General features: G+C 55.9%; 4 protein-coding genes across 11 annotated transcripts; all 4 read right to left on the reverse strand.

The window, feature by feature from the left end:
- Positions 1-1,753: 1,753 nt before the first annotated feature.
- CAMK2B (calcium/calmodulin dependent protein kinase II beta) lies at positions 1,754-143,920 on the reverse strand. 8 transcript variants are annotated; one of them, XM_073325409.2, is made up of 24 exons: positions 143,802-143,920; positions 127,973-128,067; positions 89,949-90,008; positions 86,066-86,120; positions 80,311-80,376; positions 60,939-61,011; positions 56,602-56,704; positions 56,427-56,510; positions 54,980-55,074; positions 52,616-52,738; positions 50,315-50,398; positions 48,761-48,803; positions 46,121-46,195; positions 33,601-33,638; positions 33,112-33,183; positions 22,840-22,884; positions 13,808-13,856; positions 10,686-10,814; positions 9,355-9,483; positions 7,791-7,904; positions 3,957-4,032; positions 3,618-3,712; positions 2,793-3,027; positions 1,754-2,367 (listed from the first exon to the last, which is right to left on the reverse strand). In XM_073325409.2, the coding sequence occupies exons 1-23, from the start codon at positions 143,864-143,866 to the stop codon at positions 2,795-2,797; spliced, it is 2,001 nt and encodes a 666-aa protein (XP_073181510.1). In that variant the 5' UTR covers positions 143,867-143,920; the 3' UTR covers positions 1,754-2,367; positions 2,793-2,794. The 8 variants fall into 8 exon arrangements, with proteins under 8 accessions (XP_073181510.1, XP_073181504.1, XP_073181503.1 ...); XM_073325403.2 differs by lacking the exons at positions 7,791-7,904; positions 9,355-9,483; positions 10,686-10,814 and having other exon boundaries at positions 143,802-143,917; XM_073325402.2 differs by lacking the exons at positions 7,791-7,904; positions 9,355-9,483; positions 10,686-10,814 and having other exon boundaries at positions 1,754-2,021; positions 33,601-33,641; positions 143,802-143,917.
- Positions 143,921-157,478: 13,558 nt separating this feature from the next.
- NUDCD3 (NudC domain containing 3) lies at positions 157,479-219,439 on the reverse strand. Its single transcript, XM_073324770.2, has 6 exons — positions 219,052-219,439; positions 213,515-213,819; positions 183,663-183,795; positions 175,588-175,731; positions 163,005-163,193; positions 157,479-161,513 (listed from the first exon to the last, which is right to left on the reverse strand). The coding sequence occupies exons 1-6, from the start codon at positions 219,247-219,249 to the stop codon at positions 161,403-161,405; spliced, it is 1,080 nt and encodes a 359-aa protein (XP_073180871.1). The 5' UTR covers positions 219,250-219,439; the 3' UTR covers positions 157,479-161,402.
- Positions 219,440-225,720: 6,281 nt separating this feature from the next.
- ASTL (astacin like metalloendopeptidase) lies at positions 225,721-240,665 on the reverse strand. Its single transcript, XM_073324756.2, has 8 exons — positions 240,582-240,665; positions 236,989-237,079; positions 236,301-236,418; positions 235,054-235,235; positions 234,307-234,388; positions 233,621-233,766; positions 226,123-226,389; positions 225,721-225,815 (listed from the first exon to the last, which is right to left on the reverse strand). The coding sequence occupies exons 1-8, from the start codon at positions 240,663-240,665 to the stop codon at positions 225,721-225,723; spliced, it is 1,065 nt and encodes a 354-aa protein (XP_073180857.2).
- A 9,949-nt stretch (positions 240,666-250,614) lies between these two features.
- On the reverse strand, positions 250,615-255,605 carry DUSP2 (dual specificity phosphatase 2). The gene is made up of 4 exons (XM_073324944.2): positions 255,218-255,605; positions 254,020-254,153; positions 253,103-253,322; positions 250,615-252,287 (listed from the first exon to the last, which is right to left on the reverse strand). The coding sequence occupies exons 1-4, from the start codon at positions 255,603-255,605 to the stop codon at positions 252,073-252,075; spliced, it is 957 nt and encodes a 318-aa protein (XP_073181045.1). The 3' UTR covers positions 250,615-252,072.
- Positions 255,606-282,616: the final 27,011 nt, after the last annotated feature.

Here is a 282,616-nt window from a genome sequence, read left to right on the forward strand (position 1 = left end):
CGGTGCCCCTCACTTCCACCGGGCAGTGCTGGCCCCACGGGGCTGGAGCGACGTGTCCCCCGTTTGCTCCTCTAGGACTTCCTGCTGCCCTGTGAGCAAACTATCCAATTCCCCTGGTCCTGACTGCCCATCACATCCCCCACCTGCCCCGTGCCCCCCACTGCCCCCGTCCCCACCCCAACTGCCCCCGTCCTTCCCCTACTGCTCTGCCCACCACTGCCCCTCCACCAGTCGCACCCCTACTGCCCCGGCCCCTGCCTCACCCTGACCTACACCTGCCCACCGCATTGGACCACCCCTTTCCTCCTGCCCCACCCTTACTGCCCCCACCTACCCCCAGCGCCACCCCCAAAACCCCGCCACCTCCAGAAGCCCCGCCCACCTGCCTGTGACCCGTCTCTGTGCCCAAACACTCTGCCCCCTGCTCATGCCATGGGAGACGGGGATCCCTGAGCCATCGCATGTGCGCCAAGCTGCCCAGGGAGTCAGGAGCCACAGGCTCCGTCCCTGCCTCCCACACCAAACCTGGGCTTGCCTCGCGGGCGCCACGCGGCTCCAAGGACCCCACTGAGCGAGCCCTGCCAGGGCACACGGCCAGCCCCATCCCACAGAGCCAGCGGCCCAGCTGGGAGCAAGGCTGCAGGGCTCCAGGAACGAGCCCCCTGCCCAAGACCTCGGTGGTGCCAGGGTCTTTCCCAACCCATTCCCCAAAGGCCACTTCAACTGGGACCTCTGGAGCGCGCCCCACGCGGGTACGTCGCCTGGCACTCACACGGCCCACGGGCACAGCCGGCCATGGCAGCAAACGGGACAAGGCCGGGCTCACCAACACGCTGAGGGGCTGTAAGCCCAGCTGGCTCCACAGAGCAGAGGTCGGGCGCTGACGAGGGGGGGAGCCCACTGTTGGCCCCTTGTGCCTGTTCAACACCCCAGCCCCAGCCTGTCCCCTTTGCCCCTACCTGTGACTCAGCCCGGACTGTCCAGCCAACCCCTCTCTGGGAGAGGGGCCAATCGAACATCCCGGGGGTAGCAGTGGCAAGGGGCTGAGCTGGGATGGGGGGCACCGGCTCATTGAACATGGACAAGGCAAGGAGGAGGAGGGGACCCAGATGCAGCAGACACGTGGAAGGGCAGCTCAGCCCCTCGCTTTTGAGGGAGTCCAGCCCCAGAGCCCAGGCCTTCGAGCTGGAGACAGGACCAGAGAAACCCCCGTTTGGTTTCCTCTCCCCTGCGGGGAATCTGACGGAGCGCTGGCCAGAGGTGGGCTTAGCTGGAGACCACGGCTCCCCTGGGACTGGGTTGCTGGGACGCTGGAGATCCCCTGCGGCCGCTGGGGGAGCAGGATTGGCCCTGCTGCACTCTGCGCTCCACCTAGGGCCTCCCCGCCCTGCCCGTCCCTCTGGAAATTCAGCGTCCAGCAATAGCCGAGAGAGAGGCCTTGGCGTGTCACCCCTGTGCCAGGCCTCCAAGCTCTGCCACTCCCCACCACCTCGGGACCGTCCCTGAGCAAATCCCGGCACAGCCATGCCACCAGCAGGCGAGGGGGTCGGGGGAGTGGGTTCATCTCACAAGATCTGGGCCTTGGCAAGAATTTGGCATATCTCCACTTCGCGACACCCCCTTCTCCACCCCCTGGTCGGCGGTGTATAGGGAAAGCCAGCCGTCGGCTAGCGGGGGGCCGGGGTGGGCATCCAGGCCCAGCAAAGCCACGGCTCCAGCGACCAAACCCACCAAAGAAGAAACGAACGAGGCGTCCGAAGAATAGTAATATCATCGTCATCGTCATCAGAACAATCCACAAGCACAGCTAGAAGGGGAAGATCCGGGGATGCCCGAGCGCTCGGGAGCAGAGTCCGCTGTCGAGGAACGGTTCGAAAAACAGGTCACAGATGTCCAAGCGCAAACACGACCACGGGACACGACCACGGGGAAGGTCCATGCTTCGACAGAGAATGCAAGTCGTCTCGGCGGAGCGCCGCTCAGTGCGGGGGCGGGCAGCGCGGGGGGCGGGCGGCGCGGGGCTTTGGAAGGAAGGTTTGTATCAGAGTTTTGGAACATTTTCATCGCAACACCCGTTCACCTGGCTGGACAGACACGGGGGGGGCTGGGGAGAGGGGGCGGCTGGGTCTGGAGAGGTCACGGCCGGGCTTGGGCGCGGGGCGGGGTTGATTGGTTGGTTTTTTTTTTTTTGTTGCTGTTGATTTTTTTGTTGGTTTTGTTGGGGTTTTTTCTGCAAACACAGGCACTGGAAGGGGGCAGGGGGGACACGTGCATGCGGGCGCGTGCTCGGCACCGCTGCTCCCGGCTAGCGGCTCAGCTCAAATCACCGTCTCCTTCGGGACGAAACCAAAACAGCCAGCGGTAGCTCTGCAAGACACAAACACACACATGCCGTGGGCCGTGCCAGCCCCGCAGAGCCCGTGCCGGGACGGCCCCCGGGGCAGACGCAGCGGGAGGCCCCAGGGGCTCTGCCCCGGCCGCAGAGCTGCGTCTACACCAGGGTTTGGCTGCCGTAGCGGGAGGGGAGTCTTGTCACTCTCCAAGCCAGCAGAGCTTCCTAGTGTAGACCGGGCCTAGCTGCTCCTGCTGCGGGCTTCCACCAGAACCAGACCTGCTGACCCACCCCGTCGAGGGTCCCTCCTCGTGGGCACAGCCCCCTCTGCCAGCCCAAAGCAGGGTTGGGTCAGCAGGGGCTGGTTCTGGTCGCACCATCCCTGGAGCAGCACCGGTGGGGGTGAGGGTGGTCCGCCCGGCGGGGGGGGGGGGGGGTGTCGCTCGGGCCTTGGCCTCACCTTCACTGCAACGGTGCCACGGGTGCCCCCGAGCAGTGGAAGTGGACGTTCTGCCACTTGCCGTCACGGCGGTGCCAGACGCGGGTCTCCTCGGACTGGCTGGTGCGGGGGCGGCCCTGCCCGTCGATGTACTGCGTCAGGCGGATGTAGGCGATGCAGGCGGCGTCCTCCCCGATCACGTGCACGTGGGGGTTCAGGATGGTCGTGTGGATGGGCTTGTTGTTTTTGGATAACACTGGGGAGGCAGAGAGGCTCTGTGAGCCGGGGGGCGGCCTGCACCCCCGGGCCAGGGGGACGGGCCCACGGGACCAGCGGTGAGCCCGGGGAACGCAATTACAGCCTGGGCGGGTCGTGGGGGGTCCTGGGGTGGGGGCAGCTCTTGGAGGATCATGGGGAGGGGGCAGGTCTTGGGGGCAGGGCTGTGGTGAGGCCCACTGAGTCAGAGTCAGGAGGCGTCTTGCTCTGAGCATCAAATCAAGGGCCAGGGCCCAGCCAGAAGGATCCTGGGTGCTGAGCTGGGTTGGGCTGACAGGACCCCTGGGCGCCAAGCCAGGCCAGCCAGCAGGACCTCTGAGCGCCAAGCGGGGCCAGGGGGCAGGTCCCCCCAAGTCCTGTGCTGTGCTGGCCGATACGACCACTGGGCACCGTGCTGGGCCGGCTGCCAGCAACCCCGGGCACTGAGCCAAGCCCAGCCAGCAGGCCCCCGAACCCTGCGCTGGGCTGGCCAAGGTGAGCCTGGAGGCCGAGCTGGGCTGGCCGTCAGCACCCCTGGGTGCAGGCTCCGGGGGGCCCAGCCCGGCCCTGGCAGTGGGCACGCTCACTCACAGTTTTCGAAGTAGAATCGGTGGAAGTCCATCCCCTCGACCAGGTTGCCCAGGGCTTCGGGTTCGAATGACGTCAGGCCTGGGTCGCAGATCTTCCTAGAAGGGAAGAGCTGGGCGGTGAGCCACCGGGCAGGGCGCCTGGCCGCGCCCCAGCCCCACCCAGAGAGAACCCGCTGCCCCTCCGCCGGGACCCCCCATCTCCCCACCTGGCGGGCAGGGCCCCTGCCTCCTCCCCCGCCTGGGCTTGGCTCTCAGCATGGCCCGGGGGGTGGGGTGGGGCCCTTGCCCTGGCTGCCCGCAGAGCCCCCCACCCAGCCCCGCTCGGCCCCCGGGGACTCACGCGTAGGCCTCGAAGTCCCCGTTGTTCACGGCCTCGATCAGCTGCTCGGTGATCTTGATGATTTCCTGCTTGCGGGCTGCAGGGCGGAGAACGGGGGGTGTCAGCAGGGGGCGGGCACCGGGGGGAGCCCGTGGCCCCCTGGGCCAGACCTGGCCGTTACCCACGGGTGGGCTGGCTCATCGCGACCCACCGTCTGCTGGTCCGGGGCAGAGCCCGGCACACGGGCCTGCCCCCTTCCGCCCTGGCCGAGGCGCTGTGTGTGTGGGTGTGTGTCTGGGGGGTGCATACGGGGGACGCCCGCTCTGGCCCTGCCTGGTGGGCGCCCCCAGGGCTTCTGCCTCCAGGGCCCACAACCGGGCACCGCCCACCAGAGCAGCATGCCCTGAAAAACCAGTCAGCTCGAGTCCCTTCCTCACACCCTCCCGGCCCAGCCCCATAACCCTCCCACGCCCCATACCCACCATCTCCCCTGTGCCCCATATCCAGCCCGGGTCCAGAAACCTCCCACGCCCCATTCCCAGCCCAAGGCCACAAGCCTGCTGCACCCTATGCCCACCACAGCCCTCCCATGCCCCATGCCCACCCCTCTGGTGCCCCTTGCCCAGCCAAGCCCTATAGCCCTCCTGCAGCCCATGCCACAAACCGCCCCCACCCCCCGTGCTCCATGCCTGACCCCCATCGCTGTGAAGCAGGCCTGGGGGGAGGAAGGGGGCCTGGGAGAAGCCCAGGCGACCCATTTAGCTCAGCGCCCATGCATTATGCAGCAGAGCCGCGGCTCAGCTCCCCGCCAAGGCTGGCTCCTCGGAGCGGCGCTCGGAAACTTCTGGCCTGCCCTGCGGCATCCATTTCCTGCCCCCGGGCCCCGCTGGGATCCCCCCTCCTTCCCCACGGGCCTGGCAGCCAGCCAGCCCTGCCCCTTGTGCCCTCCTGGGCTGGGGCAGAGCGGAGCTGAGCCTCTCCAGGGGGCAGGGGTTGGGGTCAGGGCATCCCGCCCCGCTCCCAGTCACAGCGGGGCGAGGGAGGGGAGATGCAGGCCCTGAGATACTTCAATCCAGTGCAGTGGGGGGTTCTAGTCTAACCCCTCTCTAGCCGGCACCCCCGGCCTCAAAGCTCCTAGGGGCCTGGAGCCTGCCCCAGAGGGGCTCTTCTTGCCAGGCACCCCGGTTCCCCTTTCTCTCGCTGTCTGGCCATGGTCCCTGCTCGCCCACAGAACAGCCCCTGCAAGGAGTGATGCGTGGGGACACCCCCTCCCTGCCCAGCATAGCTGGGGGAATACACGGGAGGCACACCAGGCATCAATACCACCAGCCGTGGGCAAGGGCGAGGGGCCAGCTGGCCCGCACGGAGGAGTTGCACAGTCATGGCCCGTCTCGTCCGGGCTCCTGGCTGCATCAGTGGCCAGCCCCAGGTGGTTCAGCAGAAGCCAACAGTGGCAGATGGGGGCTAATCCGTCTCCCTCCATCCCTGCCTGAGGCTGGTTTTAGCCCTGAAGCACGAGCTTTGCTATCCCTTCTCAAATTCGCTGCCATTAACTGTGCTGACTCTGGAGGTTCTTGTTAGCCACACAACCGTCTCATCCTTTTTGACTCTTGTTCTTGGCCTCAACTGCTTCCAGTGACAGGGAGTTCCACCGGCTAACGGTGTGACAAAACAGCTCCCTTTATCGGTTTTGAATTTCAGTGTCCCTGAATGTTGCCTTGTTCTTATGTTTGGAGATGGGAGAACAGACGCTTCCCCTGCTTTTAGCTTATGCTTTTAGCCGGTCCCCTCTTATTTGTCGCCTCACGAAGGGAAATGAGCCCAGTCCTTTAAATCGCTCGTCACAGGAGTGTTATTCCAGGCCCTTGTTCGTTCCCATGGTGCACTGAGCTGGGGGGCCTGGTCCTGCCCACCAGAGCCAGATGGGGCTCCCCCACTGATTTCTAGAATGGCTTGATAGTATTTTTCGGAAGTGTCTAAGAAAGCCCCTCTAAGCCACACGGCCCGGTGGAGCCAGGTGCGTGTGAATAGCATTTTGGGGCTGCAGGTCTCTGGGTGGGTCTGCGTGGGGAACTGACGGCTCGGTTATTAGTTACAAGTCATGTTATTGTAGCCACGGTCCAGGTACCCAGCTCAGGCTGACAATACTGCTGTGGTTAGACCAGGACAGCTCCCCGCACAGACACACTGACCCCAGGGCTGGACAGCTGCAACTAGAGCCAAACCCTCAGGCCAGCCGATCTCTGTGGACAGGCAGGCCCAGGGGGCGTGGGACGCTGCGGCCCCTCTGGGCGCCGTGTGCCAGGCTTCTCCTGGCTCCCTTGACCATTGGAGAGGGATAGGGTGAGCGAGGCCTGGCCCAGACCCACAGGAACATCCAGCAGGGACTTCCCAGGGGCAAGCCCATCCCCACTCCTCTGCCCAACACACTCCCCCCCCCCCCCCGAGAGCCTGCACCCATCCTTCTTGCCTGGGGCCCTCCATGCAACTGCCCCACTGCTGAAATCCCCAGGCCCTCCTCACTCCCTGCCTATGGGGCTTCCCCCACAGGCCCCCTGCCCTCCGCTGCTCACTTCCTCACCCGGACCCAGGTGCTACCCTACGTGCTCTCCAGGCTGGTCCCCAGACCCGCTGGCTCGCCATCCCTGCCCCTGCTCAAGCTCCAGCCCCCCGGTCCCCTCCACAGCGTGGGTGCAAGAGCCTTCTCCCCTGCAGCCTCCCGGCCTCGCTGCCCTCATTTCCAATGGCACTGGTAACCTTTGCTCCTCCCGCACCCAGCCCACGCACTACAGCCCCCTCCCGCTCAGCACCACGCGGCGCATGCCGTGTCCGGGCCCAGCTGGATGCCAGGGTCCCAGCCCAGGGCCTTGACACTTTCGAGGAAGAGGAGATGCGAGGGGCCCTTGGGGTTGAGCCCTTGTGCTGTAACCCCGGCTCCTCTCTCAGATTCACACCACGCAGACGGGAGCAGAACTAGGCCCCCTGAACGGCGCCAGGCTGTGGCCGTATCAGGACATCAGCCCTGGCCTGCGGGAGGGACCTCGCGCCCTGGGCCCCGGGTTGAACAGCCCATACCCTCTTGGGATCAGCCAGCCAGCACCAGTCCTCGCTGCCCAGAAACCACCCAGCATGCCCTCCTGGGGCAAGTGCCACAACCCCTACTGAGCCTTGCTCCCCTGCCCCGGGTCTGCCCCCCACCCCTGAGTTAATTCAAATCCCTGCCCCTCCACATCAGCTCCGGCTAATCGTCCTTAGCACCCAGCAGAGCCTTCAGGGGAAGGGAACGCTCTGTCCCCACCCCAGCCCGCTCCAGAGACTCCCCAAATCCTTCCCTGGCCCCAGCCAAACCAGCCCTTACCTGGGAGCCTGCCGGCCATGCCTGCTCCTCTCTGCTCAGCTCCCCACCCCTGGCTCAGTGCTAGCTGCCGGGCACGGCAGCTCCCATTCCCTGTGTCTGCCCCTGTCATCCAGCCCTGTAAACGATCCACGCCGGGACTCCCGGTGCCCAGGACACCCGCCTCTCCGCTCCAGGGAAACAAGTGTGAACCTGAACTGAGCAAAACTCTCCTCCCGCCAGCATGTCCCAACACAGCTCTGCCGACGCCCCTCAGTCCTGACCCAGCAGCCCTCTCTGATACCCCCACTCCGCCCCCCGACTCTGCCAGTGGCCCTCCATGCTGCCGTGCCAGCCCACTGGTTCCAACCTGGGCATTGCGGACGGGTTTGGGCTCCGTGCCAGGAGAGGACACACTGAGACCCAGCCCCGGGGCAGCTGCCAGGGCAGATTTCAGGGCGGATCCAAGCTGGGTGACTGAGGTCGAGCCGCAGCCCCCCTCCCCAAGCCCCACTACTTACGCTGGGGAGGCAGAGGGTTCGTGACAGCTGGAGATGGGCAGGGCTGGCTGGCGGCAGTGTCCGGGGGCCCGGAGCCCCTCCTCACCGTGTTCAAAAGGTCAGAGAACCTGGCGGCTGGGCCGGGAAGGCCGAGAGATGGGTGAGAAGATGCATGGAATGGAAAGGTGACACGGGGAGGAGCCCAGGGAAAGACGGGATTCACCTGGCCTGGGACGCATGCCCTCCCCGCCAGACCCAGTCACGGCAGCACCGAGGCCGGGCGGAGCCCCTCGGGCACGGGTCTCTCCCCAGCACCTTCCGGCTGAGCAGAGGAGCCGAAAAGGGGAGAGCGCTGGTTGTTTTTACATTCAAAAATCCAGCTCTCCGGAGCGCAGACCACGCAGGGCTGTGATCGAGGTGCCAGGGAGGGGTTCGGGAAGGGGAGGGCTGGTGAAAGCCCCCCGCTTTTGTTTATGGCCCTAGTAATCCACTGGGGGCTGCATGTTCCTGGCTCCCCTCGGTGCCCGACCTGCAGGGATGAGTTTGTTCCAGCCCCAGCTGGAGAGTTTTAGCTCAAGCTCGTGTTTTAGCTGGACACAAATGGCCCCTCTTTGGTGGGAGATGTGGCCCCGAGACGCCCCCCCCCTCCCGCCCCAAAGACAGCACCACCGAGTCAGGGACGAGCCTGCTTCTAAAGGCAAAAACCAGCAGGAGAAGCCTTGATACCTGCCCTGCCGGCCCTTGGCACCATGCTGGAAAGGAGCGAGGGGCCCCAGCCCTGACTCCCCCATCCCCGTGGTGGGGTGGCTTATGGGGAGCGGAGCGGCCCGCACCGGCTTTGCTCCAACTGTGTGCAGGGCTCATGGCGCAGCATTGCCAGGCGGGCACTGTGGTCGCTGCGGCACTCAGCTCTGCAGCGGGCGTGGGGTGGGCACACCCTGTTGCTGTTTAGCCCAGCGAAGAGAGGCCAGCTCCTGGCCCGGGCACCATTCGGCAGCGGTGAAATGGGGGTGGCGGATGCCCACGTTGGGACCTAGCCGGCCCCGCCTTGGTGAGGGGCTGCGGTGGGCAGAACCGCACCAGAAGGGGCCCGGTTCCTTTCAAGCCAAAGGAGACAGAGCATGTCTAGAGGCCTTTGCTTTGGCCCGGAAGAGGGACAGTGATTGGGTCCCGCTGGAAAACCCTGGGGCCCGTTGCTTGCCCAATCCCAGCAGGCACGCCCGACTAGAACCGGGGCTGTCAGCTGCCACTCGGACCAGGGGGAATTGCCCAGGCTCAGAGCGGTGGCAATGCTCGGGGCAACGTCCCCGGTTGGCTGCCCTGGGATGGCAGGCTCAAGGCTAAGGACAGGGGAGTCCCCACAAGTCGTGTCCAGCTCGGCCTCCACACACAGAGCACAGAGCAAACGCCCGGCGCTCAGACCAGGAGCCCCGAAAGAAGCTAGCGAAGGGGCAGATGAGCCGTAGTCCCCACCGCATGCCGCTGGGAGGCACCCGACGGGCGACTTCACCCGGTCATGGCGACCACAGAAACAAGCACAGCGCTTCCAGTGCCGAGCCGCAGGCCCCCCAGCCCTGCTACTTACGCTGGGGAACAAGCGGGTTCGCCACGGCTGGAGACGGGCAGGGCTGGCTTACGGTAGGCTGCGGCCCCTCAGTGTCCGGGGGCCCAGAGCCCTTCCTCACCGTGCTTAAAATATCAGAGAACTTGGTGGCTGGGATGGGACAGACGAGAGAAGGATGAGGAGACAGGTGGAATGGAAGCGTGACGGAGAGGAGGAGTGCGGGGAAGAGCCCGGAGCTGCGGGGAGGCCAGGGGGCTTTTTGAGTTGGCTGGCCCAGCCGCACTGGTTCCGATAGCCAGCGTGCCCTGCGCTCTGCCTATGACCCTGGGGAATGGGACTGGTCTGTGGTTTAGTGTCAGGGCTCCCTAGGGGGCTGAGAGCCAAGAACGCCTGGCTTCGAACCCCAGCCCTGCAATGGACTCGCTGCGTGACTTGGGCCGGGCGCACAGTGGTACCTTGCCATTCTGGGGATGGTAATGATTAACCCCCTCTTTAGCTCTGTGTCTGTACAGCGCCTGGCGCAGTGGGGTCCTGGGGCACGTGGACGTGCCAGTAATACAGTGACCTCTCGTGCACGAGTCTGGAGGCCGGTACTGGGACGATCAGTAGAAGGGAGCGATGCTGGCAAATCCAGCTTATAACGCTGCTGTTTGGAGGGGCGCAAGGCAGCAGGAGGCTAAGCCAGCAAACAAGTTCCTGATGAAGTGGGGAGAGAAATGCTCAGCTCTGCTCCCCTGGGGTTTAGGGAAGAGTTCAGGCAGCATCCCAGGGGAAATGCCGGCTGACTTCAGACAAGTACTGCAGGAACGGGTGGAGGGCAGAGATGAAAGGGAAGAGGTCGTGCTGGGGAGGGGGGCAGCATGGCAGGGGCTTTAGAGCGAGTCTCGCGATGTTTGCTCTCTCTTGAAGCCCCAGCTCCTGGAGGCAGGTGATTACCAATAAAGGCTCAGCTTTCCCGCCACTGGCATCACCTGCCTCGCGGAGAAAAGCTTGGCAAGTAACCTAAAGGCGCAGAAACCGGGCGGCAACGAAATGGAACCCAACCTTCATTGGGTCTTTTTTTTTGAAATCTCAGTCAGGTCTGACGAGGCCACGTTCCGGATTCTGAGGGCCTGGCTCGTCCTGTTTGATTGTCTTACGCCGGCAGCCCTGAACGTGAGCGTCTCCGGGAGCCGGGCCTTCCAGGAAAACTGCACCCATTGCAAGACTCACTCTCAAAGCACGAGAGGCGGCAGATCCGTCTCTCTAGCTTGGCTCCTGGACACCGGGACCTCCTGCCCAAGCCCCAGGGGACAGTCACCTGCAGGGCTGATTGTTCTGCCACAGAGGCCCCAGTCACACCCGCTACTTACGCTGGGGAGGCGGAGGGTTTGTGACAGCTGGAGATGGGCAGGGCTGGCTGGTGGTAGGTTGCAGCCCTTCAGCATCCGGGGGCCCGGAGCCCCTCCTCACCGTGAATAAAATGTCAGAGAACCTGGCAGCTGGGACAGGACAGACAAAAGAATGGAGAGAAGGATGAGAAAACAAATGGAATGGAAAAGCGGCAGACAGGAGGAAAGCAGGGGAGGAGCAGGTGTGGGAGGAGCAGGTGTGGGAGTAGCTGGTGTGGGAGGAGGGTCTGTATTGATTTCCAAGAGCAGGGCTTCTCCGGTGCTGTCAGGGACAGGGAGCAAGGCTATGGACTCCGTGGCGCTAATTTCCCTCTAAGGACCCCTTGGTATTAATACCAAAACCAACCTGCCGTGGCAAAGCCCCTCGGTGCCACAAGGGGCTAGCCCAGGTCGTCGCCTTGCGGCAGGAGAAGGCTGCATTCGTCCTCCAGAACCCACCCCTGCATCCCAGTCTGGGCAAGGGGTGGGGGGGCAGGTGACGGGCGGAAAGGAAAGGCTCCCGGGGCACTTCACTGCGTCGAGATGAACGCCTAACACGCTAAACGCAGACCACGCCTCCGTGCTGCCCAGCTGAGTGGGCACAAAGGGGCCACAGGCAGGCATCCCCTGGTGCAGGCAGCCCCTCTGCCCAGACACAGGGCTCTGTGCCAGCTCCCGGCAGAGTGGAGACCAGAAGGGACGTGGCAGGAGCAGAGAGCAGTGCAACAATTTTGCACCCTTTGCAAAGGCCCAGAGGCTGGGGTGCGATTTAGGGCAGCCCTCGCGTGCTCCGGGGTGGGGTGGAGGGGATGTATCTGCCCCCGCAGCCGCTGAACAGGGCAGAGTGGCTGGGGTTACTCCCTGCCCTCTAGGTGCCCTGTCCTCAGCATGGCTAGCCATTATAATCCCCTCCCTAACCTGGATCCCAGGCGAGTCCTGCCCTGCGTCCACCCGCACGACAGCCAGCCCCAGCACGGCTCTCCTGCCGGAGCCGATATCCCACTTCCCGGCTGCGTCCCCGTCGGACACTGACTGTGGGCCCCTGGGCCTGCCTGATGCCCCACACGAGATGGCAAAGCCCCACGAGTTCCCCCCGGGGCCCAGGCAGGGTTGTTCCCCCAGGACGTTTTCTAGCGCTCCGGCCACGGGGCCACTTGGGATGGGAGAGTGGCTGGACGGCCTGTGTGGGAGCAGGCCCTGCACCCCCAGGACGAGCAGTCCAGGTGACTTACACAGGGCAAGAGGAGATGGGCTGTACCAGGGCTCTTGGCTGGGGAAGTGGGGGAGAGCGAGCGGATACAGCAGGAGAGGGAGAGATCCCAGGGAAAGGAGGAACGCTGGGTTTCACACTGCGGGCTGCGGAGAGATGACCGTGGAGCCCTGAGGGGGCATGAATACAGAGAGAGAGACTGAGGCCCCAGGCTGGGAGCCAGGACTCCTGGGTTCTACGCCCGGCTCTGCCCCTGACTCCCAGGTGCTCCATGGCATCGCCCACTCTCTGACATGGGGCTGGTGACCCAGAGCCCCGCCAGAGGCTACGGGGAATGCTGGCCGGGATCCCGCAGCCCAGGTACCTAGGGCGCAGGAGCTGTGGAACGGCAGAGAAAATCGGTTTGAAAACCAAGCCCCAAAGCCTGCAGGAAAAGGGGATTTCGACCTGGATCCCTGGGGGAGTCCCAGCTCGGGCCAGCCCAGCACCGGCAGGAAACAGGAGAGGAGCCCAACGGCAGCCACATCGGCATGCAGCAAGCTCCAGCCCAAGGCATGCAGAGAGACTCCGGCCCAGCCAGGGCACACAAACAGCGCACCCTGTCCCAGACCCCCCGGCACACGCAGAGCGATCCCCCTCCCAGAACCCCCCACCCCCGGCACACGCAGAGCGAGCCCTGTCCCAGAACCCCTCACCCCCGGCACACGCAGACCGAACCCCGTCCCAGAACCCCCACCACTGGCACACACAGAGTGAGCCCCGTCCCAGACTCACCCCCCCACCCCGGCACATGCAGAGGGAGCCCCATCCCAGAATCCCCACAGGCTCCACATTCCCAGCTTCTGGCAAACAGAGGCTAGGGACACCATCCCTGCCCATCCTGGCTAATAGCATTGATGGACCTATCCTCCATGAACTTATCTATTTCTTTTTTGAACCCTGTTGTAGTCTTGGCCTTCATAATATCCTTTGGCAAGGAGTTCCACAGGTTGACTGTGCATCGTGTGAAGAAATACTTCCTTTTGTGTGTTTTAAACCTGCTGCCTATTAATTTCCTTTGGTGACCCTAGTTCTTGTGTTATGAGAAGGAGTAAATAACACTTCCCTATCTACTTTCTCCACACCAGGCATGATTTTATAGACCTCAAGCATATCCCCCCTTAGTCATCTCTTTTCCAATCTGACAGGTCCCAGTCTTATTAATCACTCTTCATACGGAAGCTGTTCCATCCCCCTCATCATTTGTGTTTTCCTTTTCTGAACCTTTTCCAATTCCAATATATCTTTTTTGAGATGGGGCGACCACATCTGCAGGCAGTATTCCAGATGTGGGCGTACCATGGATTTATATAGAGGCAATATGATATTTTCTGTCTGATTTTCTATCCCTTTCTTAATGATTCTCAGCATTCTGTTCGTTATTTTGACGGCCGCTGCACATTGAGTGGATGTTATCAGAGAACTCTCCGCAAGGACTCCAAGATCTCTTTCTTGAGCGGTAACCGCTAATTTAGACCCCGTCGTTTGATAGGTATTGTTGGGACTCACCCATGGAATTCAGCTCCGGGTCCTCTCCACTGACTCCTGCCAGTTCTGAGCCACGGCAGTGCCCCAAGCTGGGTGAACCCCCCCAAACTGCCCCTAGATCCCACAGGATTGAAGTGTCTCTGGTTCAGTGTCCCCTCTCCTGTCTCTGCCCCCTCGTCTTCCCCAGGCCCCCCGCTTGGCCCCCATTCTGCCCCCTTGCTCCCAGCCGACCCCACAACTGCCCTTCTCCTGGCTGATCACTCAAGGCTGCTAACACAGAGACGCCAGCTGGCGGGCACGGCCTGCCACACCTTGCTGCCCGGCCAGCCCTGGGGGGCACCTGGCTGGCTGCTGGCGGGGCTGTTACCTTTCGTGTCCTCGTCCTCTATGGTGGTGTTGGTGCTGTCGGACGATTCCTGCGAAGACAGGCGGGAGAGGGAGAGAGACCAGAGAGAGCGTTAGGCAGGGCTGGGCCAGGGTCCCCCGGTGTCCGGGCCAGAGCCACGGCCCCAGCTCAACCCACGAGCCTTGTCCTGCGTCTGCCCCACATGTGGCCCCTCTGGGAGTGGTCTATTAGGGCCCCGCTCCTGCCCACTCTTGAGCCGGGAGTGATGCTCAGCAGAACTGTGATGTGGCAACCCCCTTCAGTACCCCCCTGTCACGGAGTCCCCGGGCGAGGCTCTGGAACTGCTCCCCAGGAAGCCAGGCAGGACTCTGGGGAAGTCTCCTCTCGGGGAGCAGCCTGTCTGCAGGACACACAGCTCCCCCGGCTCCACCTTCCTGGGTCTGACCCCGGAGCATTCAGCAGCCTCTGCCCCTCCGTGTGCTTCCCACAGCCAGTCCGCCCATACTGAGTCCTGGGGAAGCCAGAGGGTCCTGCCCCCCAACTCTGTAGTCAGACGGGACTCTCAGCCAGCCAGGAGAACAGAAGGTTTATTAGACAACAGGAACATGGTCTAAAACAGAGCTTGTAGGTGCAGAGAACAGGACCCCTCAGCCGGGTCCATTTTTGGGGGGGAGGGGGGGTGAGCCAGACAACCATGTCTGCACTTCACTCCATGTCCCGGCCAGCCCCAAACTGAAACTCCCTCCAGCCCCCCCTCCTCTGGGCTTTGTCCCTGTCCCAGGCCAGGAGGTCACCTGATTCTTTTGTTCTCCAACCCTTCAGCTCTCACCTTGCAGGGAGGAAGGGCCCAGGCCATCAGTTGCCAGGAAACAGGGTGTCGGCCATTCTCTGTGTCTAGACTCCTGCACACACCTGCCCTCTAGGGCTCTGCAAGGATCATACACCCTTATCCCACCACCTAGATACTTAAGAACTGCATAGGGGAAACTGAGGCACCCCCACAATATTCAGAGGAAACATTAAGAACAGTCCCGCTTTGTCACATCTCTCCCCCATTCGAGACCGAACTGAGCGGGGTCACTTTAGCCGGTGACCTGGGGAAGTTCAAAGCCACCAACGTTCCCATGGATGTCCCAACATCTCTCCTGTTCCTTGGTGGGAGTTACACCAGGCCCTTCCAGTTTCACGCCCTCCCTTAGGTCGGGGGTGGTCGATAGCACTCGCATGCCACATGTGGGAAGGTTTATGCAGCCCATGCCGTTTTGCCACCCCAAAACACCCGGGGGTCAAACTGGGATCGGGTCTTCTCCCAGCACTCTAGTCTGGAAGGCTGCAATTCGGGCTCTCTTGGTTAAGAGCCCCCATCTTGACCTGGGCCACATACTGTTCACTTACAGAACTAGCATGGAGACATTCCTCTCTCAACAACCTTGTCTCCCCAACAAGCTGGCCCAACACAGCCACTGGGTTATAGGTTATAATGTTCAACTTTCTTAACAGCTTTCACTCCATCTGAGACCTTCTCAGAGCTATCCGCACTGGATCCTTCAACAGGAAAGTCAGTGGATCCATTCACAACTGAAAATTTCTGGCTGTTAGGAACTGAAACTTTCTTGATTAAATCACTTTCACACCCTTCAGTTGCAGAAAACTGCTTGCAAAGACTCCATGAGGATTCCTTTCCCTAGGGCTTTTCTATGCAACAATTCACCCCTCACAGAAATTCTGCTCTTACCCTCTTCACCGAGGGCTTGCTCTCTAGAGGAACACTTTCCTGAGCAACAACAGACTCTTTTTGGGTCTCCCTTACATTCAGAATTATCTCTGGCCCATCCGGCGGATTCCTACACAATCCCCGTTCAGGCAAACTGACAGACTTCCTAGATCCGAAGAAGTGAGCTGTAGCTCACGAAAGCTTATGCTCAAATAAATTGGTTAGTCTCTAAGGTGCCTCAAGTTCTCCTTTTCTTTTTGCGAATACAGACTAACATGGCTGTTACTCTGAAACTTCCTAGATAAAAGGTTAGAAGCATTCTCCTTCCCTTTGCCACACACAAGTTCAGGAATCTTTTCCTTCTTGCTACAGGTTTCCACACCCTCAGTAGGTAACACAATCACATCACCTTCACACAGGGCCATTCTCCCGAGCAGACACAAACTTAGGACCATTCCCTTCCTGGGCTTTAGCTGAATCCAGAACCAGCTCTGAGACAACTGCACGACCCTCAACCATCACAGGCTGAAAGGCCCCTTCTGTCTGCTCCACAGACAAAGAAGAGCCGGACACACTTTCTCCTTTCCCAGCTTGGGATCTCATTCCCCTGGTCCCAGCACACAGGGCTGGTCACAGACAACTGCTTGGAGATCAGGGTAGCTCCCTCCATAGGCAAGTCAATACCCCTGACAGACACAGGCACGTTTCCTTCACTGTCACACTTCTCCACCCAGCTAACAGGTAAGATCCAGGGACACTCATCTTCCACTCTCCTCGCCTTCCCACCCTGCTGACTAGACACACCCATCAGCTCACAAGGCTGCCTAGGCTCATCCAGACTTTCCTTACCAAGCACCTTGCCACTCCCCACAGATCCCCTGCCCTGCCTGTGTCTCCCCCCACTCAGCTGGGGTCTCAGCTCCCCCCTTGCTCAGCGCTGCCCTTGCTGTCCCAGTGGGGTAGGCAGCGAGCTCCCTGCTTTCCTCACTACACCAGAGCCAGCCTGAGCCCCTGAGCCCCCCTCTCCGGTGTGCAGGGGGGCAGGGAGCATCTCTCTCTCCCACCCAGCCCCAGGGGGCTGGTTACAGGCAGGCAGGTACCCTGAGCCTAGCGGCTCCTCCCCCCTGCCAGCCAGGTCATCTGCATTTTCACTGACCATTTCCCTCTCCGCCGATTGGTTCCCTGGATTCAAATTCAAACCCTCGGCCGTTACAGGAGCAGGGCCTGGATCCTGTCCCAAAGAGACACAGTCACCCCACAACAGGGTCTCGCAGCTGGTGTCCTGGAGCACCCCAACGGCCGGCCAGCCCCACCCCTCCTGGGTCTGCACAGGGATCTGGGCCATAGGCAGGGCGAGGGGCTTCGTCCCTGGGACCCTCACCCAGCTCACACAGCCCCCCAGCGTCTGAGGCTGCACCACCCAGGGCCTGACAACAGTTCTCTCTGTCACAGGATCTCGCCACCCCAGGAATGTCTCCCCATTGACCATCCCCTTCCGCTCCCACTGGGGGTCTGAGGGGCCTGGCCCAAGGAAACTCCACACAGACATATAGGTTGGGGTCAGGAGTGGGATCCTGTCCACCTCCCCACCCATCTGGCTGACGGAGTCTGTGGCCTTGGGACCCAGCAAGGGAGCTAGACACCGGGGCTTTTCCACAGGGTCCCCCTGGTTCAAATCTCCAGCCTGCTCAAAGGCAGTGAGGTGGCATCCACATCCCCCCCTCCTCAACCAGGGGCAGCAATTTAGTCTCGAGGTTCCCTGCGGAACTGGCCCCCCGGGGTCTATCCCCACTCACCCCTGGGAGGTCCCCTAGGCCTCTCCGCTCCCCACCGCCAGTTCATGCTGCTGCTGCTTCTGCAGCTCTTTCTCGGGCTCTCGCTGTCTCCCACAGTCCTCTTGCTCTCTTGGACTCAGCTCCAATCGCGTCTGTCTCTGATCCCCCGATGGGGAACCCGGTCGTGAAGACCCTCGTCTGGTCGGGGACAGGAGTCTTGGGGATGCCTGGCTCCCACTCCAGCTGCTCCCAGATCCTGCTATAGCCCCAGTTGGGGTCAGGAATCTGTCCCTTAGAGTGGTCATCCTCCTCCAGCTGCACGATGAACTGTGCTTTGGTGAACTTTCCAACGCTCAACCCTCTCTTTTTGCACAGGGTTACAATGTCCTTCTTAAGGAGACGGTGACAGGCCCTCACTCCGCCCTTCCCAAGTTGTTATGGACTCACAGGCCCGTGTGCTCTCAGCTCCCCACGGTTTCCAGGGAGAACCCCTAGTGTGCCAGCCCTTCTCGAGGTCACCACCTCTTTGCCAGGGTCGAGCTGCAGACTCCTCTGCCCCTTGGACCGCTCGCTGCAATCCCCAGGGGAACCCTGTTACTGCAAAAGTCCTTCTCTCTCCCCGGGCCAAGCCGCAGGCTCCTCCGCCCCTGAGACTGCTCACCGCAGTCCCCAGGGGGACCCCATTACTGCACAGTCCTTCTCGCTGGTCACACACTCCCAGTGGTTAACCGCCCCCCGAAACCGCTCCTCTCTGAGCCTTCAGCATGCCTGGTCCTCGGCAATCCCCCTTCGTGTTACTGCTCCCCAGTCGCTTACTGCAGGAAGCGCCATCCACGGGGTTCAGTACATCCCACCGCTGCCACCAGTCGTCACGGAGTCCCTGGGCGATGCTCTGGAACTGCTCCCTGCAAAGCCAGTGAGGACTCTGGGGGAATCTCCTTTCTGTGAGCAGCCTGTCTTCAGGGCAAAAAGATCACACGGCTTCCACCTTCCTGGGTCTGACCTCAGAGCATTCAGCATCCCCTGCCCCTCCGTGTGCTTCCCACAACGAGTCCACCCAGGCAGGGTCCTGGGGAAGCCAGAGGGTCCTGCCCCACAACTCCGCAGTCAGACGTGACTCTCAGCCAGCCAGTGAAACAGAAGGTTTATTAGACGACAGGAACATGGTCTAAACCAGAGCTTGTAGGCGCAGAGAACAGGACCCCTCAGCCGGGTCCATTGGGGGGCGGGGGGCAGTGAGTCAGACAACCCTGTCTGCACTTCACTCCATGTCCCCAGCCAGCCCCAAACTGAAACTCTCTCCAGCCCCTCCTCCTCTGGGCTTTGTCCCTTTCCCGGGCCAGGAGGTCACCGGATTCCTTTGTTCTCCAACCCTTCAGCTCTCACCTTGCAGGGGGGAAGGGCCCAGGCCATCAGTGGCCAGGAAACAGGGTGTCGGCCATTCTCTGTGTCCAGACCCCTGCACACACCTGCCCTCTAGGGCTCTGCAAGGATCATACACCCTTACCCCACCCCCTAGATACTTAAGAACTGCATAGGGGAAACTGAGGCACCCCCACAATATTCAGAGGCAACATTAAGAACAGTCCTGCTTCGTCACTCCCCCCCCAGGCCCCTCAGATCCAGGCCCCCAAACCCACGCTGGGGCCCTCAGAGCCACGTTTGTGACCTTCCCTGCTGGGGCCTTTAGGAAGATATATCTTCCCCCAGTGGGGCCTTAATTCCTCCCTGGAATGAACGGGAGTGGCCCGGAACAGCTGTGCCCACGATGGCAGCCAGGCACAATCTAGTCAGCTGAAGATCTGGCCCCAAGCCCCTCACCGTGGTATCGGGGCGGGGAGTTCTGCTTGCCCTGACGCTCCTGAATGAGGGGCACTGCTGCTAGCTAGCCCGGGGGGGACTCAGGCATGGCTCACGGTAGCCAGGTCTCTCTTGAGGCTCCCACTCATGCCACCTGCCTGCAGCCCTGCCCCTCCAGCGCTGGTGCGGCAGGGAAGGACGGGGAACAGCGCCAGGGACCCCTGGCAGCGCCAGGCAGGACTGCAGGGAGAAAAGCTGCCCTTTGACTCTGGGCCGACAGCCCTCCCCAGAACCCTTCCTTGGGCCCCCCCCCCCCGAGCTCCGTCCACTGGTGCTCTGGATCAGGGTTTCATGCAGCCCAACCCTGCGCCATCAGCAGGGAGGCAGGAGCAGCGTGCGGCCCGGGTCTTCCCCCCCGGCAAGAGGCTCTGGGGAAGGAGGGCGGATTGCACAGCCCTCCAGAACGAAGGGAAAATGGAATCTGCCCTTTTCCAGACACATTTACATCAGGTGGCTGCGTCCGGACTTGACTGGACAGCAAACGTTTCCCACTCTCACTCCAGGCAGCTGTCGCCTGTGTTGGAAAATCCCGTCGTGTCCCGACCCCAGGAACAATCCCAGCTCCGGCGGGGGGGGGTCATGGGAAGACGTGACCTTAGGTGAGAGCCTGGAGGCCAGCCTCAGTCAGCACGGAAGGGGAAGGAGAGGAACCGCCCCTGTTACGGCACCTTCCGTCTAGTTTAATGCACGGCCAGTCTCTTGGGTTAAGGGGAAGGAACAGCTCGAGTGAGGGGTTTTGCTGGGAGCCCCCTCTCGTCCCGGGCCCACTGAGGAGGCCTGCTCTGAAAAGCTGTCGGACACGAGCGCTTCCCAGCCTGTGCAGACGGGTATCAAGCCAGCCTGGGCTGGGAGCCACACCAACGAAGATGGGCAGGAAGTGCCCAGGCAAGGCCAAGGCCTTGGCTTCGTGTCTAAAGGATGGGGCCATCTGGTCACCAACGTCCACCGCCAAGCAGCGAAGGAGCCTGAATTCAAGCCAGCGACCAAGGCCCCAGCACCATTACCAACGCTCTGAGCTAGCCAGCCCCTTTAGCGAGAAGAACGTGCAAAACCACGCAGCCAGCCCCGTGCCCGGGCCTTCAGGAGCTAGACGAGACCCATTCGATCGCCCGGTCTCCCCCAGGAGCCTTTGTAACAATGCTGCTCCGTATGGCACACTATCCCTCTGTGGCCTCGCTATTCCCACCACATCTTCCATTGCTTGGTAGGCAATCGCCAGCCCTCGGGCCGCAATGTGGCGTGGGGCAATGGAGAAACAGACCCAAGTCCAGTCTATGCCCTGCCATCAGTTGCCTTCCCTTAGAGTAACTGAGACGTAGCTAATTATTGGGCCGATCTGCCAGACTTGCACGGTGGGAAAAAAGCCCTTCTCCCCTTCTCCTGCCGCCTCCCCCCGCAGTAAAATTTTAAAATCATCAAGCCACAGCTCGGCCAGGGAAAAGGCCCTTAAACCTCCCCCTGCCCCCTCAACTGGAACAGAGACGCCACCTTCCCTCTGACCGACACCAGCTGCCAAGTTTGCTGTCCAGGGCAGAACAACCTGCATGGCAAGGCTGCCTGGTGCCACCTGGACAATGAGACAAAAAGGTCTCTGGAGACAATAGGCCAGGTCCTGCTCACTCCACCTTCCCTTGTTCGTTCACTTACGCGGTGAGGAAAGCAGCTAAGAGGCTGCCTGTTTCTCCACCGAATTTCTGCAATGCACGAAGGGGAACAAAACTAGCTCTGTGCTCCCGGTGGTTTCCGTGTGATGTAGAAAGCCCTTTTACCCTGGAGTCTCTGCGGCGACCGGCGACCCAGCCGGATTGTGACAGCACGAATCAGAGCAGAGTGAAGCTCAGTGAACTAAGGGGGAGTGTAAGAATCTCCCCGGCTTTGCAGCCCTTTTTTATCCGTCCCAGAGAACCAAACCAAGGGCACAGACCCGGCCGTTGCAGGGCACCTTTAAGAGACAAGCTCCTTAAAAAGCAACTCCTTACGGATGCTGAGTGACTGGTGTGTCTAGCCCAGACGCTGGGGCAGGGTCTAGGCCCTGCTCCTTTTGTATTCCTCGGGGGGGGGGCAAAGGGAGCAGAGGAATTACAATGCCCTACCTGGGGACGTACTGGTCCCTGCTGGGCGCACACCTGCCAGGGCTGACCCCAGGTCCCTTGATACACGGCCTGCGCTGGAGACATGCCGTCAGCTATGGCAGCATCCTGCTCTCCCGGCCGTCGACACAAATTAGGCGTTGCTCCCCCTCAATGGGGCTGCGCTGGGGGCAGGTTGATGCCGGGGGAAGCAGCCTGTGGCCCACGGGGTGTTCCCTGAACAGCACTCTCGGCTTGGGATCAATCAAGCCGTGGGGCACTGGCCCCACAGACCAGGGTAAGGGACCGATCAGGCTATTTACAAAAGCTGCACAGGAAGGTGGAAAGTCCAGTCAAGGGGACACTGAGGCAGATACAGTGCTGGGGCAATGGATTAGCTCCGAAGGGCCTGAGCCTGCACACCCTTCGCCGCGAATGCACTGCCCAGCGAGGCAGGAGGCTGCAGTGTCAGACAGCTGGACCAAGCGGGCAGGAGGGGACAGAGGGCAGGGAATTGCAAAGTGTGAATCTGCCTGTGCCCCCTGCCCCGGGGAGTGGGTATGGCCAGATGCGCCGAGGGAATGAGTCGGAAGTCGGGGATGTCAAGGAAAGATAAATCCCTGCAGCGGAGGATGGGTGAGGACGAGATGCAGGCTTGGGCAGAGGTTGGGGCTGTGTGAGAGCAATGGATGAACGTGGCATGGAGGGAGTTTGTCAGTCCTCAGCCAGTCCCATCTCTTGGGCTGTCTGCTCACTTTCCTCTCCGTGGCTGTGCTCGGAGCCGGCTCAGGATCTCTGCTCTCGGACTGGCTCCTCTGGGGTCAGAGCAGAGGCTCCCCACCCCTCTCCCAACCCTGAGCAAGTGCCCCACTTCCAGCTGGCTGCCGGTTGGGCCAACGAACCCACCCCCGCCCCCTGGATAGCCAGACTCCCCCAGACCCCGGTTCTGCGACTATAAACATGGCTCTAGGCCTGTTGCTGCAGGGTGAGGAGAACGCAGAGGGGCAGGCCCAGCAATACACCATGCACCTCTCCCTCCGAGAGGCAGCCAGCGCATGCTCCAAGCACGGACCCCAATGCCCCCATGGGGCTCTGAACCCTGAGCCACTAAGGCTGGAGCAGAATGGGAGGCAGAGCCCCCAGCTGGCATCTCCCCACCGACTTCAGGGGCGTTTGTGCCTGATTGGTAACAGTGCGGATGAGGAGGGGTGGTCCGGGGCGGGATGGGGGGTCATCTCTCGCTGTTAGCAGCAATTCCACAGACCTGGTGGGAGCGAACAGCAAAACTCCCACCGACTGCACTGGGGCAAGGTTTCCCCCAAGCTCCCCAGTGTACATCCAGGGTCTACCCTCCAGCCTGCTCACCCACAGACCCTGCTCCTCTGCAAGGAGGCCGATGCCCAGCGGAAGCGTCTGATGGGACGGCTTCGGTTCAGGGCCAATCTACGCCCCTGGACAGCTCCCCGAGGGGCACCCAACTCCTGTTCTCTTACGCTCCAGAGAGAGACCGGAGCACGCTAAGGAGGAAAAGCCTTAGCCCAGGCTCGGTCCCCAGAGGGGAGAGCGCACAGCTGTGTCAGAACCTATCCAAGCTCGCAACGGGGCCAAGGGCAAAGGAAAGACAGGCACCAGTACCTTAATGCCGTCCACGGGGTTATGGATAACGGTGGTTTGAGGCTCCTATGGAAGAGAGACAGAGGAAGGAGAAGAGAGACAGAAAGGAAGGAAAACAGTCGTCGTTGGAAGAGAGGGAAAGATGGATCAGAAAATGGTGACAAGAACGTGAAGGGGAAGGGGGGAGACGGAGGGGGGACGGACCCAGAAGAGAGCAGGGAGGAGGTAGGATGGAGGAAGAAAAGCAAAAAGTAATTAGTTCAGCAAAAGGCAAATGATTAAAAAAACAGAGAGTGGCAGAGTAAACCAGGAAGAGAGAAACGGGGGGGGGGGGGGGGGCTGGATCTCCATGAATGAAACTGACTCATAGCCCAAGCCATGGCGAGGGCGGCGTGAGCATCTAGGCGAAGGGGGTGGGGAGGAAATGGAGAGCGTGAAGCTGAAATTGGATCGGAGCCCTCTGAGGCAGGGGGGCACGGCAGGAAGGAGGCAGGGCTGCTGGGGATCTGTGTTGCCAGCACCCCGATACAGGCTGCCCCAGGGAGCCCTGCAAGTCCCCGTGAGCCCAAGAGCGGTCTCGAGGGCAAGGCCAGCGCCACTCACAGGGAAGGGGCACCCTGCTCCATATGCCGTCGGGAAGGCAGCTAGTTGCCCAAGCATGGAAGGAATGGCCCTTTCAATGCGCCTGTCTCTGGGGAGCGCTCTCAGCGATCATCAGCCAGCCCAAGTCTCAGCCTTGAAGGAGCCTGGGTCCAGCCAGAGGGGAAGGGCCCTGCCAGCCCTCCAGCCGGGGGATTGTCTTTGCTGCAGCCTTGTGTTCGGGATGTGCGGCCCTCACCTCTCTCGGCACCCAAGGGCTTGCAGGTCGGCGGCACAGAGCTCTAACCTTTGCCGGAACATGGCGGGGTCGCGGGAACTTTACCATGCACTTACCTGGGAGTAAAGGGCTGCCAGCAAAGTCCCTGTGTCTCATCAGCCACACAGCTGGACTCTCTCTGGCTCACATGTGGGTTCATATTGATGAAACAGGTATTGGAATGACCAGAAAACGTCTGCACCATTGAACGCTGGTGAGCTGCTGCCTGCCTTAATCTCACTCGTCATATGCCTGGTCCACCCTGTGGCATAATACTTGAGTGGCTGCATCGTGTGCCTCGGTGGGGGCGCGAATCGGCATGCAGGAGAGGGACATGACGGAGTATGAAGAGCTGCTCTTTCACAGAAATTGTCATGCCCCTTTGGAAAGTGTTCGGGATGTACACGCCCCATGGGCACCGGACAGACGATGGGGGGGTTGTACAACTGGGAACTCCCCACTTCCAGATCATCAACAAAAGAACTCAAGACCCGAGGCTTTTCTGCTCATCCGTGAAGATGAGTCTTGTAAGCAGACTTCTCCCATCAGCTGCATTTGCAGTCAGAGCATATGGCAGGAAGGGGCTAAGACCTAGTTCCTTTTGTTTGGGGTTAACTCTATGCTGCATGGACTTGGGGCGGGGGGCAAGGTGTTTCTAGACAGACAGCAAGAGATCCCCAGGCTGGGTTTAGCCCTAAAGGTCAAATTGTGCTTGCTGATTATAGAAACCTTGTGATGGGGTGTCCACCCGACAGGGCAGAGCAGGTTGTTAGGCTGCACCCGGGGGACAGCCTGAAAAGCTAACTGATGATGAGGGGTAGGCTGAGCTGGTATAAAGCCAGCAAGCTGAGAACAGAAGAGGGCTGGCCGGGTAGGCTGGGAGAGGCTGAGAGCCAGGGCTTGGGCTGGCGGCTGGCTGGCTGAACGGAGCTGGAAATCCAGGCTGAGAGGGAGAAGCAGCAAGGGATGACGAATAGCTTCAGATTGGGAAGAACAGAAAGATCTGTCTCTGAAGGACAGGGAGCAGACGGGGATGGAAACATGAGTAAGGAAAAGGATCGACATCTTATGCTGATGCTGGGAGATGTTAATCCCTTGAAAACAGCAGAATGGATTAGGTGCAATATCAGAGATCTAGGATGAGCTCAAAGCAGGCAAGGTGGCAATTTAGTAGGAGAACGGACACATGAGGAACAGGATGAGAAACTTCCTAAAACTAGAATTTTATGTGCAATAAAAGTAATTTGCCAGCTACCTAAGTTTATGACAGAAGCAAGAGGGGTAACGTACAGGGTTCCACTAGGCACGGCTGAGGAATATGTAATTAAAAAGGGGATAAGTGAGGATCGAGTGCTGATTAGCAGGAGGGGGGAGACCATAAGCCATCCACAGCTGTCTGAGTAACATTAAAAGCTGCAACGCTATCTGGTAGGAACTCAGCTCTGCTGGGCTAAACCATATACCCTGGCCCCTTTGCTGCCTGTCAGGGGAAAACGAGGGGTGGTAAACGTGGAGAACACTCATCTGAGAATGGTGCGGGAAGAAAACAACTACAGCGCGGCAGTTGTAAACCCAGCGCGGCGCACGAAGGGTGTGTGGCCGCAGAACAAGCTAGAGAGAGACAGAAAATGAAAACGATCCATAAAACATCCAGCACAGATGCTAACACAAAATAGTCATATCGGAATTTGGAGGAGGAGGAGAAGGAGCCACTGGTACAACCCCAAGCAGTTCAGGGCAGGGAAGATGATATAAGGCGAATTGATGACGCTGCACCGCTTGCAGGCAAAGAGAAGAGGATAGCTTTTATGACCAAAGTGACTAATTGCAGTTTACAGAACAGGGAAGAAGGTGACTGAAACATTAAAAATGACAACAAGAGCGACCGGAAAGTATTTGCATATCGGCAATCTCTCGGTAGACCGCATGCATGCAATTTTAAATGAAGGTAATAATGTAGTTTAAACAACACGGGGTTTTTTTGTTGGAACGCACACAGTTTAATAACACGTGGCCGGGAATGAAAGAAAGCTGGGTTTGAAACCTGGGAACACAAACCTGATAAGATGTGTGGCCAAGAAACATGGTTACTGAGAAAACTCATGTTTAGGCTTTTGGGATATGATGTAATCAGATGTGACGGAGAAATTCCAAGAGGAGAAAGGTCTAAGTTATGTTGGTATCGATGTGCAGAACTTACATTTTGAGTCAATACTGTTGAGATTCCTCTGCAGAATTACAACAGCTTCATACAACCCAGATAAAAAACCGAAACTATCTAGAATTGGAAGAAGGCCCGTATATTATTTGTGGAGACCTTACTCGCCATAATGAATTATGGGGAAGCAGGAAAACTGACTATAATGGCAAAATGCCTGGAACCGTTTCACTGATACGCACAACCTGGTATTGCTCAATTCTGCAGGTTTCACTCGGTGGATGGAACTTTTCATGTTTCGATCTGGGAATTGCAACAAGCAATATGGCAAGGTAATGCAGCTGGGAAACTATGAAGAAGATGGAATGGGAAGTGATCACTTGCCTATGCTAATTACATACCAAGGCCAAGGTAATGTTGAAAACACTGAAGGAATTCCTACCTGGAGGCTTCGAAAAACAAATTGGGAACGCTGAGTACCTAAGTACCAATTGTGTAAGTGATAATCGAGAGGAATTTCATGACAATATAATAAAAGGAGTGGTAGCAGAAGCCAGTCTAGCTATATGTAAGATACCGAATTGCCACAAACTCCGAAATTCAGTTCCTGGTGGAATTAAGATTGTCAAGCAGCAGGTAAAAAAGAAATACGGCATACAAACATGCCAAAAGTACAATGAATAACAAGGACTTAATGAACTGTAAAAGATGTAAAGCAGGGGCACAAAGAACTATTAAAAAGGCAAAGAGAGATTTGGAGAAAGTATTATGGGAAAATGAACAAAGATTCCAAGGATTCAGAGAGAGATAAATCATTTAAACAAATGAATGGGTTACAGAACAAAACCAGATTAGACCTGGACTTAGAGTAAATGATAAAGTTGAATGTTCTAACTCAGGAAAAAGGGGACATTTTAGCCAAAGAGTTCCAAAAAGTTAGGAGTGATCCAAAGCAAAGCAAAGAGAATGTTTGCTGGAGAAAACTGTGATGTAAAGATGACACACTGAATGAAAATTTCACCACACTGGAACTCAAAAAAGCTAATAGACAAGAGGAAAAACACAGCCCTATATAAGATACCATATGTAATGCAATGCTTAAGCACCTACTGGAAGGCATAGAATCATAGAATCATAGAATATCAGGGTTGGAAGGGACCCCAGAAGGTCATCTAGTCCAACCCCCTGCTCAAAGCAGGACCAATTCCCAGTTAAATCATCCCAGCCAGGGCTTTGTCAAGCCTGACCTTAAAAACCTCTAAGGAAGGAGATTCTACCACCTCCCTAGGTAACGCATTCCAGTGTTTCACCACCCTCTTAGTGAAAAAGTTTTTCCTAATATCCAATCTAAACCTCCCCCACTGCAACTTGAGACCATTACTCCTCGTTCTGTCATCTGCTACCATTGAGAACAGTCTAGAGCCATCCTCTTTGGAACCCCCTTTCAGGTAGTTGAAAGCAGCTATCAAATCCCCCCTCATTCTTCTCTTCTGCAGGCTAAACAATCCCAGCTCCCTCAGCCTCTCCTCATAACTCATGTGTTCCAGTCCCCTAATCATTTTTGTTGCCCTTCGCTGGACTCTCTCCAATTTATCCACATCCTTCTTGAAGTGTGGGGCCCAAAACTGGACACAGTACTCCAGATGAGGCCTCACCAATGTCGAATAGAGGGGAACGATCACATCCCTCGATCTGCTCGCTATGCCCCTACTTATACATCCCAAAATGCCATTGGCCTTCTTGGCAACAAGGGCACACTGCTGACTCATATCCAGCTTCTCGTCCACTGTCACCCCTAGGTCCTTTTCCGCAGAACTGCTGCCTAGCCATTCGGTCCCTAGTCTGTAGCAGCATAAGAGTTTCTTTGAAATTATACAATAATATCCGGGAAGAGGAATACTACCGGTGAATGGAAGCAAGCAGTGGTTATACTGATAGGAAAACCTGGCAAAATACACACGAGACCTGATGTGTGTCCATCTACTCTGCAAAATTACAGAAAGAATGATAAATGAGAGCTGAGTAGCGTGCTTGGGAAAAAAAACGAAATTACACACTATGTACAGAGCAGACTCAGGAAAGGAAGATGCACAGCTGATCAGACTGTAAGATTAAAAGCAGAAATACAAAACCCCAGGAGGAACGGAGCATTTCTGAGAGCTGTCTTCTTGGACACGGAGAAAGCATGACATGCAGCGGAGGGAAGGCTTGCCGTAGAAACTACCCAGGACTGGAATAAGAGGAAGAAGGTTCCAGTGGATAAGAGAACCATACAAGTAAAGGTGCGGGCAGCTTTGTCAAACATTTATAAACGTACTAATGACTCTCCCCCGGGGGGTGTTAGCAGCTCAACCCCGTTTAACTTCATGATTAATGATCCCCTGGGGAGTATACGGGCAGGAATAGTTATTACCCAATTTGCGGATGACTGTGCTATATAGACCCAACATAGAAGGCTTCCAATAGCTGTGGAGAGAGCCAACGAGACGCTCGGGGTGGGGGTGGGGGGTCAGAATGGGGAGATATGTGGGGCTTTAAGTTCTCCCTCGCTAAAGCTAAGGGAACGATCCTCACAAAGAGGAAGGTTGGGGAGGAACGGAGCCCCCCCCCTCTCTCTAGACAGTGCCCTTCGTTTTCAGTTTTTATTTTATTTAATTTCCCCCTAGAATTTACAGGGTTTATTACAACAACAAAAACAGGCAAAAATCTGTGCAAAAAAAACCCAACTATGGGTATTTTTTCCGGGTAAATATTGGGGTTTATTTTGGTGGATGGAAGGACGGGGTGGTGGTGGTGGGGAATATTCATAGGTTAATGCTCTGAACTCCATTCATCAACGTGGTTTGCTGCAGAATTAAAACAGAACTCAGAACACAGTGCCACCTCCGAGGTTCAGAAAACAACAGATCTCGTGAACTGTGTAGCAGTTTCCCAATAAAACCAAGGTTTTTTTTTTATATATTTGAGTGATACAAAAGTAGGGTGAACATCAGAAAAAATGGAATAATGCTTTCTGTAAACCACAGGATTTTTCCGGTAAAAATCGGTTTAAACTGAAAACAAAGGGGCTTATCTGTATAGACAAAATACAAGTAGCTCAACATTTGACATTCTTCGGAGCTATGTTCAACAGCAAACTCATGTGGAAGGGTCATCTAGGTGATATCAAGATTAAATGTAAAGCTAGGATGAAATCTGCTTAAAAAAATCGCTGGGGTATGACAGGGGAACGCCTGGGGGATGACAAGCCTTTAATTCCACTTCTAGCTCAACACCCGTACAATCAGAGCCGAGCCCAAGCTCTGCGAATCGCGTGTGGGGCGAGTATCACAATTCCGTTGTGCGTGCTGCAGGTCGCAACCGGAGAAATGCCGATATATGGAAGGATGAAATCGTTAGATTTCACCTTTTGGGCGAAGGTTAACGAAACAGAGAAGATCAAAGTACTAAACGACTAGACAAGGACTGCTGGGAATTCAGTCACAAACTCCCAGGGTCAAAAGGTGGGTAAAAGACTTGGGTGAAAAGGAAGGTCTGGAAGAAATTAAAATCTTTAGTCCTGGGAAATCCACTTACAGCTGGACAGATGGCTCTCCACTTGCGGAGCTGGAATTGTAAGAACATAAGAAGGAGCAGGGCTATCAAATATGCCGACTACGATTTATGAGTTTACGCACAGCAAATGGGGTCAGCTTTGCTAAATCTATACTGTCGTTCTAGAGATGATAGCACAGGCAGAGTGCGAATGGCCTTTTTACCCCTGAATTTGGAATTAAGAGATCTAGGAGCCTAGCCAATTTTGCGGCCGTTTGATGGCCAAATTGATGGGTGTACTGTTGGCTATGGCCGTTGTCCTACCTGACTCTTTACTGGGTGTAATGGCGATTAGAAAGGAAGCTTTGGAAAGTAGGAATGACCTATTCAATGAAATATTGTTCTTAACTATGGCGATAACACGATTGGGTGTATCTGTATAGTAACAGTGTGGATTCTGGGGTGTGTCAGGACACTGGGCAATGAAATGGCAATGAAATGGAGATAAAGCTGCAAAAACTGCCTTACAAAGTTGGGAGGTTGAGTAAACAGGGACTTCAAAAGTTTGGTTAAGAGAGAACTTGCAAAGGAACGGGAAGAGCTAGGGTCGCAAGAGAAAAAACGGACAACAGTTCCATGAACTATGTCCTCAACTCGAGGATAATGGTCTATTTATAGCTGCGATAGCACTATGGCTGTAGTTACTTCCGTTTTTCAAAGAGCTCGCTGTGACTCGAATGGTCATTTATATTTACGAAACCAGCACAAAGATGTGCTGTGTGACACGCACAAAAGTTTAAGACCCAGCTGAGCAGCTGCTAATGTAGGGGGGATTACGCAGACAGAAAGATTCTTTCTTGAGAACCAAGAGGCCGCGAGGTGAAAGACGATCGTCGGAAAGGGACTGGTGACAGCACCAGGAAAGTGGGGCAGCCTTAAAAGAGAATCACTTCGCTTTCCGAAGGATACTGGGCTAGGGGCGAGGATATAGGACTTTGCTGGTGTGAGAACGGCTGCTGCAGCATAAAACGAGAGGAGAAGAAAAAGAAAGATCAGAAGAGGGAGTTGGACTAGGTGACCTCCTGAGGTTCCTTCCAACCCTGATCTTCTATGATTCTGTGAAGAGGGCTGCAGGGAACGTAATCTGGAGTTTGGGCAGGCAAGCCCAGAGGAGGGAGCTGGAAGATGGAGAAGGGGAGTAGAAAAGGGTCCAGGGAGATAGCAACAGGATCTGGGATCAAGTATATGGTAGTTGCTAGACTCTGCAGAGTCTCTGGGCTGGAAACTGGAGTAGTGGGGGTCCCGGGGTCCCCTACCAGCTGCTGGGGAAGTGGCAGTGGACCTGGCCCTGGAGCAGGCATGCAGACAGCTGACCCGAGGTGACTTTGATACCTTCAAGGGTAGGACTGTTACTGACCTGGCGGGAGGGCTGAGTCACAAAAAGAGAGCACCGCAAGTCCAGGAGAGCGAGGGAGGGTGTGGTCGGAAAGCGGTCATGACCTGAAAAGTACTAATCCCCAGACGCGGCCACCAGGAGGCGCCCAGCGGCGACTAAACCCTGTCACAAGCCTATATCACCTTCTGAACCCGACGACTGTGACTCGTGTGTGTGTCTACATTCGCTTGCTCTGCCCTTGTATATAACTCTCTCATTTCCTTTTCCTAGCTAATCCGTCCTCAGGATTGGCTACAAGCGTCTGCGGTGGGAGATCCAAGGTGCAACTGACCCGGGGCAAGTGACTGGAGCTGGGGTAACCTGAATATTGCTGTGAGTCTCGGCAGAAGGAAGTGTCCGTCTATCACAGAGATACACTCACCCGGGTGGCGAGACGGAGCGGCGTACCCCAGGGGACTGGCTGTTACAGCGCTGGAGACGTTTGCACTGGGCCTGGTTGGTTGGTGAGATCTAAGCGTAGAACTCATCGCCCAGCCGGGGTTTGTGCCCTGGTGTTTAACAGTCTGCCCTGCGTTTGGTATCACGCTCTTGCATCACTGCTGGGAGCTTTACACTAGCGTGACTGTAAACTCAGGTGTAGACGTGCCATGAAGGGTTAGCCCTTAAACATGACTGGGAACACATGGGTGTGTCCTGTCCACATTAGAATTTCAAGGCATGTTAGTGGACACGTGTTAGAACGTGATCTGTGCTAGGGGAACCAATGAAAACGATTCCAGGGCTGGACAGAGCAGGGGCACGGACGATCCTCCAGCAACAGGGTGTCCTGGAGAAACAGGCCACTCCATGGGAAGGCCTAAACACAAAGGCCTGCACATTGCACTCACTTATAAGAGACTTTGCTCCCTAAAGGTTTCTGCCAAGAATACAAAATCTAGGAGGCCGAGCCTCCAGCGCTTTGCTCCTTGGGCAGATGCCAAGCTAGGTGTAAGGTGCTACCAAAGTAAACTGGGCGTCTTTATACCCACTTGGCGCTGGTCTAAATGACCGCACGAGGGAAAGCCAGGCCCTCGGACTGGGTGGCTGCCCTGGCAGCCTCCCCTCACTGCAGCCCTGTTCAGTCTCTGAGGCCTGTTCCCGGGATCCGGGCCCGGGGCGTTGTACTGTACAGCTTGCTACGGCCTCTCCCTGCTTCATTTACAACTTCGTGGAGCCCAGAGGAACGTCCTGCTCTGGCCTGTCCGTGACTCCCAGTCCCGGAGGGAGCAGCTGGCAGCAGATCAGGGCTCTGGGTAGCCCTCCGGAGCCAGGACAGCGCGCGGGCTGCTGGACGCTGCGTCAGCCTTGCCTTCCCGGCTCGGTCTCGTCTCAAGCGATTGCCAGCGGTGGCATCTCCCCCGCCCCCCGTCCCCATTCAGCCTCCTTGGCACTAGCCCCGGGATGGCAGCTGGGCCCTGCGCTGAGCGGGGAAGTGTGTGGACCTGGGTAGAAGTGAACACAGCTCACCCTGCCGCTCCTCACCTGGGCCACGGGAAGCTCCGGTAGGCCTAGAGCAGCTCCTGGGACGCTCGCTGCCCCGGGCCGAGGCCTGGGTCAGGAATAGCTTGCTCCCCTGGCAAGGCTTGGCACCCTTCTCCCCAGGCCCGTCCCACCATCCCTGGGGCTGGGCACGGTACTGGGCTCCACACATTTACCAAGGCCAGGCTGCTGTCTGCCCGTGGCCCTCTGGGCCAGCTGCCCGTGGACTGTTCTCGACTGTGACTCTGGTCCCCCGCGGGGTCTGCTCTGGGACTGGCACTCGTGGCACAGTCGGGCCAGGGATGGGGGCGGAAGGCAGGGCGCACATCAGGTGCCCATCCAGGTGGGGTAGGCCCTGGCACCTGCCTGTGGCTGGGCTTGTGATGCAGAGGGGCAGGAAGACCCCTCTGTTGTTTGTGAGCAGGAACACGCAGCCCTCCCCATCCGGCCGGGTTGCCACAGTCACGTGGCAGGTCCCCAGCTCGGGCAGGGCAGCATGGAAAGAAGGGGTCTGTGCCCAAGGAGGTGCTCGGAGCAGGGCTGGTCTCGGAGCCAGCCAATTCAGCCCCACTTGCCTGCACACTGCCCCTGCCCCAGCCGGACTGTGGGCTCAGCACCCTCTGAGCGCATGCGGGCAGCTGGTTCCGCACAGAGACAGTAGCCGGCGGACCCAGCCCGGAGCCATGCGCAGCAGCGTCCGCTCCCGGCCATGCAGAGCCCACGCCCAGCGCAGGAGGCTTTGGGGGGCACGCGAGTAGGGAGCGCCGCTCAATCCCCCCGAGCCGGCGGCTGGGAAAGCGGAGGGGGAGCAGGACCGATGGAGAGCCATACCAGTGCAGCTGGTGGGAGGGTTCCTTTCGGGCTGGTGACCCCAGCACCGCCTTTGCTGCTGTTTGTCTGTGGCTGCGAAGGAGAAACACACCCTGAAAGACAGGTCTGAGCTTCCAAAGCCCGCGCTCCATTCAGGTGGCCCACGGTCCCCCAGACCGTCCCAACCCTATGGGGCAAGCAGGGATCCCCTGCATTTTGTGGCCAGCCCGAGGCGGACATGAACAGGAAAGCCAAGGGTCTAGCGTGGATCCAGGGCTCCAGAGAAGGCCCAGATGTGGGTGGGACACAGGGAACTGGGGAACGGTCTACAGGAAAGCCCTCCTGGCCTGGGAAAGACCCCAGAGGTTCGAGTCGTGGCTCCGGGCCAGTGCACGGCGGGGCCCAGCTCGCCACGGCACTGGTCTGACAGGAGCCTGCACCGACGGAATCATTTCCCACCGGCCCCGGGATCTAAAACCGATCTCCCCGCAGCCCCGGCGCGCAGCTCACCTTGCCAACATCGACCTTCTTGTTCAGTAAGCTCTTAGCTGCTGCATGGGGAGGGAAAGGACAGGGTTAGTGGCGGTTCCCCCCTCGCCAGCACCCGCAGTGCTGCCTGCCCTTGAGGGGCGGAGAGAGGCCCCTTCAAACCCGAACCCTGATGGGTTACGCCCGAACACAGAAGGGGAGCGCGACCCCTTCCCCCAGACTTGCAGCCTCCTGCACCCGGGGAGCCCCCACCTTCGCCGCCTGGCTCGGGTGGAACACGAGATGGAGACCCCGCAAAGGTCGTGGCGGCCGTGGCAGCCGGCCCAGTTGGCGGCTGTTCCGTTCGTGCGAGGGCAGCGGGCCCTCGGTTTCCCAGCTCCGCGGAGCTGCCCCGGGCGCGGCCAGAGCCCACACCGGCAGAGCCGGGGGCAGGCTTTCCAGGGACAGTGCTCAGCTCTCTCAATGATGCCCCACCCTGGTCACCCCAGAGAAACCCTCCAAACTTTCCTGAGTGGGGTTGCCGTAGGGCAGCCCTGGGGTCTCTGTTCTCTTCCCCAGGGACCCTGTCCTCACCGCCGGCCAGCAGGCTCCGCTAGAAACCCACTGACTCAGAACGTCTCCACCCAGCTGGACCTTTCACTAGCCCCTTCCCCGGTTCCTAAAGGCAGGCACTGGGCAGAGGGCACCAGCGGCCCCGCCGCGTGGTCTCCCGCTGTTCGCCCTCTGCCCCAGTCTGAGCTACCCTCACCCCCAGGGCCCTTCTCCCCTGCTCTAACACCAGCCAGGCTCCGCGCTTCTCCGCCTCACCGCCAGTGAGCTGATAGCCGCGCGGTCCTTCCTCTGCCCCGACCCTTCCCATGCAGGATCACGCTCTCCGAGAGCCAGCCCCCCGCCACCGACTGCCCCTCCGGCTGGGAGCTGCCCAGCCACACGCCACGGGGCAGCGCGGCACCGAGGCACGCTCAGAACTTGGCACAATCCCGTTTCACCCCTTGAGAGCGCTCCCCCCCCGACTGGTCTCACCATGCCCCCTCCAGGCAGGCCGGGGGGCGGGGGTGGGTCAGCCTGCGCTCCTAGAGGGGCACGTGGAGACACAGGGGTTAAGGTACTTCGCCAAACCTCCGCTGGGACTAGAACTCAGGGATGACGCCCAGCCCCTGCTCTAACCGCTACCCCGCACTGCCTGGGCTCCCAATCCCCTGAGTCTCACAGCCTTGGCATCCATGGCCCTCCCCAGCTGGGGCCCAAACTGCAGAAGCTCGCTCTCCAGGGAGCAACCCCTGGCCCCCGCTGTGCTCTGGGTCCCGTCTTCACTGCCCTGACCAGCTCTCCTGCCCTGGGGTCTCCGGCATGCTAGGCTCAGCGTCCTGCTTCCCCGCGGTTTCCTCTGGGCCGGGCCACCTGTTCTCAAGCACTCGCCCCCCCTTTGCTTTCTGTGTTTTCCTTACTCCTTGGGTCCGAATCTGCATTCAGAATAGCCAACACCTGTCCCGTGTCAGCAACGTTGCAGCCCTGGCTGAGACACCAGGCGTTGGCAGAGACGTGGGAACCCAGGGCTGGATATGCCGGGGGTTGTGAGTCAGGAGTGAGAGGCACCAGCAGGGCTGTGCGGGGAGCCCAGAGCTGGGATAGCAGGGGGGTGCCATCAGGATTGAAGGCACCGGCAGAGCCAGGGATGGGGGATAAAAGGGGGCTGTGAGTTGGGATTGAGGGGCCCTGGCAGAGCTGGGGGGAGCCCAGGGCTGGGATGGCAGGGGCTGGGGGTCGGGAGAGAGGGGCAACGACAGACCGGGGGGGAGCCCAGGGCTGGGATGGCAGGGGCTGGGGGTCGGGAGAGAGGGGCCCTGGCAGAGCTGGGGGGAGCCCAGGGCTGGGCTGGCAGGGGGCTGTGGGCTGGGATTGAGGGGCACCGGCATAGCCAGGGGCGGGGGGCAGGACTGGGATAAAAGGGGGCTGTGGGTCGGGAGTGAGGGGCACTGACAGACCGGGGGGGAGCCCAGGGCTGGGCTGGCAGGGGGCTGTGGGCTGGGATTGAGGGGCACCGGCATAGCCAGGGGCGGGGGGCAGGACTGGGATAAAAGGGGGCTGTGGGTTGGGAGTGAGGGGCAACGACAGACCTGAGGAGAGCCCAGGGCTGGGATGGCAGGGGCTGGGGGTCGGGAGAGAGGGGCAACGACAGACCGGGGGGGAGCCCAGGGCTGGGATGGCAGGGGCTGGGGGTCGGGAGAGAGGGGCCCTGGCAGAGCTGGGGGGAGCCCAGGGCTGGGCTGGCAGGGGGCTGTGGGCTGGGATTGAGGGGCACCGGCATAGCCAGGGGCGGGGGGCAGGACTGGGATAAAAGGGGGCTGTGGGTCGGGAGTGAGGGGCAACGACAGACCTGAGGAGAGCCCAGGGCTGGGATGGCAGGGGCTGGGGGTCGGGAGAGAGGGGCAACGACAGACCGGGGGGGAGCCCAGGGCTGGGATGGCAGGGGCTGGGGGTCGGGAGAGAGGGGCCCTGGCAGAGCTGGGGGGAGCCCAGGGCTGGGCTGGCAGGGGGCTGTGGGCTGGGATTGAGGGGCACCGGCATAGCCAGGGGCGGGGGGCAGGACTGGGATAAAAGGGGGCTGTGGGTCGGGAGTGAGGGGCACTGACAGACCGGGGGGGAGCCCAGGGCTGGGCTGGCAGGGGGCTGTGGGCTGGGATTGAGGGGCACCGGCATAGCCAGGGGCGGGGGGCAGGACTGGGATAAAAGGGGGCTGTGGGTCGGGAGTGAGGGGCAACGACAGACCTGAGGAGAGCCCAGGGCTGGGATGGCAGGGGCTGGGGGTCGGGAGAGAGGGGCAACGACAGACCGGGGGGGAGCCCAGGGCTGGGATGGCAGGGGCTGGGGGTCGGGAGAGAGGGGCCCTGGCAGAGCTGGGGGGAGCCCAGGGCTGGGCTGGCAGGGGGCTGTGGGCTGGGATTGAGGGGCACCGGCATAGCCAGGGGCGGGGGGCAGGACTGGGATAAAAGGGGGCTGTGGGTCGGGAGTGAGGGGCAACGACAGACCTGAGGAGAGCCCAGGGCTGGGATGGCAGGGGCTGGGGGTCGGGAGAGAGGGGCAACGACAGACCGGGGGGGAGCCCAGGGCTGGGATGGCAGGGGCTGGGGGTCGGGAGAGAGGGGCCCTGGCAGAGCTGGGGGGAGCCCAGGGCTGGGCTGGCAGGGGGCTGTGGGCTGGGATTGAGGGGCACCGGCATAGCCAGGGGCGGGGGGCAGGACTGGGATAAAAGGGGGCTGTGGGTCGGGAGTGAGGGACACTGGCAGAGCTGCGTGCGGTGAACCGAGGACTGAAACGGGGGGGCTGCCGGTGAAGACTGAGGTGCATTAGCAGAGCTGCGTGTGGGGACGGCGGGCACGCCGCCTGCCTCTATCTGCCGGCTTTTAACAGGGGCCGCCTGTCACTCATTTGCAGAAAGAAGCCCTCTCTGAACGCTACCCGACTAACGGCGCTCGCCCGACGGCCCGGGGACGAGGTGGAACGCAGGGAGCACCCCACGGGCGGTCCCAGAGGGCTCCTCTGCCACCCGGCCCCCTGCCCCACGGCCACCTCTGCCTCCCGTCCCCTGGCCAGCTCTGAGGGGAGAACCCGGGGAAAAGTTTGCTTACCTGACAGAAATGTACAGAAGAGGAAAGCGAGAGAGACAGGCAGGTGAGAGGAGAGGGGGGCAGTGGGGGGCAGAGGAGAGAAGAGAACAAAAAGAGCTGTTGATTTAGGCAGAGAGCAAAGTTTCCGGGGACTCCAAGAGGGAAGTTACCACTCACACCTGGCCTGAGCACAGTCACACTGATGGGGGGGCGGGCGGGGGGGGGGGGGGCGAGGACAGTAGCCTTTTAAAATGCCATAGCAGTCAGAAAAGCGACAAGGCAGAACGAGACAGCTCTCCGCTCCCCGGATCGTGTCTCTCGGTGTCACCGAAGCCAAATTCTTTGTCATTCAAGCACATTGGCCATATTCCCCCCCAATGCCCCCTAATGTTGCCGCCTTCCCCGCCCCCGCCCCCGATCTGGGGTTTGAAGTGACCCTTGCTAGCATCTGGGGTTCACTTTGGCTTTGCCCCATGTAGCCAATTTCCAAACAGCTGGAAGGACCCCCCGACAGATCTAGCCTGGGTTGGCTTCCTGTCACTCTGCTGAGCCCAGGGTGCAAGGGGAGGTCCACGGGGAAGCATTTACGGGAAGGGCGGCCGTAACTACTACAGCCCTTCACTCTGCTGGCGCATCTGTAACAATGCGGGTTCCTGAGCGGCTTTCCAAGGGATGGGGTCAACGCTCCAGCGCTTAGAGTCGTTAGGGACGGGACAGCCCCCTATGAAAGCTTCGCTGTGGTGCAGCCAGGAGGTACCGGGATAAACACGGGGTGACATTCGCTGGCCTGTGCCGTGCAGATGAGCCTGGATGATCGTCACAGTCCTTTCTGGCCTTAACCAAGCTGAGCTCCTTCGGCCCTGGCAATAGAGGCTGAGATCCAAAGGTAGCGGGTAGCTTTACCGGTAACGGGGAAGCAGGGCAGAACCCAGCTTGCGTTTCCATGGCTTCCTTGGTTCTGCAGCACGGATCCTGCGGGCGACAGCATGTCACCGGGCTGCACCCAGCCACGGAGGGCACCCAGCCAGCAAATCTGACCGGCTGTGACTCAGAAGGGAGCTGTTTTGGTGTCTTTGATAAAATGCCCCGTGCAAATACCTACACAATGCTGAAAAGGCTACAAGCTTGGCCTGTAGTCACTGTGATGAAGCGGGACTGTTCTTAATGTTTCCTCTGAATAGTGTGGGGGTGCCTCAGTTTCCCCTAGGCAGTTCTTAAGTATCTAGGGGGTGGGATAAGGGTGTGTGATTGTTGCAGAGCCCTAGAGGGCAGGTGTGTGCAGGGGTCTGGACACAGAGGATGGCCGACACCCTGTTTTCTGGCAACTGATGGCCTGGGCCCTTCCCCACTGCAAGATGAGAGCTGAAGGGGTTGGAAAACAAAGGAATCAGGTGACCTCCTGGCCCGGGAAAGGGACAAAGCCCAGAGGAGGAGGGGCTGGAGGGAGTTTCAGTTTAGGGCTGGCTGTGTTTCAGTTTAGGGCTGTGTCCAGTTTTGGGCCCCACACTACAAGAAGGATGTGGATAAATTGGAGAGAGTCCAGCGAAGGGCAACAAAAATGATTAGGGGTCTGGAACACATGACTTAAGAGGAGAGGCTGAGGGAACTGGGATTGTTTAGTCTGCGGAAGAGAAAAATGAGGGGGGATTTGATAGCTGCTTTCAACTACCTGAGAGGTGGTTCCAGAGAGGATGGTCTCAGTCTATTCTCAGTGGTGGAAGAGGACAGGACAAGAAGTAATGGTCTCAAGTTGCAGTGGGGGAGGTTTAGGTTGGATATTAGGAAAAACTTTTTCACTAGGAGGGTGGTGAAACACTGGAATGCGTTACCTAGGGAGGTGGTGGAATCTCCTTCCTTAGAAGTTTTTAAGGTCAGGCTTGACAAAGCCCTGGCTGGGATGATTTAACTGGGAATTGGTCCTGCTTTGAGCAGGGGGTTGGACTAGATGACCTCTTGAGGTCCCTTCCAACCCTGATATTCTATGATTCTATGGCAGACATGGTTGTCTGGCTCACTGCCCCCCAAAATGGACCCAGCTGAGAGGTCCTGTTCTCTGCACCTACAAGCTCTGTGTTAGACCGTGTTCCTGTCGTCTAATAAACCTTCTGTTTTACTGGCTGGCTGAGAGTCCCCTCTGACTGCAGAGTTGGGGTGCGGGGCCCTCTGGCTTCCCCAGGACTCAGTATGGGCGGACTGGCTGTGGGAAGCACACGGAGGGGCAGAGGCTGCTGAATGCTCCGGGGTCAGACCCAGGAAGGTGGAAGCCGGGTTGCTGTGTGTCCTGCAGACAGGCTGCTCCCAGAGAGGAGACTTCCCCAGAGTCCTGCCTGGCTTCATGGGGAGCAGTTCCAGAGCATTGCCCGGGGACGCCATGACAGTCATGCTCTATGCAATGGTCTATCTGGAGTAGCCCCAAGATCAGACGACGAGTTACTCCATTATTAGAAAGTGTCTCGTGGACTTGGGACATCTGTGCATTGCATGTGGGGGCCACAGGTCCCAGCTCTGGCTTGGGCAAAGCGTTCCTTGCATCTGGAGGGTGAAACGGTCGGTTCTGCTGCAAGCCAGCCCCGTCTGCTGGGCCTGACAACACAGCGAGCTCCGCACTTTCCAGCTGTGCTACTAAGGAGGGTCAATATCCCTCGCCGAGGGAGGAAGAGGGGCGGAGAAGTGACTCGCCCAAGTTCACCCAGCAAGTCAGTGCCAGAGCTGGCAAGTGAACCCAAGAGTCCTGGCCCCCAGTCGATCGGCCCATCCCCTGGGTCACCCTGCCTCCCCAGAGCAAAACCAACAATCACACCCCCTGCCTTGTAAACCATCGCTCTTCCACATGACACAGAAGAGCAGCTCTTCCAGGGCTGGCCCATCCCCAGGGAGCTTCACCATGCAGAACCTTGCAAATCGGGAAGAGAGGCTGCCTTCACCCCTTTCAGCAGAGCCCTGCCTACCATGGCAGCACCCAGACAGGCGGTACCAGTAAGGGTGGCAATCCTGGTGCCCTCCTGCAGGGGGTAGCCGCCTGGCTGGGAAACGAGAGCATGGCATGCGCTGGGAGGGAATCCAACCTCAGAGAGCATCTACGTGCCACTGGCCGTGGGCTCCCATCCCCGCGAAGGAGAAAGTTGGCCGTGCAAAGGGGACACGCTCGGATAATTTCTGACGAGTAATCCAGCCGGAAAGCAGGGGACGAGGTCTCCAAAGCCCAACCTGAACCTGGGCTCTCCAAATCTAACTCCCAAGGTCACGCTTTGGCTAGCGGGCCACTGCCAGCAGAAATGCCTGTCCACAAGGTGCAAGCTGCTGGAGGCCCTGCACAGCATGTGTCGGGTGAGGGACCTGGTCTCATCACGTGAACTCACAGAGCCTGGCACAGCCCGACCTACCTATACGGCTGGCCCAGATGCCACAGTGACCGTCTTGGGGGCTCATCCCCAGCAGCCATGGCGAGGGGAGATGGATGCCAGCAGACTGAGATTTCTCATGGCCCCCTGGGCGTGTCACTTTGCTATGGCTGGCTCCTAGACTGGCAGGGAGCCCAGCTGAGTGTAAAGTGAGAGATGGCAGCTTGGTTTCCCGAGGCTCTCGATTGGCAGAGGAGACAGCTTTGGGGAGGTGATGCATTCATTCCCCAAAGGAGGACGGTGCAGAACCGGAGAGGGCTTCACACCTTAAAGCCAGCAGGGAGAACCCAACACTCTGGGCTTATTCGTTACTAGAGACAATGGGAAGACTCTGGAGGGCTACAACCCTGGTGTGACGGGATCGGGTGCAGGAAGTGGCGAGACAAAGCCAGGCCTGTTGTCTACGGCCGAGGAGGCTGCTAACAAGGTGGGTGCTCCGGCAGAGATCTCTCGCCAGAGGGCAGAGGAACATCTGAACATCAATGACAAGAAGCCTTGCACATCGTGGGCGAGGCTTGTCTGGAGACAGAGAGGATGGAAGGAGACAAAGCAGGGAGTGGGGTAGAGATGAACCTCGCGGGCGGAGGGGCCAGAAGGCACTTGCAGCCACTCTCCATGTCCTGGAGGATGGTATGTAAGATGAGGAGCAAAGGGACCCTTCGCTTAACCCATCAGAGCAACTGCCAGCCATGCCTACGAGGAGCCGGCGCATCAGAGCCAGAGCGTCTGCAGGGGGAGCAGCACCAGGCAGGACTGCAATCGGGGGGTCACAGGTTGTGGATCCCCCTGGAGAAGAGAGGAACAGGGCATTCAGCACCAATTGCTTCCCATCAAGGCCTGGTCTAGGATCCCGGAGCTGGGAGCGGCCCCAAACTCGCTTCAGGCCCATGTTCCTGTGAAGTCTGGAGATCTACTATTCCGCCATGCCGAGCTAAGCAGCACCAGTCCCGCTCCAGGCCGAGGCCAGAAACCCCACCGCTCCCCTCGAGGTGTCCCAGCTCCATTTCTGCAGAGCTTGCTAGGACGCTGACGGTACCAGTCCTTCCCAAACTCCCGGGCCCCTCTCCGCAGCACAACACGGATTGTTTCCCCCCGTGGAAAACCTCGTGCGACTCGCTCACTTGTCCTCCTGGCTGCTGTACGAACAGCCCTGGCATGCTCAGCCCCGCTCTGGCCACCTGCTGCCGGCTCCATGGGGGCACAAGGGGCTGGAACGGTGTTGGTGTCAGAAGGGAAGAGACTCCAGAGAGGACGCAAGCAGGGCAGGAGAGTCGGGAGCTGCTCTGGTGTCAGCCATTGAGCCGTCGGAGCCTTTCTCTTCTCAGACTCGCCTTGTCAGAGCTGGCAGGGCAGCTCTCGGGGTCAGGAGAGTGACAGCAGCTTTCCACACCAAGCAAAATCTGTTTACGGGCAAGGGCCAGCAATTTAGATGCATCTCCGTTCAGGAGTCGCCCGGGTGTAACCGGATCAATTTTAAATGGATTTCATTACAGCCCCCTAATATAACCCCGCTGGGTGTCACCCTAAATGACCCCCGCTCACCGGCCTCTGCTTAGTCACAGGCGGTTCCCACGTGCCCCTCTGAGCCCTGCCATAGCCACACGAGGCAGGGTCTCTCGCCTTGCAAGCTTCCAGCCTCAAGTTCATTGTGAATCCCTGCGGACTAACATCTGCATGGAGATTCAGAGGCCTCTTCTTAAAGCAGATGCAGGTAATGCCAGCACCAGTCTGCTCTGAGGGGACAGGCTTACAACTGGTGCCGGACACAGTGGGACCCGTGCCCCTTCCACTGGATTTGTTGGCTGGATCCCGGCCGGAGTTTTGCACGGACATTAAGACAGGCTCGGGCGGGTCAGTTTCTGTCTCTACCATGCAGATCAGTCTCCTGCATGCAGGGTGGGCACCAGCGGACACAAAGCAAAGAGCCCCACCTCCCTTTTGGGTGGACAGATTAAACCGGACAAGGCTCTGGACCATGCACTTGGGTCACACAACCTCATGCGTCATTCACCAAGTTCAACCTCCAGGCAAGGCCAGGGGGAGGAGCGGGCGGGAGGCCGTGGCAAGCAGAGAGCCAGCATTCACAAGGAAGAACCTTTGGGATGGAGGTGGCACGGGGGGAGGAGGGGAAGCCTGTCTGAATGCTTGCAGACCCTCCATATGGATAAGCTCTCACTTATCCCCAGCTGTCTCCTTTCACTAGACTAGCCAGTCAGCCCAGCCACTTCCGGACAGTCCCGGGCACGCTCAGGTGTGTTTCCCCAACACCTCCTTTAACTCTGTGCTCCGGAGACAGGCGAGCTTCATGCAGAAACTTCATGCAGGAAGGCAAATTGGCCCATGTCAGAGCCCATCTCCAGGCCCCATACGTACCAAGAAAGGGCCCCAAACCCCTTTTAAACCCCATTTGGAAATGAATAGAGGGGAAATTTTCAAACGCCTCTGTTTAGGAGCCAAAACCCTATTGACTGGCAGTGACACGGACTCCCAGGCGTCTGCAGGGCTTCTGAAAATGAGAGTGAGGCTCCTAAATCACTTGGGTGCTTGGCCAATTTCATCTGAGCCCCATTTTCAGACGTGCCGAGTCCCACAGAAAGTCAGTGGGCTTCAGGCTCCCGCGGCCCAGAACCTCAAAGCCTAACATCCACTGCAATCAGTGGGAGACAGGCACCTATGTACCTTGGAGGATCTGGGCCCTAAGTGACTTAGGAGCCTTGTAGAGGTTACCCAGAGGCTCTGCTTCACCATGACTGGGGGGCGGGGCGGTACACCAGACTTACATCGCTACACTGGAGACATTCCCTGTGCTATAGCCCCACTGGGAACTTACCCCCCTGACTGCCAGGCAGGGGATGCCCCCAGACCCTGGCACGAGGGAGATCTCCTCTGAAAGGAACTTTCTTCAGCTCCAGTCTTTACGTTTTAATACAGCGCCACAAAGCAAACGTGTGCTCTTTGCTCTCCCCCCCCTTGCTCCCTGAAACGCTCCCCCAGTGACTCTCGCCCCGTGCGAGGGCCACCGTGGGTCTAGGCCCCGCTGACGTCTTCTGAAGATTGGGAGTGCGTCTGGGGGGCACCTCAGGCTGACCCTCTGCACAGGGTGAATGTCAGTCATGACGCGCACCCAGCACCTATCTGCTGTCTGCTCTCGGTACGAACCACACAATCGCCCACCAAAGTGGGATGGGCGACTCTGTTGCTGTGCCTGGGGGCGGTGCTTGCGATCCGCCTGCCTGCTCCCCGGGCTTTTTGGTCAAGCCACTCAGCTGAAGGGGCAGCTTCCTGTTTCGGCCCCTGTCTGTGGAAATCCCTCGCTGGGGGAGGAATCCCAATGCGGCAGCCGTGGCAAACCGACCGACGAATTCCAATCCCACGTCGGGAACAGAATCTCTGGGCGCGCTGGGAAAGCCAGCTGGGCCTTCGCTGCCCTGAGAAGCCATTGGTGCAGGATGCGAGGCCAACAGCCTGGAAGATGCAAGAGGGTCCGCAACTAGGCCTGACACTGGTTGCAGCTGGCATGCATGGCCCTCGCCTCTCCCTGCTCTAGGGACCGATCACAAGCGCCTAAAGGGGCCGGGGATGTCCGCACTGCGGTCAGGAGGTGGGACAGCAGCACGGGTAGGCATCCACAAGCTGGCTTTAATCGAGCTAAAAACAGCCAGCGTAGCCACCCCAGTACAATCGTGCCCTGGGCTCTGTGCATGGCAGGAAAACAGCCAAGGGATTGGCTTGTTTCAAAGGGGAGACACACAGCTGATTATGCTCCCAAACCAATCAGCCAGGACTGCAAAGGCTGGTATTTAAAATACAGAGTCCGGAGCCCATTTCCACCTTCCGTCCCCTGCCAAGCCCTGAGTTCAGGTTTTTACACCACCACCCCCGCCCCCGCCCGCCATGATTTCACCAGCAGCTGCTCCCTGCCCCTGTGTGCGAAAGGGACGGGCTTTAACTCCTGCCAAAGGGAACACAGAGCCCTGCGCTGAGCGCAGCATGACAGAGAGATGGAGGAGGATGTCACTGCCGCGTTGCTGGCTTTGATGAATGAATAAATCAGTAGGAGCTGGCTCTTAGACTACAGCCAGGAACCCACATGCCAGAGGGTGGGGAGGGTTTGGGTGCCCATTTTACTAATGGGGAAACTGAGGCACAGAGAGAGGTTTGCCTGATGTCATGAGGCGAAGCTACGGGTAAAATTTTCAAAAGGGCCAGGTTGTAAAAGGGATTGAGGCACCTCTCCGCATTTCTAGGGGCCTAAATACCTTTGCAAATCTGGCCCTGAGTCACTTAGGATGCTACGTCCCACTGGATTTCAATGAAAGTTAGCCTCCTCTCAAGGCCTAAGTCACTTCTGAGAATTGGACTCCAGCTCCTAAATCACTTAGGCCCAGATGAAGATTTTACTCAGATGCTGCTAAGTGAACTAGGCACTTTTGAAGCGGAGTCCCTCTACTCCCGACTTGCAGTGCCCGACTCTGACCACCAGGTGTCCCGCCTTGCACATAAATATTTCAGGGCTTTCGTCAACGCAGGGGGTTCCAAAGAGGCATTTCCCCCTCGGCCATGGGGGCAATGAAAGACCATGTGCCCTTACAACCCGCATGTACAAGGGTGCGGGCACAAAACCGGAGGCTGGCTTTTAAAGTGTGGCCAGGGCCCTGGGCTTCTCCCCCGTCGATCCTGGTCGCCATCTGAGCTATGATTCCCAGGGACGAGAGGCCCAATTTCAGTGACGTGGAATTTAAATAAGAACATGAGAATGGCCAGACTGGGTCAGCCCAATGGTCCACCTAGCCCAGTATCCTGTCTTCCGACAGCGGCCAGTGCCAGGTGCTTCAGAGGGAACGAATAAAACAGGGAAATTTACCGAGTGCTCTAACCCCTGTCATCCAGGCCCTGCTTCTGGCAGTCAGAGGTTTAAGGACATACAGACCATGGGGTTGTGTCCCTGACCACCGTGGCTAATAGCCATGGACAGCCCTATCCTTCAGGAACTTCTCTAATTCTTTTTTGAACCCAGTTACATTTTTGGCCTTCACAACATCCCCTGGCAAGGAGTTCCCCAGGTTGACTGCGTTGTGTGACAAAGTACTGCCTTCTGTTTGTTTTAAACCGGCTGCCTACTAATGTCATCGGGTGATCTCTGGTTCTGGTGGTAGGAGAAGGAGTAAATAACACTTCCTTATTCACTTTCTCCCCCATTCAACATTTTACAGACCTCTATCATAGACAGTCCCAGCTTTTTACTCACTCCTCATACAGAAGCCGTTCCAGACCCCTACACATTTTCCAATTCCACTTTGTAATCCTCTTTTCCCCTGGACCTTTTAAAATCACTGCTGGAATAAACCGGAGCTTCCTCCAGTGCCCGGCGCCCTTCCTCAGAGCAGACCCAGCTGCGTTTGCCCCCGGTTCTGGGCGCTGGTTGGGGATGCGGTGTTAATGATGGATGAAGTTGCATGCACTCAGATTTCCGGGGGGAGGGGGGGAGAGAAGAGGGGGGAAGCGGGGAGGGTCCCTTCAGGACACGTCTACCTTGTTCCACCAACCCCATGGTGGCACCGGAGGCAGCTGCAGACATTGTGGCGGGAGCGGTGGTCTGTCTGCCGACTGTCAGCACCAGGGTAGGAAACGGAGGGACAAGGAGAGCGGTCGGGGTGGGGGGGAGAGAGACAGAGAAAGACAGAGAGAGGGAGCGAGACAGACGGAGGGCGGGAGAGAGAGGGAAAGAAACGAGACAAAGGAAGCAGAAAAAAAGATTAGAGTTAAAGTTTAGATGGAGAGGCAAGATTGCTGGTAGCTGAGCCCCTGTTCCACATACCCCACGGGGCGACCGGTCTAGAGCCATGGCTGGGGACACGTCCCCCCCGCAATGCCCGGGGGCAGGGGGCCCTGCATGGAGACACTGGAGCTAGCTTTCAACCTCCCCCCTCGCCAGATTTCCGAGCCCAGCCCGAATGGCTACACTGCAATTGTATTGCCCGGCAAGCCTGGCAGCTGACACGGGCCAGCCACGGGTGTTTAACTGCAGCAGAGACAGACCCTCTGTGCCCAGCGGGGAAGCTGCTCCCGGAGGTGGTATGGAGGGTCGGCCACACAGCAGCAGCCCCCCCACCCTGCCAGGCCCTGTTAGGGTCGCTGAGACGTCAGGGAACATCCCAGCCAAGGAGCCGCAACCCCGTGCCGTGTGGCATGGATGGGAGAAGGGATTCTCGCACAAGACACCAACTCTGAGATCCTGAGGGATGCACGGGGCAGGGCACTGGAGCCCCATGCCCATAGGTTGCCCCCCCAGCCCAGTGGGGGCTTTGAATCCCTGAGATACCATCAATGGGTGCTTATCTCTTAGCCTTTCTTGTCCCACTTGCTAAGTGACGCTTGGCCATGACCCTGGAAAGCTGAATTCTCGGCCTGGGTGCTGCAGAGTTAAGCCACGGCCCCTCGGAAGAGAAACCAAAATGTCCTGCTTGAGGGATCTACTCAGCTGCCCCCTGCCTTGTTCCCTTTAAGGATGTAGATGTTTCTCCTCACTCCGCTAGACAGGGGCAGTAGCAGGGGCCCGAGGCAGTCGGTTTCAGCTGATACTGGGTGCCAACCGAGGAAGGAAAGACCAGGAGGGAAGGGTACGCATTAGAGCAGCATTCCCAGGGACATCCAGCGGGCAGGGGCATGCCCCTTCCCCACCAGCCCCCTCCCCTGGAGCACTCTGCTGGCAGGATATTTGGGAGGTGAGGATCCGCTGTGCCATGAAATTGACAAAAACGGGATTGCAATGGCTGAAAGAGACACAGATCCATCCACCTCTCCCCTGAAACATACCCGGGCACGTCTGCATTTCTACAGGCGCCCGGCGGCATCCCGATTAGACGCCTCCACTGTTTGGTGTGCAAGGCAGCTCCATGCAAATGTTAACAGTGGGCTCTAGAGGGACTTCTTTAGTGCAGACCTGCCCAGGGCACAATGGGTTTCTGCACTGGGCACCTGTGTACCGAGGCTAGCCAGGCACAGGTGACATGAGCTCTGTAGTTCTCAGCTCTATACCCAATTCCCCACATCACCAAACCAGCACCGCTCAGGAGAAGATGTTGCCCTCTAAGGCCGAGGTTAGCTGGCCAGGAACGGCAGCTGCGTGGACTGCGTCCGGCTCTAAGCCGCGCTGGGAACTCTTCAGCACAGGTCGACACTACCGATTTCACAGCTCTGCCGGTCAGGGTGTAAGAGCAGCGATTCCCTGACTGGCAGAGCAGCCCTGGTGCCGATGCAGTGGTATCGGCAAAGCTGTGTTTTTGCCAGCATCGCTTGGTTCGCCTGGGGCCTGCAGCGACCCCATGCCATGTCTTCGGGGACCACACTGTAGCGAGTTTATGGAGCGCTGTGGGAGAGGGATTGTATGCCACTCCAGGGAGGGAGGTTACCATGGCTCCTCCGGGAACCCAAACCAGTGTGTGTGTGTGTGGGGGGGGGGTATTAGGGTCAACCAGGTTGTAAACACCTCCAGAGACCCACGAAGAAGGGGCTTTGGGAGTAAAAAGGGTGTATTTAAACTAACGCAGGGCCTTCTTTCCGATACGGCACACAGACAGGACCTTCTGTCCAAGGGGGGCCCCAATCCTTGCAGGAGGGTTGGAAAGATGGGCCCCGCCCCACCCCACCCCCAGACCGATGGAGGATGCTTCGTGTGTGGTTAAATTGTATTGTTTTTCTAGGTTCTCTCTGCGATGCTTTTGCCTTAAGAACAAAGGGGCTTGCTTGGAAAGCACGGGGCGGTCACCTGTGATGGCTGGCCACAGCCCGTTCACAGCCCTCGGAGAGAACAGGGCCGGCCGGTAGGCACGCTGCCTCGGTTGCATATCACAGTGGAAGGCAGGGAGCCGGGGGAGCCTTAAAACCCCCGCTCACCAGGGTCCCGGCTCAGAGACAGGTGACGTCCAAGACCCGCCAGGGCCCGCGCGGAGGTCGGGACACAGGGGGGGATGGTGCCAGAACGGTTCGCGGAACTGGTACAAGCCCAGCTCTGCCGCTCTGGCTGTGCCTTTCTGGTGTGGAATCCCGGCGGCGCGCGCCTCCCGCGAACGTGGCCTTGGTCCCGACGGGGGCTGAGGTCACTCTCGCACCTCGGGGGCAAGCACTGGGATGCGCGGCTCTTTGCAGCGCGAAGCCAAGCCGAGCTCTTACCCGAAAAGTTCCTCGTGGCCAGCATGGTGGTGAGAATCGCCCCCTGGAAGAGAAGAGCCAGGGGTTGGTACAGCACAGTGCTGGAGACCATGGTGGGACAGGCAGCTGGCCTGAGCGGGGCCAGGACGCCGATCACCTGGGCGCTGCCCCCTGGACGCACGAGGAGGGGTGTGGCCAAGTGGGGAAGTGTACCTAGTGCACGGGGATGCTGGGTTTGCTGGTCTGCTCCGCCGTGGCCTACCGTGGGCAAGCCCCGTGAGCTCCTTGAGCCCCGGCTTCCCACCCGTGACGCGGGGCTGACGCCCTGGCCCCCCTCGCAGCAGAGCCCGGGATGGTGGGAAGTCACGCCAGTCCCGAGGCGCTCAGGGCGCGGCTCCCCGGAGCACATCCTGCGAGGCTGGGGGTAACTCCCTGCCAATGCGCTGCCCCGGCCGGAATCTGCTGCACATCCGCCCGTGGGACTCCACTGGCCGCAGCACGGCCCCCCCTCCTCCCAGAGCACAGCCGGCCTTGGCTCCTTGCTCCCCTCAGATCCTCCCCTGACTCTTCCCTCTCTCCTCCGTGGGGGGCCGACGCTCCAGAACCCCTGAGGTTCTGACGCGTGGCACTGGCCTGTAAGGGACACGGCGGGGTCTGGAGACCCTGGGTGAAATCCTGGCCCCTCTGGCCCCATGGGGATTTTCTCACTTAGCAGCAGGAGCTGGGGGGGCCGCGGGACACAGGAGGGGTACAGGCACAGTTCCCATGGGTCCTGCCACACGACGGTCATCAGACCTTCCTCCCGCTTGGCTACTTCACAGAATGGCCCATGGTCCTGGGACTCTCCTGCGTATCCTTCCGCTCATAAAGCCAGGCCACGAGTCCCGCTGGGCGTTATACCCCCTAGAGAAACCAGCCCTCGCCAGCTACCACCCTGTCCCCTCTAGCCGCCTGCCAGGGGGCACCAAACCTGGCACCTTTGCATCTTAAAGCATGAGCCAGTCCGGCCTGAGCTAACAGATCCACCTCTGTTAAGCAGGCCCGTCCACCTGTACAGGCGGGGGCTACACGAGCTGGAACCCCCCCAGACGCTGGGCTCTCCGGGGGCAATGGACTTACCCTGCCATTGCAGTGTGCACTCCACGGACAACGTGCGAAGCAGGCGGGGCCATTCCACTCCCCCAGGACGGGCAGGCGCAAGGGAAGGGCTAGGAGCTGGGGGAAAGGTAGCCAGTCCCCCGCTGGGAGGGGACCAATTCTCCAGCTGCTAGCACCGGGAGAGGACTTGCAGGGCTCCAAGCTCTGTGGTGCGGCCAGGCTTACGGCCCAGGCTGGGCACGAACCCACTGGCACAGGAATTCTCATTGCAGGGGAGACGCCGGGGCATGCTATGCCCTGGATGTGCCATGCTAACGAGGCAGGCAGCCTCTGCTCCTTTCTGGGGCTGTTGGCTGAGCAGCAGAGATCGTGGGGCCCCCGGGGCAGTGGGGACCTCAGCCCCAGCCCGACCCCACCGTGTCTGTTTGCCGTGGCTCTCAGGAGAGTCCGGCCCGAGGGCTCCGCAGGGGCATTTACCTTGAGCTTTCTCCTGGCGTTGAACTTTTTCAGACACTCTACGGTCTCCTGCCTATGCATCATAGAGGCCACGGTGGAGCGTTGCTGGAGGAGAGAAGGTGGGGGCAAGAAATCAGTCTCTTCTGCCTCGGCACCAGAAAACGAGTGTGGTCAGGGGAGGGAATGGGATGGGGGGCTGGAGAAACGGCTCAGCCAGCAGGGTCCTGCCCCACCCAGATATGCCCCTAGTGCCCCCAGAGGCCTGGTCCTGGCTTGGGACCACAGGTGCCTCAACACTGCCGATATGGCAGGCCACCAGCACTGGGCACCCCGGATCCTGTCCCACCAGATCAGTGACAAAGCTCCAAGGGTCTGTCTACGCTGCACACTAAGCCCGAGTGGGACTCAGGTTTGAGCCCGACTCCCGCTTTTGTCCACACACAAATCAGCCTGACTTGGACCAGCGAGCACTCAGGGCCGGGATCCTAGGACCAAACTCTACTCACTGTCATTTGGCAGTGTGGCCACTCCTGCACAAGCTTGGAAACACAAGCCCGGGTCTCCCAGACCCAGAGTTACAATGCAGCACAGACAGACCCTCGGGGTACATCTACGTGGCGATAAAAAAACCCCAAGGCACCGAGTCTCAGCTCGGGTCAGCTGCCTCAGGCTTGCAGGGCTTGGGCTGCCGGGCTATCAAATTGCAGTGTAGACATTCTGGGAGCCTCCCTGATGTTGCTCTCCATATGTTTTATGGAAATATGTTTATGAGTGTGAATATGATGTAACTGGAATATGCTTCATGCGAAAGGTCTCTTGTAAGGCATCATTACGAAGTTTAGGATCTACTGAGTGCGTTCATCCCATTTGTTTGCCTGTATTATTTCTATGTCTGGAGTTAGGAGAATACGAGATAAACTTGTATCACTGATGTTAACATATTAAATGGAAGCCATTAAGGGTGCTTCAGAATCAGTGACCTGTAAATGGCTCTGTTTACTTGTAAGCCTGCCTGTGTACCTACTGGCCAGTGGGTAATGAACTCTCACAGGGACATGTGAACATGTCACATGATTCTGGAATCCACCTTTAACCTGGTGCTTTTCCATTTAGAAGAAGGGTGGGGATCCAGAGAGACAAAGGATTCCAGCCTTGTGCCAAAGCTATAAAAGGGGGTGGAACCGAACAAAGGGGGCTGCCAGTCATGAGAAACCCCCTCGTTACCACCTGAGCTGGAAGTAACAAGGACTGTACCAGGGGAAAGGATTGGGCCCAGACTATGAAGGAGTCTAGTCTGTGAAAGAAGCTTATTGGAACACCTCTGAGGGTGAGATTTATCTTTATTCAGTTTTTTAAATGTATTACGCTTAGACTTGCGTGTTTTGTTTTATTTTGCTTGGTAACTTACTTTGTTCTGGCTGTTATTACTTGGAGCCACTTAAACCCTACTTTTTATACTTAATAAACTCACTTATTTGGAGCAAATAGCTGTGCATATCTCTCTATCAGTGTTATAGAGGGTGGACAATTTATCAGTTTACCCTGTATAAGCTTTATACAGAGTAAAACAGATTTATTTGGGGTTTGGATCCTATTGGGAGCTGGGTGTCTGGGTGTCTGGGTGCTGGAGACAGGAATACTTGCTGAGCTGTTTTCAGTTAAGTCTGCATCTTTGGGGGCGTGGTTCAGACCCTGGGTCTGTGTTGCAGCAGGCTAGTATGTCTGGCTCAACAAGGCAGGGTTCTGGAGGCCCAAACTGGCAGAGAAAACTTGCTCAGATGTAATCTCAGCATATCAGGTGACAGTCCCAAGGGGAGTCTCTGTGACTGAACCATCACACTCCCATTGCGGGATCTCTGAACCCGGGCTCCAGCCCGAGCCCAAATGTCTACACTGCAATGTTATAGCCCTGCAGCCTGAGCCCCATGTCCCCAGTCCGGGCTGGGCTGGGGGTCTTCCATCGCAACAGACATACCCTGAGTGAGCAAGCTGGCCCCAGAGCTCAGAGTGCTGCCGGGGGAACATCTGCTCACTCGGTGATGGGGAAACAACGGGCTGGACATTCTTGCGGGTGGCTGAGATGAACCGGCCAAGGTTCTGATGAGCCCGTTGACAGCTGCCGTTCACTGGGGACGATGCTGGTCCCAAAGCCCCTGAGCTATGGCCTAACCCGAGCTGGCGCCATCGGCATGGCCTGGCCAGCCCCTCTCGCCATCCCCCCAACACCAAGCTAGAGGGGCGTGGCCCCAGAGAAGAGGTAAAGCAAGGGAGAACCCAGCAGCCCCATTCCCTGGCTGTGTCCGGGGCAGCAGTGACACTTACGCAGACCCATGGGTGTTTCAGGGCTTCATGGGCTGTGATTCTTTTGGCCGGGTTGATGGTTAACATCTGGTTGATGAGGTTTTTGGCTTCGGGGGTGACCGTGTCCCACTCGGGAGAAGGGAACTGCAGACAAGAAACAAGGGCCAGGAAGGTTAAATGCAGGGGATCGCGGTTGTCGGGGGCGGGGAGCTGGCCGCTTGCAGCCAAGGCACCAGCAACCCCCCAGGAACCCAAAGGCAGCCCAAAGCCAGCGCCAGAGTCTGCCCAGATCCCGCTGCCCGGCTGATGCTGCCCGCAGCCTTATCACATCTGCTCCAAGGTGAGTGGTACCTGCATTCTGCCCTGGCACAGCAGCGGGCTGGAAGCTCTGTGGCCGATCCAGGGCGACTGCAAACCCAGACTTGATTTCCTGCCTTGAACCTTTCATTCCCACCCTTGCTGCCGCCCCTTTGCCTCGACAGTTATTTCTGGTTAAACGCCTTGTTCCCTGCGTTTTCATCGTCTCACAGACGCTGGTGCTGGCCACATGGGGCGGGTCTGCAGGCTTTGTGGGTGTGGGGAAGCTGGAGGTTCTGGCTGCTGGAGAGGGGGCAGCAGGGGTTTCTGCCCCCGGGGAGTGTGCAGGATTGTGGGATAAGCACATTGCCTGGATGTTGCCGCTGGTAGACGGGCAGTGAACTGTATGGACGTGCGTTGTTAGGTTTCAGAGTTAATGGAGAGACTGAGCGCAATGGGGGCTGTTCACACCTCTTGTTGCAGGCTGTCGCTGCACTGTTCCATTCAGGCTGTGCTCTGGAGGGTCCCCCCGCAAGCCACAGGCTTGCTAAGGGAAATCGGTTTAAAGCTGGGATTCGGGAGCGAGAGGGGGAGCCTGCGGCCAGTTCAGACGCTGTACAATCCGGAGGACCCCGCTCGTATTCCATACAAACAAGAGGGGAGAGGAGGTGCCCCGGCAGCGGGGACAAAAACGAGCAGAGACTGTTCCCCAGGGCCCCGGTCGTTCTGTCCCCGCCAGCGGACCCCAAGTGTGTGCAGAAGAGGCCAAGCGTACAGGGGTGAGGAAAGCACCAGCAAAGGGGGGGAAGAGAGGGAGGGGAGAGGCTGCCGAATTCCACCAAGCTATTGGGAGCAGAGAGATACCCACTGGACCTGCGCTCTGGGCAGCTGCAGGAGCGCGGCTCGCATGGGGCGTCCGGATGCTCCCGGGTCCCTCTGTGCTGCCACGTGCGTGGAGAATGAGTCGTGCCAAGGCAGGAATCTCGGCCAGGTCCCTGTGCCGCTGCCCTGCCCAGTGTCTGCAAGGGAGCCAGGAGGGCGGGTTACCATACTGGTCAGCGTGCCCCACGGCAGGTGCTGGCCTGCCACGGGGATTGTGCAGACAGCCGGGCTTCTGTTGGGCTGCGGCCGGCTCCCTGAGCCTGGGACCGAGGGCAGGAGGGCCTGGGAGTGGGGACGGGATGGAGCTCTCTGTGTGTGGTTCCTGTGGACCCCGCGTGGCAGCATCGGGCACACGGCTCCGGGCTCAAGGAACCGCAGGATCCACAGCACACGCGACCCTGCAGCACGGCTGGTGGGCCACAGCCCCTCCCAGGCAAAGAACTGAGCCCCCCGCTCTGCTTGGTCTCTGGGTGTAATGGAAAATGGCTTCCCCGAGCCTCCCAGCCCCGACAGTAACAGAACGGCTTTCCGGCGAAGGGGGGTCGGTTCCAGCTTGAGAAGATGGACCTGCACTGGCCCTGCTCCTTGGGCAGGAAATGATGCCCGCCTGCGCCAGCATAAGATCCCCCCAGTCCAGCCCGTGGCGCAGACAGGCCCTGCCACGGGGCCTGATCCCGACCGGCTAACACAATCCTAAACCCACTGGCCCCGTCTACACTGGGAACAAGTCCTCTTGGAGTCCTGCTAGTCAACACGGTTTCAAACACATCCTATCCCCGCAGGCTGGGCACGTCCAGTGAGCGCCAACCTGCATTAGCCCCGTGTTCACACCCAGGGCTCTCTGGGAGGCTGTCTACATGGCGGGGGAGCGGCTCCATATGCATCGTGGACAGGGCCTGGGCAACTGCACCGCGATAGGGGCAAGCCGTGGGGGATGCGTGGGCTGTGGGAGGAGGCTGGCTGGACACAGCCTTGTCGGCCCCCTGAGGAGGAGGAGGGACGTGTCCTACCCTGGAAGGGCTGAGCACAGGCCTACGGCTGGGGGGACACCAGCGATTCGAGGTCCGGCAGCCGGTGAGGCAAATGAGAAGCCAGAGGGGCAGGCTGACACGCCGGAGACGAAGCCGGTGGCGTACGGGACTCCTGGCCCGTGGCAGTGGGTCCCCGTCGCAGTGCTCTGGGACCTGGGGGCAGGGAGGTACTCACGTCGTAGGCACCAGCCTTGATCTGTTGGTACAGTTTGTGCTGGTCCTCGTCCCAGAACGGCGGGTAACCAACTAGCAGGATGTAAAGGATCACACCTGGGGAGAGGGGTGGGAGAGCAAAGAGTCAGCGCGGGGGCCTAGGCCTGGACTTAGGCAGGGATATGGGGGTTTCTGCTCAGCCTGCTGCCAGCATGCATCTCCCGGGGAACCCCCGTCTCTGCCAGACCCACTCCCTCTCTCCTGCCTTAATGCAACGTGGCTTTAAATTTCCAGCACTGACCTGCTGCTGGTTACCCACCCCCCTAGCACACCCTACTTGCGGCAGGGAAGGAGCACAGGCCTGGCACTGAGCAGGTGCCCAGCAAAGTGCCCGGATGCCAGGGGGCCACCACGGGATGGGAGTGAGAGCCTGCAGCAAGGGGGTTAGACCTGACCAGGGCCCGATTGCTATCTCTGCCTCCAGTACCCCCTTGCTGACATCTGTCTATGCCTCTAGATCTCCTCTCCCTGGAGGACGAGGAGGGGTCTGGGGCTAGCAAAGGCTCCAGGGAGAGGATGAGCCATGGGGCAGAGACAGCTTTTAGCGTTCGTTATCAGGTACGGGTTAGGGACTAGGATCCAAACTGCCCACTGGGGGATTTGGGCTGGCTGGTTCATGCAGCATCTTGGACACAGAGTTCAATAAACAGCAACGTTCTGGGCTCCATGCGGGCGGGAATGGAACACCAATGGCAGTTAGGCACCTAACCTGCTTAAAAAACCCACTCGGTGCCTTTTCTGTGTCTTTGGGTGCCTAAACACCTTGGGCAATCTGGCCTTAAGTGATTTGCCAGAGAGAGACTGACAGTGGTGAGACTTGAACCCATGTCTCCCAAGCCAGCACCCTAACCAATAGGCCAGCCCACCACCGGTCTGTGAACACTGACCGTCACAAAGAACTGAAGGCAGCCCAGAGGCAGGGAGGAGGAGACTTGGCAGATCCCTGACCCTGAGCCATTGATAAGCTGGACAGAGGGCAGAGAAGAGCCTCAAGAATGATTAAAGGATTAGAACACCTGCCTTCCAGTGAGAGACTCACAGTGCTCAATCTATTTAGCTTAATACTGAGAAGGTTAAGGGGGGCCGTGATCCCAGTCTGCCAGTACCTACGTGAGAGCAGAGGAAGGTCGAACACAACCCAATGGCAGGAAGGTGAAGCTAGAAATAAGGTGCCAATGTTTAACGCGGAAGGTAATTAACCAGGGGACAATCTCCCAAGGATCTTGGTGGATTCTCCATCACTGACAATTTTGAAATCACGACTAGATGTTTTTCTACATCTGGCCTAGTTCAAACAGGGATCCCGGCAGGGCAGGCCGGGTGTATTCGGGACGCCAGATTAGACGACCACAGTGGTTCCCACTGGCCTTCCCGTCTATGAGTTTATGTCTCTCGGCGCCGGCCCTTACCACATGCCCAGATATCCACGGGTTTGCCATAGGCTTCTTTGCGCAGCACTTCAGGCGAGAGGTAACCGGGGGTGCCGGCGAAGCCTGGGGAGAAAAAATAGAGCACAGACCGCGTTGGCACGGCTGTCCTGGACAGTCGGGGCAGGTTGGGGGGAGAGGGGGCTCTGCCACTCACCAAACCAAGCCTGCTGATCCCCCTGCACCTCGATGGCCAGGCCGAAATCCGCCAGCTTCACCGCCGCGCCTTTGCACTTGCTGGCCAGGAGCAGGTTCTCGGGCTGTCGTGCGGAGCCGTCAGGCACAGGGCGCCGTGGGACCAGGCACGTGGTTGGAGGGGGGCAGAGAAGGCGGGAGGGGGGAGAAAACAAAACAGAAGAACAACACCAGACGGTTTGCAGAATCAGGTGAGACACGTGCGAGCCTGACCAGCGATAAGGCTGTTGGTGCGTCCCCACAGCCCGACTGGCTCGGCTGGTACCTTCCAGCCCCTGTGCTCTCTCGGCTGATGGGCTGGGATCCAGACTGATGCCCACCCCCAGCTCCCCTTCCCTACACCCACTGCCATTACGGGGGGGCAGAAACCCAGCTCTGGCTTTGGGATTATTCCAGGCCAGTACAGCCTCCAGCTTCCTGACCCATGGGCAAGTGCTGGCCTGTGTTGCTGTGCCCATCTGGCATGGCCTCTGGGCACATTCCAGCCACCCAAAGGCTCACGCTGCTCTGGGCTTGTGCGGGGGGACAAGCAGGGACCCTGCCTGCCCACTTACCCTGGTGGCGCTCTGCCACCAGGCTGGGAGGCCATATTCCCCCTCTGGGATTGGCATCATGTCCCAAAGCCCTCGGCATGGCCTGCCAAGGTACCTGGCCTAACAAGAGAAGTAGGCGGCACGAAACAGGCTCTCAGAGCCAGGAAAACACCACCACCTTTGGCTGCAATCTGGGGGACCGAAGCAGCACCTCCTTCCAGCCCCCCCTTCCCAGGACTCCCCAGCCCCCAGTATGTCCATTCGCACGATATAAAAGCCAACGCTTCTCTTCACCAAGTATATGCAGAAAGGGCCTCCCCTCTCCGCCGCCTCCCGGGTGCACAGGCTCCGGCAGCAGGTGCCCCCCCAGGTTGGCTGGCCTGGCTTGTTCGCTGGTGCCCCTAACCCCCCACATGGATCTGTCGGAGCTCAGCAGAGCCAGAGAAACCAGAACGTCCCCTAGGAAGCTCTGGAAATGTTACTCAAAGGGCCGGGAGCGCTGGCTCTGAGACAGGGGACAACAGCTGGATTGTACACATCTGACCACAGCCCCACCTCCCCTGACAAAGAGCGCTGGCCAGGGGGGTGACCCTGCATAACTGTGCCAGTGAGCCCCGCCCATGCCCTGCCAGGACCAGCTGCCTGCCGGGGCAGGGACGGGACGGGAGTCTCAAAATTTCCCGTTGTCCACAGTGCCGTGGCCTGAGATCAGGTCACACAGACAGGCAGCAGGTGGGAATGAGCCCCAGCCACACAGAGATGAGAGCCTCGGGCCCCCAGACCTGTGCCAGCCGGACACCCCGCCCTGGGGCTGGGTCGGAGCCGACGCCCCCTAGAGGTGACAGGCCCCATACCCCATTCCTGCACCCGCCAGTCCCCTCAACCCGGAGGTGATCCGAGCCAGTGCCCCCAGGAGGGGAAAGACTGTCTTGTTCATTCCCTGCTCCCCTGCACTGGGGCCGGATTGCAAGGGACACCCCTAGAGGCCAAAAGCCGCTCCTTACGGAGCCAGTCCAGAGGGGGCAGAGGCTAGAGGGCTGATTGGGCTCCTCCTTGTTCTATGAAGGAGGCTGCTGCCATTCCCCTTCTCAGCCCAGCCCCTGCATCAGCATGGCACTGGCTGCACCCCAGAGCCGAGTGCCCACTGGCACCATGCCACTGTGTACAACACAGCCCCCTGCCCTCACCAGTGCACCATGGCACAGCGGGCAAGAAACCTGCTCCCCCGGGTGCCACTCCAGCACGTTCCAGCACGTTCCTCGAGCCCAGCTCCATCTCCTTGCCGCGGCACGACGACGCTGCACCTCCCCGCTCCGCGATGATCCCACGCCCCAGCTCCAGGCACAAGAGCCCAACTTCGTCACCTCGTGACAGCAGGACGGCACGAGCCACAGCCTGGCTCCATCACCTATCACGGCAGGACTCCAGGCACCCGCTCCAGCTCCATCACCCTGTTTTAGCAGGACTCCAGGTGAAAGCGCCTAGCTGCACTATCCCATTAGGACAGGACGCCACATGCAACAGCCTGGCTCCATCAGGCTGTTGCAGCCATTCCATGCGCCAGAGACCAGCTCCATCATCCCATGGTGGCATGGCTCAAGGCACCAGCATTCAGCTCCATCAGTTTGCTATGGTTTGACCCCTTGTTTGAGTGCCCTGCTCTAGCTACCCGCTATCCATGTGCCAGAATCAAGCCCCATCGTCCTGACGCAGCACAATTCAATGTCCAAGAGCCCAGCTCCACCACCTCATGACAACATGACTCCGTCTTTGGGAGCCCGGCTCCATCGCCCTGTTAGAGCCCAATGCCTCATGTGACAGGCCAGCTCCATCACCCCGTTATGGCATGTCTCCAGGAGCCAGAACCGAGCTCCATCGCCCCAGTACAGCCCAACTCCACAGGCGAGAGCCCAGCTCCATCGCCCCAGTATGGCCCAACTCCATCGCCCCAGTACGACCCGACTCCACAGGCAAGAGCCCAGCTCCATCGCCCAAGTACGGCCCAACTCCACAGGCGAGAGCCCAGCTCCATCGCCCCAGTATGGCCCAACTCCATCGCCCCAGTACGACCCGACTCCACAGGCAAGAGCCCAGCTCCATCGCCCCAGTACGACCCAACTCCACAGGCGAGAGCCCAGCTCCATCACCCCAGTACGGCCCAACTCCATCGCTCCAGTACGACCTGACTCCACAGGCAAGAGCCCAGCTCCATCGCCCCAGTACGACCCGACTCCACAGGCGAGAGCCCAGCTCGATCGCCTTATTACAGTAGAACCCCACAAGTGAAGGCCCAACTACGTAACCCCGTTCCAGCATGACTCCAGGCACAGACTCTGGCTCAACTAGTACCTTAAGGCACAACCAGGGCCTGGCTCCATCACCCCGTTACAGCATGACCCTGTGCACCAGAGCCCAGCCATGAAAATGTCCTGCCCTGCCCCCCTCGCCAGGCAGGACACAGACAGCCACAAGCTCCCGGGGAACGTCATCTTTGCCCAGTAACATTTCCCGGGTTTGCAGGGGACGTTCTGTAGGGACACCCCAGAGCGGTTCTGTGGCCTTGGGGACCCCAGCTGGCCTCAGCCAGCTCACAGGGGGCAGGAGCCTCCCGGAAAAGCTTGGTGTGTCACTGAAGGGGCAAGGAACAGCTGAACAAAGCCTGGACGGGGAAGGTGGGCCTCAGCAGAGGAGGGGGAACCCCAGGGTCTACACCAGGTCTACACCCCCCCACCCCCCGTTAATTTCACAGCGCTGTTTCTGGGTCTGTCATAGACACATACGCACCCCGTTATCCCAGCCCCACTCGGCCACGCGAGACCACGTCCCTGCTCCTCACGCTTGGAGGCCCAGCGCGATTTACGACGCCCGGGGGCTTTCTATGAGGGGCAGACGGAAGACAAGCAGCCGACGGCGGGCGTCACAGAGAACAGGCAACAGGGTCAAACCAGACACAGGGCATGCAGACAGCTGGCGAGAGCCTTCCTCCGCAGGAGTCCCGCCCGCCCGCAGGTGCCGCCTCGGGGCAGGGAGGGAGGTTGCACGAGGCAAAGGGGAGGGCGAAAAGAGAGGAAGAGGCCGGCTGGGGAACTGATCTCATCGGCCATTTGCTTCCTGGCCCCCCAGCCCCGGTCACACGCTGGTGCCAGGCAGCGGCCACAGGAAGCAACTCAGATTAGCCAGGCCGAGCAATCCTTCCGAGCAACCGGGGCTGGGCGCCTGTCCGAAACCAAGGGGCAGCGTGAGCCGTGGGGGCACCCAGCGGGTGAGCCACTGCACCGATCTACTGGGGCCTGGGTGCCGGGAGAGGGGTAAAGAGCCCGCTGCCTGCTCCAGCACCAGGAGGTGGCTGTGAGAGGCCAGCTGTATCCCCCGGTTAAAGGGCCGGCTCCCTTGCCGCCCCATCACCCCCTCAGCACGGTATCTTCTCTCCCAGGAATTCTCCACGTGGCCGGCGGCTAGACAGCAGCAGCTCCCGCTTTCGCCTCTGGGTGGCGACAAACCCCAACCCCTGCCCCGCCTCCCCAAGTGCCTGGAGGTGCCAACAGGGCGCTCTGTCCCCCCTACTGGGCAGGGTCTGGCCGGCGGGTCCCCATGGCTGAGCCGAGCCGAGCTGATTTCTGATTGGGCCCCCTGCGCTGGCTCCTTTCCCACAGGCCCCTGCCGCGGCGCGGGGCTTGAACCCCTCCAGTTCTCGCTCAGAAACATGCACAGGGTACAAAGATGGACGGACGGACAGACGGACAGAGCAGCGGGGTAGAAAACTCACCTTGAGGTCTCTGTGGACGACCCCCATTTGGTGGCAATGGAGAACAGCCTCCAGGATCTGCTGGATGCAATGACTGCATGCAAACACCAGGGGGCGTGTTAGTTCATGGTGAGTGGCAACAACCAGGCAGGCTGGTGGGGGGCGGGAGGTGAGAGGGAGGATGATGGGGGGGGCGCGGGGGACGGGAGGAGAAGAGGAAGAGGAGGAGGAGGAAGAGGAGAATGGAGGTTATGGAGTCGGACTCCCTCTTAGTCTCAGTCTCTAATTGCAAAGGAGCTGCCCCGAGCGGACCCGGAGGAGCCAGGGCAGGGGACGGGGCAGGGAGGCGTGGGGGTCGGGGAAGAAACGCCCAGTGATGGGGGAGCAGCCCTGTGCCAGGGAAAGGGGCCCAGGAGCCAGGAGGGAAGACACAAAGGGCACCGGAGCGTTAGGGTCAGGCGGTGATGGAGGAGGGGGTCCGCCATCCACCTGCCTCCGGCACTGCCCTTCCCCCTGCTCTGGGCTCTCGGGGGGGACCTGCAGGCAGGGGATGTGAGGTGCCATCCCGGGAACCCCCAAATCCCCGCTCCCCAGCAAAGTCCTGCTGTCTCTGTCCCTTCAGCCCCATCCCACCAGGGAAGGAGCAGAGCTAGGCGTGGCAGGAAGCCACCCACCGGAGACCCACCCCGCGGTGCCCCCCTGAAAGAGGATGGAGATCAGCAGGGATACAGCTGGCATCTCTGTGCCCTGGCCTGGCTGTCTATACCTCCTCCCCCGGCTGCCCGGCCCTGGCGCACCTTGGTAGCTACAGTAGAACTGATACCTTGGGCCTGTTGAATTTCTGCCCCGCCCCCCCGGTGCAAGTAACCAGCCCTGCCCAGTCTGGATCCAGCCCAGCTGAGCTCCATTCCCACCCCGGCTGGGCTGAGCCTGCCAGCCTACCAGGGTCACTAATCTGACGTAGGGCAGGGCCCGTCTCTCAGCCCGGGGCTCTGCGAGGTGCCAGCCTAGTCCAAATAACCAGCGATCACCAGCCGCGGCCCCCCGTGCCCAGCCTCCGCTCCCAAGTCTCCTCGCGAGTCCGGCGTAGATCCGCTTCCTGCCCAGCAGTGCCCTGACGTGCAGTACTCCTGTGAGCAACTGAGGAGAGCCCAGGCTGGACGCCGTCATCCTGGGGGACACTGGGGCAAAGAGATTTTAATACACGGCCTGCACCTCGCGCTCTCTTAGCAGCTGGGGCTCAGCTCACGACTATAGGGGCAGCAGGAAAGGGAGCGCAGAAGCATATTTTGTGTAGGCCCTATAGAAATGCTGGGAATGGCTTGTCTTCAGCCCGAGGGAGCCACGTTTTCATAGGACCCCCCCCCCGTCCCGCCCAGGAGGGCATCCCGCATTGGAACCATTTGGTCCCTAACCTTCTCGGAAGGTGCCCTCTTCCAGCCAGGTACCAGCCCCTGAGCGCCTCACACGTAGGGGTGATGCAGACGCTCACACACTCTTGTGCTGCAGGGCAGGGCTATCCCCAGTGTGCTGAGGGGAAACCGAGGCACAGGGTGACCTTGCCCAAACTCACAGAGGAAGGGCATGAAGGAGCCAGGAATTGAACCTGGGTCTCCTGTGAGCCAGTCCAGCAGCCAAGCCACCTTCCTCCCCGGGAGCCTGAGGCTAGAGCGGCCCCAAGGCCTTTCCTCCTGCTAGAACACCTTTGTGGGGAGCTCTCAGAGTCCCCTGGACATCTGCACAGGACCCTGCAAACCTCCCCCCCCCCCCCAATCACGGTCTCTGATTTGTGGCCCCAGGGCCTGCCCCGCAATAACCACCTCACCTGGACGAGGGCCCTGCTTGCCAACCCTTTTCCTAACAGCCATGCCAAGCCTCGCCCCTCAGCATCTGACCCCCCGGGCCCCAGGCTGAGCTCCTGGTGGTCCAGGTGCACCGCAGGAGCCAACAGCCATGCTGCCACCACGCAGCCCCAGAGCAAACGCTGTCCTTTCAAGCTTGCGAGTTTAGGGCACTTGGACCTTTTTGCATGCTCCTGCCAGAGCTCATGTCTGGCCCATTAGCTGTCCCAGGACTCTGCTGAGCGCCTTGGTTTCCATTTCTCTTCCAGGACCAATTCCCGGTGTCCTTTGAAGTCCTTGTTGCTGTGGGTTCCTGTTCTTGGAGAAAAGGCTCTTCTCCCACGGCATTGGGAAGAGGAGCCCCTCGTTGGGAACATCTGGGTGCAGGGGAATCTCATCCGGGGGCCCTCGTCTCTGTGCTTTGCCCAACATGGAGCCCACTGGACTTCTGAATGCAGAGCAGACCCCTTCTGTCTTCTCAGGTGTCTGCTTGCAGGGAGTGCGGATGGTGGGAAATAGGTTGAGGGCTAGCGGGGATGGAACAATCACCCTGCCCTCATACAGCCTCCTCTTCCAAGCCAAGCCAAGAGTGTCCCTCTGCAAGGGGAAAGACGCAGAGCGCACAGAGCGCAAACGTCGCACGTTGATGGAACGGACCCATCATCCACAGGGCTCAGTCGGGGCGACTGACTTAGAGGGAAAGAATGAAAAATGTCCTGACCGGTTAAGAGATGACCCAGGGGACGGGGTGCCATCTACACCCACAAAAGGATGCACATGGCGAGGATGGGGAGGAATTGTCCAGGGATGGCCAGAGGCTTGAATTAGGTGTATGGGGATGAACTCTGGCTGAAAATCAGGATGGAAAATCCTAGCATGGAAGAATCTTCCCTGGGAAGGGTTGGGCACCCCGTCACTTGGGACATCTTAAGACCGGGCTGGACAAAGCCTAGGAGAATCAATTGTAGGAACCAATCTCTCTCTCTCTCTCTATATATATATAACAAATGGAAAAAAGGGGACATTGACAGTAATAACTATTAATCAGAAGTTAGGAATTGTAGAAAATTGATAAGGGAAGCCAAGGGACACAAGGAGAAATCTATGGCCAGCAGAGTTAAGGACAATAAGAAGGAGGTTTTTAAAAACATATTAGGAACAAAAAGAATCCTGACAATGGAATCGGCCCATTGCTAGATGGAAATGATAGAATTATCACTAAAAATGCAGAAAAGGCAGAAGTGTTCAATAAATATTTCTGTTCTGTGTTTGGAGTAAAAAATAGATGATGTAGTCTCATCATATAGAGATGATAATAACATGCTTTCCATTCCACTGGTATCTCAGGAAGACACTAAACAACAGCTACTGAAGTTGGACATTTTTAAATCAGCAAATTCAGAAAACTTGCATCCAAGAGTTTTAAAAGAGCTGGCTGAGGAGCTCACCGGACCATTAAGGTTGATTTTCAATAGGTCTTGGAGCACTGGGGAAGTTACAGAAGACTAGAAAAAAAGCTAATGTTGGGCCAGTTTTTCAAAATGGTAAATGGGATCACCTGGGCAATTATAGGCCTGTCAGCCTGACATCGATCCCGGGCAAGATAATGGAGTGGCTGATACAGGACTCGATTAATAAAGAATTAAAGGAGCATCATGTAATTAATGCAAATCAATACAGGTTTATGGAAAAAAATCTTGTCAAACTAACTTGATGTCTTTTGTTGATGAGGGTAATAACGTTGATGTAATATATTTTATTCCTGTATGGCGTTTGACTTGGTACTGCGTGACATTTTGATTACAAAACTAGAAGTCTAAAATTAACATGGTATACATGAAATGGATTCAAAACCGGCCAACTGATAAGTCACAAAATGTAATTGTAAATGGACAATTGTCATCAAGCGGGTGTGTTTCTAGCGCAGTCCTGCAGGGATCAGGTCTTGACCCTACACTATTTTACATTTTTTAATCAATGATGTGGAAAAAAACCAAAACCATCACTGATAAAGTTTGCAGATGATATAAAATTAGGAGGAGTGGTAAATAATGAAGAGGACAAGTCACTGGCAGAGAGAGATCAGGATTGCTTGGTAAACTGGGTGCAAGGAAACAGAATGAGTAAATGTAGACAGCTAGGAACAAAGAACATAGGCCATACAGGATGGGGGACTCTATCCTGGGAAGCAGCGACTCTAAAAAAGATTTGGGGGCATGGTGGATAATCAGCAGAACATGAGCGTCCAGTGATGCTGTGGCCAAAAGAGCTAATGCGATCCTGGGACACATAAACAAGGGATCTCGAGTAGGAGCAGAGAGGCGATTTTCCCTCTGTAGCTAGCACTGGTGCAACCACTGCTGGGATCCAGTGCCCAGTTCTGGTGCCCACAATTCAAGAAGAATGTTGATAAGTTGGAGCGGGAGCAGAGAAGAGCCATGAGAATGAGTAAAGGATTAGAAAACCTGCCTGATAGTGAGAGACACAAGGAACGCCATCTGTTTTGCTCAACAAAGAGACAGTTAAGAGGTGACTTGATCCCGGTCTGTCAGTACCTACGTGGGGAACCAATATTTGATAACAGGCTCTTCAGTCTAGCTGAGGAAGGTCTAACATGATCCAATGGCTGGAATTTGAAGCTAGACAAAGTCAGACTGGAAGTAAGACGTACGTTTTTAACAGTCAGAGTAATTAATTGTTGGGACAATTTCCCAAGAGTCGTGGTGGATTCTCCATCACTGATAATTTTAGAATCAAGACTGGCTGTTTCTTTAAAATATCTGCTCTAGGGATTATTCTGGGGGAAGTTCCATGGCCTGTGCCCTAGAGCAGCTCAGACCAGATGATCACAGAAGATCAGGGTTGGAAGAGACCGTGGGAGGTTCTAGTCCAACCCCTTGCCCAGAGCAGGACCAACCCCAACTATATCATTCCAGGGCTTTGTCAAGCTGGGCCTTAAAAACCTCAAAGGAAGGAGATTCCACCATCTCCCTAGGTAACGCATTCCCGTGCTTCACCACCCTCCTAGTGAAATAGTGTTTCCTAATATCCAACCTAAACCTCCCCCACTGCAACTTGAGACCATTACTCCTTGTTCTGTCATCTGCCACCACGGACACCAGCCAAGCTCCATCCTCTCTGGAATCCCCCTTCAGGTAGTTGAAGGCTGCTATCAAATCCCCCCTCATTCTTCTCTTCTGCAGGCTAAACAATCCCAGTTCCCTCAGCCTCTCCTCAGAAGTCATGTGCTCCAGTCCCCTAATCATTTTTGTTGCCCTTCGCTGGACTCTCTCCAATTTATGTGAGCATAAGCTTTCGTGAACTACAGCTCACTTCATCGGATGCATATTTTCATGCACCCGATGAAGTGAGCTGTAGCTCACGAAAGCTCATGCTCAGATAAATTTGTTGGTCTCTAAGGTACCACGAGTCCTCCTTTTCTTTTTGCGGATGCAGACTAACACGGCTGCTACTCTGAAATCTCTCCAATTTGTCCACATCCTTTCTGTAGTGGGGGGCCCAAAACTGGACACAATACTCCAGATGAGGCCTCACCAGTGCTGAATAGAGGGGAACGATCCCGTCCCTCGATCTGCTGGCGATGCTCCTACTAATACAGCCCAATATGCCATTGGCCTTCTTGGGAACAAGGGCACCCTGCTGACTCATATCCAGCTTCTCGTCCACTGTCACCCCCAGGTCCTTTTCTGCAGAACGGCTGCTTAGCCAGTCGGTCCCCAGCCTGTAGCGGTGCATGGGATTCTTCCGTCCTAAGTGCAGGACTCTGCACTTGTCCTTGTTGAACCTCATCAGATTTCTTTTGGCCCAATCCTCCCATTTGTCTAGGTCACTCTGGACCCTATCCCTACCCTCCAGCGTATCTACCTCTCCCCCGAGCTTAGCGTCATCCACGATGATCACAATGGTCCCTTGTGGCCTTGGAATCTATGTATCTGCATGAAACCAGCTCCCCCCTGGAGCTTGCATCCTCGCCCAACTGCTCTGCGTCTATAAAAGCCAAGGAGGGCATTTCCTCAAAGCTGCGACGAAACCACCAGCATGTGGGGGAAATCTGACACGCTAGCCGAGATACCCCCCTCCTGCTCCCTCGGAGACGGCATCAGCGACACAGAGCCCAGTTTGCGACGTGGCGGCCCCCGCGCTTAGAGTGGATGAATGGTCCCAGCTGTGTGATGCCTCTACATTCAAAAGGAGTGGGGGAGAGTGGGTTTTCTCCTAGGCTGCCCTCAGCTTTCTACTGCCCACCAGGGCTGCCCCTGTCTCTTTACGCAGCTCTGGGCAGGCAAAGTGGGGGCTGCATTTTGCACGAAACGACCGATTTTTTCAAAAGCCATGTCGGAAAGGAGGAAACCACGCTGTGAGTTCGGGGAGATCTGCCATGCCCGGCTCTGGGAATTCAGGGGTCCAGAGGGAGCTGCAACCATCGCTCCGCTAACCCCGGCTCCTTCTCCGGTCGGAGAGCGGAGCTGGGAGCGGTCTCACGCTGCGGCTGGGCTGGTGACACTTGCTGGTGTTGACGGGGTGCTCCCTTCCACAGGGAGGGCCCTGCTCTCTGGAGGGCGAATTGAGCATCTCTGGCATTGTCCTTGCCCTTCTGGGGGTCACGGTTTGCCCCACAGCACGCTGGCCTGAGTGCACGGCCAGGCTCTGCCTGGCTGCCATCGCTGCGCGGCCGGTCGGCTTCCCCGGGGTGGGCGATCACACTGCGGAGGGCTCCGGCCCAGCTCATTAGTATTTTGAGGGTTTCCTGGTGCAGCTGCTCCGGTTGCCAGGCTCTCGGCGTGGTTGCTAAGTTGCTCCGGCTAGCGGAGCGGATTGGCTAGCTGGACAGGCCCCTGCTCTGGGGCTAGTTTTTGCCCCCTTGATTTTTCCTTTTGGAGTGCGGATTTGGTGGGGAAGGAAGGGGCCACGAGAGATGCAGGGGGTCAGGCACTTGGAGCTCAGGAGAGGGGCAGAGATCCATAGCCTCAGCATGGAGGGGGCATGCACCCCTGGCCCCGGGGAGGGGAAGGGAGGTCCTGTGCTTGTGCGTTCTGCAGGGAAGTAGTGATAAATGGTCTGATCTCGCCTGCTTGCCTGGTTACATGGACAGGCTGCCCTTCCCCCCCGCCCCGAGGGGGAGGGGGGGACTCGGGAGGGGCAGAGACTGCAGGGCCCTGGGTCTTCCCTCTGCTCGGATTCAGGTCACTGAGTTAGTGCAGAAGACAAGAAGACAGCAGAGACTATGAGTCACACACTGGCTCGGTGCTTTGTGCAGCCTCCCCTGTGCTCACTGTGAGCTGCGACAGCCCATCCGCACGGCCGGGATCCCTGCGCCCTGCACCCAGGCCCATCCGCACGGCCGGGATCCCTGCGCCTCGCACCTGGGCCCACTCGCACGGCCGGGATCCCTGTGACCTGCACCCGGGCCCATCCGCACGGCCGGGATCCCTGTGCCCTGCACCCGGGCCCGCTCGCACGGCCGGGATCCCTGTGCCCTGCACCCGGGCCCGCTCGCACGGCCGAGATCCCTGCACCCTGCACCCGGGCCCGCTCGCACGGCCGGGATCCCTGTGCCCTGCACCCGGGCCCGCTCGCACGGCCGGGATCCCTGTGCCCTGCACCCGGGCCCGCTCGCACGGCCGGGATCCCTGCGCCCTGCACCCGGGCCCGCTCGCACGGCCGAGATCCCTGCACCCTGCACCCGGGCCCGCTCGCACGGCCGGGATCCCTGTGCCCTGCACCCGGGCCCGCTCGCACGGCCGGGATCCCTGCGCCCTGCACCCGGGCCCGCTCGCACGGCCGGGATCCCTGCGCCCTGCACCCAGGCCCACTCGCACGGCCGGGATCCCTGCACCCTGCACCCGGGCCCACTCGCACGGCCGGGATCCCTGTGACCTGCACCCGGGCGCGCTCGCACGGCCGGGATCCCTGTGACCTGCACCCGGGCCCGCTCGCACGGTCGGGATCCCTGCGCCTCGCACCTGGGCCCACTCGCACGGCCGGGATCCCTGTGCCCGGCACCCGGGCCCGCTCGCACGGCCGGGATCCCTGTGCCCTGCACCCGGGCCCACTCGCACGGTCGGGATCCCTGCGCCTCGCACCTGGGCCCACTCGCACGGCCGGGATCCCTGTGCCCGGCACCCGGGCCCGCTCGCACGGCCGGGATCCCTGTGCCCTGCACCCGGGCCCACTCGCACGGCCGGGATCCCTGTGACCTGCACCCGGGCCCGCTCGCACGGTCGGGATCCCTGCGCCTCGCACCTGGGCCCACTCGCACGGCCGGGATCCCTGTGCCCGGCACCCGGGCCCGCTCGCACGGCCGGGATCCCTGTGCCCTGCACCCGGGCCCACTCGCACGGCCGGGATCCCTGTGCCCTGCACCCGGGCCCACTCGCACGGCCGGGATCCCTGCGCCCTGCACCCGGGCCCACTCGCACGGCCAGGATCCCTGCGCCCTGCACCCGGGCCCACTCGCACGGCCGGGATCCCTGCGCCTCGCACCCGGGCCCACTCGCACGGCCGGGATCCCTGTGCCCTGCACCCAGGCCCACTTGCAAGGCCGGGATCCCTGTGCCCTGCACCCGGGCCCGCTCGCACGGCCGGGATCCCTGTGCCCTGCACCCGGGCCCGCTCGCACGGCCAGGATCCCTGTGCCCTGCACCCGGGCCCGCTCGCACGGCCGGGATCCCTGTGCCCTGCACCCGGGCCCGCTCGCACGGCCGGGATCCCTGCGCCCTGCACCCGGGCCCACTCGCACGGCCGAGATCCCTGCACCCTGCACCCGGGCCCACTCGCACGGCCGAGATCCCTGCACCTGGGCCCACTCGCATGGCCAGGATCCCTGTGCCTCGCACCTGGGCCCACTCGCACGGCCGGGATCCCTGCACCCTGCACCTGGGCCCACTCGCACGGCCGAGATCCCTGCACCCTGCACCCGGGCCCACTCGCACGGCCGAGATCCCTGCACCTGGGCCCACTCGCATGGCCAGGATCCCTGTGCCTCGCACCTGGGCCCACTCGCACGGACGGGATCCCTGTGCCTCCCACCCGGGCCCATTCGCACGGCTGGGATCCCTGCACCTCGCACCCGGGCCCATTAGCATGGCCGGGATCCCTGCGCCTCCCCACAGGCCCATTCGCACGGCCGGGATCCCTGTGCCCCGCACCCGGGCCCACTCGCACGGCTGGGATCCCTGTGCCTCCCACCAGGCCCATTCACATGGTCGGGATCCCTGTGCCTCCCATCTGGGCCTGGGTTGCCAGGAGTCCGGTTTTCGACCGGAACGCCCGGTTGAAAAGGGACCCTGGCGGCCAGTCCGGTCGGCAGCACAGCGGGGCTAAGGCAGGCTCCTTGCCTGCCCTGGATCTGTGCAGCTTCCTGGAAGCGGCCGGCATGTCCAGCCCCTAGGTGCAGGGGCGATCAGGGAAGCTCTGCATGCTGCCCCCGCCCCCCAGCGCCGGCTCCGCAGCTCCCATTGGCCAGGAACTGCAGCCAATGGAGATGCGGGGGCGGCACCTGCGGGCTTGGGCAGCGCACACCACACGGAGCCCCTTGGCCCGTTCAACTAGAGGCCGGACATGCCGGCCGCTTCCGGGAGCAGTGCGGAGCCAGGGCAGGCAGGGAGCCTGCCTTAGCCCTGCTGTGCCACCCACCAGGAACTGCCTAAGGTAAGCGCTGCCCAACCGAGCCTGCACCCCAAATCCCCAGAGCCCGCACCCCCAGCCAGAGCCTGCACCCCCCCTGCAGCTCAACCTCCTGCCCTAGCCCTCTCCCTGAGCCCGTTCCTGCACTCCAAACTCCTTGGCCCCAGCCCAGAGCCCCCTCTTGCACCCCAAACTCCTCATCCCTAGCCCCACCCTAGAGCCCGGACCCTCAGCAGGAGCCCTCATCCCCTCCCGCACCCCAACCCCCTGCCCCAGCCCAGCAAAAGCGAGTGAGTGTGGGGGAGAGTAAGCAACCGAGGGAGGGGGCCTGGAGTGAGTGGCGGGTGGGGCCTCAGAGAAGGGGCGGGGCAAGGGTGTTCGGTTTTGTGCAATTAGAAAGTTGGCAACCCTACCTGGGCCCACTCGCACGGCCGGGATCCCTGTGCCTGCCACCCAGGTCCACTTGCACGGATGGGATCCCTGCGCCTCCCACCCAGATCCACTTGCACGGATGGGATCCCTGTGCCTCCCACCCAGGGAGAGGACACTGCTGCCTGGGGCTGCCCACTCTGGAGCCCCACAGGGGATCCCCTGGCACTGTGTTGACATAACTCACTGGTCCAGGGGCACTATAGATCCCCTGCCCCGGCCTGCTCTGCAGAGGGGCAGGGTCTGGGCCTGCCCCAGTAAGGGTGCCCTGGCTCTTTAGCCCACACAGTAGCAGCTCCTGCCCGTAGCTCTGGAGGTCCCTGGTTCAAGCCCCACTGTGTCAGGCAAGAGAGCAGCCAGCATCTGAGCGGGCATCTGCGTCCTGGCAGCAAAAGGCCTCGCTCAGCAGGAGATGGCCTTGCCTGGCGGTGGGGGGCTCTTCCAAACCGCAGCACAGGGAGCGAGGAGGCCACCCAGGACGGACGGGAAGAGGGGCTGAGCAGTGAGAGGTGGGATCACTGCCCAGCTCAGAGAGGAAGGGGCCAGGGGAAGGTGCCTGTGAAATCCCCTGGTGGCTTTGGAGAGGGCACTTTGGCATAAGACAGCAACGTGGGTAGAGGGCAGATCCGCGCTCGGTGGGTGGGGAGTGGCCTTAGGCCCAGCTTGTGCACCCAACAACGCCAACAAGCCGCAGGTTCAAGCTCTCCTGCCGTCACTCAGGGAATCCCTGGCCTGAGGAGACCGTGCTGGGCAGGTGCCTGGAAGGAAGAATGTGCCCGCCACAGCCCCTTGGCCACGACGGGGCGTGGCGAGCTCTGGCCTCGGAGCCAGCCGCTAGGTGCTCGGGGCTGGGAGACAGGACTGGCAGCCATGCGGGCGTGGGGTGGCAAACAAGACAAGAGACGGCGGGGGGGGGGGGCAGAGAGAGAGAGAAAGAGAGGGAGGGGGACGGGGGGGGGGATGAGACAGTGAAATGCGAATCGAATCAAGCCGCCCAGTTGAGATTGCAAATTATTATCGGGGGGAGGATGGTGTCTGGTCCCGCGAGCACTGGAGTCGGGGCGGGACGTCTGCATCCGGGCGCTGCCTCCTGTCCAGGGCCTCAGACCTGCCTGGCCTGCCCTGCCCAGCTGCAGCGCGGTGCCCAGGAAGGACTCGGCCGGGCATGCTGAGAATCGAACTAACCCCTGCCCCAGCCCTGGATATCGTCTCCCTCCCCACCCCCCAAAAATAAAAATCAGCTAGCGGGGAGGGAAGGGGGGGGCGTGTGAGCGCTGGGGGGCACCAGCACCCCCAGCCCGACGCCAGGAGCGGGCGAAAGGCATATACTGACCTTCAAGTCCCTGTGCACAATGGCATAGTGGTGAATGTAAGTTACGCTTTCTAATAGCTGATGGATACAGTGACTGCAAAACAAAACGGGGAGGAAAGGAGAGAGAAAGTGGGTCAGGGAGGGGCGGGAGAGGGGGCAGACACGGGAGACGGGCAGGGCAGGGTCCCGATGAGGAGAGGGGGCGGGGCGGATAGGAAGGGCATGAGAGAGACGATCAAATGTACAGAAGGAAACCGAAATAATGCATGAGAGGGAACGAATTCCAGAGATGGGATAAGCAGGTAGAGGGAACGGGGGGGGTGGGGGGTCCAGAGGGACAGATGGACAGACAAAGAGGGATGGGGAGACAGGGTGGAGATGGGGGGACGAGAGAAGGAGAGAGAGAAACAATGTTGTGAAAGCTCAGAGACCACAGGGGGTTATCACAAGGGGTGCGGGGATGGCTGTTAATGGCACCAGGAACTGCATGCTGCCAGGGCTGGAGGGAGGGGCGCGGGCAGAGAGGGGGCAGCCCCCTGAGAGGACAGTTGGGACCCAAGGTGCGGTGGGCAGAGCGGGTGAGCAGAGCCCCCGGCTAGCAGGGCCGAGTCCGGCTACGCGGCCCCAGATCGAGCGCGGAGCAGGGAACGGGCTGCAGGTGCTGTGGGAGGAAGGTCACCGTCTGGGGGCTCTGGGAACTGACGAGCTGGCAGGGTGACCCCACTATCTAGTCAGGGGTCGTGCGAGCTGGGGCTGCCCTGCCCGCCCTGCAAACAGCAGCTCTCTCCACAACCCCCTGCTAGCCCAGCCCCGGGCTCCTCCCCACTCTGCCAGTGCCCCTCACTCCCGCCCCACAACCCCCTGCTATCCCAGCCCCAGCCTCCCCCCAGCTCTGCCGGTGCCCCTCACTCCTGACCCACAACCCCCTGCTATCCCAGCCCCAGCCTCCCCCCAGCTCTGCCGGTGCCCCTCACTCCCGACCCACAACCCCCTGCTATCCCAGCCCCAGCCTCCCCCCAGCTCTGCCGGTGCCCCTCAGTCCCGCCCCACAACCCCCTGCCAGCCCGGCCCTGCCCCCCCAGCTCTGCCGGTGCCCCTCACTCCTGACCCAAAACCCCCTGCTACGCCAGCCCTTGGCTCCCCCCAGCTCTGCCGGTGCCCCTCACTCCTGACCCACAACCCCCTGCTATCCCAGCCCCAGCCTCCCCCCAGCTCTGCCGGTGCCCCTCACTCCTGACCCACAACCCCCTGCTATCCCAGCCCCAGCCTCCCCCCAGCTCTGCCGGTGCCCCTCACTCCTGACCCACAACCCCCTGCTAGCCCAGCCCCAGCCTCCCCCCAGCTCTGCCGGTGCCCCTCAGTCCCGCCCCACAACCCCCTGCCAGCCCGGCCCTGCCCCCCCAGCTCTGCCGGTGCCCCTCACTCCTGACCCAAAACCCCCTGCTACCCCAGCCCTTGGCTCCCCCCAGCTCTGCAGGTGCCCCTCACTCCTGACCCACAACCTCCTGCTACCCCAGCCCTTGGCTCCCCCCAGCTCTGCAGGTGCCCCTCACTCCTGACCCACAACCTCCTGCTACCCCAGCCCTTGGCTCCCCCCAGCTCTGCGGGTGCTAAGTAAGGGGAAAGGAATCCCAGCTCCATAAGTCCTGCGTGGAGCCCTAGCACTTAGACCCAGCTCCTGCCCCCACCCCCAACCAAGGACGACGAGCCCCGGGTTCAAGGTGTCCTCACTCTGACCCACAGCCCCTGCTGTCCCAGCCCTGTGCTCCCCATCTCGGCCAGTGCCCCTCAACCCCAACCCACAGCCCCGGCGGCTATTCCTAACTGGTACCACACAGCTCTGCTCAAGTACCTCAGTCCGGCCCAGTGGCTCTCCCTGCTATTCCAGTCTGGGCACCCTGGCTTCAGCTCTGTCCGTGCCAGTCCTGGGCCTCTCAGGAGCGGACACTGCCCATTACGCCCCATCGGGCTGGTTTGATACGGACCAAGAGCCTCCCGGTCTGTTCCACTGGGCTACGCCGATGGCCAGGGCAGAGGAGGGGAGCCCTCGGCATGCGTGGGGGTGGAATCTGGGGGTGCTCTCCGGATCGCAGCCGCGGGAAGGCACCGCTCCAGCCATGACATGGAAAGGGGAAGGCCCCATCTGTGAGCCCACTGGGAGGAGCTGGGCTCCCTGCAGGGAGAGAGTCCCACGGCTCCATCCCAGCCTGGCCTCGCTGCACCTCAGGGGAGCACCGGGAGTGGGTGGAGGCCACTGGGACGTCCTGCCTGGATTCTGCCTCCCTTTGCTGCAGCCCGATGCTCAGGTTTGGGCGGGTGCCCAGAGGGCCAGAATACAGCCTGGGAGCCCCCCCCCCCGAGGCAGGGGGAGGCCACAGGGGTGTGGGGCAGGGCCTCGCACAGGGTTGGAAGCTCTCTGGTGAACAAAGGGTGATGGGAGAGAATCTGCAGAAATGGCCTCTCAGGGGCAGCTCCCCTCTGCCCTGCTGGCTCACAAATCAACTCCGAGCCTCCTCCCCTGCCACCCGCAAAGCAAGCTGGGCTACGAGTCTAGGGCAGGGCCCCTGGGACGCTGGCGTAACGAGCAGTCTTAACAGAAGCAGCAGGGACTAATGGGTAGAGCTTGGGAGCTGGAAACCCCTGGGATGTCCCCCGTCGTCCCTCCCCCGGCTATCAGCAAACCCAGCAGGGACAGGCCTGAGTAGCCAGATGCCATGGGAGAGATCTAACCCATGGGGCTGTGTGACGAAGTGGGACTGTTCTTAATGTTTCCTCTGAATAGTGTGGGGGTGCCTCAGTTTCCCCTAGGCAGTTCTTAAGTATCTAAGTGGTGGGGTAAGGGTGTGTGATCCTTGCAGAGCCCTAGAGGGCAGGTGTGTGCAGGGGTCTGGACACGGAGAATGGCCGACACCCTGTTTCCTGGCAACTGATGGCCTGGCCCTTCCCCCCTGCAAGGTGAGAGCTGAAGAGTTGGAGAACAAAGGAATCCGGAGACCTCCTGGCCCGGGAAAGGGACAAAGCCCAGAGGAGGGGGGGCTGGAGGGAGTTTCAGTTTGGGGCTGGCCGGGACATGGAGTGAAGGGCAGATGTGGTTGTCTGGCTCACTGCCCCCCAAAATGGACCCGGCTGAGGGGTCCTGTTCTCTGCACCTACAAGCTCTGTGTTAGACCATGTTCCTGTCGTCACAATAGTGCAGCTGGAGGAGGATGACCGCTCTAAGGAGCAGATTCCTGACCCCCAATGGGGCGACAGCAGGATCTGGGAGCAGCTGGAGTGGGAGCCAGGCATCCCCAAGACTCCTGTCCCCGACCAGATGAGGGTCTTGGGTTGGAGCTGAGTCCGAGAGAGCAAGAGGACCGTGGGAGACAGCGAGAGCCCAAGAAAGAGCTGCAGAAGCAGCAGCAGGATGAACTGGCGGTGGGGAGCTGAGAGGCCTAGGGGACCTCCCCGGGGTGAGTGGGGACAGACCCCGGGGGGCCAGTTCCGCAGGGAACCTCGGGACTAAATTGCTGCCCCTGGTTGAGGAGGGGGGGATGTGGATGCCACCTCACTGCCTTTGAGCAGGCTGGAGATTTGAACCAGGGGGACCCTGCGGAAAAGCCCCAGTGTCTAGCTCCCTTGCTGGGTCCCAAGGCCACAGACGCCGTCAGCCAGATGGGTGGGGAGGTGGACACGCTCCCACTCCTGACCCCAACCTATGTGTCTGTGTGGAGTTTCCTGGGGCCAGGCCCCTCGGACCCCCAGTGGGAGCGGAAGGGGATGGTCAATGGGGAGACATTCCTGGGGTGGCGAGATCCTGGGACAGAGAGAACTGTTGTCAGGTTCTGGGTGGTGCAGCCTCAGACGCTGGGGGGCTGTGTGAGCTGGGTGAGGGTCCCAGGGACGAAGCCCCTCGCCCTGCCTATGGCCCAGATCCCTGTGCAGACCCAGGAGGGGTGGGGCTGGCCGGCCGTTGGGGTGCTCCAGGACACCAGCTGTGAGACCCTGTTGTGGGGTGACTGTGTCTCTTTGGGACAGGATCCAGGCCCTGCTCCGGTAACTGCCAAGGGTTTGAATTTGAATCCAGGGAACCAATCGGGGAGAGGGAAATGGTCAGTGAAAATGCAGATGACCTGGCTGGCAGGGGGGAGGATCGGCTAGGCTCAGGCTACCTGCCTGCCTGTAACCAGACCCCTGGGGCTGGGTGGGAGAGAGAGATGCTCCCTGCCCCCCTGCACACCGGAGAGGGGGGCTCAGGGGCTCAGGCTGGCTCTGGTGTAGTGAGGAAAGCAGGGAGCTCGCTGCCTACCCCACTGGGACAGCAAGGGCAGCGCTGAGCAAGGGGGGAGCTGAGACCCCAGCTGAGTGGGGGGAGACACAGGCAGGGCAGGGGATCTGTGGGGAGTGGCAAGGTGCTTGGTAAGGAAAGTTTGGATGAGCCTAGGCAGCCTTGTGAGCTGATGGCTGTGTCTAGTCAGCAGGGTGGGAAGGGGAGGAGAGTGGAAGATGAGTGTCCCTGGACCTTACCTGTTAGCTGGGTGGAGAATTGGGACAGGGAAGGAAACGTGTCTGTGTCTGTCAGGGGTATTGACTTGCCTGTGGAGGGAGCTACCCTGATCTCCAAGCAGTTGTCTGTGACCAGCCCTGTGTGCTGGGACCAGGGGAATGAGATCCCAAGCTGTGTGCCTGGGAAAGGAGAAAGTGTGTCCGGCTCCTCTTTGTCTGTGGAGCAGACAGAAGGGGCCTGTCAGCCTGTGATGGTTGAGGGTCGTGCAGTTGTCTCAGAGCTGGTTCTGGATTCAGCTGAAGCCCAGGAAAGGAATGGTCCCAAGTTTGTGTCTGCTCGGGAGAATGGCCCTGTAACTAGGTCACATCCAGTTAGTGTCTATGTAAAACCCCAGAGACCAGACAATTCTGGTGCTTGTATTCTGCCTGTTGCTAGTGTGTTGTTGGGAAAGGGTTTAGCAACTCTGTCTAATCAGGGTGAGATCCTAGCCAGGATACAAGGAGAGCACGAAGGTGATTTGATTGTGTTACCTACTGAGGGTGTGGAAACCTGTAGCAAGAAGGAAAAGATTGCTGAACTTGTGTGTGGCAAAGGGAAGGAGAATGCTTCTGACCTTTTATCTAGGAAGTCTGTAAGTTTGCCTGAAAGGGGATTGTGTAGGAATCCACCGGATGGGCCAGAGGTAATTCTGGATGTAAGGGAGACCCAGAAAGAGTCTGTTGTTGCTCAGGAAAGTGTTCCTCTAGAGCAAGCCCTAGGTGAAGAGGGTAAGGGCAGAATTTCTGTGAGGGGTGAATTGTTGTATAGAAAAGCCCTAGGGAAAGGAATCCTCATGGAGTCTTTGCAAGCAGTTTACTGCAACTGAAGGGTGTGAAAGTGATTTAATCAAGAAAGTTTCAGTTCCTAACAGCCAGAAATTTTTGGTTGTGAATGGATCCACTGACTTTCCTGTTGAAGATCCAGTGTGAATAGCTTTGAGAAGGTCTCAGATGAAGTGAAAGCTGTTAAGAAAGTTAAACAGTCCTATAACCAAGTGGCTGTGTTTGGCCAGCTTGTTGGGGAGAAGACGCAATCCCAGTTTGACCCCCTGGGGTTTTGGGTTAGCCAAAGGGCACGGGCCGCATAAAGCTTCCCACATGCAGCTGGAAGTGCTATCTATCACCCCGACCTAAGGAGAGGTGTGAAACTGGAAGGGCCTGGTGTAACTCCTACCAAGGAAAGGGAGAGATGCTGGGGCATCCATGGGAATGTTGGTGTCTTCGAACTTCCCCAGGTCACTGGCTAAAGTGACCCCGCTCAGTTCGATCTCGAAGGGGGGAGAGATGTGACGAAGTGGGACTGTTCTTAATGTTTCCTCTGAATAGTGTGGGGGTGCCTCGGTTTCCCCATGGCAGTTCTTAAGTATCTAGGGGGTGGGATAAGGGTGTATGATCATTGCAGAGCCCTAGAGGGCCGGTGTGTGCAGGAGTCTGGACACAGAGAATGGCCGACACCCTGTGTTTCCTGGCAACTGATGGCCTGGGCCCTTCCCCCCTGCAAGGTGAGAGCTAAAGGGTTGGAGAACAAAGGAATCCGGTGACCACCTGGCCCAGGGAAAGGGACAAAGCCCAGAGGAGGGGGGGCTGGAGGAAGTTTCAGTTTGGGGCTGGCTGGGACATGGAGTGAAGGGCAGATGTGGTTGTCTGGCTCACTGCCCCCCAAAATAGACCCAGCTGAGGCGTCCCGTTCGCTGCACCTACAAGCTCTGTGTTAGACCATGTTCCTGTCGTCTAATAAACCTTCTGTTTTACTGGCTGGCTGAGAGTCACGTCTGACTGCGAAATTGGGGCACAGGACCCTCTGGCCCCCCCAGGACCCCGCCTGGGCAGACTCGCTGTGGGAAGCACACGGAGGGGCAGAGGAGGCTGAATGCTCCGAGGTCAGACCCAGGAAGGTGGAGCCGGGTGAGCTGTGTGTCCTGCAGACAGGCTGCTCCCAGAGAGGAGACTTCCCCAGAGTCCTGCTTGGCTTCATGGGGAGCAGTTCCAGAGCATCGCCCAGGGACTCCGTGACAGGCTGCCCCACACGGGCTGCCCTGACAGGGGGCTCCCACCACTGACAGCCCAGGGATGGGGGAAGCGGGAGCTGCAGGGAGAGGGACCTGCCACCAGCCCCCACCCCATTAGCCCAGCCCTGGTTTCTCCCAACACAGAGTTCGGCCGCTGCCCCTCAATCCTGACCCACAGCCCCCTGCTATCCCAGCCCTGGGCTCCCCACATTTATACCTCTGCCACGGCCCCTCAATCCTGATCTGATGCCCGCCCGCTATCCTAGGCTACCCCCCGTCCTGGGGAAAGCATCAGATGCCCGGAACGGCAATGAAACTGCATGAAGAGGGGGCCACGAGCCCGGGACTCCCCAGCAGAGCCTAGACGGGGCGGCGTGTGAGGTCATTAGCTAGAGCCCAGCTTGGCCAGGTCCCTGGAGCTGGGAACCCGTCTGAGCCTGAGAAGCGTGACGGGCGTCTGACCTCCTCCGGCACAGTCCCGGTGCCTGCCTGGCCCAGGGCCCCCCCATCCCCGCCGGTTCACAAGGGGGCTGGAGAGACGACAAGCAGCAAACAGCGAGATGCTGGGGGCCAGCACACGGAGGGAGGGGGCCAGCGTGCTCCAGTCGGACGGGACCAGGAACGGGCACGTCACCAGACGAGCCCACGCGTGCCCAGTCACCAGGTCACCAGGTCAGGCCCCTGTCAGCAATGCCCCCCAAACCCTGCCGGCTGCCCTCAGATGTGCCCTGTCCCTGCAGTTTGTTCCCAGTCCCCCGCGCTCTCTACCAGCCGGCTGCTCTGTGCCCACTGCTCCCCGATGGCTGAGACAAGCCCCACAGACGCCAGCTGCTTGTGGGAGGGTCAGTGGCCTCCCAGTTGCCAGGGCCCGACAGCCAGGCTGGGACCAGAGGGAGGGATGCTGCACCCTTCCCTCTCTGGGACAGACCCCTACTCCGGTCCCGCAGCTCAGTGCTCCCCTGCCCACTCTGAGCGCCCCTACATCCCGCCCCGCTCCTGGCCCTGCCCCACAGCTCTGCCGGAGCCTCTCCAGCAGTTCGTCCGGTCCTGAGCCCTCTTCCCCAGGCAAAGCCCCTCGGTTCTGATCCAGAACGTTCCCCCCGTCCCGTCCCCCCCCGCTGCTGTGCCAACGCACCTCCGCCCTGCCCTCCAGCAGCCCTGGCCCACGGTGCATGGCTGGCAACCGTGCCCTGCTGGGTGGTGGCTTCGCGAGTGCTCCCTAAGGGACCAGGCTAAGACCAGACTCGTCCCACTGACAACCCAGAGGGGAAAGCTCGAACCCCCCCTGGGTCCCACCACCCCTCTGCCTCTCTGGCTGCGCCCCAGAAGCCAGCTGGGCCCCGGAGGGAGAGTTGCCGCCACTCTCCTCCTCGTCCTCAGGGAGCATGGGGTAGACATTTGTTTTCAGGCCCAGGCCGGCTGAGGGGCCCCTGGAACTGAACCGCAGGAGAGCGACCCCGCGCTGGGTGTGACCAGCAGGACACATGGCACAATGGTGCCAAAGGCATAGGCACTTGGCTATCACCTGGCGATACCTCTGGGGTTCCCCCCCTCTGCCCAGGTCATGAATGGGTTAATGTTGACGGGGAGGAGGGCGGAGGGGATGTGGGGGGTGGGGAGTTGCCACTCACCTGGCATCGGCCTCACTGTAATATTCCCGGGCCACGATGTCTTCGAAAAGCTCCCCACCAGTGACCCTGAAACACAGAGAGGCAGAGTTCACCCTCCCAGTGCCCAGGCCCCAGTGCCCAGCTCCCACCCAAACCCCTCGCGGGGCACCCGCTGAATGGCGCCAGCCTGGCACTGGAGAACCAGAGCAGGCCACAGCTCCACCCGCAGCTGGCAGCCAGGCCCCGGTGAGCTGCACCCTCTGCTCCCCCAGAGAGCACACCCCCGGCTCACCAGCACGACCAAGGCAAAGAGCGCGGGCTGCACGGCACACGCGCCCGGAGCCCTGGCATTCCCGACAGCTGCCATGCTCCCCAGCCCCGACGCCGACTGGGAAGCTCCTCGGTGCGGGCGACTTGAAGCCCAGGGCCACTCCGGGGACGCGAAGGGTATCGGGTGCCAAGTGGGGGGCACGCAGGATGGAGAAGGGAGCACTGCAACTTCCTGCCCCTCTGTGCCCTGCGCCCCTGGCAGAGGGCGGGAGAGAGCAGGCAGGGCCTGGGCCTCCTCCATTGTCCATCCTACGCAGGGACCCAGCTGCCAGGCTGTGCCCAGCCCATCGAGTCAGTGACAGCGGGCCGAGGCCAGCCCTGCTCCTCCCCTGAGGGACACGGCCATAGGATGTCAGGCAGCAAGGGAATCCTGGGTCACCGAGTCCAGTCCCGTTGGCCTGTAGCTCCAGTGACTCTCCCCCTACCCGGGGGTGTTTATAGAGAGAATAATCAGCCTGGACCAGGGGCATGCCAGGTGTGGGGGCCACAGGGCAGGGGCTGGGCAATGGGGGTGGAGCCTGATCAAAGCAAGCTCCTTGCAGCTAAGAGGAGTCAAGTCCCCTCTGGTGATGCCCACGGAGCCCCATGCCACCCCAGTCTCTGCCACGGCTCAAGTCCCCTCTGGCTGGCTGAGGTCCCAGTGCCAGGACACCCTCACTTCAAGGGACACTGGACTCTCCCCATCCCTCTTCGCTCCTCTCCGATCGCCAAGCCCTGCTTTTCCTGGCACTCTGCTGCTGCCTGCCTATGCTGGCTGTCTCCACTCTGCCCACGTGGCAGCCAGCCGCCCGCCTCCCCCAGCTCATCGCCAGCCCCAGCATGAGGGAGCTCAACTCCCACGTGGCAGGAAGGGAGACAACTCCATGTTTCTCCGCCATCTCTCCCCACGTCTCCGCACCACAGAACCGGAGGCATCCGTCTGCACCCTGACATCCCCCAGGTGCGTCTTCCCCTCCCTCTTGTGGTGTGACTTTCCACGGGCCTCGTGCGGACAGGAGGAGGGGCAGGGCAGCTTGCAGGCTGGGTTCCCGGGGAGGCCAGGCACCTGCCCGCCGACACCGACGCCAGCGGGGCTTGTGGGCACTTTGGTCTGTCTCATAATCAAACCGCAGTGGAAGCCAACGCAAATTCAGTCCACAGCCATGGCAGGCCAGGAGGGGCTGAAAGAGCCGGCGCTCCTGAATGGAACGGATGGCAAAAATCAACACAAGAGTGTGATCACAGGGACAGTTCTGGCGTCTCCCAGCAGGGGGCGCTGTGGGGGCAGGGCAGAGGTACTGGCTGGGAGGAGGAGCTCCCGGCTACTCCAGCCCTGTCCTCTCCCAGCAGGGGGTGCTGTGGGGAGCAGGGCAGGGCGCTGGCAGTGGGGGGAGCTCCTGGCTACTCCAGCCTCTCCCAGCAGGGGGTGCTGTGGGGGGGGGGGCGAGGAAGAGCGCTGGCTCTGGGGGGAGCTCCCAGCTATTCCAGCCCTGGCCTCTCCCAGCACGGGGTGCTGTGGGGGGGGCGGGGCAGGGCGCTGGCTCTGGGGGGAGCTCCCAGCTATTCCAGCCCTGGCCTCTCCCAGCAGGGGGTGCTGTGTGGGGGGCGGGGCAGGGCGCTGGCTCTGGGGGGAGCTCCCAGTTATTCCAGCCCTGGCCTCTCCCAGCAGGGGGTGCTGTGGGGGCAGGGCAGAGGTACTGGCTGGGAGGAGGAGCTCCCGGCTACTCCAGCCCCGGCCTCTCCCAGCAGGGGGCGCTGTGGGGAGCAGGGCAGCAGTTCTGGCTGTGGGGGGAGTTCCCAGCTACTCCAGCCCCGGCCTCTCCCAGCAGGGGGCGCTGTGGGGAGCAGGGCAGCAGTTCTGGCTGTGGGGGGAGTTCCCAGCTACTCCAGCCCCGGCCTCTCCCAGCAGGGGGTGCTGTGGGGAGCAGGGCAGGGCGCTGGCAGTGGGAGGAGCTCCTGGCTACTCCAGCCTCTCCCAGCAGGGGGTGCTGTGGGGGGGGGGCGAGGAAGAGCGCTGGCTCTGGGGGGAGCTCCCAGCTATTCCAGCCCTGGCCTCTCCCAGCACGGGGTGCTGTGGGGGGGGCGGGGCAGGGCGCTGGCTCTGGGGGGAGCTCCCAGCTATTCCAGCCCTGGCCTCTCCCAGCAGGGGGTGCTGTGTGGGGGGCGGGGCAGGGCGCTGGCTCTGGGGGGAGCTCCCAGTTATTCCAGCCCTGGCCTCTCCCAGCAGGGGGTGCTGTGGGGGCAGGGCAGAGGTACTGGCTGGGAGGAGGAGCTCCCGGCTACTCCAGCCCCGGCCTCTCCCAGCAGGGGGTGCTGTGGGGAGCAGGGCAGCAGTTCTGGCTGTGGGGGGAGTTCCCAGCTACTCCAGCCCCGGCCTCTCCCAGCAGGGGGCGCTGTGGGGAGCAGGGCAGCAGTTCTGGCTGTGGGGGGAGTTCCCAGCTACTCCAGCCCCGGCCTCTCCCAGCAGGGGGTGCTGTGGGGAGCAGGGCAGGGCGCTGGCAGTGGGGGGAGCTCCTGGCTACTCCAGCCTCTCCCAGCAGGGGGTGCTGTGGGGGGGGGGCGAGGAAGAGCGCTGGCTCTGGGGGGAGCTCCCAGCTATTCCAGCCCTGGCCTCTCCCAGCACGGGGTGCTGTGGGGGGGGCGAGGCAGGGCGCTGGCTCTGGGGGAAGCTCCCAGCTATTCCAGCCCTGGCCTCTCCCAGCAGGGGGCGCTGTGGGGGGGGCGGGGCAGGGCGCTGGCTCTGGGGGGAGCTCCCAGCTATTCCAGCCCTGGCCTCTCCCAGCAGGGGGTGCTGTGGGGGCAGGGCAGAGGTACTGGCTGGGAGGAGGAGCTCCCGGCTACTCCAGCCCCGGCCTCTCCCAGCAGGGGGCGCTGTGGGGGGCAGGGCAGCAGTTCTGGCTGTGGGGGGAGTTCCCAGCTACTCCAGCCCCGGCCTCTCCCAGCAGGGGGCGCTGTGGGGAGCAGGGCAGGGCGCTGGCAGTGGGGGGAGCTCCTGGCTACTCCAGCCTCTCCCAGAAGGGGGCGCTGTGGGGGGCAGGGCAGGGCGCTGGCTCTGGGGGGCGCTCCCAGCTATTCCAGCCCCGGCCTCTCCCAGCAGGGGGCGCTGTGGGGGGGCGGGGCAGGGCGCTGGCTCTGGGGGGAGCTCCCAGCTATTCCAGCCCCGGCCTCTCCCAGCAGGGGGCGCTGTGGGGGGGGCGGGGCAGGGCGCTGGCTCTGGGGGGAGCTCCCGGCTACCCCAGGCCTGGCCAAGGCTGGGAGGAGGAGCGAGCTCTGTTCCTGCTGAGCGGTGACACGGTGCTGACTGGGTATTAGCAGGGGATGCAGTACTCGGGGGAGAGCGCCGTTCCCCCTCCTCCTTAGCTCAGGGCAAGCCCTCCCCAGCCCTCCCGTTTCACTGTCCTCCAACCCCTGGCTGGCAGTGGAGATGAAGAGTTCATGTCCCGGCCCTACGGCGCGGGGGGAGCAGGTGACGGGGGGGGGGAGCTCAGCCCCCAGTGCCCCGGGGCAAACCCGTGTCTCTTGATTCCCCTCCCGCTGCAGGCTGGGGACACGCCAAGGTCTGTGCGAGTCCAGCACAGGGAACCTGGAGCTGCCGTGACTCAGAGGAGAGCTAAATATAACCTGCTGCTTCCCTGGCCCTGTCAGAGGCACCGTGCGATGAGCTCACCAGCTGCTATATCTGGAACGAGGCGAGAGGCAGCTGAGCACAGCGCACCGGGTCTCCGCCACCCCCCAGATGCGCTGCGCCATCCCGGCACAAAGCACCGGGTCCCAGGGCTCCCCGGAGCCAAGGGGCCAGGCCTAACCGCCTCGTGCTGGTCGCCTGCCTTGGCACCAGCGCTGGGAGAGGCCGTTAAGCCCGTGGGCCACGCCTGGCCTCAGCCCCCGGCCTCCTCCGAGAAACCAGGGGCCAGGGCTGCTCCGGACAGAGACTCCTGTGTCCGATCCTGACTGGCACCCGTGGGCACGACTGCAATACAAAGAAGAATGGTCACCTGGCTAGGCTCCACTCACCCTTCCTGCCGGGGGCCAGGCCGAGGAGCCTTTTCTCCCGTGCATCAGACAAGCTCCTTTCAAGGCCCTGCCCAGCCTCTCCCCACCCTGCCTCTCCTGTGTCATTCGCCGGTCCTGCCTCTGCCCTGCCAGTCATGCCAGCCCCCTGGTTACATTTCACACACACGTCTCTCCAGCTGCCCCTCCCGCCTGGGAGACGCTCCCCTGAAACAGCCCCAGAGCCACCTCCTTGTCCACCTTCCGACCCCTCCTTAAAACTCGATTTCGGTTGGCCTCCCGGCGAATGTGTCCCCAGTGTGGGAGACCCCGCCTGCCCGGCTGACCAATGCTGTCGCATCGCTAAGGCCAAGGTTTGCCATGGATATTTTCAGTAAAAGTCGGGGGCAGGTCACGGAAAATTCACGGAAGCCCTGTCCTTGATTTTTACTAAAAATATCCATGATAACATGGGAAAGGACTGGGCAGCTGCGGGGTGGCTGGGAGCTCTGGGGCCCCCCACCACCCATGGGGACTCAGAGCTCCAGGGTCCCCCTGCCCCCATCAGCGGAGGGGAGCTGCAGGGTCCCCCTGCCCCCTCCCCAACGGCGGAGAGCTGTGGGAATACCCCTGCCCCACCTCTCGCAGCATGGGGAGCTGCCGGGGTCCCCCTGTCCTACAGCAGTGGCCCAGAAGCTGCCGGGGTCCCCCTGTCCTGCAGCAGTGGCCTGGAAGCTACCGGGCTCCCCCTGTCCTACAGCAGTGGCCCGGAAGCTGCCAGGGTCCCCCGCAGAGGCCGGGAGCTGCAGGGTACCCCCCTGCCCGAGATGGCTGGGAGCTGTGGGGTACCTCACAGCTCCCTGCTGCTGCGGGAGGCGGTGGGACCCTGGAGCTCCCAGGTGTTGGGGCTGAAGTCACGAAGGTCTTTGGAAGTCACGGATTCCGGGACTACCGCGACCTCCGTGACAAAATCGTAGCCTTCCTTTTCGCTTCCATGTCCTCTCCCATCTGCCTGTATCCACCAGCTGTCCCTGGTCTTAGACTTGGAAGCTCCTAAGACCAAGCCTAGCCCGACGGGGGCCTGGTCCAGGAGCAAAAGCTCCAACAATGTACATCGGAACAGTAACTTCCCTCCCCCGCCCAGGAGGAGAAGCAGAGAGAAAGACAAACCTCCTTGGGGGGAGAGACGGGAGTCTCCTTCCTGCCCAGCGGGGCAAAAGCTCCCCAGCCCCTTCCACCCTATGCCATAGCCGGCCCCCACCCCCATCTCACCCTCACACCAGTCCCCGCCCTGACAGCTGCTGCAGTGCAGCTATGCTAGAACTGAATTCAAACCCTTGGAAAAACACAGCCAGACACGGCTGTCCTGAATTCCCTGTTACAGCAAATGGACGACGCTACGGCCGGTTCTGCAGGCGAATTAAGAGCCGCGTGCCCCAGAACCCCCCACCCCCAGGGAGGCGCTTTAGCTACTTACAGATCAAAGATGAGGTAGTGGAAGCCCTCCTCGGAGATGCTGTCGTGGAGACGCACTGCAATGGAGCACAGAGGAGACATCAGGCCCCAGGGAAGCGTCAGCTGTTGCCTTGCTCTAGGAACAGGTGCCCGGATGGAGCCCTGGGGACCGGCCTCTCACTCGGTCGCGGGATGATGCCTCCCACGAGACACGTTTCCGGAGGCTCGCAGAGCTGCCAGGACTCCCCTCCGGAATCGGGCACTAGCAGCCAGGCCCAGGAATCCGTGGTGATGCTTGGCCAGTCCTGGGGAATCTTAGTTCTGGGGCACGGGGACGGAGGGACAATCCTGAGGCTGGAGCTCAGCTCCGAGAGTGCTACCCCCTGCCATAATTGCAGAACTGCCCTGGAGTGGAGAGGGGATTTCAGCCTCTAGCCTGCCCAGCCATCATTGACCCCCCATTCCCTGCCCCAAGGGCAAAGAGGGCATTGCCAATATCTTCTCCAGGGATGGTTCTCCATCAAGCCCAGATCTGGGCGTTACCAAGACCTGGGGCCCCAAGGCCGGCAATTCAGTATTGATGGCAGATCCCAGCGCTCGGGCATGTGGTGCATTATGGTACATAGAGGACAAAGGATCTATCTGCTAGGGGCAGGCGGCCTAGGTGGATCACCGTCCTCGGTACCAGCTCCAGCCCGAGCCACAGCCCAAGAGAAGATGTTGGGCCCGAAAGCTTAGCAAAGCCAGGCTCTGGTGGAGTGAGGTCCTTCCCCAGCCTCCAGCGCCTCCACTGATCCTACCTACGGTGGCACTCCAGAGACATCCCCCAGGCAGATGCCCCACCAGAGACCCCGTCCGCTCCCCCCAGAAGCCAAGCAGCGGCCAGTGCCCATCTCAGAGCACAGGGGTCTTCTACAACCTCTGCCCACGACCTGCTCAAGAAGCAAAGCAGCCACATTACACTAGCTGCAGCTTCCTTATGGCTCCACCACGCAGCCTTGCCGAGCTCATCTCTGCGGGCAGGGCTGCAGGATGGACGGGGTGCAGGCAGCCACGCTTCCCCCAAAGATGGGGTGCAGGCTAGTGCCCCATTGCTGGGGTGGTGTGGACAGGTGGGTGCCCATCCCTTTAGGAACTGGACTGAGAACCACAACTAACTGTACCCACAGGAGCAGGGCGAGCTCGGGAAGAGAGGCTGAGCGGGGGACTGGGGCAGTGATGGCAAAAAGGGGGCCAGGGAAAAGAAACAGAACAGATGCAGCTGGCCCCGGAGTACAGACGCCCAGGGAGAGGCTCATTCCAGACAATCCATTTCCACTGGCAACTTGTCGGTTTCTTTGCAAACCACTTTTCCTGCCATTGGAGCCCCAGGCCTGTGCGATTCAGATCCCAATTCGATTCAGCGCCTAAAAATCTAAGCCCAGAATCAGGCTCTTGATGAGATCCGGGGGAGGCGGAACCAGGAGAAACCAGGGAAAGGAACAAATGGGGGCAGCATCCGGTTAGAAACACGAGCAGCGTGAGCTAAAGCCAGCACATGCGTCTCAAAGCTAACGCACTGACGCGGTGGGCTTGGCAGTGGCGAGAGCCCGTAACTGGCACTGCGGGGGCTCTTCAGAGCTGGCTGAAGAGGAGCTCAGATACCTCCCTGCAGAGGCTGGAGCGCTCCGAAATCAGCTTTCCTGATCAGTGACTTCAACGGGGCCCCTTTCCCCGGCCCCTTTGTGATGCCATCAGACCAGGAGGGGTTTGACAAAGAGCTCGGGGCCACGGAAGAAGCGGGACTCTTCCACTGCCAAACAAAAGCAATCCGATTCCTCTGGAGGGAAGGGAAGTGACTCCGGCCTGAGGGAAGATGTTGTGGCTACTTGGAGCCCTTTCTTGTATTTTCAACTTGTCCAGCCTCAGGGCTATTTCATATTAGAATGCGGTTAACTGAAGATCAGGTGGGGTGGGAATGGTTTTTGCAATAACTGCAACATGGCAAAGGTTCTGCAGACGAGTGGAAAGGGTCCCTAGTGAGAAAGGCAGATCTGGATCCAGGGCTGTTCCAGCAGCCAGAAATACAATGAATAGTGCTTCGGCTTGGTGCTACTACTCACATGTGGGGATGCCCTAACTTCCTAGGCCCTCACGTGGCTCTTAAGGGAGCGTAAGACGCCACCAGCCCTGAAGGGGCCTATTGCACACAGGCTGGTGTTGAGGGCTTCGTAAGGAGCCAGGGACCCTATTATTGCATCTCTTTGCCCCGAGGTGCTTGTCGACGCTGATGGTTTTTACTGACTTGAGATAGCCAGCTAACTCAGGGCGATTAACACAATGGCTGGAGACGGGACACTGGATGGGGAGGGCTCTGAGTTACTCCAGTGAATTCTTTCCCAGGTGTCTGGCTGGTGGGTCCTGCCCGCGTGCTCAGGGTCTAACTGATCGCCAGATTTGGGGTGGGGAAGGAATTTCCTCCAGTTCAGACTGGCAGAGAGACCCTATGGGGGGGAATCGCCTTCCTCTGCAGCATGGGGCACAGGCCCCTTGCAGGGTTAAACTAGTGGAAATGGCGGACTCTCTGTCACTTGAAACCCTGAGTTGAGAACACCAGTGAGTCAGCCAGAGGTTCGGGGTCAGTTACAGGGGCGGGTGGGCGAGGTTCTGTGCAGGAGATTCGACTAGAGGATCGCGATGGTCCCTTCTGGCCTTAAAGTCGCGGTGAAGGCCAGTCCAGACGCACCCCAAACATTTGTTCCAGGACACAACCATTTGTGGTGTACCCTTAGCTGAGCTTGTGTGTGTCTGTCTCTCCCCCCCCCCGCCCCCCCGTGCCCACCATTCGCGTTCCCACGTCTCCCAGGGTCAGTTTCAGCCCATTATATACACTGATTTTCTCCTGCACTTGTGGCCATCTCCACCTTGAAGGTGGCCGTGACGACAGGGTTGCCATAGCAACTGATGTACTTCAAAAGGGGGGGGGGGACCAGAGGAAAATTGAAAAAAAACAAACAAATAATTGGCATCACCAGAGCGCGCTGGTGCTGGGGCGGGGACGTGTGGGGGGGGGGGTGAAGTTTGAATTGGCCACTTGCATGGGAGGAAAGACCTGCCCAGTGCTCTGCTGATTAAAACCTCCTGTTTTAATCACCCCCTTGTCAGCAGCAGCTGCGGGCAGGCGTGGGCTTGTGGCCTTCTTCCATGGGGCTGTTAACTTGGCCATGAGCAATGCAGCGCCGGGCCGGGCCCTGGGTCTGCACCCCCAGGCTGCAATGGCTCCCCGGGGAGCCCGGATCACGCCCCGCGCAGGGCGGAGGCATGGGGACGGTGTGCGGCAGGAGGCAGCCTGGCTGTACGGGGTCATCCTCGGTTGCGTCCTCAGTGGCCCCTCTCCCTGCACTGGGTGCGAGTGTGGCTGGGGTGAGGACTCCCCAGGGTGCCCGGGCGAGCTCTGGCCAGGGTCCCAGGCACGCGATGCTCCAGCTGAGCTCTGGTAGACGGGGAGGATCCCGAATGGCTGAGGCCGGCGGCTGGGGCAGCAGGTCTGAAACCCCGGCTAGGCTGGGCCTTTGGAGAGGGCAGGGTGGTGAGCGACATGCACAGTGGCATTCTGGGAATGAGAGACATCCCCCCCCACCCCCAGTGTCCCAAGGACGTGTCTGCATTGCCTGCTACTTCTACCCCATCTGGCTAGAGCTGGGTGACATTTTTGGGGCGAACAGTACATTCACCGGAAGATGCATTTTTGGGCGTGCCAATACCATGAGCAAAATTGGGTCAAATTCAGGTCGTTTTGGGTCAACCAAAATCCTGGGGAGAGGCATCCTTCCTCCATCCCCTCCTCTGGCCCTCCTAGGGGGGTTGTCACCCTCCCCCGCCCCGCGGCAAGCACTCCCCACCCCGTCCTCGCGGCAGGCACTCACCGATGTTGGAATGCTTCAGGAGACGGCAAATCCGGGCTTCGCGCTCCAACTTCTGATGATCTGGAGACGGAACAGAGAACAAGCCCCGTTAATGGCATCGCCTGACGCAGCCATTCCACATGTTCAGCAAGCCCTGGCGGGTTGGGGGCAAAGAGGGGCACACATCACCTATACCGCTTATCAAGGGCCACCAAGCGCCCCAACCAGAGCCCAAGGCTCCCGTCCTGAGAGCGGGACTGGGCCGAAGGGCGTGGGCTTTAATACAGCAAGCAGATTGGCGGGGAAGGGGGAAAGGGTATCAGAAGCCAAGCTACATCAGCAGTACAGGCTGCAAAAGCCCCCTCTTCTCCTCCCAAGGCCGCCAGGGAGCTCACGTGGGAGAGGGCTTTCAGGCGGGCCCAGGGTCATGGACGGATGGATTTCAAGGCCAGAGGGCCCATCGTGACCATCTAGTCTGACCTCCTGCATCGCACAAGCCAGAGAACCTCCGCCAGCGAGTCCTGCCGTGTTGGGATTTCTTCTCCCCTGCCAGGGGATTGACGCTAGCCAGAGTAACCCCTCGCGAGCACGTGGCGTTTAGAAAGACATCCGCTCTCGCTGCGAAGAGCCGGTGTGGCGGAGAGTCCGCCCCATCCTGCCCCTTGAGAATCGATTGCCGTGGCTACTCGCCCCCCACTTCAGAAGTTGTCTCTGTTTCCAGTTTGAATTTTCCTAACATCAGCGTCCAACCACTGGAGAGTGTCTGTTCAGCTAACATGCCCCAAACATCGGAGGTCTCCCTACAGACCACCTTGATTCCCTTACCACCTCTGCCACCCAGCTGGGCCCCCTATACCACCAAGACGTGGGGCCACATCAACCCAGACTCACCCTTAGACACCCCCAAAATTCTCAGTCAGTTCAAGCCTTCCCACATCTCCCCAGTAACCTGGACCCGCCAGGGAGGTTTCCCCCAGCATGGCCAGCCGGCCTTCACTCTGGGGGGAGGGATAGCTCAGTGGTTACCCAGGGTTGTGAGCTCAATCCTTGAGGGGGCCATTTAGGGATCTGGGGCAAAAATTGGGGATTGGTCCTGCTTTGAGCAGGAGGTTGGACTAGATGACCTCCTGAGGTCCCTTCCAACCTTGATAGTCTATGATTCTATGCCCCCGGAGGATCACTCTGTCGGGAGGGAGGGAGAGTGGCTTCAAGTGCAGGAAGCAAACTGCCCGACGCAACGTTGGCCTCGTTAATTGCATCTGGGCAGCAGGAAAAAAGGCGGAAGCGTGATCTCTGTAAACCGGCAGCAGCTGCTCCCCATATTAGTGCTGACACACGGCAAGGGTCCTACAGAGCTGTCTGACTAGGAGTCCAGGTGCGAAATTGTGGTGGACCCAGAAACAATGGCATCGTTTGTAAACGAAAGGCTAGGTACTGTGATGTTCTTATTGCCATCTCTATGGGATAGCGTTAGGGTTTTGTCGTCACCTTGTGTGTGAACTCGCACCTTAACGGTTAATGCCCTCCTTGCCCCTAGCACTGCAAGACATTCTGATTTTAAAAACGTATGCAATCAATTCACCACGTGAGACTACAAACTGGCTAGCTGATAGATCTCCCAAAGAGCCTGTGAAGAGGGGATCACCATCCCACAGGGGCATTTCTAGAGGGGCCCAACGCTATTCAATATCATTAAAATATAGCCTTGTTGCTGGTCAATTTGACAGGTGACACAAAAACTGGGGGAACGGGGGGTAAAAAATGAGGGGAAAAGTCAGTTCTACAGAGCTTCGAAAGCGAGACTCGACCAACGTGCGTTGTAATGCAGGGCCATCCATCAAGGAACAAAGAATGCAGGTCACGTTTGCTGGATGGGGGCGGGGGGGCTGTATTCTAGAAAGCAGCGTCTCTGACAAGGTCTTGGGGGTCAGGGTAGACAAACAACTAAACACGAGCTCCCAGGGCAGCGCTGTTGCTAAGAGCTTAAGGCGATCGTCAGCGATAGAAACAGGGGACTAAGGCGTAGGAGTCAAACTACCACCCTGCAGCGCGTCAGTAAGACCGGGCTCCACGCTTCCAAAAGGATGCTGAGAAACTGGAAAGGGTCCAATGCAGAAGAGCAAGAACAATGTGTGGGCTGGAAAAGCTGCCTCGGGGTGAGGGACCGAGAAGAGGGTGGGAGAGGGGCTTGCAATGGGAAACACCAGGATCCCCTGACCCGTGGCATCCGTGGAAACTCAGCTGGATGGAGGTTTGTGCAGCAAAGCATGTGGCTGACAAACAAAGACAGAGAGGGAAGCGTGCCGGGGGAATCCCGTCCCGCTGTGTGATGGGGGGGACGCAGGGCTCCCTGAGCCACTTGAGCTCAACGTGGAATCAATGCAATACATGCCACAGTGTTTATCTCAGTGGGCGCCACCCCTGAAGGTGCACCAGGCTGTGTCTAGGCAAGGGAGGTTAGAAATCAACGGGGCGGCCTCCCATGTGCAGGACAGGGCATCCCCTCTCAGAAAGGGTTTGCCGAATTAAACCAGGCTTCAGAGAAGGGTAATGAGAATGATCAAGGGCTGGAAAAGCTCTCCTCTGAAGAGAGGTTGGAAAGACAGAGGAGGCGAATAAGAGGGGCCAGAATAAAAGCATATAAAGTCTAGTCTGGTCGAGAGGAGGGAGATCGGGGGGCATCTGTTCTCCCTATCTCAGAACACAAGGACAAAGGAACAGTCAATGACATTAGTGGGTGGAAACCCAAAACTGTTGCAAAGAAAAGCTTTTTCACACAATGCATAGGTGGACTGTGGAACTCTTTGCCACAAGTTATCACTGGGACAAAGATTCAAAGAGGGATAGTGTAACAATATCCAGAGTTAGAATCATTAATGGTGACTGTCACAGAGTCCCTGGGCGATGCTCTGGAACTGCTCCCTACGAAGCCAGGCAGGACTCTAGGGAAGTCTCCTCTCTCTGAGCAGACTGTCCCCAGGGCAAAAAGCTCACACGACTTTCACCTTCCTGGATCTGACCTCGGAGCATTCAGCATCCTCTGCCCCTCCGTGCGCTTCCCACAGCGAGTCCGCCCAGGCAGAGTCCTGGGGAAGCCAGAGGGTCCTGCCCCCCAACTCCACAGTCAGACGTGACTCTCAGCCAGCCAGTAAAACAGAGGTTTATTAGACGACAGGAACACGGTCTAGAAAAAGCTTGTAGGTGCAGAGAACAGGACCCCTCAGCTGGGTCCATTTTGGGGGGCAGTGAGCCAGACAACCCCGTCTGCCCTTCACTCCATGTCTCCAGCCAGCCCCAAACTGACTCACACTCCACCCCCTCCTCCTCTGGGCTTTGTCCCTTTCCCGGGCCTGGAGATCACCGGATTCCTTTGTTCTCCAACCCTTTAGCTCTCATCTTGCAAAGGAGAAGGGCCCAGGCCATCAGTTGCCAGGAGACAGAGTGTCGGCCATTTATGTACCCTGGTCCTTTGCTCTGCAACAATTACACCCCCTTATCCCACCACCTAGAGACTTAAGAAATGCACAGGGGAAACTGAGGCACCCCTACAGTATTCAGAGGAAACGTTAAGAACAGTCCCGCTTCGTCACAGGGGCAAAGCAGGGCTGGTCTCTGCGGGCTACTGTCCAGGGTTCTCAGCACCGAGCTCTTGTTCAGCATCCGTCCTGCCTTCATCCCCGAGGATCCTGAGCAACGAAGGAGGGAAAGAACAACACCGCTCCAGGGCACAGAGCTGCTGCCTCTGCTAATGTAAATAGCTCTTCCCGAGTCAGAGAGCTGCTGGTGCAGTGACTCCAATAACAAGCGTGACAGAGATGTGGTCCCAGTCCCTGTGCATGGTCCCTCTCTATTGCTGACCCACAGCATGGTTGCTAGTCAATCTGAGCCCCATAGAGATTTGCCAATGACATGCCATGGCACATATGGACCCCCAAAGCAGCAGAGCAAAGACAAGATGGGTTTTTTCACCTCTGCCAGGACTGCCCCCCTGACATCCTGCTCACTGCCCAGCAAGCAACGGCCCTCTCCCCCAGGCCCTTCACCCCCTCTGCAGCACTGAGAGCGGACGCAGCCCCTTCTGTGGGTATGCTGGGGCTGCAAGGACCCAAGGCACTTTCCCTCCGTCCCCGGGGTCAGCTGAAACCTAATGCCGGGACTGCACGGCCAGACGGATCCTGCTGCTATCACTCTCCTCCTCCATGCTCCCCCTGTCTCCACCAGCTGCTCTGCCACCCCAGCAGGAGCCGCGAGGGCAGATGGCAGCTGTGCCACGCCCCCCACGAGGAGAGCCGGGGTGGTGGGCGGGAGAGAGAAGGGAGGGGGAGAGATCAGAGAGACGGAATGGGAGGGAGCGGCTCAGCACTGAGACACTCACCGCCAGCAGCCTCCCTCCGTCACACAGCCGTGGCCCGCTCCTCTTGCCCAGCTGCGCCACACCGGGCAGGGGGTCTGGAGGAGATATGGCTGGCTCTCTCTGGAAGCCCCTGGGGTAAAGGTCCCCACTGTGAACGCTGCTGGCTCCAAGACTAGAAGGAGCAGGACCCTCCCCGTCTTCAGTCCCTCCTGGTGGCTTGGCCACAGCAGGCTGCAAACGGCAAGGCTGGGCCATGCAGTGGCTGGGTTTATAAACACGGCTACAGCAGGCCCAAGGAGCCCAGAGCACTTCGCCCTGCTGAGATGGAACCACCTCTGGGGTGGAGCGCAGCAGCTCGCAGCAACGCCGCACAGCACGGGGCGCAGCAGAATTAAAACTCCGACTTCAGAGCACTGCAAGGGTCCCACAGTCAGCACCTCCGGCACCGATGTGGGGACCCACATGAAAGCCTCCCTAAGCTTATTTCTACCAGCTTCGGTTAAACCCTGGTACGCTGCCACCACCAAGGGATTTAACAAAGAATCCGGGAACAGCCCACTTGGAGACGTCTTCCCCCAAAATATCCCCCCAAGCCCTTACACCCCCTTTCTTGTGGAGGCTTGAGAATAAACAAGATGAGCACAAACCAGCCTTGGATTTTTAAGACCGAAAAAACCCAGTCAGATTCTTAAAAAACAGAACTTTATTAGAAGAACAAAAAAAGATAAGAGAACAACTCTGCAAGATCAGAATGGAAGATAATCTTACAGGGTAATCAGATTCAAAACACAGAGAATCCCTCGAGGCAAAACCTTAAGTTACACAAAGTCACAAAAACAGGAATATACATTTCCTCCAGCACAGCGAATTTCACAAGCCAAAACAAAGAAAACCTAACGCATATAGCTAGATTACTTACTAACTTTACAGGAGTTGGAGGGCTTGCATCCTTGATCTGTTCCCGGCAAAGGTATCACACAGACAGACAAAAGCCTTCCCCCCGGCTCCAGATTTGAAAGTATCTTGTCCCCGCATTGGTCATTTTTGGGTTAGGTGCCAGCAGGGTTACCTTAGCTTCTTAACCCTTTACAGGTGAAAGGACTTTGCCTCTGGCCAGGAGGGATTTTATAGCACTCTATACAGAAAGGTGGTTACCCTTCCCTTTATATCTAGGACAGCCACGCTGGGCACTCCTCGCCCCTCCAGTGCCTGGCAGGGGCATGGTGTGCACCCAGGAAGGCTCAGCAATCCAACTGGGCATGGGTCTGTCGGCGAGGCCGTGGGACCACTGCAGACGCCTTCTTGCCAGCGCGCAGCCCCAGCTGCCGCCTGCCCTCCCTGCCCCAGCTGCTGTGGCTTGTCATCAGCCACACTTGCAGGGAAATTGGATCTCTGCTGCTCGGGGACCCCCCTCCGGCCCCGCTCCATCAGTTAGTCGGGGCAGAGCGCTCCCTGAGGCAGAGGAGACACCTGCCCATGTGCACCACCCTGAACAACGGCCCCTTTCTCGTCTCGGGGACACGGAGGGGATCCCCTGATTGGCAAGTGCTCTGAGGCAGCTGCACGCAGGATTACGGGAGACCCACAGGGACAGGAAATCTCTAACCGCTCCAAAGCAACCCAGCTTCACTGCCAAATACACTCAAGCGGCTGGGCAGGACACAGGGAGAGCCCTACCACGTTGACTGCGTGCAGGGAAGATCCGGGCCGCGCTCCTGGCCGTCCACGTGCCAGTCCATTGGGAGCCCTCCAGATCTCTGCCCCTTCCCCTTGTGGCACCATAGTAGCTCTGCTGCTGGGGTTTCTCTTCCTCTTTGCCCCTATATAAAGGCTATAGGGGGTGCCCCAAAGGGGTTGCTGCTCAGAGGGAACGGGGCCAGGGCAGGAGTTTTCAAAGGACTGAGCACTTGGATGAGAAGTGGGTTTTGAAGTACAAGGGAGCCAAGCTCTCCACACTGGCAGCCCAGGTCTCAGCTGGGTAGGGTGACAAGATGTCCCGATTTTATAGGGACAGTCCCGATATTTGGGGCTTTTGCTTATATAGGAGCCTATTGCCCCCCAGTCCTGATTTTTCACACTTGCTATCTGGTCAGCCTACAGCTGGGACATCCAGCCCCCACCCCCTACCCCGGTGCTCTGGGGTGCTGAGCTCTGCCAGCCTGAGGAGTAGAAAAGGCCCTTTCTACATACCATGGCCAAGTTTTGGAAGGCTGGGGCAGATGCACTGAGCCATCTGTGGCTTAGGGCGGGGGGCGGGGCGGAAGCTGGGTGCCCGCTGCATTTTGGAGCTGGTATTCGTCTGCACCCAAGTTGCCTGAATGCCCAGTGGTCAGGGCTGGGCAGAAACGCTTATGAGGCCTGCATGCTCCGTGGTGAGCGGAGGAAAAGCAGGCCCTTGTCAGAGTGGCCGAACCCACAGGGTGATGGGGAGATGGCAGAGGATGCAGGGGAGAAGAGGACATTGAAACTGACTCCATCATGCAACTTGGCTGCGGATGAGCGGTTGGGCAAGAGCTCAGAACCCTCCCCACCCAACAGAGCAGGGGTGTTGGGCTCCCAGCTGCATCCGAACCCCAACCTGGGTCCTCTCTCCCGATTGAGGCCAAGCAAACCTCCGAAAGGGCCCAGGGGACCCACCTCCCACTGCAGCACCAGACTCCAGCAGGGCTGTTTGAGCAACTCTCACCGGGCCAAATTCTGGCCATGATGCTCTCCGAGAGAGCAGGGAGAGGGAAGTCACCACCCGTGGCTATGGGGAACCAGCCCAAAAGGAGTGGGATGGACGGGTGAGCAGGGAGGATGATCCTCCCCCAAACACTGACTGGGGAGGAGGACAGCTGAGAACAGATGGCAACGGGATGCAGCAGCAAGGGGAAAGGAACATGCAAAGAAAGCAGAGAGAACTACATAAAATCGATGCGCTCGCCCCCACAGAGCATGTCCATTGCCCCCCCAGCCCCAGCTGTAAGGGCCCCACAGGAAGGAAAGCTGCTGCATACAGACATAAATGAAACTCACAGAATTCTGCTCTCCCCATTCAGAGAAATAAGGTGAAATTCTTAACGCTCAGGGCAATCCACCATGGGAACAATTTACCCCGGGTGGGAGAGATTCTCCGTCCCTGGCAGTTTATAACGCACGTCCAGCTCTTCTGCTAACAGATCTGAGCTGGGAATTATGTGGGCCGTTCTCTGGCCTGTGCTATCCGGGGGGTCGGATTAGATTGCAGTGGTCTCTTTTGGCCTTGGAATCTAGCATCTCTTGACATTATTATTGATTTTTTTTTTTTTTTTTTGAGTATTGCAGGCTCTGAAATCCACCCTCCTCCTTCGGCTTCACAGCTCGATCCACAACTCCAAAAGGCCGGCTACAGACTTTTTTTTAGAGTGCTCATGTTTACCATGTTTACCACCCCGGGCTAGGAGTCTCGCTCCCATGGGCTCGAAGACAGCGTGGACAAACCCTACAATACTGTGGTAGTGGGGAGTATATAAGTGTGACAGACAGACAAACAGTCTGTCCATCCAGGGGGATGCAGGGACTAATTTATGAGAAATCATTCCAGGAATTCGGAACCTGCAGAAACAGCCCCGTAGAACGGAACCTCGTCTATAGGGTTTTGGACCATTTTATAGGATTAACTAGAAAATTACATCCCTGAATACAAATGCCCTGTAGAAAGGGCCCTGCTCGCTGTCACCTTGGGCAGCTTTTAAGAACAGCTTCCTTAGGTTTCATCCCTGTTCAGTTCTACTGGGGACACGACATGGGGAGGGTGTTAGCAGAAACGGGGCGGATGGATTACTTTGGGCAGCACCAAAGGGTATAATGTGGAGGAATGGGGTGACATTAGAAACGGCTGAAGAGCTGGGACAGTCCTGCGTGGGGCTGTGGGATTGAGTCGTGGAGGGAAGAGCTGGGGAAGGTAAACTCGGCTGGACAAAACCGAACGTGAGCTGTAGGGCAGATTCCTGCCCTGACCCCGGGGAGAGCGAACTGGGGTTTTCCTCGCTGTAGTTCTCTGATCACAGAAGCGCTCTCCGCCCACCCCCTGCACCTAGCGACGCCGTAGCGGGTCACATCTGGAGCCATCTGAGCGAAGAACGGCACGTTCAGGCTGCCTTGAGCAGGGCCACCGAGCGCTTCTGCTCATCCAAACTCCCAGCCGCTCGCTGGGCATATTCAAACCCATTTTAAAGGCGTTTAAAAACTTGGTAAAGGAACGGAAGCTAAACCCTGCCAGGGGCAGAGAAGTGAGCTGCATTTCTGTAGTCTAAAGAGAGGCGGCGCGGGGGACACGGTCTCTGTCTGTAAATACCTCCAAGGTAGCCATGGAAATTAAAGGAGGGAATTACGCCGACTCAGATGATGGCAGAAGGAGCAGCAATGGCCCGGAGCAGGAAAAGGAAGAGCTTAAACCAAATATTAGCAGTCAGAGCAACTGGGGCACCGTGACTGCATATCCCCCTGGACAGGGAGAGAAGCCTGACTTGGGTGGCTGCTATCTGGGCCAGCCTATCCCCTTTGTGATTCCTCCAGTCCCATCGGGACACTTTGTGATCACGGCCCTGGGAAGCCCAGCATCAGTTCCAGCCCATTTCAATGCCATTCCCGGCTGACAGCCCCACATGAAACAGGAGAGCTGGCTCCAAGCCAGAGGCAGGAAGCTGTAGGGATCCAAAGGAAACATCCAAGGCATGGCAGGAGTGTAACCAGCCCCACTCTAGGATGGGATCACATCAGAAGGATCCCTGGCTCTTATCTAGCACGCTTCATCCACAGATCTCAAGGAGCTTGGCAAAGGCGATCTGGTGGGGAAACTGAGGCACACAGCAGTGAAGTCACTTGCCCAAAGTCACCCACGCAGCAGGCCAATGGCAGGAACAGGATCCAGGTCTCCCAAGTCCCAGTCCAGAGCTCTGGCTATTAGGCCACACTGCCCCCAGGAAGAACCCTCCAAGTCCACACCGCTCATGTAAAAGCAGAACAGGTACGTCAGTGGCGCAATACAGGCAGGGCGGTGGCGATCCCTGCAGGGGAGAACTCGAGCGCCCCACTTTCCAGAGGCAGAAGTGCCGTAGAAACCTTTCGAGCAGCTGGCAGAATTCTGGAGCAGAGGCTCGGAGACTGATCTCATGCCATTGTCACTGACACAGGCAAAGTGGGTCAACCCAGAAGAAGTAAGTTTTACAGCTACCTGGCAGGGGGGGAACCAGGGTCCGATAACTTTCTAGGGCAATTTCTGCACAGCCCTATTTGTTTTGTCTCTGTTACATGCCACAGGGCTTTTCCCTCGGCGTTCCCAGCACACAATGAAACGAGGCCGGAGAGCATTTTGCTCACTGACCACAGGGCACCTTCGCCAGGCTGGAAAACAAGGCGTGTCCGGATTTGGGAAGTGAGGTTCAAACCCAGCCGGGCCGTTAAGAAGGAAAAACTCCTCTTTTCCGAGGGTGGTCCTAGGAGGCCACAGGGGGCAAGAGAAAGCGGGGAGCTCTGCAGACTTTGACGGCAGCCGCGAGCCCGGGGACGTGTAGCTCTGAGTCACAACTCAAGAGCCCATTTGGCCTCCATCACAGACAAAGGGAAATCAGTGGGAGACACGATCCTGATGGAGGCACTCAGATTCACAAGGTCTTGGACTGAAGCTAAACAGACTGAGGAACCCGCCCACCCACGCACTTCAGAGGAGACTTCCTTACGCCTCGGGAGACTAGAATATGGAACAGCCACTCCCAGCGGCCCACAGGCGCTCCTGCAGGGAAGGGTGCAGGCCGTGGGGTGCACCCAGACACAGCAGTTCTGGCCTGGGCCAGCAGGGGGTGCTGAAGGGGGGAGGGCAGCATCATTGGTACTGGACCTTCGTGGGTTCCAGCCCAAGCCAGAACATCACATTGCAATTGTACAGCCCCGCAACCTGAGCCCAAGTCAGCAGACCCGGGCCAGCCGTGGGTCCCTTACTACAGTCTAGAGACCCCGTCGCACAGGGGTCGCCAGCAAGGAAAACCCTGGGAACATCTACCTAGCACAGCCAAATAAACACTGTGGGTAGCTGGATGGAAGGCCGAACAGAGAGCAGGGCCAGCTCAGACCCCCCAGCTAGCTGCCCCAAGGAGAATCATAGAAGATTAGGGTGGGAAGAGACCTTGGAGGGAAGCGTGATCTTGCATCAGTGGCTTGAAATAACTAGCTGCGGGCGAGGAATAGCTGAGGCCGAGGGGTCTTGTCTGGGATAGAACCCCTAGCCCATGGCTTTCTCTGAGATTCTCTCCCCATCCAGCACGTGGGGAAAGTGCTATTCTATAGGGCACGGGGACTACGGCTGGGTGCCAGTGGACCATTCTGCTATGCAACCAGGCCTAAAGGATAGAGGCAGCGTGGCCGAGCCAGTGACCCAAACCGGAAGGCCAGGCTCTTCCAGTCGCAGCTCTGCAGCCGGCCACATGGCAAGCACCCCCCACGGATGGGGCATGTATTTCCTGGGATGCGTCGGGCACATCTACACTGCAATCAAAGATCTGCGCTACCCCGCTCACAGGGTACCAGAGAGCCCACCCCCGTCACGTGGTCTCAGAGCCCGGATTCCAGCCCAAACATCTACATGGCAATTTTTAGCCCCGCTGCCTGAGCCCAAGTGTATTGGAGTCGGTGTCAGGGGTTCCAGCCCAGAGAGGAGGGGAGGATGGAGGAGTTGACGGCTGAGCCCAAGAGCCCAGCCTTAGAAACTATCCCAGCCCACTGCAGGCATGGAGCCTGGTGAGAGGCCTCCGGCCTATATTTGTGGCCTCCATTCACGTTCACGCTGGGTTTATTTTATTTCACACCAGCAGTGTGCCGTCTGGGCTCCCAGCATAGGTCGGAAACAAATGACACCATTAAAATCAGCCCAGCTGCAGGCCCCACACACCCAGTGAGGAATAATCACACCGCGTCATTGGAGACCGTATCATGACGCACACACACAAGGGGGGTGAACTAAAACTCCCTGAGGGCAACCTTCACTCTGGCCTTTCCTAACTTTTGTGCTGACTTTGCAACCTTATAGATTCCTAGATTCCAAGGCCAGAAGGGACCATTGTGATCATCTAGTCCAGAGGTCTCAAACACGCGGCCCACGGGCCACATGTGGCCCACAGAATTATTTGCTGCGGCCCGCCAAGTTCCCCGCACCCCCCGAGTTATTTCCTGCAGCCGCCAAGTTCCCCTTACCTGTCTCCCTCCCGCCCCAGCGCGCCGCGTCCCCAGTCCTCTGCCTACCTCCAGGCGCTTCCCACCACCAAACAGCTGTTTGGCGGTGCTTAGCGTTCTCCAGGAGGGAGGGGGGAGGAGCGGGGAGCCACGCACTCAGAGGAGGAGGTGGAGAAGAGGCGGGGCAGGAGTGGGGATTTGGGGAAGGGGTTGGAATAGAGGCAGGGAGGGGGCGGAGTTGGGGTGGGGACTTTGGGGAAGGGGTGGGAAGAGGCAGGGCAGGGGCGGGGCCTCATGGAAGGGGTGGAGTAGGGGCAAGGCCAGGGGCAGCGGGGGGCGGAGCATCGGTGATGCGGCCCTTGGGCCAATGTCCTTCTGTGGCCCTCGTTTGAGTTTGAGATCCCTGATCTAGTCTGACCTCCTGTGTAACACAGGCCAGAGACCTTCCCTGAAATAATTCCTAGAGCAGAGCTTTCAGAAAAACATCGTCTTGGTTTAAAAATCATTGGTGATTTTTAGTTGGGGATTGGTCCTGCTTTGAGCAGGGGGTTGGACTAGATGACCTCTTGAGGTCCCTTCCAACCCTGATCTTCTATGATTCTATGATGGAGAATCCACCATGGCCCTTGGTAAATTGTTCCAATGGTTAATTACTCCTCCAGTTAAGTATTTACACCTTATTTCCAGCCTGAATTTGTCTAACTCCAACTTCCAGCTGTTGGGTTGTGTTAGACCTTCCTCCGCTAAACTGAAGAGCCCATGATTAAATATTTGTTCCCTGTGTAGGTACATATAGACTGATCAAATGACCTTAACCTTCTCTTTGGTTAAGCTAAATCTATCACTATAAGGCAGGTTTTCCAGTCCTTTAATCATTCCCATGGCTTTTCTCTGACCCCTCTCCAATTTATCGACACCCTTCTTGCACTGTGGGCACCAGCCGTGGACACAGGATTCCAGCAGCGGTCACACCAGTGTTCTTTTAAAGAGGTCATTTGTGTGAGCACACGTCATTTCCTAGGCTCTTAAAAAAACCTAACCCCCCCCGCCCGCCCGCCCCCAGACATTTCATCGTGTGGCATCGTATTGACGCTCACATGATTCATCAGCAGGGTTGGCACCTGGAGATCTACCCCACACCCCCTGCTGCTTCACCTAACTAAGTAACTGATAGCAGTAGTAGGTTGTCATCCTCTACGTGGATCAGCACGAGAGAGGGGATGAGCTGTGCACCCTAATATCCCTGATGCCAGGGTGAGCCCCCATGGCCAAATTTTCATTCCTGGTTCCAAAGCAAGAGGGCGCTAGAGATTCTGTAAACAGCTGTACGATTCTCTTAAAAACACGGGCAAAAAATATCTCATTCTCAGAAACCATCACACGGTTTTTGCTGAAACTTTCCCCAAAAACTCAGCTTGACGCAAACTCCCATCCCAGAAAATTTCAGCCCAAACGGTTACAGCTTGCCAACGTTATCAGCAACTGAAAACAGGGTCTTGGAGGGGGAAGTGCCAGGCAGCCCCAAGCAGAGGTGCTGCTATCCGGGTCTAGTAAGCGGAGCACGGGTCCGGAAGCCAGGATTCCTGGGTTCGTTTCCCAGCCCTGCCACTGACCTGGGGTGGCCTTGTCTCCACCACTCCGCCTCCCTGAGCCTGGTTACTCACGCAGGCAGGGCGTGGTTCCCAGTCAGCACCCGGGACAAGCCCTGGTGTGATGCCTGGGCTGTAACAAGGCCCTGGCCCAGCACTGCCATGCAGGTTGGGGGGACAGTGAGTGTGCCAGGGACGAGGTCAAGAAGTGCTCATGCTACCCTTCGAGCTGATCAGCCCCTGCTGTGGATTAACTGTTTACAACAAATCCATTAAAGCATTGTTACATGGTAGAGGGCTGGGGAGGAGACCCAGGGGAGGGAACGGGGCACATCCTGCAAGTGGGAGACAATGGTCCACAGTGCATACAAAAAAGGACAGCCCCCCGCCCCCAATAGGAGAGCACCCCTAGGATCCTGCTGGGGCCCTGAGGTCAGCACCCCCTAGGGAGTCACCAACATGACAACAAGAAACTTTTCTTGGGCCGGGGTAAAAGCCACTGTAGCTTTGACCGTCCTAGTGTGACCCAGCCGGGCCATTCCAGGGCCGCTGCTGGTCGCAAGGTGGAAGTCGAGCTGCTCTCCCGAGGCGGCACCGGGCACCCTTACGCCTGCACCAACGGTGTTTTGAACTAGCGATTCTCCTTCCCGTTGGCTTTCTGGGGAGTCCCTGCCGTTGCCCTGTAGCACTGGGGAGAAGCGCAGACAGGCCGGCCGGCCGGCCCGGACATGCCCCGTAGACAGCGCAGCTCCAACAGTGCATGGTCCCCCCCTGCACACGGACACCCACCCAGCCGGCTGTCACAGGGAAGGGTGGTGTCCCTACGCCCCTCGGGCTGGGCCGGGGCCTGAGCTGGAGCCGGTAGCTCTGCACCCGAGGGAGGGGCTGCAGGGCGTGCGGAGAACTGGGAGATCTGAACGGACCTTTCGCTCTCATTTCAACAGCCTCAGGACCCATCCCCCTGCGCCACCGGGCAGAGCAAACCCGGGCAGCACAGAGCCTGGAGGGAGCCGATCCCGGAGCCCTGCACCCGTCCCACCAGGGAGAGTGAATCGGACCCCAGGGCACTCCCAGCGCCCCATGCATGAAGGGGCCAGCCAGGAGCCGGCCTGGCGGGCCGAGCCCACAGCCGCATGCCTGCTAACGTCAGACCAGACCCGAGCAGTCGTCCCAGGGCTCGGGGGCTGCCAGTCAGAGGAGCCGGAGCTCGGCTGGTGCTGGCAGGCAAGCGGAGCCGTGTGACTGAGCATGCTCCATTGTACCTGCAATGCAGTGGCTCAGTTGTCCTCTGTTAACCCAGCTGCATGCTAATCCCACCCAGGACCCTTATTAGCACAGCAGCAGAGCTGAAGGGGGGAGCCTTCGCCTGGAATGGGGGGCGGCGGGGGAAGGGACAGGAAAGCAAACTATTTCGAACTCTGCCAGAATGCAAATCCCAGCACAATCCCCGGCCGCCGGCGTTTCCGCAGAGCCGGGCGCTGGTCGAGGGGCTAGCTGGGGCCCACAAGCCGTGCCAACGGGACGCTGGAGGCTGCGGCCACAGATGGAGCCTGGCCGGCAAATGCCACCTGGACTTGGGTGGGGGGGCGGATCTGAGATGCAGGAGAGATACTGGGGGAGCAGAACGCATCGGGGCGCCCTGTTCCGGGGGGCGGGGCAGAGGTAAGAGGGGCTCCACGCACATGTCTCCATGGGTCAGAGGCAGCTGTTAGCCCCAGACCCGGAGGAGGCAGACGGACAGAAATCCCTGGGGAGGGAATGGCCAGGCTGTGCCCTAGGGCTGCTGGGGCCAGGGACGAGAAGAGATGGCAGGAGCCAGCCTCCTCCTTCCACTTTAATCAACTCCATTCTTTTTATGGGCGACTGTAGCCAAGGGCTCCTGCGAAACCTGCCATTCGGCTCGCTGAGAGCAAGTTCCTTCCACACGTACGTGTGTCCCCCCCGTCCCCGTCCCCGCGTGCGCCTGCCACATCTGCACCGCCCCCCCACCCCCAGCCAGGGTCTGCACGCCCCTGCCCTCCCGCACGGCCGGCATGCACACGGCACCCCCAAACAACACCGCCCCGACTCCCCGCACAGCACCCGCCACATCTGCATCGGCGCACAGGGCAGGAGGCAAAGGCTGGCGAGATGCTTCATTGTGTGCACAAGGGGACCAAAGGGAAATGCCCCGGAGAAGCCGAGCCGTCGCAAGGCTCGGGATATTTACAGCTACCCACGGCACTTTCTGTCTCACCTACGCCTCGGCCACTCGCTCGGAGCCAGGCGAGTCCTGGGCCTGGAGGGCTCCTGATTGTCCCCCTCTTGGCCCAGGGCAGGGTATCGGGCAAGGTTCTCGGTGGGTGAGGGGGCAGCAGGAGGGAGTCTGCTCCGGACAGGGGCAGCCGTGGATAAGTTAGCTGTACCCGAGTGAACTTTGGTCGAGCTAACTGCCGACAGCAGCATGGGCGGTGCCCCCTCTCCCCCCCCAGGTGCCGGGTGGGCTATGCACCTGGGCGGCCAGGCCAGCCAGCTGCATGCTCGCCGCACTCACACCTCCAGTGCGGCGGGGACGTACACTCGGTCACGAGGGATTAAAAACTCAGCCCCCGGTTGTTCCCAGAGTGGGCGGAAACCAGGCAAATCGGTCGGCAGAGCCCAGCCAAAGCCCTCAGGCGGGGACAGCGCCTACCCTGGCCCTGCTGTGTTCCTTTAAAGACAACCCAGAGCCTGGCAAGCGTTTCTCACCCCACACGCTGGATTTCCTGTCTCGCGCCGGGGGGAGCTGATCCCCACCAACCCTCCGCTAACTACAGCGACGCCAGCCCACTCACACCGTGCCCTGCAGTCCTCGTTCCCATCCTAACTGTGTCCCGCGAGTGGTGTCGGTTGTTTCCGGAGAGCCGGCACACACTCTGGTCGCAAGATCCGCTCGGGAGAGGGATTATCGGATATTGGTGTTTCCAGGCATAATATTCTGCTTCGACGGAGGAGGGCTCTGCTGACTCCCCCAAAGCCAGTGACGTAGACAGTGGTTGGGTCTCCAATCGGATCTTTCTTTTGTTCCTCCCAAGACGGTTATGACACTGTGACGAAGTGGGACTGTTCTTAATGTTTCCTCTGAATAGCGTGGGGTGCCTCAGTTTCCCCTATGCAGTTCTTAAGTATCTAGGGGGTGGGATAAGGGTGTATGATCACTGCAGAGCCCTAGAGGGCAGGTGTGTGCAGGGGTCTGGACACAGAGAATGGCCGACACCCTGTTTCCTGGCAACTGATGGCCTGGCCCTTCCCCCCTGCAAGGTGAGAGCTAAGGGGTTGGAGAACAAAGGAATCCGGTGACCTCCTGGCCCGGGAAAGGGACAAAGCCCAGAGGAGGGGGGGCTGGAGGGAGTTTCAGTTTGGGGCTGGCTGGGACATGGAGTGAAGGGCAGACGTGGTTGTCTGGCTCACTGCCCCCCAAAATGGACCCGGCTGAGGGGTCCTGTTCTCTGCACCTACAAGCTCTGGTTTAGACCATGTTCCTGTTGTCCAATAAACCTTCTGTTTTACTGGCTGGCTGAGAGTCCCCTCTGACTGCGGAGTTGTGGGGCAGGACCCTCTGGCTTCCCCAGGACCCCACCTGGGCGGACTCGCTGTGGGAAGCGCCCGAGGGGCAGAGGAGGCTGAAGGCTCCGAGGTCAGACCCAGGAAGGTGGAGCCGGGGGAGCTGTGTGTCCTGCAGACAGGCTGCTCCCAGAAAGGCGACTGCCCCAGAGTCCTGCCTGGCTTCATGGGGAGCAGTCCCAGAGGCTCGCCCGGGGCCTCCGTGACAGACATCGCCAGCACAATTACACCCAGTGCAAGCGCCCCTTTGGTTGACTACGTGGAGAGACAAGCTCCGAAAGCGGAGTTAAGCCGAAGACTCAGCCATGCCCGAGTTTCGGTTTGGCTTCGTCCCGTGTGATAATTGGTGACCTCGCCCATTGCTACGGGACATGCGCCTCAGGTGGCCAGGGTAAAGCTATTCCAGGGGAAATCCGCACCGTGCCCACTCCAATCCGTTTCAAGGACTAGAAGGCTCCAGATTTTTCTTTTTGGGCGAGTCTTTCGTAGGCCATGTCTACCCGCTGCTGTAAGGTCTCTCGTGTAGCCGCTCTACGCCGGTGGGAGAGAGGCCTCCTGTCAACATCATTAAACCGCCCCTAACGAGCTGACATCACGACCACTTATGCTGGTGAAATTTATGTCGCTTGTCGGGCGGGGCGGGGGGGGGGGGGGTGTTCTTTCACCCTCCCGAGTGACAAAAGTTTTGCCAACATTAGTGGTAGTGTAGACTTGGCTTAAGAGAAAGTGCGTTCTTAACTCCAGTTAGCACACACCAGGGGTAAGCCCTAGTGAAGACATGGCAGCGTGTAGGGCGGAAGCGCCCTAAAAGTGTGTGTGGGGGGCATAGGCACCCGAACCATGGCTCCATCCCCCCATGCTGCCCCCCCGAGCCCCTGCCACTGCGCCACCCCTTCTCCCCGAACCCCCACCCCCCTGTGCCACCCCTTCCCCCCAAGGCCCTGCCCCTGCTCGCTCCTCTTTGCCCCCTCCCCCCATCACTCACCCTCTGCATAACTCTCCCTCTTTTAAAAGTGGGGCGGGGGCATGTCCCCCTGGCGCCGCCTGTTCCAGGGCCCCTGGTCTAGGGTCTACCTTGACCTGCAACTCATCTGAAAGCTACAGAGGGCCTTGTCTTCACTAGGGTTTTACCTTGTGCCAGGGTATGCCTGCAGTCCAATTAGACACCCCAGCTGGCCCATGGAAGTTGTGGGGTTTCTTTAATTGGGGCTCAGGCTGCAGCCCGAGCTCTGGGACCCTCCCGCCTCGCACAGGCCAGTGGCAGGTTTTTAATGGCAGGGTCGACATAACCAACACGTGGTAACTGAGGGGAACCCAAGCTAAGAATAAAACAGGCACCCCAAACCACACATTCTAGCATGCAGAGCTACCAGCAAATCAGATCACCCAACCCCGGCACCCCTGCCTAGCCAGCTCAGTGTACGTCTGTCACTGAGGGCTTGTCTACACAGAAAGTTACACCAGTATAATTACACTGGGACAGTTAAACCACGATTGTCAGCCCAGTATAACTCCCCATGTGAACACTCCTACTCCAGAGATCACAAGGCTGAAAGGGACATTTCTGGTAATCTAGCCTGGCCTCCTGCATAACACAGGTTTTAGGACTTCCCTGAGTTAAGAGAGGCTTTTACTGCTTTAGCTTACTTGGCTTTGGAAGCAGCTTACGCTAAACCAGAAAAGGCCACTCTTAAACTGGAACAAGCATGTCCACATGGGAGTTATACTGGTGTCACTCTAGCAGTGTATATCCACACCTTATATCAGCATAACTTCCCATGTAGACACGCCCTAAAGAACATTCAGAAATAGCCCCAAAATGTCCCAGGGACTATTATGGACAGTGTCGAGCACCCTGCTTTCACTAAAGAGATTCCAAATTCCTCTGTCAGCCTCTGGTCAATGACCTCTGGGACAAAGCATGCTCAAGGTATCTGCATTACCCCTATAACTATACAGAGTGATTTAACAGAGTGACTCTGAGAAAGATTTGGGGGGCATGATGGATAATCAACTGACCATGAGCTCCCTGTAAGACGTTGTCACGGCGTCCCTGGGCAATGGTCTGGAACTACTCCATATGAAGCCAGTCAGCACTCTGGGGGAGCCTCCTCTCTGTGAGACACTGTGGCCAAAAGGGCTAATGGGATTCTTGAATGCAAAAATAGGGGGATCTCGAGTAGGAGCAGAGAGGTTATGTCACCTCTGGGTTTGGCACTGGTGCAACCGCGGCGGGAATCCTGTGTCCAGTTCCGGTGCCCACAATTCAAGCAGGATGTTGATAAAATGGAGAGGGGTCAGAGAAGAGCCATGAGAATGATGAACGGATTAGAAAACCTGCCTCCAGTGAGAGACGCAAGGAGCTCTGTCTATTTAGCTTAACAAAGAGAGGGGTAAGGGTTGGCTTGATCCCAGTCTGTCAGTACCTACATAGAATGTCAGGGTTAGAAAGGAGCTCAGGAGGCCATCTAGTCCAAACCCCTGCTCAAAGCAGGAACAAACCCCAGTTTTTGCCCCAGATCCCTAAATGGCCCCCTCAAGGATTGAACTCACAACCCTGGCTTTAGCAGGCCAATGCTCAAACCACTGAGCTATCCCTCCCCCTCATGGGGAACCAATATTGATAACAGGCTCTTCAGTCTAGCAGAGGAAGGTCTAACATGGTCCAATGGCTGGAAGTTGAAGCTAGACAAATTCAGACTGGAAATAAGGTGTACATTCTTAATGGTGAGAGTAATTAACCATTGGACCAATTTACCAAGGGTTGCAGTGGATTCTCCATCAGCGGCAATTTTTAATATCAAAGATTGGATGTTTTTCTAAAAGCTCTGCTCTAGGAATTATTTCAGGGAAGGTCTTTGGCCTGTGTTGTACAGGAGGTCAGAGCAGATGATCACAATTGTCCCCTCTGGCTTTGGAATCAAAATGATCTGGACAAATTGGAGAAATGGTCTGAAGTCAACAGAATGAAATTCAATAAGGATAAATGCAAAATACTCCATTTAGGAAGGGACAATCAGCTGCATACATACAAAATGGGAAATGACTGCCTAGGAAGGAGCACTGCGGAAAGGGATCTGGGGGTCATAGTGGACCACAAGCGAAATAACAGTGTAACGCTGTTGCAAAAAGAGCAAACTTCCTTCTGGGCTGTGTTAGCAGGAATGTTGTAAGCAAGACACGAGGAATAATTCATCCGCTCCACTCTGCTCTGATTAGGCCTCACCTGGAGCATTGTGTCCAGTGCTGGGCGCCACATTCCAGGAAAGATGGGGACAAATTGGAGAAAGTCCAGAGAAGAGCAACAAAAATGACTAAAGGTCTAGAAAACATGAGCTCTGAGGGAAGACTGAAAAAATAGGGTTTGTCTAGTCTGGAGAAGAGAAGACCGAGAGGGGACATGAGAACAGTTTTCACGTACATAAAAGGTTGTTACGAGGAGGAGGGAGAAGAATTATTTTTCTTAACCTCTGAGGATTGGACAAGAAGCAAGGGGCTTAAATTGCAGCAAGGGAGGGTTAGGTTGGACATTAGGAAAAAATTCCGAACTGTCAGGGTGGTTAAACCCTGGAATAAATTGCCCAGGGACGTTGTGGAATCTCCATCACTGGGGATTTTTAAGAGCAGGTCGGACAAACACCTGTCAGGGATGGTCTAGAGAATACTTAGTTCTGCCATCAATGCTTCTGTTTCCCCAATTTGTGCCCCATCTCAGCCATCTGCAAAATGGGGCTAATGCCACCAACCTGCCCCATCTGGCCCCAGGAGGCTAATGAGCTGCGAGACTGCCCAGGGCCTGCTCTGCTCAGCCCAAGCTGACTGGGAGGATGCAAGGGCTGCCAGAGGGACTGTAGAGAGCATCCCTCCAGCAGACCAGTATGTAGCTGCCAGACAAACCACCCACCAAAGCCAGGCAAGAAGCTGGGGAAGGCCTGCGGAAGGCCAGAGGTGGGGAGCGGCTGTGGGAACAGCAATGAACAGTAGAGAACTAGTTCAGACACCCAGGGGAGTGGATAGGCCTAGGGTCCCCTGCCTACCCCAGCCAGGGACTGTTAGGGAAGAAGTCCCTAAACCCAGGAGTACTAGAGTGAATTAGCCCTAGTTGGAGCCACAGAACTTCTGCTTCCCCTTTATCCTAAAGGGGGTCAGAGACTATTGAGACTATTGTCCTCGGCCCGTGCAGAACTGGCTGTGACAGCATGGGGGGAATGGAGCCAGGTTAGGGTATCCTGCCATCCTGCCATCCCATCCTGCCATGAGGGGGCGCTAACAGATAAAGCTCCCCCTCCCCCCCATGTCACACAGACCCTCAAGCGGCGCTAGGGACAGGTGGAAGGAGGCTATCATTCCTATGATCCTGGGCACTACGTTGAGAGAATTTCTCTTACTTCCAGGGTAAAGCAAATGCCGCAGAAATGCACCATGGTGCTGAATGGAACGAATGTCTAACAAATGCCGAGATCCGCCCGCCAGCCCAACAGGCCTCTCTCCAAAGTTCTCCAGAAAAGACGGGACTATCCAGGACGTGCAGTAAGAAGGCAGACAGAGGGTCCGTCTATGCTGTGATGAAAAGTGGGGCACCGAGTCTCAGAGCCCAGGCCAGGGGCTCCAGAATTGCAGGGTAGATGCTCCCACTCGGGCTGGACCCGACCCCACGATCAGGACCGGGCAGAACTTAGCACCTCCTGCCTGCAGTACCCCGGGAGGCCCAGCTCCCCTGCCCTCTCGCAGCATTCACAGAGCATCGGACGACACCAAAACTAACCCATCGGCCTGCCCCCAGATGCAGGTACCGGCCCGCCCTGGGGATAGCAGAGAAAAGCACAGAAGCAGAAACAAGAGGGCTCTTTTCCAAAGGTGCCAATCACTGCCATGTCCTGGGGATGTCGTGACACACAGACCCCTCGGTGAAGGCTCCCCTGTTCCTTGCAACCAACTCTCACCTCAGACCTGACCAACTCACTACATCCAATGCATTGCTTTCAGGATATGTGTCCGTAAAGGGCAACGTGGGAGGTCTCGACTGAAAGCTTGCAACCTATCGACGTTCATAATGATGGCATGGCGCGTGCACGGGTGATACTTAAGGAATAACGCAACGGCGCGAAAAATTTATGCCCTGATGGTCTTAAGGCTAAAAGGAGGCGCGGGGGGGGGGGTAATGTTCCTTGGTGAGCCGGAGGGAGATGCCACCCCTCCCGGGTTAGCCAGTGATATAATGCCAGGCTCAGTTGTCCACTCTTACCCCATCCCCGAACAGTAAGTGGAAAACCATCACAGACAGCTACCAACAATCCAAGCCACTGGTAGGGTAAAAAAGGCCCATTAATACGGACAGGGGGTCGCCCCGGCTGTGAAGAGACAAAACTCTCTTTCAGCAGAATGCCAGGTCGGGAAGAGGCATCCGTTCGCTGAGGAGACCTCTGGTTGAGCAGGGGATCCTGGTTCCTAGGAACCCAGCCAGCTCTGCAACTGCCTGGACTTGGGGTGGGGAACGGGGAGGGAACCCCTTTATTAGCCAGGAAAGGGAACGGTTCATAAGTACCACCCCTAGGTTGCGATTTCTGATTTGGTTCCGTATTGTAACCATTTGTCTCCATCTCTCTCTCTCGTTTCGAGTGGAATCTCTGCTCTTTCTTAAATCAACCTGCTTTTGTTTGATTTCAAGTGCTGCGTGGGATACAGGAAAAGCGATTTCAGGTTAACCGAGGTCTCGTTGCTCCTTTGCGGGCCAAGGAGCCGGGATTTCTGCGACCAGCTAGTGTCAGGGGCTGGACAGCGGAGGGGAACACTTCAGAGGCCCTGGGGCGCACCGCTTGTTAACCTGAGACTCGACCGGCAGAACCCGGAGGAGAGTGCTTGAGGAGCTAACAGGCTGACGGCCACTTACCGCCTGCAAGGCTCCCTCTCGCCACGGGCAGGGGGCACAAGGTGGCTCACAGTCCTGGATACCCCGAGCACCGTCACAGACGCCCCTGGACTCCATTGCCGGGGGGAGAACCCAGGACAGCCGGACCTGCCCAACGCCAGGGCCCTCCACCAGGTGAGGAAGGTGAGTCAGACACTCCTCCGTCCTGCTCACCCCACAGCCAGGCTCCTGATCATGTCCTGCCACTTCTAGCTCCCAGTCCAGGTCCTGCCTCAGTTACAGTACCGTCCTCCCCGCTCCTTCCTGGTTCTCCCCCCCAGTCTGTCTCAGACGCTGCTGCTCTAGCTTATCACTGTGCAGCCCATCGGCGCTACGTGAGCTGCATTTAATGGCGCTGCATGGAAACCTCCAGCGCACTGTGGACTTCCAGTCCTCCGACTACGCTGAGAACCGATTTCAGACACGGTTAGCACAGAGGGGTGCTGCTTTGAGCCGACATGAGAGAGAGCCAGCCCCGGAAGAGGGGCTGAGGTGCAGCAGAGTGAATACGAACTATAAGATTTCGTCCTTCTCTAGTCTGTTTCACTGGCGGATCTCCACAGGCATTTGTCATACAGCCCGCCAACCCAGAGAGGGTCGTGTTATCGCTGGGCTGTAGACAGGGAAACTGAGGCACGGAGCGGCGTGCTCAAGGTGACAGCGAGCGCGTGGCAGAGCTAGGAAGAATACCCAGGAGTCTGTATAGACGGGATCTTTGAAGCCGATACAAAAGCCATTGCTCCTTTATCCGAAGCACCCCCCGCCCCCATCAGCTGGTAGATTTCAGTAGCAACCACAGGGCAGTAATTTCCAACTACAAATCTCCCTGCGGGTGAACAGGCCGCCTCCTGAACTCCACAGCCCGCCCTGGCCTAGGCAAAACTCCCCGTGAAGTCATGATGGGAGCCTGGATTTAAAAGGGTGCCAAGCCAAGCACTCAAAAGTTGGATCAAGCCAGAAGTACGGTGGTCTCTGCCTCCTTAATTCAGTCCCCTTCTGCGTGTACATTATGGTGCAGTTTTTTCATTACAGGATCACATACTATTGTCCCCCACAGTACCTGGCCCAGGATGGACAGTGCTCACTTACTGAGCAGCTACCCAATATGGGGGAGGGATCGCTCAGTGGTTTGAGCTTTGGCCTGCTAAACCCAGGGTTGTGAGTTCAATCCTTGAGGGGGCCATTTAGGGTAAAAATTGGGGACTGGTCCTGCTCTGAGCAGGGGGTTGGACTAGATGACCTCCTGAGGTCCCTTCCAACCCTGATGTTCTATGATTTCATTTTATCTCCATTGTCCAGGCCTTATTTACGGCACACGGGTCAAACCCTGCTCTGAAGGCAGAATTATTAATTTCCTCCTGGGCTTTTCTATGGCGCTCCTCACTCCAGTAGCTGAAGGGTCCACAGACGCTAGTGGATTGATCTTCACAACACCCCTGTGTCTACATATGGGGTATTGTCCCATTTTTACGGAGGGGGAATTGAGGCACAGAGAAATTAAGGACAAAAGCGTCCACTAACTTTGGGTGCCCAGTTTGGGGCCTCTGTGACATCAGAGTATTTAGCATCACTGAGCACGTCATTCGTTCCAAGCACAGTCCCCAGTGACTTCAGCCGCAGCTGCGAGTGCACTGATCAACCCTCAGCTGGAGTATTGTGTCCGGTTCTGGGCACAACACTTCAGGAAAGATTTGGAGAGAGTCCAGAGAAGAGCAACAACAATGATTAAAGGTCTAGAAAACGTGACCTACGAGGGAAAGACTGAAAAAAAATGGGTTTGTTTAGTCTGGGGAAAAGAAGATTGAGGATGGACCTGAGAACAATTTTCAAGTATGTGAAAGGTTGCTACAAGGAGGAGGAGGAGGAGAAATTGTTCTTCTTAACCTCTGAGGACAGGACAAGAAGCAATGGGCTTAAATTCCAGCAAGGGAGGTTTAGGTTGGACATTAGGAAAAACGTCCGAACGGTCAGAGTGGTTAAACACTGGTACAAATTACCCAGGGAGGTTGTGGATTCTCCACCATTGGAGATTTTTAAGGGCAGGTTGGACAAACACCTGTCAGGGATGGTTTAATACTCAGTCCTGCCTCAGCACAGGGGACTGGACTAGATGACCGACCTCTCGAGGTCCCTTCCAGTCCTACATTTCTCTGATTCTATGAAATCAGCCCCTGGGCACCCAGGAAATGAGGAACATTCAGTGGCTACCTGTGACAGGCTGGGTGTAAGTAACTTGTCCAGCATTGCCTGGGAACTCTGGCAGAGGCCGGGCTTGAGACACACATTGACTGGATGGAGGCAGCAAGAGCTAAGGGAGGGGAGCCCCAGGGCTCCTACCCCACATCAGGGTCTGGCGTCGGAAGCAGGGGATCGGCATGCCCATCTGGAGAGGTGTGAACTGCCCCATTCATCTCACTGGGTGTTCTCCTCCCCGCCAGTCAGAGCACCGTGTGCCCATTGCTGCAGCAAGCATGCCCAGTCCCAGCTCAGACCGGGTCCATCATGCCTAGAGCTGCCTGGCAGGAATTTGGCAAGTCTCCTGGCACAGATTGGTCCTGCCTGGAACTCTTGCAGTGGCCTTTCTGGTGCTATTTTCAATTCTCTCCCGTCCCAGACATCACATCCTGGACATAGCACTGCCCAAGAACCCAGGGCAGGACGCAGACAGGAACCTCTTGCCCAAACGACCTCAATTGTGCTCCACAAAGTCTTACCCCAACCCCTGTCGTGGGCCAGTTTTCAAGACAATCCCTCGGCGCACACTGAGTGTAGAGTGCTTGGAACAAAAATCAGCTCTGCTCAGCCTCCGTCATGGAAATCCCACTACGGCACTTCCACAACGCTGCCTGCCCCCTGGGCCAACCTTCCTCATGGAGCATCTTCGCAGCCCGAGTAGGGAGCAGGCCGAGAATAGTCATACATGCAGCAGACATTCTCACAAGTCTGCAAGCGGTGGGACTTGAACTCACAGGCCTTGAGTTAGGCTCCGGCTCTGTTGCCAGAACACCTGTGAGCTGACCACCAATCCATAGCACACCCGGCTCAAGATGTCCTCGTCTCATGGCACACGAGCGGTTCTTTTCCTGTGGCGCACTTCCCAGATACAGGCCAGCTGGCAGATCTGGATGCACCTCCGAATAACGTTTTCAATCTAGCTCCCCCTCGATGGGCCTCTAGCAGAGATCAAACCCAATCAGATACGCTCAGTTAGGTGCCCCAGTCTGAGCAACAGATGGGCACACACAGAGAAAACCTTACAAGGATGTGTTAGTACATAGATCTGTTTGTTAGCCTGAGAGAGAATTTTGGGTTTGACTTTTTGATACTTTTATATCCATCCTAAGATGTGGAACAAAGAACACAGACGCCGTGTGTTGCTTTTCCTACAACCAGATCAGGCTTTTAGTACAATGAGAAAAGATAAGGGAAAGAGGGTTTAGTGGGAGTGTAATATACCAGCGTACACTTGAAGGACAGTCCTGCCTCAGCTCCTCTCCCAAGATAAGGTCAAGCAACCAGTAGGGAGGGTCAAGCGGGAAAGTATAAGAAACACTAAAAGTCAAAGAACTGCCTGACCTTGGCCAGTACACAACCTCGCTCCCTACGCGTCCCATGGGATACAAAAGAGGTGATACCAAACCCCAAGACTCATGAACCTCCAAAACAGAATATGACCATAAGTTGTAAGGGGAGGGACCAGGGACGTTCACTGCAGGTATCTTTGGGCCTGCTAAGGAGGAGGAGGAGGGATTCTGCGGCATCATTGCCTACCCTTCGGACTTCCGGCCTTCTGCTTTCCGTCTCCGTGACAAGAACCAGGGGAAGGGGGGAAGGGAAAGCCCCTAAAAGAATGGAAACATTTGACCGAGTGGTCCTTCCCCCGCCACCATGCCCCAAACGCTGTATCTCAGGAACCCTTTGACCCCAGGCCTCAGCGAGGCCTAGCCATTTTTAAGACAATCCGAGTATGCTCGCAGGATTTAGAGCACTTTGGGGGGGAAATAATCAGCTGTCCACTACAAAGCTTGTCTCAGTCAATACTCTGGAGCTGTTAGCACTCATCCAGAACACACACAAAAATTGTGTTAAAAGAACATGGAGGTTGAAGAGTCAAGCACTCAGAAGTTAGGAGAGGCCAGAATCCAGGTTGCCCCGGCAATCTCCATTCAGCCCTCTTGTGTGTGGGAATTGGGATAATCTTGCCCCACCTCACACGGGGAGACCGTGGCAGAGACAGGAACAGAACAAAGCCCTCCTGGATCTTTAAACGCAAGAGAACAGCGACCCTTTCCTTGCAACCTCCAGTCACCGCCACCGTCCAGCCTGTGCGCTGACCCAGTCCAGGGGCCTACAGAACAAGTCATGTGCTATCGCACCACTAAAGATTGTGTCGTAACGCACATCCAGATGAAGGGCAAACACTTTCCACAGGATCAAATCTGAGTTTCTAAACTTGGCAGATTTACTGAAGGGTTTTTTAAATTCAACTTCTTAGTTTTGTTTTTTTTTAAAAAGCAAAAAAATTCAACCTCAAAACTGCACAGTTGCCTAGAGACCAAGGCCAGCAGATCACCCTGGCAGACCTCCTGTCTACCACAAGCCATTCATTTTCACCCAGATCCCCCCCATCAAACCCAAAGACTTTAGCTAGATTAAAGCATTTCAATCTTTAGTAAACTACGCTACGTGCCAAAGGGAGCAAACAGGCGAGACCGAAGTGCCACCTCCCAGTAGGTGATGCCCACCCTGCATGGACCTAGCCCAAGGAGGTGCCAGCAGCTTCAGGATCATCCACCCGTCTGAGCTCAAGTTCTCTGCCTCTGTGAGCATGCTCGGAGAAGCTAAGTGAGAAGGGACCAGCATGATCACCTAGTCTGACCTCCTGCACATCAAAGTCCACAGAACCTCACCCACCCACTCCTGTAACAGACCCCGAACCTCTGGCTGAGTGACTGACGTCCTCAAATCATGGTTTAAAGACCCCAAGTTACAGAGAATCCTCCATTTACACTAGTTTAAATCTGCAAGTGGCCTGTGCCCCATGCTGCAGTGGAAGGCAATTCCCCCCAGAGTCTCTCTGCCAGTCTGAGCTGTGGGAAAATTCCTTCCCGACCCCAAACATGGCAATCAGTTTGACCCTGAGCATGTGGGCAAGGCCCACCAGTCAGACACCTGGGGAAGAATTCTCTGTAGTAACTCAGAGCCCTCCCCATCTAGTGTCCCGTCACCAGCCTTTGGAGATATTTGCTGCAAGCAGTCGCCGATCGGCTCCGTGCCATCGTTGGCCGTCCCATCATCCCACCCCCGCCACAAACTTCTCAAGCTCCATCTTGAAACCAGTTAGGTTTTTTGCCCCCACTGCTCCCCTGGGAAACTGTCCCAGACCTTCACTCCTCAGATGGTTAGAAGATGCTCAGGAGTTCCGTGGGGCTGGAGTACACTCCGTGCAAACAGGACGTGACCGATTTTAGCAGCAAGCCTGTAACAAGCCCTACAGAGCGTACAGATGGCAATTGGCCAAAGTTTTATAACTCAGCCAAAAGTGAGTGGATGTTCATGATCTGGAGGATGGCGTGGACTGCACCCTCAGCAAGTTTGCAGATGACACTAAACTGGGAGGAGAGGTAGATACGCTGGATGGTACGGATAGAAAACAGAGGGACCTAGACAAATTAGAGGATTGGGCCAAAAGAAATCTGATGAGGTTCAACAAACACAAGTGCAGAGTCCTGCAATTAGGAAGGAAGAATCCCATGCACTGCTACAGACTAGGGACCGAATGGCTTGGCAGTAGTTCTGCAGAAAAGGACCTGGGGTTACAGTGGACGAGAAGCTGGATTGAGTCAACAGTGTGCCCTTGTTGCCAAGAAGGCCAATGGCATTTTGGGCTGTATAAGTAGGGGCATTGCCAGCAGATCGAGGGACGTGATCATTCCCCTCTATTCGGCATTGGTGAGGCCTCATCTGGAGTACTGTGTCCAGTTTTGGGCCCCTTCTACAAGAAGGATGTGGAAACATTGGAAAACGTCCAGCGGAGGGCAACAAAAATGATTAGGGGGCTGGAGCACATGACTTATGAGGAGAGGCTGAGGGAACTGGGATTGTTTAGTCTGAGGAAGAGAAGAATGAGGGGGGATTTGATAGCTGCTTTCAACTACCTGAAGGGGGTTCCAAAGAGGATGAAGCTTGGCTGTTCTCAGTGATAGCAGATGACAGAACGAGGAGTAATGGTCTCAAGTTGCAGTGGGGGAGGTTTAGGTTGGATATTAGGAAAAACTTTTTCACTAGGAGGGTGGTGAAACACTGGAATGCGTTACCTAGGGAGATGGTGGAATCTCCTTCCTTAGAGGTTTTTAAGGCCTGGCTTGACAAAGCCCTAACTGGGATGATTTAGTTGGGGATTGGTCCTGCTTTGAGCAGGGGGTTGGACGAGATGACCTCCTGAGGTCCCTTCCAACCCTGATCTTCTAGGATTCTATGATTCTATGAGAACTGCAAAAACCACCTCCCTGACCCACGGACCATCCCTCTGCCAAATTTCAAGCTCCGGCTCCAAACCCTGGAGGGAACTAACCAAAGGAAAACCCACCTATTTTACCCTGTCCTTGTTCTTGGAAATGGCTGAACTACGTTTGCCCAAAATTCAGCCTGAGGCCAACACTCCGCATGGAAAATTTTCAGCTTGAACGGTAAAGATCTAGGCATCTGAAAACAAGGTTTAAATAAAATTAAGTGTCAACCTTGCCTACAGGCATCACGACTGGCTGTGCCTAGAATGGGGGGCTCCCTGAGTTTATAAACCACCAAAAAGCGAGGTTCACCAGCGACAAGATGTTTGATGCCCTCCTCGCACTGGGACATCACTGGAATGGTCAGAATGGCCTGCACAGGATGGACCCAAACCGGGACTGGGAGGAGACTATTCCAGTTCGGGGTCTCAGGGCATTATCAAAGCTACATGAATGCGTGCAGCTGCAGCCAGCCGTTGTTCTCCGTCATGGCCGAGCCGTTCCCATCTGTCTTCGGGGCAGTCGTGCCCCTGTATAGCTGGGTTAATGGAATCCAAGAGGCTGAGAAGCAGTGGTTCAGAGCTGCCGAAATGCCACGGTCGGTGTTGGACCCAAAGGGCCCTGGAATTATTGGGGCCATCATTATTCATCCTCTAGATCATGAACATCCACTCACTTTTGGCTGAGTTATAAAACTTTGGCCAATTGCCATCTACACAGACTGGAGTAGAAGAGCCGTGGGGGTCACCTCCTCTGTCACCCCCACCGGGTTAAAAGTTCCCTTGAGAGGCTAATTCGCACCTCATAGCCTCATTCCCTACGCCTAGTGCTGCCCTCCGAGGTCCCTGCTTTCCCTCCACGCCTTCTGTTCTCGTCCAGCCGAGGCCTCAGCTTCCCCCTCCATCCCCGCGAGCAAGATGGACACAGGGGGGAGGCCGACAGGTCAGGGAGCTACCTGCGGCAATGGGGTGAAAGGCGGAAAGGCAACGCAGGCGTCCCAGCGGTGAGACGTGGCAGGCTGCGAACTGGCTCCCCGGGGGAAGGAGGGAGAGCCCCATAGAATTATAGAATATCAGGGCTGGAAGGGATCTCAGGAGGTCATCTAGTCCCACCCCCTGCTCAAAGCAGGACCGATCCCCAACTAAATCATCCCAGCCAGGGCTTTGTCAAGCCTGACCTTAAAAACCTCTAAGGAAGTGGTTAGACCACCACCTCCCTAGGGAACCCATTCCAGTGCTTCCCCACCCTCCTAGTGAAAAAGTTTTTCCTAATATCCAACCTAAACCTCCCCCACTGCAACTTGTGACACCCCATCCCTTGAGACAACGGAAATCCTAGAGCTCGTGCCCTAGGGAATAATCCCGGCCTGAGCCCAGGGAAACCAGGGATGGGACGAGCCAGCCAGCCAACTTTAGCTTAAAGGCATTAATGCTACTTGAGTCCGCCACCTTGTCTGGAAGCTGATAGTACTTGCTTTAACGCCCTCCTCAAACGCTTCTTCTGAGCGCTGTGCTCCTGATTACCATGACCCCCCAGCCCCTAGCCCAGGGCAGCGCGACCTCCCACGGATCGCCAGGTTTAGCCTCATAACAACCCTGAGCTTGTTCAAACACGTCAATCATGTCACCTCGTAATCATCCTCTCCCAGGCTTCCATAAGCCCAGTCTCATCAATCTTTCCTTCGACCTAAACCCCTCTAATCCAGTTAGTGACTTGGTCACCCTCCGGCCCCCGGAACTTCCCTCCAATGAAACTATATCTTCCTTCGACCAGGGCAACAGGAAGGAGACATTGGCCTTCCACTAGGTTTTCTCTCTGCCACTGCCACGTGGGCAGAGAATTTTAAATGCTGGACACTACGATGTACGCAGACCCTTCCCTCCTCAGCGCCATTTAAATGCCCCTTAACGAGTGGAATGCATCACTTTAAACAGACACGCTCCATTCCGGTCTACCTGTGAGCCCACGCACCTAATCGAAATCATCACGTGAACAGCCGCGTCCATCGGAGTCTTGGCCATGCGTCCCCAGCCTCTTCCCCTTTGGGTATCATCTGCAAACTTAATGACCTTTCATGAGGGACCAGCCACCACGAAGAACACACTCACTGATCCAAACCCAGCTCCCAGTCATGCCTGTATCAGCCCTCTGAACACCGACAAATGACTCGGTATTCATTGCAGAGGGACGTTAAGGTCAGTTAAGTCCACACATTTTCACAAATATTTTCCACTTTATGCATCCGATGAAGTGAGCTGTAGCTCACGAAAGCTTATGCTCAAATAAATTGGTTAGTTTCTAAGGTGCCACAAGTCCTCCTTTTCTTGTTTAGACATAGGCTCCGACTGGGGTGGTTATGTCTACACAGCAATAAAAGGCCGGTGGCGCTGTCTCAGAGCCCAAGTCAATTGACTTGGGCTTGCAGGGCTTAGGCTGCAGGGATAAAAATAGCTGGGTAGACATTCCCACTTGGGCTGGAGCCTGGGCTGTAAGAGTGTTTTGTTCCCTCCCCCCGCCCCCACCCGGCCCCGATGGGTTTCAGAGCTCAGGCTCATCTCCACGGCTATTGACCTGGGCTCTGAGACTTGGTGCCACAAATGTAGACACACAGGTGTTTCCCAAACCCTGGATGCTTCTCCCACCTTCTTCCGGCCCAGCTGCTCGCAGCGTCCTGCGCCCCTCTGGCTTCTGAAAGCCAAAAGCCTTTAGAGCAGCAGCTGCTGTTGGACCCATCTTCCTCTCTCTCCCTGATCCCAGCATTTGACAGTGCTTTTTCTGACATCCACCTCTGCAAACTCCCCCTGAGATTCCCGCTGGGCTCTTCTCAGCTCCCAGCCCTAGTTATAAAGGATCTGCTGGCCAGCCTCCAGCCTCACACCTGGCCGGGCAACCTTGTGGCATGAGCTGGGTCCTGCAATTAGCTAAAAGCTCCGGGAAAGATTTAGGGCTCAGATTTCAGATGGGAGGCCAGATGGGACCAAGACCTCCTGTCTAACCCAGGCCAGAGAACCTCCCCCAGCGATTCCTGCATCTAGCCCAGAACTCAGTCAAAAAAGCGAACAGAATGTTGGGATTCATTGAGAAAGGGATAGATAATAAGGCTAACAATATCATATTGCCTCTATATAAATCCATGGTACGCCCACATCTGGAATACTGTGTGCAGATGTGGTCGCCCCATCTCAAAAAAGATGTATTGGAATTGGAAAAGGTTCAGAAAAGGGCAACAAAAATGATTAGGGGTATGGAACGGCTGCCATATGAGGAGAGATTAATAAGACTGGGACCTGTCAGCTTGGAAAAGAGTCGACTAAGGGCAGATATGCTTGAGGTCTATAAAATCGTGACTGGTAAGGAATAAGAAAGTGTTATTTACTCTTTCTCATAACACAAGAACTAGGGGTCACCCAATGAAATTAATAGGCAGCAGGTTTAAAACAAACAAAAGGAAGCATTTTTTCCACACAATGCACAATGAACCTATGGAACTCCCTGCCAGAGGATGTTGTGAAGACCAAGACTACAACAGGGTTCAAAAAAGAATTATATAAATTCATGGAGGACAGGTCCATCAATGGCTATTAGCCAGGATGGGCAGGGATGGTGTCCTTAGCCTCTGTTTGCGAGAAGCTAGGAATGGGCAACAGAGAATGGATCACTTGATCATTACCTGCTCTGTTCATTCCTTCTGGGGCACCTGGCACTGGCCACTGTCAGAAGACCGGACACTGGGCTAGATGGACCTTTGGTCTGACCCAGTCTGGCTGTTCTTATGTTCTCCTGGCTAAGCTAGAGCTTACATTTCAGAAAGAGACACCGACTCGTAACTGACAGACTCCAAGGATGGAGAATCCACCATATCCCTAGGTAAGTCAGTTATATTTCCTGTTAAAAGTCTGCACGTTATTTCTAGTCTGAAGATTTCAGCTTCAGCTTCCAGCCACTGGATCTTGTTCCGGCTTGGTCTGCTAGACTGAACAGCCAACTACTAATCACTCTGCGTAGGTACTTCTAAACTGTGATCAAGTCACTTCTCTGTCTTCTCTTGGATCATCTAGACTGAGCTGCTCTTGTCTCTCGCTGTAAGGTCTCCCCAGTGCAGTATGCAGAGGTAAGAACCTCATCCTTACTCCTGCTCAATATTCCCTCCTTACACAGCCCTGGCTTGCATTAGCTCTCCTAGCTACAGCCTCAGACAGGGAGCTCACGTTCAACTGGTTACCCGCCAGGCCCCCCACGTCCTCCTCGGAGTCACTGCTTTCCAGGAGCCAGCCCAGAATCTTGTAAATGTGACCTACATTCTTCGTTCCTAGATGCACGGCCTTGCATTTGGCTGCATTCAAATGCCGGTTGTCCAAGTGAGCTCAGCTCCGTCGAGCTGACCTGCCATCGTCTTTTACCGCTCCGCCAATTTTTGTGTCATGCTTTTATAGTTCCTGCCAGATCAGTGTGTGACAAAGTGGGAATTTTCTGTAATATTTTTATTAAGCCAATGTATGCCTCAGTTTCCCCTATATTGTGCGTGGCTAGCCAACGGGCCCAAAAAGGGCTGTTTGGTCCCCGGGCAGGCTAAGAGCCCTAAGTATGAATGTCACCTCGCTGTCTGACCCTGAATGAGTCATTAAAAAAAGGACTAGCCAAGACAGAGGCATCGACTCTGCAGGTGATCTGGGGTTGGAGCACCTATGGGAAAAAAACAGTGGGTGCTCAGCACCCACCAGGAGCCCCGTGAATCAGCTCCTGCCTCTCCCCACCCCTCCCATGCCTCCTGCCTGCTGCAATTTGGTAGGGTTGCCAACTTTCTAAGGGCACAAACTCGAACACCCCTGCCCTGCCCCTTCCCCGAGGCACCGGCCCCCGCTTGCTCCATCTCCCTCCCTCCGTCTCTTGCTCTCTCCTGCCCTCATTCACTTTCACTGGATTGGGTGCGGGGGTAAGGGCTCCATCTGGGGGTGTGGACTCTGGGGTGGGGCTGGGGATGAGGGTATTTGGGGTGCAGGAGAGGGCTCCGAGCTGGGGTAGGGGGGTATTAGCTCTGAGCTGGGGGTGTGGGCTCCAGATGGGGCCAGAAATGAGGAGTTCAGGGTGTGGGAGGGGGCTCCGGGCTGCGGCGGGGTTTGGGGCGTGGGGGGGAGGTGAGGGCTCTGGCTGGGGGTGAAGCTCTGGGGTGGGGCCAGGGATAAGGGGTTTGTGGCGCAGAAGGGGGCTCCGGGCTGGGGCAGGGGGCTGGGGTGTGTGGGGTGCAGGCTGCGGGGGGGAGTTTGGGTGTGGGAGGAGACTTCGGGCTGGGGCAGGGGCACAGGAGGAGGTTTGGGGTGCGGGGTCCCAGTGGCGTTTACCGTGGCTCCCGGGAAGTGGCCACCAGGTCCCTGCAGCCTCTAGGACCCTGAGGGAGGTGGATTTCCACATCTCTCCGCTGGGAAGCCGAGCAAAGACCCCAGTGTGAGAACAAAGGACTGGAGAGGTGTGAGGAGTAAGAGCTGGCTGCTGGAAGGAGTCGGGGCTCTCACCTGCAGGGATCTGATGGAGGTCAGAGAGAGACAGAGCTTGAACAATGGGGTTCACCACAGCTTGGCTGGGCTCTGGGCTGACCAGAATGGTCTATGCTTTAACTTTCAGTTCTCTGTGCTAACGTACGGACCTCCTATGCTGTGTTCCCGGTGATTAATGAACCCGCCTGCTTGGACAATGCGGTTGGAAGGTCCCTGCAAATGCTGGGTGAGGCGCATTAATCCCCGAAGAGCGAACACGTCTCCACCAGGAGTTCCTCAGCTGGACTCGCTGAACAGAGCTCATGGTGTGACGCAGGAATGCTGGAGCCCCAGAGGTTCAAACGAAAGAGGCCACATGGCCTATCCTGGGCAGGAAGAGTGAGACCCGTGGGGATCTGGCACCCTGAAGGGATTCCTCCTCGAGGCTGTTGCAAAGCTGGGGCATAGCACTGACCCTGTGGATCCATGACCCAGACACTGACTAGCCCTGTGCTGGGAAACAGCAAGACCCCACCACAACCGCCCTGTGAGGCCCCCTAGAAATGTCCACGGTGGATGATGACTCCCCATTTACAACTAGATTTTCAGATCTATCAGTTGGCCAGTTTTTAATCCACGTAATACGTGCTCCACTGACTTTGTGTCATGCTGGGAGCAGGCCTAGCGCCGATGCACACAAAGAGCAACAGGAGCTCGCTGAAGCTAAAGGAGAACAACTTCCTAATGTTCATCAACCCCGCTGGCCTTGCGAGACGTGCCCATTTTGCGTGGCGTTCTGCCCTGCTCTGGTGACGAGCCTGCGACAGCCTTGTGTAAGAGGCTGAAATCCTTCAGCTCAGGCAGTAGCTGTGTGTATGAAGATCCCTGGATCTCAGATTCGGCCCTCACTGCTGCCCACCCACCCAAGGGCGTTTGCGGAAACACGACTGGGGGCTTTTCGCCATTTCTTCCTTCTGAAAGAGCCGGACATCGCCTGCAACGATGCTTGAATGCATTCAACAGGTCGCTGTTCAAAAGACAAGAGATGCATCATCCTAACAAGGCCCCCTATTCTTCTTAGTTGTGATCTGGCTTGCAGTGGTGACTAGGAGCCCCAGTCCTGGGCTCTATTGCACTGTGTAGCCCCAAAGCAAAAGCCCAGTGCCTCTGAATGGGTGAGTCTATTCTCTTACCCGTGGAATTTCAGGATGCGAGCACATCATTCCAGGTTGGCTCGGAATGGACAGAGGGGGCAGATTTAAGATGATGCCTGAAATCTTCACTTGTACTTTCCTTGACTCGAGCGTTAACTATGCAACCTTACCACCACATTCCCCGCGTGTTTATTCAGTGCCTGCAGAATAGCTCTCCATAGGGAGCGGGTTAACCGACAGAGCCCTGGAGTGATTTGGATCTACAGCTAGGCGACCAGGTTATGCATTAACCCAACACCTGGGAGTCTGGGTTCAAGGCAGATTTTCCTTAAAAACACGGGGCCCCCTTTTTAAACAAGATTTGCAAAAAAAAAGAGACGGTTTACATAGGACCTACACAAAACACTCGTTCACGGTGGTGCCCAGAGGTGGCGCGTAACTGTTGATAGTGGTGGGGGGAGGGCGTGGATTTGTAACCCATTTTCCGCAAGAAAAAAGGGAAATAAAAATACAAATATAAACCCTGGCAGAAATCTGGGGGCGGCACGTGACCATACAGGCCCCCCTCCCTTTGTTGCCTCTGGTTGCCCCTCGGGGACTGGGACTAACCATCTGACCCCACTGCTGGAGCTATGCCAATAGCCTAGGGGCAATAACATCACCAAAAGCATTAAAGCCATGTTAATTTCAGGCTCCTGAAATAAACGAAAGGCTAACCCAGTGGCCAGGATGGGGGCCTAGCAGTTGGAAGACCAGGGGGTTGATTCCCTGCCCTGCCACAGACGTCCTGTGTGACCTTAGGCATGTCACTTAGTCTCTCCGTGCCTCCAGTCCCCAGGGATAATAACACGGGGAGGTGTTAAGATAAATGCATGAGTGTGCGTGAGGTGCTGAGAGACGCTGGTGCGGGGGGCAGACAGCTGGGAAGAGGCGAGCGACGCTTACCCAGACGCTGTGCCCACGAGAGAGGCTGTGATTTCTCCAGCTTCCTGGCAGGCGTCGCTCGTACAGCTGCTTCCTCAGAGCCCGTGAACTCCAACAGCTTCACAACACAGCGACAGCGGGGCCTGTCCCTAAAGGCAGATGGATGGGCCTAATCCTGAGCAGCACGGCCCTCGCCCCCTTCAATTCCCATTCCCTTCCTGCAGAGGCCCAGCACTGGTCAGGATTGGGTCCCCAGCAGCGAGCATGGTACAAAAGGGAGAATAGCCAGGCTAGTACTTTTCCAGGCCCCCTTTGCTGTTATTAGGGATATTTATCGCTTGGCATGGCCCCTTCTCTCCAACCCGCTGCCGGAGTCGGCCCCGGGGTCACACGCTGCGGTTGTTATCTCACCGTCTGTAGCCACAGAGATGACTGAGGTCTCAGACACGGTAGCGACGTGTCTCCCTCTGGAGGAGTGGGAAGATGGTTGAGAATTAACAGGCTCAGCAAGCAAAGGCAGGCGAGCCAAGCCGTAGGGGAGTGGGCTCGTGGCCAGTAAGGGATCGCGGGTTCTTTTCCTGCACCCATCACCGTGGTATCTGGGCACCTCACAGTCTTCAATGCCTTTATCCTCAGACACCCCTGGGAGTTATCCCCATTGTACAAATGGGAAGTGAGGAACAGAGAGTCTAAGTCACCCAGAATCTGTGTGTCCCCCCACCCACCTCGTGACACCTTTGAGGAATTAATGCAATTTTTGTTAAAAGACAGTCGTGAAACTTCATACGTCATCCTAGCAAAGCAAAACAGGCCTGTGGAATCCATATCCTCACTTCTCCTATAACTCAGCCATAGACCACGCCAGCTCACAGGCGCGTGCTGAACGGGACAGGTCCATCGTGAGACAGCAAGCGTGGAGACCATGGTTGGTCAGGAAAGTCCACAGGTACCACATACTGACTGGAGTTATTTCATGTCTGTTACAGGTGATTTTCAATTTACCACTGGGTAACTGTTTTGGCAAATGCTGATTCTTTAAAGGCAACCACTGAAATGGCTCGATCCGGCGCCCAGTGAAATCGGTGGGCATGACAGCGTCACCCGCATAGGAGAATCGACACAGACACACACACACAACCCTGGGGCTGGGGTTCTGTGGCCTGTGCAAATGCAGGAAGTCAGACAAAATGATCAGCGTGTCGCCTGACCTTAAAGCCCACCCCCCCGTCGGGGCGGCCGCAAACGGCGAGCAAAGGATCCCCCTCTCCCCTCTGCGGCCACGGAGGCTGCAGGTGAGAAGGGGAGGCCGGCAGATTTCCCAGTCAGAGCAGCCATGGAAGGGAAACAAGCAGAGCACTAAGCCTACCTCTTGCAGAGAGCTTCTTGGTGTTGATAATCTTGGCTGCATATTCATGGCCGGTGCAGAGTTTGACGCAGCGTCGCACGACCGAGAAAGCCCCCCTAGAAAGAGGAAAAGAGAGAGAGAGAAAACTAACTTCCCGAACTCTGCACCTGGAGAGCTCAGCAGCAGCCCACCGGGCCGGTTGGGAGAGGCCCTTAGGCTGCTGATTATCTCATTGGCTTAATTTCAGTGTAACCAGCACACAGACACGGAGACACCTGGCGCCAGCTCCGACGTGGCACCGTGGTGGGCAGGTTTGCTGCCGGAGGATCTAAGGCTGCAGCAGGGCCAGGAGCCAGGGAAGAAAGGCCTGCAGGTTTCACAGGGCACATTTGGGGGGTATTCCCAGGGACCGCTTGATGTTCAGTGCCAAGGGCTCCCTCCATACAGGGTCTGAGGGGGCGGAGCCTCTCCCAGCACAGGGGGCGGAGCCTCTTCCATTGAGAGGCAGGAGCCAGTCCACAATGCATTGCAAAAAAATGAACATTAGCAAATCACCCCCAAACACCCATCAATCCTGGTCCCAAGCCAAGGCCACCAGCGCCCCATAATGCAGCTGGGCAGGACTCACCCCCCACACACACACTTGCTCCCACACACCCCAGCAGCCCCCCCCTGCTGCTGCGCTCTGTGCTGTACAACACACCAGATACCGGCGGGGCCGGCCTCAAAGAGCAGACAGGCATGGGGACGGCGGGGCAGCCGGCACCGTGCAGCCCTCAGACAGGAAGGCAAGAGCTCAGAGCTCCGGGTTTTAGCATCTGGGGTAAAAATTGAGGTGCCCGAAGCCACAGGAAAGCGCTTAGTAGGACATTCAGAGGCATCTGAGCAGGGCAGATGGGATTTAGGCAACTAACCTGCTTAGGCACTTTTGTATCTCACTAGGTGCCTTTCTGTGTCTTTGACGATCAGGGCCGGTAGCACTCAGCTGCCTCTGCCTCCCGGACAGCCCGCGGGAATGGGGCTCACAAGGGCAGGTCCACACGGCCATGAAAAGCCCAGCGCCGGCCCTGGCCAGCTGACTCGAGGGGCCATTTAATTGCAGTGTAGACGGTCAGGGACCCATCCCCCTTGCAGGGTCCTAGAGCCCACCCTGCAATGAGGCAGCCCCTTGGCCCCACGTCAGGTGGCCCAGGTCGACCGTGGGCGTTTAGCTGCCGGAGAGACGGACCCTAAACATCATTTCTGAAAGTGAGAGTTAGGCTCCTGGGTCCCGTCATTGCTTTGAAAACGACTCCTGAAAATGTGATCCATGGTGCGTGTGTTGCACCATAAAACCTGAAGCCGTCTTAGGCCCCGTGAGACTCACTCCTGCCGGGAGATTCCATTCCGAGGGCCGTTCCCTTTTCCTTTCACTCCACTTCCAAAACGCTTTTAAACCCCGTTTCCCTCCCTAGCTACGATTCCCCCAGCAGGAAACAGCCTCTCCCTGAACACGGGGGAAACCAGGTGCGGGGAGACCCCTCTGGCCCTGTCCGTCTCCCGCTGCCTGGCTGGGATTTTGTCAGCTCCCCAGCCGCGCATCTGGAGACGCCCCCGCTCAAAAGGATAAAGGACAAAAGATGCTGAAATTCCAAATGTGCTGTGCGGGATTGTTCTGAATCGGGAAAAGCGGCTTCCATGGATGGGGGTGGTGTTTACGGGTTAAAGCCGAGTTATCAGCATACACAGGTGGGCAGCGCAGGCCCGGTGCAGCCAAAGAGGGTCTAGAACATGCTGCCAGAAAGTGACAGCGGGTGGACTGGCTCCCGGGAACGCAGGCAGCTAGCCAGCGTTGCTACGCAGACTGCAGCCTGTCTGAGGCTCTCTAAAAGCCAGCGCGGATCACCGCAGAGCTAAGCATTGAGCGTTCCCCAGGTGCACAAGGGGAAAGAGTTGGTGTCCCTGGCTCCTGGATTTCTCTCTCTGCATTGTCATCAGCTGGGAGGTCTCCTTAAGACAAGCCAGTGGCTCTGGGTGGGCATTAAAGACCTCGGAGCCCCGGCTGAATTCTCCCCTTCGCTACAGTCACTGCTGGGCAGCCAGCTGCTGTCTTCCACCCCAGAGGTGGCCGCATCACCAAGAGGTAACTTGCACGAGGGAAGCACCACTAATAAATCAATCCCGGCTCCAAACACTCAGGGTGCCACAGCCCGGCGAGGGTAGTCGAGCCGGCCCGCACGTCCAGCGCCAGCCTTGATCCTGCCATGGAAAAGGGCGACTGTCTCCCCTCCTGCCCAGGAGATCCTCACCAACAGTCTTGGGCACCCCCTGGGAGTTTTTTTATTTATGCTTCCGCCCCCAAGCCACTACCACAATTCCTGTGCAAAAAGAAGAGGAGGACTCGTGGCACCTTAGAGACTAACCGATTTATCTGAGCATGAGCTTTCGTGAGCTGCGGCTCACTGCATCGGGTGCATGCTGTGGAAAGTGCAGAAGATCTTTTTATACACACAAAGCATGAAAAAATGGGTGTTTACCACTCCAAAAGGTTTTCTCTCCCCCCACCCCACTCTCCTGCTGGTAATAGCTCATCTAAAGTGATCACTCTCCTTACAGTGTGTATGGTAATCAAGCACATTTCCAGCACAAATCCAGGTTTTCTCCCCCCCCCCGTCCCCCGTCCCCCCCCAACTTGATTACCATACACATTGTAAGGAGAGTGATCACTTTAGATGAGCTATTACCAGCAGGAGAGAGGGGTGGGGGGAGAGAAAACCTTTTGGAGTGGTAAACACCCATTTTTTCATGCTTTGTGTGTATAAAAAGATCTTCTGTATTTTCCACAGTATGCATCCGATGCAGTGAGCTGTAGCTCACGAAAGCTCATGCTCAAATAAATTGGTTAGTCTCTAAGGTGCCACGAGTCCTCCTGTTCTTTTTGCGAATACAGACTAACACGGCTGTTACTCTAATTCCTGTGCAGAGCCTCTACCGACAGCGCCCTTCAAACCACGGCCCTTTCTCCCAGGAGAGATCTTGCCTTTCCGCGGTCCCGTCTCCCCTCCCCTCTGCTAGCCTTCTCGCTCTGCCACTTCCCTCCCCTGCTTTTTAACCCCCCCTCCCAGCTGATGGGAAACCACCTCCTTAGCCAGCCAGCCTACACTCTGATTAGGAAATTAAGTACTCTCCATTCCTCCCTCAAGCCTTCTCTAGGGGAAACTAATCAGAGCTTAAGTGACCGGAGTGCTGGGACAGCTGTTAGCTCTCACTCTGTCACACTCCACATCATCTTGCCCAACCCAGCTGCTCCCCAGAGTCTGCCACTTCTTCAAGAGCTGCAGGTCCCCAGAAGGATGAGCTTCATCATCCGCGATTCGGGAGTGCCTGGCTGGGGGAACAAGGGCTGGGGCAGGACCACGCTTCACACCTAGCAGGGCTAAGCTCTGCCCAAGGGGGGCAGAACGCAGACTTGGGACGTAGCTGTAGCTGTGAGCCCAGGCCCCCTGCCGCTGGCCCCACAATATACCTCCAGCCACCCAGGTGTATAACACCCGCCTGCAGAGCAGGGCGGCTGATGGCTTTTTCGGGTTTGCTGGAAGTTCTGAGAAAAAAAATCAGCCCGAAAACCAGATTTGCCAGAATTTCCAGCGACCAGCAAAAAAAATCAATAATAATAATTTCCGGGCGAACAGAACGTTTTTTTCCAATTTCGAGCGCTCTTTGCCCCATTGTTTGAAAACTAAAACGAAAGGCCATTTCCCGGCAAAAAGTCATTTCCAATGGAACTGATCACCCCGCCCTCCCCAGCGGTCTTGGCCCAGTTTAGATTGGCCCTGGGCAGAGAGCCGTGGGGAGGGCAGGGTGACAGTTTTCAACTGAAATTTCTGCAGCTGCTGTCTGGGCAGGAAAGCGAAGGGCACCTAGGGTTCCTGGGGCACAGGGAATGGAGACAGACCCCCCACCCATGCTCCTTGCCACCCTGATACGCATCTAGCTCTCCCGGCTGGGGGATGAAATGACTAGCCGGGGGCTCAGAGCCACAGAGCGAAGCCAGGCACCCCGTTCTCCCTGTGGGCACCCATTACATGCCCTTCCTTTCCTCCTTATTTATTGTCTGGATCGCAGCAGTGCCAAGAGCACCTGGCATGGGCCAGGACCCCTCTGCGCTAGGCGCTGCACGAACAGCGACTGCAGAGAGAACTCCCAGCAGAAACCAATCTCAGCAAATCTGGGCACCTTCTGCAGAGGGGAGCATGAGAGTCGGAGCCCCCCTCGCCAAGTCTCTTCTGGGCCCACATCTCAGTTACTTCCCCCCCACACACACACACACAGCTGAGGGGAAGCCAGGCCACGCTACAGGAGGCCCCTTGGAGCAATTCCTGCCACGCACGGCACAGGATCCCCGCACGAGGCTTTCAGCCTGGGAGCATTTCTAATGATCTCTGCCCCTGGCTCCTCCTTTCTTTGCAGCGCTGGGCAGAAAGGCTCTGGCCGGACCTGGCATTGGCATGTTCCGCTCACAGAGCCAGCAAGTGCGGATGGGCAAAGGCCATGCTGATCTGCTCAGACGCCTTCAAACGAGGGAGGCGCACCGGCAGCTGGAGGAGCCTTCGAACCGCAGCCAAAAGAAAGGCAACCTGCAGAGAGCAGGCCCCGCAGGAAGGCTCCAGGGCCTCCCCCGGGACCAGCAGGGGGGCAGGCAAAGCAGATCGGATCACCTAACGGAGGTGGGGCTGGGGGAATTCCCAGATGGGGACGTGGCAGCTGGCCCAGATCCGGACACACCAGGACAGCAGCAGCTACGCCCAGCCACGGGCCGCAAGGAGCGGCTTACTCCCCCGACCCTGTATTTCCCGCCCCCGGGTCCCCGTTCCCCAAACCATGTGCAGGGTGGGCGATTTTTGACCCTGCTCAGTGAGGTTTTCTGCTCCAAACTTCTGGACTTAGGAGCCACCAAGGGGCTGGCTGGAAGAGAAGAACAGCCCGAGAAAGGCCATTGGCCCATTTCCTGAGGCCCTGGCCTCGGGGAGGTCACCTGGGCAAAGCAACCCTCCGGACCACGGGACAAGCAGGCTCTGGACTGTGGGAACCCTTGGGAGTTCAGCTGCCCCCTTCGGGCAGGGGCTGGGTCTTTGCTTTGTGTTTGTAAAGCACCTGCCACACCAGGGCCCTGGTCCCACCCATCTGGCTCCAAGGTGCTACAAACACATAACAAGCAACGTGACCTATCTGTGACCCCCATCACAGGAGGATCTGAGCACCTGGCAAGGGATTTGTCCCCTGGAGCAAGGCATCGAACATCTCCATCGTACAGGTGGAGAACTGATGGCCAGAGACAGCCACCCAAGGTCACACAGGAAATCTGTAGCAGAGCAGGGATAGGATTGTGCTCTAACCACTGAGCCATCCTTCCTCAAGGACTTCCTCCTACCAGTGCTGGGCACACGGCTCCTTGGGGTCTGAGAGAGGAGAGGGGACATAAGAACGGCCATACTGGGTCAGACCAGAGGTCCATCTAGCCCAGTGTCCTGTCTTCCGACAGTGGCCAGAGGCCATGGCCAGGGCCAGGTGCCCCGGAGGGAACAGAGCAGGGAATCATCAACTGATCCATCCCCTGTCGCCCATTTCCAGCTTCTGGCAAACAGAGGCTTGGGACACCATCCCTGTCCATCCTGGCTAATAGCCATTGATGGACCTATCCACCCTGAATTTACCCAGTTCTTTTTTGAACCCTGTTATAGTCTTGGCCTTCACAACATCCTCTGGCAAGGAGTTCCACAGGTTGACAGTGCATTGTGTGAAAAAATACTTCCTTTTGTTTGTTTTAAATCTGCTGCATATTAATTTTATTGGGTGACCTTTAGTTCTTGTGCTATGAGAAGGAATAAATCACACTTCCTTATATACTATCTCCACACCAGTCACGATTTTATAGACCTCAATCATATCCCCCCTTAGTCGTCTCTTTTCCAAGCTGAAAAGTCCCAGTCTTGTTAATCTCTCCTCATACGGAAGCCGTTCCATCCCCCAAATCATCTTTGTTGCCCTTTTCTGAACCTTTTCCAAGTCCAATATATCTTTTTTGAGATGGATCTCCCAGATCTGCACGCATTCCAGATGTGGGCGTACCCTGGATTTATATACAGGCCATATGATATTTTCTGTCTTATTCTCTATCCCTCTCTTAATGATTCCCAGCATTCTGTTAGGGAAGATATCTGCTAGGGGCCTGGTCAGTTCCCCAGGGGCTCAGGCTAGGCCAGAATGGACCTCTAAAGAAGCAAGACACTTCAGTACCATGGAGAGAACACGCTCAGATTCCATCTGTACCTGGCAGAACAAGCTGCCCCAGTATCATGGCACGAGCCCAAAGGATGCCAGCAGCTGTGTCCCTAGTTGTCTGAACTGTTTGGAGTTAACAGGGGGATTATGGCAGCATCTAAATGCATCAGTATCAAGGCTCGGGGCCCCTCTATGCCAGGTGGTTCACATGCCCCCCTGGCACCGCCTTCAGTAACTCCTCTTCTTCCTCCCACCCCTTAGCCATCACTTCGCCGAGCCTTCCCGGGAAGTTCCCCCCCTCCAGACTCTCTGTGCCTCGATGGTAAGCAGGCACCCAGGACCAGATGCTGTGTCTCAGGGACAGTCGCATCAGAGCTACCTCAGATTGCCTCCTCCCTGCTCTGTGACCTGATCCTTCCTGCTACAGAGCCCCAAACTGGGCTGGCCAGCTGTGCTGCCAGGTTTGCTGTGCCCGCCGGAGGCCTTGTCTGCACCACACACCGGGCCCCTTAACTACCCCAGGCCGCAGCTTCACTGGCAAAAGCTGTAGTGTAGACAAGGCTGGGTCTAAGACAACACAGAGGTGAAACGCCGGAGTCCTGTCTACACTACAGCAGGCACCAGGGCAGCTGCGCCCGTTGGCAATTCCCGGCCCTGATATTGCTGGGGCAGTTGTACCCTACGTGTCCCCAGTGTTACTGCCTCTTCCACGGTGGAAAGGGCCCGTTTAAATGTCTAATCAGCGTTTGCTGATCACGGTGCCCAGATCTGCAGCCGGAGAACCAGCAGGAGACACGGCCCCCGCTTGGCAGAAGGCATCGGTGACTTTCCTGAATCCAGTTAGATGTGCAGACCCCAGCTCCTACTTCATCCACCTCCCAGACCTTCCAACCAGGTTCTCCTTCCCAGGGGGATAACCTGCCCCCCACCCCGCCTCTGATCTGTGTACCCAGCTCAGCGTTCAGACCAGCCCACCCCCATCTCTAGTGCGCCGATCCCAGCCCCAGCCCCTTCCTGTGCCCAGGGGAGTGGTCCAGTCCCAGCATGCGAGGAAGGGACAGGGACTGACCAGAGCCCGTCTCAGGCTGCTCCGGGGGGTGAAATTCCCGGACACGGCCCTGACTAGCAATCAACGACTGGAATGGCTGACGTGCCATGGAGCATCTAACCCCCAGAGCAGGGCTTCCGTGCCCCAAAGCCTGGTTCAGCACCCAGCACTTCAGGTGGAGAAGGGCCTAACCCAGGAGCTCTTGCTTCTGGCCTGTCAGCAAGACACAGCATCCTGCATGGACTGACCAGCGAGATTGTCCCTTATAGAGTAAGGGAGAGGCCCCCGCGCCTCCCCCATATTAAAGCATAGAAACCACCACCCACCCAGCAACAGTGTCTTTATCATAGTCCCTCCTGTCTACCAGGCTGCTTCTCCAGCCCCCATCCCTGCAGCGCATTGCAAGAGATGGATCATCACCCCGCCAGGTGGTGGGGCAGGGCTGTTAATCCCATTGGAGTCAGGGGAGACCCAAGGCCCAGCAAAGAAGGCCCAGGCTTATAAAGGTTTCCAGGCACTGTTACGCTCAGCGTTGCAACACCTAATGGGTTTAGGAGCTGAAATCTCATTCCCCAAAGGGGTTCAGGCACCTGAATGCCTTCAGAGCTCTAGGCCTCAGTGATTAGTCCACAGCCCCCCAGGGAATCAGTCTAGGGCTGAGTGGGGAATTGAACCAAGTGCCAAACTAGTGCCTTAGCCACTGGGCCACCCTTCCTCTCTGCCCTCACCACCCCGCAGCACCAGTGCCCAGAAGCAGACCCCAGGTTTGCTCCCCCTAATCCTGCAGCCCCCTCCACAGAAGGATTCCCCCCAAAAGCTGGTACCCCCCCCACCATAAACTTGAAGCAACAATGCTGAGACCAGCAATCTCCCAGGGCCCATTACTGCCTTGGTTAGTTACAGGAGCACCTACGCCGGCCAGTCACAGAGCAGGGCCCGCATTGTGCTAGGCACTGTACAAACTCAGAACAGACAGACGCTCCCCGCCTGGGAGAGCCGATAAGCAAGACAAGAGACAATAGGTGCATACAGAGGGGAGAGCACAGGACGGGTCAGCGTGATGGCCTCCAGCCCTGTGGCAGAGACCTGGTGTCGGGGAGTGGGGAGATCTGGCATCCCCATCCCTTCAACCAGAGTTCAAAGCGGAGGCTCGGCTGGGAATAAGGGGCTCTGGCTCTGCGCAAGTCCCCCTGCCCCCGAGGCCCACGCAGGGCGACCCCTCTGAGCACCCTCCCCAGGCAAGGCAGGCTTGGGGTGTCCCCCTGCAGTTCTCCAGCATCAGCACATCTGCTCCCACAAATCCAAAAGCCCAGACCAGCTCGGAAAGGCCCCCCAAACAGGAAGCACAGCCCAGGCCTGCCAGGTGACCTGCTCGCCCCCTTCTGCCGTTCTAATTGCCCTTCCCCGCTGGCACCTGGGGCCCGCCCGCTGCAAAGATGGCACCAGCTCTCCCAGAGAACCCGGCCCCGGGAGAAGCTCACCCCCGGCTCTCAGTGGGCTGGGCTGATGCCTGGGGAGAGCTCAGAACCAGCCCAGCCAGCGCTCCCATAGCGATCGACAACAGCAAACTGGGGCGGGCATCAAGCCGTGGGTCAGAGGCCCCAGCATGGGCACCCTGGAGAGAACGGGGGAAGAGGGAAGCGCACAGCGTCCCTGGTGCCTCTGATCTGGGCCAGCGGCAGCTAAAGCCAGGACTCCTGGGTTCTTCCCCAGCTCTGCCACCCGGTAGATCTGACCTTGCCCATGCCCTGCCCCTCTGTAAAGGGGACGGGGGCGGGTAATGAAACCCACCTCGCTGCAGGAGAGGCTGGGGTCGCTGTGCTAAGGCCAAGGAAGGGGCAGGCTGAGGATGGAAAGCGCTGGGGAAGGATCATGGCTGACAAGCCTGGCAATGGACAGGGGGCAGGGGAGGGCACTGCCTCCTCCTGGAGAGAGTCCGCGACGTCAAAGTAGCCTCCCTGTGTGTCATAGTCCCCGTACTGCTAACAGCTAGGGGAGAGTCCCAGGTGGGCGGAGCCACACGCCTTAGAAACCCCGGCAAGCGGAGGCAGGAGCCCGGGTTCGCCGGCGCAGTCTGTTGCCGTGGAAACGCCGGGCGCCCCGGATTGAGGATTGCTGCAGGGGGGCGAGGAAGCGAGCGCGGGCGGGCAGCACCGGGCAGGGGCACAGGGGGGCAGGGGCCGGGAGTCCCCCCGGGGGGGCCCTGCCCAGCCCCCAGAGCCGGCTGCAATCTAGGAACCGCCCCCGCCGCGCTGCTCGCGGGCCCGGAGGGTCTCTGCAGAGCCTGAGCCCTCCCCGTCCACCCAGAACCGAGCCTGTCCCGGGGAGGGGGGAACAGGCTCGCCTCCTGCCCCGAGCCGGCTTGCCCCTCTCCTCGCCTGGCATGTCGGGGGCAGGGGACCCGCACACTCCGCTCCCCCGCCGAGCGAGATGCCCCATCCCGGGCACGCAGCCGGCGAGGCTGGGGCACGGAGCGGGCTGGCCGAGCCAGCAGGGAGGCCGGCGGGGGGAGCAGAGAGCAGAGCTGCCCCCCCCCCGGGGGTCCGGTTTGTTCTGCCCCGCGGGCGGCCCGCAGAGGGAAGGGGCTGGGGGCCTCGAACTCGCAGCCCCAGCTGCTCCTGGCCCCGCAGAACGGCGAGCGCCGGGGCGGGGGGGGGGGGGTCCATCCCGCTGTCTAATCCCTGCCCCCTGCAGCCCCGAGACCGGGCTTCAACCGCGGCTCCTCGCCGCCTTCCCACCGCGCACCGCTGCGCTGCCCGCCGCCGCCTTTGCTCCCCAGCTCCGTGCCCCAGCGGGGCTCGGGCCCCCCGGGGCTGCAGCGGGGCATAACCCAGCCAGGCAGCGCCACGTCCACACCAGCCCGCCCGTGCTCCGGGCCAGTGGGGCTCCGCGCACCCCGCAGGACGGCCAGGCTGTAATCCCCTCGCTGCGCTAATCCCGCCCTGCGTCCGCCGGGATCCCCCCCCGGAGCCGGGCAGCAGCACCCCGGCCCCGGGGCCGACACAGCCTGGGGCCCTCGGGCTCCAGGGGAGCTGCAGGGTCGCCCCGACGGATGCGGCCCGAACCCCGGGCTACGGCCCCCCCTGGACGCACCGCCCGGTCCGTGGCCTATAACCCCCAGCTTCCCGGCACTGCAGGGCCGGATGACCCCCCCGAGGGCCAGTTTCTCCCCCCCCCCAACAGCAGAGCCCCCCCATGTTTATAGCCCCCCCCTTGAGAGTGCGCTCATCCCCGGAGGCGCTGCCCAGCCCGGCACCCCGAACCCTTCTGCTCACACCCCCGCTGCGGCTGCTGCTTCTGGGCCGGGTGCCTTGTTTCTCCCGGTCCAGCCGGCTAAGGAGCCTCCCGCTGAACGGGCAAGAGCCAGCGGCTCAGGGCAACGCCACCACGGCCGAGCCTTGACCCCCCCTTCCCGAAACCCGGAGCCCAGCGCCCGCCTGGGGCGAGCTGGGCGCTGCCCGGGGTCCCGGCCGGGAGCCGGCGCAGAGAGAGGACGGGCAGTGGCAAAGGGAGGGTGGGTGGGGCTGGCGGGGCCCCCCATGAGAGGGAGCTGACCGGCACCGCAGCCCAGGGGTGGGATAACAAGGGCAGGGGGAGCTGGGAGAGGCCGCCAGCTTCTGAACAGGTGCCAGGGCCCAGAGGGTTTGGGGCTAGTCAGGGCAGCCCCACTGGTCTGGCCCCAGAGGCACTGGGGAAAGCCTGCCCATGGGGACATTCTCCCTAGAGCCTGGTTCCCAGGCTGAGGCCAGGCGGGGGTGTTAGATGAGGCCCCCTTCTTTTATACCTCGCTGCTAACGTCTGTAACTGGGAACCGTCTGTTTCCCTGTCCAGATAACTGTCCAGTCCTCTCGGGAACCTCACTGAGCTCCGGACCTCGGTCAGATCTTGTGGCAGTGAGTTCCACCGGGTAATTACCAGATGTGCAATAATTGTCTTTCCTGGTTTCAGGCAGCTGCCACTCACCCACCCCTTGTCCTTGTATGATGATGAAGGGTAAACATGGGCGCTCCTGCTCTGTCTGAGACCCCTGTGTCATTCATTGGTTGTTCCACCGGTCTTCCCCCCAAGGTAGCAGACAGAGCACTGGAATGGGCCTCGGGAGACGTGGGTTCTATTCCCAGCTTTGCCACTGGCCTGCGGGGCAGCCATGGGCAAGTCACTCTGTGCCTCAGTTTCCCCCTCTGACAAGTGATCCTGACCAGCCCCCTCCCCCGGGAAGCATGGTGAGAGCTACTGAGGAAAAGTGCTGGATAAGAGCTAGGGATCATTATTAGCTGGGTTCTCACAGTGCCCTCTTTAGAGTCTCCCCCATGGAAGTCTCTACCCGGGCTCGCTGCTCTCCGACCCCCCAGGAGTTCTGCCATTCCTGTGCTGACCTTGCATGACCCCCACTCTACCCGGCCTTGCCTGGCACCTCCTCCCCGCATTGACTTGACAGGCGAAGGGGACCCTCTCATGCCTCGGTTGCCGGGGAGAGGAGTCAGCCCTGGCCACAAGGCCCTGCAGCTGGGGGCAGCCCCCTCTGCGCTAGGACAGGCAGCGTGGCCTAGTGCCTAGAGCAGCTCAACCGGGGAGCTGGGTCCGGGTTATGCCACCGGCCTACTAGGTGAGTCACTCGCCTGCTCTGGGCCTCAGTCTCCCCACTTTGAACTCCACTGGGGGGGAGTGAGATGGAAGAGCCAGGCCCTTCTTTACTTCTCAGGGAGGCTGGTCCCGCAAACGCCCCTCACCAGCCCAGCTGCTGCTGTTCACCTCCTTGGCCCCGTTCCTTCCCCAGCCCGAGCCTCCAAGGAGCATGCGCCAGGGGGGCAGACAGGCAGGGCCTGCACGCCAGGAGCCAGGCCACTGCCCCGGCCTGGGCCCAGCCTGAGCTTCCCCGGGAACCCAGCAGCCCCGGTTCCAGGCTCTCCCGGCTGGATCCTGGAAGCCACCCGCTGTTTACTCCGTGATTGCCACACACCGCAGCCGAGGTGGGCTACTATCTATTGGCCAAGCTGCCTCGGGGCAGGGACCTACGTGCCGCACTATAGCCTCGCCCCCACCCGCCAGCCCCCTCCACGCCAAAGGGCCTTCCTGCAAAAGCAACCCTCCCAGGCCCCCAAGGGATCAAAGCCCGGCACCCCCGAAGGACAGGCTAGCAGGGGGCCTGCTGCAGGAGCCAAGAGGGCAGCCCACACCCCTGGCACGGGTCCATCTGTGCAGGACTTAGGAGCCTCACCAAGACAGTCCTGGAGCGCAAGAGCAGGCCTCACTTAGCCAGGGGCAGGGAGCTGGGTCACCTCTACGGGCAGGCTGGGCCCAGACCACGCAGAGACCCCCCGTCGCACGGGGCTCCGAGCAGACTGGCAGCCACGGTTGATCCGCTGAGATATTTCAAACACACCCATCACCCTGGTATCTGAGCTCCACCAGGTTCTGGAGCAGCCCCACTTCGGCACCCGCGGGGCAGCTGCTGTGTCCCGGCAGAGGGGCTTAGTCCTCAGGCCTGGACCACGCCCAGTGTGCCAAAGTGAGAATTTGCTGCAGTATTTTTATCAGCCTGGCGTGCCTCAGTTTCCCCAGGCATTGGGTAGCTGCCCGGCGCGGGGAAGGAGGATTCCCTTTGCTCTCGGGGAAGACGAAGGGACCTCAGTGCAGCTGGGGCTCTGGCTGACCTGGGGACCGAGTGAGAGGGAGACGAAGTTCACTGCAGGTCGCTCTGGGCTACCCTTGACCCTTCCTTTCTCCAGGCCAAGCTCGGGCCGTCCTGCGCCGCCTTCCAGGGGACCCACCAAGGCCGGGCGCGGGGGCCGCCTCCCGGCAGAGCGTCCCCGGCTCCGTGCGACTGGCTTCGACTTCGCTCCGTGCGACTTCGCTTGTGGGGCGAAGCAGGAGCCCCCCGGGGCTCAGGCTCCGGCGGCTGCGAGGCCCAGCGCGCCCCCCCGGGGATCTGACCCAGCCAAGGGGTTCCTCCGGGGGGCTGCTCCGAAGCCGGGGGCGTAGCCAGGCACCCCGCCGACGGAGCGGAGGGAGCCTGGCCGACAAGCCCGCCAGCCCGTTCCGGAGCAGCCCTGCGGTGCCCGGCTCCTCTGGGGGGCGGGCTCCTGGCCGGCATTTCCAAGGCCCCCGATCCGGCACCCACGCCGAATTCACGCCTCTCAAAGAGCCTCCAGAGACAGGTGGAAACCCAGAGGCCGGGGCTGCAGCAGGAAGGGGGGGGTCCCTCTCTATACAGCTCCGGCAAAGACCCACCCACACCCCCTCAGCGCCCTCACTCCCGGACGCCTCACGCCCTGCACCCCTCCAGGGCACGTTCAACATCTGGGCCCGCCCCTGACTACGCCTCTGAGCACCCCACAATCCTGAGCCTGTTTCTCCACCTCCGGAGGGACGGGCCGAGCTGCTGTCCCCAGTGACCACATGGGAACGGAGGCCCCCAGAGACGGGGTGACTCCACAGACGCCTATGACCGAGCCCCCGGCCCCTCTCTCTGTAGCGAAGAGGGGACAATCTCTCTCCACACCTCTGGGCAGAGCCCACCTGGCATCTCGTGTTGGTTTCTGGGCACCCGACTAATAAGGAGCATATTCTCCGAGCGCCTAGAAGCGCCAGTCAGGGCCCGACCCTGTTGTGTCAGGCGCTGGACAGACACGGAACCAAAAGAATCCCCACCCCAAAGCGCCGGCGGTCCAAGTAGCAGATGTAGAAAAACCGGCAGGGGCTCCCAGCCTGGCAAGGCAGGCGGCTGGGAGCTGGGGTAGAAGGAAAGACGGAGAGAGCTAAATCCATGCGGCTCAGCCAAGCGGCGAGGGAGGGGGCAGCGGGACGCCGCAAAGTCCCTGTCTGTTTGCAGGTCTTTGGGAAGCGGGGGGGGTTGAGGCAGGTCGTTATGGGGTTGCCAGACTTGCATTAAAGATGGAGCCAGTTTGCCAGGAATGGAACATTTTCAGGGGGTGTGAAACGCCAGGGCCAAGATTATCCCAGTTGGGGGGGGGCACTCAGCTGGGACACCCCAAACTCACTGCTCAGCTTGAGACACCCCCAAAGGTCCCGAGTCTGGGCTAGCGCCAAGCACCGCCTCGCGGCAACCCAGGCCGCTTTAAGGGGTCTCAGCCTGGAGACGCCCCCCAAAGCCAGTGACTTCCGACAGCCACGGAGCTAACAGGTGGGGGGGGCATTCCAGGAGACGCTCCCAGCAGCCGGACCTCTCGGGGGGCAGCTGGGGTGGGGAAAGCCCCCTTACTAGGCGGCACAGAGGCCGAGTACCAGCGTGGGCGTGCAGATGGCAGGGTGCCCACCTGGCGCGCTCTCCCGCTGGCGCAAGGGCAGACCCCAGCAGGGACCATGGGTCGGCCACACACGGCAGCCCCAGCCCCTTGCTCACTGGAGGGGCAGCTATGCCAGCCCCCAGCCGGGCACGGGCGACCTCTAGGCACGTGGGCGAGGGGGGGTGCTGAGCCAACCCGCCAGGGCAGCTCCTCCCCATGCCCAGCACCCACGGGCTGCCCGCTCTGTGGCATCGCCACTCCGGAGCCCTGGGCGCAGGGTATTTCCCCGCTGATTCTCCCGGGGGGGGAGAGGGGGGGACGCTCCAGCTCCCCTCCCCCTCCTCCAGCGCCAGCACATGGCGCTGAATGCAAAGAGGGGTGATTGCTGCCAGCCTGGGGCAGGGTGCCAGAGTGGGTGGAGCCTTCCCCAGCCCAGGGGCATCACCAAGAGCGCCCCCCCCAGCCAAAAAATCAGCGGCGGGGGGGGGGGGGAGAGCGTGTTTCTAAATGCAACTAATGACCGAGGAGCAAGAGCAGGCTGGGGAGGGCCGGTCCCCGGGGCTGCGCCGGGCCAGGCGGACAAACCACTGCAGTGGGGGCGAGGGGGCTGGGTGAGCCCCGCAGAACCGGCTGCAGGAGCCTATAAATACGCGGCGAGCCCAAGCCGGAGAGGGGGTGGGGAGGATCCAGCGCCGCAGGGGAGCCGAGGGCGGGGGGGGGGGGTCTAGGGTTTCTGGCACAAGGGACTCGCTGAAGGGCTAATGCCATTCTCCAGATGGTTCCCATTCCTCCTGCATAATGCGTCATGGCTGCGAGCTCCGGCCGGCAAGCGAGCCCCCAGCCCCCCCGCCCTGCTGCCACCCGCGGCCGAGCGAGGGCTGCCCACTGCCCAGCCCCGGCACATGGCAAGTCGCAGGATGCCCAAGGGGAGGGGGGGCAGCTGGCAACCAGAGCAGCCTGGGCCAGGCTCCCCCCCCCCCACACACACACTAGGGAACCCCCAGCACGGTGGCACCCCAGAGCCAGCAGCCACCTTCCAGCCACCCCCGCGGGGCTTCCCTCCCCCAGCCCGTGCGCCCAGGGCGCAATGGAGAGCGCACCCCCTGCCCCGCACCCGTGCCGGGCGCGGGGGGGGGGGCGCAGTACCCCCGGCTCCTCCCATCAGGCCCTGTAAAGGGGGGAGGGGAATGACCCCCAGATCCCCCCCCCGAGGGGCGCAGGCTCCCCCCCCCGCCCCGCAGCCAGTGCGCCCCGGCCCCGGGGAGCGCCGCTGGTTCCAGACGCGGCTCCTTACTTGCCAATTTCCTCGTACAGCTGGTACTCGTCGGTGAAGCGGGTGCAGGTCACGGTGGTTGCCATCGCGGCTGCCGCTTCGCTCCGCAATGAGCTGGGCTCCGGCTCCGCCTGGCAGCGGGGGAGGGAGGGGCTGGCAGGGGCGGGGGCAGGAGCCACCCAGCCCGCTGCGCTCCGAGGCTCCCTGCGAGCGGCGATCCCCCCCCCCCACTCCCACCACACATGCACCCCGCCGCCGGCCCCCCCCGCCCCACACCGGAGCAAGGGACTCGGGGGGGGAACGGGCACGGGCGACCTCTGGGTGCAGGGGTCGCTGGGCTGGCCGTACCCCAGCCCCTCGGGGACCCCCGCAGCCAGGGGAGGGGTACGGCCAGCCCAGCGACCCCTGCACCCAGGGTATGGGGTGGTGTCAGGCCCCACATCGTTAGGGTCCCCCCAGCAGAAGCCAAGGAGCCTCCCCACACACAGAGAGCCCCCACTTAGAACCAGCCCCTCCCCATAGAGCACCCCCCCCAAGAGCCCCAGATCTCCTCCTCACTCCCACCCCAGGGAGCCAGAGCCCCTCCCCTGAGACGGAAAGGGGCACAGACCCCTTGGTGCTTGGGACCTGGGCTCTACTTGGAGGGGAGGTTGGGGGAGATGGGGAATGTGGTCTGGTTTCGGCTTGTCCGGTCTCTGTTTCTTATTGTGGCCAGCCAGGCAAAAATACAGGCCATGCCCCAGACAGGGCATCTGCCAAGGGCCAGGATCTCTGCTAAGGAGGTGACACCCTGGTTCTGCCCTAGGCCCCTCCCTTCTGCATCAGCCCCTCACCCCCGGGGCCGGAGGTCATGGGGCTAGGCCATAAAAGGCCATTAAAGTGCAATATAGCACCGCTGCCTGGTCTGAGAGACGGGGGCACACAGGGCCCATCACCCTGCACCCCCACGTGCCAGCCTGTTGCACCTAGACCCAGGGAGCGGTGGAGCCGGGGGCCGCACGGCTGTAAGGGTAGTTCAGGACCACCATCCAGGTTCCTGCAAGGGGAGGTGGGGGTTCACCTGGTCACGGTGGAACTCCGGGCGATGGACCCTCTACACAATGCCTGAGACAGGGCTAGCCCAGGGCCCGGTCCCTGCCTGTGGAGCAAACTCCCCCTCCACCAACCCAAACAGTGCTGCCAGACCCACCCGGAGCCTCCCCACCCCTAGACACCCATCCCAGAGGCCCCCACTTCTGCTCCAAGTACCCAGTGCGTTCCCTTGACCTTGCCTCCTCCAACAGAAATAGACACCAAGATGCACATTTAAATAAAACAAACAATCCGACCCCAACAAGCCACTCCCCCTGCCACGTCCCTCTCCCCCCGCAAACACCCCCACAGATGTGTCCTCAAGCATGACTGGGAGGTGCTCAGATCCTACAGTAACGAGAGTGGGAGAAGAGCCCCTGTGCCAGCAGCCAAGCTATCCCTCGAGATCGGTTTGGGAATCATTCACGCTTCGGGGCTGCTCAGCAAGGGCACACTTCTGCCCGGGGGCCCCAGATGTATGGGCTGACTAGCCCTGAGTGGCCAGGCCCTGTAGTCCCAGTTGTTCCCAGGCTCTGGCCAGGGGGTTGCACCATCCTAGTTGCGAAAGGGGCAGAGGCATCCTCATGGCCGCCACACTGAACCGGGTTAGAGCCAACGATCTGCCCTGGGTTGAGACCACAGCCGCTGGCCTGGGCCCTGACCCATAGACAACCATCATTTTGGTTGCTAGAAATCCGAACTACTCCCACGGCGCTCTTATCGGTAGATCTCCAAGCACTTTACAAGAAGGTCAGTATCCTTATTCTCATTTTATAGGGGGGGAAACTGAGGCACAGATGGCTGGGGAGGGGAGTGACTTGCCCAAGGTCACCGACAGGGGAATGGCAGGGCTGGGAGGAGAATCCAGGTCTCCTAAGTTCCGGTCCACTGTCTTGTCCAGCCCCCCCGCCCCATTCAGCGTGGACACCATTGCGAATCAGTAACAGTGCGACTTGTACGGCAATAGTGGGGGTGGGGAGGAGTGTTCACACTCCAAAGGGTGTGAAGGCAGATTCCTGTTATAGCTTCTGTGACAAGGCTCAAGGGAATGCTGCTGGCTTTAGACCTAGAAAATTTCCACGTCCACAGTCAAGGGAAGGAGAAAAAGCTCTGTAACGAGACCCACTCAGACCCAGCTCTGGCTCCATCAGGGCACCTGGGCTGATCACAACATGGCTTAGCACCACAGCGGCCTCTCCTGACCTGGCATGTCCTGACTCGGCCAAGCTGGCTGTCCCGGTCAGGGAGAACCCCTGTGCGGCGAGCTGGTTTCCAAGGCCAGGCCGGCATAGCTGGAGAGCGGGGATGTCTACAGAGACCACAGCCCAGGGGTCCCTCCTTTGCGGGTGATGCTGCCAAAGGGACATCCTGCCAGCATCATCTGGAGCAGGAGATGATGGAGCCAGGGCAGAACGTGCCATGTAGGGAAAGGACCGAAAATGAAGGATGCAGAATTAGCCCAGCAGGAAACTCCTGGGGGGAAATCGTGCCAGTTGACATGGAGCCCAGAGCCCCCGCACCACAAGTCTGCATGTCTGATGAACCATGTAGCCCTGGAGATGAGGGTGTTGGGGGGGGGGGGGAGGACGGTCACCCACCAGCTGGTGCATCCCCTCATGGCTGAGCAGGGTGAGGAGGCTTTTCATCTCCGGCACCCCTGTCCATGGTCACGCCGATCCAGGCTTTAAACCCCAGGAGTCAGCCCCCCCGCAGAACCACGAGATCAGCTTAAAAATCAGAAGACTTTAAAATGACGACATTAGAGGGTCTTTCGACTGGGTTCCTGGGCATGGAGCCTGGAGGGTTCACCTTTGCAAGCTCTTCTCCACAACGAGGAGAGAGATGCTTGCCTTTTTAAAAAATTTAAGTGGAGAGTCTCACGCAGTCACCTGACTCCAGGAGCTGGGGCTTTAAGAAACACAGCAGTGATCACAATGGAACCCAAAGGAACTGAGATGAGAGGCACAGCCCAAAGCGAGGGAATCTTACCGGCTCTGTGTGGAGGGATGCCTTGAATGCTCCTGGGATGTGTCCCCGTCATTTGCTACACAGCAGCCTCGCCACTCAGCACACAGAGGCCTGCGTCCTCAGGGGTATTTCCGGGGGAGCCAGGCTCCTAAGCACCTTTGAGGATCGGGGCCAGGCTGCCTTCTTTCCGGGAGCCCGTGTGCCTTCAGTTGGGTGCCAGACATGGGACATGCTGTTGGCACCGGGAGTTTTTTGGCTAAACGATTCCCATTGATGCAGCTCGTGCATCTCATCCTTCAAGCCAGCCACTGTGTGACAGAAGCCACTGGATTAGTGTGTTCTTCTACCCAGCATCTGTCTTGTCTTGCCTCTTAGATTAATAATAAATGTCTGTTTCTTCTCTAGCCCTTCCTATCACTAGATCTGTTACTCCTCCCAGTGCCCCTGGGACGTAGGGAAGCGTTAGTATCTGTAAAATGGGAAACTGAAGTACAGGGAGGCTAAATGACTTGCTCAAGGCCACAGGAAGTCCGTGACGGAGCCGGGCATGAGCGCTGGTCTCCTATGTGCTCTCACCACTGGGTCGCTCTTCCTCCTTGGAAGCGTGGGGGACAGGGACTGTCTGCTCTGCGAAGGTGCCCTGATCATGGCTGGTCCCTGGGCACTCCAGTAACAAACAGGATTCCGTGCAGCCAGGAATCAGCAGCAGGTCCGACCGGAGGCCGGCTAATCCCTAGCTCAGCTTCTCCCTCCTGAGCTGAAGGAAGCCTTGAGTACATTCAAACGCTGTCCTAGTTTCACTGAAAATGGGACTGAAACCCAATTTCATTAAACCGGCGCCCAAGGCCATGCGGACTCTAAATGTGGCTGGCTCCAGGCGTATTCCAGTTTGGCGTAAGTCACTTGGGAATTGATTTAAATGACCTCAAAGCAAGTCACTTCAGGAAACAGGTGCAAGTTAAAGCGTTGCAACCCTCTCGGACAGACGAGGCCTAAATTGTCCTCTGTAGGGACCAGCCACTAGAGGGCGGGATGCTGCTGTTTGCCAGGCAGCAGGAGCAAGATGGGAGGCAGGATTCCTGGGTTCTATTCTGGCCCTGGAAGGGGAGTGATGTCTAGTGGTTAGATCAGCAGTGACCCGTACATAGGCTTGGCACATTCACTCTAAGCAGCGTCACACGAGAGATGTGAAACTCAGGTGTGTCGTACGAGAGATCTGGATTCTAACCCCAGTTCTACCAGGCCTGCCCTCGTGCATCCTCTCGACACCTTTATTGGGGGAAAAGGGTGGTTTCCTGGAGTGCAAGATCTTGCTCAGGAGCAGGGATGATGGCGGGCCCAGAAGCCAACAGGAGCGTGTGGAGGAGAGCTTAGAACTCACTGTCTCCCGCGTCGCTTGACCCCTATTCAGGGCAAGCCCGGAGAACAGAACGCATGGCAGTCACATTCGGCTCAGGGCTCCCCCAGTTGCTTGTGCCCTTCAGTATGCCGGCCATCGGTCTCTCCCCCGGACGCGCCCATTGCATCTGCTCCTCCCACCGCTAGGCTGCATCTTCATAAACAGGCCTGGGCTGCAATTACCCAGCTAGGCCCCCCAGTGTAGCGATCCGCCTTGTAAATTCCCAGTGCAGCTTCCTACGTAGACTGTCAGCGGCGGGGGCCAGGGACAGCGCCTGGCGCAGTTCGGTGCCGCGACCATAGCACACCTAGTAATCTCTAATTCCGTCTGCATCCATCTTTGACAGCCCACGCACTCGGGGGCGGGGGGGGGGGGCAGCTTGTACGGTCCCCGTGACCACCTGTGCAGAAGGGCAGCCTGTTATGGGCTGGCCCACGGCTGTGCTACATTGAAGAGGGCTGTAAGTTGCCGCTAAGATCTGTTATGGAGCCCTGGGGCCCACATAATAGGGCCCGGCTTCTCATGGACCTAAATACTTTTGAGGATCAGGGCCTCCGGGGGCCTCCAAGCAGACCCAGGCATGTGTCGGTGCCCAAAAGAAGGCACATGTGGGCGGAGGGGCAGTGCTTAATACAGAACGAAAGAGGGGTCGGGGCTGGAGCCATTTTCGGATGTTCATAACGGGTGCGGCAAGCAGGGGTGCCGGGGCGGAGCGCTGCCAGGCCCAGAGGTGCGGGGGGCTCTGCACTGAGGAGGGGGTTCCCTGGCTCTGACTTTGTGAGGGATTCTGTGGCAGGGAAAGAGGCAGAAAAAGACCAGAAAGGGGAGGGGGGAGAAAGCAAGCAAGCATGCACCAGGCACAGCAGTGCTCCCAGCGTGGCCTTTGCAGAGGTCGAAACTCCATGGGCAGGGCCTGGAGCTGACGGATGGCCTCCGTATCCAGGAAGCCCAGGCCTTGCAGACCATCCTCCAGGTGCCAAGCTGGGCACTTTTCCACCAGAGGAGCCACTGCTCCACCGACTTGTGGAGCAAGTCACAGCCTGGGGAAGAAGCCAGGTCAGGTCAGGGGACGGCTGCAGCCAGGCTGGCCAAGCCAGAGAGTAGTCTGGGAAGCCTGCTCCAGGAGCTACAATCAAGTGGACAAGGAGGCCGATGCGGGATGGACTCCTGGATTTATTTCATGTGTTGGACTCGCTTTCTCACCCAGGCTTCCACTCTGTAAGGACATAATTGTCGTCTCCCAAGTGGCGCTGATCACCCTGGCTTGGTAACGGGCAGTAGCCCGCTTGCCCACAAGTGCGTGAGCTGCCATAGCACAGGGGTGTCAAGAGATCCGCTGTGATGTGTGGCTCTGAGAAAGAGCGCTTTTGGGCAGAGTGTGGGCTAGAAAGGGGCTGGGAGCAAAGAAATTGCCTCCTGTTTGGCTGTTGCTTTGTTCAGGGAAACAGGACTTCGTAAATAAACAATAGTGCCAAGGATACCTGGCTTCAGCATGAGCCTCTCCTCCTAGTGGAAACAACTCACAGGGCCTCGTATTTTGGCTAACTGCTTATGTCCAAAAAGGGGTGACACGGTGGCAGACCAGGTGCCAACTGATGCCAAGGCCCCTAGGTCTCCACTGAACTCCGAAAAATAGAGAGCTGGCACCAGAGTGGCTCACCTGTGTGTTGGTACTGTTACAATCGGTATTAGAATTAGAAGAACGTCTTAAAACTTTATGAAATCCCTGTAAATTACTGCATGCGTTAATTTCACTCATGAATCTTACCTTTTCAGGCAGGATAGGGATTTTAAGTGTTTGCTCAGCAGCTGTCAATCACCAGAGAGGAGAGACTCATGAACAAGTGTGAAATACTCTTTTCCAACTGGAGGGTTATCTCCTGCCCAAGAAAGGCAGCCTCTCAGCGCCAGACAAAGCCTTGTGGAACATCAGGGAACAAAAAGACTTTGTTGATTGCTTCCCCCACCCTAGCCCCCTGCATGAAGGGGAGATGTGCCACCGAATTCCTCCCACCAGCTGAATTTGCAACTAAAAGCAGAAGGAATAAAAAAGCCCCATCAAGGGGGGACTGTCTCTTTAATGCTGCTTGGACTCTGAGGGGCAAGGATTACTAGGCATAAGCAAAAGATCCCTAGCGCTTGGCCTGGGTTAGCACTAAAGGACACAGAGAGCTTATTTCTTAAAGAAGCTCCTATTACTTTTGAAACTTAACTCAGTTGCATGTATGTATGTTTACCTGCTTTAACCTTGTAAATAATTCTGGGATTTCTTTTTCCTAGGTAATAAATCTTTCGAGATAGTTTGTTATAAGATCAGCCAGAAGCGTTGTCTTTGGTGGGAGACCTAAGGTGCAATTGAGCAGGGATAAGTGACTGCTCCCTTGGGACTGACTATTGCTGTGATTTTTGATGTAAGGGACCATCTATCACAAAGGCAGGCTTGCCTGGGTACAAGACAGATCAGAGTGCCCACGGGGACCGTCTGACTGCATGGGAAAGATGTTATAGGGGTTGAGGAGTTGACACTTGGTAAGTGAAATTTTAGTCTAAAACTCCCAGCCAATTTGGGGTTTTTGTGCCCCCATTCCTGACCGTCTGCCTTGGGGCTGGCACTCAAGCTCTTGAGCTGCTGTAGGAGAGCTTGACAAGGGGTACCAAGCCCAATGTGCCAGGGCCTCCCCGGAGGGGGATAAGGAAAACCGCACGCTGTCCATGGCCCAAGGAGGACATTGCAGAGTCCCCTGATTTCCCTTGTGCCCCAGGTTCACTCAGCCCATTTGCTGCTTCTGCCTCCATCCCAACAAGAGAGTTTTGCTCCAAGCACAGTCATGCAGGGACCCCCAGTAACTGGGGCACAAACAGCTGGGCAAACTCCCCTCCCCTCCCTTGAAAGGGACTGAGAAGCAACACAAGAGCGGTCAAGAGGTGGAAAATTGCAACTGGATTCTAGGTCCCCTAGTGCCTGTACCCACTGCATGGCACCCCCCGGCCAGGCCGGCCAACAGCCACATATCACTGGCCCTGCACCCCAGCACTGTGCCCCTGGACACATGCCCAGCACGTATCACTGCCCCCTAGCTCACCCTGCACACGCCATGCCGCCTGAGTACCCCTTCATGGCCAGGGATGGCTTTGCAGCAGCCCTGCCTCAGTTTCCCTCCAAGGCTCCCAGAAATCATCTCCCGAGGCTTTCTCACGGCTACTCCTCGCCCCCTGCCTGGGGCAGGGTTAACGACATGAACAGCTCAGAACATATCTCAGAGTCCCAAACTAAAGTCCATACCCATCCCCCCAGCCCAAACATTCCTACTCTGTTCCCACATTTCTGCCAGTCCTGGGGCTCTTCCCCAATGGCCGTGCCCAGCCCAGTCTAGCTGGAATCCTCATTCCCCCGAAGGCCAGGATCCAAAACTCCCCCTGAATTATTGTCCCTCAAGCTCAGACTGACCAGTTGGCAAATGCCCTGGCTACTTGCCTTACATCTCAGGATCCCCACACAGCCTGCTCCAGGCTTGGGCTGACTTTTCTCTCCCTCATTTATCCCAGGCCTGATTGCCTCATGGGGCCCTATCTCATTTTCCCCACCTGGGGAAGGGAGTAAACAGTGTCCCAGGTGAGGCTGTGCTCCGGGGTCCGTTAAAGGGCCAGGCACCCCGTGACGCCGCCTTTCGTATGAACTGTGCCAGCTCTGTGGGCTTTGGTGAGTCTGTCTCGAACCGCTGCCCCGCCCACCCTCCACCCCAGGCCCTCCGGACCTTTTCATCGGGCCCCTGCCCCGTGGGCCCGACCGACCCCCCTGCCCCTTCACCGTGAGCCGGCTACACGAGCTGCAGCCGGTCCCTTTCCAGACCGCGCCAAGGAACCATCTCGTGCTCCACACCCTTCACGTCCTCACCCTCGGGTCCTGCCACTGCCACCTTCAGAGGGTGAGGAGCCCTGGTGAGCCGGCCTATATTCCACCCTGGTCCCGAGGCCCGCCGGGGCTATCAGTTGGCCGCTCCTTCACGGGGCCGTGAGCACAGGCGTGTACTTGGCGCGGTTCACCCCAATCCCGGACACCTGCCCCTTTTGCGGCATGAGGGAAACCCTGGCGCACGTCTACCTGGAGTGCGCCAGGCTGCAGCCCCTATTCCGGCTCCTCACGAATATTTTGTTAAGATTTTGGTTGCACTTTTCCCCTCACCTCCTTATCTATCCCTGTCCGTGGCCGCACTAAGTCACGGGACCTGCTGGTCAACCTCCTCCTGGCCCTGGCTAAAGTGGCCATCTATAAAACCAGGGTGAGGAGGTTGGCCGATGGAGTCTCCTGTGACTGGGGCCTATTTCCGATCCCCCGTCCGTTCACACCTCCGGGCAGAGTTCCTCTGGGCGGTGTCCACTGACTCACTTCGAGGAGCAGTGGGCGCTGTCCGGGGTCCTCTGCTCGGTGTCCCCGTCCAGTTCCCTTCGTTCGACCCTTTGACCCTGTCCCTGTTGTTCATTAGTTGTCCCCCGCAATTATTTGGTTTTCCAGGTCCTGTGGACCCCCCCTCTTAGGCTGGGGGGGATCCACTTTGCCCGCCCAATTTCTGGATCCCAATAAGACTCCCGCTCAGAGCCAGGGCTCCTGCTTTGTTCCCACCCACTGCCACCACGGGGGTCACGTCTGCTCCTGGGGGTCGGGCTGCAGAATAAAAGCGGGTGATTTGTTCTCAAGCGGGACCACTCTGTGCTGGGATTCAAACCCTGCTGATAACCCTGCGGGGCAGGGGGGCGGGGGGCCAGGGCTGCATGTGTTATCATTTGGTTTTCCCTGTTTAAAAACCAGGTTGATTTAAGTCCCACCCTGAGACATGACTCCCTTCCCACTGCTGCTATCGCTTAAAACCAGGGCGCCCTGCCAGCCGTGGTGCAACTGAACCCAGGGTTTGAAGGGGGCCGCTGGCTGGGCAGTGCCAGGGGGCTGGGCTGTGGGCGTCGCTGCCCACAAGGGCCTTTCCCCTGGACTCAAGGCGGGCAGAGCTGAAGTTTGTGCTCGCATGCAAATCACTGGCAGCTATGCTAATTAGCGCACTGAATCGTTTGCATGAAGTGTGACCCTGCAGTCTCTGGAGAGGGCAGCAGGATCCCCCCACCCCAGCCGCTCTTCCTGGCGATGCACTCCCAGAGGAACAGGTGCAGCCCATGGGAATGCCCCCGTCCCAGCTGGGCAGCGCCTCCTGCCGCCAGGGCCCTGCCTGGGCACAGCGCTGCGTTGCCTGCCCGTCAGCGATGTAGGGAGGGCAGAGGCAGACAAGGCCTCTGCCCCGGGGGTCCCTGAGACCAGCGGGAGCTACAGGGTCCATCCGCATGTCCATCTCCACCCGCCCGGCCAACGCAGCACAAGCCAGCCCCTAAACGAGCCGGGCCGGGCTGAGATTCCCTGAGCAGGGCAGGGGAAGGGGCTGGCAGAGAGGATACCAGGCCCTGGTTGGTGGGGGCAGAGCTGGGATGACCAGGCACCTTCCCCCACTGCATCTGGCCAGCAGGGAGCAAACCCACTACTGCCCTCCCAGAGGTGGGCTCCCCATGGGCCTGCACTGGGCAGCTGGAGGTGCTGGGTGTAGCCCACAGAGCCCTTCGCGGTCTGGTCCCCATGTCAGTGCGATCAGTGGAGGGTCTGCTCTGGCCCAGCCCCATGCACCAGAGCTGCTCTTTTCTGGAGCGCTGTGGGGTGGGGGGCAGGCTGAGAGATTCGGGGGGCTGCAAGGCTGAGAGAGAGAGATTATTCTGCTGGGTGGGGGCTCACTTGGGCAGCCTGCGGGAGGCTGTGTGTCTTGTCTCTCAACTTGCATCTGGAAGCCAGGTGGGAGAGTCCCAGGTAGAGCAGCCTCGGGGTGACAGCGGCTCCCTCATTCCAGCAGAACTCCTTGTTCAGTGCCAGAGGAAGGGGCGGTGTCAGGGCAGCTCAGGGCATTTAAACCCGGGCTGCATTAATGAGCCCAGCGCGGGGAGGGGCAGGGCAGGGTTTGCTCACGGGCTGGGGCAGAGGGGCTGGGAGGCATGTTCCCCGGGCTGGGGCTGACCCCCTGCAGCCAGAGTGCACAGGGCGCCCTGCCAGGAGGGCAGGCAGCTGGCACTGCTGTTGCCATGGGCACCGGGGGCGGCTGCGGGGGGCTGCACAGAGCCCCGTTATATTTGTGCTTTCGTTTGCCAGCGCGAAATTGTCCCTCGGCTCCTGGGAGACAGAGGCAGCTGCAGCCCGAGCTCAGGCGGGGGGGTGGGAAGGACACCCCAGGTGCGGGCACCACGGACCCTGCCTGGGTAGGGCTCAGAGGAGTCACCCGGGGTCGAGAAACCAAGTCAGTGTGAAATACTGGTGCTGGGGGGGGGCCTTTCCCTGCTCGGTGCTGGAGCCTTCAGTCCCTCCCCAGGCACCGCCCAGCTCGACCTGGCCTCCCCTTGACTCCGGTTTCCTCCTGTCGCCCTGTCATCTTCACTCTGCAGCCTGTGTCCTTCTCTCCTCCCTGCTCACCTGCCCCCAGAGCCTGCCTCAGCCACCCGGTCAACTCCAGCTGCCCCCACCACCCCACTGGGGTTGCATTAAGACCTCTGCTGAACCCCTGCTCCCCACTTGCCATGGGGATGTAGGGCTGCAGCACACAAACTCCTGCCCCCCCCTCCGCCCCCCACCCAGCCACCAGGGAAATGCTCAGTCAGTTCTGGCCTCCCCACGCCATCCGGGTGACCTGGAAAAGCCCCCCATACCCTGATGCCCCCATAGAAAAATCCAGGCCAGGGGCCGCTTCCCCAGCATGGCACGAAAACTCCCGGGAGGGAGCTGCCATATTGACCTCGTTAATTGCGACGGGGCAGCTGGAAACAAGGTGATGGCAGCTCAGTGAACTGCAGCAATCGCTGCCCATGCTGGGGCTGCCATATGCAGAGGGTCTCTTCTGCCCTAAATCCCCAGCCCCACAACCCCCCAGGGCCCCTCTTCTCCCTGCCCCCCTCCCCTGCACAGCGGAGATCTACAGGCTCCCAGCTCCAGTCATCCCCATTACCCGAAGCCCCCTTCCCCTGCAGTGTCCCTGGCCATGTCTTAGGGGGTTGTATTTCCAGGGCTGGGCCTTGGGGCTGGTACCAGGGGAGGCCAGTGCTGGAGACTTGGTGCCTCCTGGGTGCCCTGGCAGGAATGAATCCCTTTGTACCACTCCCTGTTTGGGGAGCTCCAGGTTGGGAACCCCCCTTCGGTCCACAGCCGCCGCCCCAGGCCCTGGCCTCACCCCCCAGGTTCCAGGCCAAGCCAGTTGTTTGACGGTGGGTTTGTAGGAGCTCTGAGCAGGGGGTTGGACTAGGTGACCTCCTGAGGTCCCTTCCAACCCTGATCTTCTGTGATTCTGTGACGCACAATCTGGCTTTAAGCAGAAGCCGAGATGCTGGGGTAGCGTTGGCCGGTGGCTCAGGCCCAGGAGTTCCTCCCACGGTGAGTCTTGCTGCGTTTCGTGCACGTTTCTCCCCTAGCCCCCTGGGAGGTTCTGAGAGCCTTCAGCCGAGGACCCATCTCAGCCCCCTGGGGCCGATACCTCACTACTGCCCCCACCCGGGCCCGCTCCTGCTATCCCCTGGGACAGAAAGGGAGAGAGACCGTGGTGCTCTCTTCTGTACCCTGTGTCCTCTTTCTGCCCTGTACCATGGTGCCCGCTGGCCTGGTGTCCCCACCCTTTGGGCTTCACCACACTCTTCTCCGTAGCCCCAAATGCCAAGCGGGTGGGCTTAAGTTTTGCTTCCTAGTTACGAGTGCGAGTTCTGGGGATTTGCCAGCCGCTTGCCTGCGCCGTGGCTGCCAGCTGGAAAGTGCCAGGGAGGAAGAGCTCTGAGGCGGGGGTGAGACCAGCTCTCTTCCACTCCCAAAGAGCCCGGCTTCCCCCCCGTCTCCTCCATGCCTTCAGCTGGCCGAAGATGTTCGCCTGACGTGGCTCGGGTGAGTCGGCCTCGCACTCCTGTTGGCGGAACGTCTCTTCCCCCTGCTCTTCATTAGCACAGGAACATTCGTGTGAAAACAGGATCTCGCCTGCTGCTCACGGGTCACGTCAGCGTGAGTCAGGCTTCGGGGGAGGCCAAGGGCTGGTCGGTGGCTCCCACGTGAGAGCAGCCATGGCCCCTGGGAAGGGGCGGGGGGTACTAGGAGGCTGGCTTCGGCTTACTGAAAGGAAAATCAAGAGGTGACTTGAGCACAACGTCTAAGTACCTTCATGAGGAGAAAGTCCCGGCGCTAAAGGGCTCTTCAGGCTCGGGGAGAAAGGCAGACCCAAACCCGCCGGCTGGAGCTGAAACCAGACCAGTTCCAATCAGAAATCTTAGCAGCAGGGGCGACTAACCCCTGGAACGATCTCCCACAGGACATGGGGGAGTCTCTCTTTCCGCAAGAAGTGCCTGTCAAGCCAGGCTGTTGGGCTCACTCCAGGAGTAACAGGGTGACTGAGTTCGATGAGCACAATGGTCCCTCCTGGCCTTAAACTCCGAATCGATGAACCCCTGGGAGAGGCGGGAAGCAAAGGGAACAGACAGAGCACAAGTCACCCTGGCTCCTGGCGCACTCCATGCTCTGTGCACGGTGCTGGCACCCACCGCCCTGGCTCCGCGTGGGCCCAGGGATGTTCCCCTCGGACCAGGCCAACGGGCGCACGAGGGAATGAGCGACTGGTGAGGAAGAGCCACCTCTGTAGCCAACTCCTGTTCACTCCCCCCGCCAGGACTCAGCCAGTGACAGGGCCACTCCCCACGGCCTGAAATGCCCCCTGTATTCCTCAACAACCTACCCCTGGGGAGGGCTTCTCCACCCCACACTGCCATGCCATCCAACTCTCCCGTCCCCATGCCCAGCCAGCTGGACTTGCCGCTGCCCAGGGAACAGCAGGCAACGCGGGACGGTGGCTGCAAAAAGGAAGCAGCTGGTGGGAAGATGTGGTCAGGGCTAAAGGGTGAATCCAGCGGCCAGTAGAAAATATCACACACCTGAGCCCGAGCTCCTTGCTGAATGGCAGAGCGTTTCCTCGCCCCCAGGGCGATCTATCCAACTCCAGTTCTTTCCTGCAGGGGTGGTGGGAGCCCCAGCCCCGGGGGAGGTTTGGCTTCGGCTGCTGGGCATTGCTCTGCTTTGTCGCTCGGCTCTAAGGCAGGTCCCAGCTGGAGCCTTGACTGTCCCAAAAAAGCAGCAGGCTGGATCCAGCCCAGTGCATGTCCCCCAGAGGGGGAAGGAGGGGCTCCTCGCAGAGTCACATACATGTGCACACAGTTGCTCAGACAAACATGTTTATTGTAAAGCAAGAGGGAGGCGGACAAATCCCAGTGCAGCCGCGTGTGGCGGCAACGGGGTGCCGGTCGCTGGCTCCCTGGTGCGGCTTGGAGCACGCTGCCAGCCTCTGGGGGGCTCACGGAGAGAATGAAGCAGGCTGCGCCCACCGCAGCCCAGGCAGCTAGAGCTGCTTGGCCTGTGGGCCGCCCCGGCCTGGGAAGAGACCCGCAGAAGAGGAGACAAGGAAGAACGAAGCGAGAATAACCGCTGGGTAGCCTCCAGGCTGAGGGAGAGGAGCTACAAATAGTGACCCAACCGGGCCTAAAGGAGAGGGGAGCCGGCCAGCAGAACACACAGGCTGGGCTCCTTTAAACAGGCAGAGGAACTGACTTAACCCAGGAGTAGGAGACCCAGCTGTGATGGCGAGGGGGCCCAGGGGCTATTCTAGGGGGTGGCCCTCAGGCACATACGGGAAGGGGGTGCAAGCCCCGCCCCCTTCCGCAGTCGGGCCCTGCAGGGGGGTCCAGTGGGGCTCGGTGTAGACCACAGCGTCTGTGTTTAGGAGCCTGCCATGTCCGTTTGGAGCTGCTTTCAACTGTGCCAAACTGCAGCCTTTCAGGCTGAAATCGTCCACAGCAGCAGCAGTCGGCCCCAGGCTGAATGTGGCTGGAAAGTTTCAGCCGCAGGCGGCCCCAGAGCCTGAGGCTAGGGGAAAATACCGTGGCCACATTCAGAATTCGGCACCCTTGTCTTTAAGACGCTCTAAAGCTCGCGCAGTTTGGAGCAGGGACTTGAAATTCGGCAGGAGGGGGGCGGCTCTGGAGTCAGGGAGGGGCCTTTTGACGTCCCCCTTAAAATCCGCACTAATTTGGACAAACAAACAAATCACAGCTCGCACGTGCCTGGTAGACTTCTTAGCAGCTAAATTCCCCCCAAGCTGAGCAGCACTGCAAGGGCACCTCGGAGCTGTGTCAGGTCCGCGCACCCCAGCGGAGGGCAGAGAGCCTCTCGCCTGCGCTCTCAGGGTACGTCTACACTGCGGCTGGGCACACGCCGCCCGAGCGGGACCTGAGCTAGCAAACCAGTGTGACCACGGAGGCTGGGGCTCTCAAGCCCAACTCAGCCCACCGCTGCGGGAGTTGCAGCACCCACCCCGCTGGGTCTAGCGCAAGTGACTCCTGCTCGAGCCGCTCGACGCCTCTGCCGGAGTTGGGAAGCTTGCTCCCGGCTGCAGTGTAGACACACCCTGAACGACCCCCGGCGGCGGGGCTCCCGCAGCATGGAGGAGGCTGCCCAATGGATATGGAGAGGGGACAAGTGCCAGACCAGCAGGGAGGAATGGACTGGCATAAGGAGCCAAAGGTGGGTGCCGATGGGGAGTGAAGGGCAAGTGGGACTGGGGCTTTGAGTAGACTAGGGGCCAGGGAGGGATGGGAAGTCAGTAGGGTGAGCAGGGGAAGATGGATATGGAGCTGGGGGTGCGGGGGACTGGCTGGGCAAGAAAACCGGTGCTGAGTCAGTGGGACAGGGAAAAGAGACAGATCTGACAAGGATGCAGGGGGAGAACTGGTATCAGCGGGGCAGAGACTGGGACAAGAAGCCTGCAAGGGGGGTGGGGGGCACAGCTTGGGACTGGGCGCCAGTGGGGAGGGGCCAGAGGGGGGGGGAGAGAACAGATGGAGGGGGAAGAGAGAACAGATAAGGAGCCAGGAGGAAGGGCAACTGGGACTGGCTGGGCAAGGAGCTGAGGGGCGAAGAGCCTGGGAGTTGGAGGCAGATTAGAATGGGCTGGGCACAGAGCCTGGGACTGTCATAAGAAGCCTGAGGAGTGAAGATTGGCTAGGCTAGGGGAGGAGAGTGGGACCAGGGACAGAGAAGATCCAGACTGCAACAAGGCCAGTTTGGAAGGGACAGAGCAGGAGGAGTCAGGCTTGGGGGCAAAGTAAGTTGTCCCCACAATATTCCTCTCCCGCACCTGGAACCCAGGAGTCCCGAGTCTCACCGTTCCTCTGCTGTCCGCAAATAGCTGTAAAACCCACTGGCAGAGCACCCCATCCCCCTCTCATACTGGTCCACACCGAGGATGACAACCTACTACTGCTATCAGTCGGTCCGTTAGCTCAAGCAGCAGAGGTCTGGGGCAGGATTTACAGGTTTCAACCCTGCTGATGATCCACAGGGGAGCCAATATGATTCCACATGCTGGAATTCCTGTTGGGTTTGTTTCCAGCTTGTTCTTATAAGACCCTAGGAAGTTACATACACACACACACACATAACTAGGTGCAAGGAACATGATTACGGTCGCAAATCAAAAGCTAGGAAATGCCCAAATGAAGGTTGCCTAGACAACCTTAATTCAGCCCCCAGTGTGTGTGCATTAGGATACGGTCTTTAAGGACACAGTCACAGACGATTATTTCTGCTGAGTCCCGTGGGGCTTGCTGCTACAGCAGGTACCGGCAGCCTGCAGGTGGCCGGTTTTCCAGGCTCTGACCCTCCTTGGAGAAGCGGGGCATCAGTGTGTTTTCTTGGCGACGGAGAGGACACAGGATGCAGCGGTCTGAGCGCCTGGCTTTAACGCCTTCCGAGGTCAGGGGAGCAGTGGCAGACCAGCCCCACCATACCCTGCTTGAGCAGCTACATTGCTGACCACTACGCTGGCTAGACAGACACCCGCTAGCTCTGCCCACCCGCTCGTACTGTACCCATGCTGCCTCCCCGGCCGCCATGACCACCCTGCCCCTTTTAGCACGAGACCTTGAGCAGAGCTAGGATGTGGCTCCCAGGCTGGGAATTCACTCCGAGCTGTGGCGTAGACACCCCGCCAGTAGCTGGGGACACGATTCTCAATAAAGCGGCCGCTAGTTTTGGGTGCCCAATGCAACACCCCTAGGGCTCTGTTTTCAGACTCCCAAGCCAAGCAAAGACAGCGGGAGCTGCAGGAGCTTGCTGCCTCTGGAAATCAGCCCCCAGGGTGCTTTAGGTACCCAAAGCTGGGCTGATTACACAATGTGAGCCCTAGGGGGTTGTGTATATAAGCTTATATTTGCAAAGGCTGGCACAGGGCAGGCCTGGCCCCTTGATCTCTGCCATAGCTGAAAACCTTGTTAATAGAACCAGCAACTCACAGAACCCCAGCTGCCGAGGCCAGTGGAGAACTGGACACGTGCGGATAGATGCGTGGGCGCAGAGCGCCACACTTGGGCCCAGGCCCAGGCTTTGCAGGTGTATAGCGCTTGGAGCATGGCATGGTCTGCGCCATCTCCGCTACCAGGTGTCTGAGGCTGCAGCTCTTCCCTCCCGCTGCCAGCGCCCTGGGGTCCCCCTTAGAGATGCCCACCACCAGCAAGGACAGATCAGCCACTTTTAAACGGGGCCGCAGAGCCATAGGGCAGCGCTGCCATCTCGGGGGGGGGGGGGGGTGTCAGGCACGGGGGGCTGGGACGGGCTCCCCAAAAGCAAGAAAGACAAACTTCAAAGTCACCTCAACAAGCATCATCTATTCCTGAAAAACAACAGCTGCCTAGGTTCCCCCCCACCCCCCCCCAGCAGCAACCGGGGCCATCGCCAGCGAGAGAGAAAGGGAAACGCTACCAGCAGCCGCTGGTTGCCGTGGTGACAGAGGACGGTTCTGCGTTTGCTAGGCTTGCCCCACATGCATCTCAAACACACCACGCTGGCATGGGGGAAGGAAGCACTCACGCTCCCCCCGCCCCCCCCAACCACACCCCCGCCCCAGCCGGTTGGCGGCTGGCTGTTTGCAAACAGCGCGAGGATAAAGGGGTGGCCGGACGTCACTCGTGGGAACAGGCAGAGGGGGAAGCCCAGGCTCGGCCCCCGCGCTAGCTGGCTACACACAGAGGCGCTGGCCTCGGCCTCACGATCCCAAGCGTGGATGTGATCTTCCCTTCCGCGCCGGGCGTCGTCAAAACTGCACGGCCCCCGGGGAGATGTTGAACATGGCGGGGTCGAACTTCTGGCCCCGGAACGGGGAGCCTTCTACGTCCCAGCCCTTCTTCAGCATCTCGTGCACCTTCTGAAAACGCAACGCACTTGAGTCAAGTCTACGGAGGAAATACACAGCTGACGGAGACACGGTCCCACCACCCAGGCTGGTCTCAATGCTCCACCGGTCTCTGCCATTCCCTAGCCGGGGTCACCACCCCTTTGCCTCAATCAAGTGCCTCACAACCCTCAGGCTTGTTCAGCTGTCTCCAAGGAACGAGTTTAAGGAACCCCCCAGGTCAGCTCCACGCCCGGCCTTCCCAGCAGCCTGCAGACTCAGGGAGCGGCTCAGCTCAGGGGCTGTGCCAAAGAACAGAGAACCACGAGGTCCCCGCTCATTTCCCAGAGAGCTTTGCATGTCAACACCAAGCCGAAAGGTGCTTCCTGCTTTGGTCTCTCCGCCTCACAGAGCCACCGGGCTGGGCTCCCGAGCAACGAGAGGGAGTCACATGACAGACCTGCACCCAAGCCCTGCCCTGGGGCAGCGAGATGGCGCTCAAACAGCTCCCCGAGCCGCTCCCCCACCGCTCCCGCTAAAAGCCACCCTGCTGGGCCACTGTTGCTACGGGAGAGTGAGCGGGAGCCTACTCTGCCCTGGTGGCTGCTTGCTAGCAGCAGGGTCCAGGCCACTGGGAGAAGCCAGCTTTGCTTTCTGGTGATGCAAAGCCACAGGCCAGCCGATGGAGTCAAGGCTCCCGGGGTATTGGGGGAAGGCAGCAGAAGTGACATGTCCCTTTTCACCTCCAGATGGCAGGACACGGACCGTTCCTGGCCACCCTCAGCAATCTTGGCTGTTTCAGCTGCAGGCTCAGCTACTGGAGCGTGCTCTACGTAGGGCTGCGGCTCAGAGACAGCAGAGGCCAGGCTGGCCATTACCCGCTTGCTTCTGGGTGCAGCTCAGCTGGTTAAGAATGAATGATCTCAGACCTGCGTACTGGGCGACTGCCTCTCCCCCACTCCCGGCCGCGAGGGACCAGACCCCCTCTTCCTGTCGGTCCTTGACCAGCCCTCTCCAGAATGGCCGGCAGGGCTCTCAGAGGACTGCGGGCTATGGAACGCATGCCGGCTGGGCTGTGAGGGCTGGGAGTTGGTGACTTGCAGGGTACGGAGTGAGGCTCACCTACACAGGAGGGCATGGGAGAGGCGTGTGGGGAAAACGATGCTTGCTGAGGTCCAACGGGGGGTGTGTGTGTGTGATGGAGGAGTCAGCATTGCCACACAGGACACAACATCCAGGCAGCAAATGGCAAGAGGGTGGTGCTCAGTTCCCCGGAGATGGCTCATGGAGTGGGATCCATTAGGGGCAGAGCAGCTGGGGCCCTTCAGGAAGCCAGGGTAGGTCTACAGCTCCAGCAGTCACGCTGGGCAAGAGGAGGGATAGCGTTTGCTGCTAAGTCCCTACTCAGTCCAGCCAGGCACAGCCATCCCCTAGTGCTTGGGCGCAGTGTCAGAATCAAGCCATCAGCAAGGATCTGCCCGGCCAGCTGACATCCTGCTTCCCCGCAAGCTGCGAAGGACCTACCAGCTCATGGCTCTGGGGCTTGCCCTGCAGTTTCTGGTGGTAGTCGAAGGTCAGTCTGTCCAGCACGGCATGCTCCTCTTCGTCCACCGTGGCCATTGAACGCTCCTTGTTGATCTTATCGATGTCGATCGGCTCCTCTCCCTCCAGGATGGCACTCCACCAGTACTCCCCCACCTTGTTCAGGTTGATCTGGGGACAAAGACAGGCCAAAAGCACCGTCAGCCCAGCAAGCAAGAGACAAGGTGCAGCCAGCCAGCCAGACCTGGGCCCAGAGTGGAGCCCAGTCCAGGAGTCACTGCTCTAGGCGAGGCATGAGCAAACTAGGCAAGAAATGAGGTCTCCCCACGGAGCAGGGGCAGCCCAGCTTGCCCAGAAGCAGCCCTATAAAAGCTCCTCAACGGCGTTTCACTGGCCAGGCTTTCACCCCAGTGAATCAACAGGCTGGCAGCTCCCAGTTAAGGGGGCGGAATAAATATAGAGCAACAGATGTTCTGCTGCAACCAGATATGCACAAGGAAATAAAATTAAATGATTGTTCTGAACCGCCCCGGCCCCCGGAAATCTTCGGGCTAAACTACATTTATCACCCACCTCTGACCCCTTCACCTGCACTCTGCCCACTAACCCACTACCGTGGGGCTACTGCTGGCATCCCAAACAGCTCAGTGGCTGCAGACCAAACCCAGCCCACTCCATGTACCTGATTTCCCTCTTTCCCTCCCAAACACTGAATTTAGCTCCCAAAGATAGACTAGCCCAAGGCTCAGGAGGAGGAATACTTGGCATTTTACAATGGTCCCCGAGGGTTCGAAATGGGTACTATATACAGCTAGAAAAGAGAGACTCTAGCTTTCCAGTGGGGGTCACAGGACAACGGATTCACGCTCCGGCCATTAACACCACATTTATGTACTGAAAAGCTGCTTACATCATTTTGAGATGGTGCACGTTTTCTTTGCTGTCGAGTTGTCTTGTGGGAACTCTCAGCACCATGCGGAGAAGATGAAGGCTTTATGGGCACTCACTTGGGGTGGGGGTGGGGGGATGACTGTTGTCATGAGTTATGTGCCCATCCCAAGTCTTTACACCCTCCCACATCAACAACTATTCACTGTGCAGCTTCTGCTCAACCATCACTGCACCAGCTGGAGCCCTGCCCACTGAAGGGGATGTTCCCCCTGCTAGCAAGAAGCAGTGCCCTGGCAGACATTTTACCATGCCAGCGAAGGCTGCCATCCAGCCTGGCCAGTGAAACGCCCTTGAGGAGCTTTTATAGGGCTGCTTCTGGGCAAGCTGGGCTACCCCGGCTCCTACAGGCACTGATGCTCCATGGGGAGACCTCATTTCTTGCCTAGCTTGCTCATGCCTCGCCTAGACATGCACGGCTGCCAGGGTGTGCCCCCCACTATGTACTGCCACAGAGGGAAAGGGATTTACCAGGCTACGCACTACCACGTATCCCAGGAGAGCTGGGTCGGGGGAGACCTCTGCCTCATTCACTCTTCCTTCAGACGTGACCTAATCCAGGATTCTGGTTCTCTGCACTGGATCTACTCGGAGTTCCTCTCTCTTTCCTTCTACACCCTTAATACTAGTATTTCCATTTTATGAAGAGAACTAAGGCACAGAGCGGGGACCAGATTTACCCAACATCACGCTGAGTTAGTGACCGTGGTGGGAGTGGAACCCTAGAGTCCTGGTTCTAGCCATTAGGTAATGCTCCCCCACCCATGTGGGCCTCTGGCAGTGTAGATCTGTGGGGGGGGGGGGGGGGTTTCGCTCTAACCATTCCAGATTCTCTCTGCATCCCAGCCCACACGTAGGAAAACGAACGGAGGGGCTGGTTTGCACATGCCCTTTAACGGGGAGTGGTGTCTCCCTTCACACACAATGCCAGTCTGTTCTAATGACAAGTTGGTGGGTTGCTTGACTGCACATGGTGAGTTTTTTAACCTGTCCTTCCATAGCAATTCTTAACGACCAACCCTCCCCACCACAGGGCCAGCTGGTTTTGCAGCCAAGCAGTGCAGGACATCCAGGATTCTCGTTCATAGGACCTCCTTCAAAGAGGCTTGGGGCTAGCAGTCTCCCCCCTAACCACACTCTGAGCACAGCAAGTGTCTCTCTGGAGAGCCAGCTCAGCATGCCCCCCGTCCAGTCCAACAGACACATCAAAACCTGAATTAAGAAATGGCTTGAGAACTCGGGGGCACAACTGGAGCTTCCTGATTGGCTGGCAGTGATGTCATCCCCAGGTCTGTGAGGCCAATAATTCTCAGGCCCTGACGTTTATTTGAATGGATAGATTCCATTTCATAACCGCTGGGACGCGAGGCCGTGCGTTTCACAGCCACCGCTGAACTGGGAACGGCTTCAATGCCTGCCGTCGCGGTGCAGCCCCACCTGAGGTGGGCCAGAACCACCTGGCAATGGGGTTATGTCAGGCAAAGGCTGGAGTGCTGATAAAAGACAACCGTGTGTTGACAGGACTGAGCGAGGAGGAATCGCCTCTAGCCGCCCACAGGCTCAGAGCGGCGGGACCTGTCAGACACCCCCTTGATGAAGGGATTCAGACCCTCTCCGAGCCAGCTGACGACTCTGCTCATGTGCAGCCCAGAGAGGAGCCCTCAGTGTGGAGATTTCACATTTCACTAACCCAGAAAAGAGAGTCCTGCCTCAACTCCCTCCCATGGACGAGCGGGGGCGGGGAGGAGGCTGAAATGTCACACACTTTTAGCTGCCGCCCCTGCTCGGTGGGAGTGCTTGCCCCTGCGTGTGTGATGCAGAATCTGCTCTGTGACAGGAGACGGGGCCAGGCGTGCGTCTGAAGGAACGGCAAGCAGGCGGGGAAAACAGCGCCGTGTGAAGACAGTCACCAACTTCAGAGACAGCCCCAGCAGCTCTGCCGACAGCCAGCAGAACAGGGGTGAGGGCGTGCTATGGCCTGGGCTGTACTCATGCCTGGGGGGGTGGGGGGGGACGACACAGCAGAGCCAGGTGAGGGAGAAATGTACGAGTGTAAACATCACATTTAGACAAACATGGAAGCAGGAGTGGGGAATCCGATGCAGACAGGAGCTCCTAGTAGTCAGTATTTCTCTCGCTCACTGTGCTGGGCCAGCCAAGATGGTTTTTTCCCAGTGTGTTTTTTATTTTAACAATAATCTCAGCGGTGAAGAAGATATATGGTGTGCGTTGGCACCTCTGCAAGATCATCAATAAAGTCAGACAATACCATTTAGTCAATGCTCTCAACAGCTCCGGCGGGGAAACATGGGCAGAAGCGAACAGCTATTAAAGTTATGAAGCAAGGAGATTTTCTCCCGAGCAAAGAAAAGAAGCCGGTTAACAAAGGAGAGGATGGCGGGGGCATTTTGGGATCAAGCCCTCTGGGCAAGGGGAGCCAGGAAAATATTCCAACACAGATAGCACTGGTGATTCCAGCCAAACTGGCCCATTCCTTCTCCTGGTCATTGCACGGTTTGGCTTTAGAGACAGAGGAAAGACTGCCGAACTGTAAGCCACAGGCGCGTCAACCTGCAGGTGACTAAGCAGGGTACAGCTGGACTCTCCCTTCCATTAGGGATCTCTGCATTTAGGAGCAGCAATCAGGGCCTGGTGTAGTCCACGGCCATGGCGTCTGCTGCAGAACCATGCTCCAGAACCTAAGCTTTTATGATTAGTCTTTAATTACACGTGCAAGTACTGTTTTTTCCCACAGCACCCCTGCCTCATTCGGCAGGATGGACGGTGCTCACTTACTGAGCAGCTAACCAATATTTCGTTTTATCTCTACCGTCCAGGCCCTATTTACGGCACACGGGTCAAACCCTGCTCAGAAGGCAAAATTCTTAATTTCCTCCTGGACGTTTCTATGGCGCTCCTCACTCCAGTAGCTGAAGGCTCCACAGACACTAATGAACTGAACTTCACGTGTGTGCACGCATGGGGCATTATCCCCATTTTACAGGAGGGGGGAACTGAGGCACAGAGAGATTAAGGACAAGAGTGTCCATTCGTTACAGGTGCCCAATTTGAGGTGTCTATGGCACGAAAGGAGTAGGCATTATAGAGCACGTCATACGTGCCAAGCACAGCTCCCAACGACTTCAGTTGCAGCTGTGAGTGCTCAGGACTCCTGCGAATCAGACCCCAGCATCTCAAGTCGGGCACCTGGAAGATGAGGAACACAGGCAGTGACCTGCAGTGAAAAGCTGGGAGTAAGTGACTTGCCCAGCCTCACATAGGAATGCTGTGGCAGGGGCAGGGATTAATTCATCTCTACAAGGCAGCGTTCAACTGCCAAAACCACAAGGCCAGGCTTTATTCCTGCAGTCGCCTGCTCCACTCACTACACATCTTCCAATTTCTGCAAGAAGTGAGGCAGGGGTCCTAAACCGTTTTCTTTCTGAGGCCCCCCACCACCACCACCACGCTATACAACTCTATGGCCCAGCGGGGGTGGGGAGGACCTCGGGCATAGGCGTCATTTGACTTCTATTTTGGGGGGACAGAGGCTAGCGGGGCTCGAGCCAGCTCTGCACGGTGGGGTGCAGAGAGGGAGTGTCACCTCCACCCCCTGACTCACTTAAGCAGGCCACCCAGCCTGTCTGGGTTGAGGGGTGGGTAACCAAAAGTTATAACTCAAAGGTGGAGGGGCTTAGCTCAAAAAAGTTTGAAAACAGTTTAGGGTGCAGGCAGGGGGGTAACAAGAGGCTGTGTGCAGACAGGGGGTAGTTCAAGGTGCAGGGAGGGCATAGCTGGGGCTGTGGGCGGGCAGGGGGGTACTCAGGGTGCAGAGAGGGGGTAGCTTAGGGTGTAGGGAGAGGGGTATTAGGGGCTGTGTGCTGGGAGGGTTCCCCTGGGGTCCCTGTTCCCAGAGGGGTCTGCCAGCCACGGAGCTCCTACCAGCTGCCTCTGTGGGAGCACAGGGGGCTGGGAGCTGAGGAGCAGCTTGAACCCGGGACACCAGCAGGAGACAAGGGAACGCTGCGGCTGCCTGCTCCATGGCACCAGCTTCCCGCCTCCAACCTGGCCAGGGGATGGGGAGAGGAGATGGGGGGTGGAGCTGCCCCAGGACTGCTGTGCTCTTGCGCTGCAGGTTTTTTTTTGGGGGGGGGGGCAGGGGGGAGGGGGAGAAATGCCCTCCATGTTCCCAACTCTGCCCATGGGCTCAGGGCTTCTGCCCAACGGGGAGCTCCGGGGCTCTGGGATTCAGCCCCAGGCCGGTCAGCTTCAGTCCCTGACTTCAACCCTGCAGGGGGCGCTGGGTTTCGGCCGCAGTGCCCTGCAGACCCCTTGAAAGGGCTCACGGACCCCCGACTGAGCACCCCTGCCACAGGCAACAGATTCATAAAAAAAAAAGGAGGGAGTTTTGCCCTTGGGTTCAAAGGGAGGAGCGTACCCTTCCTACACAATCCTAAACCATTCCCGGAGCACTGTCCCATCCTGTCAACTGAATGAAGCCGGGACCTGTGGGAAGAGAGAGCACGTCCTCATGTATTGAAGACTATCATAATGCAGACACACGAGGGGGCTCAACCGTCCCGCAAACCGCAGCACACACGGCCCAAAAGATGGGTTTTGCAATTCCACAGTTGGGGCAGTAACAAGAGAAGTGAATCTTATTGCAAAGAGAAATCCTGACCTGTCTGCACTGTTCATTTCCCTATTGAATTCAATGCAAATCAGAACCTTCGCACATTGATTCTTAGACCCTAAGGCCAGAAGGGACCATTGTGACCGCCTAAGTCTGACTCCTGTATAACAGACCATGGGACTTCCCTGAAGCTGCTCCAGGACTTCCAGCTGATGGCTGAATTCAGCACTTTGGGGTCCCAGAAACCCTGAGTCTTTCTGCAGGACTGAGGGCCAGATTGCTGCTGAGCGTAGAGCCAGCCCTTTATGTGTCTAGAGTGCCTTTCAACCAGAGGGGCCCCAGAGCCCCTTACGGGCTGTAAGAAGAGTCATTCACCTGTGGTTGAAATGGAGGGAGACCGCAGCAGCTGAGCTGGTTTATAAGGGGGAACCAGCACAGCACCTTCTAGAACTGGAGCTTCATTTTGCCCCCCTAAAGGTCCTGAAGTTGCCAGAGTGGATATTGAGGGGCTGCAGGAGTTAACCCCTCCTGGTGTGAACGTATTATTGCTAGAACACAGTGTGCTCAGAGCTGTACAAAGCAATGAGGCGGCCAGGGAAAGGACCTGGACTGTAAGTAAGGGAAAGCAATAGACACAGGGACCCAGATCCTCAAAGGTATTGAGGTGCCTAACTTCCCCTGGCTTCAAGGGGACTTAGGCACCTTACCTTTGAGGATCTGAGGGACCAGTCACCAGGAATTCAGGTAAGACTCTTGCTGAGAGGAACGAGATGTAAGCTGAACAGATGGAGCAGAGCGGGGAAGCCTGGTCAGGCTGGATGAGGGAAGAGGTTCCAAGCACAGGGGACGGATGACGGGACGAGATTGGAGATGAGATAAGAATGAGGCCTTGGACACAGGAATAAAACTGACTGAAGGGAGCGAAGTACTGAGGAGGCAAAACATGACTCCGAGAAGCCTGATGCTGATGTGGATTCTGTCTGTCTCAGCCGAAAGACAGCACACCAGCCCACTGCCCCGTGAAGGGACACAAGGTTGATGTCAGCTCAGGAGGGCAGAGCACCACTTCCTTGCACCAGTCCCTGCAGCAGAGCGCCTCTCCCAGGGGCACCGGGGTCAGCACCCACTATCCCAAGAACCAGGGGGTTTACCGTAGGTGGGAGGTTTCCCATCAAGTATTGACTGGGCTCCACTCTTGGTTAGCTTGTTGCAGTGGTCCAGATCCTGCAAGACCAGCTGTGTTGGGATATGAACAGGAGGGAGGAAGCAAAAGGCTTTTTAAAAATAACATCCCAGGGGGAGGGAGAGAACAAGGTAGGAAGGGGAACAAATTACAGGGCTGAAGTACTAAATGCCAACTTCACTTCAGCTCCAGCTAGAGAAGAATGTCAGTAATGAGCAATCAGGTAGCACAGAAGGAGGTGAGCAGCTAAACGAGAGAAGCAGCAGAATTGTTCAAGAGCAAGTGAGGGAATATCTGGAGGGTGGGGAGCCTGCTTAAAAATCAGCAGGCTCCCGCGGAAGCTACTCAGGACTTTAAAGGAACTAACGTGGCGCTGTTGCCAACTGCTCATGGAAGGCAGGAGAGGTGTCGGGGCAGTTTTCGATAGGGGATCACGGGAGATCTAGGGAAGTGGAGATCAATTATTAACATTGCCCCCGTAGCTCCCTGGGTGCTACGCAGACGAGTGCTTTCATAGCTCTTCTAGGCAGGACTTTGTAACCAATCCAAACAGCCTGGCTAGCGAACATTTGGGGACGGGGCGGGAGGGGACGTGTTGTGCATGACACCGAGCACAGGTTTCTAAAAACAGCTCGTGCAAATCTATTTTAATCTCACTGTTTGACAAGCTAACTGGTGTAATGGAGAAGGGGAACGCAGAGGAGATTATACACAGGACCAGGAGTTTGCAAAGGCACTTCACACAGTGTCACATGACAGTCACAGAGAAACGAGAAAGATACAGGCTAGCTAGGATCGCAAAGCTGGAGAGACGATAAAAATTGAGCTTAGGTGTTTGTAGAGCACTGGTCCAGCTACCATCCAAGCACTAAGAGGCGTCAGGAAACGGTAAGGGGTAGAGAATTAGGTTGGGAAATTACAGCCATTGGATTTCTTCCTTTGCTGGACCAGGACTCTAAAGGGTTTCACAAACATGCTGGAGAAGAGGATGGAAAATACATTGATCTTTAGTCCAGTCACCTGCAAACTGGATATAATTAAACAAGACACTGCAGTGGTGCTCCTTTTAGGCGGAGAAGAATAAAGGGAGCATTGAGGAGGATAAACGCAGAGGGAACCAGTATAAGAAACAGAAGGATGAAATGGTTAAACAGGTGGACCGTGGCAGTGATTATAGGACAGTGGACTATAGGACAGTGAAACAGAGAGGTGTACAGGAAAGCAGCTAGGATGGGATGGATGGATTACAAGGGAAATTAACTCCATTAGCCCTGTTTGTATTTACTAATAAGCAGGAGAAAATAGGGAAAAGAAATGTTGAATAAGAAGAGCAGGGTAAGGCAGAGAGATGGTGCAGGATGGGGTGAGGAAGCTGGAAGTGAAATGAGGAACATGCAGCAGGGAGCTAGAAGGTACAGAAAAGGGAGCTGGAGAAGCAGACGAGGAGACACCCTGTGTAATCAAAGAGATGCAGGGCATGGGGAGCACTGCAACCCTTTGCTTATATACTTACCTGGCGCACCATGAGAGGGGCATGGCAGGGTCCATGGGCTAAGGGAAAGTACATACCTACAGCCTGGAAAACTGAGGCTGCAGGGAGATGAGATTGTGGAAGATAAAGGGAGCCTGCACAGGAGAGAGACGAAATCTCTCCAACTAAGATATTTCAGGATTTCAACTGAAAAGAAATCAGTCTGAACAGCAGACTGACCCACTCAGTACAGCCAGACCGCTGGAAGCGGAGCAGACATCACCACCCTGAATAGGCAGATGGCCCTAGCCTCAGTTATGGTCTGGCTAGAATGGCTGAGACACTAGAAGCCACCTGAGAGACAGAGCAGGTGAGGTCAGATCTTTTATTGGACCAAATGTTGTTGGTGACAGACATGAGCTTTTGAGCTCACACACCTTGTCTCTTTAATAGCCTGGGACCAACCTGGCTACAACAACACTGCCTCCAACTCAAAGCCATCTTTCTTACCAATCTTGTCCCTGCTCCCAACGTCTGCAAGAGGGAAATGGCTGCTGTGAGCCTGAGTGCACACAGAACCAGCTCTGCGCGTGGGGCTCCACTGATGTGTGCTCACCTCAGACAGCATGCTGTGCATCTGTTTGTTTTCTGTGCGGCGGGCAATTGCGCGTCACTGAGCTCAGTAACTCCTAACCCTTTCCCCACAATGAGCCCACAGAGCAGCGCTGAGGAGAAGGCTGGACTATTGCTGCCAATGCGCCAGCTGGGGGAACGCTGCAAAGATCCCCCACAAAGGGTCACTTGACATGTTATGAGTTTGCTTTGGCTGCTCTCGCTTCCTGTGAGCGCGGCTGTGACAGAGTGAGTTTGGCCAGCACGAACATCTGTGAAATAAAACTTCAGAGTGCGATGCTGTGAATTCACCACCACCGTCTTTTAAATGGACAAGTGCTGCAGAAGGACGAGCTTGTGTGCTCAACCAATCGCAATCCAGAAACAATACCAGGCGGTTTACCTAACCCATACAGCTCACGTACCAAATGCTCGCAGGGAGCTGTGTGCAAGCAAAAGTTACACCAATTCATTAACAAATGGTTGAATTGCAAACAATGAATGAATCCGAGGAACCAGCAGACCACTCGTGTCTATTCTGTGAGCAGCAAAGGAGACAGTCCTGCTTGAGAATTACTCACTAGTCTCCAATTACGTTCAAGTGTAATTTCATCTACCGCCTTTTTGCCCTGAACCCCACACCCCCACCATCAATATGTTAGAAGACAGCTGGAGATTCTCACAATCCTCCATCGTTTTCACTCACATATGGCCTGAACCAGCTTGTTCAAGACAATGAAAGACTCTCTTCGACTCCAACAGGAGCTGGAGAAGGCCCTTGATCTTATCTCACCACCTTGCTCTCCCCTTCCTCCTCCAAATCACTGTTATTTAACACACACAAGTCCCCTTACTGACCTGGGAACTCCCATGACTAACCTTTGCACAATCTGCAAAGCTCCTACAGAATGTCTTTGTTTCTTATTTGTTTTCCTTATTCATCTAGTAGGGACCTTATTAAAACCTTTTTTGGAAAATCGAAGTAAATTGCATCGCTGTTATCTGCTACTTTAACCTTCTCCAAAGACATGACAGGTTAGAAGATAGGGTTCTCTCTCACAGAGGCCATCCAAGAGTTATACAATTCTTTAGTTAGATTTCCAGTTTTCCTAGCACTACCTATCACAGGGTTTTATACAGCTGCCCATCACTGTAGTCTCAGAGGGCCTTCCGCGTAACACCATCAGCAACAGTGCTCTCCCTAGTGGATGTCATGGTACTGAGGTGTCTCCTCAGCCTTCCAGCTGACTGCTTACCATTTCCCATTACCTCCTTGGGAAGGGAGGTATCCCTCTAGTAACCCAAAATCTGGTGGTGCAATGGAGCAGTCCTCTCCCCCAGACTGCAGGAAGCTATATGGAGACTCAAGAAAGGGGCTTTTTGTCCATCTGTGCAACATCATCTGCTATTCCTGATGTCAGAGCCGGCCACACTTTGTACATTTCCTCCCAGAGAGGAGCACAGCCAGGCCCAAAGGAAGGTCACTTGCTCTCCTTGCAGAAAGATTTAACATTGCCACTTGCTACTACTTGAGTAACAAGATTAACTACAACAACATGGTCCCTTCAAACAGATTTCTTTATAACTCTGGGACACTCCTTCCCTATGCAGCCCCCTCTGTGCCAGAGCCTGAGCCTAGGGGTGGCCACAGACCCTTCTTCCATCTTATTCCTACACCTTCAATGCAACCTGGCCCGCTCTCCTCTAGAAGCCTCGCGTCTAAAGACTCACTGGATGCGAGGACATCAATGGCAAGAAGTGGCCAGTTCCTTCATTTATCCTTGTAATAGCTCAGCACGTGTGCGAGGATGGTCCACGCTGAGGGCATTTCACAGCAGTGGGATGCCTACATTGGAACAGCACCATGACTGGCATCGGGGCTTTTTTTTGACTAATTTCCACTACATAGCAGGGGGGACTTAGGAGGACCAGCTGGTCAGATGTGGCTGCAACACTTGCTGGTTCCCATCCATGAGGAGGAGAAGCCATGGGAGACCTCCCTCAGTCAGCTGGCTCTGAGCCAATGATTACACCCCAGGTGCTGCAGCCAGTCAGTATCGGAGACAGCCGGTGCGTGCGGAAGTAGGGCACTGATACTAGCTGCTCCAAGTGTCCCCATCCAGGCTTCACTGAGCAGCTTTTTTACCTTGGGCAGAGAGGGCCAATAACATCCCACCCCACCACAACTTCTGCTGGATCAAGATCAGCGGTGGGAAAGCAATTTTTTTAAATGGGCATTTGCACCCACTCCACCCTAGGCTCTCCCCAGGCTAACAATGGTTTTCAACGGCCATTGAAAAGGACAGCTCTTGTCACTCCACACAGGCTAGCACTGCCAGCAAAGTCACCAGCTCCAGAACAGTCTGCAAGAATCAGTCCTACAAACTATATCCGTAACAGTAAGAAGGACACTCAACACTGGCTCCCCTGCCCCTAAGCGCCCTACCCCACCTCCCTCTCCTGCCCCCAACCCCCCTCTCCAGCCTCTATGCCATCTCCTGACCCCAGCCCTCCACCCCCAACCCTCCCTCCTCTCCTAAGCCCCAACCAATCAAAAATGAGGAAATTAATAAAGTGTAAACAAACCAGTGCAAACCCCTCCCCCTAGCAGAGTTTTGACCCCAGAAGGAGACATGCCAGAGACTCCATGAAATCCACTAGGCATTTGGTTATTTCTATGGATTTTATGAGGAAGGTGCCCAGATATTACAGCCATGGGCAGCCAGATAAAAGCCTAAGCAAGACAGGGCTGACAAAACTGCCAGGTGGCCAGGGCCCTGGGGATCCTCTTCTGGACGAGGCTGCTGCAGGCTGGGAAGCAAGACAGTTGAGGCCACCGTGGTGACGTTTGGGCACTGACTGCTGGTACTCACTGGAAATGTGACAACAATGTGAAGTTCTCCTTTTAATCAGCTGCCAGTTGGTTAAATCTGCAGAATTGCCCAGTTAACACTCTAGAAATAAAGGGGAGGAGCTCAGAGCACCCGGATTAGCAGGGACTACGGCTCCCACCACTTGTGCCAACCAATGCTCAATTCTAATAAGTATCAGCATAATGCCACAACTGTGCACGGCATGTCAGAGGTTAAGGCAGGGGAGAGACACAGACCCTGCCTCAAAGAACTTCTAGTCTAAATAAGATGACACAGGACAGGGGAGAGACAGAGAGAGGGGAGGGTTGGAAGGAATCACGTGACACACATTACAGAACTGTTGGATCATGCACACACGTTTAAGTGGTAACTGAGGTAGGGCAAGACAGGAGTAAACAGCAGAGGGGAGAGCCAGCAGGATTCAAGGAGGGATCTGAAGGAGGAGAACGAGGAGGGATGGGGTTCCAGGCACAGGAAAGGAGAGACGCACCCAACACGGTGAGCAGAGCGAGCAGAGCTCAGGAGCAAGAGGGGAGAGACAGCAAAAGCTAGGGCACAGGGGTGGGGAGTTCGAACTTGCTGTAGGAAGAGCCATGCAGCCAGTGAAGGGATGTGGTGGGGACTGGAAACATGAGTCATTTGCAGAGGGAGGCAAGGGATCAATTCAGCATTTGGTTGGTAGAGCCAAATCAGGCCCCTTGATTTGGCAAAGGCTTCTACCACCCTGGCTTTGCAGATTGCTGCTTCTTGGTCAAAGGGCAAGGACACAAAGCCAACGTGCGTGTGCTCCTGCTCTCCCGCTGAGTGACTTTGAGAAGGGGGTGCCCAAAAGAGGCAGCTCTTACCAAGATGCACTTCGCTGGTTCCAGACTCCACAGGGAACTCTCCGTGTTGATCTTGTGGGTGAGTCTCCCTTCCATGAGGACACGCTGGCTGCTCCCCTCCAGCACAGCCACACGAATTGAGCTGCTGCTGAGATCCACAGACACCTGGAAGTAGAGAGACAAGGAAATCAAAAGGGCCATTCCCTCCTGCTTTCTCCCCCATGTTTGCTGGGGCGGGGAAGGGGGTCGAGTGCACTCATTGGGGATGAGAGGAAAGCAATCAGATCTTTATATAGCAGGGAGGCAGGGAATCCTGCCACAGCTTGAGGGAGATGGAAAACCATGTATATGGAGTCATTTACTCTACTGGGGACTTCTTCGTGTGCCCTTTGCTATTGCTGCATGCCTCACCAGCTTTGAGAACAGGGGAATGAGGAGGGTTCTGCGAAGGGTTCCACAGGGTTGAAGTGTGTCTCCCTCTCTCCCTGAATTCTTCACTCTTGTGCTTCACACTGCTAAAGACAAAGCGTACTTGCTGGGTTTGCAGGGGAGACAGCTTGGCATGTGCTTTAACGTCGACACCTGCAACTGCTGGAGATTCCAGCATCAACCCAAAGAACAGCATGAAAATTGTGATCTTGGGTTGATTCTACGCCTCCTGCTGCATTTGTGGTAGGCTCGGAGAGCATGTGGGTCACGGGGGTGGGGGCAGAACATGCCTATGGCATGCTGCCCTGCTACAGCACAGATTAGGACAGGGCAGGAAATGGAAGCAAGGAGACAGCGCTGACGGCAAAGTCAAGAAAGGTTTTATTCCTGGCATGCCCTCTTCAGGAATGAGGCCAGGTCCCTCACACAGCAGCAGCGCTGCCATATGGGAGACCCTGACCAGACCTGCTGTGGAGGGGACATGCTTCTTGGAGACAACTGCTGGCTTGGTTCATGAAGTGGTGTTACTTTCAGTCTCAAAAGAGACCATCTGTTCTTTCTTCTGCAGCCTCAAGCTGCAGTCACTGAAGAAAGGGATCTGGGGGAGCCCTGCTCTCCCTCGAAAACAACAAAGGGTGCACTAACATATTCAGGAAAGGGAACTGCCCCATCTTTCAAATACTGCCTTAGCGCTGAGGCAAGGGAGTTACTGCTAGATTTGCCTGCACACTCTCCCAGAGTTCCCCCAGATTCTGCTCTGCAGTTCTCATCTGAAATGTTATTACATTATCCATTACCTAGGTGATTTCTAGTGACTCAGTGCGGGCAGGGGATAGACTAAAGCTGCTCCAGTCAGGGACTGCACCACAATTGCATTTGATAGATGCCACAGAGATAAAACAAAAAAATGAGCCACTTCTGACAGGTTCCTTGGAGACCTGGAGAGGAGCTGAGAACACCCAGTACACACAATGGAGGGGGAAACAGAGAAAGCAAGAGCCACTAAGCTTAAACACTGTTCAACCCGGACTGTGCAAGAGGGCTGTATCTAAAATACCCAAGTGTGAGCTGACTGGAGTCTCTAAATCAAACAAAAGGCCCATTGAGAGGAGCCCAAATAGAAATTCAGGAACAAAGGAGAAGGGGTGGGAGAACTGGATGGCTTAGGGGACTGGTAACGGCACCAAGTCTCCTGGTTCGATCCAGCCCAGGACAGACATGACTGGAAGTAAATTTCTATCTGACAGAGGTTTGTGGGCCTTTGTGAACAGAGCTCAGGGAATCCACATCCCACATAGCCCCTCAGAGAGGCCTCTCCACAGAGCCAGCTTCCTATTTCATCCCTGGAGATGGGCCCCGCCAAGGCAGGCCAAAAGGCTTTTGGAAGAGGGTTGTGAAGAGAGCCCGGCTGCTGCTCCATGGACGGAGGGTTTTAGCTTGGCCCCTTTCATTCGTAACTCTCAGAGTTGAGGGAAGACAGGACCGTCAGAGGTTTAACCACAGGCAGCTTCTAAGCAGAATTAGTGCTGCAGGCTACTGCTACCGCAGCATGGCCTAGAAAAAACCGGCAGCCTCCAAAGGGGAGGTCAGTGATTTAGCCACAGTTCAGCAAACAAATGAATCCTTAAACAAGCCTGCAATCCCTTTAGTATGAGGTGGCTAAAAGAGAAGCCACTTGAGGCTGGATGTACTTCCCCAAGTGACCTCTTAGGAACAACGAGACACGGGGCAGTAACTTGGCCAGGATAAGTGTGCCCAGGACCTGAGAAGTTTACAGCAACATTTCAAAGAAGATCAGATTCAGGAAGATGCCAGGAGGTGGTGAGCATGCCAGGAAAGGAATATTACATTTAATAAAGTCAATGGAGTATGGCTTCTCGTTTTTGAAATGACACCTATTAGAGACTATAGGGCAGGGAACAGCTCGGGGAAGAGTTTGCTGAGATTGTGGAGAGACCAGAGCAGATGGAGAGGCATTCCAAGCTGATCTGTTAAGTGCTATGGCACCAGGATTCCCCGGACGGATGTGACTTACTGTTTCATTGCGGGAGCTCTGGATCTATAAGCACTCCTGGGCTAAAGACAAGAGAGACCCTGATACAACACAATTAGGCTCCAAGAATAGGAACATTTATTGAAAATTTCTTCTCTCCCAGTTCAGATCCATTAACCAATGGGCTCTCAGCCTGAATATATATAGCCAAACCAGACCTGTCAGTCACTGATATGGAAGGGTTTGGCCAACCACGCCAAAGAATGGACAAGTTGAGACTGTTTCCATAGCACAGGATAAGGTGGACTGACATTTCCGAACAAGCAATGACCTGAGTTCCAACAGCAGAGCACACCACCATGAACTAATCAATGAGCCAAACAGGCCAAATAAATACTCTAAACAAGGGAGGGTTGGATCTGTAGACCTTGGAACGTAGAGAAAGGAAATTTTCAATAAATCAGAATAAGTTTTCCGATTCTACTAGTCCCACAGATCCTTTAACGAAGGGGATTTTTACAGCGCTACACCTTCAGGGAGGGTTCTGAGCAAACAGAACTACAGGGGGTTAAATTCCTTCTCCACTCCTGGGATGTCACAATGGGGCACAACCTCCTACCAAAGGCAGCACCTGCTGAGGCTTAGTGTGAGGGCTGCTACCGCTCTCAGAGAGCGGGCTTTGATGCTGGTTGCTGGACAGAGACTCTCTGACGTCTCGGCCTCATGGATGCACCATTTTAACCATCTTCAAACAGCAGATTTTGATACTTTTTCCTTTTAGATGCCAGGTGGTGAAGAATAAACAGAGCATTGAACTTGGGACTCCTGCGTGCAGTGGATGTAGATCTTGAGGGCTCTAGACCAGCTGTTCTCTTGGGCAAGATGGCTTTGGACAAAACAGGGAGAACAATTTTCTAGGCTCAATGAGTTAATTTTTGGGATACAGCCCAAGTCGTTCAAAGAACCACCCCACCGCTGTGGAATGTGCAGCGGCGTTCCTCAGTAGATCAGGCCCTACAGTCTCATGCCTTCTGGGCAGAGGTGATAGCTACCATGGAGGCCACCTTGATGGAAAAGAAATACATGATTACATTCCTGAAGGGCTTGCAGCCCCACCTCCCAGCTATTTCAATGCTTAGCCAAAACCGGCCCCTGGATTCAGAGAAGCTGGCTAAACTGCAGCCAAGCAAGACTGAAGCAACGTTGGTGGGAAGAAGTTGTGATTTTAAGATCCCCCACTGCTGAATGCATCAGCCCTTCAGACTGTTAAACTGGCCTGGAGCCTCGGGGCCCTTTTTAGCTCCTCTGGGCTATTGGATGTCCAAGGAGCCGCAGAAATGCCACACCTGCACCTGCGATGGGCCAGTTGATCGGGCCCCATCCAAACACACACACTCTTGGCCACAATGACTCATGCACTTGGAGACTTCCAGGCTTGATGATTGCAATTCATATCCAGAATGACACCACATGCCCTGAGGAAGCTCCAACAAACACAGAACACAGCAACCAATCTGCTTAGCAATTCAGGTCACCGTGATCTCATCACCTCATGGCTCTGCTCTGTGCAGTTGCGCCCCATTAAATATAGAGAGCGATTCAAGGTCTCTGTCCCTGATGCTCAAAGTCCCCCATGAGATTGCCCTAACTGCCCCTGCCCCCACCATCACAACTTCCCACGACAACTCCATTCCACTGGAGTCACGAAAGATGGGACCCAAGAGTGCGGGAGACAGAACTTTCATCGGAGCTGCGCTGAGACTATGAAACTAACTCCCACAAGAGAGCATAACGACTGTGGGCCTTGCTGAGTTCAGAACTCAGCTCTTCCATGTCGCTTTCAGCCCCAATAATTTCTTCGCGCACAAATACACCCACATACACCCGCACCAAGCAAGCAAGCAAACAAAAAAAACCTATGAACTAATCCAGCTAATTCTCCTACAGGCTGGGAAGGAAGAAAGATTGTCATTGTTATTTCTATGTTCAAGTTCTGGGGAGGCACGCATACTAATGGGATGGGGGGTCCTACAAGCAATCAGAGTTCAAGATGAGAGAGAGGAACCTTTACCCTCCCAGTCTCCTGCTGCTGCTCCTCCAGGGACAGCTACATTTAAGCTTGCCTGAGCCAAAATGCCATAGTAACCATCCTAAATCAAAAGTTAATCATGTTTAAAATGAGATTTTAAATCATCTTTGGTGCTGGGCACTAGTTCGCAGCCAAGGAAGGCCAGTGAAGTGCATTTTAATCTCACTTTACTTGGGCTTTTTTGCTTCAAGGTAGCAAAAGAATAAGCTTATTTGTAGAATGTGGGTGAACACTTCCAGTTTGTAAGATGTCGTCATTCACAAATTCTATGTCCATTTACTTTCAAATTTGGTAGAAAAATTCTACTTTGACCCCTGACCTAGCCTACCATTTTTGACGTAGATATGGACATTTTTGTGGATTTTAGAGTGGGTCAAGATCTGGTTTAAATGAAAACTCAGCTGCAACCTTAGCTGTGTCGTTGCTTCCATGACACGGGAAGAGGGGGTGACATTACCATGTGCGTGAACTGCTTCGCTACAGCGCTCGTGGCACCTCCTGCTACTGACGAGAGAAGTACATGCTAGAAACCCACCACTGATGAGTCAGATGTTACTGTCACCTCTGAACAGCTGGGGTCAGCCACAGCTCAGCTCACAGCCACACAGCTCACAGACTGGTGGCCTCACTCCAACGCTCCCAGGGCCTTTGCCCACATCAGGGAATGTGGAGGCGCTGCAGGTTAGAAAGATCTGCAGTTTCTGTGCCGTGGGACCAGGACTGGATGAGAAGACACGAGTGGTGTCACTTCCTGTTTCCCTCCCCCAGCCAACCCCTTCTTGACCCTGCAAAATGCTGCTTTTACATTGTGAGGCTCCTGAGGAGGAAAGGACTGAACCTGAGAGTTTCCATGCCTATCCCCAGGACACCCCTTCCTGCAGCAGAGGGCCATGCCTGTGTTCACACACATGCTGCCTTGCCTTGCCCAGAACTCCTGCCTCCCATCTAAACCTCGGCACGGCGCTGTGGAAAAGCCTGTAGAGCAAGCTGCACGAGCAACTCCATCCAGCACCAAGTGCCATAATCTATATCCTCTTCCGAAAGTGACAGAACACTTGGAAACATTCATTAAGATTCAACCCTCCCTGGGGTAGATGATGGCGAAAACAGAGATTACTTGACCCACCACTGAAATGCAGCCACTTCTGCAGTGGGGCCAGGCCAGCTGTTTAACAGCATGCGGCATCACTACACAATTGTGTAGGACAATAAATGAAGAGATCTCAAATCCAGTTGAAACTGCAGGGGTGTTTAGAGAGGAAGAAGAGGTGGTGGAATCTAGACAGGACGCTGGGGCTTACACCTTGACCCTTGCAATAAATGCCTTGGGAATGTTAAGGAACACCAGTCATCGGGAGCTCAGTTTTACATCTCATTTGAAGGACAGCACATTCAGCCACACTACACTTCCTGCATTGTGCTGGGGAATTGACTCAGAACTAGCTCACAGGGAAGACCACGCTTAACAAGCCACCAACACCACTCCTACAGATCCTCGGTGGTCTCCCATTCACCTTGATCCTGCTTAGTTTATGAGATCTGAAGAGAACATGGCACAAGACGGGAGCATCTGTGAGCAGGTCATGTTGGGCTTTCCTGATCACGATCTAGCCAACCAGCTCTGGGAGAGACAGACCATCTTTAATCCAGTTCAGTTTCCTGATTACCAAGATTAGTCTCTGCAGTGGAATTGGGCTGACATCTGGCAAATGTATTTGCATGCAGGGAAAGGAGAAGTAATGTAAACTGAGCTAAAAAATAACATGAAGTGACTACATCAGCCATTAAACTCTGCTGCCAGGGACCGCAGGATCACCCCCAAGGTCATGCTGGGATGTTCTTTAAAAGGAAAGGCGGGGAAAAAGAAAAAGAAAAGAACGACAAGCCAGAGTTTTATTTATGCCCCTCTTTCTTCTAAGCAGAGTGAACACTAACCCTTTCCTCTCTCTCTGCTGTCCCTTCTCTAGCTGCCAGCGGCCTTCAGCTCACGGTGCAAAAGGGGGTTGGAGGATCCATCAGAATGAAGGATGCCTCTGCAGTGCACCCATGCAGTACCAGAGTTCAGGACCTCCCATGCGAGGACGCCGCTCCTTCAAGCGGGTGCCACTGTATGCAAACAGCACTATGCTTTCAAGTCAGGCCCAGAACTTCACCAGCCTGAAGGCTGTTCCCAAAGAGGAAAAGCCCCTCACTGCAAAACAAGGTAGAAGCAGGTTTTGTTTTCCCAGACCTAGCAAGAAATGGTTCTGGTTCATTTTAGAGACCCTGTAGAAAAAGGGTGTCTTGGGTGCCCCCTGCTGGCCCCACAGCAGCAGTTAATCACATTCTCCCTAGGTCTGCGCTGCCACTGTCAATTATGCTGATGCACCAAACAAAGCTATTTTGGATACGGAGCTATGTAGGCTGAAGCTGGTGAACAAAACCGACTGTGCTCATTTCAGCTGCCCTGAAAACAGAGGGGAAGGAAAAAAAAAACAACGTATTTCCCAAATGGAAAAATACAAAGTCAATGGGGGCCTCTTTAAAGGCTTCTAGGACAACGAAAGTAAAAATAAACCTCTGGCTCGAACAGCCAGTCTGCGCACCCCTCTCTGAACCCACTCCCACCAATAAGATCACAGAGTGGGACAAACCGAAAAGGCGTGTGATTTACATTGGCTACCCAAACCCACTGTCCAGCCCAGCAATGAGATGCTCATAGGGCAGCGGGAGAGAAGAGAGTGCAGGAAACGTGGAGGAGAAAGGGCCGCTCCAGCTACCTGGAGATTTTCCTGCAGGTACAAGCTAATAGAAGAGTCACTCACCAATGGGTCTCTGCCAGGAAAAAAAAAAAATCTCCATCCACCCGACAATATTGTCAGATCAACTCAAATTCAAAAAGGGCCGCGCTTCCCCACACGCGCTAACCGAGCAGGGGAGAACAGGGGAGGGGGCCCGGATGGTCAAAGGGATCTGCCTCATCCTATCTCAAAGGGATCTGCCTCATTCAATAAAACCCTTGCGAGTCTGAGGAAAACAGCCTGGGGTGAAATGAAGCGGGCCACTCTGCCGCATGCCTCAGCTGTAGTCATATAAGCTGCACTTGTTTGAATCCACCCTGCAGGCAGCTCTCTTACAGCAGCACAAAATAAAGCTACAGAGCAGTGACCCACGGGGCAGCCTGAGAGGAATGGGAACCTCGTGCGGGACAACCTGGCCTTTGCTTACACCAGTTTGGATACCATCTTTCCTTAGGAAGCCTCTTGGAGGCAAGGTCTGGGTTTCAGTGTGTGTGTATATAATGTAGCCTGCCAGGGAAGAGTCATTCAGAGGCAGCATCTGGGTTTCAAGTGAGGAGGAGTGGAGAAGAAAGAGGAAATATGTCACGTATTCCTCCAGGGAAGCTAGGCAGCGTCTGGGGTCTGCAGAGGTATGGCACTTAAAGGGAATCAAGCAAGTTTGGGGTGCCCCCAGCCTGCGCACGCCTGCTCCATCACCGTTCGGCATCACTTTGCAGGCAGTTAGAGCTGCTCAGAAGCAACACACAGACAGGCTGGGGCGCTGAGGGGGATCTCGTCACTGGCTGATAGCCCTGGCACTCATTACCTGCCTGCCTTTCATGATGTGCTTGGGGACTGGCACTTTAATCTCCAGGTCGCTGTAGTCTTGGGACCAGGTGTAGTTCTCTCGCACGGCTCCATTGTAACTGTCAGGGTTGGTCTGGAACTGCTCCTGCCTCCTGAGGGGAAAGAGCGAGATGCTAGGTGTCAAGTGGCTCGGCACGCGGAGAGTCGGAAACACCAGGACACGCTGGGCGAGGCAGATGGAGGGTGCTGTGCCTGTAATCGGCTACCTGGAGGCAGAGCAAGGAGCACCGAAGAGCGACTTGACAGGCACTCTGCTGCCCATGCCCTGGGATCTCTCTTCGCTGGGGACACCTGCTAAAGGAACAGGTTTGAAACAGCTCCAGGCTCCTACAGGCCCTTCCCCAGCCCCAGGACCCCTTGTACAGAGAGAGGGGTGTCACCGGCCTTGCCAGTTTGCTGCTTATTAATGGCCCAGGTAGCCTCAATATCTCTAATACCCATGTTTGTGTCAGAAACGCCCGTGGCCAGCCTAGGGAGGAATGACTGTAAACGTGCAAAGGGATCAGCATGCAGTTGCATCCAGGCGTGCTGAGCCCCTCCATCTCCAACCTCCACGCAGCCTCCAGACAAAGACTATTACCTGCCAAGGCGTGTCTAGCCTGACCCAGTGACCTCAGCACACGTGGGAACATGACAACCCGATGAGGAGAGAGGAACTGGTGAACGGAGGCAAACTGGGGTTTTCTAAGGAATATTCAGATTTCCTTTTGCTACTTAAAAGGTGCCAAACTGGATGAATCCAGCGACAAGGGAGACACGACAATGGTGGACACGTGCTGCTGTCCTTTAGCATAGCCTTCCTGACCTGCCGCCACTTGACGGAGTGATACAGAAGAAGCCACCATGTCCATACAGCCTACCTGCCTGCCTTGGCCAGACCAGAGAGAGGCGCTCACAGAGGTAGCTGGCGAGAAGAAAGCAGATTGGACAGTACGATGACAGCTGGAAAGAGAAGGTGGGCTATAGCCAATGCGTGGCTGATGGAGGCTACAGTTAGAACCCCTCCCCCGAAACATGACGACAGTCTCGCCCCTTTAAACATTTCTCCTCTGTGTTACTCAAAGAGGAACTGCAAAATAAAAGTGAAGAATGAGGGAAACCCACCCAGAATCCAGAGACCCCATGCACCAGCTTTGACTCACTTTTTAACATTGTTTCTTGGTATCCCTGGGCTCAGTGATGATATCCCAGAATGCTTCACTCTGACATAATGAATGCCATAGATTGCAAAAAAGGCACCTGGTATTTGCGGTTTTGTGTTCTAAGATCATTTTGCTGAGCCAGGAAGTACCAGAAGGAGAATTCCACAGAGGGAGAAAGAGGATTTTTAAAATTAATGGGATCTGGGTTTTTTCTACCTGATTTCCTGCCCCCCTCCACCCACCTCCGCGCCTGGGTTAGACAGACAGGAGCTTCGGAATCAGAATCTGGACTACCGTCAGGTCTTATTTTTCTTTTGCATTCACCTTAAAAAAACCTCAAACAACCCTAAAGCTAACTGCCATTTGAGGAAATCCGCGTTTAGGAAGTAAACATTAACTGCCTTGACTCTGATGGGTTTCTAACTTAGAGACGATTGCAGGATTTGTGTAGTAAGACGCTTGAGGAGTTGTCATAGTTTGATCTAACAGCTTTGTTGTGTGGTGGTTTTTTTTAAGAACTGGTGCATTAGAGGAGCATTTTCGGACCTGTAGCTCAGCATTACCTGTCTAAATGGACACTGGTACATTTAAAAAATTCCCACTGACAATTGAAACAATTCAAGATTCTGATAAGCCCCCTTTAAACAATGTGGAAACAATTATTTACCTAAATTCCTTTATAAAATATTGATTTGCAAAAGGCGTTTTCTGTTCCCCTGTGATATTTGCAAGGGTCTATCCAGCAGGGAAGAGTGGCAGCACCGAATATGCTTGAACGCACCCTCTCCTTCCTCACTGGGCACAGGCCTGTTGGCTGACATCTCTGCTTCAGTTTTGCAGCTGTTATTACTGGTAAACACCCTTTTGCAAGGTCTGAAGGGCACAATATGTATGCACACAAGCCCTCGACCCCAGGCAAAAGCAGAGCAGGCTCTGGACTGACCACACAGCGGTGAGATCAGCTCAGGCGTAAGACTGGACACGTAACTGGCCAACAAAACAGTGAAAGTAACTCCTCGCAAAGGAGTTACCAGTGCATAAGGGGAACACGCGAACGAAAAAAACCCAATTGTTTTCATAGCTATAGGAATCTTACTGAGTATTTATAACAGTAATCCATAGAATTTCCAGCTGGAAATGGGATTCCTAACTTGTAAACATCCCTGTAAATCACTGTCAGAATAAAACCGCTTTCATTTTAATCTCACAGGAAGGTTGTGTGTTTTTTTTTTTTTTAAACAATCGTTTCTAAACATAGCTGCAGCGCTAACAAAAGTCTGAGATATTTTAAAATGTTTTGACATGTACCTAGTCTTCGATCCTGATTAATATAAACATGGGCTGCAGTGAGTTATGTAACAGGTAATGTAACAGGCCCGCAAGACGGCCCACCCAAGGGACCTATCCCCCATGCACGCACCCACGCACTGCTAGGCCTTCAACCAACCAAGTGTGGGTGGCTTCCAGCAGAACTGCATGCTGAAGATTATATAAGACACACAGATTTTAATTAAATTAGGGGTTTGGGTTTTTTTAAATAGAGAGTTAAAGGGGTAAAATACAAGATTTCACCAGCCTTATTAAAGCACCTTTTTTGGCAGGTGATTTGGAAACTGCTTGCTGAAATTAACAAACGAGAGCACCAGACCCACAAGGCAGCAGCTGAAGTGTCTGAGCTCTGCAAGCTCAGCGGCTAGCTGCTATGTCCTGTCCCTGTGGAAATGGACCAGCGCAGAGATTTAAGGAGGGTATTGAAACACTTTGACAAAGTTTGATTTGCCTGGTGTTCGCCCATTGGGCCTCCGTTTCCACGGAGACGGGGTTGGCATGGCAGCAGAGAACCAGTGTTCTTGCTGGTTGGTTCTAGCTGCCAGCTTCCAAAACCACCCACAGATTTCAGGAACCAAAAGCACTGGGGGACAAATAGAAAACGAACGCGCAGGGGAAGATTTCAGACGCCCCACAACACCCTCGCCCACGACCGCAGCGTCATCTCGGGAGGGCAAACTGGCTAATGATTTCCAAGCCACGTGATCTCTTCAGATACCTGCACAGCTTGAATAAAACAAGATCACTTCCAACTCAGGGTCCTGATGTCAGCAGCAGCTATTGCTACAGACGCGACTCTGGACGGTCATGTTGCCATGCAAGCAGAATGCCTCAATAGAACGGTCTGAAAAAGCACTTTATGGTTACACCACACCCCCACATGCTTCATGGGGAGAGGAAGGATGATCAGGTGGTTAGGATGTTAGCTTGCGCTGTTGGAGAGCCAGGTTCAATTCCCCTGCTCTGCCACAGACTTCCTGTAAGACCTTGGGCAAGTCACTTAGCCTCTCTGGACCTCAGGTCTCCATCTGCGTTAAAGATCATGACGGGCTCAGATACTATGTCAATGGGTGGCTATAGAAGTATCTCAGGTCTATAGAGAGACCCATGTTTCTCACCCACTCCTGAGGGAAGAGATCTAGTGTGCTGCATAAGGGTTACTGAAAACAACAGTGGTTATTAATCAAACAAATCCCTTTTGTAATAAGTCACCAACCTGTGGGGTGATCCCCCATATCCAGAGTCAGGCTTTGCATTACCCAAATCAATCCCTCCATTCTCAATGCTTTTTTATAAAGGGCAGGAATCGCATTTGGCCCTCTGAAGTATAAAGACAGCCCGGGGAAAGGGGTGGGGGAGGGGGTTTAAAAAAAAAGGAGGGGTTCTGCTTGCTTGTTTCCAGCAGAAATAATGAGGTCTCAATTTATCTGGCTTTGCTGAAGGGCTCCTGGGAGGACTGGAGAGCCAGTGGAATGAGGACATTACAAGACCTATTGAGAAAGGGTCATGAAATTTCAAATTTGGAGAGGGTCTTTTTGGTTAGTGCCTATTTAACTCAAACCCCTAACAAACAGCTGGGAGAAAAAGCTCTCTGTGAAACATGCAACACCTCCACTCTCACTAAGGGCTGAGAAAGCTGCTGTTCCAGTTCTCTGGTCATAGAATATCAGGGTTGGAAGGGACCTCAGGAGGTCATCTAGTCCAACCCCCTGCTCAGAGTAGGATCTTCACAGAGTCATCCCACAAAAACAGGAAAGAGACAATTCGATGTGCCTGATATTTCTAAAATAAAAGCAGGAAAGCAAACAAACATTCCAGGTCTCCGTTATCCATCAGAAAAAAGCGAAAGGAGGCACCCCTTCTTCACATTAATTCCATATGGCTGTGTAAGCAATTGGACCACAGTCCTGTTTCATTCTAGCCAGCTTTCCCTCTTCAGCCTCTCAGCATATCTACTTGGGGACTCAAGTAGCTCATAAAACAACACAATGGTATTAGTGTCATTTAAATAACATACACCAATGAGGGTGACACATCAGAAAGATGGGACAACAGGAGAATTACTGGATCAATGTCTGGGGCTTCCTACCGACTACCAAAAGGCAGGCTGGGATTTTTATTTCACAAACTGAAGCTGGGGGATAGCTATTCATGACTGTATTGTAAGAGAGTTTACAGGCCTCTCCTGGGTCACTTAAAGCTCGCATCTCATTTTAATCTACAAACAGGGGCTTCAGAATGACTTTCCTCAAGGAAACCTCCAGCTGCTCCATTTCTCTTTCCACTTAGCACGTTCTGTTTCTGCACCCCAACCTGCATGACAAGGCGGTTGGCTTTTTAAAGGGCTGTTCTGCATTTCTAATTGGAGTTGGGGAGACAGCAGCCACTTTGCAAGGCAGATGAAAAGGAGAGTGCTCAGAGGTCACCCTCCTGCGGCAAAGGTCAGTCTTAACAAGGGCTTGCGAGGCCTGGAGAGAACAGGCTGTTGCACTCCCAGATTGACATCAGTGCGTCTCTGCTGGGAAAACTGGGCAAACAAGCTGCAGCTCATCAAAATGCAGCTACTGGGCTGGAGCCGAAAGGCCCAGAGGAAGGACGTCATCTTGACACTTAGTGCTCACCTAGGGCTGGCTGGAGCACATTTTCGCAGCCCAGCCATGAGTTAGGCCTCACAACAGCCCTGGGAAATAAACCAGTATTACCCACTATTTACAGATGGGGAAACTGAGGCAGCGTGACTTGCCCAAAGCCCCTCCCATTCCTGCGAACATGCCACCAAGCCCTGCTGCCTCCTAGAGAGACTCATAACTGCGATGCTACAGTTGGCCATTCTTTGCATTATCTCCATTTCCTTCCCCTGCTCCCATCTAACCCTCCCCAGATGTTCTTCCTAATTACTTCTCCAAGCTAGGTAATGCTTTGTCTTTCCACAGAATCTTTCAGCTTCAAAATGCATGTAAGAAATCTGTCAACCCACTTCTGGGGTGGAGTAGGGCAGTTGTCTCTCAAGACACAGCAACAGTGCACAGAATTTGGGACAGAACTTTAAAAATGGGTGATTTAGAGAGGCAGGATGGAACTATGTAAGTGGAAACTTACCAATGCAGTTGGGTTAACACCCTAACCTTGTGCAGCGGTAACACAGGCTCTTTAAAGAAGTGGTCGGGACCTCACTTTTGAGCACAGCTCCTCCTGCTAACACCACAGGAGGGTACTAGGTTCAGTACTGACCCAGAAGAAATGGCACCGTTCACGGATTCACCAACACCATTTCCTGCAGCTACCTGGGTTTCCCACAGAGGCCTCCCATCCAAACACTGCCCTGGTCTGGCCCAGCTTGGCTTACTTAATCCTTTGTGTTCACAGCATAAGGTAACTGGCTAGAGCTTCTTAGCTGGAGTGGGAAGATAAACTAGAAAACAGCTGATCCCCTCCTCAGAAATACTGGGATGGCATCGTTTCAAAGTGAGCAGGGCAGAGAGGACTCTTAAGGCACCTCCTTCCATTGTTGCCTCCTGCCATGCTGAGGCTTAGACGTGCTCATGGAAAGATGGTCAAACATGCTGCTAGTCTTGCTTCAATAGGGCCACCAAGTAGCACCAGCTGCACCTCCAGAGAGAGAGCCTTTCCTGACATCACACAGCAAAAACAACAGCCCCTCCCACTGATCATCTCCCAGGGGACAGGGTATTCATGGAGCCAGCTCAGGAACATCTGCAGTTGGTCTGTAGGCAGAAGACTGTCAATGACTACCACCACCTGCTGTGCTGGTCAGTGTACTAGGGCACAGGAACGCTAGCAACGGCTGGCAACAGATGGTGGTGGGGTTGAGTAGAGGGAGGGTGAAAAAGCATCAGCTTTAAAATAAAAGGTTTGGTATTGATTGCACTTGGCTGCCTGGTGGTGGGGATGGTGTGGGTGGGTCTGTGTGTTCTGTCTTGCTCTATTTTTGCTCGCAATGTGTCATTTTGGGGGAGGTGAAACCTTTAACAATGCACCGCCGAGAAGCAGCAAATCTGTTTTTTGTTCCTATGGACTGCAACACACAGCTATGTGGTCATTAATACCAATGCCTAGACCCACTCCCAAAAGAGATAAAGACCTGCAGCTGCCTGGGGGTCAAATGACCATCCAACTGCAAGTGCTGGCCACTGAAGGAAAGAAGGGAGGAGACTGTTACTTACCTAAAGAGAAGGAGTACTTGTGGCACCTTAGAGACTAACCAATTTATTTGAGCATGAGCTTTCGTGAGCTGCAGCTCACTTCATTGGAGCTGCAGCTCACGAAAGCTCAGCAGCAGTCTCTAAGGTGCCACAAGTACTCCTTTTCTTTTTGCAAAGACAGACTAACACGGCTGTTACTCTGAAACCTGTTACTAACCTGTAATTCTTGTTCTTTAGACTAGTGGCTCTCAACCTTTCCAGACTACTGTACCCCTTTCAGGAGTCTGCTTTGTCTTGTGTACTCCCAAGTTTCACCTCACTTAAAAACGACTTACTTTTGTATTTTTATGTCTGATTTTGTAAGTGTCCCAGCCACCTATTACTGAAAAATTGTTTACTTTCTCATTGTTACCATATAATTATAAAATTATAAATACTGTACTTACATTTCAGTGTATGATATATTGAGCAGTATAAACAAGTCATTGTATGAAATTTGAGTTTGTAGTGACTTCGTTAGTGCTTTTTATGTAGCCTGTTGTAAAATAGGCTCCGTAAAAGTATCTAGATGAGTTGATGTACCCCCGGAACCTCTGGTGGTGCTCAGAGATGAACGTGTACTCCTGGTTGAGAACCACTGCTCTAGAGATCTAGTCAAAGTAGAGTCCAGACTCTGCCCAGGCCTTAGACAGGAATTCCAGGCTCAAAGGGCAAGCTTGGTCCTAATCCGTGCTGTGGAATGCAAGCACAGCAGGTCCTCCTAGAGCAGATAGTGATGTTACTGTCACACATAGAAAGTGAGGGAATGCAAAGATTTCAGAACCCTCAACTCTGTAAGGAGTGGGAACTCATCCCACAACAATCACAGAGAAGGAATTTTCTTCTCTATAGACTCCCATCTCAACAGATCCCCCACTCTTGGAGACAAAAGCTCCAGGAATGGCTCGATGAAATTATACAATCAATCATAGAATATCAGGGTTGGAAGGGACCTCAGGAGGTCATCTAGTCCCACCCCCTGCTCAAAGCAGGACCAATCCCCAACTAAATCATCCCAGCCAGGGCTTTGTCAAGTCTGACCTTAAAAACCTCTAAGGAAGGAGATTCCACCACCTCCCTAGGTAACCCATTCCAGTGCTTCACCACCCTCCTAGTGAAAAAGTTTTTCCTAATATCCAACCTAATCCTCCCCCACTGCAACTTGAGACCATTGCTCCTTGTTCTCTCATCTGCTACCACTGAGAACAGTCTAGATCCATCCTCTTTGGAACCCCCTTTCAGGTAGCTGAAAGCAGCTATCAAATCCCCCCTCATTCTTCTCTTCCGCAGACTAAACAATCCCAGTTCCCTCAGCCTCTCCTCATGAGTCATGTGTTCCAGTCCCCTAATCATTTTTGTTATCCTCCGCTGGACGCTTTCCAGCAGGTCATCTAGTCCACCCCCTCACAACAAGACAGGATTAATTATACCAAGACTGTCCCTGCGGGTGTTCATCTAACCTGTACTTAAAAACCTTCACTGACAGGGATTCCACAACATCCCTTGGTAACCAGTGCCAGTGCTTAATTATCAGAGTTAAAAAGTTTTTCCTAATATCTAACCTCAACTGACTACACAGAACATAAATAAGAGAACAGCGACAGGTGCTAGGAAGTGAAAGGTAAGGGGTTTCTTTAATGGAAAGGCGTCAGATAGCTCAAAGGAAGGTAACTTTAAAATCTCAGTTTGGACCCCTCCTGGCAGACTTGGGACACCTGCTCAAAAACACCAGACTTCTCACTCTCTACCCTCTCAGGAGTCAACCTGACAGGGACACCACGCTGGGATGGAGAAAGATGCTCTCGTTCGGTCTGCTAAGACATGTGTCATGGAGTCCCCGGGCGATGCTCTAGAACTGCTCCCTATGAAGCCAGTCAGGACTCTGGGGAACTCTCCTTTCTGTGAGCAGACTGTCTTCAGGGCAAGCAGCTAACATGGATCCACCTTCCTGGGGTTGACCTCGGAGCATTCAGCATCCTTGCCCCTCCGCGTGCTTCCCACAGTGAGTCCGCTCAGGCAGGGTCCTGGGGAAGCCAGAGGGCCCAGCTCCACAACTCCGCAGTCAGACGGGACTCTTAGCCAGTCAGTAAAACAGAGGTTTATCAGACGATAGGAACATGGTCTAAAACAGAGCTTGTAGGTGCAGAGAACAGGACCCTCAGCCGGGTCCATTTTGGGGGGCAGTGAGGCAGACAACCCCGTCTGCACTTCACTCCATGTCCACAGCCGGCCCCAAACTGAAACGCTCTCCAGCCCCTCCTCCTCTGGGCTTTGTCCCTTTTCCAGGCCAGGAGAATTGATTCCTTTGTTCTCCAACCCTTTAGCTCTCACCTTGCAGGGGGGAAGGGCCCAGGCCATCAGTTGCCAGGAAACAGGGTGTCGGCCATTCTCTGTGTCCAGACCCCTGCACACACCTGCCCTCTAGGGCTCTGCAACAATCACACACCCTTATCCCACCCCCTAGATACTTAAGAACTGCATAGGGGAAACTGAGGCACCCCCAACAATATTCAGAGGAAACATTAAGAACAGTCCCGCTTCATCACAACATGGACAGCCCCGATCAGGTCAGTTCCGCTACCCTCTGGAGGGTCAAGAACCATACCTGTGTCGGCCAAGAAAAGGCCATCGGGATTGTGGCTTTTCTGCCTCTCCTGTGACGGGTGAGGAAATTTCCTAGCAGAGGTAATAGAGAAAAGGCCAAAAGAGCCTGAGCTTAGATGAGATCACTGGTTTATCGTCAACATTAAGTGCATTTACTCTTGATCAACCAATTCTAGCTTACACTATGTTTGGTCATTTGCCTTTCTCCAACCATTTCCTCTGCCGATGACATTTCTGATTGTTCTTAGTCACGAGGTGGGAAACGCTGAGAAAAATCTGTTGAGTCCTTTCAGGGGGCATTACAATTTTCACACCCTATGAACACTTTGCTGTCAACAGTAAGTTTCATAACAGGTCCTCATCCTGCTTTTCAGTCACAGAATTAAGCTTCACCATGATATGGGACTATCCCGATTGTACAGATAAGGAAACAGATGCCTGGTCTACACCAGGAGTTGAGGTCGAATTTAGCAGTGTTCACTCGATTTAACCCTGCACCCGTCCACATGGCGAAACCCTTTTTTTCGACTTAAAGGGCTCTTAAAATCGATTTCCTTACTCCATCCCCGACAAGGGGATTAGCACTGAAATCGGCCTTGCCGGGTCGAATTTGGGGTAGTGTGGATGCAATTTGACGGTGTTGGCCTCCAGGAGCTATCCCAGAGTGCTCCACTGTGACCGCTCTGGACAGCACTCTCAACTCAGATGCACTGGCCAGGTAGACAGGAAAAGGCCCATGAACTTTTGAATTTTATTTCCTGTTTGGCCAGCATGGCGAGCTGCAGGTGAATGCAGAGCTCATCAGCAGAGGTGACCATGATGGAGTCCCAGAATCGCAAAAGAACTCCAGCATGGACCGAATGGGAGGTACGGGATCTGATCACTGTATGGGGAAAGGAATCCGTGCTATCAGAACTCCGTTCCAGTTTTCGAAATGCCAAAACATTTGTAAAAATCTCCCAGGGCATGAAGGACAGAGGCCATAACAGGCACCCGAAGCAGTGCCACGTGAAACTTAAGGAGCTGAGGCAAGCCTACCAGAAAACCAGAGAGGCAAACGGCCGCTCTGGGTCAGAGCCCAAACATGCCGCTTCTATGATGAGCTGCATGCCATTTTAGGGGGTGCTTTGACTCCGTCAATGGAGTGGGAGGCAACACGGAAGCAGGTTTTGGGGACGAGGAAGATGAGGAGGAGGAGGAGGTTGAAGATAGCTCACAGCAAGCAAGTGGAGAAACCAGTTTTCCCGACAGCCAGGAACCGTTTCTCACCCTGGACCTGGAGTCAGTACCACCCGAACCCACCCAAGGCTGCCTTCCGGACCCACCAGGCAGAGGAGGGACCTCTGGTGAGTGTACCTTTCTAAATAGTATACATGGTTTAAAAGCATGCGTGTTTAATGATTAATTTGCCCTGGCATTCGCGGCCGGTACAGCTACTGGAAAAGTGTGTTAACATGTCTGGGGATGGAGCGGAAATCCTCCAGGGACATCTCCATAAAGCTCTCCTGGATGTACTCCCAAAGCCTTTGCAAAAGGTTTCTGGGGAGGGCAGCCTTATTCCGTCCACCATGGTAGGACATTTTACCACGCCAGGCCAGTAGCACGTAGTCGGGAATCACTGCAGAACAAAGCATTGCAGTGTATGTTTGCTGGCATTCAAACAACATCCGTTCTTTCTCTCTCTGTGTTATCCTCAGGAGAGGGATATCATTCTTGGTCACCTGGTTGAAATAGGGTGCTTTACTTAAGGGGACATTCAGAGGTGCCCATTCTTGCTGGGCTGTTTGCCTGTGGCTGAACAGAAATGTTCCCCGCTGTAGCCACGCGGTAGGGGGAGGCAAAATGTGACCTTGTAACAAAAGCAAATGTGCTATGTATATAATGTTAACAGCAAGGTTTACCATAAAAGAGTGTACCCATTGTTCTATAAAATGTGTCTTTTTAAATACCACTGTCCCTTTTCTTTTCCTCCACCAGCTGCATGTGTTTCAAGGATCACAGTATCTTCTCCTTCCCAGAGGCTAGCGAAGAATAGAAGGTGAAAAAAAAAAAAAAAAGCAGTCATGATGAAATGTTCTCTGACCTCATGCTGTCCTCCCACACTGACAGAGCACAGACGAATGCGTGGAGGCAGACAATGTCAGAGTGCAGGAAAGCACAACATGAACACGAGGAGAAGTGGTGGGCTTAAGAGAGGGCTGAAGATGATAGGTGGCGACAGTGTGATGACAGGAGGCAGGATTCAGTGCTGGAGGATCAAACTAATATGCTCCAGCGTATGGTTGAGCTGCAGGAAAGGCAGCTGGAGCACAGACCGCCGCTACAGCCCCTGTGTAAACAACCGCCCTCCTCCCCAAATTCCATAGCCTCCTCACCCAGATGCCCAAGAACGCGGTGGGGGGGCCTCCGGCCACCCAGCTACTCCGCCACAGAGGATTGCCCAAAAAAAAAAAGGCTGGCTGGCATTCAATAAGTTTTAAAGTTTTTAAGTGCAGCGTGCCCTTGTCCCCAACCCTCCCAGGCTACCTTGGCAGTTATCCCCCTATTTGTGTGATGAATTAATATAGAATGCACAAATGTGAAGCAACAATGACTTTATTGCCTCTGCAAAAGGTGATCGAAGGGGGGAAGGGAGGGTGGTTAGCTTACAGGGAAGTAGAGTGAACCAAGGGGAGGAGGGGGGGGGTTAATCAAGGAGAAACAAACAGAACTTTCACACCATAGCCTGGCCAGTCATGAAACTGGTTTTCAAAGCTTCTCTGATGCGCACTGCGCCCTCCTGTGCTCTTCTAACCGCCCTGGTGTCTGGCTGCATGTACCCAGCAGCCAGGCGATTTGCCTCAACCTCCCACCCTGCCATAAACGTCTCCCCCTTACTCTCACAGATATTGTGGAGCACACAGCAAGCAGTAATAACAATGGGAATACTGGTTTCGCTGAGGTCTAAGCGAGTCAGTAAACTGCGCCAGCGCGCTTTTAAACGTCCAAATGCACATTCTACCACCATTCTGCACTTGCTCAGCCTGTAGTTGAACAGCTCCTGACCACTGTCCAGGCTGCCTGTGTACGGCTTCATGAGCCATGGCATTAAGGGGTAGGCTGGGTCCCCAAGGATAACTATAGGCATTTCAACATCCCCAATGGTTATTTTCTGGTCTGGGAAGAAAGTCCCTTCCTGCAGCTTTTGAAACAAACCAGAGTTCCTGAAGATGCGAACGTCATGTACCTTTCCCGGCCATCCCACGTTGATGTTGGTGAAATGTCCCTTGTGATCCACCAGAGCTTGCAGCACTACTGAAAAGTACCTCTTGCGGTTTATGTACTCGCTGGCTTGGTGCTCCGGTGCCTAGATAGGGATATGGGTTCCGTCTATCGCCCCACCACAGTTAGGGAATCCCATTGCGGCAAAGCCATCCACTATGACCTGCACATTTCCCAGACTCACTACCCTTGATATCAGCAGATCTTTGATTGCGTTGGCTACTTGCATCACAGCAGCCTGCACAGTAGATTTGCCGACTCCAAATTGATTCCCAACTGACCGGTAGCTGTCTGGTGTTGCAAACTTCCACAGGGCTATTCCCACTGGCTTCTCAACTGTGAGGGCTGCTCTCATCTTGGTATTCTGGCGCTTCAGGGCAGGGGAAAGCAAGTCACAAAGTTCCATGAAAGTGCCCTTACGCATGCGAAAGTTTCGCAGCCACTGGGAATCGTCCCAGACCTGCAACATTATGCGGTCCCACCAGTCTGTGCTTGTTTCCCGGGCCCAGAATTGATGTTCCATGGCATGAACCTGCCCCATTAGCACCATGATGTCCACAGTGCCAGGGCCCGTGCTTTGAGAGAAGTCTGTGTCCATGTCCATGTCCTCGTCACCGCACTGACATTGCCTACTCGCCCGGTTTCGCTTTGACAGGTTCTGGTGCTGCATATACTGCTGGATAATGCGTGTGGTGTTTAATGTGCTCATAATTGCCAAAGTGATCTGAGCGGGCTCCATGCTTGCTGTGGTATGGTGTCTGCACAGAAAAAAGGCGCGGAACGATTGTCTGCCGTTGCTCTGACGGAGGGAGGGGCGACTGACTACATGGCTTACAGGGTTGGCTTACAGGGAATTAAAATCAACAAAGGGGGTGGCTTTACATCAAAGAGAAACAAAAACAACTGTCACACAGAATGGCCCCCTCAAGGATTGAACTCAAAACCCTGGGTTTAGCAGGCCAATGCTCAACCCACTGAGCTATCCCTCCCCCTGGTATTCCAGGCAGGACTGAATCCCCATTAAACTTTTCAAGGTGCCCCGACAGACCTCACTGAAACGATTGTCGGCCATTGATTTCATGGAAGGAGGGAGAGAGGGAGGGGGGAACAAATGAATACAAAACAAATCTGGTCTATTTCTTGTTTTGATCCACTCCATCTATCTTTTACATCTTAGGCTGGCAGCAGACGGTGCAATACAACTGCTAGCAGGACTAAAGAGAATGACCTGGTCGAGTCACTCCTATTTATGTCCCTGTGCCCACGTCTGCCCAGGCGCTCCTGACCGACCTCATCGAGGCAGCTAAGAGCACCTAGGACATGATGACGATGGTTATCAGGCCTATTGCACCGTCTGCTGCCACAAGGCAATGGGTTGCTGCTGCTGTGTAGTACTGCATCTGCCAGCACCCAGGAGACGTACGGTGACGGTGAGCTGAGCGGGCTCCATGCTTGCCGCGGTATGGCGCCTGCACGGGTAACCCAGGCAAAAAGGCGCGAAACGATTGTCTGCCCTTGCTTTCACGGAGGGAGGGCCTGACTTCACATATCCAGAACCACCTGCGACAATGTTTTTGCCCCATTAGGCATTGGGATCTCAACCCAGACTTCCAATGGGCGGCGGAGACTGCGGGAACTGTGGGATAGCTACCCACAACACTCCGGAAGTCGACACTAGCCTCGGTACTGTGGAAGCACTCTGCCGAGTTAATGCACTTAGAGCATTTTGCGTGGGGACATACAAAATCGAATATATAAAAACGATTTCTAAAAGAACGATAAATTCGACCTAATTTGGTAGTGTAGACATACCCAGAGAGAGGTGAAGGGTACTGCCCCAGGTCACACAACAAGTGTGTGGCTGAGGCAGGGGGGATGCTAGTCCTGTTCTCTAAGCACTCGACTGTGCCCTTTTTGACAAGTGAAGCTTTTCTCAAGCTCAAAAACCTTTCTAAACACAAAACAATTTCATTAGACGACACTGAAATAAGGAGCTAGTAGGAAGAGGAGTGTGATGCATCCATATGCCTTAACCACATAGGAATACCACACTTGCGGCATCCTTGAGAGATGCACTATGCGCAAACAGACCAGCATTTATTTCAACGATTAAACATTCAGATAAAGGCCGCTTCTCCCTGACAGCGGCCTAGAGCAAGAGGCGTCCATCAAAGTAATTAATTGTGAGTTCACAAACACTGAATTGTGACAACAAGGGGATGAATCAGGGAGGAGGTGGCAGATTTTAGAGGAGATGCTTCAGCTGGCACATGAGCATTTTGGCAGGCAGCAGACCTGGAGTGCATCGAGCGCTGGATAATTGTACTTCCTGAGGTTCTGTGCATCGCGCCAGGGCTAGAGAACCCGTGCAACGAGCTGGGCTTGCCATTCTGTCATGTTTAGGGTGAGGGCCTGTTTTCATCTGATAACTGCCGGCCCGGCCTCAGCAGCCATTGGTCGTGCCAGCTAGCACTTGTCTCGACCAGCATTTGGAAACACAGTCAACCACTCTCCTTGCACCAGTGGCTTTTCACCAGGGCTGACGCCTCCCCACGACAAAGCCCCAGCACAGCAAAAAGATGCTCTGGCTAGCTACTCCCACTATTTCGAGTCACAGAAGGGAAGATTGAGGCAAGGCACCAGTCTAATAATTCTTACACATGAAGGCACCACCTCAGCCCAATGAGCTAATGCTGCGTAACCCCTTGTGCCATTGTCCTCCTCAGATGCTAGCTGATGCCAGTTGGACTCGAGCATCTTTTGATAGCCATCATCACCTGGCTCAAGCAAGGCACTTGGCAGCCAACTGAGTGTAAAAGGCAGTAAACCCAGGCAATGGATTACGGGAGCATTAAATAAAATCAGCTCGTTTAAAGCCTTTGCAAATAACATTGCTCTGCTCCCATTAGCTAGGGGCTGTCAGGGAATTGAGCTGTTACTATAACTAAATGATGTTGCAGTTTTTAAATGGCAGGAGAACAGCCCTGTTATTTATAAAGCTCCTGGATGATCCAATTTGATCCTCCCCAGCAGCCCTCTTCTGAATGCAAACACTCCCTCCACTCTGGCCCTGGCCCTGGCCCTGGCCTGACCTGCGGAGGTGGCAGCCAACTATTGGCCGGCAAGTCAGACGCTTACCAGTGCCGATTCCAGATGCCAGCCAACCATCACAGAGCTGGCACATCCAGCGGCCTCTCTGTAAATGTCAATGAGTCTGATGGTTTTCTTTTCAGGCAGACACTGGAGCTTGTTATGCTCAGCCATGCTCTGGCATTTCGGCACTTCTCCTTTGCAGCATCTTTCCGAACAAGTGTTTGTACTGAGAAGCTTTTCTAAAGGCCCTGGACTACCTCTGCTGAGTGATGCAGAAACACAAACAGCCCAAGCTCCCTAAGTACTAATAAGGCTAGACGATCTACTGAACACAAGTTACCTGACTGGAATTAACTCAGGGAGAGGTAGTGACAGAACCCAGCAGGGCATAGGTGGATGCAGATGCAAGGATCCTTTGCATCGTGCTTCTCGCACGCCCTCCAACAGACAGAGACCAACTCTGCAGCCTCACCTTCCCCGGGCTGCTAGGTCAGCTGAAACCTGCCCTCTAGGAAGCAAGTCGAACTGCTAGGGGATGGGCTAAAGGCTCCCAAGAACAGCAGATGTAAGGGGGCAGCATGCACAGGAGGGATTCTGAGTCAGGCTTTCCTAGTCTCTGCCCCTTGCGATGCCTTTGCATGCCACTCATTGAGCTCAGGAAAGGTGGTGTTTTCAACAAGAAGTCTGATTTCTGTCCCAAAGGAAATACTTCTAAAAACTTGGCAAAACCACTCTTGGGACTATAAACCCCAAAGCAACCCCTTACCTGAACTGACTGGCCAGCTCTGTGCTCCAGAGCAGGGGTTCCCAACCTTCTTAGTAAGGCACTCTAGCTGTTTGGGGACCTACCATTTCCTCTACTCCCCCTTTCCTGCACCCCAACCCGCCCAGAGCTCCTGCCAGGGAGGGGGGTTGGGAGCTTGCCCTGCCCCACCCACCCAGCACTCCTGCCGGGGAGCAGGCTCGGGGGCTTCCCCACTCCCCAGCAGGAATGCCAGGCGGGCAGAGCAGGGCAAGGCCCCATATCCCGACCCAATTTCCCTGGCAGGAGTGCCGGGGGTGGGGGTGGGGGGGAATGCAGGTGGAAGGGTTGGGGAGGGCCTCCCCCTTGCTCTTGCCAGGGCCCCACAAATCCCTAATCCACCTCTGACTCTGCTGCATGCTGCCCAAGGGGGGTGACAGCAGGATCCAGGCAGCCAGAGCTAGCGGGTGAGCAGGCAGCAGCCTGTCTCTGTCCCGCACTGCTGCCACTCAGACCCCACTCCCCACACGGCCGCCTGCCACCCAGGGGAAGGAAGCACATGGGAGCGACGGGCCGGTTGGGAGTTGGGATCCATCATTTGGGAAACACTGTTCTGAATGCAGCCTTGTACCAGGAGATCCCAGCACAGAGGTAGCTGATCTGTCGCTGTTCAAGCCACTCAGCTCACTTCCACACGCAAGTCACCTCCGCAACTGGAAATCCCCTTAACTCTCACCAAGAGGCTTTACTTTCTAGATACCAGCTTTGCTCTCTTCTACAGAAAGGATTTGTTCAGCTGCCGGTGGAGCTACCTAAAGAGCCCCTTTAAGCAAATAATTGTTAACCAGGCAAACTGTTCTCCTGCCTCTCCAGGGAGAGAGTGAGTCGCCTTGGAAGGAGGAAGCCATCTGCAATGCTAGCAGTGCTAAAATACACCCTTCAGGAGAGAAGAAACTGGCTACTTTCGGACCGTTCTCCCCACAGACCTTGCCTGCCCGTGGCTCAAGGGCAGACGGCTAAAGGTCAGCTAGGGCCCTTCCTAGAAACCAGTACTGAACAGGAAGAGTTCCTGGACCTTGTGGATCCTCCCCACAGGCTGGGGGAGGGTCCTTTAGCAGTGGGGGGCTTGCGCCCGCCCACTTCCCAGAACCCAACATGAGGCCTCTGCAAACTGAATTTCAGAACAGGGCTGGTTTCAGAGTAACAGCCGTGTTAGTCTGTATTCGCAAAAAGAAAAGGAGGACTTGTGGCACCTTAGAGACTAACCAATTTATTTGAGCATGAGCTTTCGTGAGCTACAGCTCACTTCATCGGATGCTTCACTTCAGGGCTGCTGTCCTGAGCCTACTGTCCACCAGGGGGAGCTAAAACGGTTAAACACAAAATAGACAAAGTGTAGCCTCCTGGAAAGATGAGGTTTTAACGGTGAGCTGCAAAGGGGTTTTGAAAATACGGGGCGTGGGCCCTTTGTGCTTCTTGACACTGGACAGAAGGCCCGGAAAGGATTTCCCCCTTTTTTTAAAAGCATCAAAATATCAGGAGCGTAAAGTCTGATCTTCCCTAATTCAGTTGGAGAACTACTGGGAGGCACAAGAGATGCTTATCTGAGCTCTTAACACCTCCCCTGAAGAAGTGTGGAGTGTTTCGCAAAGGCCTCCTTCACGCAAAACGCCTAGAAATGTCTGAAACAACAAAGTGTTAAACAGCCCAAACACCAATCGCTTCCCCACTTCACAGCTCAACTCTCACCGGCTTAACTGTGCTGCTGTGATCATTTCACTGCCTCTTCTTGGATCAAGCCCTGAGTGGCCACCATCCTGCTAGACCTTGTATAGTAGGCCAGCAAGCTTCGAAGCCATAGCTCATCACCACAGCGGTAGCCATGATGGAAGCTGCAATGTGAGCAGTAGTTAGGCATGTTCTACTATATATTATGTAAGTAAGGTTAAATGACCCTATGGTAAGACACCAGAGTCCCCTCTATGCTACAACTAAGCCAGAGCCTGGTCACACTAACAGTTGCTAGTGAAGTTGCACACCTGTGGGGAATTACAGCTACAATGTTTGCTGGTGCAGGCGCAGCCTTATGAAACCAGCAACTATCCTGGGGCAATCAACCATACCCATAGTAGGTTTGTATCTACAGGCGTGCACACGGTGTCTGTCAGCTCTGGTCAACAGCCACTGGGCCCTCTGAAGGGCTGGAGACCCCAATTCACATTTTTCCTTGCAGGGTTCTTAGCTACTGCAAAGATTCAGGAGAGAGATTTTTCCTCCACGTGCCAGGAGCTTTCCTCTTCTCCCCCAACAAATTCTGTTGGTCAGATATTTTCTTTTGAAACACTCTCTCTCGCTCTCTTCAGGTGGTCTTCCACCCTTCGGCTTTGATTTCAAGTTATTTATGGATTGTTCAGCAGAGAGTCAACTTTACTGACATTAAACTAGTTAAAATGTCACCGCCAGTTCGCAGGAAAACTCCAACTGGTTGTCAGTGGGTTTCACTGCTGCTGGGAAATTTAGGTCAAGGATAGCAGGACACGCTACTTTTAGGAAAAGTCCCCTGGGATCTTTATCGATCACACAGAGCTCACACACACTTGGGCTTTAAAGGTCTCCTTTGAGACACCCCCACATAGTGAACTGCACTGGATTCAGTTTTAGCTACCTTGAAGGATGAAGGACCAAGCAATTCCTGACAGGGTTTAAACCTACAACTCCAAGGAAACGTGGCCTTTCAAACCTGTAAACCCTTAAGCCACACACAAGGTGACTTAGTCTGAATTTCCGCGCCACTTGAATATTGCATTAACAAGTCTGAATTCTGCTTGGTGATTTTCCACACAATTTCTCTATTTTGATGAGCATCGATATTTTAAGAAGGAGACTTATGTTTTATTAAAATCAGGTACACCTCTTCTTTCTGCCTCCAGGGATTTTTTGCTTGTTAAGGGAAACAACAGAAATTTCATAGGTTTGGGGGTGGAGGTTGATTGTTTCAGGGCCTGATTTTTGAGGCCAGGCACCCAAATCCCTTAGTGACAGGCCAGGACGAGGGAACTGAAACACCAGTGATGCTGTCAGCAACCAAGCGGTGGCTTGGATGCCCAATTAAAGCATTTGGAAATTGGGCCCTGAGTATGATTTCACAACAGCTGTGAAGGGCTCGTAATTACAAAGCCACCCTGAGCCATAGCTAGAGCTCTGGCACACAGGTGACTAGAGGGCAGAGTGGAATCTCGTCTTAGAGACAAGTGTTTATCCGCGTTGAAAAACCCTTTACTAGGAGCAGAACTTCACCATCACAGGAGAGGGCCTCTCTCCACCCATTGCAGTATACCGGGTGCCTGGGGGAAGAGAGGATCCAGGCACCAGGGGCCACAGGAAAGGTGGAGGACAGCTGGCATAGCGTGCTCCTATACCACAGGGAGACACTGCTATGCCCAGCAGGGGGACTTGCTGCCTGAACAGTGCAAAGAGAAAATGCAACAAGACAAAGACTTTGCCCTGCAGTACTGACTGCGGCCCCTTGATCTTTTGGGGTCAGGCTGGAGCCACCAAAATATACCATTGATTGTAACCGTAATGGTCTGGTATTTGTGAGTCATCAGTGAATCCAAAATTCCAAAGCGACTTCAGAGGGGGAAATTAATGAGTATTAGCTGAAACTGGTTTCTGTACAGTGCAATGCCAGAGCGAATAGAATGGGCCATTCAACACAGGAATCTGGGAAGCAGTCTGTTTGCACTGTTGTACTGCCAGTCTCCTTTAAAATGAGTTAATAGTGAAGAGCTGTGGTCAACCCCGCTCCTAAATGAGTCAATGCAAAACTTGCCTTCATTTCTCTCCCCTTGCAACAACTCGGGACAGCCATTTGAACTTCACTTGGTACTCTTGGGGTGGTAGTGAAGTAGTTGCACCCCCAACGCTTGTTAAGAGCACAGGGAGAAGTGGAGAAAGGTTCTTCTCCACATGGGTCAATTTTCCCTTCTAGAGCGGCTGATCTTGCAAGCACTTGTGACAATCAGTTCAGCTTCGGGCAGGCCAGGCTGTTCCTGAGCTGAAGCACTCTATACTCTCATAGAAACTCTACAGGACTGAAACCATCATGCCCTGGAAACAGTTAATTTCACGCCGATGCCTCCAGGAAATAGAAGCATTCACTCTTGAGAGAGCTCACCACATTAACACGTTTCAGTTCAATTTTATTCCGCCTCTCGCTAGGGACAGGGAGTTGGAAAGCAACGAGTGATTTTGTAGGTCATCGCCGTTCCTACCCACCTAGTTACTGGGAAGTTACAGCAGTGAACTTTACCTGCCCTGAGAATGGCATTACCGAGTACATCACAAGCGCTGCTGGGGCTGTGCCTAAGAGCTGGGGTGTGACACAGCCCTGGCTGGCTGGAGGACAGTAAGCACTACCTTGCCTTTCAGTGAAGAGTCTCCAAGCCCTTCCTAACAGTCAATGATTAAGCCTCACTTGCGGGGCAACACCATTATCCCTGGTTCACAGACGTTGATACAGATACAGCAGTTACGCCACGTCACAGGGGCTATGTCTGCACTGCAAAAACAAAGGCGGGTTCTTAGCCTGCGTTAGCTGGCGTGGGTTAAAACGGCAGTGAAGACACAGCAACTCGGCTTTCAACTTTAGCAGCTCAAGTTCAGCCCCAAGCTACCTCACGGGCTTGAACTCGAGCTGCTTACCTGAGTTAAAAGCCAAGTCGCTGTGTCATCGCTGCTCTCTTAACCCAAGAGTCCATGTCAGCTGGCAGTGTAACATATGCAAAGTGAGTTAGCGGGAGAGCTGAGACAGAACGTAAGAGTCCCCCGTTCTAACCATTCGACAATATTGACTCCTAATGGTCTAGCTCTTTTCTAAATCTCTAAGATCCTTTCATTCGTTTCCCCTATAGCTCTGAGGGCTTTTCTAAAGCAAACAGATGTGTTGCTGCAGAACTCCCTGGGCCAGGGTTTTGGTTTGCTCTGGATCAGTGACCTGCAGTTGACATTCACATGTCACTGCATTACGAGTTCTCAGGCTGCATCTGGAAAACCTTTCCCCAGCAGTAAGGTGCCGTGACTGCTCCCTCGGCTTCTGCTAGGAGTCTCACCAGGAGTCTGTTTTGCTGCTCTGATTCTGGGGCTTGGAAAGTTTCCAGCCACGTGTGAGCTACGAAAAGGAAGCGAGTGAGAATTGGGTCACACAGGTGCAGAGATTCGGCGGCTCCAAACTGACTGGTTTGCTCCCTTCTTTGCCACATGTCCTGCTAAATGCAGGAAGAGCGCCGAGAGCCGTGGCTTCTTGTACTCCCTGCTGCCTGTGAAGGAGGCAGCAGCTGGGCTGGAGTCACCCTGGGTTGAGCCAGTGCAGGAGCCCTGGTCACTGGTAGTTAGAGGCCCTGGTCATCCTTTTTCTCAGGACCTCTCCCTGCTGTTGCCACCATCACTGTGGGAATCTGGTATTTCTCCCTGCTGGGCCCATGCAGGCTGCCACCGCCACCACCACCCCCGTCTCTCTCCTCCCCAAGAGCACATACCTCTCAGGATGTAACCGGATTTAACTCGCTACCCTTGGACTCGTGTCAGAGCGGGGCCAGAGCCAAGGGTTGCCCTGGAAGCAGCAGAGAAGAGCTTTGCTGTGTTCTCTCAGTTCTGGGTTCTCTCAGTCTGCCAGGGGGAGGAAGGCGTGGACCCCACCTCCCAATACTTTCAAACTGCGGGGAGTCAGGGCTTGACTTCTGAGCTTCACTAGGCTCCAAATCCCACAAGCTACTGCAGCAGAAGCTGAAAGACCTTGACTGCCACCTGCCCCCTGAACTTCAGTCACAGCCAGCAACCACTTTCTGCTTCTTCTATCTCCTCCTTTTAACCTTCTCCTCTTTAGAGGGGTCTTTCCATCCCCCATAGATCCTGTAGGGTGGCGACCATCTGTTTGGCTGAGCCTGGTAGATGCTGCTCCGTCCCTCCACCGGAGAGCAATGGGATGGAGTCAAGCAGCTCTCTAGAGCTCCCAGATTTGCCATGCAGCAAGCTTAGCCCTGAGTTCTGCCTGCTGGTAACCTATCACCCCACTCCACTGTCTGTGTACCCGTCCCTCCTGCACGTGTCTCACTCAAGCTCCCCTTCTTCTCCCTTCTCCACCGAGAATGGCGTTCGCAGTGCTCCCAGTATTCAGCACAGCCCCCGGCACTAACACAAGGCTGCTGGGCCAGAGGTGCCAAGCTCTGTGCGAGAACAGAACCGGTGCGAGCCTCTGGCTCTGCTGCTGCTCGGAGCAGGAGGGAAATTCACTTGCTGCTCCTTCTCCCACGCTCGCAGGACCCAGCGCCTGTTGCTCCAGCACAGAGCAATTTCCTGTCTCAGCAAGAGCATCGTAAAACTGACCAGAACCCACCTGGGCGTTGCCCCTCTGCAGGCACCAGTGAGGAAGTGCTGGGTGTGGAGCCGGCAGTGGGAGGGGGAACTAGGTGTCCCTAGCCTCTGTTTGCCAGAAGTTGGGAATGGGCGACAGGGGATGGATCACTTGATGATTCCCTGTTCTGTTCATTCCCTCAGGAGCACCTGGCATTGGCCACTGTCAGAAGACAGGACACTGGGCTAGATGGACCTTTGGTCTGACCCAGTGTGGCCGTTCTTGTGTAACTATCCGGAGAGAGAATACAGAAGAGGGAAGATGAGACACCCACCATCCTGCACCACATTTAGACTCCCAAGGACATTCGCTTCACTCATCCCCCGGACATTGCCGGCTCTCTATGGCTTTCCAAACAGTTGTGCGGTTCTGGAAATTAACTAATTCCTAGAAAACACTGGGAAGCAGCTTCTTCTCAAGAGCGGCTAGCTCACCACATAGCAATGAAGCACTAGGTCAGTATGAAAGTTCAGCCTCCTGGAGAAGAGCTGAGAGCCAGAGTCAAGAAGCATAAATAGAACTCAAAGGCCAGACAGTACTGCAGCACATGTGGGACGCCGGGCACTATTTTGAATGCTATGTGGCAAATGTATGCAGAGCCAAATCCAAGAAGGGGGCTGGGTGAGAAGGGAGATGCTCAAAATTAGGAGCTGAGCTCAAGCAGCATGAATGATGAAGAGAACGGCTTCTCAGAGCAGATGGGAACTGCTTGCAAAGAAGGGGGAGGGGGGAATTCACCACCCTGCGCAAGCCACATGGCTGCAGACTAAGTGTCCTTTCCCCTGCTATGATTCTACAGAAGCTGGAGACACCTCATCATGGGTGGGGTAGCGTCCATATGCCTGACAAAGTCCCCCAGGGATCAGCAAGCCCATGCTGGGGAGATGGACGTGCCCTCGGTCACCTGCACTAACTAAGCCTAAAATGGTGCTGGTCCTGTCCCTTAAGGGCATGGCCCTGCCCACTGCTGCATGAGAGCACGGTGAAGTGAGGACGTGGGGTACAAGGGAGCCTGATCCTGATTAATGAGAGGTGGCTGCAGCCAGGCTAACCGACCTTGTTGCTGCAAGGAGTGCCAAGGGGGAGTGCAGAGCTAAGTGCTTCATTTCCATGAGAGCGATCAAAGCCCATGTTCCCTCAGATGTGGTCATTCCACACTCAACCGAAAAGGAGCAGGTGGGAGTACCAAGTGGCTTGAGATTTAGGAGAGCGTAACTGATGGGAGATGTGCTCACGAGATACCCCGTGAACTGGAATGGCGAGTAGACACAGACAGAAGTGCTGGGGAAACTTCTGCCTTGCAATGGGGCTGGGAATGGCTGGTATATGTATGTGGGTAAGAGCTGCACTGAAGAGGCCTTCGGCATGACAGAGTCTCTCAAGGTACTTTTCTGGCCCTCATTCCCACAGTATCTGAACATCACCATCTTTAACATACGTACTCACACACCCGTGTGGAAGGGCCCAGCTATTACCCCCACTGGAACTGACGCCCAGAGAGACGAAGTGACTGGCCCAAGCCTCTTGTCTACAGAGTTCCTGGCAAGCACCCATTCGGCGCTATCCAGAGTGCGGAACCAAACCTGCTGCAGCCATGTAAAAGCCACGACCATGCTGAGGCAGTTTACGAGAGGCGCCGGGATGCAAGCCCAGGAACCCAGGAGCTCATCCAGCCGCTGCAGGGGCTTGATGCAGCTGGGATGCTAAATGCCCTACATTTACACAGCACTAAAGTTTGGGGAACTAACACGTTTGTTTTTTTCTTATTTTCCCCCCCTAAGAAGAGAGAAAAATATTTTTGTTTTATCTCAGTTTTGCATTCAGCTAGCTATTGGGGATGCGCATTATTCATAAGCTCTTACTAACCAGGCTGGTGGCATTGAATTTTGTCAGGGGGGGGGTTGTGCAGAAGGAACTGCTCTTTAAATTATTAATAGCCATTATCCAAGTGCCCTGAATGCATGTTCTAGCCCTTGACATTCTTTTGGGTGACTGCAGCGCCACCCAGGGGCAGACAGCACTAGCTACAGTCAGCTCAGCAAAACAGCCCTCTTTAGATTCTGCAGAATCTCTCCGTTCTGAGCTGATTCTCTGAGCAGCAGGCATCCCTGGAGGACTTTGGGCCTGAGAGACCTTATCCAGTGAATCTGCGGCTCCCCACCCAGTTCTACTGATCCCTGCAATGACACAGCCATGCATAAATGTGAGAGGAGGTGGGGAGGGGTTATGAATAAAGGGTCCAAACCACTGAATTCAATGGGCTCAGGGCCGGATATGGAAAGAGGAGGAGAACCAGCCTAGCTGGCAGAGGGGCTGTAGAGACACTGCTGCCTAGTGACTGCCCTGAAGTAGTCCTTCTCACTCAGCAACGTCAGCAGCAAAGTTGGTCAGCAAAGCCTCGCTTTCTAGGGTGAGAGCTGGCTGAAGAATGGCAGCCCAGCCTCTTGAGAGGACTTGTACTCTTCCCTACAGACAGCTGAATATTCCTTTCCCAACAAGTGTGGCCCATAGATGCCCATCACAGGGACCAGGGACAGAATGAGGTCCTCATGACAAGGCCGTCTTCTTCTTGGATCCACACACCACAGGGGACTTGAAGATTCAGGCTACTAAAAGAATTTCCGATGCAGATATTGCAACGCCCTATCTGCCAACACTTTTCCATATGGTGAAATCGCCCCCAGCGTAGCTCCTCAGAGCGGGCAGTCTATACTGAAAGAAGCAATCTCTCTGCATGCTTTTTTCGCTTTGAGCCATTCTTTAACAAACAGGACAATACCCACCACAATTAGCCTGGAAAAATACAAGCCTGGAGAAGCCCTACACGATCAGTTCCCTTCTGAGCTTAACCATGCTCCGTCATTGTAGTAACACTAGCCATGCAGACCTCACACCAGCCAGGAGCTGTAGAGAAATTCACTGGCTTTGCTGTAGAGTTCCCTGAAGATCCTGAAGGCTCAGCCCAGGTCCAGTGGGACTGAAACTACAGCACCCACTAGACAGCACAGCCAGTTTGCTGGATACTTAGCTCAACCACACTGTTTAAACACCTGACTGTCCCATATGGGACAGCAGCTCCAGGGCCAGCCCTTGAACACAAATTTATCAGGCGGTCAAAAAGAGAGACCTGACTGGTCTTCGACTTCATGAGGCTGCCCAGGGAGAGAGTTTGTCCCCGAGGTCCCACACCATGGGGCTTGAGAAATTAAAGCCAAAAACTTCAATTGCTCTTGGAAACAAGTGTTGCTCACAGAACCCGGCTGTAGCACACTCATTCCAAGCCTCTCAGCTAAGCAGGTGTGGAGCTGCTCTTTTTGTATCTCCAACAGACACTGCACCCATCAGCTCACACACATCCATAACAAGATGCATCCTATGCCCACCGCATCATAATCTCCTTCCCTTAGTATCGCTTCTAATTCATCTTTCTTATTTTCCCCAGTCCAGACATTTGTTCATAGAACTTCTGTTTATAGGGACTTAAGTGCCCACCCTTAAGTACTCATTACTCCCAGCAACTATTGTGTTTATAGCAAGAGAACAAAGTCAAACCTTAGTCCCACGGACTATTAACACAATAAATCTGAAATTAAACCTGCGTGCTAGTAGCTTGCATTCAGGTCTTTTTTTGCACACTGAGATTTAATTTTTCAAGTGTATTTTTAGAAAAAAAGTCGGTTTTAGCCATGCTAGCGAGGGCCCCGGCTGCATGGTCTGCACGGGAAGCTCAAGGGATCTGCCATTACTAACGGGTTTTCTTGTAAATTTCATGCTAGTGAAAGGTGCCAGACTGACAGTCTGGGAGAATGAAGCTTTTATGCACAGGACAACTACAGCCCTGGCAGAAAATCATTCTTTTCTTCCGTTCTCGTTCTCCTTCTCCTTCCCTGAAGCTCTTGTTCCTTTCTAATCTTCCCATCCTTGCTGCATTTGGTCCCACATGGGAATAACCCAGCAGCCTCAGGGTGCACTCCTGCTTCACATCCTCTGTCCTAGCCACCAGGAGGCAGGCCACCTGGTTCTTTTATGTGAATCAAAGAGGTCTCGGGTCGGACTCCTCACTAGAATCAAGTTGATCAGCCTCTCTCTTTCCAATGGCCTTTTCTCACTGGCCTCATTCATCACTGACATACATCACATGTACCCAGGAAATCTAGAGGTGGAAGGCTCACTGGCTGTCACCAATCCGCTCAGCCATTTGGTTCCAGCTCCCAGGGATCGCTCTGTCCCATCCTTTCACTTGCTGCTGCACAAACTCAGCATGCAAGCTAGTTAGATTGTGCTGGCGAAGACACACTCTTCCAGCTGCCCTATTCTGAAGCACCAAAAGGCTCTGGAGACCTACTTGTAGCGCTCTTAAGAGGAAAGCCACTCCAGGCATTCACCAACACAACCAGCCCTTTCAGCTTGTTCCCTCGCTGCAGGCATGCCAGCCCTGCTGCAAAACCGTGGCACGCTGGAAGGGGATAAAGTCAACACAGCTCCCTGTGCTGGAGAATCTTCCTCTCCACTGCTGTCAGCACACGTACAGCAGCTTTGCAAACTGCAATAAGCATGGGCGGGGGGAATGGGAGGGAGTGAGAGAGACTTTACTGCAATGCAAGGCCCTTCACTTTTCATGCTTACGTAGCCTTTTCTCTGTCAGAGAGATAGCATTCGGAGACAATGACGCAAGGACTTCCCATAATCCTTTGCCTGCAACATTCTGATCTGCTGATGTGGGGATGGTCCTGCCAAACACACACTGTTGCTTGGGCAGAAAAAGCACAGTCAAGGGGGGAAAGCCATCTTTCCCCATCTCTGGGAGTCCTGGCAGTGCCACACTACCCTTGGTCTGCCTTTGGGTGGTGGCTCTGCTCTTGAGGGATGCCAGGGGATTGAAAAAGATCCCAGCCTGCTAAGCCCTGACCGCTTAGCACCCCCAGACTCATAGGAATGAAACAGTCTGTGTGCTCTGGGTTGGGGGCATGGGGCAGAAGGTCATGATATGCAGAGCTGGATATTTGTCTCCCACCCCAATAACAATGTTTTAATAGACACACTATAAGGTAACGGGAGGAGCAGGGAAGGCTATACGTTCTGGATCCACCACACATACAGCAGCTCTCTCAAACCACAGGAAAGGTACACTAAGGATCAGACACACACACCACTATAACAGCCAAAAACGCAGAGTTATGGTAATCCTTTTCTTCCATTCTTCTGGCATTGTCTCCTCAGAGAGAAACAAGGAGCATCCCCATCCCTGAGGATCAAACGGAACTATTTGCCCAGAGAGACTCATGTGTGGCCCTTAATACTTCACTAGCCTGGTGTCTTATTAACACTTCTTTGCTATTTACAGTTAATTTAGTGCTGCTGAAAGGTACTAAACGGATACCGGAGACTGAGAGCTCCTATCACAGGGACAAACTGCCCCCGCCTAACCAGCCTGACATTGCCAAGAATCGCTGTGGCCCATTAAATCCTTGCCCTCTCTTAGGAGCATGTCAATAAAGGGGACCACACAGGCCCTGTTAATTAATGGACAGGTGCCCACTTCATATCACACTGAATTTCACTTCACAAAGGCAGTTAAAGAGCCACCAGCTGGTAATGCTTTCACTCGTTAATCTGCTCTAGATTTGAATGGATGATCTGGAGGCAAAATGCTTTGTATGCCATCACCTGTCCCCTGGACCATCCAATCCCTCTCTGCCATCCTCACATCCCCTAGTCTTTGTGGTTTGTACAGGCTGGGCAGGGCAGCCAGCTATCCAAAGAACCTGCCCTGATATATTCCCAGCAGTAGCTGTGCTTCTAGATCACTCAACATTCTAGAACAGCTCCTCCAGAGTGACAGGTGGGCATGACCTGGAGCAGAGCCCAGCTGAAATAGGCACAGCTCCTCCCCACAAAATCACTCTCGGAAAGAGGAGACATTTTGACTTAGCCTTGCAAAGAGTCATTTGCCATTGTTTTAGGAGAGCGCAGGCCAGCAGAATGCTCCTCACTCACACAGGGGTAACAGACATCCGTACAGAGGCTTTAAAAACTGGCCAGTTCAAAAATGGAGATTCCAGCTTTGCTCTGGAATGTATGCGCTGGCCTTGGCCTGAGCCAGGGAGATCTTCCACAGGGGAGTGAGAAACCCCAAGGAACAAAAGAAAACAACTTGATCTTCTGGTTCCATTGACATTACAGCTCATACCAAGGAGTGAAACAATCAGCTTTATATATGGCTTGATTAATCAGCTAGTGTGTACCCAAGCCTGCAGCCCAGGCTGGGACAAGGTAATTTGTTTTGCTGTGTAGTTAGACCCTAACTGCGCTTGCATAACCAGTTTGGCTGGTCCGCCCTGCTCCCAGCTGTCTGTGTGGTAACCTCCCAGAGTGCACTGCCCCATGTGTGTCTACTCTTGGTGCAGGGCCGCTGAAAAATCCCAGTGCTCAAAGTGGACTGAGGGACTTGGGCACCTAACCTCCCAAGGCATTATGGGTTAGCTGCCCAGATTTTCCCCGAATGCACTGAAACACAGTCAAGTAGTAGAGTCTGCGGAGATGCACAAACAGCCCCACATCCCATACTGAGAGAAAAGATGCTTTGTGGCCTTGTCTCGACTGTGTGTGACGTGACCACCGGGGAGGAAGGCCTAGCGACCTGGCTAAGCAAACAATTGTACTGCAGTGCTGTGAAGAGGGATGTGCTAACAGACTACATCCTCCGCTTAGAGGAGAGAAGAGAGCAGACAGACTGAAGTGCCCAGAAAGGAGCACAGGAAACCAAATCTGAAGGCTTCTACCATGCTTCTGTGAATCCACATCACCTCCTCTGACGGATGGGCCTGACAAGACTGGGGCTGCCCTGTGCCCACACAACACAGTGTTCTCTCTGTTGGGAAGAATCTAAACACCACCCTGGAGAAGTGCAGCCTTCCCACCACCCCGTCACCTCGTGAGCTAGGACCGAGGACTAGACTCTATTCAGAATGAGCTACTTAGGCTTACAACGAACACAAGGGAAGTACCGTAACAAGAAACCCTTACTTGGGCAATGCTGATGGCTGGGACTCCACTGGGGCAGCTGCTCCTGGTGGCTCTGAGGCTGCAGAACTGTCCACTGCTTCAGCTGTCTCCTCCGCTGCAGTGGGCTCTTGAGGCCTGGCGGCTGCCCCATCATCCGGGTCAGGGACGGGCTCTGCTGCCGAGCGGATCTCAATTTCCTGAGCCACAGCAGGCACTTTTGTCCTCTCCGCTGCCGCTTCCTCCTCCCTTTTCCTCATCTTCTCCACAAGCTCCCGCCGCCTCTCCTCGTCATCCTGACGGGCCAGGTGTTCAAAGTTCTTGAATGCCTGAAAGAGACAAAGCCAATCAAGCAAACAAGCAGGTAGCCAAGCCATCAATCCACAGCTAATATGCGTGTATCTCAGAAGCAGACGTGGTGCAGGGTTTCCACCTTGACACTAGAGGAACCGAGATTGGAAAAGAGACACTAGTTCAGTATAGCACTGCTTCTAACAGGAAACTGCTCTCAAAGGCAGGTGACAGAAAGCATGCCTGCCTAGAGCAGTGAGAGCTGACAGATTCTTTAGGTGACACAGAAATAAGCAAATGTATTCTTCCATTTCTCAAAAAGAAAAGGAGGACTTGTGGCACCTTAGAGACTAACCAATTTATTTGAGCATGAGCTTTCGTGAGCTACAGCTCACTTCATCGATGAAGTGAGCTGTAGCTCACGAAAGCTCATGCTCAAATAAATTGGTTAGTCTCTAAGGTGCCACAAGTCCTCCTTTTCTTTTTGCGAATACAGACTAACACGGCTGTTACTCTGAAACCTGTCATCTTCCATTTCTGCAGACTGTACCTAAGTAGGAAACCTCCAGTGGGGTCATTGCTCTGAGGCAGCTCACTGTGGCTCAAGTTACCCTGAGACACATACACCGTGCTCTCTCTCTCTCTCACATTACATTGGTTCTCTTTTTTTAATCTAAAATAGAAATAGGTTGGGTTTGCTTTGTGTGTGTGTAAAACAGAATGGGAGGCCACTGGGGGAGTGGCAGATCAGAAGAGAGGCCTAAGGAGGGACGATTAGATAAGCCAGCAGCTTCCAACCTGCTTCGTTCGTCTTCAGGTGCAATCTTGCCACTCCCCGACCCACTTGGTCTTGGCTACTTCTCCAATTGCATCACCTCACCCCAACCCTAACCCCACACTGGGTCCTCCCCTCCAAACTCCCCAGTTCACACGTTCACTGGGCTTTTGTTTTTAAATCCGTACCTGCTGCCTGATCAAGCTAGCAGAAAGCTGACGAAAGAAACACAGCAACAGTTCTAGAGGAGTCAGCAGTTCTGGGAATAGACACTGGACAGAGAAGCCAGGCTACAGGCGGGCTCAGTCCGAAGGGCAGAGCTCTCTCGAAAGGAGAGACATTGCCACCAGCAGCTCCTCTGGAGAAGCGTTAGGGCAAAGAGCACATTAGTGCAGCCACAGCCTGAAACCAGGCACTGCCGCTCCCAAAGAATCCCAGGGAATGATTCACATGTGCTATTCATAGAGACCCACCCGGCCAGCTGCATTTCAGTCATGAAACACAAACCAGCCCAAGGCAGAGCATTCAGAGACAAGGCTCAGACCGTGCCCTTTAAATCAGGACAGGACCCAAAATCCTGAGCTGAGAAGGGAGGGTGGCACCTCTGAACTGCTCTGCAGCACAGTATCATTGGGAGCAGTGTCTCGGCTCTGAATGCCCGTGGCTAGTGGAAAGAAACAGCATGTCCTGGAAGTGACTGAAGCCGGAGCCCAGAATGGCCTCTCTCTGGGGAAATCAAGATTTAGGCTACTGTGCAGTGGTTTGTTCTCACACAGTCATTAGACCTGAGCTACTCCTCGGGGGGAACCAGGACACAGTTTCTCATTTAGAAGATTCACATTCTCTCCTCAACAGGCCGTAACACTTACTGGTCTGTCACATCATCTGGCTGTTCCTTGTGCATAGCAACTTATCTACCTAATTGCTAGTACAGGCTGCAGAGTTCTCTAACGGGGTCTACAGGCACCCTCACCTTTGGGGCTCACAGGCTACAAGTCCAAGGACCATATCCTGCACGCACCTTGGGTCGCGCAGCACAAGCATGGGGAAGGCAAAGGGGGCTTTATATCACCTTTGCACGCACAGGATTCTGGGCTGCCCCTGAGGACAGCACAGCCCCTAACATGAGTTAGAACAACCCCAAGGTCAGCTCTAACTTACAGAAGTTGGCTACAATTGTTGATGGGCTTCTCTGAAGCTCTGAATTCTTGGAATGACTCCCCTTACCATCTCTGGCTACTAGCCAGCAGTCTCTTTTGGCAGGGGCAGCACATGGGGGTCGCATAAGCCCTGGACTGAGGATTTTGTCCCCTTTCTGCCATCAAAGCAGCGGTCCCCATAATGCAATGTTAAGCTGCAATGCAGGATGTTGGGACCCTAGATCTCCGCAGACCTCAGTTCTAGATCAAAAGCAACAGCAGCTGCGCTCTGCTTCATTTTCTGGAAAGCAGGGATGCCGCTCTAAACTTGCTGTGGTGAGAGAGGCAGCCCCATTAGGAGGGCAGAGAGGGAGTTGCTCTGACTCACTATTGCTGCTGGGCAGGGAAGCACAGAGCTACAGTCACAGGGCCTCCTTGTGCAGCCCACCATCACCAACCCTAGTATAAGCCCACTGCCTATGCGGTCCCTTCATGCTCCTTGGCTCCTCCCCCTCAGTACGTCCCTGTTTATTGAAACATGATCTGCAAAGGAAACAGTGGGTATGTGCTTTGTCCGCTTCTTTATGCTTCACGAAGCCCTGAAAAGCCACCTATTTACTCAAAAAGGGGAGTTACCTGGTTTTTTTAATGGTCTTTTTGAACATTAGAAATATCAGACATTGCCTTCCCTGGTTTTCCTGGAGAACTAATGAGATTACAACATCACAAGAGACTTGTAACCTAAGCAACTGAGAGGGAAAGGGATTGTTACTCAGACTGTTTAAAACTCTTTAGTTTGCCTCTATTTTTGTCTACACCAATTTAATGTAGACTCCTGCAAAACACTTGGAATGAATGCTCTCCTTGAAAACAACATCCTGTCCGTTCCACTGGGGGATGAGAAAACTCTCATGCCAGTTCTCTGCTCCTCTCTGCAGGTCACTTCCATGCTGCTTGCCTAAGGTCAGAGAGGGATGGGGTCTCCAGGACTGCAGCTCTGGAGTACCCAGCTCCAAGTAGAGAGAGCTTTCTCTAAAGCAAGGTGATTTCAAACTTTCCACAGCATCGCTAACTTGGCCACTTTGCAGCCTGGGTATTTTAAATTAGGGTCTGTGCCAGCATAGCGCATTTATGCCTTCACATAAACACCATACTAAATGGGGCTGTGTTTACTTCAAACGTGCTCTTCCAGATAAGGCACGCTTGCCCTGCACCTCACTGGAACACTATACAGTACTCAGCATTAAATTGTTAATTGAAAATGAATGCACGCGTGTAGCAGGCAATTTCCAGTTCCTTAAAACTTCATTATGATAAGAAATACTTAATATCTGACTCTTCTCTAGGTCCTTTTTTGAGTCGCAGAATCCTTTGCAAACATGCACGGAGACACACAACGTGCCTGTAAGGTAGATAATTAAGATCCTATTTTACACGGGGGAGGGAATCAACTTGTTCAAGATCACAAAGCAAGTCACTGACAGAGCCAAGAATACAGTTCCAAATCTCTTGACCTCTATCCCTCTGCTCCACCCACTAGACAACACTCCTTTCCATCTTACTTAGAACGGAATAGCCTTGGGTGAGGGAACTTTTACAGACTACTGATTTCTAAGACATCAAGCACACCTCTGTAATGCTGTATAAATAACAAACCTTTCAAACCAACTGGTAAATATTGACTCCTGATTGACTATGTATGCAGCAAAATTGATATTTAAAAATGTAAGCTACCAGTTTTTGAGGATAAAACAAACTAGACTGTAAAAAACAACCAGGTCTTCCCCCATCGAGCCATTTTTGAGTTTTAAGCATTCCAAAGAAAACCTTCTCCCAGATCCAAAAGGCTGAGGCCAAGCAGGGTGCGTTTCAACACAAAATGAGAGGGCTGAGAAGCTCCGAGTGAAAAGCAAGGCTTAGAAATAGAAAGCAAACACTGAAACCTGGAGGAGAAGTCTTCGACACCTCCCTCTCTGCCAAGCTATGGTCAAATCCACACGCTTTTCCCTCCAAAGTCTCTCTCAAATTCCCCCCTTCCTCTCTGTCAATATCACTCAGACTTCTCCTCTTGCCTTGACTACTGCAATCACTCCCTGTCAGGCATTTTTAACCACCAACTTTAACCCCTCCAGTGTGTGCAAAACATTGCTGTCAATATCCTCTCTCATGGACATTCCTCTGAGGAGGTCAGCTACCATGCGTCATTCCACTGGCTCCCCACTGTACTGTGCATCACATTCAAACTTCTTATCCTCTTCTATCATGCTGCCCTTGCCTACATCTCTGAAGTGCTCCTCCATGTGCCCTCTGCTCCAACAGCAGCACCAACCATGATCCTCCCTTCGTCTCTTGTCCCCAAACATATTTGCCCCGACACCTTTCTCCCCTCATTCCAATTCCTCCCGAAACATCATTTTTGATGTGGAACCTCTAAGACATGACAGGAGAGCAACGTAACCTGCAAATAACAAAGGAATTACACAATCAGCTCTTTACTGATCAACCTCACAATCATCCTCCCCTCTTCCCTTCACTCTCCATCCCCTTCGGGTGTTTATAGGGTTCACTTGTGCCATGGCACACGGACTGAACGCTCCCCAGAGCGAGGCCTGGGTCTTTATTTGCTTGTGGAGTGGCAAACATTTCTAGAAGGTTGCCAAACAAATAAAAAGAGTAACTCTACCCTTAGCTAGGGAGTCACCAGGCATGTGCAAACTACTCATGTAACATAGTTGGCCCCACTCAGACCCTGGTGTAAGAATGCCACTAACCACCACTATACATCATGAGAGCAACTGATGATGGCCTGGTCCACCGCTCCAAGACCTCAGGATGGCAGTGTCATGAACTACGGTTATACTCTGTGAGGGAAGCCGACCAGGATCTGTGCTCAGATGCTGGTGCGAGAGAGCCATTAATGCAAAGCCGTCCCCGCCCTTTGCGTTAATCCTGGCCTAACAGGGCAGAACTGCGCTGGTGAAGTTGCCCCGGGGAAGCTGGAGGTTCTGGCAGCTGGGATGGAGATGGTTGGGTCTGGGGCACTTCCAAAGGGGCGGGAGGCCATTTAGGACTTCGGCTGGATCTTTGTGCCCGGCTGATCCGCGAAACAGTTAACTTTAGCACGTATCCTGTCAGCGGACGGTTTCAGCATTCGCCCCCCCCGCCCTGTTGCCAGGCATGGCCCAATTCGCATCTGCCCGAGCTCGCGTCTCGGGCTGCCTGCAGACTCGGGCAGACGTCAGCGACCAGCTCCCCGGACAGCCAGGAGGCTCGAGACGCCGGCCGGCCGGCCGCCGGGAACCCGGGACCACGGCTGCGCCCCGCAGCGCCCCGGCCGGCCTGGGGCCCCGGGTTACCTGGAGGGCCATGGTCTGCGCCGCCCCGGGCGGGAAGCCCAGCCGGTCGTCGGGCCGCCCCAGGAGGCGGTAGAAATCCGTCTTGCGGTAGAGGAAGCCGAAGAGGACGCCGAGGAACTCCCGGACGTTGCCCACGTGCTGCAGGATGCCCAGCAGCGCCTGGTCGTACATGTCGGTCATGGCAGGAGCCGGGTCCATGGCGGGGGGGGGGAGGGGAGCAGAGAGGCCTGGGCCGGGCCGGGCTGGGCCCCGCCGAGTCTCTAGGGCGCCGAGGGGGGAGGGGAGGGCTCCTCAGGGCCAGGCTCCTCCGCTGCCAGGGCAACCCAGCTTCCTCCCGCCAGGCACTTCCGGTCCCTGCCGGGACGGCTCCCGGCGGCTACTTCCGCTCGTGCCGCCCCGCTAAACGCTCCGGCCGGCAACCGCGGCCGTCGCCATAGAGACAAGCCTGGTGACCATAGAGATGGCGACGGCGAGCGAGAGAGCGCCGCCCCAGCGCGTGACGCATCTGGGCGCCATCTTGAGAGGCGGCGTCACGGTTCGATGCGCGGGAGGGGCGGGGTTCCCGCGATTCCCTGTCCGGGGCTGCCGCCGCTCTCTCGTGGGGGTGGGGGCGGGGCATGGTGAGGGGCTGGCCTGGGGGGGGCTGGACCAGAGGGTTTGGGGGGGTGTTGGGAGGGGGCTGGCGGCAGGGCATGGGGGGGCTGGACCAGAGGGTTTGGGGGGGGGGGTGTTGGGAGGGGGCTGGCGGCAGGGCATGGGGGGGGCTGGACCAGAGGGTTTGCGGAGGATGTTGGATGCAGGGTTTTGGGAGGGGCTGGACTGGGGGGGTTGGGGGCAGGGGCTGGGGGGGCTGGACCAGAGGGTTTGGGGGTGGGGTGTTGGGAGGGGGCTGGCGGCAGGGCATGGGGGGGCTGGACCAGAGGGTTTGCGGGGGATGTTGGATGCAGGGTTTTGGGAGGGGCTGGACTGGGGGGGTTGGGGGCAGGGGCTGGGGGGGCTGGACCAGAGGGTTTGGGGGTGGGGTGTTGGGAGGGGGCTGGCGGCAGGGCATGGGGGGGCTGGACCAGAGGGTTTGCGGGGGGTGTTGGATGCAGGGTTTTGGGAGGGGCTGGACTGGGGGGGTTGGGGGCAGGGCCTGGGGGGGCTGGACCAGAGGGTTTGGGGGTGGGGTGTTGGGAGGGGGCTGGCCCTATGTGCCCCCAGTTCCCCCCAATCACACCTGCCTCCCAACTTCACTCTCATTCTCTAAGGGTCATTACTCATCCCAGACTAGTCTGCCGCCAAGAGCCCTCCCCAATCTGGGGCAGCCTGTGCCCGAGTCCGCAGAGAGCCTGAAACAGTAGCACTGATACACGTCTCCTACCACGTCTGTCCCTGGATGGGTTGACTCAAACAAAACAAGGTCTATAGAAATGAGAACTCAGAATGGCTTTGGTGCTGGGAAATGCCTTTGAAACTTCATGTTTCCCCCTTTTGATTTATTTGCCCACAAAATTCTGCTGGGCTTGCTGCAGGGCAGGGCCCTAGGGGACACTACTCATGCTATACGAAACCCTACAGTCAAGAACCAGGCTTGAGCTCTACTCCTATGTGGACAGCGGGGTTGATGGTGAAAGGGAGGGCTGGAGTAGTAATGGCTTCTTTTTACATAGCACAGCTCTTCCCAGGACACAGAGATAGGAACTTCCCCATTCATCTCAATGTTAACTCAAACAAAAATCCCCAACGATGGGGGATTCCACACTGTTCAGCTAGAAGACCTTCCTCTTTCCACTGGGTCTCTGCACACTCTACATCTCCCTCCTGCAGCTTCCCTAGGGGTACCTCAACAGCTGGGCTGGTTCCCACCCAGCCACACCTACCCTGGCCTTCCCTGCCGTTCTGCTCAGCACCCTGCTAAGACCCCACCACGTTGGCTTTATCTAGCCTCCTAGGCTGCCCCCAGACTGTTAAGGCAAGGAGGAGTTGGCTTAGCTATAATGGAGGCAACACTGTGATCCTGTGCAGTGACACAGGGTCCTCAATGACAGGGAGGCCCCCAAAATGCAGGACAAATCTGACAACCTGCCCCTGAGTCCCAGCTGGTGATGCAGCAGGGCTCAGGCAGGCCCGTTGCCTGCATGCTGTGGCCCTACATGGCTCCTAGAAGTGGCTGGCTGCTTGCACATCTCTGCCTGCCCCTGGTGGGGGTGCTCATATGCGGAAGGGGTGGCTCTTCTGGGTACAGCTCACCACCCCATGGTTAGGGTTCCTATGGGTAGGACACTTGGAGTTAGGTTTCAGGTTCCTAGTGGATGGTGAGTTGTGGGAGTTAGGGTTACCTGTGGGTAGGGCTCCCCTCCCTAGGGTTTAGGTTCCTGGGTGTTGGGCTCCCTGCTTTAGGATTAAAACAAGCCTAAATACATCTTCACATAATGCACAGACAAACTGTGGCACTTGTTGCCAGGGGAAGCTGTGGAGGCTGAAAGTATAACTGGGTTTAAAAAAAAAATTAGATACTTTCATGGAGGACAGGTCCATCAATGTCTATTAGACAAGATGGTCAGGTATACAACCCCATGCTCTGGTTGTCCCTAAACCTCTGACTGCCAGAAGGTGGGACTAGAAATGAGTGGGGTGGATTCTGTTCTGTTAATTGCCTCTGAAGCATCTGGCACTGGCCACTGTTGGAAGACAAGACACTGGGATAGATGGACCCCTGCTCTGACTGAGCCTGGCTGTTCTCATGGATTTAAGGCACCTTTTTTTGAACATTTTTGTCTTTGTGGACATGGGCCCTGAAACAGGAGTGCCAGAACAGAGGGGGCTAGAAGGCCATGCCCCTATCGCTTTTAGAAGCGGGAGGGCTATGCCCTCCCTCTTTACTGGCTGTAAGGGCAAGTGATGAGGGGAGGGAGAGGAGTAAGCAGGGGCAGGGCCTCAGAGGGGAAGAGGTGGTGTTGGGGAGGGCCACAGTTTGGGCACCAGTGTGCCCTCCCCCACTTTTAGGGAGCTTCCCCATCTCCTGCATGGAGAGATCTGACCTTGTAAGGGAGCCTGCTATACCTGTGCCACTGAGATAAAGGAAACCTTGGCAGGTGCCAGAGGAAGCGGAGGGACTACAAACCCATCCCCCCTTGGTGCAGGATGCATGTTACTGCACCTGTCAGAGTCCCATTAGAGTTTCCTCAATACTACTGGGGAAGAAAGTGAGCCAGATTCTCACCTGACTTATCCTAGTGTAAAACTAGAATAAATTTATTCCAGTTTTACACTGGTGTGTGCAAGATCAGAAATTGGTCAATAAGTATGTTTACAACAGTGGCTCAAACTTTACACTGGTGACCCTTTCACATAGCAAACCTCTGAGTGAGGCCCTCCCTCAAATTAAAAAAACACTTATATATTTAACACCATTATAAATGCTGGAGGCAAAGCAGGATTTGGTGTGGAGGTTGACAGTCACAACCCCTCATGTAATAACCTCAACCCCCTGAGGGGTCCTGACTCCAAGTTTGGGAACCTCTGGTTTACAAGTCTAACAAAATTCTGAGTTAAGCCAGTGGTTTTTACACTGGGTATGTCTATATTGCACTTAAACCCATAGCTGACCCATCAACTGACTCAGGCTTATGGGCTGTTTAATTGTGGTGTAGATTGTTCAAGTGTGGGCTGGAGCCTGAGCCCTAGAACCCTCCTGCTCAAGCCCAAATATCTACACTGCAATTAAACAGCCAGAGCTCAAGTCTGGTACCTTGAACAGTGGCAAAACAAAGTACCAAACTTGAACAATGGCGGAGAGATGCGAGCTGTGCCTGCAGGGGGTGGGCATATTTGCCATTTCACTGCTCTGTGCAGAGACAAGACTCTGGCAGGTCCTACTCCAACATTATTGTCCTGAAGCTAGGCTAGCTGCCCATGGCCCATGCTCTCAGAGACAGCTCTAGAGCTTGTCAAGAGGCCAGTTATAGTCTCCCCCTGGGAAGTTCCCTCAAAGTTCAGTTTGAGTAGAACCAAGGCACTTTTGGTAGTAGTGTGTGGATTTTCACCCACCCCTTTGAAAATGGAAAAGTTTTTAGCAAGAGAAAGGCTGTAGTGTTTGAAAAGGCCCTTTTTGTGAAAAGGGTTAAATGGAAAGAGCTGAACCAGGTCTAATTGCTCCCTATGCCAGCAAAGAGTCCAGCCCCTACAGTGCTTCCCCAAGGGTGGAGGAGATACAGCCACCTCCCCTGGTCTAAGAGCCCAGCTGTCCTTCCTCCAAGGGCCACCAACCCAGCTGTCAGATACTCAAGCATCCCAGGGTGCTGGCCTGTGGGACATCTGCTCAAGTTGATCAGGGTTTGATCAGTCCAATCCCATGGAAGACTCTGGACCATTTTGCACTTTAAAACCTTTATTTAGTTTGTTGCTCATTTCACTTTTTGTATAAAGCAATCAGCTTGTCACAGCCTCCCTGACACTCTGCCACACAGACAGACAGGTCATCAATGCCAACATCACTCCCTGCATCTGGGCCAATGACGCCTTCCACCATAACCTGCAGGAGGAGAGAGATTTCACTAGATTGTGGCTTTGAGTTGGGCTCCATGAGTGCCAACAGCAGGAAGTGTTACAGTTTATGGCACATACCTAGTTCCTGCAGCCTTCTCTGCTGGGGATTCATAGATAATGCACACAGGTGGGAAGGGGAAGGCTCTATGGAGAGAACTGTTCCCCATCTCCAAGTCTACTCTGGACACAGCCTTACCCCCTTAAAGCTACCAAGCATCATCCTGAAGAGCCTCCTGATCACCAGCACACTGTTTCCTCCCTCCTCACCCAGAGAGGGGGAAATAGAATAGCTGAGACTTAAGACCAACCCAAAGGGACTCTCACCTGCAGCTTCTGTGACTCTGAGGCCTCCACGCCTACTTGATGCCAGTCTGTGCCCTGCTGCCCCTCAGCAGACCAGATTCTGTGCCACTCAGGGGCATCTGCCAACTTGATGTAGATGTTTATTGTGCCTGGTGAGAATTCAAGCAATTAGTGCCAACAGGATATAAACACAAACCAAACATGGTCCCTGTCCCCTCCCTAAAGCTCCCTGCAGATGAGTTTATGGGCTACTTTGGTTCATGGCAGTAGTCACTTCCACCATGTTGTAGCTCAGACAAACTGAGCGTTTTGCTAGCATTAATGGTCACCACTAGACATACCATGCGCTTACACTGAAGGCGTGTGCATGGTGGCTTCCTAGATCACTGGGGGTTCTCAAATTTCATTGCACTGTGACCATCTGACAATTGAGATTACTACATGACCCCGGGGGAAGGGGGGGGAGAAGGGAGGGAGAAGAGACCAAAGCTTCAGTCCCGGGGGAGGGCCCTGTAACCTGAGCCCTGCCACCCAAGGTTGAAGCTGAAGTCTGAGCCCCCCTGCAAGGCTGCAGCCCTTGGGCTTTGACCCCAGGTGGTGGGGCTCAGGCTTTGGCCGTGGGCCCCAGCAAGTCTAATGCCAGCCCTGGAAACCCCATAAAAAAAGTCACGACCCACTTTGGGGTCCTGACCCAGAGTTTGAAAACCACTGATCTAGACACAGGCTTAGGCCTCTGGGGGAGTTTTTCCAAAGGCCTAATACGGGAAGCATCTGTTACATGGGGGTTAAGGCTCCAAACAAAGCCATGCTGAGCACAGCCCTGAATTCAGGGGCCAGTCCTGCCCCACCTCCTTTCCCCAGCTGGGAGCCCTCAGACAGTATTGGTATTGCCAGGATGCTGTAGAGCATGTGCTCATTAAGACCGAGCTTACTGCTGCTGTATTTAGTCAGTCTTCCATGCTCTCAAGCCTGGTCAGAGGCACAAAGCCAAGCTTACCCATGGCAGAGCCCAGTGGGCTGTACCAGAAGTGGATGCATCCAATCCTATGCAGGATGGGGCTGATTAGAGAAGTCTTTTGTCCTGTGGTTTGCTTGGCAGAAGGGGACTTCAGGGAGATGTAACCACCTGGAAGATGACAAGTTGAATCAAATGTAGTAATCCTCCCCGATTGCCCCGCCCCTGTTTAGGGAATTTCTTCCTGTCATGGTAGCAAGCAGACAGGTCAGGTGTAAGCACATGTATGCGAGACTGAACAAGGTACATGGGAGAGCTGGTAATTCAACCAAGTATGGGATTAAGGGTTTTGTAACACAGAAGTGACAATTTGCATCCTCCTCCAAATGGCTTTAGGGTTAGGCTTTCAGGTGTCTAGTTCCTGGTTTGTGGTGGGCTGAGTATATGAATACTATGGAATACCTCTCCAAATAGAATGGAGAACACCCATGGAGGGAGTCTGTCTACATTAGCGCTGCTTGCTCCCAAGTTTTGGGTATTAAGTGACCTGCAAAGAAAGTTTGGGGATGGCTCATGCCTTGCATTTCTTTAGGATGCATGAAAGCTTCCAAACTTAGAATTGGAATACCAACTCTGCTCATCACTGATCTTTGATGGTTTTGCCAGGGGCTCTCTGGGAAAGTCTCAGGAGTTGGACGCCACACCTTGCTTTCTAATGTGTGGTCTCATTCAGACTTCCTTTCTCCAAATGGGAGTCAGTGGATAGTTGGGTTACTTGACTCTAGGGTTTTGTTAGAGTCCCTTCTCCCATTGCTCAGCTTCCACTCTTGCAAAAAAATCACTGCAAGGACTGGGGTGAGACTATGCCTGAGTTGTACCAGCTACTTTGGTCCTTGTGGGCCTATAGCCAGGTGCAAAGCCGAGCACTTCCAGCCCTCATACAAGAGGGAGCTTTCCCTTGCAATACGAGCTTTCCCTGTGATCAGCCAAGCAGTGCTGGTCAGAGGGCAACATGCTTAATCTGCCATGGCTCCTTTCCTCCTGCTGAGCAGGCTACCAGTCACCAGAAGGGGAGGCTGCCAGGCAGCAGATGCCAGTCTGTCCCAATGCAGACCCCCCTGGTATTAGGCTCTATGACTCAGCTGATAAAGGCTTCATGTCTTGATGTGGTACCTGGCCTGCTCCCCACAAGGGCTGGTTAACCATGTCACTCCTGGATCCCACAGGGCAGATAGTGACTCCCACCCCACTGCTCAGAGAGGGGCCGAGAGAGCAGAACTTACCTCTGGAGGGAGAATAATGGGTTTCTTCAGAGAGGTTGCCAATTGCTGATCTAGCAGAAGGTCTCTCCCCAGCAAGTATCCAGTCAAAGTCATCAGTATCACTCTGCTGCCAGCTACACAGGTCCTTCTCAAAGTCACAGACCTGCCAGCCAGGCGGCACTGTAGCCTTCTGAGCCGGTAGATTTTGGTGTGCATGTTTACCAGAGCCAGACTGCGGAGGAGCTGCAATAGGTTTGTCCATGGCAGGGGATGCTGGTGCCTGCACGGCTTTGGCAGAAAGCAGGAATGGAGTCTGGCTAGTTGCCTTTTCCCTGCCTGCGAAGAGAAGCTCTCTAGGTCTGAAGAGCCCATGCTTATGGTCAGGAGTGGAATCAGAGGTACTGGTCTCAAGCCCCCAAGGAACACTCCTGATCTCTTTTGCAGCTGGATAGAATCCAGTGACAGGGGACGTTTGAAACTCTGGCAACAGGGCATGCTGCTTTTGGAATGCTTCTAGAACCTTTGCCCTTAGTTTTTCTAGACTGTTTGAAAACAGGGGACTCTGCATTTTTTGGTGTCCATGGGTCAGAGTAATCACTTCGAGGTCTGGATTGCTGTCATGGGGCAGGGCTGGACTTTCCTCTGTATCTGGCAAGGACCTCTTGCCAACAAGGTGTAGGAGCTCTGGGTCCACTGCAAACAGGTTACTGGGGTGCTTTTGAAAAGCTTGTTTCAGTTGTGTCACTTTTATGCCATGTGCTTCTTTAGAGCCTGGGGTTGGCATCACTCCTGCTGCAGAGCAGGTGGTAGTGTTCTCTCTGTGAACCTGTGCTTGTGGGGTTGACAGTTCACCATTGGCCAGTTTGGTGGCGTTGAGAGCCCATTTTTCAGACAGACTGGAGTGCTGTTCTAGGGCAGAGATTTCATTTCCCAGATCCCAGTGACCCGCTGGTGTTACGCCTCCATCAGCAGAGAGAGTGTATTTCCCACCATTACCCCCTGCTGGTGGGCTTGCAGTTTGGGTCTCAAGGGAAGATCCAATATATGTAGGTTCCACTTCTCCAGGTGGAATTCCTCCAAGAGGAGATGGAGCGCCAGACTCAAATGGAGTCTTCACAGGCACTGTGGAAGCCAGTGAAGTTTGGTTGTAAGGAGGCCACACAACGGGACTGGCATGAGTTGTGTCACTTCCTGCAGAAGACATGCTTCCAATAGGAGAATGGGTATAGGCTTGTTCTCCATTTTTCTTTCTATAGCCACCTGTGGCTGTGTACCCCCTCTCACTTGGGCTGCTAGGGGTCTCAGCAGCCTTCACTGTGGTAGAATAAGACTGTCCTGTGGCTTCAGTTCCTGCAGATGGAGTCCTTGCTGTTGGAATTAGTTCCCTGGTCTCACCTGGGAGTATGGTTTGAGTCTCTGTACTGTTGCTGGGAATAAAGTTCCCAGCTTCTGTTGCTTCAGCCCCTGGAAAGCGAGCTCTCTCTGCAGGTGTAGAAGAGCCAAGCAGCTGGGCTAGTGAAACTTCTGCAGTTCCCAGCTCAGTTTGACCTGTCAAAGCTTCCATACCAAGTGCTGTCTTGGGAGAAGATGCCATGTAAGTCTCATTTTCTGCAGACCGTGTTGTTTCTATGGAGAAAAGAGAGGGTTTTCCACTGCCTCTCTTTTTGTGGAAGACACTGACCTCTAGTCTCTGTGTTGGGGTCTCAGGAGACTGCATGGATACAGTCTTTGTAAAAAACCCTAGTAGTTTTGACGCTTCTGTTTCTGCGGGTTGTGTCCCTTCTGGGGCCTTAGGGTTTTGGCCATATTCTTCCCTGTGGAGGATCATGGCAGGTGTTTCTTGGCTGCTTAGAGTTTCTATTTGAAGTTCGGTTGGGCTGAAAGTTTGGTGTGGTGAAGCCTGCCACAGTGAGGTGCCCTCTGCAAGATCAAACCAGTGGGTCACTGCTTCTAGGGAAGGCCCCCCACCCCTTGAAGTTAGACTGGTTTGGGTTGCGTTAGTTGTGGGTTTGCCTGTTCCCCGTTCAGGGTGACTGGTGGGCCAGTTCTCAGGAAGCATCTGCTCATTTACTTGTGTCGACTGCACTTGCTCAGCTGTTTCAGCGCTTAGGGTGCCTGAAGGTGGAGGCTGGGTAGTAGACAGGCCACCTTCCTCTTGATGACTACTAGTTTCTTCCTTTATTGCCACCTCTCTTAGACTAGCCGTCTTATTTTCAAGAGCCTCCAGCGGCAGCATCACCCTGGTGGAACGCACGACTTCAGTAGTTGTGTCTGCAATGGGAGTTCCCTCTTTGGTGGGAGGGAGGTTTGGGGCTCCGGCCTGAGTTGATGTGGTGCCTCTCCCATGTGGGCTGAGGGATTGGGTCTCCTGAACAAGGGTTCTCTGCCCTCTGTGTTCCGACTCCCTTGTTACAGGCCACGTGCCAGCAGGGGTGGCAGCGTAGGGGTGTCCTCCCTTTCTCTGTTCATGGCTGCTTGTGGCTTCTTGCCCATTCACCTCAGTTGAGGTGCCGAGAACAGGTGCGGTGTTGTGGAGTCTAGCACCCATGGTTGTAGTCTTTGCTGTCCCAGTGCTTGGGTTTGTTTCCAGAGGTGCCCAAGGCCCCAGCGAGGGCTTTACATGGGTGGCTTTAGTTCCCTCTGCAGGAATGGACACCCTACCCTGCTTTCTGGGGCTCTTCTGGGCTTCTTTCAGCCCCAACACAGCTCGGGTAGTGGGTTTGGTCGGAGCCTCCAGGAATGGTCTGTACACCACTTCAGTCATTGGCGAGTTAGTTTCTTCGGTTGTCGGACAAGCTTTCCTTTGGCTGAACGGGATAGTCATCGTTGCCAACTCCAGGCGGCTGATGGTTTGGGTCTCAAGACGCCCTGTGGCGGACGTTACTTTTGAAGGTTCCACGTGTCTCTCAACTGCTGCTGGCATTCCAGTGGGAGTCAGCCTAGACATTTCTCCTCTGCCCCCTTTTCTGAGGCTGCTTGGGGCTTCTCTTGTACCCACCACCTCAACGGCATTAGTGGTTTGAGTCCCAAGTGCCTCTGAAAAGGGGGCCAAGCCTTCTGTTTCAGTGTCCACAGGTAGCATTCCCTCCATTGCAGGGGCAGCATGCTGCTCTCTACCTTCTGTTCCTCGCACGTGTGTTGCTATCCCCATCCCTTCATCCCCTGTTGCTTTTGTAGCCAGCACCATTTTACAAGACTGTTCAGTTCCTGCAGGCGAACTCTCCCTAGCAAGAGCATGACTGTACTCGCTACCTTTCTTCTGATGGCTTTCAGCCTCCTGTACTCCCCTTTCAACTGGGCGGCTTGTCCTGCTCTCTTCTAGAGGTTGGAGGTTGGTAGTTCTTGTTGAGGGAGCTCTCTCGACAGCCAAGATACTTGGTGCAACCTCCTCTCCATCGAGGCTTGTGGCAGGTGTTGCTCTGTAGCTCCTAAGCTTGTTTGACTCAGGGGAGGCAGGAGTCAGTTGTGGAGGGACCAGAGAGGTCTCCTCCCTAGCAGGATGAGCCCCTGTGGCCTGTTCTGTTCTTAGGGACAGCATAGCAGGAGCACTGGTACCTGTCTGTGCTTGGTGCAGCTGCCAGGTCTCAGTAAGGAGTGGAGATTCTTCTGTGGTTGTCACCAATTCAGTAGATTTCATTCCCAGAAATGGCTGGGTTTGTTTCCAGAGGAACAGGCCTTTCCTGAGCCTACTTCCCTGAAGGAGCATGGCTTTGCTCTTGAGAGATGGCTCCACTTCTCGGGACTCTATTCTTCCTGCAGAAGGGACTGTAGGGCTGGGTCTTCTTCCTTCCTTTTTGGGCTCACCTCTGAATCCATGGGCTCCCATCTCAGTTCTGCTGCTGGATATGGACAATCTCAGCTGGTTTCCAGCTTCAGTGCCGATTGTTGGGTTGCCAGGTTCCTCAGGGACCATTACATATGTGGGTTCAGTTGCAGCCAGTGAAATTCTCTCTATGGAGTGAGCTGTGTGACTGACCCATCTGCTTCTCTTTCTAGGGGTGATTATTGCTTCCTGAACACCCATTTCAGCTGAGTTGGTTGTTGAAGTCTCTGGAGGGAATGTTACTTCTGGGGCTTCACTCAGTGCAGGGGAGGTTCTCTCTACTGGAGAGCCATGTTCTTCAGCTTCCAATCCACTGCCAGTCGTTTCCACAAGCCCTGGCTCAGCAGTATCCTCCAAAGAGGTTCTTTTAGTCGAATGCTCTGCATTCAATGGGCTTGTCTTTGGGAACCAAGTCATTTGCTTTCTATACCCTACTTGGGCTATGGGTTCCCAGGTGAGAATAGAGTGAGTGGTTGGTGTCTCAGGAGTGTTCACAGCTTCCGATGGGTTGGCTGTGGGAAAGCTTGTTCTTTCTATGTGGGTAGAGTGAGGTGGCTGAGCTAATGACGCTTCTGTAATTTGTAGCTCAGTTACAGGACTCTCTGAAGTTTCCATGGCAGAAGGGGTCATGTAAGTTGTGTTTTCTGCAGGCAGTGTTGTTCCCATGGGGAGAGGGAAGGTTTTTCCTTTAGCCTCCTCTGATCTATGTGTAGGGGTCTCAGAAGCTTGAGTGGATAGAGCTTTTGTAGAATGGCACAGCTCACATGCAGACATGGAAGCTGTAGGAATCCCTTCCAGGGGTGTCAGGCTTTCCCCAGAACTCACAGCTGCATGCATTTGTTGCTTACTTGAAGTTTTGAGTCTTCGTTCAATTGAGCCAAAAGTCTGAGGTGAAGCCTGCAGCTGTGAGGGTCCCTCTGTAGGATATACTGCTTTGGTGGGCTCTGTTTGTAAGGATAGACTGGTATTTTTTATACCAGTTTGGGCTTTGTTAGTTGTGGGTTCAGTATGGACAGGGGTCAGTTTCTCAGGAATTGTCAGCTTAGGCATTTCTATAGATGGCACCAGTGCAGTCCTTGGTCTTGACTGTGGAGGAGTAAGTGTGACTAGTCCTACCTCCATCCTGTAACTGACACGGTGTTCCTTTATCTCCACCTCAGGTAGGCTGGCAGACTCCGGCGACTCGATAATCTGGGTAGAATACAGCTTTTCTGTAGCTCTGCTCATTGGAAAGAGAGTTGCCTCCCTTGTTCCAGAAGAGCTAAATTGGTCTTTAGCTTCTGTCCAAGCAGGCGAGACTCCTGTAGTTACCCTCTCACTTGGTCTGCTGGCTTGAGCCACTGGAGTTCCCAGGCCTGACACTTCCCTTGTCGGACATTCCATGAACCGAAATTCAGTTGCTGTGGAGGAGGCTGACACAGAAGCAGGTGTATAGGTTAGTCCTCTCCTTCTGTTTGGAGGAATGTTACTGGCTTCTTGTACCCCCATCTCCGGTGAGCTTCTGGTGGACAAGGTAGCTTGGTTTCTAGCCTCACTTCTTGTGGCTTCTGTAGGTTGTGCCTTGGATGGGTTTGTTATTGGGTTTTCAGAAGCCCCCAGAGAGGGCGTTGTGTATGTGGGTGATGTTCCTCCAACAGGAAATAATGTATCAATGTGCACCCTCTCTTTATTTCTGTAGTTGGTTTTAGTTGCTTGCATGCCAATCTCAGCTGGTTCAGAGGCTTGGGAGCCCCAATCCACTGGAAGGGTCTCTGTTTCTGTAGCACACTTAGCTAGTTTCGCTTTGGTCACTGGAAAGTAAGTCCCTTCTGGTACACTAGGAGAGCCATCTCGGTAGCTGGCTTTGACTTTTGTGGCTGCTACAAATCCCAGTTCGGTTTGGGTCTCCATGGAGGTGGTAGCTTTTGTAGGAGGTGCTAGATAGGAGGTTTCAATTCCTGATGAAGGCAAGGCTGTATCTTTTTTCTGCCTAGTTGTGGTCCCCTGCACGCCTATTTCCACTGGGTAAATTGTGTGGTTCTGAACCATCTCAAAGGAGGTAGTTAATGATGTAGGTTGCATCTCTTCTGTGGGCTCAGTCTCTGTAATGCCACTGGTAGGAATGGCAAGGGTGCTTTGCTCATGACTCCCTGGGCTGTATACCTGGCTGCTTGCAGGCTGGTTTCCCTGCTTAGTTGGGCTGCTAGTCCAGTTCTGTACAGGGGGTCGCAGAGAAGTCTGCTCTGTAGCATACCTCACAGTGAGAGTGTCTGTTTCTGCAGATGGAGTCTCCCAAGTTGGGGCAGACCTGGTCCTGGTGGTTATGGATTTGGCACTCAGCAGACTGGCTAGGTTAGTGGTCCTTTTCTCAGTGCTGGTTGGATGTGGGGTTTCTGTGACACTTACTTGCTCAGTGGGCGTTGGTCCCAGAGATAGAGATACTGCTGTATAGGTCCCTAAACTCTCCTCTGAGGGGCTAGTGATCTCTGCTGTGGCCAACTCAGTTTGAATCTCCAGAGACTGTGTTTGGTTTGAAGACAAGGTCACCACTCCAACTTCAGTTGCTGGAGAGGGCCCCTTCTGTGCCATATAGGTAGAGTGATAGGCCAGTTCTGTTCCTTGGATGCTTGTAGTCTCTGCTATTCCCACATCACTTGGCCTGGTGCCCCTGGTCTCCACAGGGGCAACTCTAGCAGGAGATACCAGTTCTGGGAATTTAAGCCCTGTAAGAGCATCTGTAGGAATTTCAGTAGTATCTAGTCCCTCCACTGCCTTCCCATGGTGATTTGTCACTTCAGAGAGCCAAGCAAGTCCTAAAGGAGGGGCCAGTACTGTAGTAAAGTCAGGCTCTTTAATGGATTCCGTTCCCAGGAGTGAAGTTTCCTCTGTAGGAATCAGAGGTTTCCTCTCAGCACCTATAGTCCCCATTTCCATGTGAGGTGGAGGGGACTTCCCAGTAGCCTCCAGATAAGTCATGCCATGGGTAGACAGCCTTGTAGGTTCAAATGTCTCTGACTCCATTATGGGGTGTTCAGCCAGTGAGACACTTAGGCCTTCACTCTCCATTGGAGTTCTGCCCATGAGCTCCTCTGTCCCTGCTCTGGGTGCACTTGTCGTTTGTCTCGTGGGCCTCCTTGCAGATTGGACTGTTTCAGGGGGTTTGGTTCCTGGAGAGGAGGCTCCTGCAGTGGGAGAGGGGGTGGATACTTTGATTTCCCCTTCTGTTGGGCAAGGTTCCAGCTCATTCGAGAGGAAGTCCGTTATAGTCTCTTGGGTGGTACTTTCTGTTGGGCTTTCTGGAAAGAGAAAAGTTTGGAGCAGAGATCCATTCATGTACCTACATTGTCTCAACTGGGTCATGTTAAGCTATGCAACATGCCAAGGATGGCTGCAGTATACTCTAATGCCAAGTGCATGTTACTAGTTCTATAAGAGGGGCTTGTTATGCAGTATCTGTTCTGTAGAGAATTAGCCACCCTAATCTTAATCCATGCCCCCCATTTTGATGTGGGCCCTGTTCCTGTACCCCTCTTCCCCTTCAGGCCACCTCCCCAAACCTAGCTGTTCCCACAGGTGAGAACCCACTCCCCAGGCCCTTACAAAGGGGTTTGTGCCCAAGTGCTTTGAAGCATTACTGCCCCCAATGCACTATGCCCCTCCCCCAGGGGAAGCCCTTTTGGGTAAGCACTGCACAGAAGGCACCCAGCTCCTCCCTACCTGGTTCTGTCAGAGTCGGAGAACATTTGTAGAGTTTGTTGACTCTGGCAATGTCCGAACTGCTCAGATTCCACCTCTGTCCAAGAGCAACATGAGGATCGGAGAGTGGTATGATGGTGGGCAAGCCTGTCATACTAAAGGCATACCTAGAATTAAGAAGTGAGGAATAATTTGTCAGGAGGCCAAGTAATCCATGGAGAAGCAGAGATGTCCCAAGCAGGCAAGGTAACTGGAGAGGTGGTTAGAAGCTTCCCTATCCTGTCTGGTGGTGAGAAGCATCTACCTAGACTCATTCTCCTTTTGTTCTTGAAGGATGCACTATTCCTGGCTTGGATTGAGAGGCGGCTCCCTCCCAAGCACCACCCATTCATGACTGATATACCACTTGCAGCAGAGAGAATATGACTGACTGACATGCTTTGATAGCAGCGAGATAGCTAGCAATGTTAGTCATTGGGCACCCAAGTCAACATCTCTGATGAATGGGGCAGTTTGCCCCTCAGCTATTTTGGGCTCTCTGCAAACTCAGGCAGGCACCACTGTATTGGTTTATAGTCCTTCCACGTTTAAGAGTGATTTCTATTTGCATCCTTGAGAGCTGAGAACTGAAGTTCTGGAGAACAAGCCGGCAGCCTTGGGAGCGCTGCCAATGGCCTGACTCCACCTCGTGCTTGTATGGTGCTTACCTGCCATAGTGCAGGACTGAGGAATAGTCATAATTCACCAACATGTTGCTATTCCAGGATTTCATGAAGTTAATTTCAAAGCCTGTAAGGCAAGAGGCGTGTAACAGATCTACTCCAACAGCCTAAAACCCCAGCCTCAGGGAGAATTGACTGGGACTTGCAGTACCCTCTGTACAGCAGCACTTGGACAGTGCAACAGTGATGCCCTTCCAATTGCAGCTCTTCTGGTCCCTCATGGAAGAGAGCAGTGGGATGCAGTTAAATTTGCATTACATACTTCTGCCCCACACACACTGACTGCTTGGCATCTCCATCTAGATAGTCCCTCCTGGTCTGTTAGAATAAGCATCTCCCCTCCCCCCCCCCCATCTAAGTGGCTTTGCTTCTTAATGAAAGGGGCTTTAAAGTCCAGCATCTCCTACTGATGTGCAGAACAAAAATTCCAAAGTCTGGAAATACATGTACTCCCACCCAGATGAAACTGGAGTTTATTTCTACATGCAATAGCACCATCCTACACTGGAGATCCCAGGTGTCCAGCAGTGGGAGCTTGGGCTGTGTTAGTGGGGTGAGAAGGGGACTCCCTCTGTTTTCCCCAAAGGAATACATTTGATCAGCTATGGAGGTAGAGAGTGGAGACAGGCTCCTTCCAACTTCTGCAATATCTTTCTCCAAGTCACTGGTTGCTTTCAGGAGAGCTCATCCGGAATGGTGAGACTTGGGCAGCAGAGGGGACAGGGGACTTACCAGTCAAGATTTCATTCCAGGAGATGCTAATGTACTTGTCCCGGTCAGCCCTGGAGTGCTCATGCCAGAAACCCACCACATGCATGAGTTCGTGCAGAGTCACCCCTTTCCCCCTTCTGAGGCAAGCAGGTGCTAGGGAGACCACCTGCATCCCACCAGTGCGTCCAACGCTGGAGAAGCACCTAGTGTGAACCAGAGACAGATGTTCAGGGAAGGGGAGGGGGGCCACCCTGCCAAGCAGAACAGCCCCTGCAACATGACTAAGGCAGCAAAGGTGTAGTTTAGTCTTGCAACCAAGGGCTGAACTCAGCCCATCCATGGAGCTTCCACAGTTCCAATCAGGAACTGCACTGATTTGGTTATACCAGTGTAAATCCACCCAAGGGCATGATCTGGCCCTCAGTTCCCACTCTGGACTTCAGGCAGGTCCAGTTTGAGAGCTCCTAGCATCTCTACAAGCCAGAAGGGGTAGTGCCAAGCTAGAGACTGTCCTGGCATTGGAGAAGTTGCCCCATCTGACAGCTTTGCCATTCAGCTCAGTAGGAGTTCTGCAGACCCAACTCAGAGCAGACAGCCACCTCCACCCCATCCATGGGACCTGCTGGGGTTGCCAGCTTGCTCTGTCACATGGCTGGCAAGCTCTTCACCCAAGAGCTTGGGAGGTCACATGAGCAGAAACAGACTGCTGAGGGCTCCTGTGCTGGGGAGAAGAGATGAGACTCGAGTTCCTAGGACTGCAGGGGTCCCCTGTTCAAGCCCTGCTGAATGTGAATGCTTCCAGCCTGTTGGATGGGCTGCTCTCTCTCACCTGGGAGAAGAGGGATGTTACACTGGCTAGGAGCATCATGGCCCCCTCCAGAGGATAAGAGGGGCTGTAGAAGTAGGAGGAGCTCATGTTTGGGTGCTAAAGGGCCCAGGTGAAGTTCTTGCTGCTGACTAGCAAGGGGTTGCAGTACTGCACCAATGAGTTTCTGCTAGTTCTCTCCAGCAGAGAGAAAGTTCAGTGCTGCTCCCCAGCTTCTTAGGAGGAGCTGGGGCTTGCTTCAGGAATTTTACTGAAGGGGGAAAAAAAAAAAATCAAACTTCAGATGAGGGGTTGATAATACCAGCCAGAGAGGAGTTTGCATAGGCAGCCTAGGACAACCACAAGGTAAAGCCTGGATGAGTGAGCAGGAAGCAAGCGCAGGGGTTTTTCTGCACTACCGTGGAGGCAGTTAATAAGTTACCCGCTCAGGTTCAGTACTAACCCAGCCATCGGCATGATGGAGACAAAATCTCTCTGGTACGAGTATGGGACAAACTTGACGCATGTGAACTTTGCGAAGTCTGCAAATGCTTCCTTGAGGATCTTCACACTAGGCTTGTCTGGGGGAAGGAGAGAGGTGCTTCAGTGTCATGTCCTCTAGAGGACTCCCCTGCATCACCACATCCCATCTGAGCCGTGGAGCTCCAGCCCTACCAGCTTCCCCACTAGTGGCTCCAGTCAGGTGACAGGGGCAGCGTAATGCCACATAAACCAGGCAAGTGGTTCAACACCAGGTGACCATTTCCAGCATTCAGCTTTGTGGCTAGTGGGACACGCAGGGTTCCTGGAGGGACAGGAGCTCTCTGGAACTGGTGACCCAAGCCACCTCTGAACTGGTGTAGGAAGTCTGATAAGTCAGTGATTAGTCCCTAATGAAACCCCTTCCATAGAGGGCCAGGCAGCGCAAGTCTGTGTTCCTACTGGATGGGAGAGAAACCACAGCCAGATGGGCAAGAAGGTTACTTTGTTCTGGGCTTTCAGGACTGTAGTGCTAAAGGCCAGCTGTTGCTTGTTATAGGCACCTTTCTGCGCTCCAGGGATTCTCCTGGAGGTCTCTATCTAGTGCTGGTCATCCCGGACCTGGAACCTGCCCTCCAGGAAAGGGCTTCTGAGCACTAGACGCCACCTACCGTATTTGTAGGAGATTATGTAGGGAATTTGGACAGTTCCTCCTCTCTTTGGCCATTTTGGGCTTGCAGATGAAAACACTCTGAAAGGACTCTGGAGCAGGAGAAGAGAAACATGCTGGTTTGGTGGGCAGGTGTCCATAGGCTTGGACTCTCCAACCATTAGCCCCACTGAGACCAGAGGAACCTGCCAAGTTTGAGTGTGCCCCCTCCTATGTTCCTCCCTGAACACCTATTACCAGCTAGTCAAGTTTAGTCAGTGGCTGTCACATAATACAATTTAACTGTACTAGCTGCTGCAAGCTGCACATACTGGGAACAGAGGGAAAGGACAGAGTGAACCACAAGGAGAAGCAATCTCATGTCTTCTACATTGAGAGCCCCCCCGTACTGCTGCTGTGTTCACATTGTGAAGTGGTTATTGTGTTTTAGTCCCATCACATACACACCATTGCAGCTCATATGGCTGCAGCTCACATGAATCAGGTCCTTGGAGCTGAACACTGCTCCAGCCAGAATCTGATGGGAGAAGTATTGATAAGCCCTGAAGTCACAGAAATGTAGGGTTGTAAGGGACCTCTATAGGTCATCCAGTCTAGACCACCTGTCACAGGTGTTCACATAACCTGTTCTTAACCTCCAATGACAGATTCCACAACCTCCCTAGGTAAACTACCCTGACAGTTAGTAAGTTTGTCCCTAATGTCTAACCTAAGTCTCCCTTGCTACAATTTAAGCCCCTTGTCCCATCCTCAGTGTTAAGGAGAGCAATCAGCCTACTCTTTAAGAACCTTTCATGTACTTGAGGCCTATCTCCCGCAGACTTCTCTAGACTAAATAAACCCATGTGTTCTAGATTTTTATTCATTTTTGTTGCTCTTCTGGGGACATTCTCCAATTTGTCCCCATCTTTCCTGGAGCTTAGGGCCCAGTACTGAACATAATACTGCAGCTGAGGCCTCATCAGTAGGGCTCCGTCAAACATGTCACCGACTGAAATCTGTTCTCCCCCCATGAAGTCTGTTGTGTGTGCTCTTAGCCTATACTATACAGGTCTCCTGTAGGATCTGCGTTTCTCAAATTCAGGGTCCTGATCCAAAAGGGAGTTGTGGGGTTGCAAGGTTATTTTAGTGGGGTCATGGAATTGCCACCCTTACTTCTGTGCTGCCTTCAGAGCTGGGCAACCGGAGAGCGACGCTGTCGGCTGGGTGCCTGGCTCGGAAGTCAGTGCAACAGTACTGCAAACCCCCCCTCCCCCCCCCCCATAACTTTGTTGCCACCCCACAATGCCTTTTTTGGGCAGGATCCCTACAATTACAACACTGAAGTTTTAGATTTCAAACAGAAATCATGAAATTTACAATTTTTAAAATCCTATGGCTGAAGTTAACCAAAACAAACCATGAATTTGGTAGGACCCTACTTATCTGTGCTGTAGAAAGCCGCTTGTGTCTTGCTTACAACAATCCTGCCAATAAATCCTAGAATGATGTAATATTGTTGCAAAAGGCAGCAAACCACCAAACACTGATGATTCATTAAGTCTGAGATCCACTATAACACCAAGCCTTTCTGCCGTACTTCCTAGGCAGTCCCTTCCCATTTTGTATTTGGGACAACTCATTCCCTCTTAAGCGTCATATCTCGCATTTGTCCTTGTTGCGTTTCATCCTATTTCTTTCAAGCCATTTCTCCAGTTTGTCAAGATCATTTTGAATTCTAATCCTGTCCTCTGAAGTGCTTGCAACCCCTCAGTGTGGTATCCACCACAAAATTTTAAGTTTAATAAATGACTTGGATAATGCCATGGAGAGTAAATTAGTGATTGGCATTAAATCCAGGACAGATCCCTTCAGAATTCCACTCAATGTGCCCTTCCAGCTTGACTCTGAACCATTGAGTACACTTGTCCAACCAGTTGTGCACCTGACTAATGGTAGGTTCATCTAGGCTACGTTTTAGTTTATGGGAAGGCCACATGAGACCATATCAAAAGCCTTACTAAAGTCAAGATATAGCCATTACTGCTTCATCCCTATTCACAAGGCTTCTTACCCTGTCAAACCTACCTAAAATCCTTCTTTGACAGGAATTTGTTCTTGATAAATCCATGCTGACTTACTTATCACTTTATTTTCTTCTACGTGCTTGCAAACTGGTTATTTGCTCCGTTGTCTTTCTGGGTACCAAAGTTAAACTGACTAGTCTACAATCCCATGGTTGTCCTTCCCCTTTTGTAGGTGGGCACTATATTTGCCCCCTTTTTAGTCCTCTGGGATCTCTCCATCCTCCTTGACTTCTCAGAAATTGTTAAGGACCCATCTCTTCAGCCAGGTGTTTAACTATTCTAGGATGCAAGACAGCCAGCTTGTTTTGGGGCTTGTCTTCATGTCCAGGAGCACAGCTGCAGCTGGACCACCTCATTGAAGATGCTACTATGCTGATGGGAGAGCTGTTCCCATAGACATTCCCCCCCCCCATATCTCCAGGGGGGAGTTCACACCCCTGAATGCCAGAGTTATATTGATATAGGTCTGTAACGTAGACCTGGCCTCAATAATTCTTAACTTGTTTTCCTATGTTAGGCTCAGATCCTACCCCATTTACACTGATGTTTACCATATTAGTCATCCAATTACTGCTTATTTTTTTGGTGAAAAGGCATTTAACATTTTGGCCACTGCAGCATTTTCCATTAGTCCTCCTTGAGTTGTCTGCCTGCCACCCTGTCTTTGGTCTCCCTCTTGCTTCTAATGAATTTGTAAGATATTCTTGTTCACATTATGCCCCTAGCTAGTTTGATCTTGTTTGTCACCTTGGTCTTCCTAATTGTCCCTACATACTTGTTTTTTATATTCCTCCTTCATAATTTGATATTATTTCATGTCAATGCAATCTTCTAACAGGACCAGTGCAGGGAAATGCAAGGCTCAGAGGACCCTTTTGGTCCCCATGCCTAGATTTCTGGAAGCCAACCGCCCACCCCTCCTGCAGGGGAATGAACAGTCTCCCCCTTGCACAGCAGAGACATCCACATCTTCAGGGGTCATTCTCCCCACACTTTGTAACACCAGCGTAAGCATTGGTTTTCTTACATGTGCCGAGCAGTGAAAATAGTGAATACTGACATCTAAATCGCCACACAATAGCCGATTTAGCACTCGTTAAACAAATGGGGCTGTTCAGGCCCTCTGCAAACAATAGGTAAGGGGGTGAAACGTCTCTGCATCGGTGGAACTTGTTTTCCATCGAGTTTGTTCTTTGCCACGGCAACAGCTAGAGAGATTTTAAAAGGAAAGCCAAGACACTAGACGAGTTGGGAGGGCTGTCTGTGCCCCTGCTGACTATTCCTCTGGGCTTCCCTTCTCCCCAGGGCAGGGTGTGCCTCTTGCTTTAACGCTGCTGTAGCAAATGCACTGACCTACGGTTTGGCACATCAGTAGGGGTCCCCATCCTTGATCCAGTTCTGCCACCTCTGTCAGCAGCACCCTGCTCAGGGTTAGAGGCCTGCCAACAGATATGGCCTCATGATCCTGCCTTGTTAACCATCCCTCCTCCAAATGGATTCACCCCTCACCCCCTGGAGGGTCACTCACCACCTTGATGATGTCCCCCTCCAGCAGGAAGCTGCTTTCTGGTGCTTCTGGAGGAATGAGCTCTGGAAGTAGGAGAATCCCCATCATTTGAATCACCCCATGGTTCGGGGGCAGGTACCTCACCTGCTTGCATCACCAGGTGAGCAGCCAGCCCAGAGTCTAAACATTCCCTGCATCCTGATGCCAGGAAGCTCCACCCAGCCGGTTTGTTAGGAGTCAGCATAGATCAGCTGCTTGGCAGCCAGCCATCTGTTTGGCAGCTGTCCACTGCCCATGCTTAGTTACTACCACTCTCTTCCCCTTGTCCCCACAGGGGGATTGGGTCAGATGTGCTTTTGGCCACTGTTCTCATGGCTTGTGTTATCACGGGCATCCCATTGCCCACTCCCAAGTCTGGAGGGACAGGTGTGGAAGGCAGAGCCCCAGCAAGAGCTGCTAGGCCTCAGAAAGATGGTTAGAGGCACATGGTGCACCAATTGGGCCACTTAACCCAAGCCTGAGATGGGCTGGGTCAGTTCAGGTTTCTGGGAATTGCGGGCCCCATATCCCACCAAGACACTGCTGGAGACTTGCTGGGATAAGCCACCATCAGCAGAGCCCCAGCCGAGGCAGGGAGCATGCCTGCCTACACTGGCTGGTGTGAAGATGACATTCCTGGTCATACAGACGTGGACACCTGGGCAGAACAGGACCCAGCAAGCATGAGCTTCTAGCATTCAGAGCTATCTGCAGGCACAAATGCCTCAAAGCACAAGGGGATTTCCCACCTTGGTTAATGTTGAGGATCTCATCACTATTGGTATGGCTGGGAATCCACCTGCTAGCATGTTGAGGATTTCTGAGCTGGAGGGAGTTGCCAAGGCCTCCTGTAGGGAGAGCTAGACAGAGGGAGATTAAATAAATTACTAGAGATTTCAGTCCCACCCCCTCTTGGGTAGGTCAGGGACAGCCATCAAGATGGTTTCACGTCTATTCCATCCCAAGCAGTATCTAACCCACTGAGCTCCAGCTGCAGTTTCAGGAGTGACTTGTGATCCGGGGTGCCTGATTTGACACATGGAGGGGGCTGCTATTCAGAGTGCTGATCACCCACCCACCCAGAGTCAGGCCTGGGTCAGGGCAGTCTCAAAATCGGGCATGTTGTGATGGAAGTAGCACCAGCCGCACCCAGGACAAACTAGACTAGAATACAGCCCCCTCTCCCACAGCAATATTGGCTTTGCAGGGCCCCACTGGAGCCAGGAAAGGCAGCAGACCGCTCGGAGCGGTACAGGCCAGATTAGTCAGGTGCATGCTGTTCTCACAGCTTGTCGTCATCACTTTTACCAAGGCTGCCTTTAGACACCAGGAGCCTCCATTCCAACTCTTGAAAGGTCTCACCCCTGGAGTGCCCAGGTCACAAGAACGGGAGGACGTGTGGCACCTTAGAGACTAACAAATTTATTAGAGCACAAGCTTTTGTGGACTACAGCCCACTTCATCGGATGCATAGAATGAAACAGAGTAAGAAGATTATATTTATATACACACACTGGAAGTTGCCATACAAACTGTAAGAGGCTAATTAAGATGAGCTATTATCAGCAGGGGGGAAAAAACTTTTGTAGTGGTAATGAAGATGGCCCATTTAGACAGTTCACAAGAAGGTGGGAGGATACTTAACACATATTGACTCTTATTTCCCCATGTTAAGTATCCTCCCACCCTTTAAGTATCCTCCCACCTTCTTGTGAACTGTCTAAATGGGCCATTTGTAGTGATAATGAAGTTCCCCGCCCCCGCTGATAAGAGCTCATCTTAATTAGCCTCTTACAGTTTGTATGGCAACTTCCAGTGTGTTTATATAAATATCTTCTTACTCTATGTTCCATTCTATGGATCCAGTGGAGTGGGCTGTAGCCCACAAAAGCTTGTGCTCTAATAAATTTGTTAGTCTCTAAGGTGCCACACGTCCTCCTGGTTTTTGTGGATACAGACTAACAGCTGCTACTCTGAAACAGGTCACAAGAGGAACTGCTGGTGAAGCCTCAAAGCAATGTGCCAAGTCCTTTGGAAAAGCCCTGGATTTTGACCATCCCTGACAGATGCTCCAGAGCCCACACATTCAGTGCATAGCACTCAACCACTAAGGAAGTATCAGTGGCCCTAGTTAGCTGCTGTTTAGTGAGGATTCATTTGCACCACATCCACTCAGCAGGGAGCAGCTAGATATCACTAGTGCCCAGGAGATTCAGAAACATCAAGCAGAGTCAGGAGATAAGGTTCAGAGTTTGAAGAATGAAGCTATCCAGCTGCTTTTATATATAGAACTTTGTAAAGGTAGCTAAGCTTAGGCCTCACCATCCGAGGGAAATCCCTGAGAATTGTGGGGCATTTTACACCAGGAGTGTCAAAGCTCCTTCCTCATTATGTTCAGTCACTGCCTCGAGCCCCTGTAGGATTTGCCATTGCCCCAAGCGCTAGGCAGTTTCAGCCTCATTAGGGAGATGGAGGCACACCACAAGGTTAAGTGGCATGACCAAGGCCATCAGCAAGTGGCAAGTTGGCAGCTAGTCAAGAGACAGATGTTTAGGCCCAGATCCACAAGGCTACTTGGGCATCTAAATGCTCAGCCTTGGGTGCTTCAGTCCCAAGTTCGGCACTGCTGCAATCCACAAAACTCCTGCCAAACCCTGTAAGTGCCTCAGCACCCACGTTCCTGCCTCAGGGCACGTCACACACAGCTGCCTCCCTCCAGGCATGTGGGCACCTAAACCTTAGAGCGATTCACAAGCCAGGCATCATGTGTCAGGCATGCTCAGAGGCTGCTTGCTAGGTCCAGCCCCATTCAAATTCTGGCCAATGTGGAGGAAAATGGAGACCATTGTTCAAATCCTACATGATCAGTGGGTGAACCCCCTTCAGGGAGGCTAGCCCACCCCCCTGCAGCCCTGCTCCCCCAAGCCAGGCTGAGCCACCTCCCCACCATCAGGCCAAGCTGCTGGTTAGGGTGCCCACTTGGGAGACCCCAGGCCCAGTCATGCTCATTTCCTCAGAATGGAAGGGATTCAACAGGAGACCCTGAGGGACATCCCACAGTTTAGCAGGGAGGGTGCTCCCCTATCCCACCATCAGGCAAAGGGGGAATTGAACCCGAGTCTCCCACATGCCAGGAGAACACTCTAGCCACTGGGCTAAGAGTTAAGGTGGAAAGGGGCATCACACCTCTCCTGCTGTGGAGGGGGGGAATCAAAGCGGGGGCCTAAACTATCTGGCTCCACAGTGGTGGCGCGAGCAGAACCAGACACCCCAGGCACCGTTGTAATCAGCCTCTCATTGGCTAGCTTAGGCAGCTCCCTACCTAGTGGGCTGGCCTTTGTGGAGCCCTTTCTTAAGCACCTCTCGCCCCAGAGATTGCACAGGGAGCTTGGGCACCTGACTCGGCTTTGGGGATCCGTGTGGCTCCTTGATTTCCAAGGTGTTCTTGTAACCCACATCCTGCCTAATAGGGAGATGTCTCTAAGAGATCTTCCTCTCTCTCCTCCCACCCAATAGGATCTGGGTCCAGTTGATTGTGGCTAGGCAGATGCACAATTGGCTCGCCACACTCAGTTTCTGGAATGGTGGGGGGTGGTAGTTTTGGGTACGGCCGCCACGAGGGCGGCCAGTCAGGGCAGCTGCTTTGCTAGAGGCCACGTGCCCAGCATAGGTTGGGAGAAGCTGAGCCCAGAGGCAGGACGCAGGCGGTTTTCCCGAACTCTGAAGCACTTTGCAGCAGGCTAGGAATTGTTAGCCCTCCACCAGGGAAGCCCTAGCACTGTTAATTACAGGAAGCTGTCCCGTCCCGTCCCCCCTGTCAATTTAGTTTAAGTGTGTACATTAAAGGTTTGATTTTAGCCCAACTGTTTTAGTTAAATGGGCTCAACTAGTACAATTCACCAGCTTTCCTCTTATTTAAATGTGATGGGGAAGGGTCATTTTGCTATTAGTTTTGTATTTCATGCAAGCTTTTTAAAAATCTATATGATTAACTCAGTGGCTGGTTAATTGCTTAGCAGCCAACTAACTCAAAGGGATTTAGTTCAGAGGAATCTGCACGGATTCCAGCTGAAAATTTCAGCAAGCAAATGGATGGAAGCAGTTGCTTTTGACTCAGCAGGCTCTATAGATTTAGTGATCAAAGACTAACAGACACAGATGAACTCAACTTAAGCTTTTGGTGACAATTTCTTCTTACTGTGTTTGTGGGGATGGACCAGTTATACATAAAGAAAACAAATTAAACCTAAAGAGAAGATAATATATGTTGCTTATAAAATAGCCATGTTAGGTTGTAAAAATTTTTTTATGTTTTTTCATACTTAATTCTTAAATTTGGGGGGGGAGGGGAGTTTGACCCTGTGCAATCCTTACAGAATTCAATCAGGATTTTCAGCATCTCCAGGTGCTTTTCTAGGAGAGCTGGGCTTTTAACTAGGACAATGAAGTAAACTCTAGGCTGCCCCCAGGTCACAGGGACACTCAGCATTGCCACTTAAGTCCCTCCATGGATCCCACCTGTATAGTCTTTAAAAGAACAAAGCCCTGATGTTTAAAACAGTACAGCTCTTGCTCTCTGGCTAATATTACTCAGAGTTCTCATTTGGAGCAGGGAATATAGACCCCCTTGAACAGAGATCACCTGCTGAGAGCTAGACAAGCCATAGCTCTGGTTAGATACATTTAACAGCTTCCGGCTCAAGGAGGAACACCTAGGTTGTTTCCTTTAACCAAGCCCTAGCAAAATTGATAGGGTAGAGCTTGCAAAAATAGGAGGGGATGAGATCACTAATAAGAAAAGATTCCAATATATTATTAGAAAATAGATCTTATGAGCTACCCAATGTGATTCTTCTCAAAGGAAGCCACCCTTACATCTTACCCTTTAGGCAAAGCCTAGAGTAAAGTGAGAGACAGTCCTTCATTAAAGGCACAGACCCAGACAGGTGTCCCTAAACTCTCTGGACCCGTACTGTAGAGCCCAGCAGCTTCTCTAATTAAGCTTCACCATCGCTCTAAGTGGGCAGCTCTGCTCCAATCACTAGATGTCACTTTATGAGCAGACAGCCACTTGTGAGCCTGTCTCCCTAGCAGATCCCAGCTCAATTAGACTCAGCTTTTGAAGTCGCCCCAGCACCAACATGGGAGTTCTCAGCTGACATTTACTCTGTGATCTACAGAGACACTGGAACATCTCCAAGCCAATCAGCAAACTCAAGGGTGAGGCATGCCCAGCAGCCACTCCTTGCTGGTCCATTACTGATTTACAAAGGCAGAGAGTACTGAGGCCCTAAACATTGCATTATGTAGTGAAGTTACAGGTTTGCAGCTTAGGGGGGCTGCTTAAGCAGAGCCTTAACCATACTCTGGGGCTTTCCCATTTCCCCTAGAGCTATGCTCAATGGAGCAAGAGCAGAAGCTGTTAATGGTGACACAGGAAAAAGCCAACAACTTTATGGAACAGGCAGAATATTCCCTTACCTTCTGCTACCCAGATAAGACCTATGAATATAGGCCAAATGCCAAAAGGCAAACCCATGGCAAAGGAGGAACTCCAAAGGACCAGCAAGCCCTATGATGCACCACACACTTAAACAACTAACACACAACCTACTCAGAGCATTGGGCCCCTGTGAATCTTTATATAGGGGACAGCTGAGAGGCACACCTGGAACTGGCCCTCTCATTAAGGGATGATCAATTAACCCATTGTACAGAGCCCATAGAACAATAAGAGACGGCTACACACACACACTGCAGGGATAGCAGCGTGTATCTTCCCTATAGCTGCAAACTCACTATAACACATTGCACATACCTCTAAGGTCTATCTACACTGCAATGAAACACCCGTGGCTGGCCAGTGCCAGCTGACTTGGGCTCATGGGGCGGGGGTTGGGCTTCAGGGCTGTAAAATTGAGGTATAGACATTCAGGTTTGGGCTGGAGCTCAGGCTCTGGGAGCCTCCCAGCTCATGGGGTCCCAGTGCAGAGATAACCATAGAATTGAAGGCCAGAAGGGACTACCAGATCATCTAGTCTGGCCACGAGCGTGTCACAGGCTACCCAGCACCCACACAGTACCCAACAACCAAAATTAGTTTAAAGCGTTACAGCCCACAGGAGATTAGACTGTGATGTGCCCCAGGAAGAGAATAGGAGGGTCTGAGGTGCCCCAGTGCCCAAGTTCCCTGCGATGGCAGGGAATTATTAAATGAGATTCATCCCGATAATCCTGGCAAGTGACCCCCCCTCACATGCTGCTGAGGAAGGTGAACCCGCCCCCCCCCAGATCCCTGCCAATCTGATCTGGGAGAAAATTCCTTCTCAGCCCCACATATGACAATCAGCGAGCCCCTGACCATGTGAGCAAGAACCAGCCCAGCCAAGCACCAGAGAAAAAGACTGCTCTGTGCCTGGCCCACCCAGTCCAGTGTCCCGTCTCCAGCCGTGGCCATCCCTGATACTTCAGAGCAAAGAGATTTAAAAACCCCTTTTCCCTTCCTGACCTTTGGCAGTGGCCAGCTGCAAGCCTGTAGTATGAGCTTTTAGGAACATAAGACATGGACCAGAAGTGAGCCCTGCCTCCCACCGTCACAAGTACCCGTCCTACAATCACGCTCCTACATTTGTCCATCTCCGTCTCCAACAACTGCTTTTGGGAGGCTGGTCCAGAACCTCACCCCCCGCCCCGACTTGTTCATGGCCAGCTCACATCTCCTCCACACACGCACATCAGCGTGCGAACACACTGCAGAGTGACCCTGACATAAGCAAAACCCAGTGCACTACCCACTGCCGGGGCACAAACCAACGCTCCTGAAGAGCAACACACTCACACCACAACAGTGATTGGACGCACAATCACACACGAGCAAAAAAGCAGGGCAGGAACACACAGATGCATACAAACGCAGGCTGGGAAGCACTGCAGGGATGGACAGACCCACACTATGGACAGGCCACCACACGAGGTGGCTCCCCACCTAAGCTGGCTAATGGAAGGTCCCCAGAAGTCTTGGTCCAGAGAGAGAGAGAGGAAGAACAAACATGAGAATGACTCTGTAGCCTGGTGGTCAGTGCACACCGCCAGGATGTGGTGGATCCGGCCTCTTGCCCACTGACTCTTTCAATATTTATTCTCAGTACAACAGCTTCAGTAGGAGAGACTGAGGGAGCCCCCACACCACAATGTCCCCTAGCCTAGTGGTTAGAGCAGGCACCCGAAAGGTGGCAGACCCCTGTTTGAATCCTTTTCAAAGGCAGGCAGAGGGGAGACTCGGGCCAGGGGCCTCTCACAGGGGCAGAACCAGAATGTCCCTAAGGAAAGGGCCTGGCACCGCATGCATGTCCTCATGGAGCCCTCTCCTCTCCTTTTGGAGTTGGCCTGGCTCTGGGAGGACCAGGGTACTGGGGGCCGGAGCCAGTGCCCACTGACCGCTTTCGCTGCCATTTCGTCCCCGTTCCCAAGGAGCGGCTGGTCTCGCGCCCCCCCAGGGCTGAGCACTGTAGGGTTCAGCAGCAGCTGAGCGGGGAGTTGGGGACTTAGGTGCCTAAAGTGGCAGTTAGGCACCTAAGTCCCTTTGTGAAGCTGGCCCTACATTTCCGTGCACAAAGCTGCCTAGGGCCACATGCTGCTGTGCTCCCTGGTGTTTGGCTAATGCCTAAGCCCGGTTGGTTTCTCAGACTCAGTGATCCCCTGCCTCCCTTGTCTGCAAGGCCTGGCGCAGCACGGGTGCTTGGAGCACGCCTCCCCTGGCCCGGTGATCAGACTGGGAGTTCTGGAGCGGCCTGGCTGGTGGCCCAGGGCAGCCATGGCTGGAGCACTCTTCGAGAATGGGGAGACGCTGATCCACATCCCCACTTTGCTTGAGTCAGAGCAGGAAGGTGAACCCGGGTCTCCCCCTCCCAGGGCAGATCTGGGACCACCAGCAGGCTGGCAGTTCCGGGCTGTTCCACTTTGTACAAATAATGAAACATCCCAGGGCAAGCGGAGAGATTGACTTAGTAGCCCAGTGGGCAGGGCACTCGGGTGGGATACCCAGCTTCAAGCCCCTCCTCCAATGAATATATAATTCTTTATACAAAGTGGAACAGCTTCACCAGGAGAGACTGAGAGACACCCCCCCCGCCACCTCCCCAGCCCTTTTCTATGACGTTGAGACTGCCCTGGACTTGCATCTTGATGCAAACGCTAAAAGCCCCTTCCTGCCACCAAGGGGCAGTCGAATTCCACGCCAGCTAGGCTGAGACCGGCAGCCTGCAGAGCAAGGTGGGCAGACGCAGGGGATCTCTTTCCTTAGCAGAGGTCCCCACACTGTGGGGCGCGCCCCCTCTGGGGAGGCAGTTCCCAAACTCGAGCACCTCTCCCCCTAGGTGGGTGCGGAGGAAAGTTCAGGGGGATGCAGCGGGGCCCAGACCAGCCCCCACAGGGGGGCAGGGAGGGAGTGCCACCCAGCCCCACTCCACTCCCAGCTCTGCTCTGCCCTGCTCCCACCCTGGGACCCTGGCCCCAGATCGGTTCCTGGCCCTGCTCCCAGCCCCTGACCTGCCCCCAATTGTGGTCCCAGCCTCGCCCCCCTTACTCCCCTGCCCCACATCCCAGGCCTGGGTTAGGGGGATGCAGACAGGGTAACGGGGTGGGGGGGTGACCCTGAAAAGTTTAGGGACTACGGCCTTAGAGACAAGGTACCAACTTCTGGGCGCTGGGCTGCGCCAGGCAACAGAGGGAAAACATGAGCCAAAGAACCCAACAGCATCATGCTTCTGAGAACGAGAGCAGCATCCCTCAGCATGCAGCTCCTTGCACAGACCCAGCAGCGGCTGTTCTACCCACAGACTGTCATCACCCCAGCATTGCCCCGACTGCCCCCCCAGAGACCCCGGGTACCCAGTGACATCCAGCTAGACCCCGACTGCCCCCCCAGAGACCCCGGGTACCCAGTGGCACCCAGCTAGACCTCGACTGCCCCCCCAGAGACCCTGATACCCAGTGACACCCAGCTAGACCCCGACTGCCCCCCCAGAGACCCTGATACCCAGTGACACCCAGCTAGACCCCGACTGCCCCCCAGGGAGCCTAGTACCCAGTGACACTCTGTGGGGTGCTAGGACTGTACTTTGTCAACAATAAACCCGGCCAAACGCCTTCGCCGTGAAAGCGACCCTGTGGCCTTTCCTTATGAATCACATCGAGGGCTGCTAAACGGGCAAGGTGCGCTCTCCTGGCACAGCTAACGCCAGACCTCCGCGGGCAGCATAGGAGCAACCCACAGACACACACGACAGCAGTCACAACACACAGCGCAGGCAGCCGTGGAGACTCCGAGGTAGGCACCTGCCTAGCAACTGCTGAGGAATGAGCATGCCAAGGTACCGATTCAGAAGTAGCAGTCCAGGGTATCAAAGAGTCTGGCAATGCTGATCCCTGGCTAGTGTGGACGTGACCACCAGAATCATAGAAGATCAGGGTTGGAAGGGGCCTCAGGAGGCCATCTAGTCCAACCCCCTGCTCAAAGCAGGACCAAGCCCCAATTTTTGCCCCAGAGCCCTAAATGGCCCCCTCAAGGATTGAACTCACAACCCTGGGTTTAGCAGGCCACTGCTCAAACCACTGAGCGATCCCTCCCCCCTTAAAGGAGGAGGTGGTCTTTGGTACCCACCCGGCAGACACCCAGCCCTCCCCAGAATGCCCCCTGCAGAGACGCAGGTACCCAGTGGGAGCCCTGAGGCTGCTTGATCTGACACAGAGGCCCCTGCATGGCCCTAGGCCAGCAGGAGAGGAAGGTGGACTGAAACCTGCTGCCCCAAGCCCTGGCACACAGGGAATGCACACCTGGCCAAGGTGCTCTGAGCTGAGCTTGCTCCTTTCGGGCCTGCTTGTGGCAGGTGTGGACACCAGTGACAGCAGCAGGTGATTGCTCTCAGGCAGCATCCCGTCCCCTTGTCCAGTGAGTCCCTCCATCGCCTCGGCAGAATGATGCTCAGAGACTCGGAGAACAATATAAAAACCAGCATTTAATTGAAACGTCATTAAAACCAACTCGGTGGGTTATTATATAAATATAAAGTGCAACATTGCCAACAGCTGTATAAATTAATTTCAGTCGCGCGAGGTTTGCCTCCCGGTGCAAGTGTGCAAACCTGTATTGCTCTGCAGGGCCAGAGACAGCTCTGCTGGGGAAGTCAGCCCTCCAGGAGGGTTCTTTGGCTTGGCAAGTTTCATCCAGGCCCTCAGTGCATTCAAAAGAGGAGATCTCTGCAGGGAGGTGGGCACCCACCCTCTCCCCCGAGAGAGAGAGGGTGTCTGTGCAAGGCTCACATTATCCAAGAGGAAGGGCGGGATCATTTGCAATCAATTCTCCTCAACCCATTTCCACCGTATATTTTAAAAACGAGTGGGGCGTGAATTACAGAGGGTTTTCAGGTGCAAAGAAGAACGGCTATTGGCTCTCAGAAGTGAGGCTGGGGCCTGGTGGACAATCACAATCCACCGTCCATATAATCTGCTCATAATGAGTCAGAATATTTGCCGCTCGGGGCCAGAGTAGATTTTTTGTGTCAATGAAGCTGAGTCGATCAAGGAAAGATCTCTGGCCAAGGAAACGGTCAAACTCTTCTTTTTTAGCACTGCAGACCAAACGCTGCTCTCTGACACCAATCCAGTCCCACTGCATCAGCCTTTAAACTCTGTGGCATGGCTCAGACAGGGTTCTAGATGGAAGTTTGGGTGGAAAGAGAGAAATCAAGGGAGAAACTGTGGCATTCATTTTTGCTGGGGTGGTAGCAAAGGGACCAAATTCTCTGCAGGTTCTTCATTGGAGTTTTTCCCAGCAGAAAATTTGGACTATCGTCTTTCCTTCTGTCCCTTGGAGCAGAAAGGGGACAAATTTGTGGATCAAAAACGGTCAGGCAATGTACTGAATTACCTGACATGAGCCCTGGTCCTGCTCGACGGGAACAGGATTGGGCCGCATTGAAAAACAACGAAGCACTTTGCCCTAACTTACAGAGTAAATGGCATTGCTCTGAAGCTACCTGCCATGATTTCACACCGAAAAGCAATAGGGACAAATCAACTGGGTGTTCTTTTAAGACCAGGACTGAGGAGAGGCTGGGGGGTTGGCAAAGTGGACATAACCTTAAAATGGCCCGTCCCAGTGTGAGGAACAAGGCCACCTGGCTGCTCTCAGTGTATCTGGAAAAGCAGAGTTTCACTCCTTTTTTTGCATCTTGCCCCATCTTCACTTCTTTTTTTTTGCATTCAAGGGTCCACCGCATTCATACGGGGCTGGGGGCTTTAACACGGGGAGGCTGAGGTGTCTGTACAGGTTGCAGAGGGGTGTCCTCTGAGTGCAATATACACGAGTGATACTGTTTGGGTAGAGCACCCCCTTGGGGCTGTAAACGGAAACACACGGTGAGTCTATGTCCTTGGCCGCTCCGGAGGGCAGAAGGTGCCCGCTAGGCAGCCGCTAATGGCACAGCACCTCTGTCTCGAACTGCAGAAGCTGCCCCATGAAGCCAAAATTGGGCGAGATGACCCCGCGGCGCTGCTTGACGAAGTCGAAGGCTTCCTCCAGGCGCACCCGTTGGGTCTGGATCAGGTAGGCCAGGCAGATGGTGGCCGAGCGGGAGATGCCAGCCTGGCAGTGGACTAGCACTCGCCCCCCGCTGCTCTTCACGGAATCTATGGAGCAAGCAGAGAGGGTCATTGAGCGCTCCAGCAGGAGCCCTGGGCTGAGAACCTCCTGTCCTGAGGCACCGCACCCCGCTTGCCCTCAGAACCCTCCAGTAAACCCCCAGGGCCGGGCCCGTTAAACCCAGACTCTCCCACTAGTTTCTCTGGAGATCCCCCTTCCTCACAGCCAGGGGCCGAACGCTCCGTGCGGCCTGCCCCACAGGCTGGCTCATTGGAGATGCCCGGGCCAAGAGTCCCTAGATGTAAGTGGCTGAAGTCCAGGGCAGGCTGTCCCCAGCACAGGGCTCTTGGCCCCGAAACTCACTCCTCTCCTCCTTGCTGGGCACTGATCCAACAGAGCTCCTGGGCCTGATTCTGCTCTCACTTACACCAGTGTAACCCCACTGATGTCACTGAAATTCCTCCTGATTTGCTCCAGTGTCTGTGAGAGGGGAATCAGGCCCTGATCTGTTTGGCTGTAAGGCATTGTGTAAGAGCCATTGCTTTTCCTGGGGCATTGCCCCCAGGGGAGGAAATGGGGCCAGGTGGAGCAGGAATGGGACTCTGACAGTGTTGGAACTGAGCCACATGGCTGGACTGGATCCTGGCAAACCAAAGTTCTCCCTCTGGAGCAAGGGCTGCAGGGGGTTAATATTGCGCCCTGCCCAGAGCCTATCGGCCTAATCCAGACCCGACTGAAGCCAACGGAAAGGCTCCTGCTCCTTTCAATGAGCCTCGGTCAAGCCCTACGTGAGACTCTGGACGAGGGCGTCAGTAGGGCTGGGAGGGGCAATGGCTGCACTAATGACTGATCTCACGCTTACCAATAAAGCCAATGGCCTCCTGGAACCAGATGCTGATCTCGGCCATGTGGTTGTCCTCCACGGGGATGCTCTTGTAACGAAACTGCCCCTCAAAATGGTTGGGGCAGCTGGCGGAGACGTTGAGCACGGCTGTGATGCCCAAGGACTCCAGCACCTCCTTGTTGGAGGAGTGGTAGCAGCTGCCCAAGTAGAGGAATGGCAAGATCTCCACAGGGCCACCCTAGAAACAAGAAGAATAAAGACAACGTGAGACCTTCCTCCTCTGGGTTGATTCCACAGCTTTACGCGCCCCTGGAGACAGGACCCCAGTCCGCCCTGAGATCACCTGGAGCTGCCTCTGTCTGTATTCATATGCCCCTCATCTCTGCTGGACCGGAGTGCTACTTCAGCAGTGATATCAGATCAGACAGACGGACAGATTAGATTAGTGCCGGGACAGATGACTTTTCGGGGAGCGAACTGACAACAGACCCTGCACTTGACCTTGGCCAAAAACCCAGGTCAGTTCACGATTAATTTAATCTGCGAGCCCCATAAATCCTGCTGACAGATGTTTGGCCAGATACACGCTCAAGGACAGATCCTGATGCTGTTGGAGGCTTTGGCAAAACGCCCATTTTCTGAAATGGGATCAAGGACTGTCCCTCAAACAAAATTAATGACTTATCAGTGTGGTACCGATTCTGATCCCCTTACTCCAGCTGAGTAACACCTTCGCCCAAGAATACCGACCTCAGCGGGCCCCTCGGCGTTTAGGGGAGCGTTCAGGATGAGTAAGACTATCAGAATTCGGCCCTGTAATATGCGTTCATGGGCTCTGGGGTGTCTGCCTTTGGGATGGGGGGGGGGGGTGATTGCTGTAGATCAACCTCCCAGCCCAAGTTTGTCGCATAGCTGATGAAGTCGGGGAAACGTACCTGGTCGTAGAAAGGAGTGATGGTTCTGGAGTTACCGTTGTCTTTGGGGTCTATCAGGGCTGGCAAGGAGGCAGGAGGAGGAGGTGGCTCAGAGCACAGTTCTGGGAAGCGGGCTTGGAAACCATCAAACCCCCCTGCAAAGAACACACCAGCAAGACCCACCGCGTTAATGTCATCGCCGCTCAGCACCAGTGCAGGACAGGTTTGCCAGGGTCAGTTAAACCGGCGCGGAAGCCGCTGGGAATAACAGGCAGAAAGGTCTTATGCAGATGTGCCCAGGGCGTGGGCCAGCATTTGTGTGCTCAAAATGCATTTTAAAATGGGGTTCGCTACAGCAGCTTGTAATCTCAAGCCAGCGGGGGCTGGGGGGGCCTCTCTCCAGGGCCTCCCAAGCTGGGGGCAGGAGCCATGTACAAACCATGTCTCCTTTAGCCCTTCCGTGTGTGAAGTGGTGGTACTGATAGGAGTGAGTTTGTGTGTGATCCTGCGAGTGTGTGTGCCCTCCTGGTGGGGTGGGGGGGTGTTCTCCCAGGGTTAGTGGGGGTGCTCTCATGGTATTTGGGGGTGCATTCATTGTTCTCCGGGGGTGGGTGGCTTGGTGGGAGTGCTCTCCTGGTGGGGGGGGTGCGTGGTGTTCTCCCGGGACGGGGGTGTTCTCCCAGGGTTAGTGGGGGTGCTCTCATGGTATTTGGGGGTGCATTCATTGTTCTCCGGGGGTGGGTGGCTTGGTGGGAGTGCTCTCCTGGTGTGTGGGGGGGTGCGTGGTGTTCTCCCTGGGTGGGGGTGCTCTCCCGGGGCGGGGGTGCTCTCCCAGGGTTAGTGGGGGTGCTTTCATGATATGTGGGGGTGCATTCATTGTTCTCCAGGGGTGGGTGGGTTTGTGGGAGTGCTCTTCTGGTGGGTGGAGGGGGGTGCGTGGTGTTCTCCCAGGGCGGGGGTGCTCTCCTGGTGGGGGGTGTTCTCCCAGGGTTAGTGGGGGTGCTCTCATGGTATGTGGGGGTGCATTCGTTGTTCTCCGGGGTGGGTGGCTTGGTGGGAGTGCTCTCCTGGTGGGTGGAGGGGGGTGCGTGGTGTTCTCCCAGGGCGGGGGTGCTCTCCTGGTGGAGGGGGGTGCGCGCTGTTTTCCCGGGGGGGGGATGCTCTCCGGGTGGGGGTGCTGGGTGCCCACAGGCGAGCCCCTAGGGGAAGGTGCCTTTACCTCGGAGCAGGTAGATGAGCGTGGTCCTGGCTCTGGCCTCCAGCAGCAGGGAGTTGAGGAGCAGCCTGGCCAGGCTGTCCGCCCGCAGAGCCAGCACCGAGCCGCTGGCCTCGTCCAGCACCACCAGGCGGGACAGCTCGCCTCTGCGGAGCCGCCCCAGCAGCGCCCTGTCCGGGACGAGCCAGTCCAGGCTGACGCCGGCTCGGCCGCGGGATCTGCGGCGCAGCAGCCCGTTCCAGCGCACCGGGCGCGAGTCCAGCAGGTGAGCCTGGCAGTAGGCGAGGAAGGGCCGGCAGTCCAGCACCAGGGTGCGCCCGGCTTCCTCGGGCTCGCGGAGCAGCCTGGCGAGCTCGGCGCTCTCCAGCTGCAGCACCTCCTCCATCACCATGGCTGCGGCTGAGGCTGGGGGATGCGCCCACTCCAATTTCGGGGGGCGGCGCAGGGTCCGGAGCAGGGCGCACGGGCACGGCCGGGCAGCGAGCGCAGCGCAGGGTCCGGAGCAGGGCGCACGGGGCACGGCCGGGCAGCGAGCGCAGGGTCCGGAGCAGGGCGCAGGGGGCACGGCCGGGCAGCGAGCGCAGGGTCCGGAGCAGGGCGCACGGGCACGGCCGGGCAGCGAGCGCAGCGCAGGGTCCGGAGCAGGGCGCACGGGGCACGGCCGGGCAGTGAGCGCAGGGTCCGGAGCAGGGCTCAGGGGGCACGGCCGGGCAGTGAGCGCAGGGTCCGGAGCAGGGCGCACGGGGCACGGCCGGGCAGCGAGCGCAGGGTCCGGAGCAGGGCGCACGGGGCACGGCCGGGCAGTGAGCGCAGGGCAGGGTCCGGAGCAGGGCGCACGGGGCACGGCCGGGCAGCGAGCGCAGGGTCCGGAGCAGGGCGCACGGGCACGGCCGGGCAGTGAGCGCAGGGTCCGGAGCAGGGCGCACGGGCACGGCCGGGCAGTGAGCGCAGGGCAGGGTCCGGAGCAGGGCGCACGGGGCACGGCCGGGCAGCGAGCGCAGCGCAGGGTCCGGAGCAGGGCGCAGGGGGCACGGCCGGGCAGCGAGCGCAGGGTCCGGAGCAGGGCTCAGGGGGCACGGCCGGGCAGTGAGCGCAGGGTCCGGAGCAGGGCGCACGGGCACGGCCGGGCAGTGAGCGCAGGGTCCGGAGCAGGGCGCACGGGCACGGCCGGGCAGTGAGCGCAGGGCAGGGTCCGGAGCAGGGCGCACGGGGCACGGCCGGGCAGTGAGTGCAGCGCAGGGTCCGGAGCAGGGCGCACGGGGCGATGGACGCTTCGGTGTCTCTGCAGCCTCCCCAGGCGCTGGCGTTTAAATACCCAGCGCAGGGGCCAGCTCCGGGCAGCCATATAAGGGAGTGTGTGTCACTGAGGAACTCCTTTTTTGGGCAGCATCCACTCACGTGCACTGAGATCAGAGGAGCTAAGGCCGTCCCACTGTGTGTGTGTGTGTGAGAGAGAGAGCGTGTATCCACCAGGGTGTGTATATTTGCGTGTGAGAGAGTGTGTGTGTCTCTCAGGGGGTGTGTATTTATGTGTGTTTGCTTGTGTATCTCTCAGTGTGTGTGAGTGTATTCCTGTCAGGGTGTGTATATTTGTGTGTGTGTGGTCCTATCAGAGTGTGTGTGAGTGTGTACCTATCAGAGTGTGTATATTTATGTGTGTGTGTGTATCTCTCAGGGTGTATGTATTTGTGTGTGTGTATCTATCGGGGGTGTGTGTGAAAGTGTATCTAACAGGGTGTGTGTGTGAGTGTGTACCTATCAGAGTGTGTATATTTATGTGTGTGTATCTCTCAGGGTGTGTGTGTGAATGTGTACCTATCAGGGTGTGTGTATTTATGAGTGTGTGTACCTATCAGGGTATATACATGTGTGTGTGTATCTCTCAGGATGTATGTATTTGTGTGTGTGTGTGTGAATGTGTACTTATCAGGGTATGTATATTTTTGTGTGTGCGTGTGTGTGTATCTATCAGGGGTGTATATTTGTGTGTGTATCTATCGGGGGGTGTATATTTGTGTGTGTATCTATCGGGGGTGTATATTTGTGTGTGTACCTATCGGGTGTATATTTGTGTGTGTATCTATCGGGGGTGTATTTCTGCGTGTGCATGCCTGTATGGGCGTGTGACAGTCTGTGTGTATCTCACTGTGTGTGTCTTTCTCTGCATGCGCCTGTATCTCACTGGGAGGTGCGTGGTGTGTTTCGCTTACAAGGCAGGCCATGACGCTCCTGGCCCTGTGTAAAGACAGCTCACAATCTCCCCGTCTGTGACGGGGGGAGCCAAGGGAAATCTCCGTCCCTTCCTGACGCGAACCAGTCTCCCCTCCAGACCATCACTTCTTGTGTCTAAGCAGTCACCTCTTCAAACCAGCACATCCCGGGCTCTCAGCACCTCTCCAAAGTCTCCCCAGACGCTCCCCTGGTTCTCAGCAGCCCCCATGAATGTCCTCATCTGTCTCAGCCCCTTCCCAGCCCAGACAACGTACTTCCCCTGGAGTCCCTGCCCGCCCCCACCTGGTTTCCTGTGGCTTCTATATATGGCACCACTCAACCGACTCGAGTCAGTGGGGTGGGGATCTTCTGTGGCTTCCCCCGCAGGTGGGGCCCCCCCGTCTCGAAATGTGAAATCTCGGGGGCGGAGTGACACAAGCGGGGGATGCGAGGGTCCTGTGATCTGGTCCCATTTTACACTGGGGCTTTACCAGGTCTGCCCTGGCTTTGACTCATCCTCTCCCCCGGCCTGTTCTGGCAGCGAGTCCCGGGGCTGGGGGGCAGGAGTCCCCGCGGAGAAGATCGGTGTTGACATGGGACGCCGAGACAGCAGCAAGTGACCCTTCTGCTGCGGCCTGGCCCCCCTTCCGGCCCAGGGCTGACGGGGACGAGCCGCCAGCGGAGGGCAGGAAGGAAGCAGGCGCGTGGGTCACAGCCACACCGCCAGCCCTGCGCTGACAACTGGAGCCTTTGCTGCCGCTTCCTGGTGGGGGCGATGCAAACGGGCCGTCAGCTCTGGGGCAGGGCTTCGGTTCGGCCTTTAGTCTAGCTCCGGCCCTGTGGAGCTAACAGCCGACCCTGCTGCCTTAAAGTGCGGGGGGATCCCCTTGTTTAGGCACTGGGCTGAGACCTGGCACGAATTCCCTGCTCAGCCACAGACTTCTTCAGTGACCCTGGGCACGTCCCTTAACCCCTTAGTTCCCCACCTGTGCGGTGGGAGCAGGGATCCTTCCTTCGTCTGGGCAGCCCTTTGTGGCAGGTACTGCCTCTTACTAGGCGTGGGTGCAGGACCCAGCCCAGTGGGGTCCTGCTCTCCAGGTGCTCCCAGACCACAAAGAATAATAGTGGATAATAATAGTGAGCCAGGTCAAGACTGGGACATCTACCTTCCTGCCTGCACACTCCTCTGGGGCACCTCCCCCATTTCTCCCCACTGCAAGCCCCATGGAGCCTGGGGACTGGGCTGGCAACAGGCCATTTGGGATGAAGGGAACCCGCAGGACTGGGTCAGCCTTGCCTTCCACCAGCAGGGGGCGCTGCAGACAACAATGGGCTCAGGGACGCGGCTCCCTGGGTGGCTTCCAGGGAGCAGCCTCATGGGACGTGGCGGGAGGGAGGATGCGCTTGTGGCCTTGGCTGCTCTCCAAGGCAGGCCCGTAAGGTGATGGCTACCTAGGAGGAGCCCCCGAGGAGCCATGATCCACTGTAGATCCCTCCTCTGGTGTCTGTGCAGGTGCTGGGCCACCCAACTCCTCCCACGTAAAGGGGTGAGAAGAGAAGTGACTTTAGCAGGGATGACTGGGGCGGGGGGGGTAAGGAATTGTAGTGATGATAGAGACACCCCCCCCACACACACACACACGGCAGAGGGGGGAAGTCTCTCGACAGCTGAGATGGATGCAACAAGTGTGGAGTGGAAATGGAGGCCAGACTCACACCACGATCCAGCCCCCCCCAATCACCCGCACCGCATGTCAGGGAAGTTTAGATGGGGATCTGGATCGGGATCTGGGTGTCGTGGCCTACCCTGGTCTTTAGGTGGTGAGCATGTGCACGTAGCAGGAGGTTGCAAACCCCCCCCCCCTTCCCATATTGGTAGATGGGAGGGGAGCCTTGGCTAGGTCACAGCTAGCTGGGAGAGGGTACAGCAACGGCTGAGACCCCTGCTCTCGGCTGCCATGATAACCCTGGCATTGGGTGAGTGCAGAAGTCTGGCTTAGCCCATGAACCCTGTCTCACATTTCCCATCGCACCGTGCACTCCACAATCTGCAGGCCCGATTCACCCACTGGGTAGGCTCTGCATTGACCTGCGTAGCCGCTGGATCAGCCGCTGTGTGCATAGCCCTGCTAAAGCCATCGCTGGTGTGAGCAGAGTGGGCCAAGAATACCAGGGCAAAGGCCGACTTTCAGGGGAGAAATGCTCCGGCATCTTGGATGTCCCCCCAGAACCAGTGGGGCCTTGTTCTTTAAGGTCTCCGCTTCCAACGAGCACCCTGGGAGCCATGTGCGGGAACGCCGCTTTCCTGCCGGAGGAGGCCAAAGGGCTACCCCTGCCCGGCTGGTGTCTGAAGTCGAGTTTAGGGACTGCAAGCCTGCTGTGTATTAAACCCTCCCCGCTGGAAGGGCAGGAGCAGCCAGAGGGCAGACGCGGGTTAGGAGCTGAGTTCCCAGGCACCAGGACACGTGGCAGCAGGTTGGGTTTCTAGGGCCTGATTCAATGTCCATTGACTCCCATTGCCACCAAGGGGCTTTGGCGTCAACGAGGTGCACTCAGGTTAATCTAGGGGGCTGGAAGACGATGGGGAGAGCCGTCATTTCTCCAGTCTCCAACTCACAGTCCCTGGGCACCAGCATGGGGCTGAGCTGCCAGCTCCACCTCCTCTCCAGAGACTGGCTCCTTCTGGTCCCCACCCCAAGGCAAGACCGCCCCGGGGCTCTGACTCCTCCTGTCCCAGCAGTGATGCTCCCTCCCCATCCAGCCTACAAATTAACATACCTCTCCCTGCACCCACTAACCTCCTGTGCCCCCTCAGCTTCCTACCATCCCCATCCCCCAGAGCACTGCTCCATCCCCCAGTGACCACGGGACTGCAAAATGCAAATCACCCCTCCACCCCTCATTGCTACCTACACACCCCCAGTGTGATGCTCTGGCAGGTGGCCGCCTCCTGGAGTTTCACTTCTTGGGGAAGGAAAGTCCCAGCCCGGGGAAGGGGAAACCCACACGAGCTTCCCCTGCAGCAGTGACAGTCAGTGGAAGCACATGCTCGGTTTTCTGGTCCTCTAGGGAGTGCTAATTATAGCAGGGACCCCCTACATTGCTGGTACAGAAGGGGAACGGTCAGGCTGATGAATCAGGATTCGCCTCTGTGTCCACCTGCTCTCAGTGACAGCTGTGGGCCTCTGTGGTGTTTAGAGCCGCGTCTGGCCCGGAGCGGGGCTCTGCGTCTGCCTGCTGCCCTCAGAATCACAGCACAGTTCTAGGGGGCTAATGCCCTGAGTGGCTGCTGCCTGCCCCCGGCGCCTCTGGCTTCAATGTCCCAGGTGCCCTCGGGGGCTGGAGAGGCCGGGAGACCCTCGCGGTTAGCCACCGTGTCCGCCACAGGGGGGCAGCGAAATGGGAGGCAGGTTCCTGATTCCTTGATGGCGGGGCAAAGGCCACGAGACTCACTAGTGAGCCGTACTGATGCTGGGCGCACAGCCGTGGGTATCCACACAGCACTGACAGGGCTCCCAAGTGCTGGCCCACTCCGCCCGGGGGCGCAGGCAGCCCCGGGTACCACCAAGGTCGGCACACACAGGCCCAGGTTCTATTTTGCACTGCTTAGGTGACACGAAGGGGCCAGATTCTGGCCATCTGTGACCAGGACAGAATTCCCTTGGTAGAGGTGAAATCCCTGCTGCTCTAAAGCTAGTGGGACTAATTCTGGCACCAACAGCCATCATCTTCCCAGCACAGAGGCCCTGCCAGGGGAGGGAGGATGCCAAGGGCTAGACAGGGGGAGGGCGGAACTTGAGGACCGTAGCCCCGTGGTACCACTTAGAGCAGCCCCTAGGCTGCTCTAACTCAAATCAGGGCTGAGCCAGCACAGCGTCCGAGAGCTGTAGCTAGTTTCCTAACAGACCCACTCCTCTGTGCCAAGCAGACCTGAAATTTAGGAGAGAATAAAGCCTTTCTATTCTCCTCTCCTCCAACCCCTATCTGTGCTTAGAAAGTGCATCATTCCTGCGGGCACGAGCTTGTGAAATGCGATGTCTCCAGCTGGTCCCTCCAGCTGCCCAGGTGGCCAGGGATGGAATTTGCCACCCTATTAATCTCAGTCTCCCGAAATCACTGGCTCAGCAGCCCAGGAGCCTGAAGGGCTCTAGTTATCTCTTGGCCTGTGCAGGCTGCCTTGCAGTGTGCCCCAGGACAGAGCAGAGGTGGCTTTCTGTGGCTATGCAGGGATGGCCCGCGCAGTCACTGGCCACGCTGCTGAGATTGGCAGATGGGGACCTTCTGGAGACCTGGCAACCCTGGTTATCACTAAGGTAGCTCTCAGGAGCCCCGTCATGGGCCAGGACGTCAGTGGGCGACCGCTGCCCGCCCACCAAAGAACAGAGAGACAGGCCCTGCCCCAAAGAGCTCATGCTCCAAGCAGAAACCAAGAGGAGCAGTGGTCTGAGCCCACCAGCTGCCTACCTGTTAATGTAGCTGGCCATCATGCTGGCAAATACCAGGCACAGCCACCGGGCCACGGAATAACAGGAGCCACATTTCAGAAGCCAAATAGCCAAGGTTTTAAAGGCCCTAAAGGTACTGGGTGCCCTCAGCTCCCATTGACTCCAGTGGCCTTTTGTCAGCGAGAATGTCTCCGGCCTGCCCCAGGTTTCACACCTTCCTTTCCACAGGGGACACAGGCGACGTAGGCCGGTTTTGAGCACAGAGGCTAGTGGCTGGCGCAGCTGCGGGCGTTTGGATAAATATAGCGCCAGAAGAGTGGGAGGAAGTGACCGGCAGGAGAGAATCAGGGACTGCCCCTTTCTCTCAGCTATGAGAATGAACCGTCCTCTCACCGGGTGGGACTGTGTCGGTGGGGACCACAGCCGAGGCTGGCCTGACCACAGGAACCGTTCTGGTCTGCCGGGCATCAGGGCATGTTAGTGCTGCTGAAGGCGTGGAGAGAGTCAGCAGAGAAATGACACTCCCTTTATATCCACCCTGAAGCCCGCTATCCCCAGAGGAGGGGGAACACAGGCAGGGCTATCTGCCCCCACACCTTCTCCCTACCTCTATCCTGAGCTAGAGGGACCTCCCTAGGCATGAGGGGAGTTCAGACCACATGGCCTACTCAGACCTTGAACATGTCTTTTCAAAAGTGCCCATCAGCTTGGGCTGGATTCAAACCATAGTCTAGGGGAGAACAGCTCTGTGGCCTAGTCTCAATGTCCTAGGCCAGCCAGACACTCAGGAAGGGGCCTCTCGGTCCCATCCATTACAAAGCTTTTTGATCTTGGCAAAACAAGGCCATTACTCCTGGGCCAAGAGTAACCTCCCACGGGTGCTCCAGAGGCATGTCACCTGAAGGCTCAGCCCATCAAAGACAGAGTGTTAGTGGAAGATCCATTCTGGAGCCACTCCATGCGCCTGATGGAGACACAAACCCCAGGTGAAGTGTCCAGTGCCCATGGCTTGTGCAAGCACAGACTGGAAATGATAATGACAGTGTCAGTGAAAATATCACCCTGATCTAATTGCTTTTAACATGAACAAACAGCGCTGCAGTTAATTGCAGAAACTGGCAGGAGCTAATAAAGGAATGAGCTTGCTGGGGACTGCACCTTCTCTGGGTAATCACAGCTAGTATGCAGGGTTCTCATACTGTCTGGGCTCGGCCGATGCTGATGGAACGGCCATTCCACCACGTGAAACCAGACACGTCGCCGGGAGGTGGACGAATGTGTTTGCTCTGTGCACCTCACGCTTCCTGGTGCGGAGGAGAAACCCATTCCTGGGACGCACCTGATCTACCCAGATGCACTGGGGAGGGGTGTTTGCATGGCATAGCCAGCACGCCTGGCTGTGCCTGGGGGGCATGTGGCTATCTGGTTGCTGCAGAAAAGCCCATGGGTGTCCTGGTGCACCCAGGTGCAGCGGGGGAGCGTATGAGCATGTCATTATCATTGTCTGAATTCCAACAGTGCCAAAGCCGCATTATTTGTATGATTATTTCACATTTATCCAATGGTAACACCTATCGGCCATCCATTGTGCCAGGTGCTGCACCCATGCAGAGTAAGAGAGACAAGGCAGACAAAGGCGGGAGAACAGAAATGTTAGCCCCATTTTACAGCTGGGGAATGGAGGGTTGGAGAGATAGGGCCCAGACGTTCAAAGAGCGTGGCTCCCTTGATTCCTGGCCAGGGCTGGATTAACCTTTAATGGGCCCAGCACCAAACATATGTGTGGGCCCCTCTCCCCTGGGGAACGATTGTAAAAGGCAGGAGATCAACACAGGACTTGTCTTTCACATAGCACACAGCTGCAAAGGGTTAATTTACGACATATACACGCTGAAGTTGAAGATGGAGGTGGCTGACAGTAGGGTACCAGCAAGGGCAGCCCTAAGGCAAAAAAATCCATACACATGTACATCAAATACACTATAAAAGAACAAATATCCAATAAAACACAGCAGTAAAAACAGTTACGAAACACCAAAGCAGCCTAAACACCAGCCATGTGCTGGTCCCACAAAAAAGGGACCCTTCCCACCTTCACATTTCTCCTATGAATTACTAGGGCTTGAATTACATTGTTGTATGACATTGGGGCGGATCTGAAACTGTTTAAAACACTTTAAAAATAAAAACCATGAAAACCTTTAATCCATTTTATTTACAGCATCATTATTCATACTAATTCCACGTGCAGGGCCAGTTAGACCGGCAGAACTGCAGGGTTTTAATGTGTGGATGAGACAATGGTGTCGGGAGGAGGAGTTTAGATTTATTAGGAACTGGGGAAACTTTTGGGAAAGGAGGAGCCTATACAGGAAGATTGGGCTCCACCTAAACCGAAATAGAACCAGATTGCTGGTGCTTAACATTAAAAAGGTCCTGGAGCAGTTTTTAAACTGAGGGCTGGAGGAAAGCCAACAGGTGCAGAGGAACAATGGAGATTCTCTATGTCCTAGTAAGGAGGAGAGGATGGAAGATGATGAAATACGAGTAGGATGTCATGAGAAACAGTCAAATGAAAAAGAAGTCCCATTCAATTACATCATGTAATGGCAGACAGCTAAAAAGTGACAATTTTTCTAAGTGCTTATATACAAATGCTAGAAGTCTAAGTAACAAGATGGGTTAACTAGGGTGCCTTGTATTAAACGAGGATATTGATGTAATAGGCATCACAGAAACTTGGTGGAATGAGGATAATCAGTGGGACACAGTAATACCAGGGGACAAAATCTATCAGAAGGACAGAACAGGTCGTGCTGGTGGGGGAGGGGCACTATACGTGACAGAAAGCGTAGAATCAAATGAAGTAAAAATCTGAAATGAACCAAACTGTACCATAGAATCTCCATGGATAGTAATTCCATGCTCGAATAATAAGAACATAGCGGTAGGGATATATTACTGACCACCTGACCAGGATGGAGAGAGTGACTGTGAAATGCTTAGGGAGATTAGAGAGGCTATAAAAATAAAAAACTCAGTAATAATGGGGGATTTCAACTATCCCCATATTGACTGGGTACACGTCACCTCAGGACGGGATGCAGAGAGAAAGTTTCTTGACACCTTAAATGGCTGCTTCTTGGAGCAGCTGGCCCTGGAACCCGCCAGAGGAGAGGCAATTCTTGATTTAGTCCTAAGGGGAGCACAGGATCTGGTCCAAGAGATAAATATAGCTGGACCGCTTGGTAATAGTGGCCAGAATATAATTAAATTTAACATCCCTGTGGTGGGGAAAACCCCACAGCAGCCCAACAGGGTAGCATTTGATTTCAGAAAGGGGGACTACATTCAGGTGACCACATGGCCCGTTTTGGCCGGGACACTCCCGTTTCTAAGCTCTGTCCCGGCTGTCCCGACTTTTCGGAGAAGAATGGACACTGGTCCCATTTGCTCTTCCCGACTGACCAGCTGGCAAGAGCAAACAAACAAATGCCCAGTTTACCAAAAAGTCAGGGGCCCCCACCCGGGGGGCACAAAGGAATGTTGAGGGGGCAGCACAGATCTTGGGGGTGGTCAGCCTCAGACGTGGGCAGCATGGATCTTGGGGGGCAGTCAGCCCCAGCCGCGGGCAGCATGGAGGTTGGGGGGGAGGGTCAGCCCCAGCCCTGGGTGTTGTGGTGGTTTGGGGGGCGGGGGTCAGCTCCAGATCCAGCCACAAGTGGGCAGTATGAGGTCAGCCCCAGCCCTAGCCACAGACAGCAGGGGGCAGGTGGCTTGCGGGGGATCAGCCTCAGCCGTGGGTGGCATGGGGCATGGAGCTGGGGGGGGTCAGACCCAGCCCCAGGCGGTGGGAGTGCTCCGGCTAGCCTTACAGGTGGGGCAGGGGCGCTGCTTGGGCCCGGCCGTCCCACTTTTACTTTAGGAAATATGGACACCCTAGATTACACAAGCATGAGGAAGTTAGTTAAACAGACAATAAAAGGTACAGCGCCAAAAGTGAAATCCCTGCAAGCTGCGTGGAAACTTTTTAAAGATACCATAATAGAGGTTCAACTTAAATGTACACCCCAAATTAAAAAACACAGTAAGAGCACCAAAAAATTGCCACCGTGGCTACACAACAGTGTAAAAGAAGCAGTGAGAGGGGAAAAAGGCATCCTTTAAACAGTGGAAGTTAAATCCTAGTGAGGAAAATAGAAAGGAGCATAAACTCTGGCAAAGAAGGGTAAAAATATAATTAGGAAGGTCAAAAAAGAAAGTGAAGAACAGCTAACCGAAGACTCAGAAAGTAATAGCAAACATTTTTAAAGTACATCAGAAGCAGGAAGCCTGCTAAACAACCAGTGGGGCCATTGGATGATTGAGATGCTAAAGGAGCACTCAAGGATGATAAGGCCATTGCGGAGAAACTAAATGAATTCTTTGCATCAGTCTTCACGGATGAGGATGTGAGGGAGATTCCCAACCCTGAGCCATTATTTTTAGGTGACAAATCTGAGGAACTGTCCCAGATTGAGGTGTCATTAGAGGAGGTTTTGGAACAAATTGATAAACTAAACAGCAATAAGTCACCAGGACCAGATGGTATCACCCAAGGGTTCGGAAGGAACTCAAATGTGAAATTGCAGAACTAATAACTGTAGTCTGTAACCTATCATTTAAATCAGCTTCTGTACCAAATGACTGGAGGACAGCGAATGTGACACAAATTTTTAAAAAGGGCTCCAGAGGTGACCCCGGCAATTACAGACTGGTAAGTCTGACTTCAGTACTGGGCAAACTGGTTGAAATGATAGTGAAGAACAAAATGGTCAGACACAGAGATGAACATAATTTGTTGGGGAAGAGTCAACATGGTTTTAGTAAAGGGAAATCATGCCTCACCAATCTACTAGAATTCTTTGAGGGGGTCAACAAGCATGTGGACAAGGGGGAATCCAGTGGATATAGTGTACTTAGATTTTTAGAAAGCCTTTGACCAGGTCCCTCACCAAAGGCTCTTAAGTAAAGTGAGCTGTCATGGATAAGAGGGAAGGTCCTCTCATGGATTGGTAACTGATTAAAAGATAGTAAACAAAGGGTAGGACTAAATGGTCAGTTTTCAGAACGGAGAGAGGTAAATAGTGGTGTCCCCCAGGTGTCTGTATAGGGACCAGTCCTATTCAACACACTCATAAATGAACTGGAAAAAGGGGTAAACAGTGAGGTGGCAAAATTTGCAAATGATGCAGAACTTCTCAAGACAGTTAAGTCCAAAGCAGACTGCAAAGAGATCTCACAAAGGTGGGCGACTGGGCAACAAAATACCAGATGAAATTCAGTGTTGATAACTGCAAAGCAATGCATATTGGAAAACATAATCCCAACTATACACATAAAATTAGCGGTTTTGTTCAACATCTTTATTAATAATCTGGATGATGGGATTAATTGCACCCTCAGCAAGTTTGCAGATGACACTAAGCTGTGGGGAGAGGTAGATATGATGGAGGGTAGGGATAGGGCCCAGAGTAACCTAGACAAATTGGAGGATTGGGCCAAAAGAAATCTACAGGCCAGTCAGCCTCACCTCAGTCCCTGGAAAAATCATGGAGCAGGTCCTCAAAGAATCAATCCTGAAGCACTTGCATGAGAGGAAAGTGATCAGGAACAGCCAGCATGGATTCACCAAGGGAAGGTCATGCCTGACTAATCTAATCGCCTTTTATGATGAGATTACTGGTTCTGTGGATGAAGGGAAAGCAGTGGATGTATTGTTTCTTGACTTTAGCAAAGCTTTTGACACGGTCTCCCATAGTATTCTTGTCAGCAAGTTAAGGAAGTATGGGCTGGATGAATGCACTATAAGGTGGGTAGAAAGTTGGCTAAATTGTCGGGCTCAACAGGTAGTGATCAATGGCTCCATGTCTAGTTGGCAGCCGGTATCAAGTGGAGTACCCCAAGGGTCGGTCCTGGGGCCGGTTTTATTCAATATCTTCATAAATGATCTGGAGGATGGTGTGGATTGCACTCTCAGCAAATTTGCGGATAATACTAAACTGGGAGGAGTGGTAGATACGCTGGAGGGGAGGGATAGGATACAGAAGGACCTAGACCAATTGGAAGATTGGGCCAAAAGGAATCTGATGAGGTTCAATAAGGATAAGTGCAGGGTCCTGCACTTAGGACGGAAGAACCCAATGCACAGCTACAGACTAGGGACCGAATGGCTAGGCAGCAGTTCTGCGGAAAAGGACCTAGGGGTGACAGTGGATGAGAAGCTGGATATGAGTCAGCAGTGTGCCCTTGTTGCCAAGAAGGCCAATGGCATTTTGGGATGTATAAGTAGGGGCATAGCGAGCAGATCGAGGGACGTGATCGTTCCCCTCTATTCGACATTGGTGAGGCCTCATCTGGAGTACTGTGTCCAGTTTTGGGCCCCACACTTCAAGAAGGATGTGGATAAATTGGAGAGAGTCCAGCGAAGGGCAACAAAAATGATTAGGGGACTGGAACACATGAGTTATGAGGAGAGGCTGAGGGAACTGGGATTGTTTAGCCTGCAGAAGAGAAGAATGAGGGGGGATTTGATAGCTGCTTTCAACTACCTGAAAGGGGGTTCCAAAGAGGATGGCTCTAGACTGTTCTCAATGGTAGCAGATGACAGAACGAGGAGTAATGGTCTCAAGTTGCAGTGGGGGAGGTTTAGATTGGATATTAGGAAAAACTTTTTCACTAAGAGGGTGGTGAAACACTGGAATGCGTTACCTAGGGAGGTGGTAGAATCTCCTTCCTTAGAGGTTTTTAAGGTCAGGCTTGACAAAGCCCTGGCTGGGATGATTTAACTGGGAATTGGTCCTGCTTCGAGCAGGGGGTTGGACTAGATGACCTTCTGGGGTCCCTTCCAACCCTGATATTCTATGATTCTATGATGAGGTTCAACAAGGACAAGTGCAAAGTTCTGCATTTAGGAAGGAAGAATCCCATGCACCGCTACAGACTGGGGACCGACTGGCTAAGCAGCCGTTCTGCAGAAAAGGAGCTGGGGATTACAGTGGACGAGAAGCTGGATATGAGTCAGCAGTGTGCCCTTGTTGCCAAGAAGGCCAATGGCATTTTGGGATGTATTAGTAGGAGCACTGCCAGCAGACTGAGGGAAGTGATTATTCCCCTCTATTCGGCACTGGTGAGGCCACATCTGGAGTACTGTGTCCAGTTTTGGTCCCCCCACTTACAGAAGGGAAGTGGACAAACTGGAGAGAGTCCAGAGGAGGGCAACGAAAATGATCAGGGGGCCGGGGCCCATGACTTATGAGGAGAGGCTGAGGGAACTGGGGTTATTTGGTCCACAGAAGAGAAGAGTGCGGGGGGATTTGATAGCAGCCTTCAGCTACCCGAAGTGGGGTTCCAGAGAGGATGGAGCTCGGCTGTTCTCAGTGGTGGCAGATGACAGAAAGAGGAGTAATGGTCTCAAGTTGCAGTGGGGGAGGTCTAGGTCACTAGGAGGGTGGTGAAACACTGGAATGCGTTACCTAGGGAGGTGGTAGAATCTCCTTCCTTTGAGGTTTTTAAGGCCAGGCTTGACAAAGCCCTGGCTGGGATGATTTAGTTGGGGCTTGGTCCTGCTTTAAGCAGGGGATTAGACTAGATACCTCCTGAGGTCCCTTCCAACCCTGATCTTCATGCATAAAACAACATTTAGGGTGAGGAATTACTATTTGAAGCCAATTTCTTTACTGTATTGAGGCTCATTTGCATGTTTTGTATTATTTGCTCAGTAATCTGGTTGTTCTGTTTGCTATCCCTTATAATCACTTAAAATTTACCTTCTGCAGTTAATAAACTTCATTTTTGTTTATTCTAAAACCCAGTTTGTGCAATTCATAACTGGGGTGGCAAAAAACTATGGATATTTTCCTCCACACTGAGGGAGGGGACGAATTTCATGAGCTTACGCTGTATAGATCGCTATACAATGCAAGACAATAGAATTTTGGGTTTACACTCCAAAAGGTGTGTGCACCTGAGTGCTGGGCAATCCCCCAGATGAGTCCTCCCCCACAGAGCTGATTGCAGACTGGGTGTGTCCCTACCAGTGTGTGTGCTCGAAGGGGGCTTGAGAGCCTGGCCCAGCAGCACAGAGAAAGGGGAACCCAGGCTGGTGGGATTCCACCTTGAAGGGTAGTGGAATCTCCACCCTTAGAGGTTTTTGAGGCCCGGCTTGACAAAGCCCTGGCTGGGATGACTTAGTTGGGGTTTGGTCCTGCTTTGAGCAGGGGGTGGGGCTAGATGACCTCCTGAGGTCTCTTCCAGCCCTGATCTTCTGTGATTCCATGACAGGCAGGCTCAGTGGGACCCCAGCACATCAGTGGCATCTCAGCAGGGAGGCCAACCCAGCACACACGGGACGCCCACATCTGGAACAGTGCGTGCCGATGTGGTCACACCATCTCAAAAAAGACATCTTGGAATTGGAAGAGATTCAGAAAAGGGCAACAAAAATGATCAGGGGTGTGGAACAGCTCCCATGTGAGGCTCTGAACCCTGGGTCCTCTCTGACCAGAACAATTTTTGTTGTATTTTTATTTTTCAAAACTGTCGGTGAGCCAAAAGCCAGTTGTTTGCCCAGCTGTAGGAGGCAGGGCCCTGCAAGATGTGAGGGGAGTGCTGGTATCGGACTGGCTGAAAACCACGCGTCTGGAAGGTCTCATCCAAACTCCTTTAGAAGATGCTCTTTACCTGGTATGCAGGCCCGGGGGCCAAGGGAGCTGCAGACGCTCATCCCCTCTGCAGGTCTCCCACTGGCCTCGCAGCCCTTCCCCATCACTAGCACCTCTGGGTGAATGATTCCTGTGGCTAATGATGAAAGCACCAGTGCTCCCCGTCTCATGGCTCGCTCTTGTTTGCCTGCTGCCTGGTAGCAGCCAACAAAGCCCTCCCTGTGGGTGTGCATCGGCAGCCGGAAGCCAGAGCTCTCAGCACTAGCCCCGGCCAGCCCCAGCACCGAAGGGAGCAGGAACCATCGTACCGCCGGTGTGGGTGCGTAATGCACACCCAGCGCCTGGAATGGCAGAGTGCAGAGGCCAGATCTAAGCAGCTGCAATCGCAGCAGCTTCACACTCTGTGTTCCTGTCCCCGCCTCCCCGCAAGCTGCAGAGTTTCCAGGTCTATGACGGAGGACAGGGGACCGACAGGTGGCATGCCCCCGCTGCAAACAGGACATGCGCCCATGTTCCTTTGCACATCCCCCCTCCCTGCTCCCCAGGGGCTATGCATTCCCTAGCAACCCCGTCTGAGCTATGGAGGTGAAGAGGCCGGGAGGCCCCCACCTGCCCCATGACACGTGGAGCCATGGAGGCAAACAACAAGCAAAAGGGAGACTCCACCTGATGCGGCCAGGACATTTTTCACCCACTGGGAAGGGGTGGCCAAGGCTGCTCCAGGGAAGAGATGGGAACCCCACAGCATCCTCCCAGCCGAGCCCCATGCTGGGTCCCTCCTGCCAACAAGAAGAACAGGAGCACTGAAGGGGGCACCAGGCTAGGGCAACGGAGAAGCTTTGAGAGGAGATACTGTCCCTGGGGTCTGAGGGGGAGAGCCAGTGCCCTAAGGAGGCCATCACAGGGCCTAATCACATCAGCCACACCGTAAGAGGCTCGTTCACCTGCACATCCACCAATGTGATACATGCCATCCTGTGCCAGCAATGTCCCTCTGCCATGTGCATTGGCCAAACCAGATAGTCTCTACGCAACAGAATAAATGGATACAAATCTGACATCAAGAATTATAACATTCAAAAACCAGTCGGAGAACACTTCAACCTCCCTGGTCACTCAATTTCAGACCTAAAAGTCGCAATTCTCCAACAAAAAAACTTCAGAAACAGACTCCAATGAGAAACTGAAGCATTGGAATTAATTTGCAAATTGGACACCATTAACTTAGGCTTGAATAGAGACTGGGAGTGGATGGGTCATTACACAAAGTAAAAACTATTTCCCCCATGCTAGTTCTCCCCCCCCCCCCCCCCGCTGTTACTCACACCTTCTTGTCAACGTTTGAAATGGGCCATCCTGATTATCACTACAAAAGGCTTTTTTTTCTCCTGCTGATAATAGCTCACCTTAATTAATTGGTCTCGTTACAGTTGGTATGGCAACACCCATTTCTTCATGGTTTCTGTGTATATATATCTTCCTACTGTATTGTCCACTGCATGCATCTGATGAAGTGGGTTTTAGCCTACGAAAGCGTATGCCCAAATAAACTTGTTAGTCTCTAAGGTGCCACAAGTACTCCTCGTTGTTGGTTTTTTTGTCCCAGATTGAGGTGTCAATAGGGGGAGTTTTGGAACTTAAGACTCTGGGGCAATGAGTCTGCCCTGCCCTATGGAGGGAGGGGAGGTGTCTCAGATTCCAAGGCCAGAAGGGACCATAGTCTGACATCCAGTAGAACACAGGCTGGAGAGTTTCCCCCAAATAATTCCTAGAGCAGCTCTGTTAGAAAAAGATCCAGTCTTGATTTTAAAATTGCCACTGCTAGAGAATCCACCACGACCCTTGTAAGTGGTTCTAATGGTTAATTACTCTTATCATTAAAAATATACACCTTGTTTCCAGTCTGACTTTGTCGAGCTTCAACTTCCAGCCATTGGATCATGTTAGACTTTCCTCTGCTAGACTGATGATCCCATTATTAAATCTTTGTTCCCCGTGTAGATACTTATAGATTTTGATCAAGTCACCCTTTAACATTCTCATTGTTAAATTAAATAGATTGTGCTCCTTGTGTCTATCAATATAAGGCAGTTTTCTAATCTTTTAGTCATTCTTGTGGCTCTTCTCTGACCCCTGTCCAATTTATCAACATCCTTGAATTGTGGGCACCCGAACTGGACAAGGATTCAAGCAATGGTCGCACTAGTGCCAAATACAGGGGTAAAATCATCCATCTGCTCCTACTCGAGATTCTCATCCCTCCCAGGATTGCATTAGCTCTTTCGGCTGGAACAGTTTTTATAGTGGGGGTGCTGAGAGCATTGAACCAACTGTAAACCCTGTGTATGATTGAAACCACTTCAAGCCAGGGGGTGCAGCAGCCCCCTCGTCCAGCACCTATGGGCCGCAGCATTACATTGGAAGCTCGTGTTCAGCTGATTATCCGGCACGACCCCCAAATATTTTTCTTGTCATTGCTTCCCAGGATAGAGTCCCCCATCCTGTAAACATGGCCTACATTCTTTCCCCCCACATGTATACATTTACATTTAGCCATATTAAAACACACATCGTCTGCTTGCACCCAGTTTACCAAGCGAGCCCGATCTCTCTGAATCAGAGACCTGTCCTCTTAATTATTTACCACCACCACCACCCCGGACTCAATTTTTGTGTCATCTGCAGACTTTATCCGTGATTATTTTATATTTTCTTCCAGGTAATTGATAAATATGTTAAATAGTGAAGGGCCAAATACCCAGTCCCTGCTGGCCTCCTTGGAAACACACCTGCTGGATGATGATTCCCCATTGATAGTTACAGTTTCAGACCAATCAGTTAGCCAGTTTTTAATCCATTTAATGAGTGCCATGTCAATTTTATATTGTGCTACTTTTTAATCAAAATGTCCAAGTCCAACACTTTAGAGGTCTAAGTTTATTACGTCAGCACTAAACCTTTATCAGCTAAACTTGTAATCTCAAAAAATGATATCCAGTTAGTTTGACAGGATCTATTTCCATAAACCCATGTTGATTGGCATTAATTACATCACCCTCCTTTAGTTCTTTATTAGTTGAGTCCCATATCTTGCCTGGGATGGATGTTGGGCTGACAGGCCTATAATTACCCAAGTCATCCCGTTGACGCTCTTAAAAAACTGGCACATTCGCTGCCTTCCAGTCTTCTGGAACTTCCCTAGTGTTCCAAAACTTATTGAAAATCAACATTAACAGTCCAGCAAGCTCTTCAGCCAGCTCTTTTAAAACTCTTGGATGCAAGTTATCTTGACTTGTTGATTTAAGAATGTCCAACTTTAGCAGCTTCTGTTTAACATCCTCCAGAGATACTAGTGGAAAGGAAAGAGTGTTATCCTCACCATGAGGATGAGACAGCATGATCTATTTTTCCCCAAATACTGAACAAAAATATTTATTGAATACCTCTGCCTTTTCTGAATTATTGTTGATAATTCTACCATTTCCATCTAGTCATGGACCAATGGTTGAACATTTCTAAAGTACTTTGAGATGCTGTGGTGTGTAGGGCCAGAGATGGGGTCCATCAGCTGCAGTGTTGGGATCTGGACTTCTGTCACCTCAAAGTCCGAGGGTGTTTGGATCCCCTCAGAAGCATTGATTCAGCCCAGAACAACCTAGATACTTTATTGATAGATAGATAGATAGAGGGGGTGTACGGGGATAGATAGATAGATAGATAATCTCTGGATCTGGGTTTTTGGATACGCAGATCCTCCTTTGCTAACTGGTCTCTCCACACACACAAAGAAGGCCCCTCTTCTCCCGCCAGCCTGGGACATGGAACAGTCTCTGGGATGGAGCAGAGTGGAGGACAAGCTGAGGCCTTTGCAGATGGGTGATCCCCGTGGTGCACACACGTGCCCACAGCTTAAAGACTCATTCAATGAAATACAGCAAGACTGCTGTGCCCAGAAGCCACCTGTTATGCCAGCCCTGCTAATACACTTCCCAGCTTTAGCATCAGCTGGGGCCGTGACCCCCCCGTTTGCTGTGTGTGAAGGGAATAATGCTGCGTGGATTTGAGATCAAAATTAATGAAACACTGGAGTGACTCAAAAACATGTCCCAAGGGGATTACAGTACAATGGGCCATGCAGGCCCGGGGCTAAGCCTCAGCGTTTAGCTGGAGCTTTCATTAAAGCTGGGGCCATCAGCGCACTGGGTGGGACGGGGACACACAGGGAACTAGCAGACCGGCGGGGAAGCAGCTGCCAGAATGGACGTCGCAGACCAGCCCTTTTCCTGGCAATATCAACACCCCCCACCCCCCATCTGCATGCACCATGCATACACACACACACCCCCATTTATAATCTCACACACACACCCACACCCCTCCCCTGCCCATATGCACACATCTGTGTCTCTGCCTCCTGGGAGACACTCCTGAGCTGGTGTAAATCGCAGGGTTCCTCTGGCTGACATGAGAATCTGGCCCTGTTCACGCACTACGGGCTGATTTGCGTCTCACGCCCCCCGGTTTAAACCAGTCTAACGCTACTCCCTGGTGCTAAGCCCAGCGCTGGTTGCATCGCCCTAGACCAGTGGTCCCCAAACTTTTCATGGTTGCACCCCCCTTACCCCTGCTCTGTCCACCCCTCCTCCTCCCAGAGAGAGGGCCAGAGCAGGGCTGCGGCTCCGGCAGGGCGGGAAGGGGTGCTCAGGGGTAAGGGGCTGAGGTGTGACTGCAGCTGGGGGGGGGGGGGCTGGGAGTGGGACCGGAGCTGGGCTGCAGTCTGGGGCCGAGGCTGGGGGCAGGGCCGGAGGAGGGGCCAGGAGATGGGGCTGTGGCTGGGGTGGAGCAGAGCTGGGAGCAGAGCCGGGCTGGGTGGCGCGCCCTCCCTGCCCTCCCATGGGGGCTGCCCCGGGCCCCGCTGCGCCACCCCTCCTCCCCCCGAACGTTCCTCCATGCCTGCCCCACCGTTTGGGGACCTTTGCCCTGGACTGAGGTCCCTGTAATTCAGTTCAGCCCCTGGTGCATTCGGGCGTTCTTCAGGGCTGCCCTGACCTGTGCTGAGGCCGCCATGGCCCCTGGGGACTGAGGTGGCACAGGAGTAGCTGGAGCATGGGAACCCGCTGCCGAGCCCCCTCCTGCCGCCCTCCTGCCCCCTGCACCAGGGAGGGCCCCGGAGTCCAACACAAATAATTCAGAGCTCAGGTCCTGGCCCATGTGCACGTGGGCACCTTGGAACAGGATACAGCTGGGGTAACGCAAACACACCCATTGCAGATGGAGAAGGAAGCAACATGCCTGCCTTTGCCAGTTGGCAGCTCGCTCACAGAGAGTCATAGAAGATCAGGGTTGGAAGGGACCTCAGGAGGTATCTAGTCCAACCCCCTGCTCAGAGCAGGACCAACCCCCGACTAAATCATCCCAGCCAGGGCTTTATCAAGCCTGACCTTAAAACCTCTAAGGATGGAGATCCCACCACCTCCCTAGGTAACGCATTCCAGTGTTTCACCACAACTCCTAGTGGAATAGTGTTTCCTAATATCCAACCTAGACCTCCCCCACGGCAACTTGAGACCATTGCTCCTTGTTCTGTCATCTGCCATCACTGACACCAGCCAAGCTCCATCCTCTTTGGAAGCCCCTGTCAGGTAGTTGAAGGCTGCTCTCAAATCCCCCCCTCATTCTTCTCTTCCGCAGACTAAATAACCCCAGTTCCCTCAGCCTCTCCTCGTATGTCATGTGCTCCAGCCCCCTAATCATTTTCGTTGCCCTCTGCTGGACTCTCTCCAATTTGTCCACATCCCTTCTGTAGTGGGGGGGACTAAAACTGGACGCAGTACTCCAGGTGTGGCCTCAACAGTGTCGAATAGAGGGGAATAATCACTTCCCTCGATCTGCTGGCAATGCTCCTACGAATACAGCCCAATATGCCATTGGCCTTCTTGGCAACAAGGGCACCCTGCTGACTCATATCCAGCTTCTCGTCCACTGTAATCCCCAGGTCCTTTTCTGCAGAGCTGCCGCTTAGGGCTTGTTTACACTACCCGATCCAGCGGAAGTCTATTTATTGCATCTAGTATAGACACAATATAGCACTCTCCCATCGACTCTGGTACTCCACCAGAACGAGGAGCGCAAGCAGAGTCGATGGGGGAGCATCAGCTGTTGACTCCCCGCAGTGAAGACCCCATGGTAAGTAGCTCTAAGTACATCGACTTCAGCTACGTTATTCATGCAGCTCAAGTTGCGTATCTTAGATCGACCCCGTGCGGTAGTGTAGACAAGCCCTTAGCCACTCAGTCCCCTGTAGCACTGCATGGGATTCTTCCGTCCGAAGTGCAGGACTCTGCACTTGTCCTTGTTGAACCTCATCAGATTTCTTTTGATCCAATCTTCCAATTTGTCTAGGTCCCTCTGTATCCTATCCCTCCCCTCCAGCGTATCTACCACTCCTCCCAGTTTAGTGTCATCTGCAAACTTGCTGAGGGTGCAATCCACACCATCCTCCAGATCATTTATGAAGATATTGAACAAAACCGGCCCCAGGACCGACCCTTGGGGCACTCCACTTGATACCGGCTGCCAACTAGACATGGAGCCATTGATCACTACCCGTTGAGCCCGACAATCTAGCCAGCTTTCTATCCACCTCATAGTCCATTCATCCAGCCCATACTTCTTTAACTTGCTGGCACGAATACTGTGGGTGACCGTGTCAAAAGCTTTGCTAAAGTCAAGGTATATCACGTCCACTGCTTTCCCCATATCCACAGAGCCAGTTATCTCGTCATAGATCCCCAGCTGAGGTGACTTGGCCGCAGCTCCATTGGAGTCAATGGGCCAGATCCCTGACTGGTGTTTATCACAGTAGATCTAGGCCAATCTACTACAGCTGAGGATTTGACCCATTGACATGGGCGCGGGGAAGTCCTTGGGTTCCGTTTTCCGCTGCCCTGCAGCTGGTGGTGTCATTTCCACCAGTGCAAAGCGGCTGATTTGGTAGCGTGTTGTGATGCCCACTTTGCACTGTTGGAAATGACGACACGAGCTTCAGTACAACAATGTGAGGGACTCTAGTGGGTCTCCAAAGCCATCCCTTTGCAATGGCTGGGTGGCTGAGCGGGTCTTGATTAGGGTTGCCAGGTGTCCGGTTTTCAACTGGAACACCTGGTTGAAAAGGGACCCTGGAGGCTGCTAAAAATCCAGTTGGTGCGGGGCTGGCAGGCTCCCTACCTGGCTCTGCGCCTCCCCAGAAGCAGTGACATGTCCCTGTGGCCCCAAGATAGAGGCACTGCCACGGGGACTCTGCGTGCTGCCTCTGCCCTGAGTGCTGGCTATGCAGCTGGCCAATGGGAGCTCGGGGAGTGGCGCCTGCAGGCAGAGGCAGCGTGCAGAGCCGCCTGACCGCGCCTCTGCCTAGGAGCCGAGGAACATGCTGGCAGCTTCCCAGGAGCCGCCTGCAGTAAGTGCCGCCTAGAGCCTGCACCCCAAAGCCCTCCCACACCCCAACCCCTTGTCCCCACCCTGATCCCCCTCCCACACTCAAAATTCCCCCTGGAGCCCGCACCCTACACACCCCACACCCCAACCCTCTGCCCTAGCCCGGAGTCCTCTCCCTCACTCTGCCCCACCCTGGAGCCCACATCCCTAGCCTAGAGCCCATACCCCCTTCTACGCCCCAACCTGCTGCCTCAGCCCAGAGCCCCCTCCCACATTCCACACCCCTTGGCCCCATCCTGGAGCCCCCTCCTGTGACCCAAATGCTCATCTCTGGCCCCACCCCAGAGCCCACACCCCCAACTGGAGCCCTCACCCCCTCCCTTACCCCAATCCCCTGCCCCAGCCTGGTGAAAATGAGTGAGTGAGTGAGGGTGCATCCGATGACGTGAGCTGTAGCTCACGAAAGCTCATGCTCAAATAAATTGGTTAGTCTCTCAGGTGCCACAAGTCCTCCTTTTCTTTTTGAGTGAGGGTGGAAGAGAGCAAGTGACAGAGGGAGGGGGGATGGAGTGAGCAGGGGGCGGGGCCTTGAGGAAGGTGTGGGGCAAGGAGGGGTTTGGTTTTGTGCGATTAGAAAGTTGGCAACCCTCTTCTGAGCAGCTCCACCGAGGTGCGCAGGGTTGACCCGTATCAGTGAGGTCCGTCCTCGGTCTGCCGTCCTGCCTGACGGAAACCACACAGACTCCAAATGCTCCACTCCATTCAGGGGCCAGGCAGAGGTGTGGGGTACAGCACCGGCGGGAAGGACGCAGAGCAGCTGATCCTAGCAGGAGACCATGGCATAGAGAGCAGGGCTGAACAGGTGGCTCCTTTGGGAAAGTGATGTATGATTTCAGCTCAGTGATTCATGCCCCAGCCCTGACTCCTTGGTCCAGCAGGAGGGAAGAAAGGAGCCCTGCAGGCCCAGCGGGCTGAAGGTTAGCAGAAGGGGAAGGGGGAGAGTGGGAAAGGGAGCAGAAGGGAGAGGATTAGAGATAAATACACTAGCAAATCCCAGTAATCAGATAATAAACTTCCTCTGAGCTAAATGGGGCTTTTCTGCTGAGTACAAGGCTGGGGTGAGTCACTAATACAGAGAGACACAATCCCCAGGTACACGTACACCCCAACACAACCACAGTAACACAGCCCCGGGTGCGTCAGTAATACAGAGAGACACAACCCCAAGGGACTAGGGATGCCAGGTGTCTGGAACGCCCGATCGAAAAGGGACCCTCGCGGCTCTGGTCAGCACTGCTGACCCGGACCGTTAAAACTCCTGTCGGCAGTGCAACGGGGCTAAGGCAGGCTTCCTGCCTGCCCTGGCTCCGTGTGGCTCCCGGAAGTGGCTGGCATGTCCGGCTCCTAGGCACAGGGGTGGCCACAGGAGCTCTGCGTGCTTCCCCTGCCCCAAGCACCAGCTCCGCAGCTCCCATTGGCCAGAAGCCGTGGCCAGGAGCCAATGGGAGCTATGGGGGTGGCATGCCTTCAAGCCCCTCTGACTCGGAGCCGGATATGCCAGCCACCTCTGGGAGCCGCCTGAGGTAAGTGCCGCCCGGCTGGAGCCCACGCTCCGAACCCCCTCCCGCACCCAAACCCCCTGCCACAGGTCAGAACCCCCTCCTGCACCCAAACTCCCTCCCAGAGCCTGCATCCTGCACTCCCTCCTGCACCTCAACCCCCTGCCCCAGCCCTGAGCCCCCTCCTGCACCCTGAACCGCACATTTCTGGTCCCATTCCAGAGCCCAAATGCCCTGCCAGATCCTGCACCCGAACCCCCTGCCCCAGCCCAGAGAAAGTGTGTGACGGTGGGGAAGTCGGGGGAGTATGGAGTGAGCGGGGGGCGGGGCCTCAGAGAAGGGGCAGGACGGGGCGTGGCGTAAGATAAGGGGTGGGGCAGGGGTGGGGCATGGGTGTTCGGTTTTGTGCAATTAGAAAGTTGGCAACCCTACCATGGACACATACCCACCAACACAACCACCATAACACGGCCCCGGGTGAGTTACTAATACAGACATACACAACCCCCATGGACACATACACACCAACACAACACAGCCCCAGGTGAGTTACTAATACAGACATACACATCCCCCAAGGACACATACACACCAACACAACCACCGTAACCCAGCGTTGGGTGAGGCATTAATACAGAAAGACACAACCTCCGGGTACACATACACACCAACACAACCACTGTAACACGGCCCCGGGTGATTTTCAGATTTTCAAGTGACCTCAGCTCGTTGCTGAAGAGGTCTCTTAAGAATCTGACCATGATTGTCATAGTGGGAGCTGAGCACTTCTGAAGGCCAAGTTTTATCATGGGACGCTGGACTCTTGAAGAAACAACCCTAAGTGACTTGCCCAAGGTCACACAGAATGTTTGTGGCAGAGCCACAAATCGCGGGCGGCTCTCCTGAGCCCCAGTGGAATGCCTGAACCACAAACCCCTCCTGACCAGCACTTGTCTTTGTCACCATGATCAAGCTGAGCAAGGAGCCACCAACCAAGAGCTCAGCCAAGCCAGTGGGAAATCAGTGACACAGGAATGTCGGTCACTCCCATGTTGCAACACCACAGCCAGGATCAAAGGACATTACACTTCTGAGGACAGGACAAGAAGCAATGGGCTTAAATTGCAGCAAAGGAGGTTTAGGTTGGACATTAGGAAAAAATTCCTAACTGTCAGGGTGGTTAAGCCCTGGAATAAATTGCCCAGGGAGGTTGTGGAATCTCCATCATTGGGGATTTTTAAGAGCAGGTTAGACAAACACCTGTCAGGGATAGTCTAGATAATACTTAGTCCTGCCGTGAGTGCAGGGGACTGGACTAGAGACCTCTCCAGGTCCCTTCCAGTCCTACAATTCTATGATTCTACATAATCAAAGGCCAAGAGGAAGCCAGGATAGAACGGGAGCAAGAACTCGCAGCATTAAGAAAAGCTACGCCCCCATATAAGGCTTGTTTCAGGCTCCGAAGGACACAGAGCTGCCTGCACTGCTAACTCTCCAGACACTGCAACAGTAAAGACTAATTATGGGAGTAATCTGCATCCATGGAGCCCTTTGATCCTGGAGGAGCCTGTGACATCCTGGCACACCAATATTCACCACTGTCGTGTAGTTAGGATATGTTTTGTACAAAGTATTCCTTGTGAGGTATCATTCTAAAAGTCTCGATCTGCTCGACAGTAACATCTCGTTGGATTCTATGTGCTATTGTCCTACATGAAGTTATGAAGTTGGGCTATGTATGGGCTACTGAAACGTGTTCTGAGGTTGAAAACACCCACAAGCAGCCTTTCAGGTACAACAATAGAAAGGCCAAGCAATGTTAATGGCTATTGAGGAAATACAAACAAGCACAAGGATTACCCCGGGAACTGGGTACAATAAAAACCTCTCAGAGATAGCACTACACAATGGGAACTGTTTGACCCAGGTCATGGCAAAAGAGCTTTCCAGCAAGTGGGAAGAATATATAAAAGGGGGAAATGACATCATGGGGGTACCTCACTCTCCCTACAACCACACACCTGGAAACACCCCTGAGGAACAAAGACTGAACTGTGGGGGAGGTGCTGGTCCCAGGTTAAAGAGAAACTTGGTGGACTGCTTGTATCATCAGCCAGGGTGAGAGATTACTGATTCAAATCCTATCTAGTACTGCAGGCTTAGTTTGCACGTTTGTTTTATTTTTTAGGGTAATCTACTTTGATCTGTTTGCTATCACTTATAATCACTTAAAAGCTATCTTTCTGTAGTTAATAAATCCATTTTATATTTTACCAGTGTGTCGTTTGAAATGCAAAGGGAATAAATCTCATCTCATGAGCAAGAGTTGGTGCACATCCACATTCCTTTGTAGAAGTGGCGGACTGTGTAATAAATTCATACTGGTTGGGTTTGGACCAGGGTAGGACAATACAGCTCTGGGGTCTTAGGCTGGGGAGCTGGGAGTATTTTGGCTGCAGCCTCTCTATTATGGGTTCATGAGTGGCTGACCAGAGCATTCATGAATACAGCTGGGTGTGGTCCCTGCCTGTGGTTGTTGGTGTGAGTTCAAGCTTGGAGGGCTTTGCAACTGGTCACACTGCAAGAGGAAACCCAGATTGGTGAGACAGAGGGCTCAGCTGTACCTCAGTTCCAGGCGACACCCCAGGGGGGACCTGTCACAGAGCCCAAAGTGCTTTACAAAGCTGTAAAAGTGTCACTCACTCACCACTGAAGCGGAGCTGGTTCTGGACTGGGTTGTGGCACCCACTTTGTGCTAGTGACACTGCAAAACAACAGTCTGATCCTGCCCCACGCAGAAGCTTTGCTGAGCAAACAGTGTGGGCCGGAGGAACATCTGCCCCTCTCAGACGAGCATACCCTGGGTTCTCGTCTGGACTCTGCTGCTAATTTACAGTGAAACCGTCTGAAAATCACTCCCCATTCTCAAATACTGGCCCAACATTAGCATTCTCCTGGAATGTCCCCGGTATTCCAAGATTTATTAAAAAGTAATATCAGCAGGCTATAGGTCTCCTAAGCCAGCTCTTGTAGGACTCTTGGATACAAGTT

Source organism: Lepidochelys kempii, chromosome 26 (genome assembly GCF_965140285.1).
Source record: "Lepidochelys kempii isolate rLepKem1 chromosome 26, rLepKem1.hap1, whole genome shotgun sequence".
NCBI classification, from domain to species: Eukaryota; Metazoa; Chordata; order Testudines; family Cheloniidae; genus Lepidochelys; species Lepidochelys kempii.

Coding starts and splice junctions, on each gene's coding strand:
- CAMK2B (XM_073325409.2), bottom strand. CDS start 143,866: ATGGCAACCACCGTGACCTGCACCCGCTTCACCGACGAGTACCAGCTG. Junction 33,184..33,600: donor AGAAGGTCGATGTTGGCAAG/GTGAGCTGCGCG, acceptor TCTCCTTCGCAG/CCACAGACAAACAGCAGCAA. Junction 7,905..9,354: donor GAACCCGCTTGTTCCCCAGC/GTAAGTAGCAGG, acceptor TTCCCGGCCCAG/CCGCCAGGTTCTCTGACCTT.
- NUDCD3 (XM_073324770.2), bottom strand. CDS start 219,249: ATGGACCCGGCTCCTGCCATGACCGACATGTACGACCAGGCGCTGCTG. Junction 213,820..219,051: donor CGCAGACCATGGCCCTCCAG/GTAACCCGGGGC, acceptor TGTCTCTTTCAG/GCATTCAAGAACTTTGAACA. Junction 183,796..213,514: donor CAGCCATCAGCATTGCCCAA/GTAAGGGTTTCT, acceptor CTTTCCCCTCAG/GAGGCAGGAGCAGTTCCAGA.
- ASTL (XM_073324756.2), bottom strand. CDS start 240,665: ATGGGGATTCTCCTACTTCCAGAGCTCATTCCTCCAGAAGCACCAGAA. Junction 233,767..234,306: donor TCAGTCCTGCACTATGGCAG/GTAAGCACCATA, acceptor TCTTAATTCTAG/GTATGCCTTTAGTATGACAG. Junction 225,816..226,122: donor CCATTATTCTCCCTCCAGAG/GTAAGTTCTGCT, acceptor GGCTGATCACAG/GGAAAGCTCGTATTGCAAGG.
- DUSP2 (XM_073324944.2), bottom strand. CDS start 255,605: ATGGTGATGGAGGAGGTGCTGCAGCTGGAGAGCGCCGAGCTCGCCAGG. Junction 253,323..254,019: donor TCACTCCTTTCTACGACCAG/GTACGTTTCCCC, acceptor TCTTGTTTCTAG/GGTGGCCCTGTGGAGATCTT. Junction 252,288..253,102: donor GGAGGCCATTGGCTTTATTG/GTAAGCGTGAGA, acceptor CTTGCTCCATAG/ATTCCGTGAAGAGCAGCGGG.